Below are 244285 nucleotides of genomic sequence, written 5' to 3' on the forward strand. Positions count from 1 at the left end.
AGCTCCGGGATGCTCGACAGTGCCGTATAAAATAATATCAGTGGATGCAGCAGGAGATCACACCATCGGCTTGGATCAGAAACGGCGTGGCCAGCGGGTCCGGGGAGGGGATTCTGCCCCTGGACTCGGCACTGGGGGGGCCGCGTCTCCTGCTGGATCCAGTCCTGTTGGATATTGTTATCAATGACCCGGATGAAGGCATTGAGTGCACCTTCAGCAAGTTTGCAGACAACACCAAGCTGGGAACAGGTGTGGATCTGCTGGAGGGTAGGGAGGCTCCAAAGGGATCTGAACAGGCTGGATCGATGGGCTGAGACCAATGGCAGGAGGTTTAACGAGGCCAAACACCGGGTCCTGCACTTCGGGCACAACGACCCTGTGCAGCTACAGACCAGGGGGAGAGTGGCTGGAGAGCTGCATGGAGGAGAAGGGCCTGGGGGTGTTGATCGACTGACCAGGAGCCAGCAGTGGCCCAGGTGGCCAAGAAGGCCAATGGCATCTTGGCTTGGATCAGAAACGGCGTAGCCAGCAGGGCCAGGGAGGGGATTCTGCCCCTGGACTCGGCACTGGTGAGGCCAAACCTCAAATTCTTTGTTCAGTTCTGGCCCCTCATGACAAGAAGGATGTTGAGGCTCTGGAGTGTGTCCAGAGAAGAGCAACGAAGCTGGGGAAGGTACTGGAGAACAAGGGTTACGAGGAGCGGCTGAGAGACCTGGGGGTGTTCAGCCTGGAGAAGAGGAGGCTGAGGGGAGACCTTATTGCTCTCTACAGCTGCCTGAAAGGAGGTTGTGGAGAGGAGGGAGCTGGGCTCTTCTCCCAAGTGACAGAGGACAGGACAAGGGGGAATGGCCTCAAGCTCCGCCAGGGGAGGGTCAGACTGGATATCAGGAAAAGATTTTTCACAGAAAGGTTCATGGGGCCCTGGCAGAGGCTGCGCAGGGAGGGAGTGGTGTCACCATCTCTGGAGGGATTTAAAAGATGGGTTGACAAAGTGCTCAGGGACATGGTTTCGTGGCAAGTAGAAATGGTTGGATTCGATGATCCAAGAGGTCTTTTCCAAACCGGCGATTCTGTGATTCTATGACTGTCAAGCCTCACCACTGCCTTTGGAGGTGCAGCAAGGCCGCATGAGCTCTTTGTGCAGGGAACTGAACTGATGCATCAAGAAAAAGATGAACTTGCAGTGCCGAGGCACCTGATCTTCACCCAACATATTCCTTCTGCTACGGCTCACTGCCAATGGCTCTAACGTTCATGAACATAGCAGGTAGATCCCAAGACATGGTCTAGACGACCGTCCCACAGACACGTACAACCATATGCGCATTGCATTATCTACCCCATCCCTGGAGGTGTTCAAGGCCAAATTAGATGGGGTTGGAGCAACTGGATCCAGTGGGAGGTGTCCCTGTCCATGGCAGGGGGGTGGGATTAGATAGGCTTAGAGGTACCTTCCAACCCAAACTGTTCCATGATTCTATATCAAATGGTGGTGGGAGGGATCCATTTGAGTCTCTAGACCAACCTCCTGTCTTGAACCAGGCTGCTGTCAAATCTGGATAAGCTTGACTCTGACTTTGTCCAGCCAAATCCTGTAGACCTCCAAGGAATGTTTGCATAAAAATCATAAAATCATGAATGGTTTGGGTTGGAAGGGACCTCAAACCCATCCAGTCCCACCCCCTGCCATGGGCAGGGACACCTCCCACTGGATCCGGTTGCTCCAAGCCTCATCCAGCCTGGCCTTGAACACCTCCAGGGATGGGGCAGCCACCACTTCTTGGGGCAACCTGGGCCAGGGCCTCCCCACCACCCTCACAGGAAAATATCTCGTCTCAATTTCCCCTCTTGCAGCTGAAAACTGTTCCCCCTCATCCTGTTCCCACAATCCCTGATCAAGAGCCCCTCCCCAGCTTTCCTGGAGCCCCTTTCAGAACAGAAAGATGCTCTAAGGTCTTCCTGGAGCCTTCTCTTCTCCAGGCTGAACAAGCACAGCTCTCTTAGCCTGTCCTTGTCTTTTTATGTTATTTTTCACAAAATTACATTTGAATGACTGCGGCTGGTGGTTGCTTTTGATAACCCTCTCATTTCTTGACTCACTTCTTGCGCCCATGATAGCATCTAGAGGGCATCAAGGAAGCGTGGATGTTAGTATTTGCTGAGAGCACAACAGAAAAGGCAGTTCTGCATCTGGGAACATTATTCAGATGCAGTCTTCAGCAACAGTGCTGAGGTGTCCCCAGTGAGACCACAGGAGCAGCTCAGAAACAAGCAGCCACCTGCCTCAAATGTGAGTAGAAACACATGGAGAACACCATGCCACGCTCACAAGCGTCACAATCAAGTCTTGATGTCTCTGCAAAGCGGGCTACCGCGTAGCCTCTGCAGGCCTCCTGCTGGGGCTTGCTTTCCAAATTCAGGTGTTCTGGTGCACAATCCTGAATCTTTGAGTACGAAAGCAGCTAAGGTCCCTTCTCCCATGATCTCCAAGAAGCTGTGTCACCACTAAGCCCATCCCAGGTGCTCAGCACTGCCTGTAGTCCTCAGGGTGTCAGAGGAGCTGCCTGGGTGTTTGTTCCCTGTCCTGCTTGGGTCCAAATGAGCTGGTTTAGGAAAGTCCACTTCGTGAATACTTGGGGGCAGTGCAGAGCTCACACAGCACCTCTGTCAGTGGGTGGGAGGGGATGACAGGGGTGGTGGCTCCTGGACAAAGGTGTGGCAGATGAGTGCTTCTAGTAGTTCTGGTAGCTCTTGGAAGTCCAATACTGCTCTGCCCAACACACATGGACAGCTTCCCGGGCATGCCATGAAGCCTTAGCAAAGGAAGGAAAGAGTTCTAGACCTACCAGGACTATGCAGCCCCACAGGACCTGCTGAAGAAGGATGACAAGGAGTGGGCAGGGTCCAGGAGATGGAAGTGCCAGCAGAAGACTGTTAAGTGGTGATATATGAATTTTTCAGTCCAAGACAGAGAACACATAAGGAAAGATCAGCTTACTGAGGGTTGCCAAGAGAAGTAGGCAAGCAGTGGTCAAGAAGAGGACAGAAACATCTCTCTTGTACCTTCTGCCAAGTGTCTCTGATGTTATACACTTTGGAGACCACAACTACAGCCAGATTTACACATCTTTGACAGTATCTGTTTATACAGGGAGAGGTACAGTTGGCAGAAGACATTTTGCCTTCTGGCTGTTGTAAAGGAGGGAATTCAAACTGTTTGTAAGCATTTAGGATGAGAGGAAATGGCCTCCAGTTGCACCAGGGTGGGTTCATATTGGACATTAGGAAAAATTTCTTCACTGAAAGGGTTCTCACGCACTGGCAGAGGCTGTCCAGAGAGGTGGTGGGGTCACCATCCCTGGAAGTGTTTAAAAGACGGGTGGATGAAGTGATTAGGGATATGATTTGGTAGTGGACAGGTGCGGCTGGGCTTGATGATCTCAAAGAGCTTTTCTAACCTAGTGATTCTATGATTTGGGGAGGAGGTGGGGACAGCAGGGGAGATGGGGAGAGCAGCCACACTTCATGGTGTTACAGTTAGGGCCATAAAGTCACATTGCAGTCCTGCCCTGGCAATGTCTGCAGAAAGAGCTGTCAGGAGGAAAGGTCGATGTTCTGGGCAAGCTGAGCATGCCCTGGAGGGGTTCTTCCATGTAGGCTGCCCAACCTTCTCAATCCTGCCCCTTCTGCCAGCAAACAGAAACTTGAGAGAGGAAGGACAACCCTCACTGTACTGCTTTTCTCATCCAAAGCCACAATGGCAGGACAGCTGGAGATTAAATCTCCAGGAGGTGTCAAAGGAACAGCACGGGGGACAATATGAGTGGTCATCTCATCCCCAGACCTCTCTTCCTTCTTGGCTTGTTGGGGAGCCACTGTAACAAGGTCTCTTCCCATCATTTCTGTCTAGGGCACAAGATGTGAGAGAGCCTGGCATGGGGATGGAAGGTGCCTCATGAAAGGAGCAAGGAGAAGAGGGAGAAATGCAATGAACCCACAGGAGTTCAGCTGGTCAGTGAAGAGCTGGGTCAAAGGGAGGATAAAGTGAAGAAGAAGTTGGTGTATGAAGCAGAGAAGATGTCAGGAGAGACATTGGGCAGACCTGGAGGAGGACAAGCTGTTGGTGGAGGTGGGTGTGAAGAAAGCCCAAGAGCAGGGCTAAGGGTGGGTTAACATGATGGGTCAAGTGACGCTTTATGCTGACAACAGGAATTGAAAAGGTTTTGCCAGAGGCAGGGCTGAGGTTTTCAGATGAGCTGAGGACTTGGGAGGCAAAGGGTGTAACACATCAGGGGAATACGTACAGCAAGAGTGCTTGAGAGAGTCTACCTGCATGGTGAAGAAGACCATTCTAACTGCTCCACTTGTTCCTCTACACAGTGCAAGAACACGGCTTGGGCTTTGCTGTGGAGTTCCTAGGCCAGTAAGCTCTATGAAAGAACAGTTGTTTTCTGCCCTGGTGTGTTGCTTTATCCCAGGTCCTAGTAGGGATGCTTCAGGATTTGTATGTAGATCTCTCTCCGGTTATTTTATTTCAGAGTTGATCAGACCTGTGCTGTTTTCAAAGCAGTTTTAGGAACTTTTTCAAAGCATGACGGTCATTTTTCTTCTAAACCAGATGGTTTTCTGAGTCAACTGCTTGTTCCTCTGTTCACTGCCCTGTAGCTGCTTGATCGAGTACCTAGAGTAGTAATTTCATACCTACAGTTCATATAGATTTTTTTATCTATGGCATTTCAAGGACCATTTAACTGCATTTCAGTTGCCACTTGACTTTATTTGATCCACAGGAAAAGAGGAATATAGTGTAAGATCTTGGAGAAAATGCATTTTGAGGGATTCATGAGAACCAAAGACAAATTCTCACTCAGTGTTTCTGTGTGCTGGAGTTTGGCTTCATAGAATTTCTGACACTTGGGTATTGATTCTGTGTGTTGGCGAAAACAAAACTCACACTTTCCCACCCTGAGGGTATGAAAAATTCACCCCAATCTTCATCTAACGTGTAAATTAGTCCATAAAACCTTATCCTGGTCAGGGAACCTGGCAGCAGGTCCCGTGATAGGGAGAGGTTATCCAGGAACCCCATGAAATGGCCATGGTTTGTGCATGTGTTTCAGCCCTTGAAACTAAAGTCAGTAGAAGAAAGCTTTGAGATGGGCCAGCACAAATGCTTTCAAGCACCTTGCTCAGGAAGTGCATGACTAGGGGCCAAAGCAGGGCGGCTGGATGGGGAGGTGAGACCACCATCGAGCCGTGTCCTCTAGTTCAGATGCAATTTCCTCTTGGCTTCTGTGGAGCACAGAGTTGAAGAGTCTTGTTCCCAAGATAAAATTTTAGGAGAAATTTCTTCATCAAAATGGTTATTGAGTACTGGCAGAGGCTGCCCAGGGAGGTGGTGGAGTCACCATCCCTGAAGGTATTTAAAAGATGGATAGATGAAGTGCTTAGGGATACGGTTTAAGATGGGTACTGGTTGGGCTTGATGATCTCAAAGGTCTTTTCCAACCTAAGGATTCTATGATTCAAGACCTAAGTGATGTTTCACATTTTGGTCACCTCATAGGAAGGTCATTCATCCCAAAAGATAGGTCACACCTCCTGTAGTACTTCATAATCCTTTTATAACCCTACAGTTAATGCTAATAACGCTTGCCCACAGCATTGCACAGGGACTGGGCAGGATGTTTATTGTAACAAAAGACAAAAATTAGGAACAAGGCACATCAGCTGAGTGATTCCCTTATATTCTGACATCCTCAGAGTTTGGAGTGTCATATGGCACACCTGCCCTCAGAGTCTTCTCCTGATGTGCCTTGGGCCCAGCATGTTGTGTGATTCTCTTGCTTCTGCTTGCACCCTCCTCCCTCACAACGGTGTGAGCAGACATACTTGTCTGCCCCAAACCTCCCAACTCCAGACCATGGCATGTCCTGAGTGTGCCGGGGCTGCCTAAGTTGCAAATGATCCTTTCCACAGTTGTTAGAAGTTACAGCCATGGGCAGCTTGGCAACTGCCCAAATAAGAATTGCATTCATCCTTTTCACAGACTGCAGGTCTAGCAGAAGAGTCCTAGCCCTCCTTTAGTAATGTCATCATTCAGTACCTTCTCTTTGCTGAAAGAGTGGTGAAGCCCTGGTAGAGGCTGCTTAGGGAAGTGGTGGAGTCTCCATCCCTGGAGGGGTTCAAAAACATGTGGCCGTGGCATTTCGGGACATAGTTTAGTCGGCACAGTGGTGTTTGGGCTGATGGTTGGACTGGATGAGCCAAGAGGGCATTTCCAACCTTAATGATTCCATTATTTCACCAGATGTCTTATGTTCTTCATTCTCTCATGCCAGCAGGGATGGGAAGAAAAGGTATCTGTTGTCTATGAGCAGTCTGATTTCATGGCACTCTAAGTTGAGATCCAGGCGTGGGTCAGCCCTCCTCCCAGGTCAAATATGGATGCAATAGGACTAGGAAAGGTTTGGAGAATTACAGTGACGCTGATCAAAGACAGAGATCCTGTGAGGGTGGGGAGGCCCTGGCCCAGGTTGCCCAGAGCAGTGTTGGCTGCCCCATCCCTGGAGGTGTTCAAGGCCAGGTTGGATGGGGCTTGGAGCAACCGGATCCAGTGGAAGGTGTCCCTGCCCATGGAACTGGATGGGCTTTGAGGTCCCTTCCAAAACAAACCATTCCATCATTCTATGATTCTTCAGTTTGGAAAAGAGATGATTGATGGAGATACAGTAGAGGTCTTCCAGAGAAAGTTGGCTGATAGAGGGTGGACAAAACCTTACAGCTATTGGGGCATTAAATTAAGCCAGCCGGTGTCATTAAAGAAAACCTAAACCACCAATAAACACTGGATGCAATTCTTCACACAGCCAAGATATGGTCGCCAGGATCTGCAGAACTGCAGGCTACATCGTGTCACAGAAGCCAAATGTTTGCCTGCAGTTTAAGGAGAAACCAGGTAGATTTATGGAGGAGAAAAAAAACCTGTTACTAAAAGCATCAACACCACCTTGGGCTGGGGAAGTCCCTGAGCTGCAAATTCTTGGTGTCTGGGATTTTTTTCAGGGGAAGCGTCTCTACGTGCACATTCCGTTCTTGTACATTTCCCAGGGAATCTGCTTTTGCATGGTTGTCGCTGCTGGGCGTGAGCCAAGCTTGAAAATCTAAACAGAAAATTGGGGAAATGGAAAAAGAGATGAAAAGAAAAATCAAATTACAAAGACGGTAAAAATTAAAGCAAGGGACAGGTCAAAGGATCGAGAGATTTGAAAACTGGGATAGAAGAAAGCAGAAAATAACATGATGAAATCTGGGAATGCGCACTGCTCCCTGATGGAGTCCAAGTAGCTGGTCGGAGGCTTCCTAGTGCAGTCTTGTCTGGGGAGGCAGTGGAGCCGGCATCCAGTAACTGGATCCACAATCACTTACGGTGGTAGGTAGTAGCTTCTGGGACCTGCTTGTTCCATGGTCAGAAGCTTAGGCAGAGCAGGGAGAAACTGATGAGGAACCCAATGGCCCTGTAATCCCCCAAGTGAGGTGGAGAGAGATAAACAGGAGAAGCATCAGCAGGATTCTCGGGAGGGCCTGAAGGATGACTTGCAGTGTTGAAGTACACACTCATCAAGGTCTGCCTCTCACCACAGAAAGCAGCTGGAGGGGGTTGTGTTGTGAACTGCACTGTGAGCACATCCACCTTCACCATGCTCTGGTGGATTTTCCAACCTAAGTCAAGTCCCTGCCTGGACCTGATATAAACTGAAATCCTGGATTTGTCATAGAATAAAAATATTAAGATTGGAAAAGACCTCTAAGATCATGCAGTCCAACCCCACCATGCCTACTGAACCATGTCCCAAAGCACCACATCTACACACTTTTTGAACCCCTCCAGGGATGGGGACTCCCCCACTGCCCTGGGCAGCCTCTGCCAGGGCTTCACCACTCTGACAGTAAAGAAATTTTTCCTGATACCCAGTCTACACTTCCCCTGGTACAACTTGGGGCCATTTCCTCTCATTCTATTGCTTGTTACTTGGTTGAAAACACCAGCATCCACCTCACCACAACCTCCTTTCAGGTAGTCCTGAATTTCCAAGGTGTCCCTGCTCAGTGCAGGGGGGTCAGACTAAATGACGTCTCAAAGTCCCTTCCAACCAAGATGATTCTATGAGTCTATGAGTGCTCAGGATAGGAGAGAAGAGCAGGGTCAAAGTAGTCCTTGAATCATGGAGGAAACAGGAGAGTAGCTGGGAGGTCACCTGTTCAGGTCATGCTAAAACTCTGTCAGTCTTGATAAGGACCTAGGAAAAGGCCAAAAGCTCAGAGAAGCCCCCAAGGAGGTATCTGGGATGCGTGGCGAAGAGTTATTAATCATAATTAATTTCAAACATTCCATGAAGAGTTGCTAAGCCCCAACAGGCGAATCTGAGGATGTCAATAAATAAGAAAATGAGCCAGTCTAACAGGTCGCTGCTGCCTAAAGAGGAGTCACTCTCCTCCTTTCTCCGTCACCCTTCTTCTCCCAACAGCAGTCCAAATAACTATTTTGCACAGGCTCTTTTTTGCCATGTTCTGTGAAATCAGGGAGCTGAGCTAGTCCCTAGAGAGCTCTGTGTGCATCAAACTGGTTCCAGGTGGGATGTATGGGTACACAGCCTTGGTGGAGAGGCAGAAAAGACGTGGAGACCAGAACCCTCCTTTTGTCAACAGTTATCAGTTAGCTGAGCTCACACCATCTCATGGATCTTCCCCTGAGAACAACCAGTCCTACACTAACACATGCCTTGGTAGCCCAACCCATCAGCCCTAGCGTGGAGTTAGACCTCCTGCTCAGACTGAGCCCTGCACCATCAACATCTGACCCTTGGTGAGCTGGACCTTACCCAAAATATCTTGAATTCAACTCCCATCATCTTCAGTTTGGTCCTTTTTCCCAGTTAACCCATGTGTGTCCGCACCTCCCAGGTGCTGCGTTGGGACAAACTGATAATTTCGCAGGTATGAGGAAATTGTTACCTCTAAAGCACTTCACACACATCTCAATCAGGTGCACCTGGGTAGATGAGTCAGGTTTAGGAAAACAAAATCCAAGTAGTGCAGTCAGGAAGGGACTGTCCTGCCCTTTCCTCATCCTCAACCAAGGGGACCCAGTTTCAAGCGTGGGATCAAGTCCTGGATCATATTTGAACCCATGTAGCTTAACAAATACTTTCAGGAGTTGTGTTTTGAATCCTCTGGGTTTGTTTAAACCACAGTTTCCTGGCCACATTGTGTGGGCTAACAGCAAAGTGCTCAGAGCTTCCTTTTGCAATGAGCTGCACGCTCCAGAAACTCTTCTGTGGAGAGCCCAGGAGAAGCCAAACTGTGATGCACAGGAGCAAGAGAGCAATCAGGAGGAAACAAAGAGTGAACGTGGCTGCTAGACTTGAGCGTTCTGAGATCAGGAACAGACTACCAGCAGCTTCAAATCCTTTCTTCACGCTGAGCTTGTGAGGCACTGGAAGAGGTTCCCCAGGGAAGTTGTGGCTGCCCCATCCCTGGAGGTGTTCAAGGCCAGTTTGGATGGGCCTTGGGCAGCCTGATCCAGTGGGATGTCCCTGCCCATGGCAGGGGGGGTGGAACTGGATGATCTTTAAGGTCCCTTTCAACCCAAACTATTCTATGATTCTATGTCCAGCTCTGCTGCCGTCTCCCTGCCAGCAGGTGGTACTGTGCCCCCAAGGATCAGCAAGGAGAAGGGGCTTTTCCAGGAGAAATTTTTCCAAACAATTTGGAAGGGCCCCCGTTATTTTTTTCTGCCCTCCCTACTCCTCCTACCACTCTCAGAACCCTTTTCCCCCTGAACCTCTCTTGCCTTGTGCTCCCAGGTGCATGGGGTGTAAGGTGTCTGCTTGCAGCGGGAGCTCCCGTCACTCCTCAGTGATGCCAACCGCACAGGGAAGGGTTAACTGGGATTTTGCTTCCCTTCCAGCACCTGCAGGAGGTCCATCCCAGAGAGCTGGGGGACATGGGGTGTGATGGGTCAGTCCTCTAGGTATGGTTCTTCCAGAAGAGTTGCCCTCCTGCATCCTCCCAGCTGGGACAGCCAAGTGATGGGCAACGCCGAGGTCCTTAAGGCCTTGAGGAAGATGTAATATAAACCTGTGCTTTGCTAAACCACCCAGGTTTGTTTGCAGTGGGATGAGGAAAGCATCAGATACAACCCAGAGCCTGTTCTGGTTTGAGCTAAGGTTTGAGCTGAAGAATCATTTTTCTAATTTCAGCTCAGCCTTTTCTAAGTAATATCATTTTCTGAGTGACCCACCTGTGTTTCAGACAGGGTTTCTCTCTTGCAGTGGTCACACAGAGCACTGGAATGAAGAAAGGCCATCACTTCTATTTATTTCTACAGAAACCAATGCCACCCTTGAGCTGGTGGAGCTGCAAGAGAAAGAGGTGAAAAAGGTTGCACATGCAGGGAGAGGTGGGCAGGAGAGGTGACCCCAATCTGACCAAGAGTGTTCCATTCCATATGCATCGTGCTTGGGATAAAAATGAGGAATCACAAGGATCAAGATCGCTTCTTTGGTGGCCAATATCCAGTGAGGACCTCATCAGTCTGTTTGCCCCCGATCCCAGATCCGTGCACTCCCTGAGCTCAGCTCCCTTCTAGCCCAAAGCCCACCCCGTGCCTGCTCTGCAGCATCTGTGGGGATGTAGTCATCAAGGGGTGGGGGATGGAATTGCATATATTTTTGTGTAAGTATTATTATTATACCTTCATTAAATCTGCTTTTAGTTTTAGTTTCCAACTGGCAAGTCTTTTCCTCTCATTTCCCTTTCCCCTTTCCTTGGCAGTGGGGAGGGGGGAATTGGGAGCCCAGGTGCTCAGTTTTAGTTGCCAGATTAGTCTGGGCAGGGGCTGAACCATGACAGGACCTCAACCCACATCACCAATGGACATGCTACGTTGTCATGTTCCGCGGTCAGCTCATGCAGGTCCACTGGATGGCACTATGTCCTACATTCCCAGGCTCTCCTGGCAAATCACTCTCATCCTATCAGCTCATTCCCCAGATCACAGAGAGCACAGGTCAGGTGCTGCTGGTCTGCCTGACAGCAGAGGTTACTGCACAGCCTGTCCTGTGTTTTAGTCTTCCTTTAAAATGAAGATGAGTGGAAAACTGGTTGGATGGCCGGGCCCAGAGGGTTGTGGTGAATGGAGTGAGTTAACTCCAGCTGGAGGCCAGTCACAAGTGGTGCCCTCAGGGCTCAGTGCTGGGTCCTGTTCAGTATCTTTATCAATGACCCGGATGAAGGCATTGAGTGCACCTTCAGCAAGTTCACAGACTACACTAAGCTGGGAGGAGGTGTCCATCTGCTGGAGGGTAGGGAGGCTCCAAAGGGATCCGAACAGGCTGGACCGATGGGCTGAGACCAATGGCAGGAGGTTTAACGAGGCCAAACACCGGGTCCTGCACTTGGGGCACAACGACCCTGTGCAGTGCTACAGACCAGGGGGAGAGTGGCTGGAAAGCTGCCTGGAGGAGAAGGGCCTGGGGGTGTTGATCGACTGACCAGGAGCCAGCAGTGGCCCAGGTGGCCAAGAAGGCCAATGGCATCTTGGCTTGGATCAGAAATGGCGTAGCCAGCAGGGCCAGGGAAGGGATTCTGCCCCTGGACTCAGCACTGGGGAGAGTGAACCCTGAATCCTGTGTTCAGTTCTGGGCTCCTCATGACAAGAAGGATGTTGAGGCTCTGGAGTGTGTCCAGAGAAGAGCAACAAAGCTGGTGAGGGGCTGGAGAACAAGGGTTACGAGGAGTGGCTGAGAGAGCTGGGGGTGTTCAGCCTGGAGAAGAGGAGGCTGAGGGGAGACCTTATTGCTCTCTACAACTGCCTGAAAGGAGGTTGTGGAGAGGAGGGAGCTGGAATCTTCTCCCAAGGGACAGGGGACAGGACAAGGGGGAATGGCCTCAAGCTGCACCAGGGGAGGGTCACATTGGATATCAGAAAGAAATTTTTCACATAAAGGGTCATGGGGCCCTGTCAGAGGCTGCCCAGGGAGGGGGTGGAGTCACGATCCCTGGAGGTGTTTAGAACACGGGTGGATAAGGTGCTCAGGGACGTGGTTTAGTGGCAGATAGGAGTGGTTGGACTCGATGATCCAAGAGGTCTTTTCCAACCTGGTGATTCTATGATTCTATCATTTGAGAGGCATTGGTAATTGAGAATCAGCCAGCAGTTGCAAAATTATGAGCAGGACCCAATATGCTGCACATCCAAGTTCTGATCCACACATATACACTCATGGTCGTAGAGACAGTGGTCCTGCTCTGATACACAGCAAACCTTTTATTCCTACATGTGTTTTCCACCAAAAATGTAATAACAAAGCAAAAAGAGAAATAGTTGAAGGTGGCATTTACATAAGTAGAGATTTCGCCCCCAAAATAAAGGTTATTTTTGCAGCAGCTCAGTCCCCAGTTGTGATTCACCCCTCAGCCCCACAAATTGGATTGCAGGGTAGTAGCAGAGGGGGTAATCCCAGAAGTGGAATGTGGCTGTGATGACACTGTGACAGAGGAACCGAAGTCAGAGAAGTCACCAAGGAGGGCTTGAGCTTCCCTCACTACTCCATCTGGAACTAAAACACTGTGGGGTGGGCACTAACAGGACCAAACTGTCTCGGGGATCCTCCAGTGGGGTTTTTTGACACTTTATGGAGCAGAAGTGGATTTATATGGATTTAAATCAAGGTTCTGGTAGTTTTCTTGCTCCAGGAACCTCCAGATGCTCCTGGCAATAAGACCTCCAAGGATGGCACACTTGTCAGTCTACATGGCAGGAAAGGTGACGTTCAAACAGTTTGGGTGTGTTTTCAAACATGTGTGGTGAGCAGGCAGGGCTCATGTCTGAATTTCTACTGTGGTCCAGGCACCGTGCCCACCTTCAGGACAACTTCCAGGTTACATACTTCTGCTCACACCATGCCCAGTGTGCAGATGGCCACCCACATGCTGTACCTGCTGCGTGGAGCCTGGGAGAAGGAGCAAGCAGCATCCTGGCTTTGTAGTGACTCCTGTGAAGGTGTCCTGGACTATTTAAGTGTTTTTTCTTATTGTCATGCACAGAAAGTAGACTAAATAGTTAACTTATGAAGCAGTAAAACATCCACCATCAACTCATAGAAGTGCTGGTGGGAAGGAATATCTGGAGATCTCCAATCCAACTTCCTGCTGAAAGCAAGATTAATCCCAGAAGATTTCCCATGGTTTTGTCTGCCTGGGTGTCCAAAATCTCCAAGGATGGAGATCCCACAACCTCTCCAGGTAATAAGATCCCTTCGAAGTGTTACAGGTTTAAAAAGAAACCCAGGCAGCTTGTGGAAACAGACTGAGGTCTACACGATCATTTCAACTCAGTCAGTCCAGCGCCAGCGTTGGCACTCTGACCCACCAGTCCCACTCAGTGTTTGGCTCCAGGAGCGGCTCTGCTGGCAGCAGCAAAAGGCTCCTGTAGGGTGTGAGCCAGAAGAAGGTTACCCACCCTGGCCCAGCCTCTCCCCCCGCCTCACTCCTGTCACAGCATCCAACACCACAGCTCAGCACAACAGGGGGATGTTGGCTCTGGAGCAATGTCCTAAAGGTTTGGAGGGAGACCAGAGCCCAGCCTTGGTCACCACCCCACGTTCCCAGCCATACCTGCTCTTCCATAGTTCACCACACCGCTCTCAGTGCCAAAGGTCCAAGGAGACCCAAACACCCCTGCCAATACATGGAACTGGACTCTGCTAACCATCCAAGTCCAGCTGGCCAGGAGGTACGAGCTGCAGGTTGATACATGCCTTGCTCCCAGTGCTTTGCTACGCCTGCAGGAGACTCATTTCTCTTGCTGGCACCTTTGCCTTCCCTTTCACTTTTTATCCCTTGTGTAGAACATCAAAGGGGCCTGAGCAGGATTTTTGCAGGATGGACAGGAACTCCACAATGAGGAAGACCTAGGAGCATAACCTGAGCACTGGAGAAGTTGGAGGAGGCAGCACAGAGCTGAATTTATCCTTTTTGCTTTAATTCCTGGCGTTTGGTCAGCCAGACCCCTCCTGAAAACCCAAGCTGTCTTCAGCCCCCCTTCCTCATGGAGGCTGTTCCATCGCAGGGGCTGCCGTGCTGTCGTGAGCCATTTATCAGCTCTAAACACGTAAAAATTTCATAACTCCAGAGGAAACGGGGGTGGCGCATTGCGGAGGGGGAATAATGGGCTGAAAGAGGTAGCGCTCTGCCCTGCAGGGATGGGTCCCAAGGGCAAAGGGTGCACGACTTGTCCTAGATTCTTTCTTTTCCCTGAGATCCGAATGTATAATTGCAGGAGGGGACAAGAGGGAAAATGAGCCAAAGACTCCTAACTGCAGAGGCCGGTCCCTGTGAGCAAAGGGCCACATGTCCCCTTTTATCGTCAGCCATAATTCCCTCCTTGGCTCAAAGGCGACTGTGAAAAGAGCAGGACTGGTTCAAACTTCCTTGGGGTCTCCGTGGCAACCAGCCCTGCAGGAGCCTTTTCTTCCTTTCCCCCCTTTCCTCTTTTGTTGTTGTTGTTGTTGTGTCATTAAAACTTCCCTGACTGAATCCCCACCAAGCTGCTCGGCAGGCATCGCTCCAGACCTCCTGCTCGCCTCCAGCCAGCTGCCCTCGCCTTTTTTCAGCCCCTGGACCAGCAGATCTCAGACCCAGCCCAGCAAAGCCCAGCCCAGCTTCCCAGTGGGATATTTGTTCCATGGCTCCCATTGCATGCTTCCTCAGGATTTTATCTTCTCACCATTCAGCCCAACATCCTCATAGCAATCAAGTTGTGAATCTCTAATCTTTCACACTGGGGTCTCTCATAAGGGACACAAGACAATCCAGACGTGGCATTCCTTCTCTGCCTGCCCAGATGAACCAGGCCAAGTCTAAGCAGAGCTCCTCTTCCATCAAGTGCTCAGGCACAGCAAGGGCTGCCTGGAACCTGTGGAGCACCATGCCCATGGAGGGTCAAAGTCTTGCCCACGCCAGGCCAAGACTGTCCAGAGGAGGCCATGAAGATGACCTTAGGGCTGGAGAACCTCCTGTGCAAGGACAGGTGGAGAGAGTTGGGGTTGTTCAGCCCGGAGAAGGGAAGGCTCCAGGGAGAACTTAGAGCAGCTTCCAGTACTGAAAGGGGCTCCAGGAAAGCTGGGGAGGGGCTCTTGATAAGGATGTGCAGGGAGGGGATGAGGGGGAATGATTTTCAGCTGAAAGAGGGGAGATTGAAATGAGATCTTTGGGAGAAATGTTTTCCTGTGAGGGTGGGGAGGCCCTGGCCCAGGTTGCCCAGAGCAGTGGTGGCTGCCCCATCCCTGGAGGTGTTGAAGGCCAGGTTGGATGGGGCTTGGAGCAACTGGATCCAGTGGGAGGTGTCCCTGCCCATGGCACAGAGTTGGAACTGGATGGGATTTGATGTTCCCTCGATCCAAACCATGCTATGATTCTATGATTCAATGCTTTTATGCACATCAAGGCCAGGTTCAGCATGCATCTCGTACCCATTCTACAAATGCAGGTGATAACCCAAGATATGAGAAATGCTGAGATCTTTGTCATCAACCCCTGCCTTTGGGACTAGCATGAAGGGTGCATCTCTTTGGAGCTATGTAAAGAAACCAAAATAAATCACTTATATCTTCTCTTGTGCAGTGTTAGCTGTACTGGATCATGACACTTCCCTGCCGGCACGCTGAGGACTTGGATGTGAGTAGATGGGGACATTATAGATGGGCACTGCAGCTTGGGCAGGTGGTAGAGTCTCAGTAAGGAGATGTCCAGACCTAGCAGAGCTCCAGTGGTGGTGCCTGCCGTTACCCTGCGGCACAGCTGCCCAAAGAGCTCAGATCTCCAACATTGATTCAAATGCATGCGGCGCCTTTTGCTGCAACAGCAGAAGTGCTTGCCTGCATCAGAGGGCCCTGTGATTTCCAGCTACAACGACATTGTGGAAAGTCATAGCCTGCAGCAAAAAATATCTGGTCTCATCTTTTACTTTGTATTCTCCAGCCTCTGAGATATCGCTAGGCTGGAGTCGTGGGGAACGAAGGAAGGGAGAGGAATGGCTCTGTTCCCTTTGCTCTCCATGCCTCCTCCCTCATCCCCCCTGCATCCAGGGATGCATTCCTCTGGATGTCAAGGTAGACAGGGCTGTCTTCAAAGAAGCCCAAGACCTGAGGCGTAGTTTCTTCACGTGCTCAGCCAGCCCAATTAGTCAGATTTACTGCAGTTGTGAAAGGCAGCTCAGCCTCTTCCGTAGAAAAAAGGCTGCCTTCAACCACGTATGGTGCGAAACTGCCCTTCACTACACAATGCCAGAGAGACAGCGTGCACTTATCCACAAAGTGCTTTTTATAATGGATCTGTTTCCTCAAAAATCACTGGGACTTGCCTTGAGGCTGCTTCCCCTCCAGCAAAGCTTTGTATGTACTGAATTATGAGTGCATATCCACCTTCATCCTTCTATGCTTGTTCACATTGTCCTATGTGTACACCACATACACATATGTTGGCAATCATACCCCCACTTGACCGCCCCAGTTGTACCTCTCCTGTATCCTAAGCAAAGAAAAAAAATCACAGTCATGTGCAAGAAATCATAGAGTAAGGGAACGGTTTGCATTGGAAGGGACCTCAAATCCCATCCAGTCCCACCCCTTGCCACAGGCAGGGACATCATCCACTGGATCCGGTTGCTCCAAGCCCCATCCAACCTGGCCTGGAACCCCTCCAGGGATGGGGCAGCCACCACTGCTCTGGGCAACCTGGGCCAGGGCCTCCCCACCCTCACAGCAAAACATTTCTGGCTAAGATCTCATCTCAGTCTCCCCTCTTACAGCTGAAAACCGTTTGTCTTGCCCTATCCCTGATCAAGAGCCCCTCCCCAGCTTTCCTTTAGGCACCCTTAAATCCTTCTCAGACCTTTTCCACCAGGCATTAGCTGCCTCAAAGCTGCTCAGGTGAAGACTGAACAATTTGTCTGGAAGTTGTTTTCCCACCAGCAACTGATGGCTGATGAGATGTGTATCCTACTCTACCAGACTTGGATTTCCCTTTGCATCGTAAGGGAGTTAAATAGAACAATAGAAGATTGACAAAGAAGACTTTAAACATTCCTCACAAGTTCTACCTCTTTCCAGGTTCTTTGCTTGAAGAAGTGTCTCCTCATGATGCGAGGTGAGCCAACGCCATTTCGGGCATACCTGTGCCAGTCAAACATAACATTTATGTTTTTGTATTTCCTCAGGTTTGAAATGGGTTTCGTTGCTCGCTGTCTGTGCTCCAAGTTGTTTAGTCAGTAAAAAATACCCCATGTGTCTTAGGGCTTCATTAGGTGATTTTATTTCTGGACATCTCCATGGCAAGAGAGAGGAAAGAGCTGAAAACCTAAGCGGAGTTTGAACTGTGAGGTGCTGAAGGGATTTAAGTAGGCGACAGCAAAAGAAAGAGGTTTTATTCAAAGTCTGTAACGGCTCCAGTTCAGCATCACCCAGGCACAGAGATGAAGTGGCCTTAGAAGATTTCTGTCTTGCTGGAAATGTTGGAGGAACCAGCAGCCAGCATTTCCACTTCACATAATTCCTATGATCCCTGGGCACAGAACAAGGTATGCGTGAATAAAAAGGAGGAGAAAAACTAAACCACGGGGAGCACCATTTCTCATTCATTCTGCCCTTCAAATACAAGGACTGGGATTCCAGTTCTGCTCATATGTTCAGTAACAGCTGTGCTGTTAATAATAATATAAAGGATTTTTATCATTAAGTCTGTGATTCATAGCTCTCCCTTGATGTTCTGGTTCAGGTCTGCACAGAGGGTGAGAGAGTCCCCTCCTGAAGGAAATAACAGGATATGCATAGATGAAATTATTTCCCGAGTTTTACAGACAAGAAATACAGGGACAGGTAAGGAACCTGACCCAGCAGAATTATAGGAGGAATCATTGGCTATCTTGAGAAAACAATGCAAGTTTCTTGAGTTTGGAAATGATAACAGGTATTGCAGTAGGTTATTCCATCTGTGTTTTAAAACTGTAATGGAAAACAAAACCATAAACAAACCTGAAGTCCCAGAGCCACAGACCTTATGAGTTATTGCAGTAAAAGTTTGGTTTAAAAGAGTTCCTACCATCACTGGAAGCCAAAAAATATTTAAAGTGCAGGCTTTCCATACCTTAGAATAGTTTGTGAATCCTGATCCAGTGGGAGGTGTCCCTGCCCATGGCAGGGAGTTGGAACTGGATGGGCTTTGAGGTCCCTTCTAACTCATACTAGTCTATGATTCTGTGATTCTATGAAAAAATAGAGTGAGGTAAGGTTATCTGCAGAAAATAAAAGCCCTAAAGTTCTACCTAAAGCACTAAACACAACAGAAAAGGAGTTTGCTAAACTCAGAACTTTTGGTTACCATCACCTCAACAACCCCCAGTCCTTCAGCTGAAGCTGGACTGCCCTCTGCTTTATCCATGTATCTTCAGCAAAGTGGAATTCCCCGAAAAAAGTATCAAGTGGAAACAACATCCTGGTGCTCATCAGAACAAGAGAAGATCTGTTTTCCTATAAGAGTGGATATTTCTCCCCTGTGGCCTTTTCTGTAGGTACCTAACGGCTTCACCCATGAACCGCAGGCAGTGTTCCACCAGACAGTGAGGGGTCTGGAGAACAGGGGTTCTGGGAGCGGCTGAGGGACCTGGGGCTGTTCAGCCTGGAGAGGAGGAGCCTGAGGGGAGACATCATCACTCTCTTCAGCTCCCTGAAAGGAGGTTGTGGTGAGGTGGGTGCTGGGCTCTTCTCCCGAGTAACAAGCAATGGGACAGAGGAAGTGGCCTCAAGTTGCACTGGAGAGGCGTAGATTGGCTATCAGGAAATATTTCTTTACCGACAGAGTGGTGAAGCCCTGGCAGAGGCTGCCCAGGGCAGGGGTGGAGTCTCCATCCCTGGAAGGGTTTAAAACATGTGTAGACACTTCAGAATATGGTTCAGTAGGCACAGATGTGTAGGGCTGATGATTGGACTGCATGATCTTAGATGTCTTTTCCAACTTTGATGATTCCGTGGTTCTATGATTCTAAGTAAACGTGAAAGGCAGCCTTCCCACAGCCCCATGTAAGCCATGAGCCTACTTGGAGATAGTGTCTCAGTTTTGCTGGAGAAAACGTGGAGCTGAGCCACCTAACAGGAGTGAGAGCTGTGCTGGGTCAGTCTGTGCAATGTCAACATGCTAGAGCACACCCCAGGTCATTGGTGATGAAGCACATTGAGAAGATAGAGGGAAAGACACAAAGGTGTTCATGTCCAAAGAAGATCAGAAGAGAAACAATGTCCATTGGAGCCCTTCTTTAAATCACTCTGCTCATATCCTGCTAACATAAGATTGCTGTTTCCAGGTAATACTGCCTTGGGGTGCCCAGCTAACACGACTGAGATATGAAGAACCAGACAGAGCAGAGAAAACCAGTCTGTCACAGCCAGAGGGAACATAAGGATCATGGAGAGAGGAGATTTGGCCAAGAACACTGAGGAATAGGTAAGCTGAGAGAGAAGTATTGATGTTACCCATTATAAGTTAGCAGCAAGCACAACCTTCAGAAACACAGGATTTGGGCAGTTTAAGATGGAAGGGACTCAGACGGCTCCTTCACACTTTAAGGAAAGATTTCTTCAGCTCCTTACATACTTTTCAATAACAATCTACTTTAGAATCATAGAATAGTTTGGGTTGGAAGAGACCTTAAAGATCATCTAGTTCCAACCCTCCTGCCACGAGCAGGAACATCCTACTAGATCAGGCTGCCCAAGACCCCATCCGACCTGGCCTTGAACACCTCCAACACTTTAGGACTAAAGCCATCCAAGAACTAATTTGCTCTTTTACCTCCACTTTAGATACTAAGACCAAAATTTAGGTCTTCAAAACAACTCAGCTGCTTCTAAGCCTTGAAACCCCCTAAAAGACCACAGTCCCAAGGCACTCAGCTTCTCCGTTTCTGTTTCTGGCCATTCCCAGAAGTGCCAAAATGTGCGATCCAGCGCCTAGAACCCAGCTAAGCCACCCTTCACCACTGAAGCAGAGCTGACCTGTGAATCAAGGACTCTGATACCGTTGCTTAGTGTTGCTCTGTGGATCACAGGTCTTGTACCTTCCCTGTCTTCCCCAGCACACCAAACAGGGTGTCTACCTCCTCTCTGTCAGGTCATCCCAGATCTCCATCTCTTGCCCTTCACTGTGAGGTTTGAGTCATCCTCTTCACATAACACTGACCGTGGGGTAATTCCACCAAGGGCAGCTGAACTGAACCAAGAAGGGTTTGGGTTCCTGGTGTCCCACGCTCATCGGAGGCCCATGTGTTGTAACACATACTGAGAGCAAATCCAGGAGACTCCATGGTTCTGTCACCTTCCCAAGGCACTTGGTTTCTCCATGCAGGTAGGTGCTGATGCAGAAAGGAAGAAAAAGCTAGAAGAAGAAAAAGTGATAAAAGTTAGAGCAGCAAGAGGAAGGAGAGATGTGTTTTCAACGTGATTACAGTGCTCCTTTGCTGGAGCATTGATAGAATCAACCAAAGAATCACTTCAGGTGCCTTGGCACCTTCAGTGGTTGAGTTTGCAGCACCACAATGTTAGCATGATCCAGAAGGACCTTTATTCCAACATTATAAAGGCAAGAGGACTTTTCTCGGGCAGCCAAACCTCTCACTTCCTCCAATTTTTCCATTTCTGGTCATATTGAAACAGGTTGGTAAGAGTCAATATTGCCAAACTGGGCAGACCAATGTGATTGAACAGACCCTCAGTAAATAAAACTGTCAGTCAGCAGCACAAGGAGGTGTCTATGAGTGAAATTTCGACATTGCACTCTTTTGGGTAACTGTCATTTGCTCTAAGATATTACATTTAAAATTAATATTTGCTGTAGAACTTATAAATATTTGTTCAGGCTTGAAATATCCCCAGGATAATTTTAGTATGGATGCATCAGGTTTTCATTTCACAGCAGTGAAGACTGAGAATAAGTCTGTTCATTTCACAGACAACGCAGTCTTCATCCCTGTGAGACAGGTCATACCGCTTGGTGAGACATCCCTGAAACTTCAGAGCTTGGGAGATCTGGGCTTTATCAACCAAAGACACAGTGAAACCTGCCAGTGTTCTTCTCCTCAGTTTTCTACTGCTTTCAGTAGGAGAAGCGTGGAACCAAGAGTCACCATGAGCCACTTGTGAACAAGGTTGCAGACAGCAAGGACCTTCTCCTCACAGGATCTCCAAGCCAAAGCAACTGCGGACACTCTTCGGTCACGGTCTCATCCCAAAAGGTAGGACAACATGAATTCTTCAATATGGTGGTAAAAACACTCTATTTGGGATCAGATCTTTACCAACAACTCTGAGTAGCCTGATCTAAGTAAAGTTGTTGCTGTTTCTGCAGGGGTGTTGGACTAGATGACCTGTAAAAGTCCCTTCCAACCCACAGCACTCTATGCTTCTGTAATTCTATGATTCTATAGTTCTACAATTCATCTTTCAAAACCTGTCTGTGGCCACATCCGTGTGATGCCTAGCAGATACTGGGATGGGGCTTTAGCATCTCTGCCGCTTTTCTCATGCTCTGCCCATTAAGGTGACATCATGACCTCTGCCCAATGCACAGCAGCAAATGAAGTCCCTGCAGTTTGGATCTTAGGTCTCTTCCCCCATCTGGTTGTCTTCAAGAAGAAGCACTTTGTAGCTGGCTATTGTTCCCCAATGTCTAATGGACAGGAACTTCCCAGCCGCCAGGACCTTGATGATGATCTCCAACAGATTCTAATAGCTTTCCACCACCTGGATTTCTGCAGTGTTGGGGCTTTTCCATCCTTTTCCCTGGGATGTCAGTCACCTGTATTATCACCTAAGACACCTCACTTCAGTCTCTCTTTTTGCTGCCCCTTTAATGGTTGACATAGAGTGACACAAATTCTCTGTTTAATCCTTCTGTCTGTAGATCTCCCAAACCTTCGCCAGTCAAGGTACAAACCTGTGTAGCAATTTAGGGTCTGTTTTTGCTACATATGCCCCTCTTTAGGGGCAATTCTCATACTCTGTGGCTTGCTTGAACATGTTAAAACCTCCTCCTGTGGCCATTCCCTGGGACTGAGGCCAGAGAGAGAGGGACGCAGGATCACCTTCATCCATCCTTCTAGATTTAACCTCCAGAAAAGATGAGTCACATCTTAAGAGTCTCTTTGGAATTGTTCCTGTTCCACACTAACCCCAAATCGTGACTAAAATTTCTTCAAGACTGTGCAAGTTGGTCAGGTCAGGCCCATGCCAGGGTCCATGCATCGTAGCTAAAAACATGGACAATGGACTTCAAGATCGAGGGAAGATTCCCAGGTAGTGTTTAATTCAGTGGAACAGATTAAATCCACCTGTCTCCAGACGCTCTTTGAAAATCATTGCTTTCTTAAACCCAAGTGATTGCATTCAATAGAATGTAGCCGGGCGCAGGTAGGAGATTCACCAGGTTGGACTACACCCAATGCACCCTTTGGGATTTGAGATCCCACAAGAAGAACCAAGCCACGTTTAACATCTCTGATGTCAGAGGCAGCTGGAAAACCTATTGAACTAAGCCTGGCCTTGAACCCCTCCAGGGATGGGGCAGCCACCGCTGCGCTGGGCAACCTGGGCCAGGGCCTCCCCACCCTCACAGGAGAAAGTTTCTCCCTGAGGTCTCATCTCAATCTCCCCTCTTTCAGCTTCAAACCATTCCTCTCATCCTGTCCCTGCCCTCCCTGATCCAGAGCCCCTCCCCAGCTTTCCTGGAGCCCCTTCAGCACTGGAAGCTGCTCTAAGGTGTCCCTGGAGCCTTCTCTTCTCCAGGCTGAACAACCTGTCCTCCTATGGGAGATTTGGCTCCATTTACAACATGCAAGAAGCTTTAGAGAAGCTTTATTTTTTCTCAATGTATTTATGATTTTTTTGATAGTATTTCTGTCTTTCTGCATCCAGAGATTCACCCCACAAGAAATTCATTAACGGGACACCTTCCCAGCTGCTTGCTCAGCTTTCACCATGCCATGCCATTTTTTCTGAATAGCAAACCCAGCTGACACTTCTTCCCCCCCTCCATCCATCCCACCCACACGCTTGGAAAAACCTGTCCAGTGCAGCTTTCAGTGAAAGTTTAGAACCGGTTTTGCCCACGTGGCTCACATCAGCACTTTCTGAGGGTTGTGCTGCCTCTTTGGTGCTCCCATCAGCTCTGCCTCCTGCAAGGGTTAACGTTCCCCTCCCTCTCCATATTATTCTATGGAATATATTGTCTATCTCACCCCCACCATGCGATTAAGCGCAATCACGGTCACCCTTCCTCCTTACCTTGCAAAGCCTTGGTGCATGGGGTGTCTGAGCCTCCTGGATTTCTAAGCGAAACAAAACACCAAAATGTGAAAAATTGGGGGAAAAAAAAACCACCACAAATCTCCCTGACCCAGGAAAGTCTCTGGCACAGAAGGGTTTGTCGGTGGAAGCGAGGAACAAAGTTGTAGGGTGGAGGGGGAGGCGAGGCTGATTGACAGCGCTGAGCGAGACTCATCCCTCACCTTGGGCCCTGCGCTCTGATTGGCTGCCGGCTGACATCCCCGAGCCCTGCACTTTTTAATAGACGCTTTGGGATGATCTACAGGGAAAAGCCTGGGAGAGGTGTGTTCCTGACAAGCCAGAAAGTCATCCGCACTACCAGGGACTTTGTGGAACTCTTGGGGTTTCGGTTGGTTTGGTTGTTTTTTTTTTTTCCTGGACGGGAGGGGATTTTTCATTTTTCGCACTTCATGTTTTGCTGAAAACTTCGCGGCGATTCCCCCTCGCACCAGCCTGGACTGATGGATTACCACCTGCTCGGACTAATTCTGTCTTTTCTCTTCAATGGCACAAAGGTCTTAGCCGGTTACCCAATTTGGTGGTAAGATTTCTCCCCTCCTCCCCTCTTTCTATGATTGATTAATGAACGCATTAATTATTAGCCATGGGATTAGTGTGGATGCGTCTTCCTCCCTTTCCACCCTTCACCCTGCGACCGCATGTGTGATTCAAAGCCTAATTTCTTCGGATTTGACCGGTAATTAATGAAAAGTTTAGGGGTTGCCTTGAAAAGGCAACATCTCGCTTTCTGTTTGCGCAAATGGAGCCTTCCCCACCACTCTTAATTTCTCCATTTTCGTCCCTGTAGCGACAGGCGTTTGTTTGAGTTGGAAAAGGATGCGGGTTTATTTTCGTGTGCAATAGGAATTTTGTCTGTCGCATGGCTGGGTAGCAGGTATTTTCCTCCTTTCCATTAAATTGTGATCGATCCTTTAAAAAAAGAAAAATAATTCTATTTTCTTTTTGACTGCTGCAGTTTTTGGACTTCTTTCTCTTCTTTTGTTGCATTCTGTCATGTGAATTTAGTCGGGCAAATAAGCTGAGACCGCAAATGGCACCTGAGAAAATATTCCTTAGGAAAATTCCTCCACTATGGGTTTTGTTCGTTTTAATTACGGAAATATCACTTATTTCCTTGCACCAACAATAAGAACAATGTTTAATTTCTTATATCTTATAATGTGGCTAATGAGAAACCTGCAGTACTTGTTCTAAAAATAAATATATCAGCATGGAAACAAATACCTTAACAAAATGTGATTGGAAGCACTTTAGAACGAAAAATGCGGAATATAACATTTCAGGGCACTAAAGCAGAGCAGACAGCGAGTTGCATAACAGAATATTTTGGTTAATTCCTCTCTTTCTGGCGTAGCATTTCTTGTCAGAATATACGGTGTTAAGTTTCTGTGTGTGCTGAGAGCCTGAGGATCCATGGGGCAAGCAGGGAGGTGTTGGGATTTGGTGTTGCTGAGATTCCTGGGTTATTTTCGCCTTTCCAGAAAAATCCTATTTTTTTTTATAACCAAATTCGATCCTTTCAGTGCCAACATGGAGATGAGAAGGAGTAGGTGGGAGTGAACTTGGAAATGGACTGCCATGTCCGGGAATATTTAGAAATCAAGAGGGAAAAGCCCTTTTTTTTTTTAATAATTCACATATAACTGTGAATTTGAGAATGAAAATGTTTGGTTCCAGTAGAGGAAGACTGAGAATACAATAAGTCCACGTTCAGGAAGCATTTTAAAGCTATGCACGTACATGAAATGACTAAATCACAGCATGTTTTGCTGGGGAATTAAATGATTTCTTCACCCTGAGCGTGGCTGCCCAACTTCAGGACCTGTGCCCAGGGCAGGGGAGCCAATGGAAATACAGACAGCATCACTTTAATTCCTTACAGCCCTTTTCTTCCTTATCTGGGGACCAGCAGGTCTGAAAGGGGGTGCGCAGTGGGCTGTGGAACAGGTCAACATCGCGTGGCTGGATCTAAAGGCAAGAGTCTGCATGGGGCAGCGATGCCTGCCGTGCCATCGGCTCTCCCAGGGTCTCAGCAGCTCCTGACCTGCCTCAGGCTTTGATATAAATCGGGATGTAACGCCCAAATCAAGGAAGGTTCTGACTCACAGAGCAGCAAACCGAAATCTTCTTCCCAAAAAGGTCTGTTTTCTCCCCTTGAAGCAAAAATGTCCCCGTGAGCAAAATGTCTTTCCCTGTTTTCAGGAGAAGGAGCTCCCCCATATCCTTGCCTTCTCCAAAATCCCTACAAGTTCATCCAAAACGAACAATAACAGCGAGGACATGTAAAACACAAACACCAGGGGCATGGCAAGCAGCATCCATGGGAAAGGAGGGAGTCGAACAAGCTGTCTGCAGAATTTCATTCTACGAATCCACATCTTGAACATATTTTGGAGATTCTGGCAATGCCAAGCTGCCCCACAGCCTCCGCTGCACGGAAAGGGTGTCATGAGGTGCCCCACATAGGGCTGAGGGGCTACCAAACCTGGGTGGGTTGCAGGGGTTGCTTGAAGGCTGAGGGAGCAGAAGGGTAGAAATACCTGGGGCCAGGGCTCTCCAACTGCTCGGGCACAGACAAAGCTTCCCACAGCACCTAAAATGAAATGTCTCCTTCTGAAGGCTTTAAGTGTCTCACCAAAGGCTTTGGATATCTGCCCTGTGGATCTGGGTTCCCATGCCCTGTGTGCTCTACCATGGTGGGATATACACTCTGAAAAAAACACGCTTTCTCTGTTATCTGCCTGATCCCCTCATCTTTAAGCAGGCACAGAGCAGATTTTGGGGGTGAGTCTCGCTGGCAGCGCTCAACACACCCCAAGGCAAGGGGAGGGAAGCGAGGATGGGGCATGGAAGCAGCCCAGTCCCTGCGCTGGGCTCTGCACCCTTGCAAGCCAGGCTGGACAGGACATCATTGGTGCTTTCTTACCCTCAACTAAACCCATCTCTGCTAAATATAAAACCTTTGGGAAGACTGTTCATCTTGCAGGACCCCAGGGCTGCTGGCAGACAGCGTCCGGTCCTACCGGTGCCACCTCACTGGGTATTTTTCTACTGCCCAGGGAATACTTCGTCAGCAAAATCAGAACAGATCATTTCTGCTTTGGGGTATAAATGGGGAAAACATTTATTCCTGTGGTTGGAGGAAGCGTCTGAGTGTGCACAAGGAAAAGAAGTGCAGTAAGAACAGGGTCTCGGCACCTTGTAATGGGCTGGAATAATCCGGCTGCTCCCCGGTGCAGTCAGACAATGCCGGCAAACACGACATCGGTGACAGGGCAGTGGAAGGGATAAAAGCAAGAAGATGAAGATGCTGAGAGTTGCACTGAGTTGTATTTTTAGTGAGGGGCCAGGGAAGAGTGCTGGCATCTGGTTATATTATCTAGGGAGAGCATCACTCAACAGCAACCCCCCAGCTACGTGCCATCGTGTTGGAGGGTGGATCCTGCCCTAAGGTGGTGAATCATCCCCAGGTGATCCTCCCGTCAGTGGCGAGATGTTATACTCAAAGTATTGAGGCTCAAGCCGTCAGCTCTTGGCTCGGGGAGCAGTCTGGACAGACAGCACATGAAGGGAAGGACTTTGTGGTGCAAATAGAGATCTGCAGTGTCCAGGCCCGCTGGTGGCAGCGAGTAGGTGGACCCACTGGGCTGCAAAACCAAGAGCAGGGTTTTCAGTCCAGTCTGTGTGATTGCTAGCAGCTCCCTGGCATCATCCTGTGCCCAACTGGCGAGCATTTGCCCAGGCAATGCCTAAGCAAGGTTCAAGGGTAGCACAGACCATAGATGTAACCTTCAGTGAGCAGGGCTGGTGTTTTGCCATAGGTGCAACCCTTCATCGTGTTCTTCCATCCTATTACAACAGTGAAAAGGAACAAATAAGGCACAGATGGGGAAAGGTCATCTAAATGCTGCCTGCAAAAGTGTTGACAAGAGGAGCTGAGGCCAACAAAAGCTTCCTCAGATATGTGGCCAGCAAGTGTGCTGTCCAGATTACTGACGCTAAGAGAGGCAGAGAGGGTGGAGAGATGTGGTGAGGCCACAGAGAGCAGGACTGCTGCTCTTCCTGACCCTTCAGAGATGATGTGATTGGAAGCAAAGTGGGCAGCAGGACTATGGTTGGCACCCAGCTCCACAGCCAGCAGGCATAGGTCATGCCAACAACCTTTTTAGGTGCCAGCAGGAGGGCTGGTGGTGACACCAATCACACTGCAGTCATTATTTAATTCCGAATACCCTAATGGCAGCATGGATAACAGCACATGTCTGAGTCTTTGGGGTCGGGGGAATCAAGGTATGACAGACTGGTCAAGGCAGTGCGTAGACAGACTGATGGATGGGGCCATGCGATGTAGCAGGCTTAGAGCAGCTTCCAGTACTGAAAGGGGCTCCAGGAAATCTAGGGAGGGGCTCTTGATCAGGGAGGGCAGGGACAGGATGCAGGGGTGAATGGTTTTCAGCTGAAAGAGGGGAGATTGAAATACCATCTTGGGCAGAAATTGTTTACTGCAAGGGTGGTGAAGCCCTGGCCCAGGTTGCCCAGAGGAGTCGTGGCTGCCCCATCCCTGGAGGTGTTCAAGGCCAGGTTGAATGGAGCTTTGAGAAACTGGATCCAGTGGAAGGTGTCCCTGCCCATGGCGGGGAGTGGAACTGGATGGGCTTTGAGGTCTCTTCCAACCTAAAAGCTTCTATGATTTTGTGATTCTCATGTCCTGAGAGAATTTAGATCAAGATCTAGCCCATGCCCATAGCTATGTCAGAGCAGGTCAACAGAGATATTGCAGCCCAGGAAACAAGTACAAACTGCTTCCAGGATGCTAATACATGTGCAGGGGCTGAAGAAGACAATCAGGGAAACAACTCCACACATTAACTGAGAAGAAACACCAAATACTGACTTCTTCCATGAGTATCATTCACCAAGAAGTCTTGAAAACCCTGGTGTGTCACTAGCCTGGAGAATGGAGCCAGATTTGGAGCCACTGGTGTAAACAGGGAGTAAGAAATTCAGTCCCATTTCTCTCATCATTCCTCAAAACATCACATTAATAGGTTACTGCCCACAACTATGACTCTCTCCAAGTGGAAAGGGACTGTTCATAAAGGCTTGTGGTGATAGGATGAGGGAAAATAGGTATAAACTGGAAAGGGGCAGATTTAGACTGGACATTAGGAAGAATTTCTTCCCCATGAGAGTGGTGAGACATTGGCCCAGGTTGCCCAGGGAAGTTGTGGCTGCTCCATCCCTGGAGGTGTTCCAGTCCAGGTTGGGTGGGGCTTGGGCAGCCTGAGCCAGTGGGATGTCCCTGCCCATGGCAGGGGGGTTGGAACTAGATGATCTTTAAGGTCCCTTCCAACCCGAACTATTGTATCTATGATCTTCCCATCCAGCACTCAATGGCCTCTAAGCAGGTGACTTCACAACTGGAAGAAAGGCTTTGTCCATCACATGTTACTCGAATGTATTTCTACCTCTCAGAAATGTTTTCAGGGGAAGATGGAAGCTTTGGCGGACAGCTGAGGATTCCCATGACCTTGGACACTAGGAAGAAGCAGATAGAAACGCCAAAATATGAGGTCCCACAGTAGGTTTCTCATTAGTAAAAAACTCTATGTCAGGACTATGCCTGTAGATGCAGTCTGAGGTGACATAACTTGTCACCTTTATCTTTCAGTGTCTCACCTTGCTGGAGTGAACGGGAAACATCACTCTCTTGTCAGTCTTGGCTTTTTCATTCGCTGAAGGTTCAAAACATTTCTATCCTGTAGTCTGCGTTTTGTTATAGGAATAAAATTACTTATAGTGCAGCTTCAGACTATAAGAGTGGATTTCCTGACGCAAACCCAGCTGTTGTAGAACCACAAAGAGAAACACTCCACGTGTTATTTTCTGACAGCTTAAATTGCAACTAGTTCTATGGAAATGATGGAGTCTGTCAATGGCAGAGCTGACGGCACTTATCCTGCAAGCCCAGAGGTGCTGTTCTGGCACACAAAGCACCTCCACCAGCAGCCTGCGCTGGCACGCGAAGCTCTGATGTGGAAGAGGTGATGCATAAAGCACATGCTGCCTTCTGCTGATGCTGCTGGAGGGGCGTTAACAACTGCTGGAGAATGAGGGGCAGCCCACTGCCCCTGGATAGGTCAAAGCTTGTCTGCCAGAGATGAGGGTGAAGCCACCTGGGAATTGCAGTGAGGCCAGAGGTGATGAGGAGAGATGTTGGGGTGTCATGTAAACAGCCATCAATAACTAAATGGCCACAAGCATTCCTCTACTGAAAGAGTGGTGAAGCAGTGGTGGAGTCTCCATCCCTGAAGGAGATCAAAAAGTGTGTAGACGGGACACGGTTAGCAGGCACGAGGGGGTTTGGCTGACAGTTGGGCTGAATGAGCTCAGAGGTCTTTTCCGACCTTAATGATTCCATGATTCTATGATCTTGTGCTTTTAAAGGTCTTCTTCAGCATTTTTCACAGCTAGGCATGGCCCGTAAGAATCCATATCACCACGTTGCCAAATGGGATGGTTGGTCCATGATGGAGCTGAAATTCAGATTCAGATTCATTGTCTGTGCTGTACAGCAAGGACACGGGCGCTCTAATCAGTGCTAAGGGGATTCTGAGGGTGCACAGCCTCTGAGCCTCAACACACTCCAGGTCTCGGCAGAGTGTTAGCATGGACAGGCAGCATCTCTTTGGTCTTCTCTCTCCCCTACATGGCCGAGTGCAGTGCAGTGGAGTCCTGAGTTCAGTAGCAGCTTCCAAATGCTGCTGGAACACAACAGTAAAGAGCAATAAGAACTGTACACATTTCCCTATGTATCAGGAAGCCTCATCCCCTTGATAGCTCACCGCGCATCTCTTCTGGATTGTCCCAGCCCAGGGTTCCACCCTGTCTTGCAGAGACAACACCGGCCTGGAGCCAGACAAACACAGGGAGAAGGGCTCTGACTCACATAAAGGCTTAAAAGTGTTCCTGCCCTCAAGCCAGAAATCTCTGTTACCATTCCCGTAACTGGATTCAGAGTACATTTAAGTGGTCATAAAGAGCTTTCAAGAGGCAGTTGAACTGCAAACTGATTGCTTTTCATTTGAATCCTTTATCAAAACCATTTGACAAAGTGAAACTCCTGCCTAAGGGACCCCACGCAACAGCACTGGAAGTTCAGGTAGGGGGACTTGTGGCCACCCACTATTCAGCTCAGGCTGACTGGGGGGCACTGGGGATACTGGAGGCCACCACCTGGTGGATTCACATGCCAGTTGTTCTGTGTGCAGACTTGTTTCCCAGCTCCGTGTCAACACTGACCTTGGTAGACAGGGAGACACTTCATCCCGCTGACACGGTTGTGTCTGTGCAGGTGGGAAACAGTGGTGGTGGCTGCCAGAGGGAATGAGTTGTGCTCACCTCAAATAAAATGAACTCCATGCTGGTCTGCACTGGGAGGAGGAGTGTGGGCAGCAGCTTGTGGGGAGCCGTCACCCTTTGCTTGGCATCTGGAACACCTGTAGTACTGTGTGGAGAATTGTCTGCCTCCCCTCACAGCTCAAGAGGGATGCGGAGAAGCTGGAGAGTGGCCGGTGGATGTTTCTAATGTGATAAGGATCAGGACACATGGCTTACCAGGAAAGGTGGTGGGATCTGGGCTCATTTTTTCTGGCCAAGAGGAGACTGAGGGATGTCCAACAGCAGCCTATGGCTTCTTTAATAGCTCCTACAAATTTGTGGAGCCAATCTTTTCCCCATAGTGCCAGGCAATATAGCAAAAGGCAATTGCTACAAGCTTCAGGGGCTTGCCCACGCATGAGGAAACTCTCCTTGCTCAGGAGGGTGTTGTGGCCCTCAGTGAGATGCTCAGGTGAGGAGGCTCCCTTCTTGGACACATGCAGGACAATTGCATGAAGCCCTGGCCACCCTGGGCTGCAGCTGGGGAGTGTCCTACTCTGAGCAGATGCTGGAGAGATGTCTGGAGACCTCCAGGGATCCTCTCTGAGCAGATGCTGGAGAGATGTCTGGAGACCTCCAGGGATCCTCTCAAGCGTCATTTCTGTGACAGTGATGCACCCGTTGCGGAGGCCACCAGCACTGCTATGAAAGATGCAAAGTGACAGACAGATCCTGGGTTACTCAGTCCCCAGCTTGTGTCTAACGAGGGTTGGGACCTTTATTAGGACCATGAACACAACTAAACAACTCTCACCCATGCAGCACCCCAAGGCCTATGACGGCACACACACGTTCTGAGGAGAAACCCAATGGTCACTCATGTCACCCCTGCTAAACACTCCACATCTTCTGTGCTGAGATATAAGTCATTGCCACTCCAACTTGGTCATGACAGGTCTTTAATGTTCCTCATTGCACTTATCTTGGCTCTTATCTCCAGCTCCTGCACTGCCATCACTGCTTCCTTGGGTGTGTGAACCAAGCAGAGAGGCAAGGATGCCTTCAGCCCTACCTCCCTCCCTGCAGACACAGGACAGACGTCAGAGTCTGAGCCCTCAGAGGACATGACTCTACAGTCACTAAATTATTTCTCACTTTTAAATTACACTACCAGTTTAGCTGAGGGCACTTGGTTTCTGCTGCTGTCCTGGAGCCCCAGTGAACACTGCCCACATACTCACCAGGGCTGGTAGCCAGGAGGTGGGCTACCTTCCACCTCACATTGGTGGTAGGGTCTCCGTGATGCTCGCTGGGCCCTTCCACGGCCGAGTCAAACAGTTCAACATAAACTACTGGCTGGATTTTGTATCGAAAGGCAGGAAAATAGCCAAGTGACCATTAGTAAAGAACTGAAAAGTAGATTTTAATTATAAAATAATAAAAATTAAGGAATTGTGCTGCATATTGAAAATACACAAATATAATGCACAAAATTTCAATTATCTCTGTCACATATTCAAATGAAAAATGCCTTCATCTGATGCATGCTACAAATCTCAGTTTCTAAGGCTTACCAGCAGATAGGTGAGTTATCTAGAAATACATCTCATCTACTGCTCAAACACAGAATGTGTTGGTCCATCTGCCAACAGAAACCTCAATGTGAACAAGAGTGCAGCTCTCTTCTTAGAATCATAGAATCATTTGGTAAAGCCCTCTCATTTCATCCAGTCCAATCGTCAGCCCAGCCCTGTGCCTGCTAAACCATGTCCCCAAGTGCCATATAACGCTTTTTGAACCCTCCAGGATGGAGACTCCACCCCTGCCCTGGGCAGCCTCTGCAGGGCTTCACCACTCTGTCAGGGAAGAAATTTTTCCTGATATCCAATCTAAACCTCCTCTGGTGCAACTTGAGGCCATTTCCTCTCAACCTATTGCTTGTTCCTTGGGAAAAGAGACCAGCACCCATCTCACCACAACCTCCTTTCTGGGAGCTGCAGAGAGTGAGGTCTCTCCTCAGCCTCCTCTTCTCCAGACTAAACAGCCCCAGGTCCCTCAGCCACTCCCAGAACCCCTGTTCTCCAGACCCTTCCCCAGTTCTGTTCCCTTCTCTGGAAGCGCTCCAGCCCCTCAATGTCCTCCTTGCAATGAGGCGCCCAAAACTGAACTCAGCATTTGAGGTGCAGCCTCACCAGTGCCAAGCACAGGCGGACGATCCCTGCCCTGCTCCTGCTGCCACCCCATGGATGATCCAACTCAGGATGCTGGTGACCTTCTTGGCCACCTGAGCCACTGCTCGCTCATGTTCAGCCACTGTTGACCAGCACCTCAGGTTGTTTCTTGCATCATGAGAACCAACCACCTTAATCAATATATTAACGTATAAAAATCATAGTATCATAGTCAGTTGGGTTAGCAACGGGCGTTGTTTCGATATGTCTCACTGCACTCTCTTAGCCTTGTAGATCGGATTTGCATGACTTGTGTTGAGCCAGAACAGTATCTATGGAAATCTGGCTCAGCTTGAGCTTTTTCTGAACTTGTTGCCAGGCCTGAGTGAAATATCCGCAGCAGCTCTGTTAGGAGTCTTAGCAGCCGGTAGTTGTTGTCTTACCACTGACCGGTGTTTGGTTGCTTTTAATACATGACAGCAGATCAAATGAGGAAGATTCCTGAGCATGAAAGTAGAAAGAATTCTGGATTCGGAGCTCAGACATTCAGCAGAGGGGACACACCCCCACACACACAGAAACATAAAACCATTAAGATTGGAAAAGACCCCTAAACTCATTCAGTCCAACACATCATGTCCGAAAGTTCCATGTCTACTTGTTTTTTGAACCCCTCCAGGGATGGAGACTCCACTACTGCCCTGGGCAACTTGTTCCAGTGCTTGACCAAGTCCTTCCAATGCTTGACCAGTCCTTGATGAAAGTCAAAGCCTTTGTTTTTGCATCCAAGAAACACTTCTGGGTAGCTATTATCATTTTTACAACATTATGAAGCTCATACCAAAGGTTTTTTCTGAAGATGGGTTTGTGGCTTTTTTTTGGGTCTACATATATGGGATTGTGTCTCAGAAGATAGAATCATGGACTCATTAAGGTTGGAAAAGCCCTTTAAGCTCATCCAGTCCAACTGTCAGCCCAACCCCACTCTGCCTACTAAACCATGTCCTAAAGTACCATGTCGGCATGAGTTTTGATCAGGTAAAACTTGGGAGATAAAAACCCAGTAGGCTGACAATCCTTCTCTATTTAATCACTCTCCTACTCTCAGCTTCCTAAACTCCGCTAACCTAAATGGAGCATGTAACGGAAATCGTGCTCAACCTGGCAGAGCTCTACTTCTCAAAATACTAATCTTTAGCAAGGAATTGCAAGGGGGTTTCTCTCCCAGAAAAGTAGGAACATATTACATGCAAATAATCAAGACACTATCTGCTGCTGACGGAGAGATGCTACCACTCTACAAAGTAGACCTCTAGAAAGTCTGTCTTAAGTCTGATCTTGGAAAGGATGAAAGCACCTCATCTCTTCCCTCTGTTGGTAGCTGGAGCCACCAAGTGACTGCAGTCTAGACACCTCTTTTCCAGCGGCTGTTGTTGTGATGAGACAAATTTAAAGAGGGGATGTTGAGATGAGATCTTAGGAAGAAATGTTTTCCTGTGAGGGTGGGGAGACCCTGGCCCAGGCTGCCCAGAGCAGTGGTGGCTGCCAAATCCCTGGAGGGGTTCCAGGCCAGGTTGGATGGGGCTTGGAACAACCGGATCCAGTGGGAGGTGTCCCAGCCCATGGCAGAGGGTTGGAACTGGACAGGCTTTGAGGTCCCTTCCAACCCAAACGATTCCATGATTCTATGAATTTTATGCAAACACCCCTAAGTCGAGGTAGCAAAATCACCAAATCTCTTGTGTTGCCATGAGCCATGCCAAGAACAGAAAAGAACAAAAGTTTGTCAGGGAGGGAAGCAAAATGGAACTTTGCTGGTCCTTGGATATGTGAGCAACAGGGTTAAGATCTGAGGCTGCAGCAGAGCAGGTTCAAAGGGAAGGCCTCAAGTGTGGAGGAAATATTGTAGCTGTCAGGGTGTGAAGAAAAGCTTCTGGAATGGAGGGTATCAGGCTATATTATTAAGGTTGTTTATGGAAGTTTTCAGGATAAAGGCCTTCTCCATGATGAAAACCACATCTCGATACCAACTATGAGGCACAGGCAGAGAAACACTGCATTACTATTAACATTTATTGCCTTTTTTAACACTATCTGTGCATTGACCACATAGAATCATGGAATGGTTTCTGTTGGAAGGGACCTCAAAACCCGCCCAGTTCCAAGTTGGATCTGTTTCCTCCGAGCCCCATCCAGCCTGGCCTTGAACACCTCCAGGGATGGGGCAGCCATGACTCCTTCTGGCAACCTGGGCCAGTGTCTCACCACCATGAAGAATTTCTTCCTAATGTCTAGTCGAAATCTTCCTCCCTTCAATTTAAAGGCATTAACTGGAAATTTACAGCTTTTCTTACAATAACATGTAGAAAGAAAGACTAACTCTATCTTGAGAATTCCCACCTTTTCAAGACCAGGATCCCTTTGTTTCTTACTATTTATTCTGACTAGTAGTAGTACGGTCAGGACTTCGCAAAAAACTCCAAAATAATCCCAAAACAGAAGGGATTTGCAAACCACTGGGTAAGACAGTGATCCTTTGCCAATGTATCTCATCTCCCTTGTCTAAGACATCATCCTTGCTGAAGGATGTCTGTGCCCAGCCCCTACATCCATCTGCTGTATTTAGCAGACAGACAGGTTAGTGCTGATGCAGGCTGGTCAAGCAAACCTCTACTGTCACCTGAGAAAGAAGCTGTGAGCCATCCTTGGCTGAAAGGGCTTCTTCTGCACTGCCTTGAAAAATGGAATATTTACCCTGTAATGACAAGAATTTATAGGTGTTTCTGTAGCTGATTTGCCTTCTCTGGCAACCTGAAAGGACTGCGCTTTGATAAGCAAATTTCGTCTGATAAAAGAGCCAAACTCATCTAATTCCTTTTCCAAAGATAGGTTTCCTGATTTGCTAATTTGTCTTTTTCTCAGTTGAACCTACTTGGTTTTAATTAATCTTACAAATATAATCAGGTCTAGCTGCCAACTTTCCCAATGCTTTCACCTTCCAGTTTTGAATGGGAATCCTTTTCCTGGAGTCACTGAAGCATCACATTGGCTCAGACACTGGAGATCTCCCTCTACCTTGGCAGCAAACCTTCTGGGTTTAAAACAGAAGGAGTTAGCGTTACCTGATAAACTCTTATTTTTTTCCTTTCTGACCCCATTTCTACATCTCATAGTCGCACGGTTTTCCTGAGTTACTTTCTAGCAATTGTGTAGAACTATAATTAAGATATTTACAGGGATCCTTGAAAGCTGTCACAGGAGCTTTTCACAGCTCCAGCGAAGTCCTAGCAAGTGCCACTCAACGCCTTACTCCTCATTCGTCTTCTCCCACTGAAGATATCAGGTAGCTTCATCTTAACTTGTTCTCTTACTGACAAGGGCACGTTGGCAGCATGGGTGTTACTTGCAGAGCTAAAAACTTATATGAGCCTGTTCTGCACCTTGGACTGTTGTGGCCAACCAGGAAAATGGACTCGGTTGAAGTGTTGGCAGTCCAGCAGATGACTCCCATCATCTGTGTGTATGATACAGATGAATCCAGACTTATCTGCAGACCTCACAAAACTATTTATTTCTTGCAGCAGTTTCAGCCTTCAGCCCAATTTCAGCCGACAGCAGAGACGTCCCATGCCTCAGCTGTGTAATTCCCTCATCGCTGTGTTTCCTGTGATCACTGATGCCTTCAGTAATTATGGTTTGACAAGGCCAAGTGCCAGGTCCCACGCATGGGTCACAACAACCCCATGCAGTGCTCCAGGCTTGGGGAAGAGGGGCTGGAAAGCTGCCCCTTGGAAAAGGATGTGGGGTGCTGGGTGACAACAACTGAATCCAAGTGGCCAAGAAGGCAAACAGTGTCTTGGCTTCTATCAGCCATGGTTTGGCCAGCAGGAGTGGGGAAGGAACTTGAACTTAGTGCTGGTGATGCTGCACCTTGAATCCTCGGTTCGGTTTTGGCCCCTTAAGTCAGGAAAGATATTGAGTGGCTGTAGCGCGTCTGGAGAAGGGGAATGGAGCTAGGGAAAGGTCTGGAGACCAGGGGTTCTGTGGGCAGCTGAGGGACCTGGGGCTGTTTAGCCTGGAGAAGAGGAGGCTGAGAAGAGACCTCATCACTCTCTGCAGCTACTGGAAAGGAGGTCGTTGTGAGGCAGGTACTGCGCTCTTCTCCCAAGTAACAAATGATGGGATGAGAGGAAATGGCCTCAAGTTGCACCAGTGGAGGCTTAGATTGGATATCAGGAAAAATTTCTTCACCAAAAGCATTGTCAAACCCTGACAGAGACTGCCCAGGAAAATGGTGGAGTCTCCACCCCTGGACATTTGTAAAATCCATGCAGATGTGGTGCTTAGGGACATGGTTTGGTGGTGGATTTGTTAGTGTTAGGTTTATGGTTGGACTAGGTGATCCTAAAGTACCTTTCCAACTCAAACAATTCTAAGTGTGTAATTAGATTGGGGAACTTGTTCCCAAGATGCACTGTGGAGGCCACATGTAATGAGAAGTGGTTTGGAGAAAACTACTGAGAATCACTGCCCCGGCAGTCCTTAAGTATGACAATCCAGAAATCAACTTCAGCTCAGGACATCCCACAACCCATCACTACTGGAACCTGCAAATACTGAGCAAAGCCAGCTTTTACTTTGCTTTGTTTCTCGTGGTGTGTCCCTACGTAGCTGAGATTTCTTGTGAAGAAGGCAGAACACTGATTACATTGACCGTTGGAGCAGAACCAGTGTGGCAGCTCTTTCAACATTTTATGCACTATTAATAGAATCGTAGAATCAGAATCATAGAATGGTTTGGGTTGGAAGGGACCGCAAAGCCCATCCAGTTCCACCTCCTGCCTTGAGCTGGGACATCTTCCACTGGATCCAGTTGCTCAAAGCCTCATCCGGACTGGCCTTGAACACCTCCAGGGATGGGGCAGCCGCGAATTCTTGGCACTATATTCACAGCAGTTTGTGTCTCACATCTTTCTAGAGCCCAGTACTACTCCTCTCTGAACACAACTTTGCTTTCCATGGAAAGGGGATGGCAGAGGCAATTTTTTTCACCGCAATAAACCACCAGGACTAGTTCTAGATCTGGTTTCCAGAAGATTTGTCTTTTCTGTCTTGTATCTGACATAAAACACTATAAGATCGAGTCCATCTAGATCGGGCAGGACTAGGTTCCCTGGCCTCAGCTACACTGCCCAGGATGGGCAGACCCAGACTCATTGTGAGGCTGTGGGACCCACTGTCTCCTCCTCGGCCAGAGCATCTCCTTCTCGGGGTAACCTCAGCCTGTTTATAAGAGCAGAATCACCTCCGTTATCTTCAGTCTTGAAAGTCACTCCAAAGAGAGGCAGCCCAGACAACCATCTTAGGTCACACCCAAGATTATGAGACAGCTGGATTAATGTAGTAATTCTCAGCCGTGGTGTCCAGCTGGATGTTCCTGTAGCATCTGAGCAACAGGCAGAAGCTTTGAAATGCCAAAACTGATGGCTCACTGTGAGTGATTTCCAGGCAGTCGGCACTAACCACTTATTGAGGTTAGCCAACCCCAAGGTGTTGATGCCTTGGCTGACCAACTGGGCATGACCAGCATCCTCACTGGTCAGAGTAGAGAGGTCTCTCTTCCTCCCCTCTATGGGGTCACCTTGGTCTCACCAGGTGCACATGCAAATCTCCAGCCCTGCCTGGACCGCGATTCTCCAAACAAATTCCAGCATCTCTCTTTGGAGGAAAGGTTTAGCAGCGCTGAAAATCTTCCTGTGTTTATTGCGGTCACAGCCTGGAAGCCTCCGTTTGCATATGCAAATCATATGCATTTATGTAAATTCCTGATGAATAATATTATCACAGCCCCTGCAGAATACATTCCCTCCCATGGTAAATCACTTGATTGTGTTTTCTAAACTGAGAGTGACATTGCTTTGACCAGGCATTACTGAACATAACATTTATATCTGATACCCAGAACAATGAAGGAACCCAGGTCCTGGACACCCACCCTTGTCAGCAACTTAATTCAGGCTGTGTTCGTTAGGAAGGGAAACAGATTCCAGCTCCCAAGGACTGCCCCCCCATCCTTCCTTCCTTCTGGCAAGTAAGTCAGAGCTGAACTGCGTGTGATGCCAAGACAAAGGGGTGGAGGCAGATGCCAAATCACTTTCAAGCCCATGACAGAGCCCTGAGTCACCCAAACTGGAGCAGCTCTCCCAGAATGGGCTGTTCTTACAAAAGTGCTGTTGCTGCAGCAACACTAATCCACACGCCAGTGGGCAGAGGGATAATGGAAGGGATGCGACAGCACATTCGTTTGCTCAACGCCATGCTCAGACAAGGGGGAATTATAGTAATCTAGAGGGATCTGCTTGCTCTGTTCTGAAGCTCTTTGTTGTGAGGACCCCTCGGGCAAAGGGCTTCTGACATGAGAGGGAGACACTCTTGGTGCAGGCAAAGAGCTCAGGTCTGACCCCGCTCTCTGACTGGACAATCCCACAAACCAAGCGAGAGGCATTTGACAAAGCTCCCTTCGCTGCCTGGGCTGGGCTTCTCTACCAGGCTTCCTGAGCCCCTAAGGTCTCAGCTGGATCATGCATCACATCCAGTTTGGTCTGAGGAGCTCGCAGGTCCTGTCTCTGATTCCTCCCTAGCAGTCACTCACGTCACCCACAGCTCCAAGGCCATCGGTGATACAGCAATGACGCCTCTGCGCACCTCTCCTGTCCCACCTCCACACCAGGGACTCTCTTGTTCCTGTAAGGAAGGTGCTTCCAGGGCCAGCCAGGCGGTGTGGTCACCATCACTACAGCTGGATAAATGGGGTAATATGAAAAACAAAGCAAATATGAACATAGCCTGATGGGATCCCTTGAGGAAACACCTCAGGAAGTCACACAAGCTTTGGGGCAGGCTAATTGTGCCTCTTAACCACGCAGTCAAGCAGTGGGTGAAAGCCAATCCTCTCATCAGTGGTGCTGGAGTTGGGCTTTGCCAGGGCTCGGACTTGCCCGGCTCAGAAGGCAGAAATAGATCTGAGGAGGAAGCAACAGTCACCCAACAATGAGGAAAAAAGATCAGAAGAACAGAGTGGCTGTCAATGTGTCAGTGAGGAAGCATTGAGCAGGATGGATGGAGAGGTCAGGATGATACAGAAGGAGAATAATTTCAAGGGAGTAAAGGCAATGTGGAGACTGAGAGACTTAATGTGTGAGACCACACCTTGAGTACTGTGTTCAGTTCTGGGCCCCTCACCACAAGAAGGATGTTGAGGCTCTGGAGTGTGTCCAGAGAAGAGCAACAAAGCTGGTGAGGGGCTGGAGAACAAGGGTTACGAGGAATGGCTGAGAGAGCTGGGGTTGTTTAGCCTTGAGAAGAGGAGGCTGAGGGGAGACCTTATTGCTCTCTACAACTGCCTGAAAGGAGGTTGTGGAGAGGAGGGAGCTGGGCTCTTCTCCCAAGGGACAGGGGACAGGACAAGGGGGAATGGCCTCAAGCTGCGCCAGGGGAGGGTCAGACTGGACATCAGGAAAAAATTTTTCACGGAAAGGGTCATTGGGCACTGGAACAGCTGCCCAGGGAGGGGGTTGAGTCACCTTCCCAGGAGGTGTTTAAGGGACGGGTGGATGAGGTGCTGAGGGGCAATGGTTTAGGGAGTGTTAGGAATGGTTGGACTCGATGACCCAGTGGGTCCCTTCCAACCTGGTGATTCTATGATTCTATGACTGCAAAGGGGGTTGACAATAGCAAAGGACATGGGGCCAGGATGTTCCTTCAAGTATATGGACAGAGCAGCTGAGGATCAAATACATCAGGTAAGTCAGGAGATAAAAACACAGCTGGGAAAATTATGGGAGTTTTAAAGGGAGGAGACATGGCTCAAGACAGTAAGGATGTGTGAGGACCAGGAGGCAGAAAAGAAACCTCTCAGTACATGGAATAGGGCTCAGAGGCAGAGGAGGGAAGGAAGAGATGGCTGGGAAGAGACATGCAGAGGGGTGGGTGATGAGAGAAGAGGAGGGACAGCAAAGACTACAGTAGAAGGTAAGAGGGTGGTAGTGAGTTATAGATTAAAGGGAAGGAGGAAAGTCAAGGGGTGGGAGGCTTATGGAGGAGGAAAGCTGTGACTGAGTGAAGGGAGTGTGAACCAAAGATGTCTGTGGGATGAGACATTCTCCCACCAGAAAGAGAACAGCTTTTAGGCTTGAATTTTCAACATGTGATGTTGGATCACAGCACCCGAATTGGAAACAAGAGGCTGTGTAGACCAGGTGAGCTGGGAAGTCTGGGTTAGTTCAGGTTTGGTTCATGGAACTTTGTAACCTGGAGATTCTACCTCGACAAGTCCCATCCCAGTACTCACCGGGAAGGAAAGAGATGGGGAGGAGGGTAATAATTGCCTAGCAGTTATGCTGGCTCTGGACAGAGAGATGACAAACCAGGTCCCAGCTATCTAAGAAAGCTCCACCAGGCAAAGGGGTAGCAGTGGTTGCAAGAATCATTGCCTTTGTGGTAACGGCATTCAAATCCTCTAGCACATCCTTTTTCTCTTTGCATTCTTCCCCCTTGCCAACCCACCATGCACCTTTCCATTCTCCCTTCATAACATGATGAATTCCAGGAATGTATCAGTCAGATCTGTCCTGAAAGCCCCACAGCAATACTTTTGGTCCTTCAGTACCTTCACACCCCATGGTGTGTTGCCAAGGAACTAAATATTTAGTCACGGAGTCAGAGAATAGCACAGGTCGGAAGTGACCTCTGGAGATCATCTAGCTCAACCTGCATGCTCAAAGCAGGGTCGAATGGAACTGGTTACCCAGGACTATCAAGTTGGGTTGTGGGTATCTCTAAGGATGGAGGCTTCACGAGCTCTCTGGGTAACCTGTCCCAGTACTCAGCCACAGAGTTTTCGTATGTTCAGACACAATTTCATGTGTTCCAGTTTGTTCTCATTGCCTCTTGCCACTGGATACCACTCAGAGAAGTTTGGCTGCATCTTCTCTACACTCTCCCACCACGTATTTATAGACATTGACGAGCTCTCCCCATGGGCCTTCTTTTCTCCAGGCTACATAGTCCCAGTTCTCACAGCCTCTCCTCATATATAGGATGTTCCAGTCCCAAAACATCTTTGCTCCTCTGTCAGCTGGACAGATGTTTCACAGCTCAATGAAGCCCAAAGAGGAGACCATTTAAGTGTTCTTCAGCCCTCTCACCTGCCCATGCAATATCTAGGATTGCAAGGCAGGGCTAAAAGTTCACCTGCTGGGCTCCTTTAACTCCATCCATTCCATGTCTCATCCTCTGAATCTGCTCTCATCTTAACAGAAAAGTCCCAGAAGCTCAAACGCCACTCCACTGACCTACATAATTTACCTGCTCAAGCATTTGTGTGTGCAGAGACAGAGGAACTGTGGTGGTGTGGACAGTGGTGCCACCAACAGTGGGACTCAGCTCATCCCTGAATAAGTGTGTTCACTGAGAATTGTTATTTCTGCTGTAGTCAAACCCACCCTGAGCAATGCAAAATAAATCATAGAATCGGTAGGGTCGGAGAAGACTTCTAAGCTCATCCTGTCCAACCCTCAGCCCAACCCTATCATGCCAACTAAACCATGTCCCCAGGTTCCATGACCACATGTTTTTTGAACCCCTCCAGGGATGGGGACTCCAGCCCTGCCCTGGGCAGCTTCTGCCAGAGCTTCACCGCTCTGTCAGTAAAGAAGTTTTTCCTCATATCCAATCTAAACCTCCCCTAGCACAACTTCAGGCCATTTCCTCTCATCTTATCTCTTGTTGCTTGGAAGAAGAGACCAGCACCCACCTCACTAAAGCCTCCCACAGCACCTTCCAGGACATTCAAGGCTTCCAGAACACCTTTTCTGAGTTGCTGCATAAATAGTGGGCAGGGTTCTGGCTTTCACAGGGCGTTGCTATGGGTAAGGTGCGTGTTCCTGTGCTAGCTTGTGTGAGAAACATCTCAGAAGCTTTTCTAACAGCATGTTGGCTTTCCCTGCTTACCTTTTACAAAGATAATGCACTCCTCATGGTTTGTGCTTGCAGCCTCATCCAGCTCCGGTTGGGATGAAAAGTCAGCAAGAGGCATCTGAGACAGATGTGTAGGCACAATTTAAAACCAAATGTCTAGACCACATGTCTAGACTGCAGGCCAGAGAACCTCATCCAGAGTAAACAGGTAAAGCAGGTCAGTGGAGCAGGTTCCAAAAGAGCATAATTTTCTGCCTTTGTTACAAAGGGAGCCTGAGTGTCAGGCTTAGGTGGAGATGGCCATATGGGACACCCGAAGGTTGGTTCCCTAAGCCAAGGTTGGTTCTCTAAGGTGGGTCAACCTCCAGTCTCAAGTACTTTTCATGGAGAGTAATGAGAATTAATCTCCCATAGGTGCCTGTTCTCTATTGACTGGAGAAGGAAACAGCACAATCTGTCACAATTTTGACAACTAACTTTTAGACATCTGCAGTTTGGAGAGAGGTATCCATCACTGTGAACTTCAGAGCCCCACTCTGAGCATGTGAGCACTCCAGCCTCATTGTGTCATAGAATAATTTAGGTGGAAAGGATCATCTGGTGGTCTCTTATCTGGATACGCTACTCAAAGCAGCCTCCTGACCATCATGGTTGTTGCCACTGGACTCCCACATGTTTATGTCCATCACTTACTTGTCCTGAGGAGCCCCAAACAGGACATGGGATACCACATGTGGTCTCACAAGTGCTGATTAGAGGGGTAGAATCACATCCTTTCATTTCCAAGATACTGTATAGCTAATGCAGCCCCAGGAAGCAGCTGAGCTTTTTCCCTGCCTGGACACAAGGGATTTCTGCCAGTTATTGTCTATCAGGATCCTTAGTCCTTTGTTGCAAAGCCGGTACTAGCGAGTCATCCCCCAGCCTGTCCTGTTGCATGGGGCTGTCCCACTCCAGCAGCAGGATTTCACATTTGCGTTTGTCGAGGTTCACAAGACTCCCATCAACATAATTCTCACACTGTTGACAATATTCCTTCTAAACACCCACTTTGAGCCATTGGCCACCAGCCTTTCAGTCCAGTGTTCCACACACCTTTCAATCCACCTGTCTAGTACTTATTTCACCTGCTTTCCCATAGGGATACTATGGAAGATCATAGAATGGAATCATAGAATGGTTTGAGTTGGAGAGGACCTTAAAGATCATCTAGATCCAACACCCCTGCCAGGGGCAGGGACACCTCTCACCAGATCAGGCTGCTCCAAGCCCCATCCAACGTGGCCTTGAACACCTCCAGGGATGGGGCAGCCACAACTTCCCTGGGCAACCTGGGCCAGGGCCTCCCCACCCTCATCATGAAGAATTTCTTCCTAATGTCCAGTCTAAATCTTCCCTTCTCAGATTTAAAGATAATCTCAAAGGTCTTGCTAAGGCTGAGCTAAACGATGTCCACTGGTCTCCTCTCACCACAGAGCCGGTCATCTCATCACAGAAAGTGATCAGGTTAGCAAGGCACAATTTGCTTTTGGTAAATCCATGCTGGCTCTTCCCAGTCATCCTCTTGTCCTTGATGTGCCTGGACAAGGCTTCTAAGAGGATTTTCTGTATACAGCCCAGCTTCCCGTAGCTGGTGCTATTGGTGTGCCAGTACTGTTCCTTCTTTGCAGGATGGAATATTGATCACCTTTTGAAACACCACACGGGAGAACACAGAGCCACGTGCATCCTAGAGACGGTTGTTCACGACCGGTAGAAATGTGACAAGCATAAAACATTTGACGTGCATTTAGCAATGTGAACACAGATTTCGAGCACAGCACTGAGAAGTTCTGTTTCTCTGCAGTTCCACCAGCTTCCATGGATGAGCAGAGAGGACTTCCCAAAAGAAAAGTCTGTTACCCTAAAAGAAAATCTTAAGAAAACCTTAAGAACAAAGGAACAACCCATGGAAGTACAGCAGTCCTTGAATATGCCATTTCCAGTACTGGGCATAGAAGGAGACAAGGAAAAGCACCCAATTTACATTATTCAGGGATCCAGGTTGGCCATTAAGAACGATTCTTTTCCCCAGGAGGTGACACAGCCCTGGGACAAGTTCCTGCAGAGCTGGATGGTCTTCAATCTTGGAGCTTTCCAAAATTTGGCTTGTCAAAACCATTACCAGCCTAGTCTAGTGTTGGTGGTCATCCTGCTCCAAGCCAGAAGCAGGACTGGAGCTTCCAGCAGTCCGTTCCAGTCATCATTTCTGTGTTTCTTCACACCAGAAATTGTGTTCATTGCACAGCATTTAGTCAGAAGCTCAGATCTCCTGACACGTGCTCACCTGCCTGGAAATAGACACAATAAACAAGGCCAGGCACACTGCATCCACCTTTGAACATGAGTGATACAAGAAGTACTTACTATTGACAAAAGTGAATTTTTTTTAATTTAAGCTAAAGTTGTGTTAAGTTTCATTTAAGTGATAGGGTTTTTTTGGAAAGTTAGACAGAATGTCCCTCTGACAGCATGTTTTCTTTCTCTGTTACCACGTTTTCTTTCAGATAGTAGATTTTTCCAGCCTTTGTTCATTCTTTGGAGATGATAATGCGTTGTGTTCAGGATGATGTGTGCTGAACAGATGTCTCTCCTTCTGCAATCCCCTCTGTTTGGAGTTTCCTATCTCAAAGGCAAGGTCAGGCAGAGCTGCAGCCCGCTCCAAACGAGCAAGAGTTTTGACTGTTGCGAAGTTCATAATAACATTAAAATTAGACCTTGGAAAGTAATAAGATACTCTTAAGATTTCTGGGAAAGTTTATGCATACGCATGTAAGTGGGAAATCTGTTCAGTCCCAACTTCTGTCTGATTGTGCATGATTGATGGAGATCACTGCCTTGTGTTGCCCAGGCCTGATAAAGGCTGCTTGCTTTCGAAAACTCCAAAACGAGTCTTAGAGAGTTGATTTGCTGGCATTTTTGGCATCGTGAGAAGTATTTCTATTTGTTGTTTTAAAGAAACGCATCATACAGCCCAAGCTTGAGGGGCTATGGGTAGTTCTTACATGGCACTATAACAGCCAGACCTCCTGTCCCAGTTGTTTCTTCTCCTGTTAATTCAGGATTTTCAGGATGGTTTCGTATTCTTTTCTAGACATCATTTTAAACCATTTACCAAATGCAGTTATAACCTGGCAATCATACTCTACACATGTACAGCCTTACAATATCTCACAGAGAAATTAATGTCACAGAGAAATTAATATTAATTAATGCTGATAGCAAAATGGTTTCACAACCACCTTCTTCCAGCCATGGTATTGCTTGCTTTTTTGTTTGCTGGTTTGATCCCATTCCTCCTCTCTTCTCATGACCTGATGCAGTGTCCATCAGAGCACTAATCCTGCAGCGGTGAGAGTATTCTCTCCTGTTTATGCTGTGTGATTAAAACTCCTGTACACAAATCATTTAACAACTGGGTTATACCTTGATCTTCCTTCTGTGCTTGACACAGGCATGCAAATTCCATTCTGGTTTTAGCTCTCAGCACCTGGAGGTTCCACATAGATTTCCAACCACATCTGGACCATCTCTGATGCTTCTGGGTGCTCGGCCCGTGCAAGAAGGAATACAATTTTGAGGACATTGGCTATGGAATAATTCTGTGTGACTAGAGAGAGGAGTTGTATTTGTACAACAAGAAACTTTATTCAGGATCAGGAATTAACTTTCTTTCATGTTTGACTCTTCTCACTCCAGAAAAATTCAGCAGGAATTTAGCACATGTTGCAGATCTTCCTGCCCAGGACATAATTTTGCCATGGTCCTTCCTCGGTCACAGTGCTTTGCGCTCTCCATCCTCTTGTGAGAAATTAATGTCTGCTTCTCTGACAGAAGATGCGAAAAATAAGATGAGTCCTCCTCAGATCTACACCACCATCAGTGATGAGCTGTGGTTCTAGCACATAGAGATGCCCGGACCTCTGATGAGAAACAAGGGAACTCACAGTCATGCACTCCTGGCTCCATGCCCCACAAAGGTCCACGTGAGATAAGAGGAGACAGTCAAGCCCTGATCTAGGAGACATTTCAATCTCCTGTACAAAGGGCTTTGTCCACCTTCGAAAAGGTTGAAAGCAGCTGTGCACAAGGGTGGGCAGAGCAAGATCTGTGCTAATAGAATCATGGAATGGTTTGCATCGGAAGAGACCTTAAAGCCCATTGAGTTGCAGCTCCCTGACATGGATCAGATTGCTCAAAGCCCCATCGAGCCAGGGTTTGAACACCTCTAGGGGTGGGGCATCTGCATCTTCTCTGGGCCAGGACCTCATCACCCTCACAGGAAAACATTTCTTCCTAAGATCTCATCACAATCTCCCCTCTTTCAGCTCAAAACCATTCCCCCTTGTCCTATCCCTGCCCTCCCTGGTCAAGAGCCCCTCCCCAGCTTTCCTGGAGCCCCTTTCAATGCTGGAAGTTGCTCTAAGGTCTCCTCGCAGCCTTCTCTTCTCCAGGCTGAACAACCCCAACTCTCTCAGCCTGTCCTTGTACAGGAGGTGCTCCAGGCCTTGGATCATCTCTGTGGTCTCCTCTGGACTCTCTCCAGCAGATCCATGTCCTTCCTGTGCTGAGGGCTCCAGAATTGAACTCAGGGGTCAGATGAGGTCTCAACAGAGCAGAGCAGAGGGGCAGAGTCCCCTCCCTCACCTGCTGTTCCCAGTGCTTTGGATGCCACCCAGATACGTTGGCTTTCTGCATCCAAAGACTTCTGGAAATGCCTAACACAGGTGCTGTCTCAGAACATATCACACCTGGTAAGGTTGGGGAACAGAGAAAGGCAAAGGGTTTGCAGGAATCCTGTGACAGAGCAGCAAACTGATCCAAGTTTAGTCCAAGGACACTGCATTTAGAGCTCTTGAAGGTGCTTCTGGACCAGTTTGACCTACAGGACTACTCTGGGCCCTGTGGCAGAATTTGTGTCTGCTCTTAAGCTGCCAGGGCTCAAACCCGAGCTGAGATTATGAAAAAAGTGCTAAGACAGCAGGTATTGCAGGGCATGGGTGGGAGTGAGCCAATCATCCTGGGCGATGGGACCAGCAGCCAGGTTTCCACCAGTGTTTGCAGGCTGTGGATGCTTCTGCAACATGAGCTGCAGGCAGGGCACTGGAAAAATGGTTAAAGCTGATTCCTTTCCAAAGATTGTTTGGATCAGAAAGAAATAGAGCATATCCAACAGGGCATGGGGATATGATTTAATAGTGGATGGGTGCAGTTGGTCTCGATGATTTCAAAGGTCTTTTTCAAACTAGTGATTCCATGATTCTATGTAGGGCCAAAACGTCTCTGCAAGGGACAGAGGAACTTTCCTCAGTGCTCTCTGAATTTAAGGGCCAATCCTTCAGCATCACACAGACAGTGTTCAGAGCATCCCGTATCCTTCCTCCATCCCCTGTGCTGAGGACTCTGGGATCCATAAGGGGTCTGCAGTTATAGTGATGGTGTTTCAAATGACTGAGGTGGCTTTAACTCTGTTCTATGCAGTGCTCCTACGTCCTCCCACGTGTGTCACCTGATAATTAAGAGGCATCTTACCAAATACTGCTGGAGTTAACATCTGTTTAGAAGGGAAATAAGGAATGTTGATTTCCCAGAAGCCTCCCCTTATGTTACAGCTGGATCCAAGCTCCTTTAATGCCACAAAAGCACATCGTCCTCTTTTGCTGCCCCTGTCAGTGCAGCCACTATAAAGGAGGACCATTGTGGTAGTAATCACAGCCGAATACAGCCCATACGGACTATCCCTCTTCGTGAGTCCAGAGGACAAGCAAAAAAACCCTCCTTGTAAAGCCAGGCAGGGCTGTGTGCTGTGACCACTGAATCCGATCCTTTTACCCCAAGGGTGAGGAATTCATTTGTTTCAGCTCAAACAGCTCTTTTCAGTAAAGCCCGGGCTGGATTTGAAGTCACCCAGTGTCAGAGATTCTGCAACAAGTGTTGGCGTTTGTCTTTTCCTTTGAAACTTGTGCCTTTGCATTTCGCTGGTCTGAATTCCCACTCACCAGCCATTGTCTTGCCCTCTTCTGCTGGAGAGAAAGTCTTAATCTTCCCCTTCTTCTCACTGTAACTACATAATCTCTCAGAAGTCTTTCCAATAGACCAATCAAACTGTCAACATAAGCCACTGCCTCAGCTCACTGCCGTTGCTCTTTTGTCCTCTTCCCATGTTTAACATCCTATTTACAACAAGGAGGAGGCTTAAAACACTCCAGTTTCTGCAGTCGTGGCTGTGGCATCATGTGCTCTTGACTGGATAAGAGAGTGCACACTTGGCCAGAACACTGTGAAGATAACAGAAGTACCAAACCATCCTTAAGCTGTCCAGGAGGGAAGCTGTGGGCAACCCTCAGAGCCTGAGAGCTGAGTAATCCAATTTCATAAACATGACTCTGTCCTCTTGCCTCTTGGATGTCTTATTTAACTTTGCTGAATGTCAAAGGTGATGGTTGCATTCCCATGGAGATACTGTTGTAGATGGCTACGACTCACAGCTACACCAGCTTCTTTAAAGCACGATGTGGCTGCTCCATGCGCCATCAGCTCTTAGAGGAGTCGCATTTGGGATCAGGCTTTGACGTGCCCCAACTGTACATTTTCACTGCAGCCTTGAGTAGACGTTCTGATACCAACACGCATATCCAAAAGGGTGTCCTTTGTGAGAGCCGCAAGCCAGGCACCAGCTGGAACAGCAGTGTCCTTGGGCTGCTGCCCGTGGCTTTGGTCAATGCCTTAGATTGTGTTTCTGGCTCGCAGCTCGGCTTAGAGCTGACCATTTCCTATCTCAGTTCATCCCATCTCCTGCCTTTGAACTGGGGAGAAGAGAGGGGTTGCCATGGCAAGGGAGAAGTGCAGCTGGGCAGTCATGGCCAGGTGATGACCACCTATACGGTCATTCTCAAAGACCTTTATCCTCTGGGATCCTCCACTTTTTCCTTCTTAATAGGCATTCCTGGGCTTTCCATGTACCCAATGTAACTGTAATAACTAGGAGATGAATACTAAAGTTCAGATTAGGTGTCCTAGAATCATCAAATCAAGGAGTGGTTTCGGTTGGAAGGGGCCTTAAAGATCATCTTGTTCCAACCACCCCACCACTCCCCGCCAACACCCCGCCCCCACCTCGCCTCTTCCAATCCTCTTCCACTGAGGATTTTTGGGTTGGGATGAGTGCATGGGACATGAGAGATGCCTGGCTGAATCCCACCTCTGCCACAAAGATGCAAACTTGATGTCTAATGATGATGTCCCAGTGGTGGGACAGTAGTTCTGGGGTGTAATCATCTCCTCCTAAAGTTGTTTCCAAGCATGCAAGCTTTGGGAACCAGGTGTTTTCCTCACTGAAGACTCATCTGGTCTACGTGTAAGGTTAAGACTCTTGCTCACGCTCATGTTCCCTCTCATGGGCTAAGCAGCCGTCTTCTGTAGGAAGAACTGGCCAATGCCACTCCATAATCTCCAGTTCACCTGCAGATATGGGACCTGCCCCTTGGTGAGCACTGGCCTGCGTGACTCCTGGCCATGATAAACCAGTTTCCCTGGGTCTGGCCTGAACACAACCTGTTCTAGGAATCCCTGTGCTCTAAAACTGCTGCAACAGGCACAGAGGGAGCTCACTGACCTCCCTGATGCTCAGCACCTCAGGGAACCCCACTCTGGTGGGCACAGGAGGAGGCAATGCCCTACATTCAATCTGAGCAGCTGCAGAGCATGACTGAGGTCTCGCTCAAAGACTCGCGGAGTTTGGGTGTTTAGAAGGAGAAGAGCAAATGCAGGGAAGAAGATGAAGGTGTCCAGCCACAAAGGGGGTCTTCACTGTGGTCAAAGAGATTTAGATCTTCCAGGGTTAAAAACCTCACATTTACTAAACTCAAAACCATTTCTGAGCCACGGGTCTCCAAAACCATCAGGTGTCCACTCTAACGTGGTGCTGCCCAAGAAGACTGGTCTACCCTGCACCTGGTTGTGATGAGCAGTGTTCAGTGCAGCTTCTCCAGCACGTCACCAGCGAGCTCTTCCCTGCTCCACTGGGCCCAAATGTTGCCGTTTTTTTAAACTCGTGATTAAATGATGTGAAATTTTTGGAGTCCGTTTGTTCCCTAGTACAGCTCCTAAGCTTGAACGTACCTAGTTTGAACCCAAATCAGCAGTTGCTCTCAACATCCCCAAGGCAAACCACTTACTGGGCTATGTCGGTGTGTGGTCAGCACATCAAGGGAAGTCATTGCCCAGTCTTCCTGGTGTTGGTGACACCAGACTGGAAAATTTGCATCCAGTTTTAGGTCCACTAGTGAACATCAATGTATTGAAAGTGGGCAGTGTCCAAGAGATGTTACCAAGATGGTGAGGGATTGAGAGGTTGTGGTGTGCCAAGAGAGGTGGAGGGAGCTGGGCTGGTTTAGCATGCAGGAAAGGAGGCTGAGATGTGTCCAAGAACAACTACAACTGCTTGTGGGGCAGTTGCAAGTGTAATGGAGCAAAACTCTTCCCAGTGGTACCAGATGATACAAGGGATGACAACTAGAAGTGGAGCTTGGAAGTTTAGGTTGAATGTAAGGAAAAATTCCCTTTCCAGGTGTCCAGCACAGTGTGGGGTCTTCATCCATGGCAGTTTGGGGGTTCATCTGCACAAATCCCCCTGCTGCTCTATGGTGCTGCGATGGTGCTGGGATGGCTCTGCTCCAGAGGACATTGGACTGCAGACCCATAAGGGTCCCACCAGTACTACTGGGACTGTCTACAACTATCTGAACAGAGGTTGTAGCGAGGTGGGTGTTGGTCTCTTCTCTCAAGTGATAGGTGAGAGGATGAGAGGAAATGGCCTCGAGGTGTGCCAGGGAGGTTCAGATTGGACATTAGGAAAAATTTCTTCACCAAAAGGGCTATCGGATGCCGGCAGAGGCTGCCCAGTAAGGTGGTTGAGTCTCCATCCCTGGAGGCTTTTAAAAGATCTGTAGATGTGTTTAGAGGTATAACTTAATATTGGACAGGTACAGTTGGGCTTGATGATCTCAAAGGTCTTTTCCAACCAGTGATAAGGTCACCCCTCAGCCTCCTCTTCTCCAGGCTAAACAGCCCCAGGTCCCTCAACTGCTCCCAGAACCCCTGGGCTCTTCCCCAGCTCCGTTTCCTTCCCCAGATGAGCTCCAGGCTCTCAATGTCCTTCTTGCAGTGAGAGGCCCAAAAGTGAGCCCAGGATTCAAGATGCAGCCTCACCAGTGCCAAGTACAGGGGGACAACCCCTGCCCTGCTCCTGCAGGCCACATTGTTTCTGATACAGGCCAAGATGCCACTGGCCTTCTTGGCCACCTGGGCACAAAATATGCACACAAATCTGCAACTAACCTGAGCGTGGCTGAATTTCAGCAATGCCATTTGTGTGTGCTTGGTCTGCCTGGCAGGGACGGTGAGGTCTGTGGGTCCTGGGAGGGACAGGTGCCTCTCGGGGATTGCTACCAGGAGAGTCTAAGTTCTTTGATGTGGAAGACTTTAGAGAATGCAAATATTGCCAGCACAAACAAGTCTAGACTAAGACCAGAAGCAGCTTTGGTGGGTGAAGCTTCATTTGGATGATGAGATGGATGCAAGGCTCAGGACACGTTGGGTGCTCTTACCCAGCATCAGAATTTCGGAAAAGATTGATTTGATTATCTTTCCTTGTAACCTGAGTATGGCCAACACCGAAATGATGGGACCTCCTGTTCTCCGTGTCATGGGAATCAGGTTCACTTCTCCGTTTAAACTCCAGGATAACTGGTGGAGAAAAACAAGCTGGGGCACAGATAATCCAGTTCGTGTAGCGTTACTGCAGAGGACAGGTATCACGCTCCAGAAAAGCTACATTGGCTTCACAGAGCATTAGGGAAGGACTTCTCGGACTTGGTCAGATGAACCTTCCCTTGAGCCCCAGACAGTGCAATGCACGTGAGCTTCACTGCGTGGAGGTCAGCTACACAGAAGAATGACAAAGAGCAGAACTCCAAGGACTGACCAAGGGCAAAAGGTTTGCTGTGAGATTTGTGCCGCATGAACTGAATTCAATCTCATTGTTCTAGTCCAGTTTTTTCTTATCTGCCTCCTTTGGTCCTGTAAGCATGGAATGAGCTGTACTTGCCACCCACCACCCACATCCCTGCATCCGCTCTGCCATTGTTTGGCACAGTTTTCACGTCTCAGGTTGAAGCTGAGTTGCAATAAAATAAAGCAAAACAACTCATCTCCCCTTGCTACCCAAGACCAAAGGTATCGCCCTTCCACCGGTTTGGGTTTGGCTGAATTCTGGAGATTCAGCAAGTCAAATGTTTTTTCACTTTGATCAAAAGAGATGGCAGAATGGCAGAATGGTGTGGGAGTGCTTGGCAGCGAGGATGAGGTGCTGACAAAGGGAAGAAAGATGAAGCAGTAGGTGTGCCACCTTAGGAGAGGGGTAGATTGTTAGACTGAATTTTCTATGTCAGGTACCTTCTCCCCAGGTGGAAACCGGCTGAGTTTGGCTGAACAAATGTAGAACCCCTAGAGGACACTCCAGAAGAGTCGGACTAGTTGATGTCCAGCCAACATGAAAAAATCTTTGTTTACAAAGAACAATTTCCCCTGTGTGCAGAAACAGGGCTTTTCATTTGACTTAGTGTAGATTTAGCCTCGAAGGTGTTTCAATAGTTCTTCTACATCAGTGTTGATTGGAGCATAGAAGAGAACACCACCAGCCTCTCCCTCCAGTTCCTCAGACCCACCAGCTTCTCTTCAGCATCTCTTGGTAGCATTTATTTTGCAGCAATGTGTGAGAAAACATCATTCTGATAGCTCAAAATAAATGTGCAGTAGCGAAAACTTTTCCTTCACCCATGGTTACAGGCAGGGTCCACGCTGTCCAAATCTCATACACCAGGCAGAAGATCAGTCCCTTAAGCACTTTTGCCTTGTTTCCTTCAACATTTCTCTGCCAGCTGAGCAGTTTGCCAAATTTCTTACCATCTGGTGTTCTGTGCACCTGAACCACACCAGCTGACCTCACCATCATAGAATAGTTTGAGTTGAAAGGGATCTTGAAGGTCATGCAGTTCTAACCACTGCCATGGGCAGGGACATCCCACTGGATCAGGCTGCCCAAGCCCCATCCAACCTGGACTGGAACACCTCCAGGGATGGGGCAGCCACAACTTCCCTGGGCAACCTGGGCCAGTGTCTCACCGCTCTCAAGGGGAAGAAGTTCTTCCTAATGTCCAGTCTAAATCTGCTCCTCTCCAGTTTATCCCCATTCCCCCTCATTCTATCCCCACAAGCCTTTAAGAACAGTCCCTCTCCAGCTTTCCTGTAGCCCCTTCAGGTACTGGAAGGATCTTGCTGTGGGCCACTGCCCCACCACTGGGAACATCCCTATGTCCTGCGGTGCTAGGAGAAAGGACTAAGCCCTAATAGAAGAGGTTGCTGGGAGAGGGCTCCGTGGCTGTAGGACACACTCAGAGAGGGAGGGCTGCTTGGGCAACACAGGAGAATCACCCAGATCATAAAGGAGCTGAAATCCCCTGAGGTGCCCCTTTGGGAGAGCTCTCAAAGGGATGCTTAACCAATTTCTACGCAGCCACAGGTCTGGGACTGATTCCTACAGGAACTTCTGCCTTTCTGGAGGCTTTAGAAAGATTTCTAACCCTTAGGTGGGACTAAATTAAGGGAAAATCTTAACTGGACAGAACCTGGCCTTGAGGCCTGCTGAATTTTGTGCAGATCCTGCGATTCACAGATGCTTTTTAATGAGGTCATTTTCAGACAATCCAGCTAGGAAAAAAAGCTCTCTTGTTGAAGAGTTCACATCACCCTGCGGTGTAAATTCTACAGAGGCTTCCTAGGGCAGAAATAGAGAAAAACCCGACATCCATGCTCATGCCCATCGGGATTCACCCTTGCCTGGGAGCCTCTGATTTTTAAGCAGTTGAATCTCTTTCTTTTACAAAAATGAAGATTCTATCTGCTTTGCAGAGTCCACCAGTGCCTGCAAAGTCTGTCAGAGCATCTGTGTTAACAGCAATATCTCATAGAAGGGACACAAGCACCCACTGTACCGAAAAGCTCGAGACTCTGGACACATTCAGTAGGGTTAAAATAGTGGGTGATCCGTGAGCAAAGGCATGGGATTCATTAAAGGCATCCAGTTCCCTAGTAAACCCATCCGAAGGAGGCCACAGAGATGATCCGAGGGCTGGAGCACCTCCCATACGAGGAGAGGCTGAGAGAGTTGGGGTTATTCAGCCTGGAGAAGAGAAGGCTCCGAGGAGACCTTAGAGCAGCTTCCAGCACCAAAAGGGCCTCCAGGGAAGCTGAGGAGGGGTTCTTGATCAGGGAGGGCAGGGATAGGATCAGGGATACGGTTTGTAGGTGAAAGAGGGGAGATTGAGATTGAGATCTTAGGAAGAAATGTTTCCCTCTGAGGGTGGGGAGGCCCTGGCCCAGGTTGCCCAGAGCAGTGGTGGCTGCCCCATCCCTGGGGGGGTTCAGGGACAGGCTGAGCATCCCATCTGCTGTGCCCTCTTTCCATCATTGGATTTGGCACAACCAGCAGCAACCTCTGTGCAATGCTCACATCCGGATGTTGCTGCATGGATCTCCAGGTGCGCCGGGGGTTCCAGGGATGAAAATACAAGCATTTTCTAACAATTTTCTCAAGCAAAATGGCACATTGGGGTCCATGATCCCTATAGCACATCTACATTTATGTGGGAGATCCCTCCCGAGAGGCCAGGAACAGTTGCAATGCAGGGAGCGTCCAGCGTCCTTGGAGATGTGCATCGGTACAGCCTGGAGCTCTCCTGCCCAGCTGACAGCACTGGCAGTGTCCTCGATGCGGTGGGAAAGGAATAAAATTGCTCTTCAGATTCCTCCTCTTTCAGCTGCTTAGTTTAGAGCTGGAAAACACTCCCTCAGCAGCACATCCCAGAAATCTTCACCCTGCAATTCAAGTAAGAAGCTGTAACGCTGACCTCAGGCAGTCACACCGAGCATAGGTGCTGCCCCACTTTGGAGCACGTTGGAGGTTGTACAGCATTTCCCACACAAATGTCAATGTTTTCCCAAGATAGACAGGAAGAAAACAGGTTGCTGTTACCCCAGCTGGGCTTCCAGGACTCAGTAGAGATCACAACATGTTTTATGGGGTTGCAGAAGTAAGAGAAAGGTGTGACCATGCCAGACAGGAAGCAGGTCACCTCCTGGACTTCACTTTCCTTCTTCTTAGTCATGAAATCGGGATGAGTCATGAAACACGTCTGAGCAAACCCTTCGGGTCAGCCTTCACCATGCCCTGCACACACAGCAGAGGATGGACAACCTCTTTCCAAGAAGCTGCTTGCTCGCCACACAGCAGCCAAGCAGGGCATCACCCTGGCAAAGTTTCAATCCCTCTATTCCAGAAGAAACATCCTAGCAGCTTTTGTTCTCACTGGCAGGAAAACTTTGTGAGTGTTCACCCTAAAAACTCCTTTCCACATGTTTTGTCACAGTTCTGATCTGGCCAAGTCCTGCTCCTTTCAAATCCTGCTAGGTCTAACACCTCTTGATACCATGTGTCTTTCCAACCAGTGGCTCAAGCAGAAGATGAGTTTTGTGGCCACTTCTGTAGAAAAGATGAAGTTGAGAGGGTGGGCACAATATTTTCCATGCTGAGTCAATCCAAAGATATGAGGCACCTCCTCAAGGATGCACCCCACCAGTAACTGCAGAAAGAGGATCCCTGTTTTCCGCCCTTGTGAGATCCCACCTGGAGTTTTGTGTCCAGTTCTGGAGTCTCCAACATAAGCAGGATATGGAACTGTTGGAAAGGGTCCAGAGGAGGCCACAAAGATGATCTGAGGGCTGGAGCACCTCTGCTGTGAGAACTGTCTGAGAGACTGCGATTGTTCAGTCTGGAGAAGAGGAGGCTCTGGGGAGACCTTAGAGCAGCTTCCAGTACTGAAAGGGGCTCCAGAAATGCTGGTGATGGTCTTTCTACATGGGCCTGGAGTGATAGGATGAGGGGAATGGCTTTAAATTGGAAGGGGGAAGATTTAAGTTAGATATTAAGAAGGAATTCTTCATTATGAGGGTGGGGAGGCCCTCACCCAGGTTGCCCAGGGAAGTCGTGGCTGTCCCATTCCTGGAGGTGTTCAAGGCCAGGTTGGATGGGTCTTTGAGCAGTCCGATCCAGCAGGAGGTGTCCCTGGCAGGGGGATTGGAACTGGGTGGGCTTTAAGGTCCCTTCCAACCAAATCTATTCTAGAATTTTATGATTCTATGATCTGCACAAGACCATTTACGCCCAGAGCTTCACAAGCTCCTCCCAGACCAACAGGAACCAGGGCAAGCCAACTGGAGACTGCTGGATCCATGGTGCTATGGTTGAGAACTAAAGGAGACACTGCCCTGTTGGGGCTCCTGGGAGAATTAAGGGATTAAGCAGAGAAAGAGAAGGATTTCCCATGTGTTTGCCACAGGCACTCACGCTCCTCGTGTTGTGCACTGCACTCACGCAAAAGCCCACATTTATGTGCACATCTGTCCACTCACACTTGTACCTGCAGCGATGTCTGGCTGTCTGGCTGTTCTGGCTCCTGTCCTTGAGTACGTAGAATGTCTGGGTTGTCGAGAAAATGTGTCTGTGCTGTCCCGTGGGTAAAACCGGGGCAGTGGAGATGGGGTATGAAATGGCCATTTCCCTACAGGGCTGGGCAAGGAACAGCTTTGCCAGCATGTAGAGAGAGGAGAACCTTTCCCTCTACTTAGCACCAGTGAGACCCCATCTCAAGTCCTGTGTCCACCTGTGGACTCCTCAGTAAAAGAGAGACGTGAACTTATCAATTCAACGCTCTTCAATATTTGCCTGTGATGGTATCTGGATCTTGAGGTTTTTGCACTGGAAACAACTGAGTGCATCACATCTGCTCTGTCACGGAACCTCATTCACAGACCTGACCACACATCCTGGAGGGACATCGTAGGATGGGCTGGATCCTAAGCAAGGCAGTGGCTGTAGGACTGTCCTTGTTCATGTGTCACTGCAGGCATGTCAGTGATGGAGAAAATATGTGTCTTAACGCTTCAGTGACAATTTCTGGCCAAATAAGCAGTGTGACCCATTTATTGTATGCTGGGCAGTTGGTCCTTGGACCAGTAGGAAAAGGTCCTCTCAAATCTGCCCTCCAGCGTTGTGCCCCAGCACATCTGCCTGACTCACAAAGAGCCTTATGTCCACCACGGTGGAACTGTGGTGGTTCAGCCTCTGCTGGGACCATGTCCACAGGTGTCGAGACAGCCTGGGACACGCAGCATTGACATGCCTGACCACAGAGCAGCCCCTCCTTAGTAAATGGATGTCCCCCTGCTGCTGAACTTGCCATGGACAGGATAAATCCCATCTTGGCCGCAATTCAGAAGTTCTCAAATCAATGTGTCCTGACAGCTGAGACACCCAAGGATATTTCCCCACCACCTAGTGTTGCTCCCCAGATAGAGCTCCTTGGGGTTCCTTTCTCAGATCCACCAGCCCCGTGGGGATGTCAATGCTCCAGGTTTCAGGAAGAGTGTCTGCAAAGCTGCCCAGTGGGAAAAGACCTGGTGTGCTGGTCAGCGATGGTGGAACATGAGCCAGCAGTGACCCAGGTGGCGAAGAAGGCCAAAAGTATCCTGGCTTGGAACAGCCATGGGGTGGCAGCAGGAGCAGGGCAGGGATCATCCCCCTGTGCTCAGCACTGGAGAGGCCACACTTTGAATCCTGGGTTCAGTTTTGGGCCCCTCACTGCAAAAAGGACATTGAGGGGCTGGAGCTCATCCAGAGAAGGGAACGGAGCTGGAGAAGGGTCTGGAGAACAGGGGTTCTGGGAGCGGATGAGGGACCTGGGGCTGTTTGGTGTGGAGAAGAGGAGGCTGAGGGGAGACCTCATCACTCTGTGCAGCTCCTGGAAAGGAGGTTGTGGTGAGGTGGGTGCTGGGCTCTGCTCCCAGGGAACAAGTGATGGGATGAGAGGAACTGGCCTCCAGTTGCACCAGGGGAAGTTCAGGTTGCATGTCAGGAAAAAATTCTTCCCTGACAGAGAGGTGAGGCCCTGGCAGAGGCTGCCCGGGGCAGGGGTGGAGTCTCCATCCCTGAAGGGGTTCAGAAAACGTGTGGCCATGGCAATTGTGTCCATGGTTTAGGAGGCACAATGGGTTTGGGCTGGCGGTTGGACTGGATGAGCTGAGAAGGCTTTTCCAAAATCAATGATTCCATAATTCTTTGATTCTACACTTGGGAGAACACTGAGTGGCTCCAGGTGTTTCCTTGTAGGGGACCGAGTCTCTCCCTCTGTGCCCACAAAGGATGAAGGTGTCATCAGGTGTGAAAGCCCTCTTCACTTCAGTTCTGTTCAGTAGAAAGTCTCCCGTTTTCTTTTGAAATCCCTGTTTTTCTGTACCTTTTCCTCTGAACGATTGGTTCACTTTGCCTCATCAAATTCCTCCGGGATGGTCGCAGGGGCAGAACCAGTAGTACCAGTTTGCTTCCCAACCCTCACACTGTCCTCTGTCCCTCCCAGGTCCCTTGCTCTAGGTCAGCAGTACAGCTCCCTGGGGTCTCAGCCCATCCTCTGCGGCTCCATCCCCGGCCTTGTCCCCAAGCAGCTCCGCTTCTGCCGCAACTACATCGAGATCATGCCCAGCGTGGCTGAGGGGGTGAAGTTGGGCATCCAGGAGTGCCAACACCAGTTCCGGGGCCGTCGCTGGAACTGCACCACCATCGATGACAGCCTGGCCATCTTTGGGCCGGTCCTGGACAAAGGTAAACATGGAGCTGGAGGGCTGTGAGGAAAGGGGTTTGCTGAGGTGGGAAGAACCGTCACAATGGCATCTTGGCTTGGATCAGAAACGGTGTGGCCAGCAGGGCCAGGGAGGGGATTCTGCCCCTGGACTCGGCACTGGTGAGACCGCACCTCAAATCCTGTGTTCACTTCTGGGCCCCTCACCACAAGAAGGATGTTGAGGCTCTGGAGTGTGTCCAGAGAAGAGCAACGAAGCTGGGGAAGGGCTGGAGAACAAGGGTTACAAGGAGCGGCTGAGAGAGCTGGGGGTGTTCAGCCTGGAGAAGAGGAGGCTGAGGGGAGACCTTATTGCTCTCTACAACTGCCTGAAAGGAGGTTGTGGAGAGGAGGGAGCTGGGCTCTTCTCCCAAGGGACAGGGGACAGGACAAGGGGGAATGGCCTCAAGCTGTGCCAGGGGAGGGTCAGAGTGGATATCAGAAATAAATTTTTCACAGAAAGGTTCATGGGGCCCTGGCAGAGGCTGCGCAGGGAGGGGTGGAGTCACCATTCCTGGAGGTATTTAAAAGACGGGGAGATGAGGTGCTCAGGGACATAGCTTAGTGGTTGTTAGGAATCGTTGGACTCGATGATCCAAGAGGTCTTTTCCAACCTGGTGATTTCGTGATTCTGTGTGATCTCCACTTGGCTTTTGGACAAGCCATGAAGATCTGGAAGCACTGGCAGAGGCTGCCCAGGGAGGTGATCGAGTCTCCATCACTGGAGGGGTTTAAAAGATGGGCAGATGAAGTGCTTAGGGATATGATTTAGTAGTGGTCAGATATAGTTGGACTTGATGATCTCAAAGATCTTTTCCAACCTAAGGATTCTATGATTCCACGATCACACATTGGGAAAGAGTCTGATGTTTTTGCTTTCAACCCTCATTTCTCCAATTTCCTTTTTCCAGTGTTTTGATGGGTTACGTTGAAAGGGGCAATGAGGGAAGGGTCTGCTCTCACCCCAGGAACCCTCAGCAGGGCCAGGCAGGGTAAAGTGAAGGTCTTGTCCCATGCTCAGTTGTTCTGGAATCCTGGGCTCCATCCTCCCTGCCCAGGCTGTGCAGTGCTTCCAAACAACACGGTCCAGCAGACCCAGGGGAAAAGCCAAGGAGAGGGGCTGTGGTCAAGCTCCCTGGGGGTCAAGACAGACCCTTTGAAGCCTGCACTGTCCATCCCAGAAGGCCAATGGGCAGCAGGTTCCCTGCCAGCAAGAAGCTGTGGTTGAGATCCATGGTCCTGACCAGGCTTAGCTGGGATTTCAACATAGCTTTTCACAGATGAGCCGGAAAGAGTCAGGACTGGGAAGAAAAAGAGAATTGGAAGGGACCTCAAAGCCCATCCAGTTCCACCCCTGCCATGGGCAGGGACACCTCCCACTGGATCCGGTTGCTCCAAGCCCCATCCAACCTGGCCTTGAACCCCTCCAGGGATGGGGCAGCCACCACTGCTCTGGGCAACCTGGGCCAGGGCCTCCCCACCCTCACAGCAAAACATTTCTTCCTAAGATCTCATCTCAGTCCCCCTTCTTTCAGCTTCAAACCATTCCCCTCATCCTGTCCCTGCTCTCCCTGATCCAGAGCCCTTCCCAGCTTTCCAGGAGCCCTGGAAGGAAAGTGAATTCTGTTAATCGAGAAGAAATTATTCTTCCCAGTGACACTTCCGAAAGGGGAACCTTATGGTCCAGCCTTTAAGAAAACCGTAGAGATCAGGGTTGAAAGCCGGGACGTTCACTGTTTCCCAGCAGTGAGGGGTGCATGTGTGCTACGAAAGCTTTCTTATAAACTGTAATATTCTGCATACAAACAAGTCATTACATTTCTTCCAACCTCCAGCCTTCCAATACCGGTACGGTTTCCTAAGCACCAGTAGTTTGAAGTGAAATGACTCCTCTGGGTTACAGGGATTCTGTGCAGAAATCAGGAGTGCAAAATCATCATAGGGACCAGGAGATTCAGCTCCGCTCCGTTTGCCAGGCTGTAATTTAGCAGAAAAGTTTTATTTACTGTCCAATAACTCGTCACCAAGCTTTGCTACGCCATGACTGGCTGCCAAATGAAAGCATCTTAAACTTCAGCACTTAAAAGATCAGAGAGGTTTCATTTTCTTAAAACCTATCATAAAAAACTCATTATGAGGTATTTTAAGAGGTTATAGAAGAAGTCTTACAACATTCAGGCGCTGAAAATCTCTCACCACCATTTCTGTCAGCATGGAAGCACTTAAAAATTGGATCTGAATCATCCTCCCCGTAATGAGCAAACTGAGCTTTAAATTTATAATGGGTATTTTAAGGTTCTTTCGGCTGGAGGGACCTCACGTGTGGTCAAGTCTCAACATTTCCCTGCACTCCAAGCTGACAAAGTAAAATATCACCCAGAGCTCCGCAATTCCTGTGGCAGATGGGGAAAAATGATGGAGCATGTTTGTTCCTCGGCTTTCCTGATCAAGGCATGATGCAGCAGCAGCCTCCCTGACAGCGCTGCCAGGCAATTAGCTTGAAAAATGCATTTATTCTCGTGTCTCACTACCCTGTAAGTAGAGCAGTTAAAAATAAACAGCATCATCTGCAAATAACGACCCGGCAAAGCATAACCCATTTGATTCATATAGTCATGGAATGGGTTGGGTTGGAAGGGTCCCTAAAGACGATCCCATTCCACCCCCTGCCACGGGCAGGGACATCTCCCTCTGGATTTGAGTGCTCCAAGCCCCATCCAACCTGGCCTTGAGCCCCTCCAGGGAGGGGGCAGCCACCACTGCTCTGGGCAACCTGGGCCAGGGCCTCCTCACCCTCACAGAAGAATATTGTGCTCATTCTTTACATTGTTTAAATGCGCTGATGGGTTTTCATTGCTGCTTTGAAAATCAAGGAGTGGAGATGGGACTGGATTCATTTCATCTAGGGAGCAAGAAGGAACACCAGGAAATCCTTTGCCAATCCCAAAATTTGAGGATGAATATTAGCAGAGGAAAACAGAAGCTTTTTGGCCACTGCTTTTGCAGAAGAAGGAAGAGAGAACATTGGCAATAACAAAGTTTTGGTCCTGCCCCACTCAATCTCTTTAGCTATGATGAATCTGGGGACCTCAGTGACAGGGCTGCAGGACACTGCTGTTGCCTTCACAGCATCTCCTGGGCTGCTGGACCATTGCCGTTGCCTTCACAGCATCTCCTGGGCTGCTGGACCATTGCCGTTGCCTTCACAGCATCTCCTGGGCTGCTGGACCATTGCCGTTGCCTTCACAGCATCTCCTGGGCTGCCATCCCCTCTTCCTTGGCTGCAACAGCAACAGAAATCAAGAGGTTTGAGCCCATAACCCGGAACCAAGATCCATGATCATCTCTGGCTGCATGTTTTGTGTCTGGCCAAGCCCTGAGCATCCCTGGCAGCTGTTGATGTGTTCCTTTCCGGTCGGCTTCCAGGACTCACAGAGGGGTGTAACCCCACTAACTACGTATCATTATTTAATAGTAAGACTCAAACTAGGATGACAACCACTGCTGCAGTCTGCACTGTGCGTTAGGCCACTGGGCATTAAACACTAAGCCCAAAATAGCCGGTATTTAAGCTTGAGAACTGCCTGGATGAAATCACCTCTAAGTATCAAAGAGCAGCATTTGGGTTAATCTCATCCACTACTCCCTCGGGTGGATTGAAGCTATTTTGGACAAAACTTCAAAGGTGCGCTTCTCCCTACAATAGCACAGAAAATCATTTCTAATACAGTTTGAAAAGAAATTGAGGATAATTTCATTTTAACAGTGCCACAAAGAATGTTCATCTCAGTTGCTTGTGTTCAGCGGAGCTTAGTCTGAAAAGCAATGTGGTGTAGGAATGGTCTCAAGTTGTGCTGGGGGGGTTTAGATTGGTTATTAGGAAACATTTCTTTACTGCCAGAGCGGTGAAGCCCTGGCAGAGGCTGCCCAGGGCAGAGGTGGAGTCTCTGTCCCTGGAAGGGTTCAAAAAACGTGCAGATGTGGCACTTGGGGACGTGGTTTAGTCAGCACGGTGGGCTTGGGCTGGAAGAGCTGAGAGGTCTTTTCCAACCATAGCAATTCCATGTTTTGATGAAAACAACAGAGCCGTTGGCAGGGGTTGGGCCATGCAGCACCTCACATGACACACACCTTCAAGCCTGTCTTGGTTGCTCCTTCTGGGCACATCATCCCGGCCTCGAGGGTTGGAGTTCAGTTTGGGAGCACAGAGCACCCCTGCCCAAAGGAGCCCAAGCTGCCCCCAGCTCTTCCCACAGCCTCCCATCGCATCCGCATCTCACTTCTCTTCACAGCTTCACCCTATGGCTCTCATCTCTCTTTTCGTAGTGTCTTGCATGGCTTCCAATTTGCAGCAAAGCAAGAAACAGCAAATCATGGAATCATTAAGTTTGGAAAAGCCCTCTCACCTCACCCAGTCCAACCGTCAGCCCAACCCCACCTTGTCGATTAAACCATGTCCGCAAGTGCCATGGACACACATTTTCTGAACCGCTCCAGGGATGGAGACTCCACCACCTCTGAATAGAGTTCCTACTGAATAGGACTGAAGTGAAGAGGGCTTTCACACCTGATGACACCTTCATCCTTTGTGGGCACAGAGGGAGAGGCTCAGCCCCCTACATGGAAGCACCTGGAGCCGCTCAGTGTTCTCCCAAGTATAGAATCAGAGAACCACGGAATCATTGATTTTAGAAAAGCCCTCTCAGCTCATCCAGTCCAACCATCAGCCCAACCCCACCGTCCCTGCCAAACCATGTCCCAGAGTGCCGCGGCCACACATTGTTTGAACCCTCCAGGGATGGACACTCCACCACCTCTGGGCTGCAGGGTTCCCACTGGGGGCTGCTGAGCACCCACCCTGGCTGAGATCCTCCTGCCCAACCTCATTTCCTCCCATGTCCCCTATCCAAAATTCAGCCTCATGAGGGTTTTTTTTCCATGAAACCCTGTGGCAGCCACAGCTGGAGAGGCTTTGTTTTCCTCATCATCTTCCTGCAAGTTTTCTTCTTTGCATTTTTTTTTTTCCCTAACCTGGGCTATGAAAAAAAAAAACCGAAGCCCAACCCCAGAGTGAGGGGTAAGATCGTGTTTTCACAAGCAAATTCTCCAAGATGATTTATGCTGCAGGTGTGCAGTCTGGGACAAGGAGGGAGGAAAAACCGGCTCCCACCTTTCTCTTCTTTCTCCCTTTTCTTTTTACAATAAGGTCAGATTTTATTAAAGCACAATGTCTCTTCCAGCCAAGTCCTGCTCCAAAGCCAAGGTGGAGCCAACAGGCAGGTGACCTCCTGCTGCTCCGTGAGGGCGAGCAGTTACCATGCCCTGACTCATGAGAAGGACTGGGATTTTAGTTAAAACACAGTGCCCAGAGGCAGGAATGCCCCACGGGCAGCTGGAGATCGACTCTGGGGATGGAGAAGAGGTCCCCAAGCCACAGGCAGGACTGGATCTGCAGTGGGGAGTTTGACAGGAGCCTTCGTAAGCTCTTACATTTCCTCACAGCTGAGCTATGGGAGAACTGCTCTCCCCTCTGCCACCCTTTGCTCACTCTTGTTCTCCAGGAAGATGCTTCCAGGAAAGGAGAACTGGGATTGTTTGGTCTAGAGAAGAGGAGGCTGAGGGGAGACCTCATTGATTGCTATAACTACCTAAAAGGACGTTGTGGTGAGGTGGGTCCTCATCTCTTCTCCCAAGTAACAAGAAATAGGGTGAGAGGAAATGGCCTCAGGTTGCATCAGGGGAGGATTAGATTGGATATCAGTGAAAATTTCTTCCCTGACAGAGTAGTGAAGCCCCAGCAGAGGGCGGGGGTGGAGTCTCCATCCCTGGAAGGGTTCAAACACCATGTGGCTGTGGCACCTGGAGACATGGTTCAGTTGGTACGGTGGGGTTGGGCTGATGGCTGGACTGGATGAGCTGAGAGGGCTTTTCCAACCTTAATGATTCCATGATTCTATGCTTCCATGATATTATGCTTCTCCAGGAAGATGCTCCTCAACCTCAGCTGGGCTCAAGCCCTTTGCCGACAGCAGCAGCCACGGCAGCGTCTCTCCGTGCGACGGCGGCGGGGCCAGGTGCAGGAGAGGCAGCTGGGCTCGGGTGCCTTCGGGGGTCCTTGTGTGCTTGGCTAAGCCCCTGCCACGAGCTGTGAAAAGGCAGCCCTGCACCAAGATAACCCAGGGCTTTTCTCAGCCATGACACCCGCAGTCATTTGCATCTAAACAGGGGTGTGTGGGATCAGGGGCCTTCTTGATATAAACTCAGCAGCTTAAAGGGAGGGGGAGGGAAAGGAGAGAAGGAGAGAGAAAAATAAGCTTATACCGATGAGAAAGAGCTAAGCTTCCTCCCCTACTGTGAGGCAGGGCGAGCGATACCATCCCAGCGCCGCAGTCGTTTCAAATCGCTGCAGCATTCACACGCCCTTTAGCCATTCTGATCCGGTGGCGGGGGGCTGGGGAGAGCCATCAATAGGGATTTCCCAGCCGGGTTGGCGGGTTTGGAGGGTGACGGCAGGACAGGGGAACATTGCCCCGTTGCTACGAGGTGCTCTTGGGGAATGCCAGTGCTCTGTGCCGTGGGTACGCTGGCCGGCGGAAACATTCTGCATTATGCTGGTAATACAGTGTGACACCGCGGGAACAATGGCAAATTGAGTGTCCCAGCAGGTAACGGGCCTGGATGGGAGACAGTCGCAGTGGTGCACTGTCAAGCCGGCTCTAATCCTCCCTCGCCAGCCCCTCCCTTGGTTCTGGGAACGCTGCTCCCGCATTTCATCTCTGGGAAATTCTCCCAGCTCCTCGCCCAAACCCAGGAGAGAATTCCAAGGCGAAGCGTTTGTGTTTGCAGCTCGCTCCGACGGCCGCGGCATCGCGTGGGGAGCTCGCCAGGCAGATGCAAGCGTGGTGGGATGAAGCCCATCACATCTCTGATCCATCACATCTCTGCTTGCATCGCACCTCTGCCCGGCCTGGCTCCCGTCCCAGCATCCGCGCTCGGTGGATGGGGACACACGGAATGTGCAGCCGTTCTCCGTCCCATACCCATTGCTTTCTCAGACCCTCTGGGATGGAAAGCGAAGGGATGTCAGCAAGGAGAGCGGCTCGTGTCTGCCCCTGCTGCCCACAAGTTGTCCTGGTCTGAGGCCAGAAGGGCTCGCCAGATCCTCTAATCTGATCACAGGCCACCCAAATCGCCTTTGTCCGGCTGGAACACTCCAGTGATCTTCAACCTGTGGCCCGTAGCCCCCAGTGGTCCCAGTATAAGTTGCTGGTGAAAAGGATCTAAGGAAAACCTCCACAGGTAGAGGCTGGATCTCTGCTGGTTTGTCAAGGTGGGAGGGCAAGGAGGGAAGGGTTAAGAAAGTGAAAACCACAGTGTGGTCCCAGCGGCGAGGACAGGGTTGAGCAGCTCTAGTTTAGGATCACATTTGGCATCGAGAACCGAGCTCCCCACGCTGCAGCAGAGCAGGGATGTGCGTTTCCGCAGCTGGCACTCACCCACGAGCCTCTTTCAATTGCCTGCACGGGATGAAATCAGCTCAGTTGGAGATGCCTTGGGTTTGGAAGCCAGACCCCAGCTCTGCAGGCCAAGGAGCAAGAGCTGGAGCAGCAAAGACCTCCCCAGTGCACAAGGCTGTCGAGGGATGCGTGGGGCAGCTCAGAAGATGGTTCACGGCCCCTACTCCAGGAGGAGGGAATGGTCTCCAACGTCATCATGGTCCGAGCCAGCAGAAACTTCTGGCTTCATTCCACATCCACTGATGACCATCTTGACCTTCAGTCCAGCTGCACCCACAAAGCCACTGGAAACCCCTGCACCGCACCCCTGATCCGCTGCCTTCTGCACCTCCCCAGTCCCTGCCGTGAGGTTGGATTGACCACAACATCTACTCTGAATTGAGAGATCTGAAATCTCCACCTTCATGGGATGCCACGTAGGTTTAAAGCACCCCAGGGCCGTTCACGGGGCGCCGTACCTGTGCAGATCATGGTTCCACCAGAGAGGCTCTGAACCAAGAGATACCCCCAGGGAGAACATTGACCGAGATATTATTTTGGCTGTGCTTTGGAAAGCCTGTATTTAGTCCGGCCTTAGTGAAGTCAATGGTCCAACCCCTGTTGATTTCAAAATGAGTAAAAAGAGCAAAACACTTCCTGCTTGGTAAATTAAATCCTTGCAGGTCACCACTGCAAGAACCCAGGGACTAAAGTTCCTGTCACTGTGCTAACTGGGGAAACACACGGGGACTCGCCAGTCTGTGTCCTAATGAAGGTGACACCTCTGAGCTCTGGTGAGTCTTGCTCTCCTCCAGCCCTGGAAGTCCTCAGATGAAAGGGAATGATTATCATCCTTCAATTTTGAACCCAGATTAAAGCCCAGCCAATTTAAATCCTTTGTTCCTGTGCCCACCTCGACTTTCATCTTCAAGTAGCTTTAAATGGCCCCTGTATTTATTTCATGGTTCTTGCACAGAGCAAACCCTGTTTTACTGTGCTTAAAGACCATGGTTTTCTCCAGGAAGACCTTGGAGCAGCTTCCAGTACTGAAAGGGGCTCCAGAAATGCTGTGGAGGGGCTCTGGATCAGGGATTGAAGGGATAGGACAAGGGGAAGGGTTTTGAGCTGAAAGAGGGGAGACTGAGATGAGATCTTAGGGAGAAAAGTTTTGCTGTGAGGGTGGGGAGGCCCTGGCCCAGGTTGCCCAGAGCAGTGGTGGCTGCCCCATCCCTGGAGGGGTTCAAGGCCAGGTTGGATGGGGCTTGGAGCAACCGGATCCAGTGGGAGGTGTCCCTACCCATGGCAGAGGGTGGGACTGGATGGGCTTTGAGGTCCCTTCCAACCCAAACCATTCCATGTTTCTATGATTCTATGAATAAAATAACTTTCTCCTTTCAGCAATGCTGAAGGGGGTTGGGAAGGAAAACCAAAGTGTTACCTTGACTGATAACCCATTGGCTCTGTTTATCCTCAGCCACGCGAGAGTCCGCCTTTGTCCATGCCATCGCGTCCGCAGGGGTGGCCTTCGCTGTAACCCGCTCCTGTGCCGAGGGCACGTCCACGATCTGTGGCTGCGACTCCCACCACAAAGGACCTCCAGGAGACGGCTGGAAATGGGGGGGATGCAGCGAGGATGCCGACTTTGGCGTGCTGGTGTCCCGGGAGTTTGCAGATGCCCGAGAGAACCGGCCGGACGCCCGCTCAGCTATGAACAGACACAACAACGAGGCCGGCAGGACAGTGAGTGTTCAACGGTTCATCTATGACCACATGAATGGTCCAGCCTGGACCACAATGGGACCGCAATGCCCAGCCAGGAGCTTCCTGGGATTATTTTCCAGAGCACAGCATTTTTCCCTAATAATTGGAAGGGGGAAGATTTGGCTTAGACATTAGGAAGAAATTCTATCTATTCCGTTCTGTCCTTGCTGGACACAATGGGCACCACCTACTCTGGGTCCTTTGCAAACGCAGCGCCCACTAACCACGTCCCAGGCAGCCCTTTCCAGCAGTACCCGCGGCAAACACTGGGGATTCGTTTTCATAGAATCATAGAATAGTTTGGGTTGGAAGGGACCTTAAAACCCATCCAGTTCCAACCCCCTTCCATGGGCAGGGACACCTCCCACTGGCTCAGGCTGCCCAAGGCCCATCCAAACTGTTCTTGAACACCTCCAGGGATGGGGCAGCCACAACTTCCCTGGGCAACCTGGGCCAGGGTCTCACCACTCTCATGGGGAAGAAATTCTTCCTAATTTCTAGTTTAAATCTGCCCCTCTCCAGTTTATCCCCGTTCCCCCTCATCGTATCCCCACAAACCTTTATGGACAGTCCTTCTCCAGCTTTCCTGTAGCCCCTTTCAGGTACCGGAAAGACAGTACCATGGCAGGCAGAGGTGGGAGGGCAGAACCTCAAATCTCTGATGTGTGTTAGCGACTGACAGCTTCCTGTAAAAAAACATAAACAAACTCTAACAATTTTAACAAAAAGCAGTGATTAACTTGCTCCAGACAGAGGTTTCTCAAGGAAAGAACACATCATGTCCTTAGATTCAAAATTCTATCTCCTTTCTAGCGTGAACTGTCAGGCTCCGGGCACAGAAGGGTCATTAGCAGAAGTAGGGTAAGGGATCAGTCTACATCCACATGGTCAGAGATATCCTCCAACCCTCAGTTTCTTTGGGCTCTGATCGTCAGAGAACTTGATCATGGGATCATAGAAATTAATCACAGAATCATTAAGGTTGGAAAAGCCCTCTAAGCTCATCCAGTCCAACCATCAGCTCAACCCCACCGTGCCTGCTAAACCATGTCCCCAGGCGCCATGGTCACACATTGTTTGAACCCCTCCAGGGATGGAGACTCCACCCCTGCCCTGGGCAGCCTCTGCAGGGCTTCATCACTTCTCCAGTAAAGACATTTTTCCCAGTATCCAATTTAAACTTGCCCTGGTGCAACTTGAGGCCGTTTCCTCTCATCCCATCATTTGTTAGTAGGTTGAAGAGTCCAGCGCCCACCTTCCCACAACCTCCTTTCCAAGAGCTGTAGAGAGTGTAGCTCCTCAACCTCCTCCAGGCTAAACAGCCCCAGGTCCCTCAGCTGCTCCTCACAACAGGGAGGACACCATGGAAAGGATCACGCTTTGGGATGGGATGGGACAGATGCTTACAGCCGCTGCCCATCAGTCAGGCTTTTCTAGTGTGACATCCCTGTCTGGAGATGTTCCCATCACTCTCCCAAGCTCCCACCACTCCCATCCAGCCTATGCTTCCCAGACCCAGCTCAGCTCAGATATTTAAACCCAAACTCAGGTGGTTGAAAGCAAACGCCGGGCACCATAAGCTGCTGCTGACCACCTTGTTTTCTCTCCCTGGACAGACCATCCTGGACCACATGCACCTGAAGTGTAAGTGCCACGGTCTCTCAGGAAGCTGCGAGGTCAAGACCTGCTGGTGGGCACAGCCGGATTTCCGGGCGATCGGTGACTACCTGAAGGATAAATACGACAGCGCCTCCGAGATGGTGGTTGAAAAGCACCGGGAATCTCGGGGATGGGTAGAAACTCTTCGGGCCAAGTACGCTCTTTTCAAGCCACCAACAGAGCGAGATCTGGTCTACTACGAGAACTCCCCCAACTTTTGCGAGCCCAACCCAGAGACGGGGTCCTTTGGAACGAGGGACAGAACGTGCAACGTCACCTCCCACGGGATCGACGGCTGTGACCTGCTGTGCTGCGGTCGTGGCCACAACACCAGGACTGAGAAAAGGAAGGAGAAGTGTCACTGCATCTTCCACTGGTGCTGCTACGTGAGCTGCCAGGAGTGCATACGCGTCTACGATGTCCACACCTGCAAGTAAGCATGGGTAGATCTCCAACCGATGGGAGGTTGCAAGGCTGAGGGGTCTATCAACCCCGTGATCAGCCCCCACGTGGTGGACTCACACTCTAGAGGATGGCAGCAAGAAACTCTAACACCCTTGGTCAGGGCAGACCCCTCACCCAGACGGCACCAGCGCTGCGGAGGAGGCTCTCAGCACCTCACCCACGGCAGGTGGTCCAAGGTTTGGCTGCAGACACTGATGTGCTACTTGTCTCGAGCTCGGTGGCGTGGGGAGCAGCGGGGACAGGGAGGTCCAAGCCAGGTTCAACCACCGCGTGTGCTGCTGACAACAGCTCAGCCCTCCTCTTCCTCCTTCTCCTCCTCCGGAGTGCTGGCCCACGGAGGTGCCAGTCTGGGGGGTTCAGGTGGAAATGAATTCTACCCAGCGAGAGCTGAGCACACACAGGTCGCCTGCTGGCACGGCGTTCTTGGTCTCAGCAGACGTGGTGAGGAGGAGGAAAGGAGCCCACACCAGCCAGGCTCCTTCCTTCCTGCTCCGAGGAGATGGCACTGGAGAAACAAACCTGTTTGAGCAAGGTGGGATTGGCCACTGCTTAGAGCAGCTGCCCATCAGTCAGGCTTTTCTAGGGCGACGTCCCCATTTGGAGATGTTCCTGACAGACTGTGCTTCCAACCAGTGTCTTCTTTCACCTCCCCCCTCTGCTCCCCACAGCCCCAGATCATCTCCTGTAACCCCTGAGGAGAGAGGCAGGACAGCAGAGCCCAGCGCTGGCCCAGGGAAGAGCAGGGCACATGTAGTGAGGCCACCACCGCTTCCATGGGAACCATCCCTCCTCCGGCAGCGTCCCTGCTGTGCAGCTGCCCAAGGGAGATTTTTAAGGGCTGGGCAGATCCCCCTGTTGATGCACCTCTTTACTAAGTGTTCCCTCATAGGACTTCATATCCCAGAGGACCTCTCTGGGGAAAGGGGTCCCACCAGGCCGGCTGCTACAGCAACTCTGAGCATCAGTAACGGACAAGGAGACAACAGCCACAGCAAGAAGAGGTTTCTGATGAAGCTTCTGATCAGCCTCCCCCCGCCAGACAGATTTGTCCAACCACTTCATCCAGCAAGAGAGAGGCAAAGGCTGATGGGGAAGGGAGACCTTGAGCTGACAGCACAGCCCCAGGGAGAACCTTCCCCTGCCACAGGATTTCATAGAATCATGGAATGGTTTGGGTTGGAAGGGACCTCACAGCCCATCCAGTCCCACCCATGCCATAGGCAGGGACACCTCCCACTGGATCCAGTTGCTCCAAGCCCCATCCAACCTGGCCTTGAACCCCTCCAGGGATGGGGCAGCCACCACTGCTCTGGGCAACCTGGGCCAGGGCCTCCCCACCCTCAGAGGGAAATATTTCTTCTTAAGATTTCATCTCAATCTCCCCTCTTTCACCTACAAACCATTCCCCTCATCCTCTCTCTGCATTCCCTGATCCAGAGCCCCTCCCCAGCTTTCCTGGAGCCCCTTTCAGCACTGGAAGCTGCTCTAAGGTCTCCTCAGAGCCTTCTCTTCTCCAGGCTAAACCACCTCAACTCAGCCTGGCCTCATATGGGAGGTTCTCCAGCCTCCAGATCATCTCCATGGCCTCCTCTGGACTCACTCCAACAGATCCACGTCCTTGGATCCAGGGCCAATTTCCTGAGCTATCACCTATTTGCCCATGAGGCTCTGCCTCAACTGCAGAGGCTCCACCTCGTCAGCCGGGATTTGGGCCCAGGGCAGCCACACCCCGCATGTCCCATCCCAGTGCAGAGGAACCAGCGTTTGGCCCCACTCGCTCCCCAGGCCACATCCCCTCCTGGACCACATACCTTCTCATTCGAGGTTTTGGTTTCCATGGTGCATTGACCCTCAAAACTATAAAACCAACTGTCCCGGTGGGCTCCTCCCAGGAGATGAAGCCCAACGCCATGTTCCAGCATCACTCCTCACGCATCAGTGATTGAACAAAGTCATCTGAACTGTGTCTTCTGCTCCCCTCGCTTCTCTGTCCTCAGAGAAGAGCAGCACACGGTACGGCCAAAAGCAATAAAACGGGGGAGAGCCTCTTCCCATGGAACACGGCTGTCGCTGAGAGCTGTGCCCGGAGAGGATCAGAACCAACCCCGCAGTCTCACCTCTGCGGAGCGTCCTGAGGAGCTCCTGCATCCACACCTCCCGAGAAGCATCTGCTCCCTAAAATCATAGAATCATGGAATGAGTTGGGTTGGAAGGGACCTTCAAGCCCATCCAGTTCCACCCCCTGCCATGGGGACCCCTCCCACTGGATCAGGGGCTCCAAGCCCCATCCAACCTGGCCTTGAACACCTCCAGGGATGGGGCAGCCAAGATTATAGAATCACAGAATGGTTTGGGTTCGAAGGGACCTTAACGATCATCTAATTCCAACGCCCCCAGGATCATAGAAGAGCTCTAAGTCATCTCCCGGTCCAGAACTCAGCCATCTTCTGACCTGCATTTTATTTAAACATATCTATTAAACGGCCCCAGGTACCTGACTTTACACAAAATCCCTTTTTTGTTTGTTTGTTCATTTGGGTTTTTTTAATCAAGAAAAGGTATTTAATATTAAATAGAACATTTATTGCCTTGTAATTATTTTCCTGTAGCCAGGTAACCTAGCACTGAATGGAAGCTCTTTTTCCATCAATCTGCTGTATCCAAAGTTTTGTATAAAGTTGTAGAGGTCGATTTTTTTTTATTTTATATTCAGAAAATGTCTCTTTTTATAAGCATTATTTATTATACAATGTATATACTTGAGTTAACTAAGATTATATATTATATAAATATATATATTTGGAGAAAAATATATTTCAACTTGCATTTTTTTGTGGTAAGTCATTAAAGAAAAGGTAAAAAACCAAAAACATGCACTTGCCAGCTTGTGTGGTTGCCTGGGAAGGTCCTTCATGTCCTGTAGGACGGCGTCTACGGGCATGGTGGGGCAGCATCTGGGTCCTCATGCATGGAGACACCACGCGCACGCAAAGCGCAGCCAAGGGAAGAGATGGTACAGCTGAGATGGAGGTTGATGGATGGTTGGTTGGAGGATGGATGGTTGGATGGTTGATGGAGGCCTCACAGTGCACTCAACTGGGCTAAAACGGGCTTTAGGCTTCGTGTCGTCCCACCACCGCACTCACAGGCTCTCATGGAATCACCTGATGGCCAGGACAGACGGAGATCCAAATGTCCTCCTAGAAAACCTTCTCCCGTCCATAAGTGATTCTGTAGGTGTCTCTGCAACATCCTCGTACGTTAACGATGCTTTTGAGCACAGACTTCCCCAGCCCTGCCCTCAAACACACCTCTCCGAAGGGTTCCAAGAAAAAGAAAACCATTCCATGTTCCCACCCTTATCCCTAATCCATCCCCAAACAATTCCATCCACCTTCTCGCATGGTGCTGTCCGAACCACGCACGGCGCGTGCGCCAACGCTGCCACCTCCGCTTCACCATGTCCTGCGAGTGCCGTCTCCTACCGACAGCAGCGGCGATGCCGCAGGCTCCCCCCCCTGATGTGTTCCTAACAAACCAGACAGCTGAGAAGTCCAGCCTCATGGAGAGCTTCGAGCTCAGCAGCTTCAGGAGTGGAAGCTTCTGTCCCTCAGACCAAGCCCTCCTCCATCGCACTCCGCCCACCAAACTCATCCCAACACTTTGATATATGTGTGTCTTGGGTTAACGATTCAAGTCTAGAGACAGTTACACTTCTGGAAGGTCCAGGAGAAAGCAGCAAGAGGTGTCCCTGCCCATGGCAGGGGGCTGGAAGTGGATGAGCTTTAGGGCCCTTCCAACCCAAACCATTCCAAGATAAGGAAGGAGATGAGGGATTTGGCCCTTGCTTTTAAAGCCGCATCTCACTATAAAGCCATCCTGGCCCAGTGTGTCACATGGAAAATGGGCTGCCGAGTCATTCTCTTCTCCCACCCACAGGAAACATCTTGGATGGAGAGCTGGGAATAGGCCGCAAGCTGGGAATAGGTGGGAAGCCACACCCAACAGTTTGCCCTGGTTTTCCAGCATGGCCTTCAAGTGCGATAGGCTTCACTCACCCCCACCCAGGCACATCCCCGGGGCCTCCTCAGCGCTGCAGGGTCCAGAACACTCTAGGATGGGATGAACCAAAGGTGTTCTCAGCCAGCTTCTTGACCTGTGGTCAAGCTGTCCAGGCTGGGGCTGTCTTCAGCCCCTCTGTGCTCAGGTACAAACTGGGAATCCCTTTGAGAACAGCTTTGTTCTCTTCACGCCATCCATCAGGTCTCCACAGCCACCGCGCTGTGACCAGCCCCAAGGACACAGATGCTTCCCAGCTCCTCGCAAGGAGTTGTGCTTTTTATTGAATCCATCAAATGTGCAATTAAACCAGATATTTATTCATCAATATAGCTCTGGACAAAGACACGATCAGGGTTACATCATTTCCTCTGAAATATAAGTTAGGGTGTGCTGCTGTCACTGGGACGAGCAGAGGGAAGGAAGAACAAATAAATTCACGAGATCGTACACAAAATGAGAGGGAACAACGACCACTGGGCCTGGCGATGTCATCACGATACACCAGCACTGCCAAAGGGAAAGAAACCGGAGCGGAGAGGCTAAAATACTCCACCTGCTCTAAGTCTGCACTAAGCACTCGGAATCTTTGGGCCTCCAAGGATGAGAAGGACCCTGCTTCCTCGGAACCCCACGGTGGGAACAGGCCATTCACCCCTCGCCGTGGGTCTCAACAAGCTTAGGAAGCTGCATTAAGAGCTCATAAATGGCTTTGGTTTCACGCCTCAAGCTGAGGTACGGTCCAGGGATCATGAAATGCGTGGAGCCAAAGGACCAGAGTGGAGCAGCCTCACGCAGCACCGCGAGACGGCTGGAGGGGAAGGACCACATAAAGTGCGATACATTCCTTTATTTCAGTGCAAAATCATAGCTACACACATCTGGGGCATCCGCAGAGCTTGGTTCCTCTCGGTCTCTAAGGAAGAACTGCAACCTTTGGTACCATGGCAGGAAAATAGGAAGCGATGGGGCTGGCTGAGACAGAGCTGCCACGGCCACGGCATCCACGGGAGCTTCCAGGAGGGAATCAGCGGCTCTAAAACTGGTGCTGGATTAACCACAAGCTGTGAGGCTTTCAACACTGCATTTGGAAGTTTCTTCTACCCTGATCAAATTACTTCCCTGTCTTCTTCCAGTCCCTAACGCCAGCCTCTCCTCGGGTCAGAAAGTACCCGGGTCTCAAAGAAAGCAGGACTAACAATTCTGGAGTGGAATTATTATGGGCATGGTCTTTGTTTTCAGCTTGGCTCAGTGTTCAGTGAGGCATAGGATGACACGACAAGAGAGCATTCATCAGTCAGGACCACACAGAGCAGCACTGAACTCTGCCTTCACCACAGGCTGTCAGGTTTATTAGGGATCGGGATTTCACTCCTATCGTAGTGACTGGATGCTGGACACAAGTGAGCGTTAGCTTCAAAACTTACAGGACATTTCCCCATGCTAAAAATCAAATGAGAACGCAGCCTCGCCTGCACAGAGACAGAAGCACGGTGTTCTAGGAGACACTTCCACATGACAGCAGTAAAGACGAAGAATAAAGATACCATATTGCACTACACATGCAGATTCCACATCGGGTTCTTGGAAACAGGGGAGCATTTCACTTTGTCCAGTGTGTTGAACACAGAAGAGTAAAGATCCCAGGGTATGTTCTCCAGGTTGGTCACTTCTCCAGCTGTTAGTCTTGCGCTTGGTCCCCCTTCAGTCCAGGGTAGGAACGCTGGAAAAAGAAGCCAAAGCCATTAGGAAAACACACACGGATCTAAACATCCCAAACACCCAAAGGTATAAAACACCCCAAGCACTCACTGGAAGCCCCTCACACACAGCCAGGAGCACCTCTGGGAGTTCTCCCAGCACAGGGACCACCCTATGGGTCTTAGAAAGTCATTTACTAGGAGATGTCAAGGCTGGGCTCAACTATTCCCCATGGTACCTACAGGGGAAAGAGCAGGACATCCTTCTCATGGACAGGAGAAACATGAAAAATCAAGTTCAGATTTTAGGTAAAACAGCTGGATTTTAACTCTAGCAGAATTTCTTCTGCTTTACTTCACAGAAAGTTCAATTGTGACCCAATTGCTCATTTACATTTTAAAGTCATGGGTAAACTAATAAAAGCAGAGAACCTGGGTGTTCTCAAAAATGCCTTCAGGTTCTCAAAAAATGTTTTCAGGTTCTCCTACCTCCCTCCCAAAACAGCTGGCACACAGCTGCACAGAGAACTGACCCGATGTTCAGGTCTGTCAAGGACGGGCCAGCGAGGAGGTCAGACACCCCACCCTGCAGGTTCCTGGTGGAGATGCTGATTTCTGAGCGGAGGAGAAAGCTTTAAACACTGCTTTAAAAGAAAAGTACTTACGTTCCTTCTTCTCTCAGAAGAGCCAAGAATTTTTTCACCCGATACTCAGGATCCATCTAAACACCAAACAGAACAGAGCTCCGTTATGGGATGCAACCTCCCAAGCTACACAACAGGAAAAGGAAGCCACAAAAACAGCTGGAGATGCGGGTGTTCATTTGTTCCGTCCAGGCACTGGTCTGGCCAGAGCTCAGCCTGCTCCTCCAGCGATTCTGAGCCACAGATAAGGCACCAGAGAAGAAGCTGATCAGCACCAGCTCAGCGTGCTCACAGCCCGGAGGTGAGCCAGCCTGGAGGGACATGCACGCATTTCATAGACTCATAGACTCATAGAATCATAGAATAGTTTGGGTTGGAAGGGACCTTAAAACTCTTCCAGTCCCACCCCCTGCCATGGGCAGGGACACCTCCCACTGGATCCGGTTGCTCCAAGCCCCATCCAACCTGGCCTTGAACCCCTCCAGGGATGGGGCAGCCACCACTGCTCTGGGCAACCTGGGCCAGGGCCTCCCCACCCTCATTATGGAGAATTTCTTCCTAATGTCTAATCTAAATCTTCACCCTTCCAATTTAAAGCCATTCCTTCCAATTTAAAGCCATCACTCCACACCTCTGTAAAAAGTCTCTCCCCAGCTTTCCCGGAGCCCCTTTCAGTACTGGAAGCTGCTCTAAGGTCTCCTCAGAGCCTTCTCCGCTCCAGGTGGAACAGCCCCAACTCTCTCAGCCTGTCTCCCCATCTGGTATGATGGCAGCCTGCATGCTACCTTCATCCCACGCTGGAGCGAGCTGCCTGGAGAGAGTGTGGAATCTTCTTTGGAGACAGTCAAACCCCGCCTGGACATGTCCCTGTGCACCCCGCTTTAGGGAGGGGTGGACTGGATATGCTCCAGAGGGCCCTTCCAACCCCGACTGTTCTGGGATTCTACCCTGGCTCTGTCTGCTTCCATCTCCCCCGTCTCAAAGCTGGGATATCAAATAAAACAGGAGCAGAAGGAAAGATATCCTGGGTTTTCTTGTCTTCCTTCTCCTTGCAGCTCCAGTAGCAAAGCTCCAGAGGAGAGGAGCTGCAGGAGGTGGATTAGAACGGAAGGGAAAGCTGTATCGCAGCAAATGGCTTCCAGAACTTGCAGAACCAACTGGCGTTGTGGCTCCAATACCCAGGAACATCTCTTTGAGATCAACCCTGCCGCCACCCCATCACTGAGACAGAAACAACAGGGAAGTGGCAATAAAAGCTACGAAGGAGACAAAGCCTGGGGCTGTCATCAGAGACACAACTTCTCTCTGCACCAGTCCTTGTGCTGACACACGAGCTTGCTGCACCCCAGAGCAAAAGACCACGCACCAAGATACAGCACGTTAGGGTTGTGGAGATTTGAAACTGGAGACCTTTGGTTGTGATAGCTTTGTGTTGTATTGAAATGGTTTGTTTGGACAAGAAACTCCAATTTCTGGTCATTCCGTAATCTGGGTCAACACCTCGTACCTTTAAAATACCACCAGACACACAGCAGGATCAAAGCATTCAGGCAACGGTGCCGTGAACTCGGCTGTTGGGAGATTCCCAGCTCTGGCACCCACTCGGTCGTAAACAGGCAAGGGCTTTACTAAAACGTGAAACTGGGATGTGTCCTTGGAGGAGAGGAGCAAAGTTCCTGCCCTGGCCTCCCACCAAAGAGGTGGAAGAGAGGCTCTTGAACTCCCCCGCCACATTTCACATTCCCAAAGGAAAATTTCCACTAATTTCAGATGTGAAGAAGCCGTCTATTAAAAACCATAACTGCTGCATTTGAAGGCAACACAAAGGTCTTCAAAACCAGCTTGGAAGAAGTCACCCAACCAAGTCAAGCACAAGGTCCTCCACCTGGGTCGGGGCAATCCCAAGCACAAACACAGACTGGGCAGTGAAAGGATTGGGAGCAGCCCTGCAGAGAAGGACTTGGGGTGTTTGTGGATAGAAGCTCAACATGAGCCGGCAATGTTCACTTGCAGCCCAGAAAGCCAACCATGTCCTGGGCGGCATCCAAAGCAGCGTGGCCAGCAGGGCAAGGGAGGCGATTCTGCCCCTCTCTTCCTCTCTTGGGAGACCTCATCTGGAGGATTGTGTCCGGTTCTGGAATCCTCAACATAAGAAGGAGATGGAGCTGTTGGAATGGGTCCAGAGGAGGCTACAAAGATGATCTGAGGGCTGGAGCACCACTGCTATATAAGCACAGACAGAGAGATGGTGTTCAGCCTGGAGAAGAGAAGGCTGCAGGAAGACCTTAGAGCAGCTTCCAGGGCTGAAAGGGGCTCCGGGAAAGCTGAGGAGGAGCTCTTGATCAGGGAGAGCATTGACAGGAAGAGGGGAATGGTTTTCAGCTGAAATAGGGGAGATTGAGATGAGATCTTAGGAAGAAATGTTTTGCTGTGAGGATGGGGAGGCCCTGGCCCAGGTTGCCCAGAGCAGTGGTGGCTGCCCCCTCCCTGGAGGGGGTTCAAGGCCAGGTTGGATGGGGCTTGGAGCAACCGGATCCAGTGGGAGGTGTCCCTGCCCATGGCAGGGGGTGGAACTGGATGGGCTTTGAGGTCCCTTCCAGCCCAGCCCATTCTATGATTCTATGAATCTCCAGTCCTGGGAAGAGCAGATGCTCCACCAGGACGTGTGTGCCCTTGGGTAGGGCCGTAGTCTGAATCCTGCCACGAGATTCAAACTCTTGGTATGTCCAGAGACAGCATTTAGTTTAGAATACTGTGGGCAAAATTATCTGCTGACCTTGCAAAAGGAGTTCCACGTGTGTTAAAACCCATTAGAGACAAGCAGCTCAGGTTCCCTCCAGTTCTATTTACGCCAAGCAGGAGTTACCAACTCAGGAAACACTTGGAGGTTCAAGCAGGGACTTTCTGGAAAGCTGCCTGGCTCAGGCGGGTCCCTGCTCCAAGGAGGAGACACCTCAGTGTTTGGAGTGTGCCCAGCGAGGTCCAAGAGCAACAAGGTAGGCAAAATACCCGGAAGGAAGGAGTCTCCTGGTCATGGGAAGAGACTCATGGATGCGGCAGTGCCCCAGGGTGATGTCAGGGCAGGGCGAAGCCAGCATGGCACCCGATAGCGCTGCGAGGTGAGCAGGGACTGCAGCCAGGGACACCTCAAAGCAAACTCCTCTGGGTTTTGTGGCAGGTCAGGAGTGTATCTGTTCCTCAAAGACTTCTTTTGAACAGGAACATAACAGTACTCCAGGAGACACAGAGTATACAGGATGAGCAAAGGATCTGACACTAAATCCGAGGAGTTCAGCATTAAAAGGAGACCAGGAATAGCAACAAACACAGTTTGAGGGAAATGAAGCTGCCAAAAGCTGAGGGTTTACAAGGCTTGAAAACAAGGTAACACAGCAACCCTGGATACCAGAGCGATGCAGCAGCTCATGATACCCCAAGACAGGATTGGGCTCCTCGGTACAAGGATGACATTGAGGGGCTGGAGCGCGTCCAGAGAAGAGAACAGAGCTAGGGAAAGGGCTGGAGAACGAGGGTTCTGGGAGCAGCTGAGGAACCTGGGGCTGTTTAGCCTGGAGAAGAGGCGGCCGAGGTCAAGGGGAGACCTCATCCCTCTCAGCAGCTCCTAGAAAGGAGGTTGTGAGGTGGGTGCTGGGCTCTTCTCCCAAGTAACATGTGATAGGAAAAGAGGACATGGTCTCAAGTTGTGCCAAGGGAGGTTTAGATTGGATATAAACTGGAGTTAAAACACAGTTATAAATTGGAGAGAGGCAGATTTAGACTGGACATTAGGAAGAATTTCTTCACCAGGCGAGTGGTGAGACACTGGAACAGGTTGCCCAGGGAAGTTGTGGCTGCTCCATCCCTGGAGGTGTTCCAGGCCAGGTTGGATGGGCCTCGGGCAGCCTGATCCAGTGGGATGTCCCTGCCCATGGCAGGGGAGTTGGAACTGGATGGGCTTTAAGGTCCCTTCCAACCCCAACTATTCTATGATTCTATGATATCAGGAAATATTACTTCACCAAGCTGGCAGAGGCTGCTCACGGCAGTGGTGAAGTCTACTTCCCTGGAGGTCTTCAAAAGCCACGTGAATATGGTGCTTAGGAACAGGGTTTAGTGGTGGGCTTGGCAGTGCTGGGTTTGCAGCCGGACTCAATGATCTTAAAGGTCTTTTCCAACCCGAAGGATTCTGTGATTCTGCGGTTCAGCCCAGCTTTAGGCTGAACCAAACTGCAAGTCCTTTGAACAGCTAGTATTTGAACCCATACGCTGCCTTTACTGGTCTACCGAAACAAACTCCACTGCAGAGAAAGAAACCAGGAGCTCATTTTTCACAAAGAACTGGTTCACTATGGGATCCGACGAGCTGAATTTTGAAAAATTTCAACCATCACTCAGAATTTTTAAGGGATTTCAGATTCTAATCTCTTTCTAAAGCTGTGGTTCAGCCCAGTGAAGAAAGGAACTTGTCTTGAACTAGTGGTGATGTTCTGTTTCCCCGAACAAGCCAGCCAAATTCTGTATCATCGTGGTTTTTCAATGCATCCAGACACGAGCGTTCTCCTGTTTAGGAGCCTGGATGGCTTTCCTGTATTTATAGCAGTTCAGCAGATGGTGTCACACAAGGATCTCCGACCTTTTGGAACAGAACCGTTTCATATTTAGCTTCCCTATGCCATTAGCTACGCTATGACCAACTGCTGGAACTGAACGTAATAACAGAAGTCACCCCGCTACCCACTGTCCACGTAGAGCAGCGAAGGTGGATTATCGGCCACCTGCATCGACAGGGCCAGCTCTGCGTTTTACACACCTTCAGTTTGTCAGGAATGGCACGGAGTCGCAGCTCTGCCTGCCTCCTCGCAGCCCCACTGGTCACAGACTCACCTACAATATGCTCCGGTCACAAAAACCAGTTTTTGCAGGCCCAGAGCAGCGCGAAGGCTCCCTGCCTGCAGCATCGTAGGCGCGTAGCACGGGGAGAGGCTGCAAAAAGCATTTCCCCCCACGCTTCCCATTCAGAAGTGCCCATCATTTACATAACCTGCCCCTTCAGTTCTGAAAAGAACCGACGCTCGAGGTCAAAGCAGCAAAAGCAAACGTCTTGGGTCAGAAGAAGGAACCCATTGTCAAGGCTAAGCGAAACGGACTGCACAAGAGGCAGGCCTGCACCCCGTCACCACGGTTAAGACACGTGAGCAATGACTTACTGACTTGCCTGTAGGTATGGAATTAAGAGCCAGGGAAGAAGAGGAAAAAGTAATCCAGATAAATTACTTTATTCCCCGAGGTGACATCCAGTCAGAGCACATCCTCAGCGCCGTGCAAGTTTTAACAGAACAGTGAACGGCAAACAGAGGGCTACATGACTTATACGCTGCTGAGCTACATGCCTCTTAGCTCAGGCTCAGCCTCTCCTGGAAGATCTAAGGATGGTTCCCTCAGCTGCGCTAAATCCATCTGATGTGAAAAGCGAGGGCGCACGCAGGGTGGGGGACTGAGCAGGGCGCTGAAATGTCAGCGGCGGAGGATTAGGGCTGCGCTACGCCCTTTCAGTTTTCGTGTGCAGAGAGTGTCAAGCAGGAGCCTGACGGCTGGCTCGCGGGCACGGGTGACGGGTGCGGGGGAGGCCCAAGCGCTGCAGAGTTCTGCCCTCCGCAATTATTTTCTTTAAAGTGCTGAAAGTGGAAAATGAAAAGCAGAGCAGCTGAACAGCCTGACACATTTATCTCCGCCAGGGAAAGAGCGCATACACCTGCACAGGCACCTTCTTTAAAACAAAACCCCAAGCAATTGCTCTCTGCAGCCTTAACGTGCTGAGTGCAGAGAGGAAAACTCCTGGAAGGGAATCCATCCCTCCAGTCGCTGGATGCTCCTCTCAAGTGCAGCTCCAAGCAGCCCATGGGCACTGCAGTTTTTAAAGATCATAGAATCATGGAATTGTTTGGAATCACACCTTAAAGCCCATCCAGTCCCACCCCCTGCCATGGGCAGGGACACCTCCCACTGGATCCGGTTGCTCCAAGCCCCATTCAACCTGGCCTTGAACCCCCCCAGGGATGGGGCAGCCACCACTGCTCTGGGCAACCTGGGCCAGGGCCAACCCACCCTCACAGCAAAACGTTTCTGCCTAAGATCTCATCTCGCTCTCCCCTCTTTCAGCTAAAAACTGCTCCTCCGTGTCCTGTCAATGCACTCCCTGATCAAGAGCCCCTCCCCAGCTTTCCTGGAGCCCCTTTCAGCACTGGAAGCTGCTCTAAGGTCTTCCCGCAGCCTTCTCTTCTCCAGGATGAACAACGCCAACTTTCTCAGCCTGTCCTCGTACAGGAGGTGCTCTCCAGCCCTCAGATCACCCCTGTGGCCTCCTCTGGATCTCCCCGTGGACCAAGGCTTGGCAATTTCTTTGTTCACAGGATTTCTTCTCACTGCAACTCTTTTCTCAATTAAACCAACTCAAAGTCTCCCACCGCAAAGCTGAGTAGGAGCCTGCAGAGAAGCAGGAACCTCTCAGACCGTGAGATTTCCCCCCAGCCCTCCTGAGGCCAGAAATATTCTTACCTGTAGTGACATTTCTATCAGCATCAGCAGCTTCTTGATGCCGATCCAGACAGGCTTCCCTTTGACATTCTGGGCGATGGTGCTGCGTTCCTTGTCTTTGAAGTTACCCAGGAGCTGGGGGAGGTGGAAAATAAACAAAATCAACAACAGGCAACTGTTAGTAGGAGTGATGCTACCTACCTCGGGGAAAAGGGAATGAGGCTGGAAAGCGTTTTCTAGCTTAGAAGGAAAATTTGCTGCAAGATATCTGGACAAGGCAAAACAACAGGGTTCTTTTATCCTACAGTGGTTCTTTTCGTAACTCCTCTAAGGGAACAGTTGGTGATTCTCTTCTGATCGGCTCTAGGATTTCTCCAGATTGGAATCTGGAAGGAACGCGGTGGCTCAGGTCACAGTAAGTTCCCAAACCACTGCAGGAGTGGTGGTGGATGGTGGATTCAGGCTGGATGCTGTCATCACTGTGACAGCTCTGCACGTTTGCACAATGACAGATTTGCCCGTTTGGTTTACAGTGAATACTGAAGGCTGTTCATTCCCACTATGGCATAGGAAGAGAAGCCATTAAAGGCATGAATTTATAGGAACGTTTAATCTCTTCAGCACCAACCACCTTCGCTTGATGTTGCTCCAGTTCACGAGAGCTTGGCACCCTCCAGGCACATTCAGTTCAAGGTCCCAATTATATTCATTACCCACTTCCAGGCCCTCGGAATCTTTCAATCCATTCCATATATTTTCCCCTAAACTTTCTGTTCTCTCTTTTTGCCTTAATATAGAGTACGGACAAGTAATTCAGAGAAGTCTCAGAGCTGTTAGGACAGAACGTTAAGTGGGACGGTGTTCCCAGATGCAGAGCGACAACAAAATCCCTCATTTCCAGCAATTTTGGAGCTCGTTTGTCATCATCGCATTTTTCTCACCTCCAAAGCCTCCATCAGCTGCTCCCCTGTCGCGATGTTGGGCACGTGGATCGTTGTGCTGAAAGCATTCAGCATTTCCATTTCCTGCAGGACATCTTTGCGGCTGGTGGTTCCAATGATCAAAAGCTTGCGACCCTGTCCAGACAATGGAATAAGCGTCAGGAAAGGGAAAACAAGAGAGAAACTAGCCTTGGGAACCTTCAGCTAACGACAAATGAGAAGCAGCCACATAAAAATGCCACTGAAAATAAAATTAATAGAATTAAATGCATCCATAACTGAAGCAGCCAATACCAACAACTCCAGAACAGGATCAGAACAGGTAGCGGAATGTCACCGTTGTGGCACACAGAAGACACACCTACACTTACTTTTCTACCTTACTTTTCCTTCCAAATTCCTCATTGCAAGCAGTTGGATCCTCATCCAATTTAGAAGCCCAAGCAACCTCCACCCCCAAAACTTCCTCTTTGCGGGACAAACTGATGAAAAAGGTGTTTTTTATGGGCAGATGGTGTTCCCTGCTCACTGCTCTTGTTCACAACTCCGTTACTGCCCCGGCCAGCTTGGAATCACTGCCTACGTCTCCCTGAAAGGAGATTGTAGTGAGGTGGATGCTGGTCTTGTCTCCCACGAGACAAGCAATAAGACGATAGGGCATGGCCTCAAGTTGCCCCAGGGCAGGTTCAGATTGAACATCAGGAAAAATTTCTTCACTGAAACGGTTCTCAGGCACTGGCAGAGGCTGCTTGGGGAGGTGGTGGAGTCCCCATCCCTGGAGGGGTTTAAAAGACGTGTAGACCACGTGCTCAGGGATGGTTTAGTAGTGGACAGGTACGGTTGGACTCCATGATCTCAAAGGTCTTTTCCAACCAAGCAATTCTGGAATTCTAAAAGGTGCGTTCAACTCAGGAAGATACGCTTGGAATAACAGAAGCACGCCTGAAATCTTCAGAAGGCAGAGACAAGGATCAGCAACAGATTTGACTGAGAAAATGTCATCTCAATTCTGACTGATTCTACTGTCTAAGATTTCCTCAGAGCCTTCAGAGAGGGAGGGCTGCTTGGGCAATACAGGAGAATCACCCGGGTCATAAAGAAGCTGAAATCCCCTGAGGTGCCCCTTTGGGAGAGCTCTCAAAGGGATGTTTAACCAATTTCTACACAGCCACAGGTCTGGGACTGATTCCTACAGGAACTTCTGCCTTTCTGGAGGCTTTAGAAAGATTTCTAACCCTTAGGTGGGACTAAATTAAGGGAAAATCTTAACTGGACAGAACCTGGCCTTGAGGCCTGCTGAATTTTGTGCAGATCCTGCGATTCACAGATGCTTTTTAATGAGGTCATTTTCAGACAATCCAGCTAGGAAAAAAAGCTCTCTTGTTGAAGAGTTCACATCACCCTGCGGTGTAAATTCTACAGAGGCTTCCTAGGGCAGAAATAGAGAAAAACCCGACATCCATGCTCATGCCCATCGGGATTCACCCTTGCCTGGGAGCCTCTGATTTTTAAGCAGTTGAATCTCTTTTTTCCTCCTTATGCCTAGTTGAAATCTGCCCCTCTCCAGTTTATCCCCATTGCCCCTCATCCTATCCCCACAAGCCCTTATGAACAGCCCCTCTCCAGCTTTCCTGTAGCCCCTTCAGGTACTGGAAGGTCGCTATAAGATCTCCTCGGAGCCTTCTCTTCTCCAGGCTGAACAAGACCAACTCTCTCAGCCTGTCCTCATAGGGAAGGTGCTCCAGCCCTCAGATCATTTCAGTGCTCTCCTCTGGACCCATTCCAACAGCTCTATCTCCTTCTTATGTTGAGGATTCCAGAATCGGACACAATGCTCCAGATGAGGTCTCCCAAGAGAGGAACAGAGGGGCAGAATCCCCTCCCTCGCCCTTCTGGTCACGCTGCTTTGGATGCAGCCCAGGACCCGGTTGGTCTTCTGGGCTGTGAATAAATAAAGCTGCTGTATCTGATATCCCATACGACGTAACTCAGTGAGCAGTACAAGCCCTGACAGAAGAATTTCTTCTGCCTCATTCAGAGATCTGCACCAAGTCCTACACGTGCTGGCGGGCACCTCCACACAGTGTTCTCCTCATACAGGAAGGGTACAAGAGGACAAAGGCAGCCCAAGAGACTCCTGAGCAGGATTGAGCCCTCCAAACACACATCAACCAACCCCTCCGGAAGCACAGATCCATGCAGAGCTCTACCACCAACCACCACTGATCGGCTTTCAAGCTCTCACAACTCTTTTAAATCAAATTATTCCTCTATGGAACACTCTAAATCCAGAAGAGATGGGTATGGGATTGTGTTAATAACAGCCTCCCAGGAACTATGAGCATTCCGGGGAGGAAAAGCCACACAGCTGCAAGTAGCAATGCAGCATCTGCTCCCAAACCGCAGCACGGGCGCAGTGCCCGGCTCGGCATCCATCAAATAACCACGTGCAGGCTGACAGCACGGACCTGAGCAGGAAGTCCAGATGAAGTCCACGCTCTACTGGAATAATAATAGAGTCCAGTGTTGGGGTTCATAAGAGAGGTCTCACCAGGAAAGGAACCGAGCAGCACAGAGCAGCGATCAGAGAGGTGAGACTGCAATGTCAGGAATCCATGTGTGATCCCATTCCCTGCTCGCAGAGCTCAGCTGCCACTGCTCTCCTCCCAGAGAAGCCACCCACACTCCGGACTCCACAGCAAACCACGTCCTGAAGAGCCAGACCAAGCGGAGAGAACCAAACCACCGGCAGCCGTGCTGAGTCAAAACCCCAAACCTGCTGAAACCAGGCCAGTGGACAATCACCACCCACAAAAATGACTCTAAATGACTTAGTGCCATCCAAGAAAGCCAACAGAATTGTTCCCTGTAGCCAGTTCTGTGACGGCTCAACGCTGAACTGAACACAAACTGCAAACACGCAGATGTTTTTAGAATGGCAAGAAAGTAAAGCTAAAGCCATTATTCTGCTACATGAACACTGGGGTGCTCTGCACGCAACCCCCACCAGCCCAAATGCAATTTAAACCCATTACGGAGGTGGAGAAATCAACGGAAAACAATGGGATGGTCAGAAACACGGAATAACTGCCCTAAAGAGGCTCTTGGTAAATTGATGGAGGGTGAACCTCAACATGAATCCTCAACATAAGAAGGAGATGGAGCTGTTGGAACGGGTCCAGAGGAGGCTACAAAGATGATCCAAGGGCTGGAGTACCTTCCATACGAGGACAGGCTGAGAGAGTTGGGGTTGTTCAGCCTGGAGAAAAGAAGGCTTCCAGGAGATCTTACAGAGACCTTCCAGTACCTGAAGGGGCTACAGGAAAGCTGGAAAGGGACTGTTCATAAAGGCTTGTGGTGATAGGACGAGGGTATAAACTGGAGAGGGGCAGATTTAGGCGAGACATTAGGAAGAATTTCTTCCCCATGAGAGTGGGAACGCCCTGGCCCAGGTTGCCCAGGGAGGTGGTAGAGGCCCCATCCCTGGAAACATTCACAATCAGGTTGGATGGGGCTCTGAGCAGCCTCATGTTGGAAGACATCCCGGCTCCTACAGGAGGGTTGGACCAAATGTCCTGTGAAGGTCCCTTTCAACTCAAAGCATTCTATGATTCTCTGAATTTGACTTTTCAGGAGCTGAAGATCATTTGGTGTTGGACTTGTTACCAGGACAGTTCCAGCTCCAGTTCCTCCATCAATAGGGATCAGACACAGGCATGGCACTTGAGTCTGGATTCATCCTGCCCCTTTTTAGGCAACAGAAGTGCCCCAGTTCAGAGCCAAGGATTACAGAATAATTTGGGTTGGAAGAGACCTTAAAGGTCATCCAGTCCAACCCCTCACACATCCCTCCATGCTGATGGGGAGAGGCGCATGTCCTGCCTTGCTGCCTTCTGGAAGTGAGATAAGACCACGTTTCACTTCTCCACTACAGGGGTTTGATCTGAACAAAGGATATCATGCTATGGGACTCCAAGAGCAAGAAAGGAATTCAACTACATTTCCAAGCATTATGAGATCAATGATTTAGCACACCACTCACTTCCTGACGGGCACTCCATCACTGCATCAACTATCCAGGACAGACCAGAACGTACAAGAATTACTGACTCTGCTCCAAGCAGACAGAGTCTCAACATGTGCTAGAGTCTCGGATTACGGAATTCCAGCAAATCCAGGCAACCCCAGGGAAAGGGGAGGTGAGGGGAACCTGAACAATGCAATAACCAAGTGCTGGTGACCACTGACACCCTCCTGGTCACCCACTGGCTGCTCCCTCAAAGTTGGATCCTTGTGTATTTTTCTGCCTATGTTTTGGGTATCAACAATTCTTCACATGGAATGAGAAGAAACACAGCTCTGGAGAGATTTAATGGATGTATCCACATCCTCTATTGTCACAACCTCCTGAAACTAAGCCCCACCTCCACCGAAACTGCTCCCCAAGGGACTTGGCCATCCCAGAAGGAACGTGGAAGGCTGCTGATCACCCAGCAGTGTTATCTCCCTTGTGGGTTCCTCACTTGAGCTCAAAACCCCCAAGCGTCTCCATGCCCAAATCCAATCTTTTGCACAGTACCATCCGAAGGCAAGGTCGCTGTTGACTGGATTTGCTTCCAATTCACACCAAGTGACGTGGAATCTGGAACGCATCTGGGATTGTATCAAACAAGGAGATTATTTCCCCCTTTCCCCTGTCAACTTTCATAAATCGGCCGAAGCCTCCTATGTCCCAGCGAGGAAAGGGGCCGGGGGCCTCTGGGAGCAGTGGAAGGGCATCCACGGCAGTGGTGGAGAGCATCTCGCTACGCCAGACGGTCCCTAACACTGCACAAATTGTACATCCAGCTTAGCGCGGGGATGCGCGATGGGCTTTCACCCTGGGAGCCGATTGTTAGCTTTTCACAGGAAGCAGCAGGGAAGCACATGTGAACCCTCGGCGGGGCTGGTGAGTGTCTCCAGGCCTTGTGTGACTCTGCATGTAGATGAAGCAGCTTCGGCTTTCGGAGCTGCTGCTGCTTAGTTCTCAGCGAAGTCCTTTTCTCCCCCTCGGCTCCCTGCTGCGACAGAGCTTTTCAGGCTTTCTATCCCCCCCAGCCTCTTCTCCTGCACAACACAGGGAAATTCGATCGGAATAAAGACCCAAGAGAACATGGTTTATTTTCTTCTCTTCAATCCATTTCAGAAAAGCTTTTTAATTGGTTTAAAAGAAGATGCGAAACAAAATGCAGTGTTTTCAGTCATCTTGAACGAGTAGTAACAGATACCAGGATTTAATCATCGCTGAGTGGAACCAGCAAGCATGAGTGTGACTGGGAATTTAAAGCAAACTCTGAGATGCTTCCAGTTTATTTAACGTGTTTACTCGGGAAACTTCTGCAAAGCACAAACAAGCCAGGAACAACCAGAAGCTTCCAGTATTTGTCCTTCTTACACCATGCTAAAATACAGCCTCGCTGGGAAGAGGGGAGGCTGGGAGGCAGCGTTCATAAACCAATTCAACAGAGACATAGACCTCGATGCATAATTAATAAGATTTCATCCCAGAAAACGCTCCTCCTGCACCCGGAGCTGCAGGAATCGTAGGGAGCTGCTCGCACATTAAGACTCTGCAAGTGATGTGACAACACCGTGTGAATACATAATCCAGGCCACAAAGATGGGCGGCTGCAACGCATCCCTGCGCTTCCCACTCGCTCCCTGCTCACGGTTCCAACTGCTCCGTCACTCCCGTCGCTCAGCTTTTCAAAGCTACTCCACACTTCGTGCCCCTGTGCCTGCTGAACTGGTATGAAGCCTCTCAGACAGCGATAGAGAACGGGCATCATCCCCCTCAGCATCTCACCAACGATTTTCCTCAGCGTGGGGCATGTCTGGTGTGCCCCAGGACAGCCCATTTTCACAAGGAATGAACCCAAACCATGATCCCAGGCCCATGGGAAATCATAGTGCTTCAAGCTCCTGGTGAAGTCAATCCCACTGAGGAGACCGAGGTACATTTAACGCATGTATCCACATCTCCGACTGTCACAAGCCCTTGAAACCAGCCCTTTCCTCCACAGAAATTGCTCCCCGAGGGACTTGGCCATCCCAGAGGGAACACGGAAGGATGCTGATCACCCAGCATTATCTCCCATGTGGGTTCTTCACTTGAGCTCAAAGCCCCCAAGCATCTCCATGCTTAAATCCAATGTTTTGTACAATAATCCTCAGAGCAAAGCAGCTCTTTTCCTTCCCAACTCCACCTCTCACATACTGCTTTGGGGCTTTAATTAAACAAAACCCACACTCCGTGACTGTCACAGGGAACTCAGAAGAAAACACCCATGAGGAAGAACCCTGGCAGCAGAACCACCTGGCTAGGGCAGCCCAAAGAGCCTCTCTAAGCCAATATCTGACTTCTACAGGAGACAAGAGTGGACACAGGTAAAAAGAAAACAGTCCCCCATCATCAATCATGCCGTGACATTTCCTCGGAAAACTCTCTCTCCCCTCCAACAATTTATGGCTTAAGTCACCATAATATCGGCTGTCAGGCGCGCGCCTTCCAGCCTGCAGGGCATTGCAAACATCGCAAATCTCCAGCAACATGCATCAACTTGGTGAATATCTGAGAGCTTCAGCCCTGCTCCCCGCTTCCAGGAGAGCCGAGTGCCAAGGAAAGTGTACCTAAATGGCAAAATGCACTCATAGAATTGCTTGGTTGGAAAAGACCTTTGAGATCATCCAGTCCAACCATTCCTGTCCACTACGGAACCACCCATGAGCACCTCGTCTGTCTGGCTTTTAAAGTCCTCCAGGGATGGAGATTCCACCACTTCCCTGGGCAGCCTATACCAGGGCCCGAGAACCCTTTCAAGTCAATAAATTTTTCCTGATGTCCAATCCCAACCTGCCCTGGTGCAACTGGAGGCCATTCCCTCTCATCCTATTGCCTGTCACCTGGGAGAAGAGCCCAACACCCACTTCACCACAACCTCCTTTCCAGGAGCCGCAGAGAGTGATGAGGTCTCCCCTCAGCCTCCTCTTCTCCAGACCAAACAGCCCCAGGGCCCTCAGCCACTTCCAGAACCCCAGGGGGCTCCAGACCCTTCTCCAGCTCCGATCCCTTTCGCCAGATGTGCTCCAGCCCCTCAATGTCCTTCTTGGAGTGAGGGGTCCAAACTGAACCCCGGGTTCAAGCTGCGGCCTCGCGAATGTTAATGCTATGACATGATTTTAGTTAGCAATCATTCCTCATTAGCATTCAGTCAGGTGAAGTCCTGCTCTCCTGTAAAAGCCCTTGAGGTCTTAACACTCACTTACGACAAACAATTTGATGTTTTCAGTTCCTTTAACAATCAAGTTCAATTTTTGCTATTGATTAACGGGAACAACCATTGCCTGGTACCGCGGAAACACCCAGCAATGGCTCAGCGATTACAGAAGATAACGATGATCATAGAATCCTAGAACGTCCTCAGCTGGAAGGGGCCCACAATGATCATTGAGTCCAACTCCTGTCCCTGCACAGGACACCCCCACCATTCACACCGTGGGACTGAGGGCATTGGCCAAATGCTTCTGGAATATTGTCAGGCTCAACGCTGTGACCTCTTCCCTGGGAGCTGTTCCAGCGCTCCACCACCCTCTGCATGAAGAACCTTTTCTTAATGTCCAACCTAACCCCTGGCATCTTCCTGCCATTCCTTTGGGTCCTGTTATTGGTTGCAAGAGAGACCAGTGTCCTCCTCCCCTTGTGAGGAAGCTTCAGATTGTGATGAGGTCTCCCCTCAGTCTCTTCTTCTCTAAGCTGAAAAGACCAAGTGACTTCAGCCACTTCCCCTCTAAACCCTTCACCAACCCCATGCCCTCCTCTGGACACTCTCCAGCAGCTTTAGATTCTTTTTATTCTGTGGAGCCCAAAACTGCCCCCAGTGCTTAAGGTGGGGCCACCCCAGCACAGAGCAAAGCGGGACAATCCCCACCCTCACCTGGCTGGCGATGCCGTGCTGGATGCACCCCAGGATACGGTTGCCCTCCTGGCTACCGGGGCACTGCTGGCTCACGTTCAACTTGCCAGAACCCCCAGATCCCTTCCGACAGGGCTGCTCTTCAGCCTCTCACTCCTCAGGCTGTGAGGTTTACTTCACAGTTCTAGATTTGAACAGTCTTTTCACCCAAGTCTCTAATGTAAACAATCCTCACGCAGATGTTACTGCTTCCAGGATATGAAAAATGAGAAATTTAGGGTAGGCCTCTCTGCTCCTCTTGACATCAGCCCTCAGGTTTGCTGTAGGTTGTTTATTCATGCAGACAGCAAAATTCCAGAGAGCAACAGAAAAAATGGCCAACAAAAACGCAGAATTCCTGCCTGTTTGTCTCACTCAGCCCAAGTTACGGAACTGTTATCGTTTGTGATGTTCTTACACCTCATCAGGGCAGGAAGCGCAGACAGGATCGGCGTGAGACACAGGACCCCGAGATTTCCTCACCCACTGTCATGAATTTCAATTAAAACCCTGAAATCCACAGTCATACATTCCTCAGAAATTGATTGCTAATCAAGGAGGGAGCACACGGTTCCACCACGGATTGATTTGAACTGAGCCGGTCCTTGGTTAACTGGAAAGCGTGATGAGTTTGACATGGGGAGGGTTAAACTTGTCTCTTTCGCCAGGATTTCCAGGGCTAATTGCAAAAGGTTCAGTTAATGAGCTTAGAGTTGAATCCCTTGCGGTTATCCTGGAAATGTCTAAGAGAACGAGCAGCAGCGGGCCAGGATTAACCGGATTGCGGCAGAGAACGTCACTGCCGGCACTGGCAGCACAGCAGCCGTCAGCGAGGCACAGAGCCCTCCTCCGCCAACGTTATCACACAAACAGGGCTCTCTCACCCCTCAATCAAACCATTCCAGTACCTGAAAGGACTACAAGACAGCTGTTTACAAAGGCATGGAGTGGTGGGATGAAGGGCAATGGCTTTAAATCGGAGAGGGGAAGATTTAGACTAGAAATAACGAGGAATTTCTTCACTATGAGAATGGTGAGGCCCTGGCTCAGGCTGCCCAGGGAAGCTGCGGCTGCCCCATCCCTGGAGGAGTTCAAGGCCAGGTTGGATGGGCCTTGGGCAGCCTGATCCAGTGGGAGGTGTCCCTGCCCATGGCAGTGGGCTGTTTCTGGATGATCTTTAAGGTCCCATCCAACCCAAACCATCCCATGATTCCATGATACTGTTCTATGATCCCCTCCTTACCTGGGGAGGAGCCTTCTTTAGCAGGACAAGAAGGGCTTGCAGCACCAGATTAGAGAACCGTGGGCCGATGGGGACATAATCTGAAATGAAAAATGCATTTTAATGCCCACTAAACCACTTTACTGTATCAAAAGCAGTTCAAGGCTCCCAAAGTAAACAATTCCAGATCAGTTTTGGAATCCAGAGCAAATCTCTCAATGTTTCTGCTCAGCAGACAGCAGAGCGTGCTCTCATCGTCCTAACTCACCAAGCAGCCTCTCGATGTCGTCCACGACAACACAGCTGAGTTGGGACTTGTACGCATCATCAAAGATCTGCAAAACAGCAAAGTGACTCACGGTTAATTCTCAGCAGCAAAATTACAATGGTCATGATGAGACCTGTTGATATGTTTTTAACTAAACAGTGCGGTATTTAGGGGAATAAACAGAGAATGGAACAGGTAAGTATCAAGAGATTAGACTCTGCATGCATTTAATAAAATGTTCCCATCCCAATGAATTCAGAGCTCAGTTTTGTTCATTTTCCCTGTGAACTACGTAAAAATGCCAGTTCTCTGTGTTTAAGGGCAAAAAATGAACAAAACAGAGTCCTATTCATCTGATTTTGGTGCTGGGGCAATACTGAGGATACACCACCACCGCACAACCGCAGTGCAATCACAAAACTTTTCCACTCTGGCTGGAGACAGTCGTCTTTCCCTAACAGCACTGCAGGGAGAGATCGGCTCAGGTACAGATCCAGCCTCCACATCCCCCTCCAGAGAGCAGCAAATCAGTGTCCTGGGCTGCATCCAAAGCAGCGTGGCCAGCAGGGAGACGGAAGTGATTCTACCCCTCTGTTCCTCTCTTGGGAGACCTCATCTGGAGGATTGTGTTCAGTTCTGGAATCCTCAACATAAGGAGATGGAGCTGTTGGAACGGGTGCAGAGGAGGCTACAAAGATGATCTGAGGGCTGGAGCACCTCCCGTACGAGGACAGGCTGAGAGAGTTGGGGCTGTTCAGCCTGGAGAAGAGAAGGCTCAGAGAAGATCTTATAGAGATCTTCCAGTACCTGGAAAGGGCCTACAGGAAAGCTGGAGAGGGACTGTTCGTAAAGACCTGTGGGGATACGATGAGGGGGATAGAGTATAAACTGGAGAGGGGCAGATTTAGACTGGACATTAGGAAGAATTTCTTCACCTTGAGAGCGGTGAGACACTGGCCCAGGTTGCCCAGGGAAGTTGTGGCTGTCCTATCCCTGGAGGTGTTCAAGGCCAGGTTGGATGGGACTTGGGCAGCCTGATCCAGTGGGATGTTGGAACTAGATGATCTTTAAGGTCTCTTCCAACCCAAACTATTCTCTGATTCTATGAAAGCTTTGAAAGTGAAACGAGGACCTCAGTGGTACCACAGGCCCCCCTCCAGCACACACGGCCTCAAGAGAAGCCAAACAGCCTCCGTTTTGAATCTCAATGACAAACTGGGGTTCTAGCTCTGAGCACAGAGAACCATAGAATCGCTTGGTTGGAAAAGAGCTTTGAGATCATCAAGTCCAATCATACCTGTCCACATTGCTATCAGAAACCACAAACTGATCTGAGTAACTTTTCACTCACACGCTTCACTCAGGATCACTCAGCTAGATGCGTTAAGTGCTGGCTTCCATAAATGAAATCTCCTTCCTTTCACCTGGTGACTTGAAATGATTTAAGATGTTCAAACCTACCTGCACCCTCCCTGCTCCCCAAGTTGTTAAAAAATCTTGTTTAGCTAAACATTAGCACCTCAGAACTGCTGTTGGTCCAATCCAGCAGGATCCGTTCTTCTCAAGCGCCACCCTAAGCCCCTCCTGCCTCCCTCTTTGCAGGCAGAGCTCCAGCCTTGCTCACCACACATCGGGTCTCTGGTTTCCCCATTAGTCATGGTTACACGTCAGATCCAACTGGGCCAGAGCCTGGAAACCTTCCCTGACTCACTCAGTGCCACAAAAACATCCATTCCATTTTATAATAAAGCCGGGGAGGGGCTCCTTTTGCTCTGCAAAGGGATCCGAACAGACTGGACCGCTGGGCTGAGACCAATGGCAGGAGGTTCAACAAGGCCAAATGCCAGGTCCTGCACTTGGGGCACAACGACCCTGTGCAGTGCTACAGACTGGGGAAAGAGTGGCTGGAGAGCCGCACAGAGGAGAAGGACCTGGGGGTAATGGTTGACAGGGACTGAACATGAGCCAGCAGTGGCCCAGGTGGCCAAGAAGGCCAACGGCATCTTGGCTTGGATCAGAAACGGTGTGACCAGCAGGGCCAGGGAGGTTATTCTCCCTCTGTACTCAGCACTGGTGAGACCGCACCTCGAGTACAGTGTTCAGTTCTGGACCCCTCACCACAAGAAGGATGTTGAGGCTCTGGAGTGTGTCCAGAGAAGAGCAACGAAGCTGGTGAGGGGGCTGGAGAACAAGGGTTACGAGGAGCGGCTGAGAGAGCTGGGGTTGTTCAGCCTGGAGAGGAGGAGGCTGAGGGGAGACCTTATTGCTCTCTACAACTGCCTGAAAGGAGGTTGTGGAGAGGAGGGAGCTGGGCTCTTCTCCCAAGTGACAGGGGACAGGACAAGAGGGAATGGCCTGGGACTCCGCCAGGGGAGGTTCAGGCTGGGCATCAGAAAAAAACCTTTCACGGAAAGAGTCCTCGGGCACTGGAACAGCTGCCCAGGGAGGGGGTCGAGTCACCTTCCCTGGAAGTGTTTAAGGAACGGGTGGATGAAGTGCTGAGGGACATGGTTTAAGGGAGTGTTAGGAATGGTTGGACTCGATGATCCAATGGGTCCTTTCCAACCTGGTGATTCTATGATTCTACGATCAGGGAGGGCAGGGATAGGATGAGAGGGAAGTGTTTTGAGCTGAAAGAGGGGAGATTGAGATGAGATCTTAGGGAGAAATGTTTTTGTGTGCAGGTGGGGAGGCCCAGGTTGCCCAGCGAAGTCGTGGCTGCCCCATCCTTGAGGTGTTCAAGGCCAGGTTGGATGGGGCTTGGAGCCCCTTATCCAGTGGGAGGTGTCCCTGCCCATGGCAGGGGTGGGACTGGATAGGCTTTGAGGTCCAAATCATTCCACGACTGTGATTCTATAAATATAGGCACAGGAATTTAGGAGCTACAGAGAGCAGAAAACACAGTCATGGGGTAATTTACATTTCCATCCACTAGATCACACAGAATTGGGCTGTAACCAGAGCAGGACGAACACGCACCTTCTTCATAGCTTGGCACTTGGCCGTTTCTGAAAACCCAATCATCTTATCAGGAGAGCAGATCTTGATAAAGGGGAAGTTGGATTCTTCTGCTATTTTTGCTGCCAGTGCAGTCTTCCCACTATGAGGGGGACCTGAAAAAAGGACAAATAGAATGGAAGGATGAGGGGGAAATCAGGCCTGGCAGGGCTCAGCGTGGATGTTGAGCAGGTTATGTTCTCATTCCCAGCGTTCTGCATTCCGGAACGCCCTTGCAGAAGGAACACTAACTCCCAGTGCAACCCCATCCTCTAGAGGAAGGAAACCAATGCCACTATTTGAGTTCACACAGACTATTGTGCCGGGAAACCAACACAAAAAAGAACATCACACGTTTTGTACGACCAAATCAGCCTGTATTTGAGTTTTGGAGAATCTTCTTGCACTATGGTTATGAATTCCGCGGGTATTGAGGCAAACAAAGCAACTGCACCAATGCCAAGGAAATATCAGCATAGGGAATCTGTAAATGGCCTGAATTCTCACCAGAATAATCAAAATAGCGACCAAAGACACATCTCAAGTGAATATACCAATAAAAATCAAGTTAAAGGTATTGCATGCAAGCAATATGTTGGCCACAAGCACAGAACTATTCAGGGGATCCATTCAAGGTTAATTTCAAAGCACCAGGTCACTAAAATTTAGTAGGAATGCACATTTTTCTCCTTCAGGAAAAGAAAGAGGGAAGCTGTAAATAATAAATTCTACCCAAATATCTGCAGTGTAGACACTGGAACTGGTTTTCTCAACTCATCATGTTCAGTAACAGTCTAGATAGAACCAAGCCACCGCTGGCTAACAGCAGGCACCTAAAGTTGGCCAGCGACGCTGTCGTCAGAACTCATAAAATAGAATCATGGGATAATTGAGGTTGGAAAAGCCCTCTCAGCTCATCCAGTCCAACTGCACCGTGCTGACTGAACCACATCCCAAAGTACCACGTGTACACACTTTCTGAACCCCTCGAGGGATTGAGACTCCCCCACTGCCCTGGGCAGCCTCTGCCAGGGCTTCACCACTCTGTCAGGGAAGACATTTTTCCTAATATCCAAACTAAGCCACTCCTGGTGCAACTTGAGGCCATTTCCTCTCATCCTATCACTTCTTACTTTGGAGAGGAGCCCAGCACCCACCTCACCACAACCTCCTTTCCAGGAGCTGCAGAGAGCGACAAGGTCTCAGTTAATTACACTGAACAGCTCTTCAGTGACTTCTAAGAGAATTTAGACATCCAACTCAGCTGGACAAGTCAGTGCTGTACAGCACCCACAGTCTGGTTCTTAGCTGTACGCTCACTTCTCCATCGGGCCAAGAACAGCGTTATCTCAGGCCAAGAAGCCAGCTTCAATATTTAAAGAAATTTCATCCCAATAAACCAAAAGGGACCAATTCCATTTTTCCTCTCATGTTTCTTTAGTTCTGGAATCCTCAACATAGTTCTGGAATCTTCAGTGTAAGAAGGAGATGGAGCTGTTGGAACTGGTCCAGAGGAGGCTACAAAGATGATCCAAGGGCTGGAGCACCTCCCGTACGAGGACAAGCTGAGAGGGTTGGGGTTGTTCATCCTGGAGAAGAGAAAGCTCCGAGGAGATCTTATAGCGACCTTCCAGTACCTGAAGGGGCTACAGGAAAGCTGGAGAGGGACTGTTCATAAAGGCTTGTGGTGATACGATGAGGGGGAACGGGGATAAACTGGAGAGGGGCAGATTTAGACTAAACATTAGGAGGAATTTGTTCCCCATGAGAGTGGTGAGACACTGGCCCAGGTTGCCCAGGGAAGTTGTGGCTGCCCCATCCCTGGAGGTGTTCCAGGCCAGGTTGGATGGGGCTTGGGCAGCCTGATCCAGTGGGATGTCCCTGCCCATGGCAGGGGGGTTCGAACTGGATGACATTTAAGGTTCCTTCCAACCCAAACTATTCTGTGCTTCTGTAATTCTTTACAGGCAGTTGCCCAATGTAACACATCACCACACAGGCACCTGAGAGAAAGGCTTCTCAGAAGCTGCTCTGTTTCTAAATACCTATTTTTCCTAAACGTACCTTCTAGGAGAACGCTGACCAGCGGGGTACGGTCGCTGTTCTTAGTCTGTTGAACAAGCAGCTCCCCGTCATCCAACACCCTCGTTACTGGGTCACCCCACTTAATGATCCCATTCATGATGTAGCTGGCATAGTCCTCTTGGTTAGTTCCAAAGGCCTGTGTTAAGAGAGGGAACATTTATTTTTACCAAGTAGTTTCGCATCACATCAGAAAAACAAAACAATTAAGAATCAGCAAAGTGACACAGCCCAAGACTCTGGAAGCTGCTCAAATGAGGCCGTCAGTGCTGTCAGACCCACTGCGGACACTTCGGTTCAAGGGATTGAACACGGCTGGAGGCCTTGGACATTTAGGAATGTCTTTTCATACAACCTCAAAACAATTTTAAACCCATGCATGTCACCAACAGGGTCTGAATCCACACCAGCTAAGGACAACTGTCAAAAATGAGGCTTAAACCTCCTGTCACGCACTAAGAGAAATAGTCTAAAAGGGAGAGGGCACCTATGACAAGGAGAAGAAATTCCAGGTTGCTTCCTTTATTTGTTCTACTCCTCTTTATGATTCGTGCATGCAACAAAAGGTACAAACCAGAGTCTTGGCACTGCAGGAAGGAGGTCACCTGCTCCCATGTCTCCAACGCAGGATGCAGTATGTCAGCCCCCGGCGCAGCTCTGACCCCAGAGGGGAGCTGCTGCCTTGCGTCATTAACGATAGCGGGCAACTCTACCACGGGAGTTTGCTAGTACCAACTTACTGGTTTGATGTCATTCTCCAAAGATGCAAAGAAGTCTCCTCTTGTCACTCGCAAGCTCTCAGCCTTCTCCATATCCACTTCCACTTTGTTGCTGGCCTAATAAAGGCAATAAAAGACACTGAAGCACAGCAGTCCCACACACAAACCCTTAGCAGCTTCCATCCATGGATCCAACCCTGCAGTTGGTCGGCATCATAAGAGAAACGCTGCTTCCCAAGCCATTTTGTGGGTGTATGCTGGATACTAGTGGAGCAACCATCACCTTCACAGAGCCACGTCCATCCACCAGCCCCAGGAAGCCATCAAGGAGCAGTTGTTCCACTCCACTGAGTGGAAAGCTGAAGGGAAGAGTATAGCCCAAAACCCCACATTTCAAAGAAGCCACTCCAGCTAAGAGCAGGATGGAGGCTCAGCACCGTCCTTATTGCCGTGCTACCTTGACTACACGAACCAAGCGTCAGAGAGGCTCTGACTGGTGCCCAGTGTGGGACTGATCTCAACTAAGTTTAATTTCTACAACTTATTGAGCTGTACAGGTTCCCTTTAGATGAGGGAACTGCTCTCTCCATTTAGAAAAAAATTGGTTGAGCTCTCTGGGCGCTGGAGAGGAAGGGGACAAAGCCTCCTTCCTTGTGAGCCTGTTTCAGAAAAACAAAGTAAAGTTTCCTTTCACCCAACTCTGAATCCTTGACAGCTGAGCCAAACCCAAGAACTATTCCCACTGCTTCAGGAGGTTTTAGTTTTCTACTCAAGTCACACACTCTCCTCTCTGTACAAGAAGTCTTCAAGGTAAGTAAACACTGGATTTCTTTCTGCTTTATTTGCTTCAGTTCAGCGAAACACACGAGCCTTCCAGAGGCAGTGCCATCAGCATCACTTGGAATAAACAAACCACAGGCAGCTCAGCTCATCCTGCACCCCCTTGAAGTGAAAAGCATCCCTTTTGTCCCTCCTGCCATTCACAAACCCTCCAGCAGCGTTTAAAAGCCAATGGCTGGGAGCGAACCCAGAGCAGAGTCAGCACCACCGCACCCTCCTGGGGATCCTCAGCAAGTGCACCCTCAGCAAGTTTGCAGGTGACACCGAGCTGAGTGATGTAGTTGCCACACGGGAAGGACGGGATGTCATCCAGGGGGACCTGAACAGGCTGGAGAAGTGGGGCTGGGAGAGCCTCAGGAGGTTCAACAAGGCCCAGAAGGTCCTGCACCTGGGTCGGGGCGATCCCCGATTTCAGTACATGATGGGGGATGATGTGATTGAGAGCAGCCCTGCAGAGAAGGACTTGGGGTTCTGCATGATGAGAAGCTCAACATGAGCCGCAACGTGTGCTCACAGCCCAGAAACCAACCGTGTCCTGGGCTGCATCCAAAGCAGCGTGGCCAGCAGGGAGAGGGAGGGGATTCTGCCCCTCTGCTCCTCTCTTGGGAGACCTCATCTGGAGGATTGTGTCCAGTTCTGGAATCCTCAATGTAAGAAGGAGATGGAGCTGTTGGAATGGGTCCAGAGGAGGCTACAAGGATGATCTGAGGACTGGAGCACCTCCTGTACGAGGACAGGCTGAGAGTGTTGGGGCTGTTCAGCCTGGAGAAGAGAAGACTCAGAGGAGATCTTATAGAGACCTTCCAGTACCTGAAGGGGCTACAGGAAAGCTGGAGAGGGGCTGTTCATAAAGGCTTGTGGGGATAGGATGAGGGGGAACAGGTACAAACTGGAGAGAGGCAAATTTACACTGGACATGAGGAAGAATTTCTTCCCCATGAGAGTGGTGAGACACTGGCCCAGGTTGCCCAGGGAAGTTGTGGCTGCCCCATCCCTGGAGGTGTTCAAGGCCAGGTTGGATGGGCCTTGGATCAATCAGATGTAGTGGGACATCCCTACCCATGGCAGGGGGTGGAACTGGATGATCTTTAAGGTCCCTTCCAACCCAAACTATTCTATGATCCTACCTCAACCTCACCTCCAGGCCAGAAGGGGCCCAAAACTGCCCCCACCAGGATGGAAGGGATTTTTAATATTTGAATACTACTTTAATACTGGAGACTTTACTCAGATGTCTGGAGATTTAAATCCAGCTCTGGACACATCACCGAATACAGCTGCAGCTCTGCAATAGTGAGCGGCTCTGTTTCCAGGATGATTTGTAGAGCTGCAAGCATATTGATGGCCTTGGGCAGCAATCAGGATTTAAATGGATTTGAAGCAAGTTTTCCACTCAACAGCATCCGAGCTCTGGCTGTTCCATACTAATCCCACGGGCGCAGGCTGCTGAGGATCCCGAGCAGAGTCAGAGATAGCAGCAACAGGATTAGTCACGAGTGGAGTCAGAAAGGGAGCTTTGAAAAGCAATGTCTTCGCTACCTGCTAAGGCAGAAACCTGTTTATAAGGAGCACAGAGATGAGACAAAGGATCTTCATTCTTCTCCACCGAAGGGCAGTCTTGAGAAGCTTTTGAAAAATCGTTGAATTTGCCCAATTACACCACAGCAAATGTCTCTGGAGCCCAAACCAAGGATGATTTTCATTGCAAGTTCCTCGAGTCTGACACCCCCACCAGCTTCCCCCTGAGAGAGCAATGGCCCGATGGGACGGCAAAAACAAGACTGCAAGAGGTTTCTTGGAAGGCACAGAACCTCTGTCACCTCTGCCTGGGCCAAGGCGAGGCACGAGTCAAAGAACTGTGACTCCGAAAGATGTATTTTGTAGACATCCTCTTCTGATGAGGATCATCTCCAGGAACAAGGAGAGCCCCCAGGCACAGTGAGGGAAAAACAGTGATAAAAACAATCACATTGCTCGTCTGGTGAGGTTGAAAAGGTTGAACCGGAACCTCTGGAGCCAGGTTGGCCAGGAATGCTGTGCCAAGCACAGCACTGGAACCAGATTTGCCCCATCCCTGGAGGTGTTCAAGGCCAGGTTGGATGACACCTTGGGCAGCCTGAGCCAGCGAGAGGTGTCCATCGCAAGGGGGTTGGAACTAGATGATCTTCAAGGCCCCTTCCAACCCAAACTATTCTATGATTCTATGACAGCCGGAATCTCACCCACCGAGCAGAAACACAGGGTGTCAGACTGACGGGTCTGTAGCAGAGGTCGATCTCTTTCTTACTGCACAGAGGGGAGGGGAGGTACCTGAAACACTCCCAGCAGATTCCTGAAGCCGTTTGTACGTTAAAGCCAGGGGATTTTCTTTCTTTCCTAGCCTTTAATGAGTTATATATTTTAATCCTTAACTCACACTGAGAGATGATCAGAAGAGTTTAAATGATTTAGAAGAACAATGTCCCCTGATTTTCCATTTGTGCTCTTGCTTCCAGTAAGCGCTGTTGAAAACTAGGTCAGACCTATGATGTATATTTTACATTGTAGGAGAGAATAAAATACCTTGGTGCCTCGTTTGGCTGAAGCCATCTTCCGAATAAACAATAAGAATATCCAAAAATACTGCATCAAAGCATTTGGGATGAAAAGAAAAGCATGGCCACTTCACGTACACAGATATCAGTGAGAGCTTGGTCACATCCCAGACTGAAGGAGAGGCGACTCTCCTACAGTTCCCCACTGCCATCTTCTCCCACTGTGCCATTCTGGCACCACAGGGAACAAACCAAACTACAAATGGTCCCCAAACTCACACAGGATTCAAGTACTGCATAAATGTCAGCTATGAGGACAGGCTGAGAGAGTTGGGGTTGTTCAGCCTGGAGAAGAGAAGGCTCCAGGGAGACCTTAGAGCAGCTTCCAGTACTGAAAGGGGCTCCAGGAACCCTGGGGAGGGACTTTTTCCAAGGGCATGGAGGGACAGGACCAGGGGGAATGACTTTAAAATGGAAAGAGAAGACTTAGACTGGACATTAGGAAGAAATTCTTCACGATGGGGGTGGGAGGTCCTGGCCCAGGTTGCCCAGAGCAGTGGTGGCTGCCCCATCCCTGGAGGTGTTCAAGGCCAGGTTGGATGGGGCTTGGAGCAACTGGATCCAGTGGGAGGTGACCCTGCCCATGGCAGAGGGTGGGACTGGATGGGCTTTGAGGTCCCTTACAACCCAAACCATTCTGTGATTCTACCACAAGAAAAATTAATTATTTAAGGAAAATGTTTTGCTTGCAAAGAAATGAAAACCATAGAATCACATCAGAACACCTACAGAGGTTCTGGTCATTTTATTAGGCAGAACACAAGAAAACCAGAAGCTGTTCATATCCACATTTTTTTTGCTACAGGAAAGAATTAATAGCTTTTCAAGTATAATGGCTACAAAGAGACATTTTCCCTTAGAAAGAGCATTCCCAAGAGATATAAACTCTGAGAAGACAAATGAGTTACAATTAAATGAAAACATGATTTGCTTTCTTCATAGTCGATACTGAAGAGATTTTTTACTTAAGAACACCCCAGCGCTGTGGAACGGCTGCCAAAGGCTTTGCTCTGCAGCAACTCACACCAGCTCTTGCCCACTGGTGCCCACTGGAGCCATGGGGCTGCGTCTTTCACCTCCCTCTTCACAAACTCATCAGCTCGTATTTCAACGCCATCGAATACTGGGGTTTGCATCTGGATTCAGATGCTCTGACATTTCATGGGCATGAACTTCTCTCTGGTTCAAAATAACCTGACCACCCACAGCCAGCAGACACCTCGAGAGTGGAGGGAATCGAGAACCTTACACATCTCTGTGGACACCGAGACAACCATCAAGTGAATTCTTCTATGAAACGGAAGACGTTGTACCAGCTCCCTCTGAATTCTACCAAGATTTTAGCACTAGTAACATCCTGGAGCAAAGGCTCCTTCCACTGCTTAACCACTTCTTCACACAACGCACGTCTCTGCTTTCAGCGCGGCCCCGCTGGTGTCATTTGCTCTTCTCCGAATTCTTGCATTAGAGAAGAGTCAACAGTCACTCCCCATGCCCCGATTCCACCCGCTTAGGATTTCACACACTTGCTATAACCCTTCAACATATTTTTTCAGGCTGAGAAATCCCAGTCTAACCGTCCTTCCAGTGAAAACACTCCTCTCCCTCCAGTCTTCCCTGCTACCTTTCTGTATCCTCGTTCTCCCATCACCTCAAGGTGGGTGCCCCAGGACTGCACAGATTCAAATATGGCAGGGACATAACCATGGCATAAACACAGAATCTCAGAAACCTGGGATGGTTTGGGTTGGAAGGGACCTCAAAGCTTATCCAGTCCCACTCCAAGCCCCATCCAACCTGGCCTTGAACACCTCCAGGGATGGGGCAGCCACCACTGCTCTGGGCAACCTGGGCCAGGGCCTCCCCGCCCTCACTGCAAAACATTTCTGCCTAAGATCTCGTTGCAACCTTTCCCTCTTTCAGCCTAAAGCCATTCCCCCTCGTCCTGTCATTCCAGGCCCTTGTAAAGAGCCCCTCCCCAGCTTTCCTGGAGCCCCTTTCAGTGCTGCCCTAAGGTCTCCACTGAGCCTTCTCTTCTCCAGGCAGGACTCCAACCCTCTCAGCCTCACTTTTGCTCTCTATGCCTTTCCTGGTAAATTCTCATGTTGCAATTGTTTTATTTTTTTCCACTGATAAGGACCGAGCTGATATCTCAAGGTCATTGTAACTCCCCAAACATGACCTAACTCATGGTCAGCTCCATCCCTGTCACTTCCTGTACCTCTTGGAATTTCCTCTCCCCAGCACAGACTCAACTCCCCAACTACATCTTGTGCAGTCCCAGTATTTCAAATCCCTTCTGCAGTTTCCACACCCGGCCTTCATCTTCATGACCAAAAAGCAACTTTGAGCTGGTACCTTCGCTTTTCCCCGCTCTTTACAGCTCGTTCACGAATATATGGAGCTGCAGAGGTACCAGCAGAGATTCCTCCATCATGACTGGCTGCTCTTATTTCCCCTTGTCTCCCAGGTCTAATCCATAAATCAAGCTCTATACTTTTCATTTTTATCAACAAATATTGACAAAATAATCCCATTCTATCCCCACCGAGCTCTGACGGAGCCACCTGAGGGCAGGAGATGGAAGAGGTAATATAGAAACATGTAAAAGCATAGCGAAAAGGTGGCAACCATCTGAGTTTCATCTTCTAAGATAACCTGAGACACCATTACCTATATGGAAGTCAACCTTCAAGAAAAGGTGTTCAAGACCAGGTTGGATGGGGCTTTGAGCAACCTGATCCAGAGGCAGGTGTCCCTGCCCGTGGCAGAGGGTTGGATCGAGATTGGCTTTGAGGTGCCTTCCAACCCAAACCATTCCATGATTCTATTTTCCCTTTTTTGCCCCAGTGAAAGGACAGGACTGACCTTAATGTGTCTGTTCATAGCAGTAGACTGAGCAGCTCGAACTAAACCTTCTAATTCAGCACCACTGAAGTTTTTAGTCTCCACTGCCAGTTCTGCGATGTCCACATCTTCAGCCAGCAGCTGGTGTTCTCGCATTCGGACTGTGTGGATATGAAGAATCTGAAATCGGCCCTTCTCATCCGGCAAGCCTGAAATTTCAAACAGAACTCATGGTATTCAGTACATCGGCACAGCACCTGCAGCAAAGCCCTTCGCTCTCTAATTTCTTACTAAATCCTTCATTATCAGACACTCCATTATTGCACCTGCATTGGACTCAGGCAGATTTGTACCATTTCTAAAGTCTCTTTCAAGCCACCAACACAGAGCGTTCTGTTCCAGCTTTTGAGCCACTGATGCCAGTAAGCCAGAGCTGCTGATTTCAGATGCCAATGACCAACTGGCAGCTCCTGCAGTAGAAGTCACCATTCTCACCTCAAATTAAAGGATCCACGCTTCTTCCAAGTCATGAGCTCCTCACGTTTGAACTAGATGATTTTTAAGGTCTTTTCCAACTCAAGCTATGTTATGATTCTATGTGTAAGGACATGTGAGCATAAGGACTGCAACATGCCAGCTCGCTTACCAATCTCCATCTTCACCTCCAGCCTCCCCGGCCTCAGCAGAGCCTCATCGATCAGGTCAGGTCTGTTTGTCATTCCTAAATTCAAAGGTAAAAACAGAATAAGCATCATCAGAACTCACCAAGTGGCTTTCCAACTCCTGAATGCAGCCCACGGAGCTAGGGAGGTAACTCGGAGTCTCCGGAAAACAGACAAAAGACCCATCTTTAGAAATCCTGAAGAATCACACAGGGAAAAGGGGATCAAACCTGTCCCTGTGGCTGCCCTGCACTGTCCTAGCGCCAGGACAACGTGAGAAGCCCCACTCCTTCATACACCAATACATCAATGTGTACCATTCCTTGCAAGCTTCCTTTAAACCATTAAACACACAAGAAGCTGCAGGAGGGGTTGAGAGCAGCAATATCAGCCGATTACAGCCCCGTCTCCCTTCAAACCAGTTCCTGCTGCTCCTGAAATGGCAGCCATTCAGTCCAGATTAGTCCAAACTGAGCCCATACCCGTGACGATAACTTAGTTGACCTGCAGCGATGAAATCTCGATTTTCAACGAGACCCCATGACAGAGAAGGTAAGCGCCATCGTACCGATCACCAGGATGTTGTTGAGCTGCTCTACTCCATCGATTTTAGACAGCAATTGGTTCACAACCGTGTCATGGACGCCGGTGCTGCCTGCCATGCTTCCTCTCTGCTTGCAGATCGCATCGATCTCATCGAAAATGATGATGTGCACACCACTGTTTGCTCCGAGCTGTTAGAGAAAAAAACACATCAGGAACCGCACACGGGAGTCCCTTAGAGCGATCCAAACAAAACAGCAACTTCCCAACGATACCTCCCAGTGGTTTTTGTGTCAAATTATGGGGGTATCAGGCCTTTCCAGAGCAACACCTTGCCGCAGTGGGGTGGTGGGTGGGCTTTGCCAAAACATAGGGCTTCACAGCTGATGTTGGTAAGAGGAACGGCCTGTCAAGGGCCTGGACTGCCCAAGGAAAGGACAAGCCCAGAGCTGGAACGCGCAGCTCCAACAAAGGGTCATAGTACTGGGAAATCCCTTCACAAGGGGGATGGAGACCAAAGCACAGCTGAGGAAGGATGCGCCCAAGGTGGGAACACCCCAGCTTGGGCTACAATGGGTAAAGAGAGAGCTTGCTATAAGAGCTTTGCTCTTGGCATTTTGAAGGAGTCCATTCGTTCTGTGCCAGACAGGAGCAGAACTGCTCGTTTCCAGGTTCACTCAAAGGTGACGCAGTTGCAGCTGGGGAGAGAACAGGATGCTTTTTGTGACTGTATTATGAAGGTTTTTCCCTTCAAATTCCACCTCTACAACATCTTTTGTGGACAGCAGAGACCATGTTAACACCAGGTAAATATGCTGTCCCTGGCAACCTGCCCCAGACCCAAGTCATTACAATACCAACCTTTTGTAGACCTTTTTAATCTCACAGCTTGTCATCAGCACCATCCCCTCCAGCCAATATAAAGCCTATTTTAACAGGTGTCTTATTGCAGAGGAAAAGCCGCTCACGGCTTTCGGTTATGCTGCCACAACCAGAGAGAAAGAGACTGTTTCCATCTGTACGGGTTAGCATGCAAAGCTGACTTATTGATTAAATTAATCTTTCGAGGATAATCCAACTATTTCAATACATGTTGGAGGACGACGTGACTGAGAGCAGCCCTGCACAGAAGGACTCAAAGTGCTGACTGATGAGAAGCCTGACACGAGCCGGCAACATGCGCTCGCAGCCCAGAAACCAACTGTATCCTGGGCTGCATCCAAAGCAGCGTGGCCAGCAGGGCGAGCGAGGGGATTCTGCCCCTCTGTTCCTCTCTTGGGAGACCTCATCTGGAGGATTGTGTCCAGTTCTGGAATCCTCAATGTAAGAAGGAGATGGAGCTGTTGGAACGGGTCCAGAGGAGGCCACTGAAATGATCTGAGGGCTGGAGCCCCTCTGCTACGAGGACAGGCTGAGAGAGTTGGGGTTGTTCAGCCTGGAGAAAAAAAAGACTCCGAGGAGGCCTTAGAGCAGCTTCCAGTATGGAAAGGGGCTTCAGGAAAGATAGGGAGGGACTTTTTACAAAGGCAGGGAGGAACAGGGCGAGGAGGAATGGCTTTAAATTGGAGGGGGGAAGATTTAGATTGGATGTTAGGAAGAAATTCTTCATAATGAGGGTGGGGAGGCCCTGGCCCTGGCTGGTGGTGGCTGCCCCATCCCTGGAGGGGTTCAAGGCCAGGTTGGATGGGGCTTGGAGCAATCGGATCCAGTGGGAGGTGTCCCTGCCCATGGCAAAGGGTGGGACTGGATGGGCTTTGAGGTCCCCTCCAATCCAAACCATTTCACGATTTTAAGGCAGTATCAAACCTGTAGTCTCATAAATGTATGCATAAATATGTATGCATAAATAAAATTAAGGAACACTGTGTCCTTTGCTAATGTCTGCTAGAAAGCTTCCCTGTCATTAAATGTGACTTGCTTGACATCGTGTTTTGTTTACCAGAAAATTGTATCAAGATGAATTGATCAACAGCAGAGAAAAATCACCACAGCACATTAAAACAGTATTTACACCTTCAGACTAGAGACTGGATTTTTGAAAGCCATCTAAAGGAATGGAAATGAAAAACAGTTTTGAAAAAACAGGATCACAGAATCATAGAATGGTCTGAGCCAGAAGGGACCTCAAAGCCCATCCAGTCCCACCCTTTGCCATGGGCAGGGACACCTCCCACTGGATCCGGTTGCTCCAAGCCCCATCCAACCTGGCCTTGAACCCCTCCAGGGATGGGGCAGCCACCACTGCTCTGGGCAACCTGGGCCAGGGCCTCCCGAACTGTCTTGTGAAGAATTTCTTTTAAACAGCTCTGCAAGGGATGGATCCAACCTACCCATCTCCAGCACGGCCAGCGAGGAGATCGGCTGCCCCTGCAGGCTCTAGGTTTCTTTTCTCAGCTGAAGCTCGGGCAATCTGCAGAGCGCTGCTGCTCAGTGATCGGTGGGGAACCACCATAATCACAAGCAGTGACTCAGTCTTTCAATGTAAGCAGCAATTTTCTGATTATAAACCTCCTTTCTGGCCATTCTGCAGGCACATCCACACCGACCCCGCTGTTTATGTTGGCATTACCCTTCTTTGTTCCTCCTCGGCATCAGCAAACAGCTTGCGGATGTTGGCCTCGGATTCACCCACATATTTATTGAGGATTTCGGGACCGTTGACCACCTTTGGCTCCCTGGCATTCAGCATCTTGCCGATCTGCCTCGCCATGAGTGTTTTCCCACAGCCTGGAGGTCCGTACAGGAGAATGCCCTTCACGTGCTTGCAGCCTGGAACAAGAGGAACGCATTCAGAGCACAGGAAAACGAGGGAATTGCTGCTGACAGCAATTTGTAAGGGCGATTTGCAGAAGCACAGACCCCTTGAGCTTGAAAAAGCCCTCTCAGCTCATCCAGTCCAACCTTCAAACCAATCTCACTGTGCCAACTGAATCTTGTCCCCAGGCGTCATGGCCACATGGTTTTTGAACCCCTCCAGGGATGGAGACTCCACCCCCGCCCTGGGCAGCCTCTGCCAGGGCTTCATCACTCTGTTAGTGAAGAAATTGTTCCCAATATCCAATCTAAACCTCCTCTGGCGCAACCTGAAGACATTTCCTCTCATCCCGTCACTTGTTACTTGAAAGAAGACCAGCATCCACTTCATCACAACCTCCTTTCCAGGAGCAGCAGACTGTGATGAGGTGTCCCCTCAGTTTCTTCTTCTCCAGGCTAAACAGACCCAGGTTCCTCAGACCTTCTTAGAACCCCTGGGCTCCAGTCCCTTCCCAGCTCTGTTCCCTTCTCTGGATGCGCTCCAGCCCCTCAATGTCTTTTCTGACCGAGGGGCCCAAAACTGAACCCAGGATTCGAGGTGCAGCCTCACCAGCGCCGAGCACAGGGAGATAATTCCTGCCCTGCTCCTGCTGCCAACCCATGGCTGATCCAAGCCCGGATGTTGCCGGCCTTCTTGGCCACCTGGGCCACTGCCAGCTCATGTTCTGTGGCTGTCACTCAGCATGCCCAGGTTGTTTCCAACCCCTCTTCCCCAAGCCTGAAGCTGCATGGGGTTGTTGTGACCCAAGTGCAGGACCCAACAGTTGGTCTAGTTGAACCTCATCCAGGTGACCTCAGCCCAGCGATCCAGCCTACTCAGAACCCCCTGCAGAGCCTCCCTGCCCTCCAGCAAATCAACACTCCCAAAATCTTAGAATCATAGAATCACCATGTTGGAAAGGACCCACTGGATCATCGAGTCCAACCATTCCTAACACTCCCTAAACCATGCCCCTAAGCACTTCATCCACCCATTCTTTAAACATCTCCAGGGAAGGTGACTCGACCACCTCCCTGAGCAGCTGTTCCAGTGCCCGATGACTCTTTCTGCATATCAGCCTCAGCTCTGCTCAGTGCCTTTATGAGTGAAATTCAAACTCAGGATTGCCAGCGTGGATCAGAGCCGTTCCAATGACCCAGCAACAGCCAAGAACGGTCCACAGAGCAGCCCAATGGTGCATTAGGCACATGGAGTTAACAAGTAAGGACTGAAAGACTTAGTTATAACCTCTGGGTAGCAGTACAACACAACAGAGATCACTCAGTAACCACAGTAGTGACATTTGTCAACCTCCAGTACCCAGGAACAGGTCCCAGGGATGCTGCTGTCCCCAAGCACTGAGGGCTCCACAGATGTTTCTACATCACTGCACACTCTGAATACCAAGCACAGACGTACCAGCAACAGGACAAGCAGGTACCCCATCTAGTCCTCCTAGTGGGACACCCAGTGCCAGCACAGGCAGCGTGCATTCCCAGAGGAGCTGCAACCGAGTCTAAATTGTAGGTATGTAAGGAAAATGAAGCATCAGACCCTTAAAGTTACTCGACTGACCACGAGCTCCCAGTGCAGACACTGACCAAACACACCAATCTGATTCTGTAAAGAGCAAATGAGGAATATCACATGCGAAGGCCTCACGTTTTACCCCTGTACAGGGCTTTAACAAGTCTCATCTAAGACATCAAGTTCTGATTCCAAATATATAGGACAAATACTGTGAAAACTGAAGGCGGCTCCTAAGAGCCACTAGAACCTCAGCCCAAAGGCTTTGTCTGGAACTGGAAAGACCTGAGAACTTTTCATTTCTTCAACCAACAGGACTTTGCTCACTGCGCGTGAGAGCGGGCGTTTAAATTCCTTCCCCTAGGGAAACAGAGGGTGAAACGCGTGCAAGTTAATCACAGGATCATTAAGGTTCTCAGCTCACTCAGTCCAACCAATGGTCCAAGCCCACCATGCCAACTGACCCATGTACTGAAGCACCACGGCCACATGGTTTTTGAACCCCTCCAGGGATGAGGACTCGGGCCCTGCGCTGGGCAGCCTCTGCCAGGGCTTCACCACTCTGGCAGTGAAGAGTTTTTTTCCCCAATATCCAGTTTAAACCTCCCCTGGCCATTTCCTCTTGTCCCATGAGTTGTAACTTGGGAGAAGAACCCAGCATCCACCTCACCGCAACCTCCTTCCTGGGAGCTGCAGAGAACAATAAGGTCTCCCCTCAGCCTCTTTTTTCCCAGGCTACAAAATTCCAGTTCCCTCAGGCACCACTCCTAACGCTTGTTCTCCAGCTCCTTCCCCAGCTCCATTCCCTTCTCTGGACACCCTCCAGCCCCTTCCCCTGCTCTGTTCCCTTCTCTGGACGTTCTCCAGCCCCTTCTCCAGCTCCATTCTCATCCTCTGTACATGCTCCAGCCCCTTCCCCTGCTCTGTTCCCTTCTCTGGACGTTCTCCAGCCCCTTCTCCAGCTCCGTTCCCATCCTCTGTACGTGCTCCAGCCCCTTCCCCAGCTCTGTTTCCTTCTCTGGACACTCTCCAGCCCCTTCTCCAGCTCCATTCCCATCCTCTGGACATGTTCCAGCTCCTTCCCCAGCTCCATTCCCTTCTCTGGACACCCTCCAGCCCCTCACTGTACTTCCTGACTGTGAGAATTCTGGGCACATCCCAGTTCCCAACAGGCCCAGGGTTCCTCCCGAGAGCAGTTCCCAAGAGTGACCAAGAAAGGTTTCCCTGGGGGATGTGTGGAATTGTGGACTCGCAGCTCGTGAGCCCCAGACATTTTATCAACTGCCTGACTATCCTCATGCCTGAACGCTTCCCGCTCTGCCTTATCCTGTGCGGAGAGGTCGGGGCACCGGCACAGGGCTGCGGTGAGGTCTGGGCTCTTCATTTCCTATCAGCATTCAGACAAGATTTGCCCAGACAGAGCAACCGCAGCAAGACTAAACCTTTCCCTGGAAGCAACCCGGAGGCGCTGGGGTTGGAAAACCCTGAAACGGGAGAGCAGAGATCATGTGTCAGCACCAGGTTTGAAACACTGAGCCTCAGGGAAAGCCTCACAGGAGTCAAAAGTCCCCATTTTATACCAGAGGCGTCTCAGTACAAAACCAGGGAAGGAAAACAAGTTACCTGGAGAGGAAAGGACACAGGAGCTGTACACTGAGATGTACAAGAGTCAGGAGCAGAGGAGCTTGGATATCGACTGGTCACAAAGTGGTGAGGAAATAGAAGACAGAAATATATAGATTATTTTGTCTAGAACCTTGTATGCCCAGCAGATCTCGTTTTGCTATTTCCCAGTTGACACCAAAGACCAAAGAGTAAACCCAAAACTATTAGTAAACACATTTATTTTCAACTCTTAGGACACAGCAGGGATCTCGGCAATTTGTTTCTCCCTGTGTCATTTTAAGCACAATAAGAAGCATTTGTTTTCAGTAGATCCTCACCAGGTCATGAGCTCCTCACTTGATCCTCATCAGGTCATGAGCTCCTCACTAGTTCCTCACCAGGTCATGAGCTCCTCACTAGATCTTCACCAGGTCACAAGCTCCTCACTTGATCCTCATCAGGTCATGAGCTCCTGACTAGAGCTCCTCACTAGTTCCTTACCAGGTCACAAGCTCCTCACTTGATCCTCACCAGGTCATGAGCTCCTCACTAGATCTTCACCAGGTCACAAGCTCCTCACTTGATCCTCATCAGGTCATGAGCTCCTGACTAGAGCTCCTCACTAGTTCCTTACCAGGTCACAAGCTCCTCACTTGATCCTCACCAGGTCACAAGCTAATCACTAGAGCCTCCCCAGGTCATGAGCTCTTCACTAGATCTGATGCCAGCCAAGCCCGAGATCAACACTGCTGCACTCAATAAGATTTTTCTGAGTTTCTCTGCAGATAAAACATATTTACTACAAAAATCAAGAGTTCTGGCCAAGAAGAATTTGTTCGTCAGCTTCCAGGCATCTACGAGTCGAAAACACCAACACCCCACACTGTCAGGAAAGACAGATTTCACACAGGAACGACTGAGGCGTAGATAAATTAAGAGCTATTCCTGTCAAATCCATGTCACGAAAGCGATTGTTAACGTGTTTCGGGGGGGAACCTGATCACCTCTGTAGCCAAAGAGCACAAAGCAGGTTTTCAATGATGAGTGATGCTTTGAAGGGAAACCCCAAGCAGACTGATCCTCAGACGGCTCCGCGGGGCTCCAGCAGGAGGCTATCGAAAGGCTACTGGCGAGTCAGGGCACGCGTGCACAAACAGAAGAGGCAGGAGACTCACACTGCGGTGGCATTTCTCTCTCAAACAGGAACAACAGTCTGGTCGTATTTTATTCCCTAGTTTTCCTGCCCTGCACAATTTCTCTCTTCCAGCAGAAGGAAGCCCCAGCCCTATTCACCAGGAGCTTCTCTTCAGCCTGGAGAAGAGAAGGCTCTGGGGAGACCTTAGAGCAGCTTCCAGCAATGAAAGGGGCTCCAGGAAAGCTGGGGAGGGGCTTTTTACAAGAAGTTATAAGATGAGGAGGAATGGCTTTAAATTAGAAGGGGGAAGATTTAAATTAGACATTAGGAAGAAATTCTTCATGATGAGGGTGGGGAGGCCCTGGCCCAGGTTGCCCAGAGCAGTGGTGGCTGCCCCATCCCTGGAGGGGTTCCAGGCCAGGTTGGACGGGGCTTGGAGCAACCGGATCCAGTGGGAGGTGTCCCTGCCCATGGCAGGGGGTGGGACTGGCTGGGCTTTGAGGTCTCTTCCAACCCAAATCATTCCATGATCCTATGACTCTACAGCCCAAAAACCCTGAGCTTCTGAAGAAGCCAAATACTCCCCTCCTCTGCAGGAGCAAACATCGCCATAAGATCCCTGTAACACATGGCACCTTGAGACTCATCCCTCACAGTGGGAGCATATGGAAAACAAAGGCAAACCGGCACGGTTCCAGCTGGACAATTCCAGGAAACAAGGCAGCCCTGGGACAAATTCCCTTTAAAAGCTTGGGAGGATTTTCACCCTCTTCCAATTCAAAATTGCTCATTGTAAGAAAGCATCATCTCGTGCCTAATAAATTGAACCCACGAGGAACAGACACTTGATGAAAGGAAGGGAGAAGGTCAAAGGTTTAAGAAAGGAATGTCCAAGGTAAGCCACTACTGTCTTCAACACGCTACGTCATCAGCAACTGGGACAAACCTCACCAGCTTTGGGCCATGGCACTTCCAGGGACAACGGTCAGCCACCAATCCCCACCAGCTCTGGGACATGGCACTTCCAGGGTGACCAAACCTCACCATCTCTGGGACACGGCACTTCCAAGGCTACCAAGCAGCCACCAAACCTCACCAGCTTGGAACACGGCACTTCCAGGGACACCAGGCAGCCACCAAACCTCACCAGCTTGGAACACGGCACTTCCAGGGACATCAGGCAGCCACCAAACCTCACCAGCTTGGAACACGGCACTTCCAGGGACATCAGGCAGTCACCAAACCTCACCAGCTCTGGAACATGGCACTTCCACGGACACCAAGCAGCCACCAAACCTCACCGGCTTGGGACACGGCACTTCCAGGGACACCAGGCAGCCACCAAACCTCACCAGCTTTGGGACACAGCACTTCCACAGACACCAGCAGCCACAAAACCTCACCAGCTCTGGGACACGGCACTTCCGGGGACACCAGGCAACCACTAAACCTCACCCAGAGCATCTCAGCCTTCAGTAACGTCAAACGTGTGCATTCCCCACATCTGAACATGAAGGACAGCGCTGCCCATCTGCTGCAAGACTTGGTGCCACTGAATGGGCAACACTGAGAGCGGGGTTTCAGTCTGGTGGTAGAACCATAGAAGGGTTTGGGTTGGAAGGGACCTTAAAGACCATCCAGTTCCAACCCCCCTGCCATGGGCAGGGACACCTCCCGCTGGATCAGGCTGCCCAAGGAAGTGCCATGGCCCTGAGCTGCCCAAGAACGTTCCTGAAGCCCTGGCAATCAGCTCCTCTTCAAATGAAACCGCCACAAGCTGCTCCAGCAGAGACCCCGGCACACGTTCACCTGGCCAGAACTGCAGCTTTAAACACAAGCAGGGTTTTATTAAACAGGCAGGTGATGACAACTCCAAATGTTATGTCTCAAATACTCCGGGATGCTCTGCACCGCGCAGGAATTTTGATTAAGTTTATCTCCCCTTTGCTGATTTTACCTAAATGTCAGTGTCGTCGTGAGAACCTTATAAAGACGAGTTATCAGCAGCACGGACATCTCCAGCCTCGGAAATATTCCCAACAGGGCTGCAAATCAAAGGTCACTTCTGTAAGGTGACACTTAATGAAGAGATTCAGTGACACACAGCTCTGTGGGCTTCATTAAAAGGAATTAAATATCTCAGTAAGGGAAACATTCTACACCAAATACCACGTAAAATCATCAAAACTGGTGAGAATGGGAGTTACCAAGAGAAGCCAAGCAATATTCTGAACCAGAATGTCACTCACCCGAAGACAAGATGCATTTTATTTGTTCAGCTCTCACTGTTCACCTTTCTTGAAAGATCAGAAGAGAGATTTGAGTACAAGAGGGATTTTCTACCTCGGATGTAATTCCCCTTTTAATTAAAATCAAAGCATTCTGCTGTGATTCCATCACGCGGACGCACCTATTGGGGATCGGCATTGATAGCAAAGTACCGATCCTGAACACTTCAAGAAGAGATCCTTATCTCTGCGGGCTGAGCTTTGAGCAGAGGAGAGTGGGAACAGGGCTCCCGGACTCCCCCACCTCACTGACTTCGTTCCCCAAACACAGCTGGGTGGGATTCCCCCTCCCCTCATCCCGTGAGCCCAGTGTTACTCCAGCCAACACAGAATTGGAGAACAGCATCATAGAGGTTGGAAAAGCCCTCTCAGCTCATCCAGTCCAACCGCCAGACAAGCCCACCGTGCTGACTGAACCACGGCCTGAAGCACCACAGAGAGACAGTTTTCAGAATCATAGAACTATAGAATGCTTTGGGTTGGAAAGGACCGTAAAGATCATCTAGTTCCAACCCCCCTGCCATGGGCAGGGACATCCCACTGGATCAGGCTGCCCAAGGCCCATCCAACCTGGCCTGGAACACCTCCAGGGATGGAGCAGCCACAACTTCCCTGGGCAACCTGGGCCAGTGTCTCACCACTCTCATAGTGAAGAAATTCATCTAACATCTAGTCTGAACCTGCCCCTCTCTAGTTTGTACCTGCTCCCCCTCATCCTATCCCCACAGCCTTTATGAACAGCCAACACTGCTCTGGGCAAGTCCAGAGAAAGCCATGGAGATGATCCAAGAGCTGGAGCACCTCCTGTACGAGGACAGGCTGAAAGAGATGGGGTTGTTTGTCCTGGAGAGGAGAAGGCTCTGCAGAGACCTTAGAGCAGCTCCCAGTGCTGAAAGGGGCTCCAGAAAAGCTGGGGAGGGGCCCTTGATCAGGGAGTGCAGGGATAGGATAAGGGGGAACAGTTTTGAGCAGAAAGAGGGGATTGAGATGAGATCTTAGGGAGAAATGTTTTCCTGTGACAGTGGGGAGGCCCTGGCCCAGGTTGCCCAGAGCAGTGGTGGCTGCCCCATCCCTGGAGGGGTTCCAGGCCAGGTTGGACGGGGCTTGGAGCCCCTGATCCAATGGGAGGTGTCCCTGCCCATGGCAGGGGGTGGGACTGGATGGGCTTTGAGTTCGCTTCCAACCCAAAGCATTCCACAATTCTCTCTTTTCACCATTCTGTTGTATTAACTCTTCACAGAGTAAACACCGTGGAGGTGGTGGATGCGTGCATGGAAAAGCATGGGCAGGGAAGAGCAAAGTGCCCCTTTCCAGGGCAGCAGGCAGCTCTGGCAAGGTTTAAAGACCAGCTGAGCTTGATGTGAGATTTCTTTTCATGGATAAATCCAAGACTGTAGCATCAGAGCAGCATTTACACCCGCGGATGATACAGTAACTAACACTGATTTATATGCTCCAAACCCAGAACATTCCTTGGAAGTTAGATAAACCACACACAAATTGCAAGCAATTTCTGGAGGGTCTGTACAGCCTCTGTGTAGCTCCAGGACAGGAATATTTATTGCGTTTGGCATGGAAGCTGCAGTCTGTGAGCACCGGGCAAAAACCAGGAGTGGGTGAGCACGAGAGCACCGGATTGCAATCAAATTCCTTGTTTTCCTTCCCCAATAAATTACCCACAGAGGTGAAGAGCTGTCACACTGACATCTCCGATCTGAAATATAGTTAAGAGCAAGTTACAACTGAGTCAAAGAAAATGAATGGCAGAGGGTTTTGTTTGTTCACATTTCAGATAAGCTCTCTAGCCCTGGGGTTAACCGGAGAGCTGAGGAGCTCTGCTCGGAGTCAAGCTTCTTTCCAGAGAAGCGTTTCTTTGTGCAGTGTGGGTGTAAACACGCACCAGTAAGGGTATGTATGTACATAAATAACGTGGCACACCTTAATTCATTGCCCAGGGTAATCAAAATACCAGTGGTCCTGCACAGAATCCTCTTCTTCCTGTATTAAGCAACTCCAATTAACAAGAGGAACCATCTAAACAGCACTCCCTGCGCAGCAGCTCCACCACCTCCCTGTGCAGGCAGCAAGGTTTCTGACCTTCTCCAGAGGTACCTGATGGGGATGTGGCTCCTCTGCGGCCAAGCCAGCTCCTGGAAATCAGTTCCAAAGACTCCCCAGCCACGAGGTGAATTCAACCAGTGATAACCCTAAGGGGACGGGATCCCAGCCCAACACCCGACTGCCCAACGCGCTGCCAGAGATGCTGAATGGGTGAAGCCATGGCAATATGAGAACGAGCTCTAATTATCGCTAGTCCACAAACAGATTCCTCGTTACAGCCCAGTGATGCTGATGAGGATTCCCAGAGTGTAAATCCTTCATATACGCTCACAGCTCTCCACTGCGTACAGGAATATCCATGGTAGCTTCTTGAAAAGGTATAAACAACTGCAAGAAGGGACAACAATTCACTTCCCTGAGCAGTGTCTTCTAGTGCTTGACAACCCTTTCTGAGAAGTAATATTTCCTGATATCCAATCAACCTCCCCTCTCATGCTATTCCTTGTTCCTTGGGAGAGGAGCCCAGCACCCATCTCACCACAACCTCCTTTCCGAGAGCTGCACAGAGCGATGAGGTCTGCCCTTGCCTCCTCTTCTCCAGTCTAAACAGTGCCAGGTCCCTCAGCTGCTCCTAGAACTCGTGTTCTTCAGCCTCTTCCCCAGCTCCATTCCCTTCTCCAGATGCGCTCCAGCCCCTCGATGTCCTCCTTGCAGTGAGGGGGCCCAAAACTGAACCCAGAATTCAAGGTGCAGCTTCCCCAGCGCCCAGCACAGGCGGACGATCCCTGCCCTGCTCCTGCTGACCACGCTGTTTCTGATCCAAGCCAAGATGCCATTGGCCTTCTTGGCCACCTGGGCCAGTGCCAGCTCATGTTAAGCCACTGTCAACCAGGTCTTTTCCACCAGGCCAGTTTCCAGCCAGTCCTCCCCAAGCCTGGAGCTGCACAGGGTTGATGTGACCCAAGTGCAGGACCCAACACTTGGCCTAGTTGAACCCCGTACAATTTTCCTGGGCCCTTTTCCAAATTGGACACACGACTGGCTGGGGAAAAGCCTTCTCTCCACAACCAACACTATTTCTCTCATTTCCTTTCTTTGCAGAGCAGCTAAATATTTAACAAACAGAACCATTTGATGTTCTGAAGCAGAGAAGTTTTGAGTTGCTAACAGCTGCAAACACCAGGAGAAGGATGAGCATTGCCCAGATGGCCTTGGCCACCAGACTGAGAGGCAGTAAAATGGCAGGAGAGACTGAGAATTGAGGGCTAGTTGGGTTTATTCAGTGTTTCCACCTCAGCACTTGAATCTCTAAAAGAAGAACATACCTCACTGAGAAGTTTGCTTTAACATCAACTCCGTAAGCCCTGGAAGCAGAGCCACTTTCCACAGTCACACACAAACAGGACGTATCTCCTGCTGAAAATCTGTTTTGTAATCAAAGTCTCGATTGCTTCACTTTGGAGAGAGGGAAAGCAGATGAAGAAATATAAACACACACAGAAATTACACAGCTACGGGTTCCAAGTTTCAATATGAACTCACAGAGATCATATTCCGAGTACGATGACCAGTGAGAACATCCCCAGCCACTTTACGTGATGAGACACCTGCAGCTGCATATCACTTACTAAAAATGAAAGCCAGTCCCCTTTATCTGCCTGCCAGCACATGTTTACAAAGTAAAGGCACTGCCCTTCCTTCCCCTGACCCCCAAAACCAGTTATATTTAGAATCTGTGCTTTTATTTCACAGACTCCAAGATGTGCCATGGCCTGTGCATCCTCTCCAAACCTGAGCAAGCACAGATCACACAAGATGCCATGTTTAGCCCAACAACACGTTTGTAGAGCAGCCGCTAGGACAACAGATCCATAATACACCAGGCAAGATCACTAGGACAGAGCCTCCTTTGACCTCTACAGACAGCTCGTTGTCAGTCAGTTTGGCACAGGAGCAATCTGTCCCTCTGCTATGAACAAATGAAGGATTCACAAGGATGGGGAGTGCCTGAGCCTCAAAAGAAACACGTTCAGTTTAACCACGTATCTCATTTGTTCAGGCGCTGCACGTGCAGCATTGAGTTCTCATGCTGTTTCACTGTCCATCCTCTCCGGCCAAGTAACAAGAGTGTGAGAGTCATCGGGAGCAGCAGGAGAAGAAAAGCTTTTGTCAGTCTGGTCCCTAAGCCACTGCCAGGTCGCAGCACTGTAAGGTATCGTAGGACTGGATATCATCTCCAGTCGCTACAAACCAGGAACGGGCCTGCATCTGCACCCCAGCCACACTTCTCAGATCACACTCACCCATTTGCTCCACAATTTCAGGTGGAAAAACTCGAGAAGCAAAAGCTCGTCGGAAAATATCTGAGAATTCCTTGTCAAGGCCGCCGATGCCCATTTTCTCAAAGTTCCAGTCAGGGTTGATGATCGACTGCCGGTTCTCCTTGGTCTTGGATTTACCTGCAAAACAAAAGAAACCGTTTCAAACGCAGAGCCCAGCAGAAGAGCCGCAAACAGCAGCCCCAGTCCAGCTCACTCGGCGCTGGGTTTCAGACATCAGCCAGGAGGACACATGATATGGATGCAGGGGCAGCACAGCAGCAATTCAGCTTAGTGAGTAAACTCTTCTCTCAGCATTCCAACCACTCAGCTCAGGGATTTCTCAAGACAGGTCTGTATTTAAGGCTCTGCAGGAGGTTTTTCTCTGCCACCAACATACCTGGTTGCCTTTGACCCACATAGACTCAGCATCCAAAGTGCTCTACAGCACCCAGCTCACCAGGCAGCGCAACCAAACCTCTCCTTCCGTGGGCCTGAGCCACCTCCTACCAGGTGTGTTTCACGTCCCCTAAGTCTTCTATCTGTAAACAGAACCAGTATCCGCTCTTTCCAGCTAGCTGGGATGACGACACGCTTGTCCTGTGCCCTGCTCAGCCGTGGCCTCTCCAGGCAAAGCAGCCCTCGCTTCTCTTCCCTAACCCTTATCTGTTCCACAATGGAGCACTCCTGCTCTCCTCCATCCTCTGACAGACAGGCCAACCACAGCCACATCATGGTGATTTTATAGAATGACTTGGTTGGAAAAGACTTGGTTGAGATCATCAAATCCAACTGCCCCTGTCCACTACTGAACCACCCCTGAGCACCTCATCCACCGGTCTTTTAAAGCCCTACAGGGATGAGGACTCCACCACCTCCCTGGGCAGCCTTTGCCAGGGCCTGAGAACCCTTTCAGTGAAGAAATTTTTCCCGATATCCAATCTAAACCTTCCCTGGTGCATCTTGAGGCTATTTCCTCTCATTCTACTGCCTGTCACTTGAGAGAAGAGACCAACACCTACCTCACCACAACCTCCTCTCAGGGAGCTGCAGAGAGCAATGAGGTCTCCCCTGAAGCTCCTTTTTTCCAGGCTAAACAGTCCCAGGTTCTTGAGCCACTCCCCATAACCCTTGTTCTCCAGATCCTTCTCAAGCTACATTCCCTTCTCCAGATGCACTTCAGCCCCTCAACGTCCTTCTTGCAGTGAGGGGCCCAAAACTGAACCCAGGATTCAAGGTGCAGCCTCACCAGCACCCACCACAGGGGGACGCCCTGCCCTGCTCCTGCTGGGCACACCATTTCTGATACAGGCCAAGATGCTGTTGGCCTTCTTGGCCACCTGGGCCACTGCTGGTTCATGGTCAGCCACTCTCACCCAGCATCCCCAGGTCCTTTTCCACCAGGCAGCTTTCCAGCCGCTCTTCCCCAAGCCTGGAGCTGCACAGGGTTGTTGTGCCCCAACTGCAGGACTCAGAACTTCACCTGGTCAAACCTCATCCCGTTGGTCTCAGCCCATCGGTCCAGCCTGTCCAGATCCCTTTGCAGACCCTCCCTGCCCTCAAGCAGATCGACGCTTCCTCCCAGCTTAGCGTCATCTGCAAACTCACTAAGGGCGTATCCAATCCCCTCATCCAGATCATGGATAAAGATACTGAACAGGACTTGACCCAGCACTGAGCCCTGAGGACACCACTTTTTGCATCTTTTTTTCTTTTGTTCACTGCTCTTTTTTCCAGTTTATTCAATAATCGTAAGGAAAAGCCAAAGCCTGGCTGTTCACTTCTGCCCTTTCATCACTCCCCTACCCAGGCCAGGACCTTTTCTCTCTCAAAGCTCTATCAAGATTCTCCTTAAAGAAGCTTTGTCAAAGAATTTTTGCTGGAATACCTTGGAGAAACGAGCAGATAATGTCAGCCCCTATGCTCGTGCTTTTTGATTCCCATCAAGAACGCCGGTGGGATCGTGAGGTAGAACAGACCCTAGAGGTTGACCCTTCCTGGGGTATCATCATCATACAGATATCCACTCATTTAATTCTTTATTACAGTTGCTGTGGATTTCTTCCTATGTTTTGGGCTCAAGGATTTGGAGCTCTCCCAATCTTTGTTAGAATTCACTTGAAAAGAGAGAGCACATTTGCCATCTCGCAGCCCTCAGGCACCAGAACAACATGAAGCAAGGTTACACAGAACAATTACGAGGTCAGCCGGCTCCTTCACAGCTCAGAAGAACAAAAGTTGGTCTTGGCAAACCACTACGGTTCATTCTATCTGTTTGTTCTGTAAGCTCCCCTAGGGATGCTTTGAGTTGAGCCAGATCCCCTTAGCAAAGGTTCTGTGGTCTTCATGGAACGGTGTAACCACCCCCCTTTCCCTTTTGATGTGACCCATGCACGGGGCAGCCTTATCAAGCTCCTCACTCCCCTCTCGGAGAAGCTTTAAAGCACTCCAGGTATTTAGGAAGGGGCCAATAAGCACAAATGTCCCTATAGGAACACTGCTGAGATGCTGTCAAACCCCTCCAGTCTCACCTGAGATTTACTCAAGGCCATTTCTAAACAAGCACTGAAGCTCTTAGAAGGTAGATGACTCTTCCCAACAGCTTTCAGCATCACTGCTTTTGCTCAGCTACCAGAGAAACCAACAGCAATACAAAACCCAAAGAGAAAGCACAGACTCTGAAGGTTACCCCAAACTCATGCAGGAATCGTGTGGACAGGCTGAGAGAGTTGGGGTTGTTCAGCCTGGAGAAGGCTCTAAGGAGACAGTGGAGCAGCTTCCTGTACCTGAAGTGGCTACAAGAAAGCTGGGGAGAGACTGCTTAGAAAGGCTTGGAGTGACAGGATGAAGGGCAATGGCTTTAAACTGGAGACGGGCAGATTTATACCAGACATAAGGAGGAATTTCTTCAGAAGGAGAGTGGGGAGACCCTGGCCCAGGTTGCCCAGAGAAGTTGTGGCCGCTCCATCCTTGGATGTGTTCGAGGCCAGGTTGGATGGGGCCTTGAGCAGCCTGATCCACCAGCGGGGTTGGAATTAGATGATCTTTAAGGTCCCTTCCAATTGAAAATATTCTATGATCCTATGATTCCCTTCGGCTTGCGCAGTGCCCTAGAGCCTGGCCCAGGGACATCACCTTGCTCTGACATCACGGCGAACAACCACAGTGCATTTCACTGATCTGCCCCACAGGCTCTTCCAGAGACTCCTCAGCTGGACCCAGATGACGAGTTAGCATCCAGAAACCCAGTCAGGACTGAATTAGCCAAATCCAACTGCTATCAACCTTTGTTCAATCACACTTGGAATCAATGCTTCGATGTTTTGCAACACAAACCAACCAGAATGGGCCTTGAACTACAGTGTCGGGGACGGCACAGAGGTGTGTACAGCACAGCACCAACACAGGGCACCACGCAGGGCAGCAGCAAGCGCTGCAGTCACCAATCACTGTGCATTCACCATCCCACTGCTCCCGGACAGTGTTTAGACTGGAGTGTTTGTCCACGGATCCAGGGATGCTCCTCATCCCGCAGAGCTTGGCCGACACCCCCCCCTTCTGGCTGCACCTGAGCACCGTAACCTTCCTCCACACTGAACTAAATCATCATTAACCAGCTACAACACACAATTTTGTGCTAATTAGCAGAAATAGAATTGGTGGGGTTTTTTTAATGATGACAAATCTTTTCTATGGACATCAATACAGGACCTTTATGGAGGGCAGCACTCGGTGGCACTCAATTTACTTTTATCTCCTCTCTCACCATTTAATGATTCACAACCTCACAATCCTCCAGGGACTCACAAAGCACATTAAGTGGCTCTGCCTCAGATCAACGAGGAGATTAAATAAAGCACCAGCCTGACAGAAGTAAATTGAGGCACAAGCAGCAATTTTGTCTGGCCTGCAGGCGATGGAATTGAACCACAGTGAAGGATTCCCATTTCCAATCAATCCACTCTACCCCAGGATCCACTCCTCACACCTGTGTGTGCCAGAAGGAAAGCACGGGTCGTTATAGGGCTTTTAACGAAGCAAAGCATGCTTGCTCTGACACGATACATGGCGTGATGCTAACACTCCCTTCACACTGTCCTATCAAAGCACAGGAACAACTGAACGGGCTGTAATTATGTGATCACAGGTAGGAATCAATTGTCCATGCAAATTGCATGTAGTGCTCTTAAAACCTGTATCCTTGTTAATGAGCTTAATTACAGTCATTTACAGCTCAGCCCTGGACCACTGGCAGGGGATTTAGTACGGGTGTCTGGCTGCACTTTCAGACAAAACCATCCACGTAGGATTCAAGGTACCGGTTACACCGCAGCCTCATGTCTCCTGTTCTGCGGAGAGACTGTTGACCACAAGGCAGAACATGAGGTCACATGCTGGTGTTGGAGGGATGACGTTAATTGAGGGCAGCATCAAAACCCAGTCTCTGCCATGAGCTCCAGCAATGCTGAAAGAGTTAAATTCTGCTTTGCCAAGTGACTACTCCACTCACGTTTTACTTCAGTACCAAATTGAGTACTTAGAGCCAAGCAGGGGAGTGCTTCAGCAGAAACAATGAGGATTAAAACTCAGCAGAGTCCGCAAGGAGCGCTCATAAGAACCGGCCAAGATCACTGAACGCCCTTTTCACCTGTGGAAAAGCCACAACAAAAAAGTCTCCCACTTCATGGACTCCAGGAAGGGGAACAAAACAGGAAAGAAAAACAGGAAAAAAAAATCCGGTTCAAGTACAGGACTCTATTCACTCCCAGAAAAGAACATCTGGAGCCGTGTTACCAACAAAGTGGGTGTCTGCAACTGTAGGCTCGCTAAGTATTGTCCCCTTCATAGAATCACAGAATCATTCGGTTGGAAAAGACCTTTGAGATTGGGTCCAACTGTACCTGTCCACCACCAAATCATCCCTAAGCACCTCATCTGCCCACCTGTTAAACCCCTCCAGGGATGGAGACTCCACCACCTCCCTCTGCAGTCTCTACCAGGGCCTGAGAACCCTTTCAGTCAAGAAATTTTTCCTAATATCCAATCTAAACCTGCCCTATCGCAATTTCAGGCCATTTCCTCCCATCCTATCATTTATTACTTGTGAGAAGACACCAACACCCACCTCACCACAACCTCGTTTCAGGCAGCAGTAGAGAGCAATGAGGTCTCCACTCAGCCTCCTTTTCTCAAGGCTAACCAGCCCCAGGTCCCTCAGCTTCCTCTTTTAAGGCTTGTTGTCCAGCCACTCTCTGGTCACACTGACACAGAAGGGTCCCTCACTGCCCATTCCTGGCCCAGGTCCCCACCAGTCAAGTCAGGGCCTCTGAGAACTCCCTGGATCCCTCCCTTGCCCTACACCAACTTCTAACTACTGAACACGTGGAAGACATCAACTACTGCCTGGGTCACAGTTCAGCATCTTCCTGTGTGAACAGATAACACCAGCTCACACAACAAACCCTGTGCCACAATTTGCTGGTGCAATTGGTTTCTGAAAAGCAAGACTTCCAGAAGTCAAGAGAACTGACGTGCTCCTCCGAAGCTGCCCTCTCTCCCTGAGATGGAGCCCTCAAAGCCAGGATTTTCACAAGCTTTGCTCTCACTTTGAAATTTTGGCTACACATTCAAAAAGGTTCTCCATTTCCTATTTCCCTGCTGCTTTAATTAAATCTAATTCAAGAGGCATCGCCTCGTCAGCGTCCCTGAACGTAGATCTTCTCACGTTCACAGTTAAAACATTTTGACTCATTGCTGACTTAGAATCATAGAATCAGAGAATAATTAAGGTTGGAAGGGACCTTAAAGATCATCTAGTTCCAACCACCCTGCCATGGGCAGGGACATCCCACTGGATCAGGCTGCCCAAGGCCCATCCAACCTGGACTGGAACACCTCCAGGGATAGGGCAGCCACAGCTTCCCTGGGCAACCTGGGCCAGTGTCTCACCACTCTCATGGGGAACAAATTCTTCCTCATGTCCAGTCTAAATCTGCCCCTCTCCAGTTTATACCCGCTCCCCCTCGACCTATCCCCACAAGCCTTTTTGAACAGTCCCTCTCCAGCTTTCCTGTAGCCCCTTTCAGGTACTGGAAGGTCACTATAAGATCTCCTCGAAGGCTTCTCTTCTTCAGGCTGAACAACTCCAACTCTCTCAGCCTGTCCTCGCAGGGAAGGTGCTCCAGCCCTCCGATCATCCTTGTAGCCTCCTCTGGACCTGTTCCAACAGATCCATCTCCTTCTTACGTTGAGGATTGCAGAACTGGACACAATCCTCCAGATGAGTCTCCCAAGAGAGGAGCAGAGGGACAGAATCCCCTCCCTCGCCCTGCTGGCCACGCTGCTTTGGATGCAGTCCAGAACACGGTTGGTTGCTGGGCTGGGAGCTGCTGTTCCGTGGTGCCGTTCTAACCCGCCTGGGAGCACCGAATGCTGAGGTTAACCTCTCCACTCACCTCACTCGACGTGTGGTTATTGGAATCTCTCACAGTCCCACCCACCTTTCCAGACTCTGAGCCCCTGCTCAGACACAGCAAATCCTGCTGCAGGGACATACACTTCTCAGCACAGCGGTTTTCAAGGGTCCTGAGCACCTACAAACTGCTTCCTAACAGGCACAAGTTCCTAAAGGATCAAATCCCGTTACTTCTTAGGTTAAACACACCTGGAAGATGTTTTGAGGTGTAGTTTTCAACAGATCATTGGTCAGCCGATGTTACCAGGAAAAAAAAACAACTGTGAAGCATAAAGGCCTTTGAGGCAAAAAGAGCAGCTGCCTTTGAGCACGATTACTCTCTTCAAACACAGTGGCACTTACCGATCAGGTTGAGAGAGGAGTTTTCAGCTTTTTCAAAGGCAACTTGGCTGTTTCCAAGAACCAAACCAATCTCAATCTGCAAAAGGGAAGGAAAGAAATAATTACATCAAGCCATTAGGCTCAATTTCAGATCAGTCCTTAGAATCTCCAAGCGCACCTCAGAGGGTGAGAAACAGCAGCAAAGGTTCCACTACAAAAGCCATCGGGAAGAGTGTCAAATACCAACACGTCCTCTAGAACAAACATCACTGAATGGGGAAGCTCATCAGGTACAAAAAATTGGCTTTTTTGAAGTTATTTGTTTGTTCAAAACCAATTATTTAATTTCAGGAAGTCCTAGCAAGTGAAGGAAATAAAATCATGTAATTTCTACAGAAGGAGAAATCAACGGGACTGGGAAAAAAGTTCAAAAGGGGAAGTTTACATTAATTAGTACACGAAGACCAGAAGACATTCCTTGCGTCTTCCCCAGCTCTGCACTCTGGTGGGTGCAGCTCGAAGCTCCCAAATACAAAGGCACTGGAGACGGCCTGAAACCAAACCCAACACTCCTCATCTTCTCCAACGCACAAGGTGCAGCCACATGAAACAACACACAACTGCTCCAAATACAAGTGACCTAACTCCTGCTTGTAGTGAGACCTGAGCAGTACGGGTACCTCTACAGCCCCTGAATTAACTCCTGGGAGCATACCTTCTGCTTCTTGTTTGCTCCAGATTCTCCTTTCAGAATGCTGGGGTCCATGGCTTCCATGTCCTTCACTAACAGCCCAAAAAGCTTGTCATTAAAACTGAACACGAGCTGTGGAAAGAATAAACAGAAAAGGACTTTAACTCATTAAAAAGCTAAAAAGGATTTTAAGCAGGCTACTAAGATCTGGAGAGAAAGATGCCTGAGGACCAAGTCTTCCACTCAACAAATCCCATGCAGTCTGGTATGCCGAATGTGTCCTTTTTGTGTCCCACATGTAAGGGTAACAGCAAAAGTAGTAGAACATGAGAAAAACTCATGAGAACATGAGAAAAACTCTCCTTGCAGAACAGCTTCTCTTTCCCACCCTTCTGTTCCAGCTAAATGCTCTGGATCATCTCTTGATATTTTCCTCTCACTTTAAATATTAAGTTTAGACAAGGAGAAGAGTTTAGCTCAAATGTATTTGATCTTTCCTACTTCAGTTCGACGAGGATACCTCAAAGCTAGTGCTAGAGGACTGAGAGTGAATATTATGGGAAGGAGGGTCCATCCCCCAGAAAAACAGGCTGCTGCACATCTCCTCTCCTCCACATCACATTTGCAATTGACTTCAGATCCAGACCCTGCAAGTTGTGGATGACAGAGACTGCCCTCACCCTGCCCTGAGAACAGGGCAAACCAGTGGCTGTCGCAGGTGTTGGCAGGGCAGGAGCCCGTCTGCTGCAGAGCAAGGACAGCTCAGTTACAGCGACATCAGCTTCAGGAAATCCCCAAATCAAACGCTTCAAACCTGTTTCACTCCTGGAGTCCACAGAGCAGGGATAAACATTGCAAAACACGCCACGTGTGAAAGGTGCTACTGAGAGTTAAATTAAATGGGTGCGCATTTTGACCCTATCCAGAATGAAGACAAAAGTTCCTTCTCAAAAGACTTCAGGAGCTGCGACACTTAAGCAGGAGATGGAACTGTTGGAATGGGTCCAGAGGAGGCCAGGAGGATAATCCAAAGGCTGGAGCACCTCTGCTATATGAGGACAGGCTGAGAGAGTTGGGGTTGTTCAGCCTGGAGAAGAGAAGGCTCTCGGGAGACCTTTAAGAAGCTTAAAGTATGTGAAGGGAGCTCCAGGAAAGCTGGGGAGGGATGCGACGAGTCGAGTCACCTTTAGATTAGAAGGGGGAAGATTTAAATTAGACAATAGGAAGAAATTCTTCATGATGAGGGTGGGGAGACCCTGGCCCAGGTTGCCCAGAGCAGTGGTGGCTGCCCCATCCCTGGAGGGGTTCAAGGCCAGGTTGGATGGGGCTTGGAGCAACCGGATCCAGTGGGAGGTGTCCCTGCCCATGGCAGAGGGTGGGACTGGATGGGCTTTGAGGTCCCTTCCAGTCCAAACCATTCTGTGATTCAGGCCACAATGTAGAGAGAAGATATCTCTCTCAAGCCTTGGGATTTTCCTCACAGATAGGTTTCTCTAAAGAAAAATCAAATTTTAAACTTCTCTGTTCACGCTCTCAGCGAAAGCCACGCTGGTTCAACCTTCCATAAGAAGCCACTGTCACAACCCACAACTGCTGCCTGTTTGCTGCCCTGCGCAGCACAGAGTCAGCACTCAGCACCCTTCAGCATTTCATACCACTGCAGGATGAGCATGCATATTACTAAGGAACATTTTGGCCTTAAAATCTAAGGGAACCCCAGACCTGCTGGCCCACGGAGAAGGCCTGGCTGTTAAACTGCTGGATGAACTCAGCTGCCATCTTGTCCGTGTCGTAGGGGTTGGAGTCGATGTTCTTCTTCTGCAGGAAATCAATCTCGATGGTCATCGTGCCAATGCACTGCTTCGCCTTGTCGAAAGTGTACAAAGAAACTGTTCAAAAAACAAAAGAAACAGCACATTTCAGAACTCGAGGTCCCCCACAACATATAAACCCTATGATAAGTCTGGCAATAGCTGTTCTTCCCTTCAGAATGAGCACTTAATAAAATCTAATGTATAATTTCTAATAGGCCCTTATTTCTCTTACATCCATGTTCTACTATAAGATCAAAACCACAGCAAACGTCTCCCCACTGATCATCCTTCAAGAATCCCAAGAGTCTCCTCTAAAGCAGCTCAAACACCACATGAGCTTTGGGGGAGGAGGACAACGGAAGCCAGTTCACACCCCGCAGTACCACGATAGCTGTATCTACACCTCAGAGGTTGGCGACGCCTTCAGAGAGCCCTAGAGCGAGCATTAGAGTCATAGAATGGTTTGGGTTGGGGGGGACCTTAAAGATCATCCAGTTCCAAACCTCCCTGCCATGAGCAGGAACATCTTCCACTAGATCCCGCCAGCAGCAGTCCTACCCAAACAAGCAACAAAAAGAGATCATGATTGGTTTTCTGTACAGACTGACTCTTCTCCTGATTAGGCAGCAGAAAATTAGGTGACCTGCAAATTCCAGTGCAATAACATAATTCATCAGGCTTCTACAGCCCAGGACGAAGCATCAACCACCCCTCGTCTCTGACACAGAGGAAGTGTCCCCAACCCAGAGGTGCACCTGTCCCTACCCCAACATGCCCCAGGTTACTTTTGGTAACTGAGAGCCAGCCAATGGCCCTTGGAAGGGGCCAGGAAGCGCAGTGGCCTGGAAGGGTTTGCAGTCCTTGCCAACTGCACCGAACTCCCATGGGACCGAGTTACGTCATGTCCAAAACAAGAGACCACTTAGGGGCTGTCACTGCTGGAGAAAAGAGGATAGAAAGGAGCAAAGAGGATAGTCCACAGCTTCAGGGACAGCCTCAGCAGAGCTGGTCAGAAGGACGGGACCTCACAAAGCAGAAGGCCCTAATAATTCACTGTCTTCACTGCAGCAAAGGACCAAACCGGGTGTTTCTCCATAAGACTGCAGAACAGTTTTGCTTAGAATCCAGGGAAGAAAGTCTCCTCTAATACAGCAGTCACAGCTCAGGATAAAGCAGGAGGAGGTGAATAAGGGAAATGCATTTCACACATAACCTATTGCCTGTCAAGCAGCAGAATGGATCCAGAATAAACCCACAGAAATAAACCTGTGAAGATGCGACATCAAAACAAGCATCCAGCATGCTACGATACATGACTCAATCAAGCTAAGAGAAGACATAAAGCCTGTCTCGTACTGAAGTTGTTACCAGGAGACACAAAGGTCACCACAGCACATGCATTTAATGTCTTTCCCGGCACAGGAACAAAAAGGCACCTAGAAATAAGCTGTCAAAGATCTTCCAGGAAAGAGGAATAGAGGAGAAACACTAAATCACTTCTTGAATTAAGGTACGTCTACTGCATCAACCAGGCCTTGGGCTATGGCAGCAGGGTTGTCACCTAGGTCACAGCTAATGGCCCTGCAAAAACAAAAGCTTCCAGAAGGAAGTCAGCCTGGAGAAGAGAAGGCTCTGAGGAGACCTTAGAGTGACCGTTCAGTACCTGAAGGGGCTACAAGAAAGCTGGGGAGGGGCTGTTTACAAAGGCATGGAGTAATAGGGCTAGGGGCAATGGGGATAAACTGGAGAGGGGCAGATGTAGACTAGACATAAAGAGAATGAGAGTGGTGAGGCAGCCGGCCCCGGCTCCAGGCCTGCAGCTCCAGCTATCAGGAGCTGATGGAGCTGACCCACACTGAAGGCAAGACAACCACATCTGCTCATGGCACTCAGCCTTCCCAGTGGGACAGACTTACAAGATGCCCTCACCTGGGAAGCCTTTACCAAAGCTTTAGGGGCACAGTGGGGCTCAGCTTCATCCTACCATGAAGCAGATACTGCAGTTCAAACTGGCATTTAATGACATTCTGAAGGGAACAAGACAAAGAGCGCCCTGGTAAATCAGCAGTTTTAGGAATACTTCTCGCTACCTGTGGAACAGCTTTACAAACCCTTTACACTCAGCAGGGAGTCACACGGCATTTAGTCATCTTGCACAAAATCACTGCATTTTTGTTCTCAATACATGTTCTCACACGACTGTTTAAGTTTATAGCAAGCTCTGTACACGTACAATCGCAACTCTGCCCGAACAGCCGGTCACGGCGAACATAAGGGCTTCTTTCCTCAAATAACTTTAGTACTAAAAGCCATTTATGCAGTGACAGGATGAGGCAGAATGGTTTTGAGCTGAAAAAGTGGAGATCTGAATGAGATATTAGGAGAAATGTTTTCCTGTGAGGGTGGGGAGGCCCTGGCCCAGGCCTCCCAAAGAAGTGGTGGCTGCCCCATCCCTGGAGGGGTTCCAGGCCTGGTTGAATGGGGCTTGGAGCAACCGGATCCAGTGGGAGGTGTCCCTGCCCATGGCAGCAGGTGGGACTGGGTGGGCTTTAAAGTCCCTTCCAACTCAAACCATTCCAAGATTTTATGATCTACCTGTAAGCCCACTGGCACATTTACTGATCAGCAACCAAACAAATTAAGGGATGGGTCTCTCCTCCATCATCTCCTCCTCAGTTTAAAAAGCAAAACAAACAAAACCAACTAGCAAAAAGAAATGGCTTCCAAAGAAAATCTGCAAGGCATCTCGTTGTGCAGAGAGCAAACGGACCCACTCCAGCTTGTCCCCATAGAGACCCACAAATCCATCAGAATTCCCACTGAGCACTGATCCATGCTCGTGGCAGAGACCAAAGGAACTGGGAAAACGAGCAGCCAAAGGGTGAGCTATCCAAACAGTCCCTCAGACCCACTGCGGCACCACTGCTCAGCCTGGGTCCTCCTCACTTTGCAGAGGATGCAGTTGTCAGCTCTGCCCACAACCCTCAAATGAGAGAATCACCTGGAATGGCTGTAAACACCTCGAGCGGCAAAGCAGTGGCTGAACGAACAGTCTGCTGCACTTCAATAACCACCAGCCAGCAATTAAGGCAGGCTTGGTCACAGCAACCTCGGCAAAGAACAGGAAGAGATGGCTGCCCAGGGGCACGCGGGCAATTCTCGATGGTCAAAAGAGCAGGTGCCATCCATCTCCTTGATCCACTGTTGCTAAGAACGTGGAGCTCCTCCTACGAGGTGCTGTCAGGAGTTGTGGCAATACTCCAGGAGCTGCAGACAGACCAAAGAGCAGCGCCTGTAACCGACAGCGATGCCGATTGCTGATGAACCAGAGGTAACAGAGTCAGAGAACAGGAATAAATGGAAGATCGAGCATGGAAGCTGAGAGACACAACCTAGTCTCCTCTTTGAACACTGGCAAAGGCTCACCAGGCTCAATGAAGAGCTGAAATGGGAACACAGATCTTCAATTTGCACAAACCTGGGATGGCTCCCTTTCCTCTTACCTCACTGTGGAACATTCTAGTCAGGTATTGGTGAAAACAGTGCTACTCACACAGTTCATCACTTCCCACTGTCAATACTCAAAATTCAGATGCCAAGATCACCCCAACAACAGCAGTTGTTTTCTGTTAGCAGATACATGTTCTCCAAAGGCACATGAACAGACTTCCTGGGACACTCTAAGCATTCTCATCTGCATGTGGACACTGATGATCCACAAGGAGTAATGCTGATGAACTAGTAGATGTCCAAAGGTGACAGCCAAAACAGTCCAGCAGGGTTGGAACATGTTAGGAGACAGAAAGCCTGCAGACAGGGGAGCAGCTCCCTTCACTGAGGAGGGCATCGCATTACCTGAAGAGCCAAAGATCTGAGCTCCAGTCCCATTGCGCTGCAGTGTGGAAACAGGGAATTCAGCTTTTATAAACGTACATCGTGATAGTACTGGTGTCTGACTTACCGTCTATCTCCTGTCCGATAGAGAGGCCAGCCCATTTTCTCTGTAAAAACAAGACAAAATCTTTAGAAAGCCTGTCCTTCAGCAGAACAAACGCCCACACACACCCAGCATCCTCACTCAGAAAAGCCGCTCCCCCTTTAGAAACTTAAGCAGCAGCAAAAAGGGCAGAATGGAATCTTGAAGACTCCCAAACTAACAGGAACAAGTCAAAAATACAGAATAATTTCTATAGTAACTATTTTCTGACCTCAGGAGGTTGTCGTGTCCAACCCCTTCATGGCCCTGGTCACCCCACCACCTCGGAGGCAGACGGTACCACACGGATGGGAATTCGGTCATCATGCTTGTGCTCTACCAAAGCTCAGGCGCTGATCACACAAGAAGTAGTGCAGCTGGCGAGAAAGGCTGCCAGACACTCCCCGAGAATGGTGAAAGCTCACCTGTACGTACAAGCTGCAGGAACTTGGGCAGCCTGATTTAGGGGGATGTCCCTGCCCCGGCAGGAGGATTGGAACTAGATGATCTTTAAGGTCCATTCCAATCCTAACTATTCTATGATTCTATGAACTTCATGTCCTGCCAGTTACAAAATTACCTAAACCAAAACTTGTTCAGAGAACCAGTAAGAACGGAACCATTCAAATCCTTTCAGTCCTTTCAAATGCCTCTAAAAAGATCCATGTAGCACAGAACTGTGTGAGACATAGGAAATGGTTCGATGATGGTGTGACACAGACATCTCTACCTTTACTGTGCAAAAAGCTCTGCCTTGATAATGGCCAAAACGGTATTTTTCGGTGACTCCTGTGTTCCGGATGGGTTGGTGCGTATTTACAGTCCACATCCCGGCTATGCAGCACTCACAGACTCTCACATATCCAAGCCATAGAGTAGCACAGAACACAAATACCTCAGTACCATTACACAAGGCCCTGGCAGGATTGCATTAGAAATGTTGTACATCACAATCATTTCCATCTGGCTTTTTATGGGGAAGGAGCCAGCCTGGGAGAAGGCAAACAATGACCTTTTTCACAAAACGACCATCTCTCCTACGCTCCCTCTCCAATGTTTCTGATTCCAGATGGAACTCAGGCCGAAGAAAAGAATTCCTTTGGCATAACAGGGATCAACCTGTTAGAAACCAAAGCCAAGTCTCACATGTACTTATTGGTATGACCAAGAAGGTGCAAACAAATCATATTTCCTTATTTGATTCCACGCTTCACAGCTTTCACCTTTTGCCTGCAAGGCTGGGAAGAACTCCTCGACTCCCCTTGACTTCTTTCCCAAGAGATATCCTTCACCCACCTTCACCTGACTCACCAGGCCCTGGTGACCAGCAGTACAGGGCAGGCACTGCTACTCCCGCCAACACCAGGCTTTGCCTAAACTCTCCAGGCCAAGCCAAATGTCAGGACAGGTGGAAAAGCTGTCCCAGTGCAGCTGGAAAGCCTAGTCAGTTTCTGCACAAGGTCCTACACCTGGGTCGGGGGAATCCCCAAATTTCTGTGCACGATGGAGGACAATGTGACTGAGAGCAGCCCTGCAGAGAAGGACGTGGGGTGCTGCATGATGAGAAGCTCAACATGAGCCGCAACATGTGCTCACAGCCCAGAAACCAACCGTGTCCTGGGCTGCATCCAAAGCAGCGTGGCCAGCAGGGAGAGGGAGGGGATTCTGCCCCTCTGTTCCCCTCTTATGAGGCCTCATCTGGAGTACTGTGTCCAGTTCTGGAATCCTCAGTGTAAGAAGATGGATCTGTTGGAACGGGTCCAGAGGACGCTACAAGGATGATCCAAGGGCTGAAGTACATTCCCTACGAGGACAGGCTGAGAGAGTTGGAGTTGTTCAGCCTGGAGAAGAGAAGGCTCAGAGATCTTATAGTGACCACCCAGTACCTGAAGGGGCTTATAAGAAAGCTGGAGAGGGACTGTTCATAAAGGCTTGTGGGGATAGGATGAGGGGAAACGGGTACAAACTGGAGAGAGGCAAATTTACACTGGACATGAGGAAGAATTTCTTCCCCATGAGAGTGGTGAGACCCTGGCCCAGCTTGCCCAGGGAAGTTGTGGCTGCCCTATCCATGGAGGTGTTCAAGGCCAGGTTGGATGGGCCTTGGGCAGCCTGATCCAGTGGGAGGTGTCCCTGCCCATGGCAAGGGGGCTGGAACTGGATGATCTTTAAGATCTCTTCCAACTCAAACTATTCTGATTGTATGATCTTCTCTGCAGGAAGAGACAGAGCTCTATCCCTGTGTTCACTCAGGTACTCTCTGCTAAGAGTCTCCATCACTGCACGGCTCCTCATCTTTCGTTCACGACTTTCCATGGCTTCCCAAATTTAGGCTGAAGAGTCAAGATTATCACAGCATAAAGGTGGTCAAGGACTGTATGTGAGTAACGGACATACAGCAGTCTTCCTTGGAGGCCTTCCAGCCTATGTCCCTATTCCATAGTCTTCCACAAATACACGGGGTAACCACATGTTCTATGTGATGCTGGTTGTCCAAAGCTTCAGGACACAGTGGAAATTAAATACTAGCACCAGGAATACTCAAATAAAATTCTGCTGTACCAGCAGCTAAAACACTTGCTACCAGAGTCACTTCTTGGCAGAAGAGCTCTCCCAGCTCTCCAGTAACTACTAGGGTTGGTCTTTGTAGATTACAGACTGTGAGCACATCACCTTTAACCCTGTGGAAGAAATATCTACTGCTAACTGTGTTCAGTTTGGGCATCACAACCCAGAACTAGATATATGGTTAACATAGCATCTTCGTCACCCACTCATCCAGATAAATTTGGGTTTGAACAAGGCATCAGAAAGCAAAAAGCAGCTCTAGGGTCTCTGCCAAGTCAGCTGCTAAGGGAACAAATCTTGTGTTTGCAGCACAGAGACTTAGCTTCTAGGCCAGTGACCAGCAGGAAAATGCAACAGCATTAAATCAGTGACCACAGTTGTTGTGATTCCATGTTACGTAGTGCCCTGTGTAAGCCAGTTAAAGGCCACGAGATCCATTTGTCTATTTAGACGATAAGTATTTATTCTAGACATCATTTAACATGTGATAACTTGAATTAAGAAAGATGAGGTAAATCTGGTTTATGCATTACATTGCACTTTTCATCTAGAAACACCGACAATGACTGAGTGCAGTCAATAAAGCTGAACAGGCCCTGAACAGAGCAGCACCGCAAAGCAAACCCTTTAAAGAGAAACCAGGGAACGATAAATACTCAGAGAACAATACACATCACTCAGACTTTGCTTCTTTAAATAGTTTGTTTCCTGTGCTTTTTAAAAGGCTAAACTACACTTTTTCTAATATTTTTATCCCACTAAAAACAGATCAAAGGGATATAATTCTAATTCAACACTTATGATCCTAAAATACAAGCAAGTTCACCTCAGCTATAGTAAAAGTCTCCTTGAACTTCTGCTGTCAGAAATCAAATGTGCAGCATACGCTTATGCAGGAATCTCCCTCCAGTTTGAACATTTCCCTGCAGTCCTGGCCTCACCGAGCTCTTGCTTAGCGGAACAGCCAGTCAACCCATACCGTACCTGGGGCAAGCTGAAGGCGATGCTGCCAGGAACAACCGAGGGGTGGGTTCTCAGCGTGAAAATGTACTTGTGGTTGGGAGAAGTCTTCACAACGACATGTCTAGAAGAGAGAAAAAACAGTATTTGACTCCCATACGCACCCAGAAAGATTTTGCATTGCTCCCAGAGCTGGGAGAACCCCAAAGAAATGAGCCAGCTTGTATCTGGTCCTACAAAGAGAAAGCAAAGGCTTCAGCACTACCACGCAGCAGTCTTTGACCAGAGTCTATCACCTTCAGCGCTACAACGTGACCTCAAACGCCAGACGCTGTGCTAATAATCACTATTTACATCCCCTCGGTAGCCCTTTACTTCAGGAAATGCCCTACACAAATGTGAGAGAACCAAACTGTCACCACAAAGAGCAATTGACAATTCAATACTGGTTTCATGTCTCAAGCTTCTGACACCAGAGCCCCAGCATTTTACCCCTGCACAAGCATTACTCCTGCTGTGACTTCCACAAGGAGCAGATGCTGAGCTTGTACGGGGATCTGCGTGTGCTGCTTCAGAGTTTGAGTGCAGGGAAAAAAGGAAGGAATTTCTGTACACAAGTAAAACCACACAGATGCTGAGGCTGTTCCTCCTGTTTGCAGGACCAGGAACGCTATAAAGCCAGAATGATGCAGACAGGCAGGAACAGAGGCAGCAGCAGCGTATGCCTGTCTGCCACTCGCAGAGCTACGCTGTCAGGAATAAAGACACTCAAAAGCTGCTTACAGTTCTCCTCAGACTGATAGCTGCATGCAATAGGCAGATGGTTTTTTGGCTTATTACAGCAAATCAAAAAGAGATCACAGCAACACGTCCCAGCAGCATTTCTGGCCATGCCAGGAAGGGCACTGCTGGCAGGCCAAGGGAGCAGATCCATCCCACACTGAACGTTGCTCCAAGGACTGCTTGGCTTTAAATTGAGCAGCAGACACAACAGAGAAGCTGCTCAGGAAGCAGGGACTGAAAGCAGGTTTCCAGCACAGAGGGTATCAGCCCCGGTAACTCAGATGGATACAGTTGCTACAGCCAACTGGAATTGAGGTGTTCTGCTGCAGGGTCAGACACACCTGCAGGCAAAACACAAGTTCCAGCTCCGCTACCAGAACCTCACTAGGAGCACACTTGATGAGAAAGAACACCTTCAGAGAAGCAGCTCATCAGACAGCAAAAACCTCAAGGCTGGGCTCGATACCAATCAGTGCAGCTCAAAACACAACAGTGGCCACCAACGCGTAGAGATTCAGCGTCTCTGCAGGAAGAAACAAACTCACCACTGCTGGGTTTCACCTCAAAGGAGCAAAATGCAGGCAAATAAGGAGACCTGGTCAAAATACTGGGAATCGGGCATGAATTGAAATTACTGTATCAGAGCAGAAAGAGAGCAGAGCCTTGCAGCCTGGAGGAGACGGAGACCAGGCAGCGAGGAGATAAAAAGAAGAGGGAAGACCAGAAAATAAAATCAGTTTTCTGAAAGAATTCTCCAGCCAAGTGCAAAGATCTTAATTTTTTGAGGAAAACCTGCCAAAGGCACAGGGACATCCAGGTTTCTCCCCAAAGGCAGCTGGAGTGGGCAGTCCCCAAATGGCTCTAAGCAACCAGAGTGTTAACAATGATCGAAATCAGGCAATAGCAGGAAAAAACAAATGCATTTTCCTACATTGATGTTTCCAGGAAGGAGCCTGGAGAGCCCATGGAGACACGGGGAAAATCAAAACCTCATTAACAGCTTCTGCTTATGAACGAACAAAAGGAACAATGAGTCCCCAGGGCTGGGCATCTCCCAGATGGCTCCAAGAGATGAAATCGCTGCTCTAATTCCTGTAGAGAGCCTGAACCACTGAAAACCAAGACACGGCTGAGGACAGTGCTGCAGGCTCTGGAGAAGGCCCCTCAGACCATCGGTCAGTCAGTAATTCTGCTCATCCGGCTGTGGGAACCAAGAGATATCAAACGAGACACCATTAACCTGTGTGCCCATCAGTTATGTCCACGCAGAAAGAGCAGAGCTTTTGTAAGGAAGAGGATAACTTCCAATTCCTGCAAAGGTGCCAGTAGGGGCCGAACGCTACAGCCAAGTGCTCCTCTGGTGCAGGCTGGGAAACTCCCGTAAATCATTCAGCAGGGCTCTCCAGATAAACTGGTCAGAGATAGCAGAGGTGGCCTTCCCGTGTGAAAAGGAGGGATAAAAGGGGAGAATAACCAGTCAGTTCTTGATATGAAAAACATGGCATTCAGATAATCTACCCGGGCTTCCTCCCAAATAGTTGTTCCTTCACTGCCAGGGGTTTCCAGCACTTGTTTGTTCTGGAATCCTCAACGTAAGGAGATGGAGCTGTTGGAATGGGTCCAGAAGAGGCTACAAAGATGATCCAAGGGGTGGAGCACCTTCCCTATGAGGACAGGCTGAGAGAGTTGGGGTTGTTCAGCCTAGAGAAGAGAAGGCTCTGAGGAGAACTTACAGAGACGTTCCAGTACCTGAAGGGACGACAAGAAAGCTGGAGAGGGACTGTTCATAAAGGCTGGTGGGGATAGGACGAGGGGGAAGGGGTATAAACTGGAGAGAGGCAGATTTAGACTGGACATGAGGATAATTTCTTCCCCATAAGAATGGTGAGACCCTGGCCCAGGTTTCCCAGGGAAGTTGTGGCTGCCCCATTCCTGGAGGTGTTCAAGGCCAGGCTGGATGGGCCTTGGGCAGCCTGAGCCAGTGGGGTGTCCCTACCCATGGCAGGGGGTTGGAACTGGATGATCTTTAAGGTCCCTTCCAACCCAAAGCATTCTATGATTCTACTGTTTCTCCCTCTGGATGTGTGTGTCCCAGGAACATCAGCTGGAGGCACTTACCAAACCTACAATCGTGCATCGCATCCCGTGAACTCATGCGCCACTGAATGGTGACTCACACTCGTCCAGCTCAAAGGATGCACAAAACAAAGCATGAAAATCCCTACAGCAGCATCTTGGGGATGAACCATCTTGCTTATCCGAGGGGAAACTCCCAGCTCTTGGCCATGGACACCAACTGAAAGAATAACCGCAAAGCCCTTTGTGTAACCATTACTAAAAAATACCATTAGGAGGATACAAGTCAGAGCCGTTGCCTGCATGCAGCGATCGGATGACAAGCATGCTCCTGCTCGGTCTATCTGCAATGCAGCAGAGTGACTGCGTCCTTCAGTGCAGCTGAGCGCTGCGATGTCTCTCTGTACTCTAGTACCCTTCTCACAGCGATTTAGAGCATCTGCTCACAACCACACACTTCCAGAAATAAGCGGCTCTCAGGGAGAAGCAGTACAGCCGGAATCATGGCCAGACTGCATATCAGGCGAGTCCTGGGATACAGCTCCCTGCATGCTTCAAGAAACACGATGGAAGAGGGCTCTCAGAGCGGCAGGAGAGCAGCCGGCTGCTGCGGGTCTGGAAGCGGGGTCCCTCAGGACATCAATACTTGAGAAAATGAATGCTTTTATAATGCACGAGGCACAATGCTCAGTGCAGGTGTTTTTGTAACTGCAGTACTTTGGAAAAAACCTACCCAGGGAAACTCATAGAATTGCTTGGTTGGAAAAGCTCTTTTGAGATCAAGCCCAACTGTACCTGTCCACTATTGAACCATTTCCAAGCACCTCGTCTATCTGGCTTTTAAACCCCTCCAGGGATGGAGACTCCACCACCGCCCTGGGCAGCCTCTGCCAGTGCCCAAGAACTCTCGATGAAGAAATGTTTCCTGCAGCGCTACAGACTGGGGGAAGAATGGCTGGAGAGCTGCACGGAAGAGAAGGACCTGGGGGTGCTGGTTGACAGCCGACCGAACATGAGCCAGCACTGTGCCCAGGTGGCCAAGAAGGCCAATGGCATCTTGGCTTGGATCAGAAACAGTGTGACCAGCAGGGCCAGGGAGGTTATTCTCCCTTTGTACTCGGCACTGGTGAGACCGCACCTCGAGTACTGTGTTCAGTTCTGGCCCCTCACCACAAGAAGGATGTTGAGGCTCTGGAGTGTGTCCAGAGAAGAGCAACGAAGCTGGTGAGGGGGCTGGAGAACAAGTCGTACGAGGAGAGGCTGAGAGAGCTGGGGTTGTTTAGCCTTGAGAAGAGAAGGCTGAGGGGAGACCTTATTGCTCTCTACAACTTCCTGAAAGGAGGTTGTGGAGAGGAGGGAGCTGGGCTCTTCTCCCAAGGGACAGGGGACAGGACAAGGGGGAATGGCCTCAAGCTGTGCCAGGGAAGGGTCAGGTTTGACATCAGGAAAAAAATTTTCACAGAAAGGGTCATTGGGCACTGGAACAGCTGCCCAGGGAGGGGGTTGAGTCACCTTCCCTGAAGGTGTTTAAGGAACGGGTGGATGAAGTGCTGAGGGACATGGTTTAGGGAGTGTTAGGAATGGTTGGACTTGATGATCCAATGGGTCCTTTCCAACCTTGTGATTCTGATGTCCAATCTAAACCTGCCCTGGCACAACTTGAGGCTATTTCCTCTCATCCTATCACCTGTCACCTGGCAGAAAAGACCAGCACCCACCTCACCACAACCTCCTTTCTGGGAGCTGCAGACAGTGATAAATTATCCTGTCCAGAGTCCAGGGTCCAAGCAGACACTTTCACCCGCTCCTGACTCCAAAAGCTGTGCTCATTCAGGGGTTTTGTTATGGGCTGTTTCTGGTTTGATTTGGTGTTTATACTGCAGCTGGGCTGGTGAAACGCCAGTTCTGTTAATCACTGCAGAGGAAGGGCAGCACTCCCGGGCAACAGAGTGACAGCACCAAGCCTTAAACTGCATCACTGCCCTGCTCCCACAGCTCAGAGCCACTTCCTTCTCCATCCTTCACAGAATTCATGTAGGCTGGGTATTAGACGCTCAGGCCCCAAGTGCATCATTCAGAATCCTTTCCATTTTTTAATTAAATGTATTTTTTTCCCCACTTTTCAAACCCAAGCTCTCCTGCTGGCTGCATTTCTCTCTATACTGAAGGTAATGCCTTCTGTCTATGATCTACGCATTGAAAGCTTGGAGAGAGCCACCACACAGTCGCAGCAAAGCCAGGGTCCTCATTATTTGAATTGGCTTCTGTGTGGGCTGAGCTGAAAAATTAATGTTTTCTTCCTTTTCACAAACGTAAAACCCAGAGTCAGCTTCTATGAGTCACCCCAGAACTGCAATTAAAGAATCCAAGTTGCTGTGCCCACACTCTGGTTGCCTTCTCCTTGTGCATGAAAATCCCCAGAGTGCGTTTCCACTGCCTCTGCTCAGCGCTCCAGTATGATGTGAACAGGAGAAGATGCCCCTGGTAACACAATTAAATGATAAAAATCTACTTGAAATAGCTCCAAAATTCTAACTATGTAACAGGAACAACAGGGAAAAAAGGCTCAAAAAAGGCCTGAAGTCCTTCATTAAAAAAGCAATTATGATTTGTTAAGCAGATCCAGTTTCCAAGCAAGAAACGTTTCAGAGAAAAAAATTACCACTTCTTAGTACCTCCAGTTCTGAGTAGAAGGTACATTTAAACTTCTGGTCTCTGAAGACACAGAAGTTTGTTAATGAACCTGCTGTATTCGCCTTCCCAGAGCTGAAAGACCATTCCACCTCCATCCACAGCTTGAAAACAACTCCTATTTGGTTAAAAGGTGAAAGAGCAACAGCGCACACTTACTGCCCAGATGGGAAGTCCTTCTCATTCACCACCGCGCAGTTGGTTAAGGACAGCTCGTCTGTGGGACACCTCGCTGCTTGCATCGGCTACAAGAGAGAGGGAAAACACAATCAGATCAAAGTTTACTTTTCTTTTACTAAGCCAAGTCCCAAAACTCCTGCAAATCCACAAAACACAAACAGATCTCATGAGTATTAACATGCTGTGAGAGCACAGTGCACTGCCATTGACAAACTCCTCTGCATCTTCTCTGTTTCTCCAAACACTTCTGTTCGATGCAGATGTTTGGACCCAAAAGCTCGGTGTTTTCCAGTCTGGTATCCATTGTATTTTCTACAATACCTAGGGAAGTACCTGAAAATGACCCAGGAAAGAGCCTGCGAGGCAGATACTGTGCCCTGATGTTCACGCAGCCTCCCTGAGCCCTGACGCAAGGCAGCAGGCAGCAAAGCTTTCCTTGGAATGCATTTCTTGCCAAGGAACAAGGCATCGGGATGTTGTGAAAGCTGGGAAGGGGCAGCAGAGTCAGAGCAGTTCGCCACAGTCCTGGGTAACCCCACCTCGTAACGCTGGGTTAGAGAGTACATGGGGAGACAAGTGCAGAATGGGAGGTCAACTTTCCTCTTCCCTCACTTTACTCACAACACTGGGATTTGAGCACATCCAACCTGGATATACATACTGCAAACTGGACACTGACAGCCTGCAGGAAGGTCTAATTCTCAGCCAGCTGCTATCCAGCTCCACATAATCGCTCCCTAAAATGTTTCAGAAGAAATATCACAATGCAAATAGTATTTCCTACTCCATGGGAAACATCAGAGATCAGCAACAAACAGAGGAAAATTAAAACAGCCTGTTCCAGCCTATCACTAATGAAAAATTGACCGCAATTAATTCATGGCATGGGGGTCTTCCTCCCTCCTTTTATTTTCTCCAAAGTCAGAGGAGCAATCCTAGTCCAAAAGTATCTGTTCCATATCTCAACTACTGGATGGGGGAAAGGCTGTGGATGTAGTCTTCTTGGAGTTCAGTAAAGCCTTTGACACAGTTTCTCACAGCATTCTGCTTCAGAAACTGTCAGCCTCTGGCCTGGACAGGCGCACACTCTCCTGGGTTGAAAACTGGTTGGATGGCCCAGAGAGTGGTGGTCAATGGAGTTAACTCCAGCTGGAGGACAGTCACAAGTGGGGTTCCCCGGGGCTCAGTACTGGGTCCAGCTCTGTTCTGTGTCTTTATCAATGACCTGGATGAAGGCCTTGAGTGCACCCTCAGCAAGTTTGCAGACGACACTAAGCTGGGTGGAAGTGTGGATCTGCTGGAGGGTAGGGAGGCTCTGCAAAGGGATCTGAACAGGCTGGACTGCTGGGCCGAGACCAATGGGATGAGGTTCAACAAGGCCAAATGCCGGGTCCTGCACTTGGGGCACAACGACCCTGTGCAGTGCTACAGACCAGGAGCAGTCTGGCTAGAAAGCTGCAAGGAGAAGGACCCAGAGGTGCTGGTTGACAGCCGACCGAACATGAGCCAGCACTGTGCCCAGGTGGCCAAGAAGGCCAATGGCATCTTGGCTTGGATCAGAAACAGTGTGACCAGCAGGGCCAGGGAGGTTATTCTCCCTCTGTACTCGGCACTGGTGAGACCGCACCTCGAGTACTGTGTTCAGTTCTGGCCCCTCACCACAAGAAGGATGTTGAGGCTCTGGAGTGTGTCCAGAGAAGAGCAACGAAGCTGGTGAGGGGGCTGGAGAACAAGTCGTACGAGGAGAGGCTGAGAGAGCTGGGGTTGTTTAGCCTTGAGAAGAGAAGGCTGAGGGGAGACCTTATTGCTCTCTACAACTTCCTGAAAGGAGGTTGTGGAGAGGAGGGAGCTGGGCTCTTCTCCCAAGGGACAGGGGACAGGACAAGGGGGAATGGCCTCAAGCTGTGCCAGGGAAGGGTCAGGTTTGACATCAGGAAAAAAATTTTCACAGAAAGGGTCATTGGGCACTGGAACAGCTGCCCAGGGAGGGGGTTGAGTCACCTTCCCTGGAGGTGTTTAAGGGACGGGTGGACAACGGGCTGAGGGGTATGGTTTAGGAAGTGTTAGGAATGGTTGGACTTGATGACCCAGTGGGCTCCTTCCAACTAAGTCGTTCTATGATTCTATGACTTTTCCCTTCCAGTTTTACTTCTGGCTCAGCATCTGAAATGACCAAACAGCATCGTGGGCCCAGGCTGCCCTGTTCCTACCATGAGCACAAGGCACACAGGGGAGGGCAGAGCAGAGCCCACGAGGAACCCTAGCCCCTTCCCAGCCCACCCACCACTGCGGGACTGCTGCACCAAACAGTGGCTGAGAGATGAAGACTGGACACAAAATGAGAAGCTCAACATGAGCCGGCAATGTGTGCTCGCAGCCCAGAAGGCCAACCATATCCTGGGCTGCATCCAAAGCAGCCTGGCCAGCAGGGCGAGGGAAGTGATTCTGCCCCTCTATTCCTCTCTTATGAGGCCTCAACAGGAAGATTGCATCCAGTTCTGCAATCCTTAACTTAAGAAGGAGATGGAGCTGTTGGAATGGGTCCAGAGGAGGCTACAAAGATGATCTGAGGGCTGGAGCACATTCCCTATGACGACAGGCTGAGAAAGTTGGGGTTGTTCAGCCTGGAGAAGAGAAGGCTCTGAGGAGATCTTACAGCGATCCTCTAGTACCTGTGGGGGCTACAGGAAAGCTGGAGAGGGACTGTTCATAAAGGCTTGTGGGAATAGGACAAGGGGGAAGGGAGAGGGGCAGATTTAGACTACACATTAGGAAGAATTTCTTCCCCATGAGTGAGACACTGGCCCAGGTTGCCCAGGGCAGTGGTGGCTGCCCCATCCCTGGAGGTGTTCAAGGCCAGGTTGGATGGGCCTTGGGCAGCCTGATCCAGTGGGATGTCCCTGCCCATGGCAGGGGGGTTGGAACTAGACGACCTTTAAGGTTCCTTTCAACCCAAACTATTCTATGATTCTATCACTCTATGAAAATGCCTCTAGTAGAGAAGGAAAGGTTAGAAATTAAGAGAAAGCTGAACTGGCCCTGCAGGATGATATTTTTAGACTCAAAGCATAACTGTTTTCTTTGTCAGATATGAATTTGCAGGCAGAGCAACAGAAACCATTTGTCAGTATCAACCCATGGCTAAAAGCAATCAAAGCGGATTTTCTCCTCAGACACCCTTAAACACCAGCAATGAGAACAGGAAAGGCACTGAGCCCAACACACAAAGCCAGTTCATTTCCCAGGAGTTGAGATCCTGCTCAGCATTCCCCTCCTGACCCTCTCGGCTGTTTAATAGCAGAATCAGAGCACATTTACCTCCATGGGGATGGAAGCCAGCCGGCCCAATAGCTCAGGCCAGCATTCCTTGTCACAGTGTAATTACAGAACCATGGAATGTTTTGGGTTGGAAGGGACTTCAAAGTCCACCTAGTCCCACCCCTACCATGGGCAGGGACACCTCCCACTGGATCCAGTTGTTCCAAGCCCCATCCAACCTGGCCTTTAACACCTCAACGATGGGGCAGCCACCTCTGCTCTGGGCAACCTGGGCCAAGGCCTCCCCACCATCACAGCAAAACATTTCTTCCTAAGATGTCATCTCAGTCTCCCCTCTTCCAGCTTCAAATTGTTCCCCTCATCCTCTCCCTGCCCTCCCTGATCCAGAGCCCCTCCCCAGCTTTCCTGGAGCCCCTTTCAGTGCTGGAAGCTGCTCTAAGGTCTCCCCAGAGCCTTCTCTTTCCAAAAGAACTCCTCAGTTTAACTGAGCAGTGCCCAATTGGTCTTGGGTTCTGTGACAACAGGAATGCATTCCATGTTTGCCTTTGGAACAGATCAATCCACCTGAATCTCAGGGGCAATAAGAAAACTAATTAAATACTCTTGTAATAGAAAAATATATGTACATCCATGGACTTCGGAGTTCCACAATCTGCCTGCTGAGGCTCATCATCTTTGGGCACTTCACAAACCAAAGCATTTGGCATCCCATCATCTCCTACGCGAGGGGACCCTGAGGAAGGGCATGTCCCTTATAAACGCATTAGGTAGGATATTTTGAGAAAACTGACCCCAGAGCTCCGGATTAAGCCCTTTTCCGGCATCAGTCCTCAACTGCATTTTTAATCCTGACAAAGTGCTTCCTACATGATAACAGTGAGTGCCTGGTGCAGTCACCACACTGCTGTTATTCCTGTCTGCACCTGGGAACAGGCGAGCTTTCCTTTAAGGAAATGGATAAATGTAAAGGAGTGTATTTCAAATCCAGCACTGAGTGCTCCTTTTTCAAGTTCCACAATGCTAGGTGCATGGCAAAACATCCTTGGGTATCCAACGTGAAATACTACCATCACGGAAGCAACTGTGTCAGTACTGACTGTGCTGGCCATCCCACAGCCCTGCACATTGTCTGTCTGCGGTATCTGGCAGCAGGTCGTTTCTCCGCTGGGAACACCTAACACTCCAGACGGTACCTCATGCCCACGCTGATCTTCCAGCTCTCTGGTGGGTGCCCTCCTCCAGCTCTAACCCCATTCTGCATAACTCCGACGTGTTATCAATACACACAAGTGGTATCAATACACACGACACAGCTCAAGCACAACAGCATCACTCAGCAGACGCAGGTTTTCATGAGTGCACAAGGGACAATGAGGAAACCTGGTCATTCCAAAGATGATTAAACTGGAAGGCACCCAGACAAGGCAGAGGAACACACATTCTACTGAATCGCAGAGTCTTTCCCTCTCACGAGTGCCCACAGCCCCAAATAATTGAGTCGGAAATGTGTGCTCACAGCCCAGAAGGCCAACCATATCTTGGGCCGCATCCAAAGCAGCGTAGCCAGCAGGACGAGGGAGGGGATTCTGCCCCTCTGTTCCTCTCTTGGGAGATCTCATCTGGAGGGTTGGGTCCAGTTCTGGAATCCTCAACATAAGGAGGAGATGGAACTGTTGGAACGGGTCCAGAGGAGGCTACAAAGATGATCCGAGGGCTGGAGCACCTCCCATATGAGGACAGGCTGAGAGAGTTGGGGTTGTTCAGCCCAGAAAAGAGAAGGCTACGAGGAGATCTTATAGCAACCTCCAGTACCTGAAGGGGCTACAGGAAAGCTGGAGAGGGACTGTTCATAAAGGCTTGTGGGGATAGGACCAGGGAGAATGGGGATAAACTGGAGAGGGGCAGATTTAGACTGGACATTAGGAAGAATTTGTTCCCTGTGAGAGTGGTGAGACATTGGCCCAGGTTGCCCAGGGAAGTTGTGGCTGCTCCATCGCTGGAGATGTTCAAGGCCAGGTTGGATGGGCCTTGGGCAGCCTGATCCAGTGGGATGTCCCCGCCCATGGCAGAGGGGTTGGAACTGGATGATCTTTAAGGTCCCTTCCAACCCTAACTATTCTATGAGTCTATGATTCTATGAACTACTGCTCACAGGGATCCTCGCATTGCCAAGTGCCTGAGCTGCCACAGCGAGGACGCAGGCACTGGCTGCTGAGGAATTTTTCCTCCCACAAACGCAGCAGGCCAGTACTGTGACACCACCAGAGCCCAGAGGCTGTCACACACCAGTGCTGGAACCATCAAGCTTCCAAGGACACTGGCACCACGGACTCCTGGAATCCCACAGCTTCTTGACCCTCTGCCACCCCACACTCCTGCTGCTGGCACTCGCACACTACGTGCCAGGGAATGGAGAAGCAAAAGCCTTAGCATTATTTCTAACAAATCTTCAAATAAATCTACCGGAGCTAATTTTACGCTACCCAGCAGGTTACTCCTAGCAACTGGGCAAGGCGGCATGAAGCTCAGCTCCGGCAAAGCGCTAGAGCAGATCCCGCAGCTGACAGTAAATGCCATCTGCTGCCTCACACCACGGTCAGGCTGAAGGTAACCACACACACCTTTGCAGGCTGCAGCTATGCCTGTGTCCACAACACAGATATGGGAGCAAAAGCTGTCTTCCCCACCTCCACTTATTGCATAAGGGGACTCCAAGGACAGGGAGTCCTCAGGAGTGACTCCACATCTGAGACAACGCCTTCACTCGAAAGCATCCTCAGCGAGAGGCAACCATTATCCACCTGAAGTCACACAGCGACTGCCATTACATCCATGTATACACAGAGCTCTCTTTCAACATTCCTTGTCTCTTCAAGAGGAAAATAAGACCACGTGAAAATAAGACCGTGTCCTGGGCTGCATCCAAAGCAGCGTGGCCAGCAGGGCGAGGGAAGTGATTCTGTCCCTCTAATCCTCTCTTGGGAGACCTCATCTGGAAGATTGTGTCCAGTTCTGCAATCTTCAACTTAAGAAGGAGATGGAGCTGTTGGAACGAGTCCAGAGGAGACTACAAGGATGATTTGAGGGCTGAAGCACTCTCCATACAAGGACAGGCTGAGAGAGTTGGGGTTCTTCAGCCTGGAGAAGAGAAGGCTCAGAGGAGATCTTAGAGCGACCTTCCACTACCTGAAAGAGGCTACAAGAAAGCTGAGGAGGGACTGTTCATAAAGACTTGTGGTGATAGGACCAGGTGGAATGGGGATAAACTGGAGCAGGGCAGATTTAGACTAGACAATAAGAAGAATTTCTTCACCGTGAGAGTGGTGAGACACTGGCCCAGATTGCCCAGGGAAGTTGTGGCTGCCCCATCCCTGGAGATGTTCAAGGCCAGGTTGAATGGGCGTTGGGCAGCCTGATCCAGTGGGAGGTGTCCCTACCTGTGGCATGGGGCTGGGAACTAGATGATCTTTAAGGTCTGTTCCAACTCAAACTATTCTATCATTCTGTGAGGAATAACAAACTCTGGATAATTACACACAGCACATCATGTCACATTGTGGCGTGGGCGAGCACAGCACAGAAAGATGGTTCATACTTGTTAAGGCTGCTGACAGAGGAAGCTGAAGCAAACCACATTTCCCATCGCTCGGAGCCCACACGAGAGAAGCTTGTGGTGTACAACAGGCAGGCACTGCTACCTGTCAGCAGTTACTAAGTTAAATATTCACTGCTGAAGCAGAGATTCTGTCCATTGGAACAGCTTAACTCATTTAATTTCCTAATCCTACCCAGCAGATTATGGAGCAGCTTCCAAAGCTGAGGCAGGTTGTGTTCTGTGCAGTTTCACAGGGTTTGTATAAGCCAAGTAGTGTCTGTGACAGGTTTAAATTTGTTACTGTAAAGCATACAGAGATACCCATGCACAAACAGACAATGTCTGTCATGCCAATGCCAGCAGACAAGCGCTAGGAAACATGGCAACTCCAGGTACTAGGAATTTGTGTTTCCTCTGTAGAGCCCAATGCCAGCTGCCAAGAAACACAGATTCCCACTCCAAAAAGTATCTAGACTCTGTTCTAATGGTGACTAGGCAGCAGAGTAGAAGCACAGAATCATTAAGGTTGGAAAAGAGCTCTCAGCTCATCCAGTCCAACCATCAGCCCAACCCCATCATGCCGATTAAACCATGGCTCAGAGTGCCATGGCCACACGGTTTTTTAACCCCTCCAGGGACAGAAACTCCACCACTGCCCTGGGCAGCTTCTGCCAGGGCTTCACCACTTTTTCAGCAAAGAATTTTTTCTTAATATCCAATCTAAACCTCCTCTAGTAAAACTTGAGGATATTTCCTCTCATCCCATCACTTGTTACTTGGGAGAAGAGCTCAGCACCCACCTTACCACAACCTCCTTTCTGGGAGCTGCAGAGAGTGGTCAATAAGGAGCTTTAAGCCTAGAGCTTCAGCACCCAGAAGTCAGGACAACAAAGAACCTGGGCAGGAGTCATCCTCAGTAAGAACATTTAGTCCATATTTATTAAGGAACAAGTAGTTCTGTGCCCATCTGGCCGTGGTGTGGAAGCAGAGCTGATGCAAAGTTGTTCACTCAAACCCTCTGTCACCACTAAAAGCCTGCAAATAAAATGAGTTTGAAGACAGAAAGGAAGAACTGACATTAAAGGAGCTCTTAAGAGAAACTGCGAACTGAGATAATGTTCTGCAGACCCTACATCATCCAAAGTTCCGCTCCTGACGGAAAGCAGACACACAGGAACCATTGCCCCACATAAAGATCCAACAGACCAGGACTGGAGAAGAACACTAAAACTGGAAACCCCAGGAAGCAGCTGCACACGGATGACAAACACCAGCACTGGCACGCAGAAAGAGGAGCTGCAGCAGAGCCAGGTCAACAACAGCCTGGGAGATGGAGACAAACCAACCTCTCCCAGCACAGGCAATCCCAGAGAGGACTGGCGCTGCTTCCTCTCTACACACACCATGGAGCTGGACAACAGAGAGCTAAATCAACTCCATATATTTCTCATACTGAAGAAATCAGTATAAATGACAGCTCTGCTACCACAGCTCAGGAGCAGCAGACAAGAAAGGGTCCTAACAGAAGAGGAAGCCGGTGCTGTAGCAGCCTACAAGGGGGAACTGCCAAAGGCAAAACCAAAACTCCTTTAAGGAAGGCATTCACTAGTATTTATGGAAGGAAGGACGACATAATGCCTACAGCAGGGACCAGACCCAGCAGCAGGAGATGCCCCAAACACTACAACTCTAAAATCTAGTAAAAAAAAACAAGAAGTTACTCATTGGCAGAAGGATTTTTTGGATATCTCAAAAAAACAGAGAGCTGCAGCTACCAGAAGAGATCAAACCTCCCCAAACAGCTTTTGGAAACAGCAGGCTTGGCAAGACAGGCTTCCGCTCCAGACCTCCAACCTTGTGGAGCACCTCATGAGCCCGGCCAGTCTGACACACCATCCCCCAGGACAGACAGTCCTGTCTGGCTGCTCAGCACCGGCCTTCCCATCAGCTCCATCGACCTCCAGTTCACTTTGCTGGAAGCTTTGTCACTTGTTGGGAAGCAACTGCAGTCTCTCGATAACCAGCTAAAAAATACCATTTTCTTCTCCCATCAAAAGAAGAACACTTTACGAAAGATAAAATCTCAGCATTAATATTCACATGTTTGGCAAAGCCAGGGAACTTCAGGCAAGCCAATGCCGAGACCGCTTCCAGACCGAGTCCAGGTGAGAACGACCAATGCGATGCAGCCCTCCTCCCCACATCCCAAACGTGCCACCCCACTGCTATGAATCACCTTGCTCAGGCAGCCAAGGAGGTCCCAAGGTCAACTTGGCAATGCCACATGCACACCAGCCCCACCAACACCAGAACAACGCGAGAGTGGGAGGAGCCCACACCTCCACCTCCCAAAGCATCCAGGGCTGGGAATGACACAGGAACATTCTTCCCTGCATCGTCTCATGCCTGCACCACTGGCACCTTTCCATTTATTACCTAATAACAACCAGAGGTGTCTATGTAGCCTGGAAAAGAGAAGGCTCAGAGGAGATCTTAGAGCGACCTTCCAGTACCTGAAACGGGCTACAGGAAAGCTGGAGAGGGACTGTTCATAAAGGCTTGTGGGGATAGGACAAGGGGGAACAGGGATAAACTGGAGAGGGGCAGAGTTAGACTGGACATTAGGAAGAATTTCTTCCCCATGAGAGTGGTGAGACACTGGCCCAGGTTGCCCAGGGCAGTTGTGGCTGCCCCATCCCTGGAGGTGTTCAAGGCCAGGTTGGATGGGCCTTGGGCAGCCTGAGCCAGTGGAATGTCACTGCCCAAGGCAGGGGGGTGGAACTCGATGATCTTTAAGACCTCTTCCAACCCAAACTATTCTATGATTCTATGGTTCTATGTAAGTGGAGGAGGTCAGGCCCCACTGTTAGCATTATGGATACCAGCGGGTCCTCGCTGGCAGCTCTTTACACACAGCATAAACTGAACACCTCCCCCTGCTTTCATCTCAGACAACGCGTGTTCCCCTGTCCAGCCAGGGCAGTGGCCCAGTCATTGCTTCCATCTTAGCTCATTAAAGCCACTGCATCAGGACGGGAGCATCCCTCTCAGCAATCAGACAACACTGGAATTTAGAGTGGCGACTGCAGCTTTCCCTCTGCTGGCACAGTTCAGAGTTCTGTTTGCAGCAGGACATTTGTAACCCCAACGCTGTTTCACCCAGCACAGCCGAGATGCAGACAGCTCTGGGAACCTCGCTATACTCTCCACTGGTTTGCAGTGTTAGCAGAAACACAACTGACAGTGCCAAGAATCATAGAATAGTTTGGGTTGAAAGGGACCTTAAAGATGATCCAGTTCCAAGTCCCCTGGATCAGGCTGCATCCACATCCCACTGGATCAGGCTGCCCAAGGCCCATCCAACCTGGCCTTGAACATCTCCAGGGATGGGGCAGCCACAACTTCCCTGGGCAACCTGGGCCAGTGTCTCACCACTCTCATGGGGAAGAAATTCTTTCTAAGGTCCAGTCTAACTCTGCCCCTCGTCCTGTCACCACACGCCTTTGTAAACAGTCCCTCTCCAGCTTTCCTGTAGCCCCTTCAGGTACTGGAAGGTCGCTGTAAGATCTCCTCAGAGCCTTCTCTTCTCCAGGCTGAACAACCCCAAATCTCTCAGCCTGTCCTCATAGGGAAGGTGCTCCAGCCCTTGGATCATCCTTGTAGCCTCCTCTGGACCAGTTCCAATAGCTCCATCTCCTCCTTATGTTGAAGATTGCAGAACTGGATGCAATACTCCAGATGAGGCCTCATAAGAGAGGAACAGAGGGGCAGAATCCCCTCCCTCGCCCTGCTGGCCACGCTGCTTTGGATGCAGCCCAGGACACGGTTGGTTTCTGGGCTGTGAGCGCACATTGCGGCTTACGTTGAGCTTCTCATTGACCAGCACCCCAAGTCCTTCTCTGCAGGGCTGCTCTTAATCACATCACCCCCTATCGTGTACTGAAAACAAGGATTGCCCTGACCCAGGTGCAGGACCTTACACTGGGCCTTGCTGAACCTCACAAGGTTCTCCCAGCCCCACTTCCCCAGCCTGTCCAGGTCCCTCTGGATGACATCCTATCCTTTGGTGTGGCACCTACACCACTCAGCTTGCTGTCATCAAGACTGAAGGTTCACCTGATCTACAATAGCAGGAGAAACAGGAGCACTAAACAAGAACTTCCACAAGGTACTGGTATCACACAGCACCCCCCAGCCCAACCGAATGTGCTGCTCTGCCCACAGACATCATCCCCCGCGCCAGCTCTTCACAACATGATCAGGAAAGAGATTTCAGAAAATCACTTCCTCATATAACCAGGATGCTGTTCCCTGACATGTCCACATGATCACCAACTCCACCTTCCAGTCAAGCAATAATGACCCAAAATATATGCATCTGTAATTAACGCCTCCATTTCTGGAGTGGAATCTGCCTCACATTTCTTCTGCGAGCCAAGATGATCAACAGTTTAATTAAAGGGAACTGCTGCTTGTTGAGTTTCATCTAAAGCTCTTTCAAAAATGCCAAAAGGAATGAAACATCCCACAGCCATGTCCAGAATGTTGGCCTAGGACGCAAGCCATGGGGTTCTGACATGCTAGAAGTCTGGATGCGGATTCCTACCCATTTATTCAGAGAAGTTGCCCAGTCACAATAGGGCCAAGATTAAAATATCCCCTTAAACTTGGAACCTGCCTTGCAGGAGCCCAAGATGCGGCTGTCCCAGCGTAGCTGCAGCCCACTCTAACACTGACGGCTGCGTTGGCCCTGAGCTGCCCCCGGACACAGACTCATGTTCCAAACACTACCGGTTATACTCCGCATGTGTTTAAGATGCAATGCCTGGCGAGTCTTTCTCTATTCTCTACAGCAAAAGAACACAACTCAACACAACTCCAGGGCATAAACTGCTCCAAATCTTTCTATGGAGGTCACTGCTCTGCTGCATCACAGGAGACCAGAGAACTAGGTTACAGCTTTTTATTCTGCAAACATTTGACCTTCCCGAACTGAGTACCGGACAGACACCCAGGAGAGCGCATTCCAGCACAGCAGCAGGGTAGGGGAGTGTCAGCAAGGAGGAATATTCAGCCTTGATATAACAAGCAGGAGCAGTATCAGCTGGCTCGAATGCAGAGTGAAGGACACTGCTAAAAGCTTTCCTGTTTACTGTAGAAACTGTTCCTTGCCACAATTTTTCTGTTCAAGGATCTTCTCCAATGCAACTCCACAGTTCCTGAAGGTCAAAAAAGCTCCTAGAGATCATCAATTCAGTCACAGGACTCCAGTCTCAGCCAGAGAACCTCCCTGATCTCGGACAGCATCCAGACAGTAATGCAAATGACTGCATCACTCAGAGACCACACTCGGAACCTCATCCCTCCAAAACCTATTGCAGTCACCAAGCTCCTCGCTCTCCGTCCGACTGCTCCGGGTGCAGCCAGCAGCCACTGCACCAGAGCTTCCCAAAGCTGTCCCTTCTTGGACAGCATCCAACAACTCAAAACCAGATCAAATCACACATAAAAGATCTATTTTCCACTTTTCAGATTTTTGCTTACATTTTCATGTAAAGATAGGCATCAATGATCATTTTATTCCACAGAAAAGCACATTCTGTCTCCAAATCCACAGCCAGGGCATTTCCTAAATGCCAGGCTCTTCTCCTGAACAGCCTCTGTGCTTCAGGGTACAGGACACAGGACAGAGACAGAAAGAGAAAAGACCTGGCTGTGCTATGGGAAAAAAGAAAGTAGTGTTTTAGAAATTCACACTTGAACTGATCCTCAAAAGGATTCTTCAGTTTTTATAGGGCTTTCCTAGTAAGAACAAGTCTTAAAATTCAGTCCTTCTGGCCTCTCTGCAGTAAGAGAAGAGCTGAGAGGCACCAGCACCCCAAACCGGAGCCAGAGAGGTGGCACAGACACCTTCCCTGTCGCACTGTCTGTAGGTGTGAGCTCTGGACGCACCACGGCTGCAAAACCAAGCCCAGCATCAAACCAACCAAAGATGACAAGGTCCAACATCCCACACCCACAAACATTAACGTGGCCACATGGCTGTCAAAAAGTTCTATTCTAAATAACTCAGCATGGGCTATTGCAATGCAGAGGCCCCGTGGGGAGGACACCGGCCTATTTGCCATCGTTTCACAGGACCGATACGCGGCTGCAGAAGGGATCTCAGAAACAGATTGAGATTCAGATTCAGTTTTCTCCCACTTCCCTGAAACATTGCTGAAAACCTGTTTCTCCACACAACACATTAGGAAACACTAAAAAAAGGTGAGTGCTGCTAGAAGGATCAGTACCGCACTGTGAGAAAGAACTGAGTTGGTCTACCAGCGTTTCTTTAGTTGCCTGACAAAGCCTGCAGCTAGGAAGGATGATTCCATACATCAGCAGAAATCAGACCTCGTAGCTGTAACCCATAGCACAAAATCCAGCCCTTATTATCAAACTTTCTACCAAACCATCCAACCTAAAACTGCCTGGGATTGACTGCAAGGAACGCAAGAGAGCACGTGTTAGTCCAGTGATGTCTTTGGCACTGCAGGACACCAGAGACACAGCCTGTCCCTCACCACCCTCCCACTACCACTGCACTCTCAGTGGGGCAGTCGATCTCCAGAGATGTGGGCAGCACAGTTCCTGATCACCAGACTCCTCCAAAGCTACAAGTGAAACCCACATTTGCCAGTACCTGAACGAAACCAAAATGATCCCAATCTGGACATGAAATTCTTCCAAGACACAGACAGGCAAGTGTCTCCGATCACTGGGCTAATGACAATAGTATCTCGGATGAGTCCCAAAGAGCAAATAAAAAAAATTCAAGCTGTTGTACCACATAAACCAGCTGCTCTCTCTAACCATCGTGAACTGTATACAAGTGGCAGCTACTACAAAACTTCAATATTCCCTAAATAATTAAAAAAACAGGCTCTGTAACAGGGGATCATTCATCACCCCCTTCCACACCACCAAGTCAACAAGCAGCACACGCGATTCCCTCCCTGCAGAAAGCCAGACCTCCTACCAGCTTGCACAAGTGATGCTGCAGCCACAGAGACCCGCTCCCTTTCCTACACCATTTCTCCACCGAGCTCTCCGATCTGGTACAAATACAGGCTGAAGCACAGCTCCTTCTGGATCAAAAGTTTGGCACTGTCTGGAACAAGGCAGAGAAATCATCCAGCCTTTCTACACTCCTTTGTTTGCTAATTCCTAATGAGGTTCAAACCAATCAGCTGCAGAGCACTCCAGCTAACTTCCAGAGGTGCAATCCTAGTACAAGGGGTCTGGAACGAACCACGGACACCGCGAGGCAGCTCTGCACCATTCCCCCTTTGGTAGCAGATGCTGGCTTGTGTCTCAGCAAGACTCAGTGCTCCCTTTGTGCACCCAGCGATCACCTCACAGAGATATAGTGTAAACCATAACCAAAACGGCCATTCTCTCCAATCATCATGAACTACTTTTCCTATAAACTTCAACCGCTATTAATCACTGTCTCTTCCTTGCAAGGAAAATCTTTCCTTGAAGAAATCCAGTGCAATTACGGGATGGAGTAATGTACCTGGAACAGCACTAGACAATTAATGAGATCTGGTTTATCATTTGTGTAAACAATACCAGAAGAATAAGGATTTTGCCTCTTTCCTACGTCAGGAAAGCCATTCATTTCTCTCTGTGAAAGCATACGCACACAAATCCAATCACATGAGCCTAATGAAAGAGGCAGAGCTTGCAATCGCATTACAAGACACTTTTCAGGCCCGAGGTCATCACCGAAGCTTTCTCCACCCATTCTCCAGGTTTAACCACCTTTTAAAAGCGCTGTCAACACAACAGTATCAGTGTTCCAGTACCAGCCTCACCTGCTGAGCCTGGAGATATCACACACCTCCAGCCTCCTACCTTCTTATTTACACAAGAAGGATCATGATCGCTCCAGTGTCACGTCCGAAACATATGCTGTTGCTTGCTCACCCTGACCTTCACAGCCTCTTCAGAGCTGCTGCTATCCCACGTGCAAGCTGGAGGGAGCCGGCAGCTTGTTTGCTAATTTACATTAACAATGTTCTGCAAGATCCGATCAAGCTCAGAAATTTACATTAAAAACTTTGCTTAAGAGCTCTCTTCACAGTATTAACTAATCTGATAATTCTGTAGCAATTATATTTGTAGATAAATCATGAAACCAGCTTCCTGGTAACCTAAGGAAAGCATCATCCACTCGAATTGCCAGATTACGCAACAATTCAGCTCCAATCTGTTTCTTAAATGCACATAAATCCTCCCTTTCCTCCACCAGGCATCCAAGCTGGCCAAAGAAAGGCCCACTTTTTTCAGGTGTCGGGTAGCACAAAAGCTCCCAGCAGGAGGAAAAAGCTGGGGTTGATCCTCCTCCTTCCTCCCCAGTCACTACCTCCAGCACGCAAAGCGTTCACTAATCCTTCCCGGCACATGTGGGGAACTGAACACTCACTCATCAAACTACACAGGGTCTGCTCTGTCGCCTCAGCATGCTGAAACGGCTCAGCGGAGCCAGGGAGAGGGGCAGGATAAGACCCTGCAGCCAGAGTGGGTTTGGCTACAAAGAGTCTCAGGAGAACGTTCCTTATGGCTGAAACGCTCCAGCCACTGATAAAAGCACTGGGCTCCCCCTTTGGCAACAGAAAGCTGGTAAAAGGAGAAAAAAAACACAGCTTTTGAGGGCAAGCGAGAAGGGGGCAAGCGAAAAGGGGGCAAAGCCAGAAGGTGAGGCCACGTCTCCGGAGCAGTGACAGAGAAGTTCTTAGCAAGAGACTGCAAAGCAGGCGGGTTTGTGCCCTGTGAGCCAGCAGCCATTCAGGTGGCACTCGAGCAGAGCTTGTGCCCGTGACGCACAGCCCATCCCCAGGCCAAGCTGCTCGCAGCTCCTGGAACCCTCATTGCTCTGCACCACACACCACACCACTGCACCCTCTGCGCTGCACCCATCCTCAGGCCATCACACAAAACCTGCCAGAAAACCCATCTCCACAGCCTCAATCACCAAACAGTTCGGCTAAAACAGAAGGTTTCAGCCTGAAGCGGGCATTAAGGGAAATGCCGGATGGAGCTGACAGCAAGGAGCAATCTTAGCAGCATCCTGCAGTGCTTGGAGACGGCAGCCTGAAATAGAGGGAACAGACAAGGTGCTACAAAAGGTGATTTGACACACAGGATAGTTCCTCCACATTTTAAGGTGGTTTTGGCCACTTGCTGATGTCATCCAAGCAATCACTGACAGGGGATTTTGTATTTATTTTAAATAAATACAGAATAAAAGCCCTTCACAGCCCTCAAAGTCTGTTTAATACAACCCAATTTGGACCCACATCACAACGTGGCGCTTGGCTGATGCCTACAGGGCAGAGGAGTCTCCAGGGCCTCCGAGAACCCTGTTCCACATCCCATCACACCGAGGGGTCACCAGGGCCTCATAGCCTGACTCCAAATTCCTGCCACCTTCCATGGGGAGTCACAGGAGGCCTCAGGCAATCCCACAATCCTGCCCCACAATCCAGAGCACTGAGGGCTCACCCCGTCCTGAGAACATCCTTGGAGGACCCTGCCCCACAGTCCACAGGGAGAGGGGCACCGCAGCCTCACAGCACCCCCAGGGCTCCCCAAAGTCCTGCCCTGCTCCCCTGAGGGCTGCTGCAGGCTCCCAGCACTCTCAGGGCACCCCAAATCCTGCCAGCAGCACCAAGGGATCACCAGGGTATCACAGCACCCTAAGGGGACCCCACAATCCTGCCCCACAGGGTGAGGGGACACCCAGCCAGGGGGGCTCCTGAGGAAGCCCTCAACACCGAGAGGTCACCACAGCCTCACAGCACCCTCAGGGCATCCTAAAATCCTGCCCTGCATCCCACAGGGCCACTGAAACCTCACAGCACCCCCAGGACACCCTAAAATCCTGCCTCACACCCATAGCGAGAGAGGTCAACCCTGCCCTCACAGCGCTCCTGAAGGAACCCCATATTTCTGTCCCACACCCCACGTAACCAAGGGGTCACCCTGGCCTCAAAACACCCTCAAGAGACTCCAAACCACTGCAGGAGTCACCACAGCCTCACAGCATCTTCAGGGACCCCCAAACCACTGGGGGCATCACTGTGGCTTCACAGCACCGCCAAGAGACTGCAAACCACTGGGGGGGTCACCACAGCTCCCTCAAGGACCCCCACAGCTTCACAGCATCCGCAGGAGACCCCACACAGCTGCAGGGGTCACTACAGCCTCACAGGATCCCAGGGACCCCCTAAAGAACCGAGGGGTCACCAAAGCTTCACAGCACCCCTGGGGAACCCCAAACCACTGGGGGAATCAGCATTGCCCCACAACACCCCCAGGGACCCCCACAGCCTCACAAGGATCCTCAAGGACCCCATATCACTGACGGGGTGGTCACCACAGCCTCAGAGCACCCCTATGGACCCCCACTGCCCCACAGTTCCCCTGGGGGATCTCAAATCACTATGGGGGGGAGGGCACCATGGCTTCACAGCACCCTCAGCAGACCCCAAACCACTGGGGGAGTCACCACAGCCACACAGCACCATCACAGACCCACAAACCACCAAGGGGGGGGCCCTGGGAGACCCTCACCAAACTACTGGGGGGGGTCACCGCCATCCCAGGAGACCCCAAATCACTGGGGGGGGGGGGGCACCACAAAACTAGAGCACCCCCAGAGACACCCACAGCTCCCTTGGAGGACCCCAACTCACTGGGGGTGGGGTCACCACAGCCCCACAGGAGACCCCAAACCACTGGGGGTTCATCGCAGCCCCAGAGCACCCCCAGGGATCCCCACAGCCTCACAGAACCCCTGGGGAACCTAAACTACTGGGAGGGACCCCAAAACACTGGAAGGGACCACAGCCCCACAGGACCCCTAGGGGACCCCACATCACTGGGCAGGGGTGTCACCACAGCCCCACAAGAGACCTCAAATAACTTGGGGGCACACAGCCCGAGAGCAACCCCCGGGACCCACACAGCCTCACAGCACCCCCGGGGGACCCCAAACCTCTGGGGGTTCACCACAGCCTCAGACCAACCACAGGTACCCCCAATACACCCTTGGAGGAACCTAAACCACTGGGGGGGGACCAAAGCCCCACAGGACCCCTAACGAATCCCACATCACTGCAGGGGTGGGGGAGAAGTGTCACCACAGCCCTCCCAGGAGATCCCAAACTGCTAGGGGTTCACCATAGCCCCAGAGCAACCCCAGGGACCCCCAAAGCATCCTTGGGGGAACCCAAACCACTGGGGGGAGACCCCAAATCACTGGGGGAGGGGATCACAGCCCCACAGGACCCCTAGGGGACCCGAAACCACTGGGGGTCACCACAGCCCCGCAGGAGACCTCAAACCACTTGGGGGGGGCGGGAGGAGGGCACTACAGCCCCACAGGAGACCCCAAATCACGGAGAGGGCACCAGAGCCCCAGAGCAACCCCCAGGGACCCCTAGTTCACGCCTGGGGGACCCCAAACCACTGTGGAGCAGACCCCAAAACACTGGGGGTCCCCCATAGGGGACCCCAAACCACTTGGGACGGGGCACCACGGCCCCACAGGAGACTCCAAACCCCTGAGCCACGACAGGCTCAGAGCAACGTCAGGAGACCCCAATGCACCCCTGGGGGACCCCAAACCCGAGGAGGGGGAGCACAAACCACTGCGGGGGGGGGGGGAATCACAGCCGCACAGGACCTCGAGAGGACCCCATATCACTGGGAGGGGTGTCAGCACAACCCCACAGGAGACCCCATATCACTGAGGGAGGGGTACTGCAGCCCCACAGGAGACCTCAATCCACTGGGGGGGGGGGGGCACCACTGCCCCAGCGCACCCCCAGGGACCCCTAATTCAACCCCTGGACCCCAAACCACTGAGGGAGGGGCAACGCAGCCCCACAACAGACCCTAAATGGGGGGGGGGGGGCACCGCAGCCCCACAGCAGACCCTAAATGGGGGGGGGGGGGGCACCGCAGCCCCACAGGAGACCCCAAACCACTGGAGGGGCGGGACACCACAGCCCCAGTACACCCCCAGGGACCCCTGCTTCAACCCCGGGACCCTAAACCACTGGAGAGGGGGCCCCAAACCATTGAGGGTCACCACAGCCCCAGAGCAACCTCAAAGACCCCCAATGCACCCCTGAGGGAACCCAAACCCCTGAGAGGGGAACCCCAAGCCCCGGGGTTTAGGGGGCACCACGGCTTCACAGCACCCTCAGGATCCCCAGATCCCCCCAGGGCTGGGCTGGGCTGCGCTGCGCTGCGCTGCGCTGCCCTCCCGTCCCCGACAGCGAAGTCGCCACCGCCACCACAGCCCCCCAGGCTGGGAGGCCCCTGGTCAATCCCCCCGCACCCCTCACTTACCCGCCCCGCCATGTTGCCGCGCGCCTGCAGCGCCCGCAGCGCCCGCCCCGCCCCGCGGCCGCCAGGGGGCGGGATCCGAGCGGGGTGGCGGGCGCGGATTGGCTGAGCCGCCCATAGGCTCTGGCAGCCGGAGGCAATGCCTCCCACCCATTGGCTGAACGGCGGAGGGCGTGTCCTGATGCTGTCAGTCAGCTGAGAGCGCCGCTGTGATTGGCGGAGGAGGGGCGGGCCCTACTGCGGTCCGTCAGCTGAGAGCGCCGCTGTGATTGGCCGAGGAGGGGCAAGGGGCGGGCCCTGCTGCTGCCCATCAGCTGAGAGCGCCGCTGTGATTGGCGGACGAGGCGGGACCGGCAGTGAAGGCGCCGTGGGGCGGCTGAGAGCAGCGCTCGGAGCCGAGCGAGGACGGGGCTGAGGGCGCTCGGCGTGCAAGCATGGGCTGTCGGGCTCTGTCAGGCTCTGTCAGGCTCTGTCGGGGTCTCTTGGGCTCTGTTGGGGGTCTGTCCACCTCTGTCAGACTCTTGTTGGGCTCTGTCAGGCTCTCTTAGGATCTGTCGGGCTCTGTCAAGGTCTGTCAGGCTCTGTCGGGCTCTTTCAGGATCTTTTGGGCTCAATCCAGCTCTGTCAGGCTCTGCTGGGCTCTGCCAGGCTCTCTTAGGGTCTGTTGGTCTCTTTCGGGGTCTGGGCTCCCAGCGTGTCCCAGACCCCTTGGAGGGCCACCAGCACCTTGTTTGGGGGAGCTGGCAGCACCCCAAGCAATAACACAGTTTAACCCTGCTGAGGAGCCAGGGGCCCAGCACAGCAGCTGCTGAGTGGGCACAGAGGCCGCCTCCACCCCATAGGCTCCCTGTTTCTCAGTGCGAGAGTCCCTTCTGCCTTGCACCAACAGTACGAGTTTGTGCTTTGTGCTAGAAATTACAAGTGTGCACAATCCCCAGAGCCGGATGATGGATCTCAAGAGTCTCCACTCCAGCCTCAGCACTTGTCAGAGCCTGGAGTTACCCTACTCAGGCTCTAACACCCATGGCTGCACCTTCGCTCACAGTGTGAGAGCTGTAGCTCTTGCATCTCCATGGAGCTGGTCTCATTTGAGCACCTAACGAGTCTTTACAGCCAGAGTTCTGGATATGAATCTGCACAGGGGCTGTGCATGAAATAGGGCTTCACTCGTAAGGGCAAGAGATCCTGTTGGATAAACTGTCCCATGCTAAGGCACAGATAGCTGGATCACAGGGCTGAGTCCCTGTGAAACATGAGGTGCTCCTACAAAATGATGGGATGGTTTGGGCTGAAAGGAACCTGGAGAGGTCACACAGTTCCAACCCCCTGCCATGGGCAGGGACACCTACTGGATCTGGTTGTTCCAAGCCCCATCCAACCTGGCCTTGAACACCTCCAGGGATGAGGCAGCCACCACTGCTCTGGTCAAGTCTAGAGGAAGCTATGGAGATGATCCGAGAGGTGGAGCACCTCCTGTACGAGGACATGTCTAATCTGAAAAAAACCTAAACCCTAAACTATCAGGGTGAGCTTTCGGGTTGGCCTGATGTACTGTAGCTGCAGGGAAGCCCAGTGCAGCAGGAGGCAGGCACCGGGTTACAGGTACTTTTGGGCCCAAAAAAGTTTTTACATTGATTGCTTTTAAGCCTGTAGTTTCACCGCCATTTCCTGGTGATTCTGTAGGATGACAAACATTGTTGACGCTGTTAGCTTCCACCTAATCATAGAATCATGGAATGGTTTGGGTTGGAAGAGACCTTAAAGATCATCTAGTTCCAACCCCCCTGCCATGAGCAGGGACATCCCACTGGATCAGGGTCCCCAAATCCATCATGTGACTTTTGAGAGATTGCAGTAGAACCCAAGTTCCCTGTTCTCTCCTGTTGCCATAGGTAGGTTGGTTAAGCCTGACTTTGTTAAGGTGATTTTTCTTTCCTGTGAACCACCTCAGCTTGTGCTCTGCCCTCTCGTGATGGGTTGCTTTCAGTGCTCTGGGTCATAGAATCACAGAATGGTTTGGGTTGGAAGGGACCTCAAAGCCCATCCAGTCCCACCCTCTGCCATGGGCAGGGACACCTCCCACTGGATCAAGGGCTCTGAGCCCCATCCAACCTGGCCTGGAATCCCTCCAGGGATGGGGCAGCCACCACTGCTCTGGGCAACCTGGGCCAGGGCCTCCCCACCCTCACAGGAAAGCATTTCTCCCTAAGATCTCATCTCAGTCTCCCCTCTTTCATGAGAAAACCGTTCCCCCTCGTCCTATCCCTGCACTCCCTTATCCAGAGCCCCTCCTCAGCTTTCCTGGAGCCCCTTTCAGTGCTGGAAGCTGCCCTAAGGTCCCCCACAGAGCCTCCTCTTCCCCAGCCTGAACAGCCCCATATCCCAGCCTCCCCTCCCTCTAGGACCCCGTGGAAGCCCCAGCCCTGTCTCCAGGTGAACAACAGCCCCGCGCTCCCTCATTGGCGGGAGGGGCGAAGAGGCGATTTTTTATTGGCCGTTGCTGGAGGACAGCAGCCAATGGAAAAAAGCCTCGTTGCCAGGCGAGCTCTCGAAGTCCTGCAACCTCGTGGCGAACTGCGTGGTCACGTGCCTCGCGGATGAGACGAGGCTTCTCATTGGCTGCTCATTGTCGACGCGGATGAGACGCGGCTTCTCATTGGTCTCTCGTGTGAGACGCGGTTCCTCATTGGCCGCGCGGGCGGACGTTGGGCCGTGGTAACAGCACCACCATGGCCGCGCGGTGCGCGAGCCGCCCGTAGGCAGCGAGCGGGATCTCGTATGGAGGTGAGACCGGGAACCTGGGACCGGGACAAGGAGTGGGGGCCGGGGGGAGGCCGGGCAGCTCTGTCAGACACCCCGCGGGCAGCTCCGTGCTGGCAAGCGGGCGGGGCTCTCTCACGCTGTGCCTCCCTGTGGATAAAAGAGCTGCGAAGCTGAGGTAAAAGTGTAGCGAAAAGTTGTTTTATTGTCTTGGGGAGGTTAAATTTGAGGGAAAAGTGAGTGTGTGTGGCGTGGGGGCGCCCAGGCGTCATCCCTAGCTGTGGCACCGGCCTCGTCCCTGAGGTGTTGGAGGGACCGGATTGATCAGGGGGGTGTCCCTGCCCTTGAGGGGCACTGGATGGGCTCTGGGGTCCCTTCCAACCCAAACCATTCCGTGGTTCTGTGATTTCCTTGCCTCAGGGGGCACCCAGCCCTTCCATGGGTCAGGACTTCAAAGGGTGAGGGAATCATAGAATTACCAGGTTGGAAAAAACCTCTTGGATCATCGATTCCAAACATTCTATCTGCCACTAAACCGTGTCCCTGAACACCTCATTTACCCATCTTTTAAATTCTTCCAGGGATGGTGTCCCAACTACATTCCTGGAAAGCCTCTGCCAGGGCCTAATGACCCTTTCCATGAAAAATATTTTCATAATATGCAGTCTGACCCTCCCCTGGAGCAGCTTGAGGCCATTCCCTCTTGCCCTGTTCTCTGTCACTTGGGAGAAGATCCCAGCTCCCTCCTCTCTACAACCTCCTTTCAGGTAGTTGTAGAGAGCAATAAGGTCTCCTCTCAGCCTCCTCTTCTCCAGGCTAAACATCCCCAGGTCCCTCAGCCGCTCCACGTAACCCTTGTTCTCCAGTACCTTCACCAGATTTGTTGCTCTTCTCTGGACACGTTCCATTTCTTCCTCATGTCCAATCCAAATTTTCCCCCTTCCCATTTAAAGACATTCCACTTGTCCCATCACTCCATACCCTTGTAAAAAGCCCCCCTCCAGCTTTTCTGGAGCCCCTTTCATTACTGGAAGCTGCTTTAAGGTCTCCCTAGAGCCTTCATTCTCCAGGTTGAGCAACCCCAACTCCTCATAGCAGAGGTGCTCCAACCCTCAGATCATCTCTGTGGTCTCCTCTGGACCCGGTCCCAAAGTGTCCCAGAGGAGACAGCCTAGGAATGCCACTCTGGGCTGCTCACCCGTTTGTACCATGCCTGAGAAAAAGCAGAGAAAAGCAGGGCATCACTAAACAGAGTGTTACCACATCAGTGTAACCACAGCGCACATGGGAGGGAACATAGTGCTGTGGAACCCGTGTGCAAGATGGAGACACTGGTTTCATCCTCAGATGGCTGTAGGAGAACATCTTCTTAAGAGGAGTTCATGTTCAGCATGCTTTCAGAGCATTTATCCTGTGAAACTCGGACTTTTTCCAAGTTAAATCAGCATTTCTCATGATCTGCTATGCTACTATTTAAATATTTTAAATAGTGTGCAAAGAATTTTTATTTGCAAGCTAATGGATTTTTTAGCTTTTTCTTTTTTGTCTTATTTTAACTTTAAATTTTCCTTGTGTACGTGACCTGAAGAAGAAGGAAAGAGAAGAAAAGATGCCTCCCTCTGTTTTGTTTTCATTCCTTGCTCCTACTGGCCGTCTGTTTCTGAGCACTTCTAGGGCAGTGGTTGGGACAGGGGTGTTTCTGAGCTAAGAGTTGTTTCTCCCATTGGTACAGAACATGGCAATTTTCCACCATAGCTCCCAGTGTGTGCCCTATAGCCAAGTTCCAGGTCTTGGAATTTGAATATGCATAAGCGTGCATCTGTTTTGACATAATCGATGTAATAGAAACAGTGGCAAAAGAAGAAGAGGTGCCTGGCAAGGCACAGAAGGCCAAATGACTCTCCTGCTGATGAAGGGGATGATAATTCCACTTTGATAGCTCATGTTCTTCCCTGGCGGCTCAGTCCTTTGGAAGCTCAGCCAGCAGAGAGAATGCAGATTTGCTCTTGTTCTGCACATCCTCAGTCCCTAAATAACTTGTGAATGTCTTGTGCCTTGTTGGGTTGAGCCCTTCCCTAAGGAGAAATAGGAAAGAGTTCTACTGTTGATAGGTAGAGCCAAGTACCTGACAGCTCAGATGAGCAGAAGGCACCAGTGAAGTGTTAAAGAAGTTAATTTGATGTAAAATGTGCAACTCTTGGGTTTATGCATAGTTACGTGCTTCTACAACTTTTCTTCCTTGTCTTGTGTAGCCTCAAGTTGCGTTTAGAGGCGGCAGTCGCTGCTGGAGCGGCGTGGAAGCCGGCGGGAGGCTGACGGATGCCTTCAATAATGCGATGACAGGCCCTGGCTCACTGTACAGCTGCTACAAATCACAGGTTTGGTTGGTTCTCATGCTTTTTTTATACGTATGTAAGAGGTTGGATTTGTCCTAAATAAAGTGGTCTAAATATATGTTTAATATAGTTGCTTACACTGGCAAACATAAATCACTGTGCTTGATTTATCGACAATAAATCTCTATCATCATAATGGTCATCAGAGGGGACAATGACTTTAACGCAGGTGGTGCAACACGTGGTGTTCAGTATTTCAGTGTGTGCTTTGTTCTCCTGTTAGTGTAAGGAATTGTAGAGAAAGTCAGGAGCAATTGACTGTTTTCAGGAACACTGAGAAGCCAGCAAGAAGCAGCGTAGCTATTGCAACTGAGATTTAGTGGCCTGCCACAGCAGTGGAGTCTGGACGCTGTTGTGAACGAGCCTTTTGAGCAGGAGGTTCTGGCTGGGAGAAACACTAGGACAGATCTGTACCTTCATGCATCAGATGTTTCTCTCCACTGTTGTCTGTCATAGCCAGAAATTCTCCCTGAGGTAAAAGACTCAAATAAATGAATGAAGAGACTCGCCGCAGTACCTTCAATAATAGACCTATTACTTATTACTTTCTCTGGGTCTCATCTGGCTTTGTTCTTCTATGTCCTTCAGACCAGCAACTGGGGGCTGGTTTTGCTCATCAAGGTAATTCACAGACATGGGGAACTGAGAAGTGGAGACCTGCCCGTAGTTGGGCAGAAGCCTATGGGGAGCAAAGCCTGGTTTGTGTGTTGCTTTGTGTCGCTGCTGGGCTACCTGTCTCTATAAAGGGGCATCCCTGGATCTTTAACATTGAACACTGTGAAACCATTAACTTTGTCAGTGACTGAGGGACAGAAAGCACATCATGTTTGAACCAACAAGCAATTGCTCCTTTTCTCATCAGCTGGGTAGACCTCTCCTCAAGAAAAGAGTTGGCTGTAAATTCTTCAGTAGCTTAAATAACCGGTAATAGTTGAGGAGAAAGGTGTCCTGAGTCAGGTCAGCGATCATCTGTTAGGAACTGCTGCAGGAGTTTAGGCTGACCTGGGCTGACAGCCTGGCTCCTGTGCATGCGTGTGTCACCAGCACGAGCTACTTGGAGTGTTATGCCAGAAAGGGTGCAGTTGACTTGCTTCTTGTGCTTGAATTACTCCGAGGAAAAACTCGATTACAACCAGATAGTATAATGGAATGACAATTTGATGTGTTTAATACTAAAATTGATGCTTTTATTGTACATAAAATGCAGAATGAAGAAAATGTAGAGCTCCCTCAGACCTCCAGCTCTGTCCTTTCGACATCCGAGTACTTGTCACCTGTGGACTTTTCCCTTTTATACACACCATGGTCAACCTATGGAGATGACACGAAGCAGCCTGCTGCTTCTCAGATCAATGTGAATTCCAGGTAGTCATGTCTGACAGAGTGTGTGCTGAAAGAGTGGAAGGGTTTGGTTGTTTGTTTGATGTAGCTTAGGAATTATTTTCAATAAAGCAATTTTTTTTAATTAATATGCAATTCGTTTTCAGAAATCAGCCTGAAAGGAATGATTATGGCAGTGAAACAGATTTGTATGGACTCGTGTCTAACATTCTGGAGGAACAAGATAAACCGCAGCCGTACTCTGCCGAGGGGTGAGTGTTGATCTTGGCATCTGAGTTCCGTTAGTCATCTCTGCACCTGCTGCCATAAAGTTCTACCGTGCTTCACTGTTTCCCTTCCTTCCTCCTCATCTTCAAATGTTTCACTTGTGACACTTAAAAGCTTTTCTCTGGGTACTTGGATTTCACAGAAGCTTGTGGATTTCTGGTATTTAGAGAACTTTTTAATTAACTGGCATTTGTTATATCCGTCCATAACAAGTGTTGTGGAAATGCTGTATTCAAACAAATCGCCTTGAATAGAAGCCTTAGCCCTTTTTTTTTTTTTTTTTTTTTTTTTTTTGTTGCATAAAGATTGAATTCAGACTTCAGGTTTCTCTTAACTAATTTGAGTGCACAGAAGAACACATGAAATACAAACCCATACTCCTTCACTCTTTGCTGAACTGTCCAAAGAGAAGAATTCCTTATAAAATGACTATTTCTTGATAATAGTGCTGCCTAAGCAACATTTCCATATCTAGGTGTCATATTTATTGTGCCTTTATGCTGGCACCAGAAGAAGCTGTTGGATAGTCAGAATAACCTGGTGAAGTAGGATGCGGATCCCACATCCCCAGGATACTTGGAGAGCTGACAGTCTTTCACCTGAACCTGACTGTTCTAGGCCTAAGTGATAAGGGAGGGAAACCGGTTCTCAAGGTTCCCACACCAAACATTACTCTTCCTTTCTGCCGTCTCCCCAGATGCCAATGATTTGGGTGCAGAGTTGTGTAGCTGAAGTGAGGGAAAACTTCAGAGACAGCCACTCTTGACCTAGAGAGAGCTCGACAACTGCTGTGCCTCGGACAGCTCAGGCTGGATGTCTCTGTTCAGCACTGCCAGTAGTGACTGTAGTGACCTCCAGGCAATTCCATTTCTCACTTAGTCTGTTTACAGTTTTCCTTGGCAGGCAGGGATTGATTGTCCTGTGTTAATTCAGGGTAATTAATGGAAGGAAACGAAGTGTGCTGAGGTGCTTGTTCTTCTCTTACCTGCAGGAAGCAGTGTGAGCCAGTGTAAAACACAGGCGATGCAGAAGCACTAAGCATGATGATGCAGAGAAGTTTTATCTGGCATGCTAGGACAGGGCTTTGAAAGGTTATGGTGGTTTGGAAAGTGTGATTATCCTAAGTTGGCACTTAACCAGGAGCGTTTAGTGGTGATGGATAGTAAATATCTTGATGGGATTGACAGAATGTAATTTGCCGTGTACACATCATCTGCAGTATGAAGGCGCTGCCCATAGATCCAGAGGGATGTGGTGGGTTTAGAACAGCTGGAATCGTTTTTCTCACCTGGGTAAGGGAAACTAGGAGGTGACAGCAGCAGATAGAAGCTGGAGTGAGACCTGGCTGAATGAATCGAGAGAAATGGCTGGGGGAAGAATCGGGAGTTTGACTGTTTCTGCATTTGGGGATGGAAGAGGAGCACAGAGAAGAATCTAACCACCTATATCTTGTCTTTCAAGGAGCTGCCCTTCCAGTCTGAAGTCAGTGTGGCCCATGAATGCAACCAGCATTGCAGACCACCATGAGCTGTTGCCAGAGACGAAAAGACCAGTTGTTGGAGCTGTCTCACCACAGGGTTTTTACAGTAGCGAACCCGTACCTGCTGCTGAAAAGCAGTACCTGCAGAGCAGTAATCTTGCGTCACAGCAAAAAGTAGATGAATGCTATCGTGGGTTTACTGGCATAGACATTGAGGAGCAGTGCTTGTACCCTGCCAGGAATGATCACTCCACCTTCTGCATCACGCAGGATAATGAGAATGTCAAGACAACACCCGTGTATCAGAACTACCCATACGTAAAAACCACCTCTACACCCCAGGTTGGGTACTTGGAAGTGATCAAAGACTCGGGAGCCAGTGCTTATCCTTATGGAAGACAGAAGGTGTGTCCCAAAGGAGCAGATGCCCTGCTGCACCAAAAATGGGCAGAAACGTTTCTTCCACAGTTCCACAGGTATAATGAGAACACAGATTACAGTAGGTATGCTGGCTGTTCTCAGGCTACTAAAGCAAAGCCCAACAAGGGCACCCCTTATAGCCTCCAAGACAATAAAAAGTTAGTAAATGGAGCCTCTGGGGCACTGTCTCTGGACACAGAACCCTATCCTAAATTATTTCAGGTTAAATCAGGAACTCAGAAAAAAATAGAAGATAGTATTGCGGATCAGCAAAACTTCTCCTTTCCCAAGGCTGCCAGACATCTGTCAGAAAAACAACTTACAAATGAAGCCTCATTCTGCACTGATTTGGAGCAGAAGTTTGAATATGGCCTGAAATCGTTCGCAGCTTGTGCTGGGAATAGCAACTGTGCAGATGGTGTAGAAAAGCAGCAGTTTTCCAAGTTCAGTCTGCAGAATCCTGAATATTGTAAATCCCTTCCATTTTTACCAAGCTTGGTGAACCTTCCAGCAGGTGCCAGCGGGAGGCCAGCAGGGGTGAGTGTTCCAACCAAAACTGTCCCATTTCAGAATCCAAGTCCTTTGTTGAAACCAAGCAATCATTTATCTGTTTTTCAAAAAAATTCCAGTCATCCAAATGATTTTCTTCAGTTACCATCCTCCAATCTCTCTTTAAACAGTAATTTACTTCAGAAGCACTGTCAAGATAATCCTTCTGTTCTTACAAGTCTTGATTTTGGTCCTAACGCTGCAGAGCAAGCCTGGTCTGCTGCGTGCAAGGAAGTGCTTTTGAGGGGTGAAGAGGATTTCATTGAGTATCTAAGTGAAAAGAAATTAAAGCAGCCAAATGGATTCTGTGACAACTACTCTGCTCAGCACTTTGGGATAATTGAAAACATGAGTAAACGCCGTTTCCCATTGAAGCCCCGGAGCGAGCATTATGATCTGGAAGGACAGAAATGTGCAGACGAGCTGCTGCAGAACATGTATGAGGATTTCCTGCAGTCTCAGGGCCAACTTAATCTCAGGCAGGGCAGCAGAGACAGTAACGCTGTCCATCCTGTGACTTGCCTGCGTGCTCCAGGCTTTCCCAGCAGTTCTGTGATGGGTGACCTCAGACGGAATCATCAGCTTGGCTCGAGTGCGTTCCCCTTGAGAGCTGCTCACCTGCTCGGCCGTTCTGTTGTCCCTCTAATGGACTCTCGTGACTTGTTCCGTGATGATTTACGGTGCCTATACCCTTACTTTAATGATAAGATGAGTGGTGACGGTGTCTTTTCTGGTTTTGTACCAACTTTTGGATTTCCAAAGCAAGTTAAAGTCCGTAGTGGGCCTGCCAGTGAGCTGCATGTTAGACTGGAAGAGTGTTACGAACAGTGGAGAGCTCTGGAGAAAGAAAGAAAGAAGGTAAAGCAGTAACATAAATTAATCTACTGTGTCACAGGTTTGATTGGCTCTGATCCTGCCCAGCCCAGTTATAGGACATGGGTCATGCTTACTGCTAGGAAATGAAACTCCAGGTGTGGCTTCACAGTTAAACATTTGCTTCCATGTGTGTTTGGGAGCAAAAGCAGAAGTCTGGAAGGTTTGTAGCCTTGTTGGGAGCATAATGAGTGCTGTATTGAAAACTGGGCTTCAGGTGGGAGTTCGTGGTTGTGTCGGTCTCTGCTGGGGCTGGCGAAGGCTGTGTGTGACTGCCAAAGTCGCCTTATGCTGTAATACAGTGACCACTATGTGTCTGGAAACTTTGAAAGCAAAGCCATTAATCATATTTTTAATTGGGACTAAACTTTAATCCTTTGAAGAATTAAATTTCTTGGGCCCTACACTTTTAGTTCTTTCAGTGAGCTTTTCTCACATTCTGTTGCCCTGCCGTGTTAAATCCAGGATGCATTTGAAGGGGCTCTCTTTTTTTAGACAGAGGCTAAAGAAAGGGTAGTACTGAAACACCTGCAGGAGGAGATCTGGGCAGCTTAGTGGGAAGCCTTGAATGGCACAGTTGCCCTTTGCTTGGAGCCATTGCCCTTTCTGGCCATGAGTGGAGCGCTTCAGGCTGCCTGATTGCATGTAAAAGCTGTCTGAATTGCACCAGTTGAGCTGGTGTTGAGATTGTGTGACTTTCCAGAGGAAAGAATGAACTGGAAGCTGTGGGGCCGGGCCCTTTAGCTGTTGCTTCTCCCAGGAAGCTTTGCCGGGCCAGGCCCCCAGAAGGAACCACATTGTGAGGGTGTTTCCAAAGTGTTTCTTGACAGAAGGTGGTGGTTGTTTTGATAGAGGGGTTGGAAAATGATCATGGCTTGAGGAGGGGGTGAGTGGCTCTGCTTGCATGGAGAAGTGTGGAAGGGAAAGAGTTGGCAGCTGCGTGATGAGAATGGAGGGGGAGATCAGGCTGCAGCTTTATGTGGGCCACCACAAAACCATCTCAGAAATGTCACTTTAACAGATTGTGTTCACTGGGTATTGTTAGAGGCATTCCAGAGCGACACAGGGGGTTGAGAGATGGAAATTTGACGTTGTGCAGTCAGGCTGCACAGTAATTTTCTGATAGTTAAATGAACTATGATCTGATTTTAACAAAGAAAAAATGCTTTCTGTAGCTCAAATGATCTGTACAGAAATTAGGTTAATTGCTGACTTAAACAACTTCAGGTTAATTTTGTGGATGAAATCTCCCCATATGCTCATTTTTTCCTGCCTTGCAATCCTAACTTGCCTCCATTTCATTTCCATGCAGAGTTTGAACTGGCTGTAGTCAAAGCACATGAAGCCACAGCACCTCTGAAACACATTGTCGTGGTACAATTACTTTCATTGAACTGCTTTGCATATAGTGGTTGTGCTCTTCAAACAGGAGATTGTCCCCAAATGGTTAAATCCCAAATGCCAGAATCCTCATACGTGCTTTACAAGAGTCCAGAATCCTAAGGGAAAAAAATGGTATTGCTGATATTCCTGTTTCTGTAACAAAGCTTACCTTGTGTTCTTAGGGAGTTGTTCTTTTTGTTTTCCTGCAGACTGAATCAACTCTTGCTAAGAATTTCCAAGGGAAGAAGGTTTCCAGTGCTAACAACACTCCCATTCCAAGACTGTCATCAAACTCATCAAGACTCGATCGCTTAATTGTGGATCAGCTGCGTGAACAAGCCCGAGTGAGTTGTAGAACTAAGAAATTATCTATTAAATGTACCCGACAGAGCTTAGAGTGTGATATAGGTATGTGAGATGAGCAGAGCAGCTGCTCCCAAAATAGCCTTGTTCTTAATGCTCTGCAGGGAATAATCTTTGAGCAGGCCCTGCTAGAATCCCTCCAGCTCACTGCTGTTACCAGGGAACCTACAGTGTGGTTGAGGCTCATGTTCACATCCATACATGCCAGTGGCATCTGTTTTCTACTCCAGGACCACGCGTGAGATGCCAGAATCCAGGCGCCTAACCTAACTGTGCAGCTCTGAGATGGGCCTGGTGTTTGGGCTTTTCCGTTTGGAGCAGCTCAGCAGAGAAATATCTGTTATAGATCCATAGGTGCTGTGTTTAGGGGAGGGAAAAACAAGTTTAATGTTCGTAAGACTCTGAGATCTGTTTGCTTAAGAGTCTTGTATGGTTTTAATGCAGAATGGTTATTTGATGCAGCTTCTGCCTCTACATCACTAGTTTACTTCTTAAGCCAAACAGCCATGACCTGCAGAGTAAGTGTGACTGGTGTTTTCTGAACTGCCTGTGGCTCTGTGGCCAAACGATGGTGCCATTGTGCAGGGTCCTGCTGCTTTGTGAGGCAGCAGCCGGGCAGGATCCTGCAGGGGAGACCAGAGGGAGGAGGGGAGCACAAGCAGAATTCATCTGAGCAGCTGACAGCATGGAGAGGGTCCCATTAGAGCCCCGATGGCATGGCGAGGGTCTGGTCTGGCTCTTCTGAGGCTGTGAGGCTGGAGCCAGGATGCTCATGCTGCAGAACGGAGGAGGAACGTGGGCTGAAAGCAGAGATGTGAAAGCTGCCCCTGCGAGGGGATGAGGGGTTAAAGGCAGAAGTTGTTCTGGGAAATGCTGGTTGTTGTGGAGGCAGCGCTGCTGAGCTCAGCTTCTCAGCAGTGGTAGAAGGCAACTGTCTTTCCAGCTGCCCTGGCACAGGTGGAATAAACCCTGGAGCCATGTCTACTGCTTTCCGCCTGCTGGAATCTGTCTGGTTTTGCTCCTGCTGCTGAGTAGGGAGTGGAAGATGTGCCGATAGGTTTAGTATACATTTTTTAAATCCAAAAGAACAGTGTTGGGAAGTTTCTGCTCTGAGATGCCTTGCCTGTCTTTGGCCTGGTGCTTCAAAACCACATCTAGAGGAGAAATGAATCTTCTCTCACTGTTGGAGGAACCATACTTCAGGATATTGAACCTCAAATACTTGTTGAGGAGCAACCAAGAAGTAGCTTTAAGGATGCTCAGGACCACAGTGGGGCTGTTAGACCAGAAACACCAGAAATCTCAGTGGGCCAAAGAGGAATACTGAGACAAAGGCCAGTAGCTGGCCGAGTCTGGGGTTAACTCTTCATAGTGTGGAGCATCTGATTAAATCCTCTTGGTGGTCAAACACTTCACTTTGATTTTCTCATTTGACACTTCCACAGCTGTTTCAGTTCCAGAACAAAGCATGGCTGATGGAGAGGTGGCAGTGGCTTCCTTACTGTGTCTGCAGTCACTATTAAAACCACTTAACAGTCAGAACAAACTTCAAACCAGGATCTTCTCTCTAAAGACAACTCACCTCCCTTGGGTCTGCGGAGACATTTATCCACAGCTCCCTTGTCACTGGGAATGCTGTATCACCGTACTGTGAGATACTCTGAGGGTGGACAGTTGGATTGTCCTGCTGGAACTCTTCTGTTCTGGACTCATAATGGGTTTGACAGAGAGAGGGAGTAGAAGCTTACCTCTAGCAGCAAGGTTGCTTGTATGGGCTGGAGAAAGCATCGAGTTCCTGCTCCAAGCAGTGTTTTATGAGGAACAGTCATCAAAGCTGGGCTTGGGGTGTTGATCCTTATTCCCTGACATCTGCTCCTGACTGCCAGGTCAGTGGCTCAGCTGTCTGTCTCTCTGGGACCACGCTGCTCCGGTAGCCAGACTCGGCACCACTGGGGGCTCCCTGCTGCCCCCAGTGAAGGATCTGAGTTACTTGGCAAGCCCTGTGACAAGCAGAAGGGATCCAGCATGCTTTACAGGAGAAGGACAGGTTTAGTTAACGCCTGAGTCATGAGTAGCAGGAAGCATCTCCTGGGAGGAAGTTCCGAAGCCCTGAGGGGATGGAAGAGCAAGTGCCCTCGGGGCAGCCCAGCTTCTCTGGCTTCTGTGGGTTTTGCTGTTGGACGCCTAGAACTTCTCTCAGGCTTGGTATAAAAAGCTACCAACCAGGTGAGGCTGTGGTACCTGGAAGCCACATCTCCAGAACTTTAGTCCTTTTGTGGATGCTGATGTACTGTTAGGTAAGACTGGGAGATGACCATCGGGTTCATCATGCTTTGTTTCACTTGCTTACCTGATCTTACTGTGCCGCTCCTTAAACCTGGCTTTGTCTTCAGACAAAAGTCCAGTCAGTGATCTTCAAACCATCTCACCTGCTGCAGTCTCCTGTCCTAGTGACTGATTCCTCAGTGGTTCCTCTGAAGTTTTCCCTTCTCCCTTCGCTTTTTTAAACTCACAGCTTCCATACAAATGTGAAGGGTCACTTTTTGAGTTGACTGTTTGGTGCTGCTCTCACAGTAATTTGTGTAGTATATTCCTGCCTACGTTTTCACCCCAAGCTTTTGCCAGATCTCAGGGAGAACAGGACAAACCTGGCAGTGGGAGCTGGCTCCTACCTGGGTGCTCTCTCCTGAGCCTTGGCACAGAGCGGCTGCTCTGTTCTGCTCTTGTGGATGCTGTTACCAAAATAACTTCTCGTGGGACGCAACCTGGGGTTCTGTGTCCAGTTTTGGAATCCTCAGAACTGGAAGGACATGGAACTGTGGGAGTGAGTCCAGAGGAGGCCCCGGGTATGATCAGAGGGCTGGAGCACCTCCCATCCAAGGACCCATTGAGAGTTGGGCTTGTTCAGCAGGGAGAAGAGAAGGCTGTAGGGGGACCTTAGACCAGCTTCCGGTATTGAAAGGGGCTACAGGAAAGCTGGGAAGGGACTCTTTACAAGAGCCTGGAGTGATGGGACGAGGGGAATGGCTTTAAAGTGAAAGGGGAAAGATTTAGATGAGACATTAGGAAGAAATTCTTCATGCTAAGGGTGGGGAGGCCCTGGCCGATGTTGCCCAGAGCAGTGGTGGCTGCCCCATCCATGGAGGAATTCAAGGCCAGGTTGGGTAGGCTTGGAGCAACTGGATCCAGTGGGAGGTGTCCCTGCCCATGGCAGGGGGTGGGGCTGGATGGGCTTTGAGGTCTCCCTCCCAACCCAAACCATTCCATGATTCTGTGATTCTAATGTCTTGCCCAGCAGCCTGCTCTAAGGCTACAGGGAGCAGGTTAGGCTGATTGTCCCAGTTCAGGTACCTTTGTCAGGTCCTCTTTCATACTTTTTAAAACCTCCGTGACAGCCGTTTTTTTGAGGAAGACTACAATCATTTTGTTGCAAGGAAACGTCAAGAATGTCACTTTGCACTGTGCTCCCAGCCTCTCTGTTCCTTATTTCTTTATTTTTAACCTGTGATGACTGTGAATCATCAGGCTGCTTTATGGCTTATCAAATGTAGCCATTGCCCAGGAAACATTGCAGGTTTGGAATTCTCATTTCCCTCTCTCTGCACACGAGTATCCAGTTTCTCCAGTGAGCTGTGAGCCACGGCTGGAGAATCGCTCACCACAGGGAAATCCAGAATAGTGTGACTGTTCTAAGATAAACAAGACAACAAAGACACAGATTTTTAATTAACTAATACAAACTGAATTATTTCTGAATTCTTGGGCTTGGTATTCTCCGAAAGAGCTTCTCTAGTGCTGAGTATCTTGTATCAGGCTCTGCCTGTGAATCCACAGAGCTCCAGCCAGGTTAAACCAGGACTGCTGCTCCCGTGCTGCCAGTCGCTTCATGCTGGCACGAGGGGATCAGCCAGGTGAACACTGGCTGGTTGTTGTGGGGCTGGTTTTCCCCTGGATATCTGCAGCCGTGCTAATGCAAGGGAGGCCTATAACTGTGGATTCAGAGGAATGCACGTTGTCACAGACCAGCCTCCTGCTTCCCCGTGTCTAAAGTTGTGTGTGTCTGTCACTAATTTGTGAGCTGGGTGTCCTGACATCAGGGTGTTTCAGCTTTGCTGTGCTGTGAACGTCCTACAGCCTCATCTTTAGAAAAGAAGACAAGCTCGGTAAGGATTTACCTACTTCAACCATAACTTGATGAAATGTTCTTAAAAGAAAATAATGCTCATCATTAATCTGTTCTTAACTAGGTTAATATTGTTGTAAGCTTAGATGAGTACAATGTGAGCACCTGTAACATGTGAAATGTCCATTAGGTTGTGACTTTACTGGGAAAAATGGAGCGCCTCCGCAGTTCTCCCCTTCACGCTAACATTTCTACCGCCCTTGATAAACACCTGGAGGTAATTCATGTAGTGCAGTCGCGTAGAAGAGATGAAATTGTTAGTGCTTCCAACCACCAGAGGCAAGGAGCTCCCAGGTGCCGGGATGACAGAGGTATAACCATGTGTACGTACTGCTGCAAGATAGCTGACAATTTCTAGATGCATTGCAAGTCTATAAAAAAGAGGGGGGGGGTCTTATATTTAAGTGTGAATGCATCAGTGTCTGGAGCTTCAGAAAGGCAAGCTGGGTGGGTTCTGAGAGGATATGAAGTCTGGGGCTTAGGGATAAATGGGGTAAATTGATTTGGAGTGTGTTTATTCCATTAATAAACTGGCAAGTAAGTAAAAGACATCAGAGATGTTTGGGGATTGGAGGTGGTAGGAAGCTATTGCCTCTCTTCTCCCTGTCCAGCGAATTCCTGCTCCTGTCACGCTTCCAGCCTTGTATGTATTTCTACATAGAACTTCCGTGGTGTCTCTGTGGCATCTGCACAGAGAGACTGAGTTGGCCTTGCGTTATGAATGGATTTCCTCTTTAGGCCAGCTCTGTCATAGATTCCCACAAGAAACAAACCATGGTTTGGATTGATACACAAAAATTTATTGGTCAGAATGGTTTTATTCTTAATGGTACCCAAAATATGCAGAATATTCAGGTTAACCCCTCACTGGTGCATGGGCAGAGTGGCAGATTCCTGTCTCTCTTGTACATGGGAGGCTATGTTTCTTCACAGTTACCAAAACTGGTTTTTGGTATCACTTCTGCTTAACTGTGGTAACGAGAGAGGAATGAACCAGTTGTCACTCTGCGGGATGAAGGAGGGAGGGATGGCCCGTGGAGTGAGGGCCAGGGGAGGTGGCGAGGGGATAGATGGGGCCTTTGAGCTCTGCCCTTTCCGAGGCACCCCAGTGCTCCCAGAGGGGAACGCTGTCACCTGGAACACTGGAGCCAGGAATACTGGTTGAAGGTGGGTGCCAGCTTGTTCCAGTGAAGTGAAACTGCAGTTCTGCTTGCTGAGCACAAGCACGTGAAATTAGAGTCCTCCACTGCCCCAAAGTACATGAAAGTGTTTGACGTACGTTCCATGTGGGCCAGCCTAGAGGGCTGAGGGTGCACCTTCCCCAGAGTAATGAGGGAGTTCTGGCTGCAAACTCCAGCACCAGGAGAGGGGCTTGACTTTGCTTCCTCACACGTGGGCTGGAGTTGGAACCAAAGCGTTCTCTCTGCACTAAGTAATTCCTGATGTGTAAAGGGGCTGCTGAACCACCTTCCCTTTATTTTTCCAGGAGTGGGGATGACACATTTCTGCAGAACACGATCTGTGTTGTTTAATAAGGGCTGTGAATGAGCTGCTCCTTCACCTGTCTTAGATGAGATGGGCAAAGGATCCACTTTGTGGACCTGGAGGGCTTGCTATGGGCTTACAAGGAGTAATGCTTTTAAGCCCTAAGAAGGGAGATTGAGATGAGATACTGGGAAGAAAAGTTTTCTTGTGAGGGTGGGGAGGCCCTGGCCCAGGTTGCCCAGAGAAGTTGTGGCTGCCCCATCCCTGGAGGTGTTGAAGGCCAGGTTGGATGGGGCTTGGAGCAACCGAATCCAGTGGGAGGTGTCCCTGCCCATGGCAGGGGGTGGAACTGGGTGGGCTTTGAGATCCCTTCCAGCCCAAACCATCCCATGGTTCTGTGATCCAGCAATGCGCACACAGGAAGGGGTGGGATGCCTTTAATCCATGTGTCCATGAAACTCTCAAACAGAGGGGACCACAGGCTTTGGGTGCTCCTGATAACAGACAACAGCTCCATAGGAGCTTCAGCAAAGTAAGTTCCTAAACTCCCTGTTCCTGCCTCTTTGTTTGGGGGCCTAAACCTACTGCTGGCTTAGACTCCTTGTGAAGAGACTGGCATGGGATCAGACCCCAATAGGGCCTGGGAAGCGTTGTGGGGTGAGTGGGTCCCCAGCGCTGCTTGAGGGTGGACTGTGCAGTAAAGACTAACGGCCCTCTCTTCCCGGCAGATTTATTTGCCCTGGCGCTGGCCATTCAGGAGATGAGCACAACCACCTGTAAAGCTCGCACGACGCTGTGGTGTGCGCTCCAGATGACCCTGCCGAAATCTGCAGCTGGAAAACCGGATCCAGAGAAAGCGGCTCAGGAGACGGCACAGCCTGAACAGAAAGGGCGCGAGAACACTAGCAGCGGTGGTGTTCTGCAGCGGAAGGCTGACGGAGGCAGGCACTGAGGCAACACTGAGGGCGCTCGTGGTCTGTGAGAGGCTACCTATTGTTTTTAATTATTTGTGATGTTTGACCTACTGATATTTGTATTTAACGCTGTCTTGATGAGGAGTTGGGGTTGCTTTGAGGGCTGTTGGGTTCTACATCAACTGTTAACATGGCAGGCAGCTTTGGAATATGGGAACGCTGCACCAGGGAACATTAACTTAAAAATAATCAGACTAATTAATTAACAGCCAATTCTATTTAACTCCTGCTGGTGAACCCTGGCACACAACTCTTCAATATGTTCTTTTTAGTTCGGTTTTTAGGAAATAGGTTTTAAAATAATGATTCTTAAGGATGGGAGGCTGACAGGGTGTCCGGCCGGGATCGGGTAAGATTGTGATGTAAAACAGTTTCCTTATCAAACAAATACCTGGAAACAGGAGGGAAAAATACTATGAATACCCAATATTCATGTAAAATTAAATATTTAAAATATATAAATATTTATGAATTCGCGATTTTTAAATCCAAGTCAGTAGAATCTGATGCATCTCCTCTGACAAAATTACTGGTGTGACCAAATTGCTGTTGTGCAACCATGCAGGTAGTGATGCTCAAATTGCTTGGGTGTCCCACGGGCAAGGAAGGAGCCTCTGTTTTAAAGTATTGAAAGAGAATCAAAACACGACATGCACACAGGATTGTCCTTTAAGAAGCTGCGCAGCGGCTGGAATGACGAGTAGCATTTTTAATGGCTTCGGAGAGGTATCACAAAGTTCTGACATTTAGGTTTTAAAGTTGCTCTTTCATGAGTTTGGTTTGAGATGTGGTTGTCGTATTTTAGACTCATTGGTTTTCCTTGGCAGTTCTGACAACCACCAATGCCTGGTGTTTCTCTGCATATCCTGATCCGTATGGCACACGCGGAGCTTGTTGGTATTATGGAAGATGGAGGGTTTAACCCTTCCGGCTCCACATGTATAATGTGTGGATTAAATTCATGTGGCTGTCTCTGCCTGGATGCTCTTGTATTTTAAATGTCTGTGTTCTCCCTTCCTCTGGGAATTCTAGGCTGCATAAGGGACAGTCGCACCCCGTAAACTCTCATTAAATGATGAGAGAGAAATGGAATGAGCGCAGCAGAGGTGAGCAAGTGTTTGATCGCTGACAGGACCGAGGTGCTGCCAGCACCGGGTTATCAGGGTGGGAGAACATGGTCACTGTGTTGCGGGGGGTTGTTCGGCCTAGGATGTGTTGCTGTTGACAGCACCGCTGTACTGACTGCTAGGAAATAAACCGGCTTTTCTTGGAGCGCCTTTGTCTGTGTTTGTCTTCAAGGCCTTGGCTCCCAGAACTCAATCCATACCCAGGAATGCAGTTTTCATTAGTTACCGAAGTGTGTCAAGAGAAGAGTCTGAGAGTACTCAGACCGGATCCAGAGTCCGTTTGTCGAGTCCTCAGCAGCACACTGAGGTGTGTGAAGTGTGTAATGTGGATCAGCAGTTGGTCCTCTGCTATTCACTACACTGATAGTCTTGGGCACCAAGGTGATCATGTAGCATCGGAAGTGCTATGCGCATGCGAAAATGTCCCTTCCCCAGGCACTGCTGCCAGTGTCAGGCATGGGGCCTCGGCCCTGCGGGCTCCCTTGGAGAGGGGGCCGCATCACACTGATGGAGGGGGAGCTCGGGGGGCCCTGTCAGCTGCAGGGATTCCCAGCATCGCGGGGCTGACTTGCAGTCAGGTCTCCTGTCAGAGAAAACTCATGCGGTCATTTCAGTTACTGCACAGAAATCCCAGGGGTCTGGCTGAGGGTTTGTGCTTTCTCCATCACTTCCTTGGTGCCAGTGGCAGCTGCACGATCCTGAGTATCCCAAATCATAGAATCATGCGGTTGGAAAAGACCTCTTGGATCATCGAGTCCAACCATTCCTATCTGCCTCCCTTGGCGCAGCTTCAGGCCATTCCCCCTTGTCCTGTCCCCTGTCACTTGGGAGAAGATTCCAGCACCCTCCTCTCTACAACCTCCTTTCAGGCAGTTGTAGAGAGCAATAAGGTCTCCCCTCAGCCTCCTCGTCTCCAGGCTAAACAACCCCAGGTCCCTCAGCCGCTCCTCGTAACCCTTGTTCTCCAGCCCCTTTCCCAGCTTCCTTGCTCTTCTCTGGACACACTCCAGAGCCTCAACATCCTTCTTGTCACGAGGGGCCCAGAAGTAAACACAGGATTTGAGGTGCGGTCTCCCCAGGGCCGAGTCCAGGGGCAGAATCCCTTCCCTGGCCCTGCTGGCTACGCCATTTCTGATCCAAGCCAAGATGCCATTGGCCTTCTTGGCCACCTGGGCCACTGCTGGCTCCTGGTCAGTCGAACAACACCCCGAGGCCCTTCTCCTCCATGCAGCTCTCCAGCCACTCTTCCCCCTGGTCTGTAGCACTGCACAGGGTCGTTGTGCCCGAAGTGCAGGACCCGGTGTTTGGCCTCATTAAACCTCCTGCCATTGGTCTCAGCCCATCGGTCCAGTCTGTTCGGATCTCTTTGGAGCCTCCCTACCCTCCAGCAGATGGACACCTCCCAGCGTGGTGTCATCTGAACTTGCTGAGGGTGCACTCAATGCCTTCATCTGGGTCATTGATAAAGATACTGAACAGGTCTGGACCCAGCACTGAGCCCTGGGGGCACCACTTGTGACCGATCTCCAGCTGGAGTTAACTCCATTTACCACAACTCTTTGGGCCTGGCCATCCAAGCAGTTTTCCACCCACTAGAGGGTGAATATTGGCCTGGTGTCAGCGCCCGGCTCTCCTGAGGGGACAGCCAGTCTGGCGCAAAAGCAATGGCAGAACTTTTTGCCACAGGGTTATTGCAGTTCCAGCAGTGATCCCGGCCGGGCACAGGCGAGTCACAGACAGCCCTGTTCCTGGGCTGGCGAGGCTGCGGTTCTCCCGCTCTGCCCCAAACCACAGGGTTAGAGTTTCCCTTTGCTCCTGCTTCTCTTACCCAGAAGGGCCTCTCCCAGTGTTGGGATGGAGTCTCCCCAGCCGATCACAACCACCCGTCGAGCGCCCTGCGGGTCTGTGTGAGCAGCTCCCGTTGCGCCGGCACCCTCAGACAGACCCCTGCGACCCCCTCTGGAATGGCCCCAGCCTCGTCCTCTCCAGGCAGCTCTGGGGCTCGGCAGCGCGCAGGGGCTTTCTGTTCCCATCTGGAGGAGGAGAACGTGGCCATATTCTCTGACCTCTGCAACCAAAGAGCTCCAGGAGCTATGACCAGCTTGGAGATGGGCAGCTCCAGCCTCTGCTTGCCCTCCGCATGGAAGCAGAGGTTTGGGGAAGGTCAGCCAGGTCACGGAGCTCTTGGTGCCAGCTTAGGAACAGGGGAACACCCAGGATTGTGGGTGTTGCTGCCGGGGCTCCCAGTGCCAGGGGAAGCATTAAATCACCGTGGGGAACCGGCAGCTTCCCAAAAGTGCCTGCAGCCCCGGCTCAGTGCCCTCAGCCACATCCAGGGGCGCAGGGCATGAGCAGACCCTGAGCGAGTGTCACTGCGGTGCCCCTTGTCCCCATCGCGCTGCCATCCCCACCCTGGAGCCACGCAGAGACCCAGCGTGGGAGCCCTGAGGACAAGCGTAGCTTCAGTGCCCTGTGAGGGTCTGGGAAGAGGTGAAGGGAGGCTGTGCAGCCTGGGAACAGAGATGACAGGATAACGGGGTGGGAAACTCCGCTGCCAGGTGAGGGGACCCCCCCGCAACACCACAACCCCAACTTGGACAGAAGAGAATCCACTCCTTGGCCAACCAGCTTTATTGTTTCTTAGGCAGTTCGACACTCACACTTGCAGCAGCTGAACAAGAACCATCACCCGTTAATCAGAACAGTGCAGAACGCAGGCGCTGGGACACCCCGTCAGGAGCTGCCAGGAGCGCGTGGCACCAGCAAACACATCAGCCAGAGCGCGAAGCAGCTCCTCCCACATGCTCAGCTTACAGAAGTCAATGCTTTCCTTTCTGGATGCAGGTGACAGCGTCATGGAAAGCACTGGAAACGGCAAGTAAGGAGGCCGTGGGGGCAGGAGAAGCATTCAGCTGTACCCAGTGAGGGCAACCAACTCGCTCACATCCAACCTGACCTTGAAATCAGAGTCGGTCTTGAAATCAGAGTCGACCTTCACCCACGCCACATTGAGGAGCACCATTCTCCAGCTACCGGCACAGTGCCTTAAAACAGCACAGGGACAGGAGTGATTCGCTGCAGCTCTGCTCTAATCGGCACATTTCCCTACCACGCACTCGTGGATGATATAGGTATCTCGCAGCGCTTCCCTTCTGTGGCAGAGCAGTGCTTGCTCTCACCGAGATCAGCTCCAATCCCATCTCTCCCAGAATGCAGACAAAGCGCAGCTCTCGGCAGCACAAATACAGGCATTTGCAAATGGCCAGCGTAAATAAATCCATGCTCGCCCTGCATGTCCTCAGTTCCGTGTTGGAAAGGGGTTCTGCTCCGTTCCCAAATCACAGCACGCTGCCGCTGCAGGTCTCTGCTGGCAGGAGGACACAGCCGGCTTGGAAGCCCTGTCCTGCATCTTGACTTGAAGGAGTTAAAGTAAAAACCGATTGATTTACAACATGGACACAATCTCATCGCGATGGGTGGGGATGTTTGACGCCACCGGCACAGGGCACGCTCCGCAGTGCCCAGCTGCCACGAGTCTTTTCAAAAGCAAAAAGAAAAATAAACACTTCTAAAGGAGTGCCTGGAACCGCTGCTGCTTTTCAAACACACACTGTAGTTTTAATTAATTTCATCTCTTGAGAGTCCGACTGGAAAACCCCAGCTACCGCTTCCGCTCGCCCTTCTGTGTCCTTTTCTTCTCCTTTTCCTTCCGCTCCTGCTTGGCCAGCTTGTCCTTCTCTCGCTGGAGTTTATCCTGCTCTTTCTTCTTCTGAAACTCATCACGCAGCAGCTCCCGCTCCAGTTTCCTAGCGTTCAGGACATCCTCCACGTTGGTGTTGCGGAACAGCGCTGGAGGCGGGTTAAGGGCAGACACCACATGGCTCCACTCGGCAGCCCAGGCAGGAGCACAGGCTCCAGCACACGGACCTTTATTCTCCCTCCACCTTCCGACTCCCACTGCAGCTTCCTCACCAAACGGGTGAGGGATTTAGGATTGAGAAATGAGGGAAGCAAAAGGAACCCCTCTGGTTTGGGGAGAGCACTGGGAAGAGCAAGCAGGCATCTCCTACTCCCTCCCATCACAAGGACAAGGATAATTTAGGTGTCACCTTAATTATGTGATCAAACTTGCTTGTGTCTGAAACCTGCCAGCTCAAATTCCTCTATTGAGAAAAACACGGGATACGGGGTCCTTGCTCACTGTTAAAGTGCAGCTGCAGCACAGCCTCATGATTTTCCCTCATGACTTTTAGTCATTCCTGACTGGATTTGCCTCTCCGGACCTAGCTAATGTTAAGCTGGGAGTTCTCCTTGCTAATAACTATGTTCTGGGAGGCTTTGGAGAGGGTGAAGGAGGGAAAAAAGGAAGAGAGAAGAGAAAAGGGAATGATGGGATCAGTCTCAGCTGCGCATGCAGGGCAAGGAGCAGATGGAGCTTGAAATTTCATTACAAGCAAGTCTGGGCTCCATGAGAAGAAAAATGAATCACCACACTTCAAAGGGGGATCTAAAGAAACCAGGAGTACCAACAGGGATGAGGAACAACAGGAAGCTGGCTACGGAAGCTGGCTTCCTTCCAAAAAGCCTGGGTCATTGGGAATTCAAAGGATACACTTTTCTGATCCAATATTTACAGCTGTTCCAGTCGATCCATCCTGTTCATCCCCGTCAGTGAGAGAATTAAGGAAATATGGACATTGGGAATGAACTTGTGTCTCTGTCTGGTGGCTCAAACCCTGTCAAATGATGATTGTACCACACAAGGAGCGAGGGGCTGGCACGCATCCCCCCCCCCCCCCCCCCAGGCTCTGATCGGTGCGATTCCCTCCCCACAGCCTTGCTCTTCAAGGACGATCGTGCTCAGGCAGCTGCAGACCCTCCCGCTCCACACGCTCACGCTAAAGGTGATCCTTTCAGCAGGGTTCTCGGCAGAAAACAAGAGGGGTTCCCAGGAGGCGATTTCCCCCTGCTGCAACACACCCGGACACCACAAACCCTGCCCAGCCGTGCATGTGTTGGTGGAGAGAAACCTCCCCAAAGGAGACCCTGCTTGCAGCACTCCAGACTGGGAGCTTCCATTTTCCATGGAAGCCATTCCATCCTGGAGAAGGACGATGGAAAAGTTTCCCCAGTTCCCCCCACTGGATACTGCAAAGCTGGGCAGATGTCCAATAAATGCTGCCCTTCAAAGCACTGAGTCTCAGCCGTGTCAGGAAAAGGATATTCCTCCTCGTCTGTCACGTTGGCGTACTGGGCCAGGAGGGCAGCTTTCCGCTGCTTCTCCTCCTGGGAGACCTCCTTTGGCTTCACCACAATCCTGGCTTGCTTCTCCATCACGCTGGTGAGGGCCTGGATCTCGTCTGACAAGGAGAAGAGTCAGAGTGTCAGCCAGGTCCCAGCTGAGAAACGCCGCACGCTGCCGCTTCCCACCCCTGCGGTCCCAAAAGGCTCCATCCCTATCCCAGGCTGTGTCCTCCCCATCCCTGGGGACAAGAGCAATGAGCTACAGGGAGAACCTCACCAAGAATATCCTCGTTCCCCCAAGGTCAGCAGTGGTGTTGCTCGCAGAGAGCCAACTGCGAATTCAGTCCGAGGAGCCAGAGCTGCTGGAGGCCACCAAGGTGGTGGCTCAGGCCAGCGCGGTGACGGCACACCAGCTCCTCCTCACCAGGAGGAATCCCCCGTGCCGTGTGTAGCCCCCACCAGGCGCTATTTTCCCTGGTGCAAGGGAAGGCTCACAGTGGAGCACTGGAATCAGTCAGACTCTGGCTAATGAGAAGCTGTTTTACTCCAAATGGGTTTCTCCTCTGCTTAAAAGCAGCCGAGTTCATTTCACCACGTACTTAAAACCACATTAAACAGGGATTCTGAAAGCCAGCAGGGATGAGTGGATTTAATATTCCCTCTTTGCTCCGCACGCAGGGAAGCGAGCAGCTGGTTCACTAAAGTTCCGCTTCTCAAAATGACATTTGGGCTTTGATACTTATTATTTCCACTGATCCCATGATTCTGTTACTCTAAGCAGATCCCGATCGCATTGGGAATTTATCCTTTTAAGGAATGACAGTGGAACAATTAAATCTGTGCATTTCTAATGCCCCAGCCTTAAGGACACACGCTGCTGCTGCCTTCCTGGGCTGAGCGAGTGAAGTCCTTGTGGGTAACTAACGGCAGGAGCGGGAGGAGGCCGGCGGCAGCTCCAGCGCCTCCAATCCCAATCCCCGACTCATTTGATTTAGTGCACGGAGCAGCCGCAGCGTTGCCCTGTCCCCAGCCAGAGGCGAAGTCAGGGACAGCTTCAGAGCCATGGAACTGCTGCCTGGATAAGCGCCTCGTGCATAACGAGGAGGTGAGTGATGTTTGTGGAACATGGATTGAGGAAGGAAAGCGCTCCATAAATGCAGGTCTCATGAGGAGAACTGCTCTCGGAATGACACCAGCCGGTGACAATGTTCCACAAACATAAAGCAGGGTTTGGCCCAAAGGGACAACATCATCAGGGCTACAGCCGGGTTCCTGCAGGTGGAAGATCACGCGGCTGCTTGAACTAGCAGGGGCTCTCCAGCGTGACTCCACTGCGCTCCAGGCTCTGCTCTGTCACCAGAACAAGCCACCCCTGAGGAATGAGACAAAGACAGAGCCTTCACTCCCGAGCCAACAGCTGAAGAGAACATGCGAGAACCTCATGAGGTTCAACAAGGCCAAGGGCAAGGTCCTGCACCTGGGTTGGGGCAATCCCCGATTTCAGTACACGATGGGGGATGATGTGACTGAGAGCAGCCCTGCAGAGAAGGACTCGATGAGAAGCTCAACATGAGCCATAACGTGTGCTCACAGCCCAGAAACCAACCGTGTCCTGGGCTGCATCCAAAGCAGCGTGGCCAGCAGGGCGAGGGAGGGGATTCTGCCCCTCTGTTCCTCTCTTGGGAGACCTCATCTGCAGGATTGTGTCCACTTCTGGAATCCTTAATGTGAGAAGGAGATGGAGCTGTTGGAACGGGTCCAGAGGAGGCTACAAAGATGATCCAAGGGCTGGAGCACCTTCCCTATGAGGACAGGCTGAGACAGTTGGTGTTGTTCAGCCTGGAGAAGACACGGCTCCGAGGAGACCTTAGAGCGACCTTCCAGTACCTGAAGGGGCTACAGGAAAGCTGGAGATGGGCTGTTCATAAAGGCTTGTGGGGATAGGACGAGGGGGAACGGGGATAAACTGGAGAGGGGCAGAGTTAGACTAAACATTAGGAGGAATTTCTTCCCCATGAGAGTGGTGAGACACTGGCCCAGGTTGCCCAGGGAAGTTGTGGCTGCCCCATCCCTGGAGGTATTCAAGGCCAGGTTGGATGGGCCTTGGGATGTCCCTGCCCATGGCAGGGGGGTTGGAACTGGATGATCTTTAAGGTCCCTTCCAACCCAAACCATTCTATGATTCTATGCTTCTATGTTTCTAAGCTGAGGTAGCCCAGCATTTTGTGCCATCTGACGGGCAGAAGTGCAGGGCAGCTGCCAGCCCTCAGGGGAGAGACAGCCCTGGGGCTTGGGAAAGGGAACTGAGAAAATCCTACTGGGGAAAAACAAAGCGCCTTTCCTTGGCAGGGTTGTGAGCCCTCAGAGCAGCCACAGGGAAACTGCTCATCCCCAGCACAGGCTTCAACATGAAACAGTAAATAAGTGAGGGCCGCAAGAAGCAAATCAGATCTGCGTGCATCTCAGCAGCATTGGTTTTAGCTCCTGCCGGGCCGAACACACAGCCCTGCCTCGGAGAGGCCCTGCAAAGGATTCGCACCGCAGGGAGAGGCACAGTGAGCAGCCACGCTACCTTCTTTCTCCTCTTTGGCATCAACAATCTGAGATTCAGACCACTTCTCGACCACCTCCCTGCAAACATCATTCAAGAGATCTTCTTCCTAGGGAGGGAAAAGAGACTTCTCAGTGTTAGAACACATTGGTCTGCTTCAAACAGGCATGGATCACATGAAAAGAACAGCTGCAAAGAATCTGAACACCCAGATATAAGCACGAGCAGGACAGCTCTTCACACAGGATCCACTCATTAAATGCTCCCGCGGGACTTGGTGAACCCAGCACAGTACAAGTCCCAGTATCATGGAATGGTTTGGGCTCGAAGGGGCCTCAAAGCCCATCCAGTTCCACCCCCTTCCATGGGCAGACACCTCCCGCTGGAATTGGTTGGTGAAAGCCCCATCCAACCTGGCCTTCAAAAAGCCACCCTTAAACCCCGCTTGGGCACCAGCAGAAAACACCCAGCTGCTGCTAAACCGTGTCCAAAACCAGGAGCGACCTTTCCTCTTCCCCTTCCCTGCAGGAGCCGGGCCCACAGCACCCACCCCAGCTCCCAGCCTGGAACAAGCCCCACTGCCAGCAAAGGAACCCCCCCGCCCAGACCCAGGGCACCCAGAGGCCCCAGGCTGCCCCAGAGAGGCTGCGGGTGCCCTGGGGAAGGGGAGAGACCCAGAGCTGGGGGGCCTGGGCTGGAGGGAGAAGAGAAGGACTTGGCCTGGGGATTCTGACTGGGCTACAGGGGGCCTAGGCTGAGGGGAAGGGGATCCTGGGCTGGAAGCAGCCAGGATGGGGGGAGGAGGCTGGAGGGGAGCCCTGAGCTGGGAGAAAGTGTGGATCTGCTGGAGGGTAGGGAGGCTCTGCAAAGGGATCCGAACAGGCTGGACTGATGGGCTGAGACCAATGGCAGGAGGTTTAACGAGGCCAAACACCGGGTCCTGCACTTGGGGCACAACAACCCCGTACAACTACAGACCAGGGGGAGAGTGGCTGGAAAGCTGCCTGGAGGAGAAGGGCCTCGGGGTGTTGATCGACTGACCAGGAGTCAGCAGTGGCCCAGGTGGCCAAGAAGGCCAATGGCATCTTGGCTTGGATCAGAAACGGTGCGGCCAGCAGGGCCAGGGAGGGGATTCCACCTCCAGACTGGGCACTGGTGAGGCTGCACCTCAAATCCTGTGTTCAGTTCTGGGCCTCTCGTGACAAAAAGGATGAGGCTCTGGAGCGTGTCCAGAGAAGAACAACGAAGCTGGGGAAGGGGCTGGAGAACAAGGGTTACGAGGAGCGGCTGAGAGAGCTGAGGTTGTTTAGCCTGGAGAAGAGGAGGCTGAGGGGAGACCTTATTGCTCGCTACAACTGCCTGAAAGGAGGTTGTGGAGAGGAGGGAGCTGGGCTCTTCTCCCAAGTGACAGGGGACAGGACAAGGGGGAATGGCCTCAAGCTGCGCCAGGGGAGGGTCAGACTGGACACCAGGTAAAGATTTTTCACCGAGTGGGTCATCGGGATAGGGCGCTGGGGGGGGGGCGAGACCTTGGGTTCACGGGGGCTGAGAGGGTGGTGGGGGAGTTGGCTGCGGAGGGTCCGACTGGGCTGGGGGAGGTACAGGGGGGAAGACCCTGGGCGGACCTGGGCGGAGGGGTGGGGGGGAAGGGTCCGACCGGGCTGAGGGGAGGGAGCGGGGCCAGGGGAGCCCGGGCTGGTCAGGAGGGGAAGGGAGATGTTGACCGCGGGGTGCCTGGGCTGCAGGCGGAACGGGGTGGCGTTGGCCCGGGGGAACCTGAACGGTCTCGTTGGGGGGGTATCGCGCCCATTCGGCCCCGTCCCTCACCAGGCAGGCGGCCAGGACAGCTCGCAGGGCCTCCAGGCGCTCCTCGGCGCTCTCGGCCTCGCGGAGCAGCCCCTCGATGTACGCCCCGTACACGCCCTGGTCCAGACCCAGCGGCTCCAGCCGCGCCGCCAGCCACGCCGCGAACCCGCCGGGCGCCGCCATCTTGGGCCGCGCGGGGGGCGGAGGGAGGGGGAGGGATGGAGGGGGCGACGGCGGCCGCGCAGGGACAAAGTTATAGAAACAGCGAATAACATAGTGCCTTAGGGGGGACAGGGCTTGGAGATCCCCCAGTCCAACCATCCCTGCCCACTAAACCCCTCCAGAGATGGAGACTCTGCCACCTCCCTGGGCAGCCTCTGCAAGGGCCCCAGAATCCTTTTCCAAACCCTTTTCCCAATATCCAATCTAAACCTGCCCTGGTGCAACTGGAGGCCATTTCCTCTCATCCCATCACTTGTCACTTGGGAGAAGAGCCCAACACCCACCTCACCACAACCTCCTTTCCAGGAGCTGCACAGAGGACTCCCCTTGTCTCCTCCAGACTAAACAGCCCCAGGTCCCTCAGCTGCTCCCAGAACCTCTGTTCTCCAGACCCTTCCCCAGCTCAGTTTTCTTCTCCAGATGCACTCCAGCCCCTCAGTGTCGTTCTTACAGTGAGGGGCCCAAAACTGAACCCAGGATTCGAGGTGCAGCCTCCCCAGTGCCAAGTCCAGGGGCCCAATCCCTGCCCTGCTCCTGCTGCCACCCCATGGCTGATCCAACTTGGGATGCTGTTGGCCTTCTTGGCCACCTGGGTCACTGCTGGCTCACATTCAGCCACTGTCACACAGCATCCCCAGGTCCCTTTCCACCAGGCAGCTTTCCAGCCACTCTTCCCCAATCCTGGAGCTGCACAGGGTTGTTGTGACCCAACTGCAGGACTCAGCACTTGGCCTGGTTGAACCTCTTCCTGTTGGTCTCAGCCCATCGGTCCAGCCTGTCCAGATCCCTTTGCAGACTCTCCCTGCCCTCAAGCAGATCGACACTTTGTCCCACCTTAGCGTCATCTGCAAATGCACTAAGGGCTCATCCAATCCCCTCATCCAGGTCATGGATAAAGATATTGAACAGGACTGGACCCAGCACTGAGCCCTGGGAGAACCACTTGTGACCAGAAACAGCACCAGACGCATGGAGGAACGATTCTACTAATCGTGTAACGAGATGAGAGCTGTAGTCAGCACGTATTTCCCATCTCCATGCAGGTATGTATCACTTCCCAGAGATCTCATGCATATTTTATTACTTCCAAGGACTAATTGTAATGTTATTATGAACTTCACAACAGCCAAATCTCCACTAATTGGTACCAGTTTTCTGTCTGACCTTGAATACTTCAGAGAGGAGAAACTATAAACAAACAGAGATGATTAGAGAAGAAGACACATCTGTTCAGCACACGTTATACCTGACAAAAGGCATTATTGCTTCTCAAGAGAATAGTGTCTGGAAAAAAAACGACACTACCTGAAAACAAGTTGTCTGAAAAACCATCTGCAACTTTCAAAGACACAGTTACTGTAATGAGACTGAGCTGAAGTTAGAAAACTGCTTCTACTTTAGCTCTAATACTCCAGTGTTGCAATAATGACTACTTCTTGCATGGAAACCACATCCCTGAGCACCCTGTCTTTTAAACCCCTCCAGGGATGGAGACTCCAGTCCCACCCTGGGCAGCCTTCGCCTGAAACCCTATCAGTGAAGAAACTCACTGAGGGAGCACTCGATCCTCTCATTCAGATCATTGATAATGATATTGAACAGAACCAACCCCACCACTGAGCCCTGGGGACACCACGAGTGAGCAGCTGCCAGCTGGACTGAGCTCCGGTCCCTGGGCTCAACTGCCAGGCAGTTTTTCACCCTGCAGAGGTTTCACCTATCCACAGAATCATAGAATGGTTTGGGCTGGAAGGGACCTCAAAGCCCATCCAGTCCCACCCCTGCCATGGGCAGGGACACCTCCCACTGGATCCGGTTGCTCCAAGCCCCATCCAACCTGGCCTGGAACCCCTCCAGGGATGGGGCAGCCACCACTGCTCTGGGCAACCTGGGCCAGGGCCTCCCCACCCTCAGAGGGAAACATTTCTCCCTAAGATTTCATCTCAATCTCCCCTCTTTCAGCTGAAAACCCATTCCCCTCATCCTTTCCCTGCATTCCCTGATTAAGAGCCCCTCCCCAGCTTTCCTGGAGCCCCTTCAGGTACTGGAAGCCCCTCTAAGGTCCCCCTGGAGCCTTCTCTTCTCCAGGCTGAACAACACCAACTCTCTCAGCCTGTCCTCATATGGAAGGTGCTCCAGCCCTTGGATCATCCTTGTGGTCTCCTCTGACCCGTTCCAACAGCTCCATCTCCTTCTCAAATTAAGGATTCCAGAACTGGACACAATCCTCCAGATGAGGTCTCCCAAGAGAGGAACAGAAGGGCAGAATCCCCTCCCTCGCCCTGCTGGCCACGCTGCTTTGGATGCAGCCCAGGACACGGTTGGTTTCTGGGCTGTAAGCGCATGTTGCGGCTCACATCGAGCTTCTCATTGAACAGCACCCCAAGTCCTTCTCTGCAGGGCTGCTCTCAGTCACATCATCCCCCATCGTGTGCTGAAATCAGGGATTGCGCCGACCCAGATGTAGGACCATGCACTTGGCCTTGTTGAACCCCATGAGGCTCTCCCAGCCCCACTTCTCCAGCCTGTCCAGGTCCCTCTGGATGACATCCCGTCCCTCTGGTGTGACAACTGCCCCACTCAGGTTGGTGTCACCTGCAGACTTGCTGAGGGTGCCCTCAATCTCACTGTCTATACAATGGCAGCCGGTTTCTCTTGCAGAACACTACGAGAAACAGTGTCCAAGACCTCTTTGAACCGCAGATCCACCACATTCAACCCTTTCACTCTCTTACTGGTGGACAAGCACACCACTCGGGGGGGGTCGCGGGGAGCTTTCTGTCCCTGCACGGCCGCCGTACGGGGTGGTGGGACGCGCAGCGTGGGTTTCGCGGGGGGCTTTCTGTCCCGGAGCGGCCGCCGTACGGGGGTGGGCGGTGTGGGGTGGGTTTCGCGGGGGCCGTTGTGTCCCTGCGCGGCCGCCGTACCGGGAGGGGCGGGGCGCGTTCTTTCGAACCCGGCCGCGGGCGCCATGGCGCGGCCGCTCCGCGGGAAGAACTTCTACCTGGACCTGCCGGCGGGACGCGGTGCTCGAGGCCTGGCCGAGGCCATCCGGCTCCTGGGCGGGGTAAGCGGTCCCCCATCTTCTTCCAAGCCCTCGCCCTCCCCCCCTTCTTCCAGGCCCTTAGACACCCCCCCCCCCCCTTCTTCCAGGCCTTCAGGCACCCCCCAGCTTCTTCCAGGCCTTCAGACACCCTCTCTCCCTCTTCTTCCAGGCCTTCAGACACCCCCTAGCTTCTTCCATGCCCTCACACTCCCCCCCAGGCCCTTCCTCCCTCTCACTCAGTCCAGGGCTCCCCCTCCAGCCTTCCCCCTTTCCTCAGCTCAGGGCTCCCTCCCCTCAGCCTAATCTGCCCCCCCTCGCTAACGACCCCCTACTTCCCCCTCAGCTAAGGGCATCCCCGGAGCTGCCCCCAGTCCCTCTTGCCCCCCCAGCCCAGGGTTCTCCCTCTGCTCAACTCCCTCCTCTCAATCTGGTCGGACACCCTACTAGGTCACTCCCCTCTCCTTCTCCCTCAGCTCAGGCCACCCTCCAAGCCACCCCAGGGCTCCCCACTTTCCTTCTTCCCCCCCTCAGCCCAGGGCTCCCCACTTTCCTTCTTCCCCCCCTCAGCCCAGGGCTCCCCACTTTCCTTCTCGCCCCTCTAAGACCCGCAGGACCCCTCTAGAGGCCCCTCACCTTCAGCCCAGCATTCCCCCCAGCCCAACTCCTCTTCAGTCTGCTCAGGCTACCCCAGGACAACACCTCCCCCAGCCTGGCTGCCACTCTAAGGCCCCTGCAATCCTTCCCTTCCCTCTCAGCTCAGGGACCCCCTAAGCCAACACCTTCTTCCCACTCCAGCACAGCCGCTCCCCCCAGCCCTCCTGTCCCCCTTCCCCTTCCTTTCTTCTCACTCCGTTTCTCACTCTCTGCTCTTTTTTACCAGTTTTTGTGTTTTCTTGATCCGTCCCGGGGTTGTTCCAGTGTGGAGATACAGCCACCCCGTTCCCCTCCTGGTCCCGCTGGGTTTTGCCACTCGGGGAAAGAGGCTGCATCCAGCACCTTCCTCCGCTCGCTGCTCCCGCTGCCCACGCTGGAGCCCTCTCAGGGTTCTTGGCCAGCGCGGTCCTGCTCATGCTTTGTGCATGGCGGCAACTGGTTGCCAGCTGTGGGATTGCCAATCTTGCCTGGCCCTGGAAGCACCTTCCAGTAGATGACAACTTGTTGCTCAGCCACGGGGGCACCTCCCTGGCGCTGGTAACCGGTCATAAGGTGGTGGAAGCACCTTCCTCACTCGTTACTCAGTGAGGGGAGCATTTTTCCCAGTTGTCTGGTTCCTCCTCATCCTTCGTGTCCACCTGTGGTGGTTTAATTTTTTAGGGAAGCTGTGGGACTTCCAAACAATTCCTGGAATTCACCATAGGGTAAAGAAGAACAGCTCCAGTTGAGTCTCTTTGGTCACGTAGCTGCGTGCTTTTCTCCTGGCTTCTCCAGAAAAGCCACCAAGCTGTTGTTTGGGTGGATTTGTGTGATGTTCTTCATGGTCTCTACCATTTTACCTTTGTGCTGATATTGCTCACAATTCCTTAGATCCTTTTCTGAGATGCAGTGTCACTCCAGCCACCCCGAGCTCAGGACAGGGCTGGTACCCGGCAGCGCCTATTCCTCTTCCATCTTCTGGTCTCCTCATGGCACTTAAGTACAGTTTAGCCCTTGTTGTTGTTACCATTTGTTTTCAGGCTGTTTAATTGCTCTGTTTGAGGCGGATCGTCTCGCGTGTACCCCAGAACTTCCCTAAATCTTTTAACATCACACAGAGGAGTGAAATCCTCATTTAGTTCTCGCTGCTGTGTCTGCCGCCAAGACCCTGTGTTGGATGTAAGGACGCGGGGGAGCTGGTTGGCACTCTTTTCCCTTTTTTAGGTTGCACTTCATGCTGAAGTGGCCAATTCCTTCCTGTCCTCCCCTGGATGTGCCACCAGCACTCAGGGACGCTCATTTGTGGCATCTCTGGGTCTCACTGTACATCTCTGGATCTGGGAACCGCTTCATCCCAGCGTTCGGTTATGTATCTGTGTAGACAGCCTCTTGGTCGTCCCTCTTATTTCTCATCAAATACTGTCTTGGGTCTCTTCCCTCTCTGGAATGTGCCTGCCACGGAGTGGAGTTCTTGTTCTCAAGGAGATCCTGAATTTGACTGCGCCATGGTCTCCACTAAAGCAGCTCTTCAATACTGGTATCCAAACCCAGATTTGTTGTTCCAGGCCGAGTTGAGAGTATCTCGTGGGCTTGGATGTGGTGTCTGGGACTTGGCCTTGACGCAGGGCTGGCAGCACCCTGCTGCGTTCTTTGGACGGGGAGGTTCTGATTTGCTGTACTCCGTGCTTGCAGCTCCCTTGATCTCCCCTAACACACGTCCCCATTGCAGGACAGGGCCCGCAGTGCTGCGCACAGGTTGGTCTGGGATCTCGATTCATCGGGATTCTGTAACACAGAAGAACCAGCTTGTTCAGCGACTTCAGACTGCTCTGATTTTATCCTCTGTGCGTTAGTGCCCTGTGCCCGTCTGCCTTCTGCCGAGTTTCTGATACGCTACTGTTGCATCGCAGACTTTGACTTTCTACCCTTCCTTGGACTTCTACCTTCTGTGCAAAGGGGTTTTGGCTTTCTGGTTCCATGTTGCTCTGTTCTGTACAGAGCCGCTTGTCCCAGCTCTTTCCTTCTGCTTTACCTTGCTATGATGTGTTCCATTCTCTTTCTGAAACCAGTGCTTGGGGAGTAGCTCAGGGACGCCTCAACCTGAGGTTTCTGGTGGTTGGTTGTGGAGCCCCTCTAGGCTCTGTGTATCACAGGGTCTCCTCTCCTTCTAGGAGACAGCAGTGAGGGATGGACGGAGGAATTCCATGCAGATATGAGTGCTCTCAGCAGCCGCTTCGCTGTGGGGATTAAGCTAAAGGCAGCAGTTCCTGGTCAGGGGGATGCTTTCAACTCAGAGCTGCTCTGTTCTCTCTTGCTGCAGGTGACCGAAAGCTTCCTAAGCAAAGAAGTCACCTACGTGATTTCCAGCAACAAAGAAGCTAAACGAGACAAAGCCGGGACTCGTACTGAGCCACAGAGCAGCACAACTTCAGAAGATGCAAAAGCCATGAGCCCAGCACCTTCCACCTCCAAAGGGAGCCATGCCAGACCTCACCAGAAGCCACCAGACACTGTAAGACCTACAAAGCCTTCAGCCACCTCAAAATTTGACCCAAGGGATCTATAGAGTAGAACCTGGGACCAGGGTTGGAAGGGGAAGTTGTTCCTGCTCTGGGCAAATGCTTTGGGTGGGTTTTTTCCCCTGGTCTGGCTGCTCATGCTCCGTGTATCTGTGCATCATTGTCCGCTCAAACGTGTGTGTTGCAGCTTTCAGCCAGCAAACAAGGCTGCCTGCTCAGATGGCAGAGGAGGGAGAGGGCTGGGCTGGATTCCTCGCAGAGCAGGCAGAGAGGGAAGTGATTCTGCCCCTCTGTTCCTCTCTTGGGAGACCTCATCTGGAAGGTTGTGTCCAGTTCTGGAATCCTCAACATAAGGAGATGGAGCTGTTGGAACAGGTCCAAAGGAGGCTACAAAGATGATTCAAGGGCTGGAGCACGTCCCATATGAGGACAGGCTGAGAGCGTTGAGGTTGTTCAGCCTGGAGAAGGCTTTGAGGAGATCTTATAGCGACCTTCCAGTACCTCAAGGGGCTACAGCAAAGCTGGAGAGGGACTGTTTACAGAGGCTTGTGGGGATAGGATGAGAGGGAACGGGGATAAACCGGAGAGGGGCAGATTTAGACTGGACATTAGGAGGAATGTCTTCCCCATGAGAGTGGTGAGACACTGGCCCATGTTGCCCAGGGAAGTTGTGGCTGCCCCATCCCTGGAGGTGTTCAAGGCCAGGTTGGATGGGGCCTTGGGCAGTCTGATCCAGTGGGATGTCCCTGCCCATGGCAGGGGGGTTGGAACTAGGTGATCTTTAAGGTCCCTTCCAACCCAAACTGTTCTATGATTATCCTGACCCATAGGTGTGTCTAGAAAAGCCAGGGAAGTGCAGACAAGATGGAACCATTGTGGGCTCTGGCTGTGTGCTCGCAGGCACGAGTAGGGCGAGGCCTGTGCAGCTTGGGAGGAAATGTACAAGGGAGCTTGCAAAGAAAGGGTTTCTCTTGGGCCCGTTTACCCTGCTGGGTTTTGTAGTCAGAGGGACTTGTGGCCAGAGCTCCAACACCCTGCCTGGAACGCTGGTATTCACTGGAAGGTGTGACTATGTGGAGAGCTGCTACCCCAGTCCAGGTCAGCGGCATGGCAGCCGGTGGGATCTGACCGCCTGCAGGTGGGAAACCTTGGCTGAGGTCAGGGCTCTTGTTCACTTAGGGTGTTTATTCCTGGTCCTTGCCCACAGCTTAACCTGTTTGCTGAAACCATCGTCTTCCAAATGAGCCTCAGTTCCCAGAAAGGAGTACTGAGGATGTTCCCAACCCCTGCCAGCCTGCTGGGAGGCAGCGGGCAGTTTCCGAGCTAAGTTGCTGCTTTGTCTTGGCTCGCTCTGGAGCACTTGCTGCTGTTCGATACAAGCCAAGCCTTGGCTGGACAGCTGCTTAGTGTAGATCTAATGGATGTCTCTGCGGTTTGCATTCCCTGGAAGTGCTCAGCCCTGCTGCCTTTGAGCTGAGGCTTGGCCAGACTCCCCTCCGAGCGGAGAGTGGTGTCACTAGAAATCATTCTTGCTGGACAGCCGTGCTGTCCTCGGCTTGCTGCTGATGACAGCTCTTTGCTTTAACGTAGTATTTGGCTGCTTTCTCTGCAGGCCTTGATCAGCAGGGGGAAGGAACTGCTGCAGAAGGCCATCAAGAATCAGGTGAGCAGTATGTGGATGGGATTTCTCTAGCTAGGTGTGCTCCAAGTACTGCTGAGCAGTGCAGAACCAGTGCCAGACACTTCTCCAGAGCCCCTGCCTGCTAAAAGGAGCAGATTCTGTGGCTCTTAAAGGTATGGAGCAGTTGCCTGGGGCTCTGCAGAGTACGTGCAGTGCTCCTGGGCACTGTTTTTCATGGAGCCCTGTCATCTGTCCTTGTTAGTACTTCTAAAGCCTGTCCTAGTGATCTGGGTGCTCAACACCAGAGAATTATTAACACGAGAGTCATTGTTAGATCAATTTTTAGCCTACAAATAACTAAAGCCTTATAGCTGAGGCAAAAAGCTCCCTTGAAGCCCTTTCACAGATATCACGAGGGGCCAAAAGGATCTCAGTGCCCACTCAGGAGCTCGTGCTATAGCAGGGATTAAAACTCTGCCTGAGAGCTGCTGTTAATGCGGGGTGGATAAAGCACGAGTTGGAACCTGTTCTGCTGTGCCCTGCTTTTAATAACAGCTACGCAGCAGTCTGTCAGCTGGGCAAGAGGACAATCTCTCTGAACTAGATTTAGAGCCGCATGTGCTCATGCAGCCGTGTCTGCTTCAAGTTGCACCTTGCCAAATCTCTCTCTTTGTCCAGAACGCCTGCGGTGGCAGCAGTATCCTCGCCAACGCTCGCCTGTGGGGAGTCCAGATCCTGCACGTGGACGGTATCCTTCTCTGTTGGGAATCGGTGATTGTTGAGGCAGGTGGAGCAGAAGCGATGCAGCGAGGGTGGTAGAGGAGGAGGAAGACATTGCAGGCGATACCTGGTGCCTGTTTGATGCTGCCCTGGCCACAGCCAGCTAGGTCTGCCCTCCAAAAAACGGGTTAATTAGTACATATAGAACACAAAACTGTCACATTTACAACAGCAAATGCCGCGTGTGTTGCGATATACTGAAGCTGTAATAGTAGAAAATGTTAATAGCTTGGTCACTGCATTAATTTCTTCCAAAAAGACCATTTTTCCTAATTGACCTGGAAGTATAGATCGTGATAACGGCAGGATTTGGTGGGTTTTAATTAGGAGGTGCTGATGTTTGAGAATCTGTGCTGGAAGGCGCTTCCTGTCTCGGTGATGAATGGGGAGGGGGTGATGGGAAAGACAGACGGTGAAACTCGGATTCTAATAATAGGTCTGGAGTAAAAGGTTCCTGAGTGTATGGTGACAGTGACATACAGCTGTGGCTGAGCTCGTCTGGGTGCAGGATGGAGGCAGCCAGCTCTGCAGTCCCGCAGCCGTGTGCCAGGCTGGTTTGGGTTTCCAAAAGCCAGGGTCTGGCCTTTGTGCCCCAAGATCCCTGGCAGTGTCTTGTTTCTGCAGGGACTGAAAGCCTCCAGGTCCGCTGAGGAGCTAAACAGGGCGCTGTCCCTCAAAGTGCTCCTTCTTGGTGCTTCATAAATCCTGTCTGACCAACTTAGTGGCTTTCTATGATGGGGTAACTGCAGCAGTGGGTAAACCAATGGATGTGATCTATCTGGACTTCTGTAAAGCATTTGACACGGTCCCCCACAACATCCTTCTCTCTAAACTGGAGAGATATGGATTCGCTGGGTGGACAGTTCAGTGGATAAGAAACTGGTTGGATGGTCGTATTCAAAGAGCAGTGGTCAATGGCTCAAAGTCCATATCGAGGTCTGTGATGAGTGGTGTCCCTCAGGGGTCCGTACTGTGACCAGTGCTGTATAATATCTTTATCAATGATATTGACAATGAGATTGAGTGCACCCTCAGCAAGTTTGCAGGTGACACCAAGCTGAGTGGTGTGGTTGCCACACCGGAAGGATGGGATGTCATCCAGAGGGACCTGGACAGGCTGGAGAAGTGGGGCTGGGAGAACCTCATGAGGTTCAACAAGCCAAGTGCAAGGTTGTTCGGGGCAATCCCTGATTTCAGTACACGATGGGGGATGATGTGACTGAGAGCAGCCCTGTGAGAAGGACGTGGGGTGCTGGTCAATGAGAAGCTCAACATGAGCCGCAATGTGCGCTCCCAGCCCAGAAACCAACCGTGTCTTGGGCTGCATCCAAAGCAGCGTGGCCAGCAGGGCGAGGGAGGGGATTCTGCCCCTCTGCTCCTCTTGTGAGACCTCATCTGGAGCATTGTCTCCAGTTCTGGAATCCGCAACATAAGAAGGAGATGGAGCAGTTGGAATGGAATGGGTCCAGAGGAGGCTACAAAGATGATCCGAGGGCTGGAGCACCTTCCCTACAAGTACAGGCTGAGAGAGTTGGGGTTGTTCAGCCTGGAGAAGAGAAGGCTCTGAGGAGATCTTATAGCGACCTTCCAGTACCTGAAGGGGGTACAGGAAAGCTGAAAAGGGGCTGTTCATAAAGGCTTGTGGAGATAGGATGAGGGGGAACTGGGATAAACTGGAGAGGGGCAGATTTAGAGTGGACATTAGGAAGGATTTCTTCACCATGAGTGAGACCCTGGCCCAGATTTCCCAGAGAAGTTGTGGCTGCCCCATCCCTGGAGGTGTTCCAGTCCAGATTGGATGGGCCTTGGGCAGCCTGATCCAGAGAGGCTGGAACTGGATGATCTTTAAGGTCCCTTCCATCCCTAACGATTCTATGATTCTTGGGCAGGTTACCTGTGTAGTGGTGATGTTCTGCCGGGTGACAGCAGGCTCAGGCGCTCCGTGCTTTTCCCCAGTGCGGGTGCGGAGTTGTACCCATGCCACAGTTGTTGGAGGGGAACAGCTCACCTTGTCTTGTTGAGCTATGGCTCTTTGACATCCTGCCTGTGCAGAAATGTTGTCGTACATCGAAGAGCTGCTGCGCGCCGTCTCAGGAGCAAGGACGCGGTGCCAGAAGACAGAGGTAACTGACTTAACCGCAGCCCCTTTGAGGTGCTCGGGGTCCTTTGGTAGCTGTAATCAACCCTTGCTAATGGGCTGGTGAGCTGGGTGGTCACCTGGGTTTTCATCCAATCCAATGCTTCTGTGTATTGATGGAGATGATAAAATTCGACTAATTTTCCCTTTTATAAAGCAGGGGTAAGACCAGAGGAGAGTGAGGCAGCTGTTGGTGATCAAAAGTGTGCATTGCACAGCTAATACTGGGTTTGACTTGGACTAAGGGGGGAAACTAAGATCATACACAGCCGAATGCTGCCTTTCTCAAGTGTCCTAATGCACTGGAGAGGTCAGTGAGAAGGCAGGGCCAGAGAGCAGCAGCCTGGGTATTGTATTTAAACAAACTCTAGGCAGCTTGGGAGGCAAAGCATCCGAGGGAGGTGGTAGCCTGTGGTGCAGGAGCTCCGAGGTGGTGGGTCAGACTGCTGCAATCTCGCTTTGCTGGGCTGGCTCCCTTACTAAAGATGTTGTTTTTTCTTTAGGCAAAATGCCTTGTGCCTGGATCAAAAATTCACAAAGGTAGGCCTGGAAGTATTTCTCCTCTTTTGCGCTCGCATGTGGAGCTGCTAGAAGAAGCCTTGTTTAGACTTTGAAAACCCATCTGAAACATATGCCAACAGTTAGGGCAGTTTCTCCTTGTCCAACTCCAGCCGCAGCCTCTTAGTGCAGCTGAGGATGTTACGCCTTTGTTTTCAGGCAGTGCTTTTAAAAATTCCATAAACTATTTGCAGCACAGCTCCCAGCATCCTGATGCACCTGAGAGCTGTGCTGCTGGCGCTGCACATTCAATCCACTCTCTCCAACCAAGTTTTGAAGAATAATGCATCCTCCAGAGGAGAGCGTGTTCCTGACAGCCCACGCGCTTCTGTTAGGCTGAGACACCGATCCAGGGATAACACTTCCAAAGAAGGAGGGAGGGGGAAACCAGGTTCTCATCTGCAATTAGACAAGAGCCAATTGTGGTACTGAGATTGGCACCAGTGACGTAAAGCAATTTGTGACTGGTTTGACTTTGCTCGTCAGAGAGCGAGCGCTCAGTAAAATCACAGAGCAGAATCCAACCTGGATTCTATGTGTGAGTCTTGGAGATTGTTTCCTGGTTGGTGGGGAAAGGTGGTGAAAAAAGGCTCTGAAAGCTGTCAGCTGAGGCAGATCGTCTGCTGCAAGCCCAGAGCTCTTCCCAGGCAGGGATCAGAGTGTGCCACGAGGAACTTGTGCTGCCAGCTGAGCTGTTTGTCACCGCTCAGCACTCTGCCATGAGCTCAGGACCCGTGCGACGCTCTGAGCGCTATCTAAAGCCCTGAACACAGCCCGGCTTTCAGAAGTGCTGAGCTCTTGGCACCAGTTACGTGGAAAAAAATCGATCTCATACTTAAATAGCTGCGTTAGTGACGTAACAGCACATTTGATGCAAGCTCAGAGTGAGGATCGAGGAACTGAGTGGGGAGGAGGGTGCGTGGACTCAGCCTTTCTGGAGGGGGAGGTTAAAACTTCTTTGGAGAAAATAGCACCGAGTGCCAAGATCACAAGAAAACCAAACACCTCGCCCTTCAGAGTCAGCAAGGGAGGCTGAAGGGGTTTGGTTTCAGGGTCAGGCAGATGCCCTGTGCCAATACCTTGGTGTTTATTTGTTTCTTAACCAGATCTGTACTCAGATTTCCAGGCTGAGCGTAATGTTATCGCTTGCAGGTTGAACGTACCTGTGAGTCAGGAGAGACCCTGTAGCCTCTTCTCCCAGCCTGGCTCTGAAAACCTTTTCTCTGAATGCATTGCTGAGGCTTTCTTCTGCTCTTTAATATATGTATTGATGCCTCCATAGGAAGCACGGCTGCTGCTTGCCCTCCTCTGGGACCAAGCGCAGGGCAGATATTGCTCTTCAGCAGTGTTCTCCTGCCAGGCCTGGCTTCGCGGTGTGCTGGTTTGTTTCCAACAGCTTTTACTGCTTTGACTTAACCATCCTGGCCTGAGCCCTTCTGAAATGGAGAAGATGATGCTGAAGGGTTGAAGCTCTGTGCTTTTGCAACAGCTGCTGCAGTTTGTTTCTTAGAAACTCATCTCTCATGCTGGGCAGCGTGTTACATTGAGGACAGTTTTTAGGGTCTGAGGCCGAAGCGGAGGAAAGGGGCCAGTGGCTGCTGGGACGGAGCAGACCTTAAAGACGCAAGGGGCTCAGCTTGGTATTCTTTCAGAGGTGGAAAGAATGCAGAGCTGGGCTGCCTCCAGGGTCTGGTCACCCTCCTGAGCACTCTGGAGGCTGTTGAAGATTACCCAGAATGCTGTTTTGGCTGTGCTTGGCCATCACTTGGCATTCGCCGGCATTGGAAGTACCCGTGAGCTTGGCTCTGGAGCCCAGTTCTGTCGGGGAATTAATGAATAAGTAGGGAATTTAACCAGGGCAACTTCTGTCTTTCTTTCTAGCAGGAAAACTGAAGCCCCCTTTTGTGAAGATTGAAGATGAGAGCAGGTAAATGAGGTCTTTCTAAATATCACACCTTAAAACCTCAGAGGTTCCCAGGGAGGGAATCCTTCACTGGTTTTATTTGCAGTGAATTTTCTGTCTGCATGGCTTCTTTGAAGACCTTGTTACCCACTGGGAAGCTGACCCTCTTGTAGGGGGAGCCAGATGGAGTTTAGAGAAACAATCCAGGTGGCTCATATCTCAGGGCGGGGAGGGAAGGTGTTAAATGAGATGACAACGAGTTTAGTTTACTTCCTTGCTCGGATTCTCTTTGTGATCCTCAGCAGGTCACTTAATCTGCTCTAGCCCTCTGAAATGAGGGATGAGATTGAAACACAGGAGGTCAGGGCCTGTAACTTGATTACAGCATCCAGCACAAGGGGATCTGATCCGTGTGGTGCTTCTGACAGCTCGGTAACTCTAACAGTGTCCAGAGGGCCGATTAATTATTCTGAAGGCAATGTTTAAGGAGCTGCAGTGTCAAATACTGGGGTTTGTGTGCTACCTGTAATAAAGTGTGAAGAAAATGCTGCACTGATGGCTGCTGCGGTGCCTCGGGAGCAAAAGCAGGGTGGTTTAGCTGAGCGGGCAGGCCTGGGAAACATCCCCACACCAGTGCCAGTGCTGGGAGTTGTGTTTAGTCTTCCCAGTAAGGAATGGGAAGTCTCTGGAACAGCCAAATGAAGGCACAGCCGTGGGCAGGATCTCATCCTAAATGAGATGGCTTCTTGAGCCCCTCTGAGGGAGGGACAGCTCTCTAACCATGCTGCCAGGAGTCTGATGTCCTGATCTGCTTCTTTCAGGCAATTCCGGCCCTTCCATCTCCAGTTTAAAACCTTTCCTGACCTGAACTTCCTTGCACCCAAAAGCTCCAGCCCGTTTGAGCCTCTGAAAAGCCCATCAAATTCTTGCAAAACCAGGTAGGTCGTAGCTCCTGTGTGAGTTTCTAACCCAGATCTCCTGTCCTGCTGGTTCCTGGGGTCTAGAGAACCGCTTGCCTTCTGTTCTCGATTGAAGAGCTGAGACTCCAAGCCAGCACGGCCTCCCTGGCCCTTTTGCAGCCAGCTGGGAACCTGCTAGTCCTGCCAAGCGAGGGCAGGGAAAAGCTTTGCCGTTGCCTTGCAGGGGTGCGGAAGGCTGCCGGGGGCGCAGCGAGGGGAAGAAGAGCCCCCAATCCACAGCGGTCACTGCGCCGAAGAAAAGGAAGGGATTTTGTGAGTGCTGCCAAGAGACCTTTGAAGAGCTGCAGAAGGTAAAGGTTTTCCTGGGAGCTGGTTCCTTGCAAAAGTTATGGAGGGCCACTCGGTGGCTTTGTAAATCGCATCAAGCCTGTTATCACCATGAACTCTTGGAAGTGGGGTGTGGTGTCCAGCAGGGCCAGCCGTGGTGGTGCAGTCATGGTATGGCTGTGCTCTCACCTCCTGGTCTGGGCAAACAGTGTCCTGAAAACTGGAGCATGACATGCTCATTTCTGGGGCCAGGAGAGCCGCGAGGATCATCCCGTTGTCCGCTTTATACGGAGGGAAGCCTTCTCCACAGCAGCGAGGTGGCACAGGCTGATTAAAAAGGTGCAGAGAGGGGTGTTTTATCTCCTGGAAGAGGCCAAACGACATGGCCTGTAGTGATAGGGATTCGGAGTCTGCATTTGCAGTAGCTGCTGGGGAAGGCTGTGGGCTGCTGTTCGCTACAGACACAACCTCCTCATCCGCAGGTTCTGTGGGAACAGAGTACTCGCAGTAAGCAACCAAAGGTAACAGCATTGCCCACGTTTCCCAAATCCACTTCCAAACAGTAGCTCTATCTGGCAAAAAGGCTGTTTACCCTCTAGTTGTTAGGCTGTGGGAGGTGGCTGTTAGTGCACGTTTCCCTCCTGCGAAAGGATAAATGTTGCTAAAAGGGCCTCTGCCGCCTTCCAGCATCTCCAGAGCCCCCAGCATAAGCGGTTTGCACTGGACGACTCCCAGTACGCCCCTGTGGATCGTGTCATCTCGCAGCTCACCAACAACTTTGTGGAGAAGTCAGCCAAGTAAGTCTTTGCAAATCTGGTAACTCCTGGAGTTAGAAAGGGGAACGGGTATAAACTGGAGAGGGGCAGATTTAGACTGGACGTTAGGAGGAATTTCTTCACGATGAGAGCGGTGAGACACTGGCCCAGGTTGCCCAGGGAAGCTGTGGCTGCCCCATCCCTGGAGGTGTTTAAGGCCAGGTTGGATGGGCCTTGGGCAGCCTGATCTAGTGGGATGACCCTGCCTACGGCAAGGGGTTTGGAACTAGGTGATCTTTAAGGTCCCTTCCAACCCAAACTATTCTATGATTCTATGGTGCTGTGCGGTACACCTGCGGGGCCAGGGCCTGGCTCTCCATGCTGGTCCCTGTGCTGGGGAATCAAGCCAGCAGGGAGCAGAGGGCTGCAGGCTGTGGCCTGCAGGACCAACCTGGCACCTGCCAGGCAAGGTTTAGACAACCTATGGGAGATGTTCTCCTTGAGTTTCTGTGGCTTCTCTGCTTCATGGAACTCCTTGTAGACTTTTAGTGCCTCTTAGACTAGAAAGGGCAGCTGGAGCCATCTGTTCCACCCCATGTGTGACACAAACCCCTCTGCTCTGTCACACTCCTGTGCCCAGGCCGAGAGATCCCTTGTGCTACTCATCTCTCCTGCCAACAGAAGTGTTGTTTGAGCCTCACCAGTCTAAAATGTCCTACCTTCTCCCGAGCAAGGGCATCAAACATCCTGTGCTGTAGGAAAAGCTTCATCTCACTGCGGGGAGGCTCTTGTAGGCCTAGAGAGAATGAGCACTAACTGATGGTTCTTCTCAGGATGCCACAACTGACAGATGAACGCTTAGTGCCTCGAGCACAAGTTACTGGAGGAACTGAGATGCTGACAGCAAACAAAAGGCAGCGGCCTGAGCACAGTGCTGGGGAAGTCTTAATTGATATGGAGCGTGATCGTGGCCTGAAGACCAAGGGATGTTCCCCTTGCCTACCCAGGGTCAGTAAGGGCAGAGGAGGAGGAAGGCTGTTGGAGAACAGCTCTGCAGGGCTGCCTGTTGGAGCAGGACTCGGCCGAGGGGGCTGTGCCGCAAGTGGCCCCACGGAGGAATCTGCGGTGGGGGATGCAGATCTGGGTTTGGCTCCTGAGCTGGGCTGGGGGACTCGCGTAGCAGCCGCTCATGTGGGAGAGGCAATTGTTTCTTCATCTGAACCTGGTAACTATCAAACGCTTGGGTCTATTGGCCGTTCTCCACTGCTGGTCTCCAGGAAACGCGGGCTCTCCTCCGGACAGAGCACCCAGGTGGAAAAGAAGCCCAGGCTGGAGCTGGGTGGTGACCTCTCTTCGTGTAAGCAGAGAAGCTCAGCGGATGGTGGGATAAGAGCGTGGGGTGCAGGACAGATGTCTGAGCCACGCCTGCCCGGTGTGGTGGAAGCTGGCAGCTTGTCTCTAAGCATGGAATTCTCCAAGGGACCTTGCAGCTCCCTTGGTTTGGAGCTGTGCCAGTGTGGGAGCCCTGGGGACCCTGTGTCACAGCCGGGATCCCCTGAAGCTGCGTCTGTGGGGTTTGGTCGCTCAGAGGCTGCTGCAGTCAGCGAGCGTGGCTGGAGTAGAGTGAACCTGAGTTCCCAAGGGAAGCAGCTCAGAGGAGAGAATGAAAACACACCCAGTAATGCGAATAGTCCGGATCTGGAGAGCACAATGAGCAAGACCAGCTGTCATACTGGCCGGTTGCCCTCTCCAAAACCGCCCGTGGCTGAAGGCAGATGCTGTTCGCTCTGTGTCAGAGCAGCACAAAAAATAGCACCCGAACTACCTGACCTCCCAGGCCAGAGCCAAGAGCAGGCTCCCTGCCCCGGCGTCCTCCAGCCTCTTCCACCCAGCACCCAGGCTGATCCCAACTGCGGCAAAAGCTCTTCGGAGTCTGACTGGGATGTTCAGCTGCTCTCCACGATATCGGGTATCCAGGACAGCAGGATTCAGTCCGTGGACAGGGACTTGCTCCTCAGGACACATGTCAACGTGAGGGACAGTGGCTACGAGTCTCAGCTCTGTTCAGTTCTGAAGCAGAAATCGGAGCTCACCTGGACAGGCAAAGAGAATAACAACTGCCGTAACTGCATCCCAGAGGCCAAAGGAGCCTCTTTTCCCATATTTGAGACCTCTTTTGGCAGCTGGACTAGTTAGAGCCCCCTCCTGGCTCTTCTCTGGGCCCTCACTGGGAGCCGTGAAGCAACTAGAAGAGGATTTAATGAGCCACCCTCCCCGTCAGGACCATAACAGCCAAGATCCAGAACGAGGACTGTCGGCTGCATGGTGGTCTCCGTGGTGCCATGGTCAACTCGTTGGGAGCTGATGGGTGAGGCGATGGTTTCGCTATCCTTGGCTCTGACGGGCTGGGATCTTCCCTCCTCTGCTGGTGTCATTTGGAGCCGAGGCCTTCCTCCTGTAGCCCCTCATGGGCCTCCTGGCAAGATGGTCTTTCTCTGGAAGCATCTGTTCAGCAGGAACGTGCTCTTTGCCTTTCCAGACTGAGAGCACGGCCTGTTTCTCCTCTTGCCCAGTCCTTGGAGGTGCAGAGGTGGGGAGAAGAGGGCTCGGGATGAGACTTCTGCGTGCTTCAGGGTTGCTGGCTCTCAGTGTTCGCAGCTGTTTGGTATCGACTTGTTGAAGGGGTTGTTTGGGTTTGGTTTTTTTTTTTAACGAACTTTTAAGCTTTGAAATAAAATGGAAGATGAGATCCTGCTCTGCTGGATCAAACTTCTCTGGGGGCCTCGAGCACCGCTGACACGAATCTGCATCGAGCATCCACTGGTGGTGGCTGGGAAGGATCCGGATGATGGTGGGCACCAGGCTGGATGTGGGACAGTGGTGGCTCTGGCCATGTCACATCCCCCGACGCTTGCCTTGCCCCAGGAATGTGGACGGTGGGAGGTGGGAAGCACTTGTTCCCAGCGCAGGGGTGGCCCCAAGTGAAAAGGGAGGTGGAGAAACTGGAGAGCAGCTGGTAGAGGCTTGAGGCCTCACCTGGACACGGCCAAGGAGAGAAGGTGGGAGCTGGGCTGGGTTTGTCTTGCCAAGAGGTGGCTGAGGGGTGTCCAAAGCAGCCTGTGACTTCTCCAGGGCAGCTCACAGTAAGATGGAGATGAACTTTCGGTGGTGCCATGTCCCAAGCTAGGACTTCCGAGGAGTAGTTTGGGAGGAGGGAGGGCTCCCTGCCCAGCAAGAGCCCGGAGTAGCAGGAGTAGCAGGGTCTGTGTCCGTGGAGATTTGGAAGACTTGAGTGAAGGACACCACCCCTCACCACTCAAGGCCTGAAGCGAAGCCCTGAGTCATCAGGTCACCCTGCTGTGAACAGGAGGCTCGACTATAGGCTCTAGAGGTTCCTCCCGAGCCACATTCTGGCTCTTCTTAACCCGTTCAGCATCTTTATTAGGTAATGAAGGGCTGCACTAAGCCACTGCAGGAGCTGAGCCGTGTCCTGTGTGGAGCTCTGCTGAGGACATGGCCCTGTGCTCGTACAGGAGGTCTTCCAGCCCTTGGATCATCTCTGTGGCCTCCTCTGGAGCTCTTCCAACAGTTCCATACCCTTCTTATGCTGGAGATTCCAGAACTGGACACAGGGCTCCAGGAGGGGTCTCACGAGGAGGAGGTGGGGTGTGGTGATGGCCCCAGGAGATGTGCAGTTGAGGAAGGCTTGAGCTCCATGCAAGACAGCACCAGAGGGGTGACACGAAGCGGGTCAGCAACGTTTAGAGATGGGATGGGCTGTTCTGCAGGAGAGATGCGAACTGGGAGTTCAGGACCCCCTACTTGGACTTCTTGGGGTGCTCTGGAGCCTTCCCAGGGCAGCCAGGTGCTGGCAAGCGCTGGAGGATGCTGGAGCACCATGGTGCCCAAACCGTGCCCCTCATCTCCTGGCCATTAGTGGGGCCACCTGAGTAGGGCCCTGGGGAACAGACATTGGGGCTGATGATGACCAGGAGGTCCATGTCCTACCTCCACCCAATCATTGTGGGGCTCGGAGCCCCCTGTGCCCCTCAGAACGGTCCCTCCTGTGGATGTCCCTGCAGGGTTGGGGTTCTCCTCCCACCATGTGGCCACTCCTGCCTCACGGCTGCTCTTGCAGGATCTGTGGGAGCTCGTTGGGGTCTTGTTCCTCAAACCCAGTTCTGTTCTCCCCACGGACAGCTGGCTCCAGCCGGAGCTGTGGGCCTGCAGGGGCCCGGGACCAGCTGGGGGGGACTGGGATGGATTGGGGAGCTCTGAGGATGGCTGGGGATCTTCATACCGGCTGGAGACTTGGTACCAGTCAGAAGCTCCAGTGCTGTCTGGAGAAGCTTCGTGCTCACCAGGGACCAGTTAGGGACTGGGGACCAGCTGAGGGGGTCCCAGTACAAGCTGGGAGACTCCAGTTCCAGCAGGGAAAGGTACTGGTGTGGTGGGGTCCCATACTGGCTGGAGCACCCCAATCCCAGCTGGGGGCCCCAGTACTGATGGAGGGGCTGGGACTGGTTGGGGTATCCAGTACTGGTGGAGGGTGGTCCATACTGACTGGGAAGACTGAGACTGTCTGGGGGGGGGTCCAGTATGGACTGGGGGGTTCCCTTACAGCTTGAGGGGCTGGTCCTGGTCGGGGTGGGTCCAGTACTGGTAGGGGTTGTTCCATACTGGTTGGAGGAATCTGGTACTGGTAGGGGATATGCCATACTGGTTACAGATATCCCATACTGGTTGGAGGGATCCCATACTTGTGGGAGGCGTTCCATACTGATTGTGGGGATCCCATGCTGGTAAGGGAAGGCTCCATACTGGTTGTGGGGATCACATACTGGTTGGGGGTGTTCTATACTGGTTGCGGGGATCCCATACTAGTTGGGGAGGATGCTCCATACTGATGGGGGGATCCCATACTGGTTATGGGGGATGCTCCATACTGATGGGGGGGTCCCATACTGGTTATGGGGGATGCTCCATACTGGTGGGGGGTGATCCCATATTGGTTATGGGGGATGCTCCATACTGGTGGGGGGTGATTCCATATTGGTTATGGGGGATGCTCCATACTGGTCGGGGGATCCCATACTGGGGGGGATGCTCGGTGCCGGCTCGCGGTGCTGCAGTGCCGGGGGGGGGGGGGGGGGGCGGCTCTCCGGGTACCGGGGGGGGGCGAGGGCGGCGCTGCCGGTGCCGGGGCCGGGAGGGAGGGAGGGAGGGAAGGAGGGAGGGAGCGGCCCCGGCTCCGCGGGCCCCGGCGGTGATGAGCGAGCCATGGGCGCTCTGCGGGGCTGCCTGCTCGCCGCGCTGCTCGCCATCGCCCCGCGGCCAGGTAGGGACCGCCGCAGCCCCCCGCCCTGCATCCCCGCATCCCCATCCCCGCATCCCCTTCCCTGCATCCCCGCATCCCCCCTCCCCATTCCCGGCCCGATTCCCCGGTCCCCATTTTCCATTCCTCACATCCCGGTCCCAGTCCTAATCCCTGGCCTCATTCTTTATTCCCTCTTCCTGGTGCTGCTCACGTTTCCCATTTCATTCCCCGTTTCCTATTTCCCCCTCCCCATTCTCTGCTCATTTCCCACTCCCCGTTCCCCGTTCCCCGTTCCCCATTCCCTGCTCCCCTCTTCCCATTCCCCTCTCCCGTTACCTGTTCTTCCCTGTTCCCCTCTCCCTGTCCCTCATTCCCAGTCCTCATTCCCTATTCCCGGTCCCCTCTCCCCATTCCCCCTCCACATCCCCCATTCCCTCTCCCCGTTCCTTACTCCACGTTTCCCTCTCCCTATTCCCTATTCCCATTCCCATTCCCATTCCCGGCCTCGCCGCCGCCGCTGCAGGTTTTTCGCTGCGTCGACACATTTTCCCGCAGCGCCGGGAGGGGCCGGTGTCCCCGGTGTCCCCGGTGTCCCCAGTCCCCGCCACCCCCGGCTCCCCTAACCCCGTCCCCACCCGAGGTGTCCCTGCAGCAGCGCCCGTGTCCCCATCCCGGCTCCCCTGTCCCCTCCGTGTCCCCACAGCCGCCTCCGTGTCCCCTGGGTGGCCCCTCTGGAGGTGTCCCCAAACCAGCCCTCCATGTCCCCTTGGGATGTGTCCCCAAACCACTCACCCGGATCCCCCAGATGTGTCCTCGGGACGTGTCCCCTTTCCTGCCCTCTCCATCCCCCGTGTGTCCCCCAGGATCCGCCGCTGTGTCCCATCCTCCCCTCGCCTTCCTGGGTGTCCCCCTCTGGGATGTGTCACTTTGCCAACCACCCGTGTCCCCTGGTGTCCCCTCCAGGATGTGACACTGTCCGGGGGCTCCCAAAAATGTCCCTGTACCCCTGGCACCCCCAGCCTGTGCTTCCCGGCTGTCCCCTCCTGGACACAGCGTCCTATTCAGGTGTCGCTCCATGTCCCCTCTGGGACAGTGCCGCCATCCAGGACTCCCTGAGCTTCTCCTCCCAGATTTGTCCCCATGTGTCCCCTGGGCACCGCCACCCCACACTCCCGGTCTGTCCCCTCCTGGACACAGTGTCCTACCTGCCTGTCCCTTCTGCGTCCCCTCATGTCCCCCTGCCAGCCCCACTGTCCCCATCCTCCCTCTCCGCATCCCTGGGCACCCGCTTTGGGACACAGGTGTCCCCTTTGGGCTGTTGTGCCAACCTGGATCCCCCCTAGGCTGTGTCCCCTTCTCCCACCCGCAGTGTCCCCAACCCCCCTGGGCTGTCACCGTGTCCCCTCGCCCGCAGGTCCATCGGCACAGTCCAGCTCGCTGTCCCGGCGGCTGCCCCGGGCATGGCCGGACGGGCGGGTGGTCTCCCAGATCACCCATCCGAGCCGGCTGGTGGGACAGAGCTCGGGAGGGGAGGTCCAGAAGCACCAGTTGGACACCAGGGTCCGCAATGAGCCCGGAGGAGGACGCCCGGTAAGTGAAACACAGCCCTGCGTCCGCTCCCTTTCCGATGTCCACGGGTAGTGGCCATCACCACACCTTGGCTCCCGTGTGGCCATCAGCATCCTTCATCTCATGGAACCGTCCCCTCTGCGGGGGTACCACTGCGTGCCATGAAATCCCACTAAATCCGTGTGCCGGGAGGGTTCGGCACAATGAATGGGCCCATGGCTCTGGGAAGGATGGATCCAGGCCACGTGGGAGCATTCCACACATCCCACCCAGCGCCAACCCCCAAATCCCAGCCATTTCCATCCCCCCAACCCCAGCTGTTTCCATTCCATCCTCCTAATCCCAGCCATTTCCATTCCTGATCCCCGAATCCCAGCCGTTTCCATTCCTGACCCCCAAATCCCAGCCGTTTCCATCCCCTCAATCCCAGTCATTTCCATTCCTGACCTCCAATCCCAGCCGTTTCCATTCCTGACCCCCAAATCCCAGCTGTTCCCATCCCCTCAATCCCAGTCGTTTGCATTCCTGACCTCCAATCCCAGCCGTTTCCATTCCTGACCCCCAAATCCCAGCCGTTTCCATCCCCTCAATCCCAGTCGTTTCCATTCCTGACCTCCAATCCCAGCCGTTTCCATTCCATCCCCCTAATCCCAGCCGTTTCCATCCCCTCAATCCCAGTCGTTTCCATTCCTGACCTCCAATCCCAGCCGTTTCCATTCCTGACCCCCAAATCCCAGCCGTTTCCATCCCCTCAATCTCAGCCATTTCTATTCCTGACCCCCAATCCTAGCTGTTTCCATTTCTGACCCCCCCCCAATCCCAGCTGTTTCCATTCCTGACCCCCAATCCCAGCTGTTTCCATTCCTGACCCCCAAATCCCAGCTGTTTCCATCCCCCTAATTCCAGCCGTTTCCATCCCTGACCCCCCAATCCCAGCCATTTCCATCCCCCCAATCCCAGCCGTTTCCATCCCCCTCGGCTCCGTGCATCCGCCCTGGCCGGTGACCTTCACCCTGCCGGTTTTGGGGCGCCAGCCCCCGCGTCCCATCCGGCATCGCAGGGTGGTCGATGCTTTCAAAGCTGCCATGGCGGCTGCGGATCCCGGTGTGCATCGATCTCCCCCGGCCTCGCCGGATGAAAGGCAAAATAATGAGCTGCAATTCCCGCAAAGGTGATTTCAAGCCAGCCTGGAGTAAAATCGCCGGATGCCGGCAAACACCGGGGGCCATCAGGCTGCTGGGGGGCCCAGGGGGGCTCAGCCAGGGGGGATGGAGCTGGGGATCCGCTCTTGGGTCCCTTGGGAGCATCTCCACCGATGCCATCATGGCCTAGATGTCCCCTCCCCATGGTGACATCCTCCCTCATCCCTGTGCCCCCATCCTGCGCTGCGCCCGGGTGCTGGCGAGGGCACGGGACACGCCGGGAATGGTTTGGCTGCTCCGAGGGGCTCCGGTGGCGGTGACGCTGCCGTGGGGACCCTCACCCGTGCGGCGAGTTTGCCAGGTCTCAGGCACCGCAGCGCGCGGGTCCTGCTGCCGCCGGCAGGAATTAGGTCAGGAGCTCCGGGCGCCGCGGGGCGGGCGAAGTGATGCTCAGCACCTCTCAGCACCGCTGCAATCGCACTGGGCCCCCGTGGGGACGCTCCGGCAGCCTCAGCCCCAAGGAGGGGGACAATGGGGTGCAGGGTCCCCGCCAGCGCCGCAGAGAGATGAGCTGGGGCAAAAACTCAGCAGTTTCTTTTACGTTGGATGTTTGGGGTTAAAGATAAAAGTGACCTCTGGTGGCTGCAGGTTTGGGTTGGGTTTTTTTATTCTTAGTTCAGTTTTTCCCGTTCCCTGTGGGCCGCGGCGAGGTGGGGTGACGGCTCCGCTCTCTTGCAGGGGCTGCACCTGGCGCAGGTGAGCTTCGTGGTGCGCGCCTTCGGCTCAGCCTTCACCCTCGACCTCCGCCTGAACCAGTGAGTGGGGCAGGGGGTGCTGGTGGGACTGGGGTCCTGCTGTGGGGCAGGGGGACCTGCTGTGGGGTCTGAGGTCACCTATTGTGGGGCTGGGGAACCTGCTGTGGGGCAGGGGATCACCTACTGTGGGGCTGGGAGCACATGCTGTGTGGTTGGGGGCACCTGCTGTGGGGCTGGAGGACCTGCTGTGGGGCCTGAAGTCACCTACTGTGGGGCTGGGGGTGCCCACTGTGGGGCTGGAGGACCTGCTGTGGGCACCTATTGTGGGGCTAGGGGCACCTGCTGTGGGGCTGGAGGACCTGCTGTGGGGCTGGGGGCACCTATGTGGGTCTGGGGGACCTGTTGTGGGGCAGGGGCACTCACTGTAGGGCTGGGAGCATCCACTGTGGGATCTGAGGTCACCTATTGTGGGGCTGGGGTACCCACTGTGGGGCAGGGGAGCACCTGCCATGGGGCAGGGGCACACACTTTGGGGCTGGCTCACCCACTGAGGGGTCTGAGGTCACCTGCTGTGGGTCTGAGGTCACCTATTGCGGGGCTGGGGGACATATTGTAGTGCTTTGGGCACCCACTGTGGGGTTGGGAGCACCAGCTGGGGGGCCGGGGCACTTGCTGTAAGGCTTGAGGCACTTATTGTGGGGTTTGAGGGTACCTCTTGTGGCACTGGGGGGCATTTATTGTGGGGCTGGGGGACCCGCTATAGGGCTGGGAGCACCTGCTGTGGGGCAGGGGACATCTACTGTGGTGTCTGAGGTCACCTATTGTGGGGCTGGGGGCACCTGCTGTGGGGCTGAGGGACCCGCTATAGGGCTGGGTGACCTACTGTGGGGTTAGGGACACCCGCTATGGGTCTGGGAGCACCCGCTGTGGGGTCTAAGGTCACCTGCTGCGGGGCTGGGGACACTTATTGTGGGGTTGGGGGACCCGCTGTGGGGCTGCGGTGACGCTGGGGGGGCTGTGGGGCCGCCTCTGCGTCCCAGCATGAGTGTGGACGGAGGTGCTGAGGTCCCTGGTGTGGGGGGCTGAGCTGGGGGGCAGCGCAGCCCGTGCTGGGCAATGCCATGGGTGGTGCCCGAGGGAGCTGCCAGCTCAATCCTCTCCTTTCCTCTCCTCTCCTCTCCTCTCCTCTCCTCTCCTCTCCTCTCCTCTCCTCTCCTCTCCTCTCCTCTCCTCTCCTCTCCTCTCCTCTCCTCTCCTCTCCTCTCCTCTCCTCTCCTCTCCTCTCCTCTCCTCTCCTCTCCTCTCCTCTCCTCTCCTCTCCTCTCCTCTCCTCTCCTCTCCTCTCCTCCTCAGCCATCTCCTCGCTTCCCACTACGTGGAGCGGCACCTCGGGGCCGGTGGCAACAGCAGCCACAGTGTGGTAAGATGTGTGCCGAGCTGTGCCGAGTCAATGTCATCCTGTGCTGTATGGTGTCATTGCATGCCGTGCTGTGCCGTGCTGTGCCGTGCTACATTGTTTGTGGGTGATATTAAGGTGGGAGGAAGCGTGGATCTGCTGGAGGGTATGGAGGCTCCAAAGAGATCCGAACAGGCCGGACCGATGGGCTGAGACCAATGGCAGGAGGTTTAACAAGGCCAAACACCGGGTCCTGCACTTGGGGCACAACGACCCTGTGCAGCTACAGACCAGGGGAAGAGTGGCTGGAGAGCTGCCTGGAGGAGAAGGGCCTGGGGGTGTTGATCGACTGACCAGGAGCCAGCAGTGGCCCAGGTGGCCAAGAAGGCCAATGGCATCTTGGCTTGGATCAGAAACGGTGTGACCAGCAGGTCCAGGGAGGGGATTCTGCCCCTGGACTCGGCCCTGGGGAGACCGCACCTCAAATCCTGTGTTCAGTTCTGGGCCCCTCACCACAAGAAGAGTGTTGAGGCTCTGGAGTGTGTCCAGAGAAGAGCAACAAAGCTGGTGAGGGGGCTGGAGAACAAGGGTTATGAGGAGCGGCTGAGGGACCTGGGGTTGTTCAGCCTGGAGAAGAGGAGGCTGAGGGGAGACCTTATTGCTCTCTACAACTGCCTGAAAGGAGGTTGTGGAGAGGAGGGAGCTGGGCTCTTCTCCCAAGTGACAGAGGACAGGACAAGGAGGAATGGTCTCAAGCTGCACCGGGGGAGGGTCAGACTGGATATCAGGAAAAGATTTTTCACATAAAGGTTCATGGGGCCCTGGCAGAGGCTGCGCAGGGAAGGGGGACAGTTTCGAAGATGGGCAGACGAGGTGCTCAGGTTTAGTGGCAGATGGAATGGTTGGACTCGATGAGCCAATGAAGAGGTCTTTTCCAACCTGGTGACTCTATGCTTGTGCCGTGCCAGATAAGTGTTACACCATCCCATGCTGTGCCGTGCCGCACTGTGCCATGCTATATTTTGCCATGCTATACTCTGCCACGCTGTACTGTGCCATGCCGTGCCGTATTTTGCCACTCGGTGCCGTGCCGTGCCATTCTGTGTCGTGCCATGCTTGCCGTGCCATGCTCCACTCTCCACGCTCTCCATGCCGTGCCAGCACCGGGGTCGCAGTGCCGGTGTCCCAATCCGGCAGAAACCCAGGATCACCACCAGCCGCTCAGCACCCCCACACTGGGGTTCTGGGGTGCCCCGTGCCCCCAGCTGCTGATGGGGATGCCCCTCAAGTGGGGGACGCCCGGGGTGTGCTGTGCCAGCAGGGTCCCCCCCAGGCGCCGTGGGCACTGTGCACCCCAAACCCGGAGCCACCAGCCTGGGGACGGCGGCGCGGGGGGCTCTGCCTGCGCAGCGCCGGGCAGGATGGGACCCAGGGTGCCTCTCGCACAGGGCGCCGGGGAGCACTGCTACTACCAGGGCCGGATCCGGGGGCAGCCGCGCTCCTTCGCCGCTCTCTCCAGCTGTCAGGGCTTGCGGTGAGTACAACCCAAAACGGGGGTTCGGGGGTCTGCACCCCTCCGCACTGTCACCTCCGTGTCCCTTTGCAGCGGGGTCTTCTCTGACGGCCGGGCCACCTACCTGATCGAGCCCCAGGCGGGCACCGAGCACAGGCAGGTAAGTAGGGGACACTCACGGCCCTGCCTCAGTTTCCCCACTGCAGCGCTGTGCTTGGGGACAGCCTTGGGGGCATGGGGACATGGTGGTTCCCCCTCTGCATTGCTCATCTCCCCACGGCAGGGCCTTCGACCACACGTGGTCCAGCGTGTCCCCAGTTGTCCCCGGCCGGGTGAGATTTCGTGCGGATCTGGCACTCCTACCTGAGGGCTGGTGACAACAGCCCCGGTGGCCCCGTGTCCTGAGTGTCACCAACTCTGTCCCTTCCCTCCAGACTGCCTCTTCCCTGCGCTGTCCCAGCGTCTCGCGGGCGAGTTACCAAAGCTGCGGCGGCGGCGGCAGGTTGGTGGGGACAGCGGGGACGCCAGGCAGGGGACAAGGACACTTGGCCCCAGTATCTCTGCCGGCTCTAAAGGGGTCACAAAGCCGCTCGGCTGGGGCTCGGCACATGGATCTTGCCGGGTCGGCTCAGAGGTTGCCTTTCGCCGGCAGGTCCGCCGAGCCCAGCACACGGTGCACAGCGAGACCAAGTACATCGAGCTGGCGGTGGTGAACGACCACCAGTTGGTAAGCGTGGGGGTCCCAGGACCAAGGGGTTGGAGGTTGGGGTGGTCACCCCACCCTAACCAGGCCCTTGGTGCCCCCAGTTCCTGCAGCTCCGCAAGTCCGTGGTTCTCACCAGCAACTTTGCCAAGTCCGTGGTCAACCTGGCTGACATGGTGAGAGGGTTTGGTCCTTGGCACCTGGTGGGTTTATTCCCAGGGGGTTCATTCCAGGTGTTTGTCCGTGGTGGGATTGTCCCTGGATGAGGGGAAATGGAAGGATGTCTCTAGTGCCCCCTGGATTCGTCCGTGGTGGGTTTGTCCCCAGCGCCTGGTGGGTTCATCCATGATGGGTTCATCCATGATGGGTTTGTCCTCAGTGCCCAGAGGGTTCATCCATGGTGGGTTCATCCATGGTGGGTTTGTACACTGGAGGGAATTTGGTCCCCAGTATTGGGTGGGTTCATCTGTGATGGGTTTGTCCTCACTGCCCAGAGGGTTCATCCATGGTGGGTTTGTCCACTGGAAGGAATTTGGTCCCCAGTATTGGGTGGGTTCATCCCTGAGGGCATTGTCCTGTGGGGGCTTGTCATCGATGGCTGGTGGGTTCATCCTGGAGGGAGGTTGTTCCCATCACCTGGTGGGCTTCTCCCACGGGGATTTTGTCCCCAGCCCCTGATGGGTTTGTTTCTGGTGGGTTTGTCCTCGGTGGGTTCATTCCTGGCACCTGCTGAGTTTGTCCCTTAGGAGTTTGTTCCTGGTGGGCTCATCCTTGAAGGGATTTGTTCCTGATGGGCTTGTCCCTGGAGTGGTTTGTTCCCAGTGCCTGGTGGCTTGTCCATGGTGAATAGATCTCAATGGTGGTTTGACCCTGGGCATCTTGTCCTCAGTGCATGGAGGGTTTGTCTCTGGGGAGGTTGCCCTCAGCTCCCGATGGGTTTGTCCCCAGGGAATTTGCCCCTAGTACCTCAAGCATTTGTCTCCATGGGGTTAGTCCCTGGTGGGTTTGTCCCCAGAGTTGTCCCCTCATCCTTGCAGATCTACAAGGAGCAGCTCAACACCCGCATCGTGCTGGTGGCCATGGAGACGTGGGCTTCAGAGGATCGGATCCGCATGGGCGAAGACTCCCTGGAGACCCTGAACGAGTTTGTCAAATACCGGCACGAGGGGCTGGTGGAGCAGAGTGACACCGTCCACCTCTTCTCGTGAGCTTCACGGCCGTGCCACCTCCCTGGGGCTGGGACTCACCTTCTCTGTCCCCACCATCCTCTTCCTTGCAGGGGTCGGACGTTCCAGAGCAGCCGCAGCGGCACGGCCTTCGTGGGTGGCATCTGCTCACCCACCCATGCTGGGGGTGTCAACGAGGTGGGTGCTGCGTGACCCTCTAGGGTGCAGGATGGGGACACGGGGCTCCTGGTGGTGACCCCGTTCCTCCCGCTTTGCAGTACGGCAACGTGGCAGCCATGGCGGTGACACTGGCGCAGACGCTGGGGCAGAACGTGGGGATGATGTGGAACAAGCACCGCACGGCAGCAGGTACCCGCCACCCCCCGGCAGCGAGATGGGGACAAAGAGGGGGGACACCAAGGTGCCACCATGCTGGCGGCAGGACAGCCGCCCCCCCAGCCCTTCTCCTCTCCTCCCAGGGGATTGCCGGTGTCCGGACTCGTGGCTGGGATGCATCATGGAAGACACAGGGTGGGTGCGCGCTCGCGGTGGCACTGCTACCGTCCCCAAGGTCACCGCTCCTGGGTGGCAGCTGTGCCTGGTGATGCCCCCGGGGTGGCACAGGGGGTGATGGTGGCTCCTGCCCGGCAGGTACTACCTCCCGCGGAAGTTCTCCCGCTGCAGCATCGATGAGTACAACCAGTTCCTCCAGGATGGCGGTGGCAGCTGCCTCTTCAACAAACCCCTCAAGGTAACAGCCCCTCCTGGTGCGCCCTGGGGTCCAAGGTGGCTCCAAGAGTCCCTTGGGACTCGTGGTGCCCTCAGACCTTGCCATGTCCAAGGGAACAGCACTGGCCTCAAACCCAGTGTCCCCAGTGCAGGACAGAGCTAGACCCTTGCTCTTCACGGCAAAACGCCAGCGATCGGGGGGTCCTGGTGTTCCCCTGGGGATGGGAAACCCTTTTCGGGGGCTCACAGCAGCATCTGCCTTGGGACACCCCAACATCTCCTCCTTCCCTCCACCCTGGCAGCTCCTGGACCCTCCGGAGTGTGGCAATGGCTTCGTGGAGGCAGGAGAGGAGTGCGACTGCGGCTCGCTGGCGGTGAGCAGGGACCGGGATCTGCTCGCTGGGGCTGTGCTGGGGCTGTTGGCATTGCCAGGTGGCTGATGTGCCGTGCCGGGAGTGTTGGCATTGCTGAGTGGCTGACGAGCCATGCTGGGGCTGTTGGCATTGTTGGCATTGTTGGGTGGCTGATGTGCCATGCCAGGGCTGTTGGCATTGCCAGGTGGCTGATGTGCCATGCTGGGGCTGTTGGCATTTTTGGCATTGTTGGCTGGCTGACATGCCATGCTGTGCCATGCTGGGGCTGTTGGCATTGCCAGGTGGCTGACATGCCATGTCGTGCCATGCTAGGATTGTTGGCATTGCCGAGTGGTTGCTGTGCCATGCTGGTGCCATTGGCATTGTTGGGTGGCTGATGTGTCGTGCTATACTGTGGCTCTTGGCATTGTTGGGTGGCTGCCATGCCATGCTGTGCTGGGGCTGTTGGCATTGCCCAGTGACTGATGTGCTGTGTTGTGGCTGTTGGCATTGCTGGGTGGTTGCCGTGCCATGCTGGTGCTGTTGGCATTGCCAGGTGGCTGCTGTGCCATGCTGTGCCATACCGTACCGGCCACTGTCCCGGCAGGAGTGCGCGAGGAGCGGGGGCAACTGCTGCAAGAAGTGCACGCTGACCCACGACGCCATGTGCAGCGACGGGCTCTGCTGCAAAGGCTGCAAGGTGATGGGCTGGGGGGAGCCGGTGGCACCACATCCTGCGAGCCACCAGGGTTCCTGTGCCGTGGGCTCCTGACGTGGCGGCTTCATCCCTGAGTGCAGTACGAGCCGCGTGGTGTGTCCTGCCGGGAGGCGGTGAACGAGTGTGACATCCCCGAGAGCTGCACCGGTGACTCCAGCCAGGTGAGCCGGGCTGGCAGGGACACGGGGGGACGCATCGCGGGGCCACGTGGCATCACCCGTCCTCCTCGCTGTGTCCCCGCAGTGTCCCCCCAACCTCCACAAGCTGGATGGCTACTTCTGTGAAAATGAGCAGGTGAGTCCAATCCGGTGTGGTGGGACATGGCCATGGGGTTCTGGCACATCCTTGTTGACCCAGACACATCCTGTGGGGCTCGGACAAATTCCATGGGGCTCAGGCATGTCCCTGTGGGCTCCAGGACATGCTGTGGGGCTCCAGGACATGCTGTGGGGCTCCGGCACATCCCCATCAGGCTCTGGTGTGTCCTATGGAGTTGGCACATCCTTTGGGCTGCAGCATGTCCTTGTGGGCCCAGGCGCGTCCTGTGGGGCTTGGGCAAATCCCGTGGGGCTCAGGCACATCCATGTAGGCTCTGACGTGTCCCCATCGGCTCAGGCATGTCTTGTGGGCCTTTGGCATGTCCTGTGGGGTGGCTATATTCCATGGGCCCCAGCATGTCCCCGTGGGCTCCAGCACATCCCTCAAGCGTGTTCCCATGGGCTGAGGCACATCCTCTGGGTCTCCAGCATATCCCCTTGGGCTCAAGAACATCCCATTGTGTTGGACACATCTCTTGGTCTCCAGTATGTCCCAACGAGCTCAAGCATGTCCCCATGGGCTGAGGCACATCCTCCAGGGCTCTGGCATGTCCTGTGGAGCTGGACACATCCCTTGGGCTCCAGCGTGTCCCTGAGGGCTCCGATACCTTGGTCTAGGACAACTCTCTGTGGCCAACTTGCCACAGGACACTCTACATGGCCAACTCTCTGAAAGGATAACTCTACGTGGGGGAACCCCTAACCCTAACCTTCTCCCTGCAGAGTTGGCTGCAGAGGGTTGTCCCTTTCCACCAGCATCTTGGTGCTTGGGCACCCCTGAGCCACGTGCACGGGGGTGGGCTTGGGGATGAGCAGTCTCTGGGGTCCTCGGGACATGTGAACCCTCCCCATGCACCTGTTCATCACTGTGCCAGCCGGGATACGGTCCCTGCCCTCCACGCGTGGCCGTGGTCTCCATATCCCACCCGTGGCTGTGGTCCATGTGCCGCTTCCTCCCACGCGATGCCTGCAGCGCCGTGAGATGTGCAAACCATCCTGTCCAAACCCCATCCTGTGGCTGGGAATGCACGCAGCTCCCAGACTGTGTCCCTTCCCCTGCCCGTGGCCCCCAGGGGACGAGCACACGCTTGAGTGTCCCCGCAGCAGCCCTGTGGCCACGCACACGTGTGTGCGACCCCCTCCCTAGCTCCGTTTCCCCTCTCTTTGCTCCCCAGGGCCGATGCTACGGTGGGCGCTGCAAAACCAGAGACCGGCAGTGCAACGCGCTGTGGGGCCGCAGTAAGTGCCAGCCCTGGGGAGGCTTCACCGGGGTGGAGGGGACAAAGCTGGCTTCTTCTCCCAAGTGACAGGGGACAGGACAAGGGGGAATGGCCTGAAGCTCCGCCAGGGGAGGTTCAGGTTGGATATCAGAAAAAATTCTTCACGGAAAGAGTCATGGGGCACTGGAACAGCTGCCCAGGGAGGGGGTCGAGTCGCCTTCCCTGGAGGTGTTTAAGGAACGGGTGGATGAAGTGCTGAGGGACATGGTTTAGGGAGTGTTAGGAATGGTTGGACTCAATGATCCAGTGGGTCCTTTCCAACCTGGTGATTCTGTGATTCTATGATCCTAAGGGGGACAGGCAGGTGACGCAGGTGTGACACCCGTTTTCTCCCAGGCTCGGCCGAGCGCTTCTGCTACGAGAAACTCAATGTGGAGGGGACCGAAAGGGGCAACTGTGGGCGCGAGGGGCTCAACTGGCTGCAGTGCAACAAGCAGTGAGTGAGCCCTGTCTCCTGTGTCCCCTCCCGGGTGCCACCCGCCCGCTCATGATGCCACCGGGGCCTTGCAGGGATGTCCTGTGCGGCTTCCTCCTCTGCGCCAACATCTCGGGCGCCCCGCGGCTCGGCGAGCTCAGTGGCGAGATCGCCGCCACCACCTTCTTCCACCAGAACCGCTACGTGGATTGCAGGTGGGAGCCACCACCACGGGGATGGGGATGTCCCCAGGGTAGGGGTGGCCCAATGTCACCCGCTCTCGCCCTCCTGGTGCAGAGGAGGCCACGTGCAGCTGGTGGATGGCTCGGACCTGAGCTACGTGGAGGACGGGACGCCCTGCGGCCCTGGCATGCTGTGTCTCGACCACAAATGCCTTCCAGCCAGCGCCTTTAACTTCAGCTCCTGCCCCGGCAGCTGGGATGGGAAGATCTGCTTTGACCACGGGGTGAGGGACGCGGCAGGGGACACCGGGGACCTGAGGGGTGTCAGGGCAGTCAGGGGGTGACGCCGTCCCCTCACAGGTTTGCAGCAACGAGGGCAAATGCATCTGCCGAACAGAGTGGACGGGGAAGGACTGCAGCGTCTACGACCCCATCCCTGAGCCGAAGCCCACTGGGGAGACGGAGCGCTACAAGGGTCCGTGCACCCCGCGGGGGGCTCCCTGTGTCCCTTCTGTCCCTGGTCCCCACGGGGACCTGCTTTGTCCCCAGTGTCACCATCCCACCCCCTCAGTGCCGCGGCTCAGCTGGGCCTCGTCCCTCCTCCAGGTGCCCACGGTGCTGGGGCTGCCTGGGGGCTGTGTCCCTGTGTCCCCCCGACTGATGCGTGTCCCTGTCCCCTCCTCCCTGTCCCCTCTGTCACAGGTCCCAGTGGCACCAATATCATTATCGGCTCCATCGCGGGGGCCGTGCTGGTGGCTGCCATCGTCCTAGGGGGGACAGGCTGGGGATTTAAGTAAGCAGCCCGCATGGCTTGTCCCCTCCGCTGCCGGCACTGTCACCGGCCGTGTCGCCTTGTTCAGTGTCACCACGCCGGGGCACGGCCTCTGCCCTCTTGGGGACACCCAGGCACCCTTGGCTGGGGGCTCTGCCAGTGCCCCCCAGCTGGGCATCACCTGGGGATGCCTGTTCCCCTTGTCCCTGCCTTGTCCCTGCCTTGTCCCCTTGTCCCTGCCTTGTCCCGTGGTCCCTGCCTGCTCCCTTCTCCTTTCCTGGGCCCTTGTCCCCTTATCCCTTCTTGGTCCTCTTATCCCTGCTTGGTCCCCTTGTCCCTGCTTGGTCCCTTTGTCCCTGTTGGTCCCCATGTCCCTGCCTGCAAGTGTCACGAGGAAGGGGTCACTGTCCCCATACCCCCTCGCTGGGTCCCCCTCGCATCTGCCCCCCAGCATGGGGTCAGGGGGTGGCTGTCTCGGTGACCCGTGGTGTGTGCCCCTGCGTGGCGCTGGGACACGGCTGCCACCCGTGGGCGCAGGGACACTGAGGGGGGGACACACACATACACAGCAGGGACAGAGGGGTGGCACTAACGCTCGTCTCCTCTCCCCCCGCCACCCCCCAAGGAACATTCGCCGAGGAAGGTACGACCCGGCGCAGCAGGGAGTGTAACCAACCCCCCCCATCGTCTCCTCGTCACCCTCACTGTCACCGTCACCGTCCGGCAGCGCGGCGGCGTGGGAGCCCGTCTGTCCGTGTCGCTGTGTGTCCGGCCGTGCTGTCTCCATCTCTGTGACCCCCCCAAAAAAAACAGCTGAAAAGAGACAGCGAGGCGGGGGGGACCTGGCGGCAGCCCCCCTGTGCTGGCTCTTTTCGGCTCAGTGTCCCCCCGTGTGTCCCCCCTGTGTCACAGCCCCACACTTAACGCACCCCACTTCTGTGTTGCAGGTCCGGGGGGGCTTGAGCGGGGACGCTGCGCCCCGCTTCCCCCCTTCCTCTTCCCAGCGCCTCATTAACAGCAATTAAACGGGGCGTCCGAGAGAGTCCGGACGAGGAGGAGAGCCGGGGGGGGCGACGGGGACTCGGACCCCCCCGAACCCCACGAATGTACCCCCGGCCCTCACCCCGGGCTGCGGCACCGGCATGAATGTACCCGCGGGGGGACCCCAGCCCCACAGCCCCCCCGGCATCGTCCAGCTGTGGGGCACGGGCACGCCAGTCTGCCCCAGCGTGAGGCCAGTGCGCCCCAGTTCGAGGCCAATACGCCCCGGTGTAAGGCCAGTCTGCCCCAGTACCACTGTGCCTCAGTTTGAGGCCAGTCTGCCCCTGTACCAGGCCAGAGTACTCCAGTTTGAGGCCAGTCTGCCCCAGTACCAGGCCAGTGCACCCCAGTACCATTGTGCCCCAGTACCAGGCTGGTGTGCCCCAGTACCAGGCCAGTGTGCTCCAGTTTGAGGCCAGTCTGACCCAGTATGAGGCCAGTGTGCTCCAGTTTGAGGCCACTTTGCCCCAGTACCAGCCTAGTGCACCCAAGTACCAAACACTGTACCCCAGTACCAGGCCAGTATGCTCCAGTCTGAGGCCAGTGCATCCCAGTACCAGGCCAGTGTGCTCCAGTTTGAGGCCACTTTGCCCCAGTACAAGGCCAGTGCGCCCCAGTACCAGGCCAGTATGCTGAAGTTTGAGGCCAGTCTGTACCAGTACCAGGCCAGTGCGCCCCATTACGAGGTCATTCTGCCCCAGTACAAGACCAGTGTCTCTCCGCGCTCCCCATTTCAGGGCCTGGGAGCCGTTTCCCACCCCTCAGATGCCGGTTCTGGGGTGAGGTGGGTTCCTGGGGGGCAGGTCTGCACCCCGAGATGTCCCCACCCCCAGCAAAGAAGCTCAGCAGCCCCCAGCGGTGGGAACCAGCACCCATGGGTGCCAGGCTCTCCCTAGCGCAGTGGTTGCCCATCCTTCCCCAGCTCAGGCAGATGAACCCCAAACTGGTGGCACTGGGGCTGGTGAGAGCAGGGACCACCCTAGTGTGTCTGGGGCTGGGTGAGTCCTGGGCTGGTGGCATGTGTGTCACCGTCCCCCTAGCAGGAGGGTGGGATGTGTCCCCCTGTCCCTATGGCAGATAGGTGGGACTTGTCCTCCCATTGCCACAGCAGGTGGGATGTGTCACTTTGTCCCTATGGCTGGTAGGTGGTATATGTCCCCCTGTCCCTATGGCAGGTAGGTGGGATGTGTCCCCCTTTCCCTATGGCAGGTAGGTGGGATGTGTCACTTTGTCCCTATGGCAGGTAGGTGGGATATGTCCACTTGCCCCCATTGGAGGTAGGTGGGATGTGTCCCCTTGTCCCCTTTGGAGGCAGGTGGGATGTGTCCCCTTGTCCCTATGGCAGGCAGGTGGGACATTTCCCCCCAGACCCACACAGTAGGTGGGTAGCATGTGTCCCCCAGCCCCAAAGCACATGTCACTCTGCATGGGGTGGCTCTGCAGGACCACCCAACCCACAGCACCACGGAGCACCGTGAGCCCACGGGGGCTCTGTCCACCCGTGGTGACACCAAGCGTTGGAGTGGGGACCACCCCGGTGATGATTAGCAGGGGACACCGAGGGGTGACACTCATCTCATGCCCACAGCAGGGTGGGGGGATGTCCCTTCCATCGTCTTCCTCACGCAGCACCACTTTTGCCACGGAGTTGGGGTGACCAAAGGGTGTCCCCAAGTCCAGGTGGCATTGTGTGAGCTGGGCACCCACAGCACCCATGGGTGGCATCAGAGAAGGCAGTGCCGTGCCAGGGTGTTGCGAGGGGACGGCAGGGTGGGGGTGGCTGGGTGTCCCCAGGCTTGGGTTGGGGGACTCGGAACCCTGGGGCCACCATGGGCTCTGGAGGGGGGTCTGGAGCAACAGCCCCCTCCCCACTCTCTCTCACCATCTCATCCCCACAGTGCCGGGTGGTCCCTGCGGTGAGGGGACACCCATTTCAGAGCAAGAAAGCACCGTTGTCACTGGGTTTGGGGACATTAATATATATAAATATATAAATATTGGGATTTTCTTAATGATTTTAATGCTGTAAGGTCGAGCGGTGCTGCTGCTGAGGCCAGGAGGGCCCACAGCCGCGCTGGGGGTGCTCCCAGTGCTTCCAGAGCCAAACCAGTGCCCCCCGCAGCCCCCCAGCAGGCTGAGCCCCGCGCCCCATCCTGGCACGTGGCGGGGGACAAGCACACTGGGGCGGTGGCACCCCGAGTCCCACAAACTCCCCGCCAGCCGCACCGCCGTCCCGCACCGCCTCGCTCCACGCTACCGCCTGCAGCCGGGACGGGGACGGGGGCTTCGACCACCCCCGAACGCCCACGCCTCGTCTCGTGCTCCCGCTTTGCACGCACTGGGGAGCCACCGTGGCCGGAGACGCCGTGGCCTGAGAGCCGTGTGCTGCTCGCTCGGCTCCGGCTCCCGGGAAGCCTCCTGCAATGTCGCAGAATTTATTTACAATAAAGATTTGGAAAACGATGGGGTTTCTTGGGTGAGAAGCGTAACGTGAGTCGGCGATGGGTGCTCAGAGTCCAGAAACCACCCGTGTCCCGGGCTGCATCCACAGCGGTGGGACCTGCAGGTGAGGGAGGGGATTCTGACCCTCTGCTCCACCCTGGTGAGACCCACCTCGAGCCCTGTGTCCAGTTCTGGATCCTTCAAGACAGGAAAGACATGGACCTGTTGGAGAAGGTCCAGAGGATGCCACAAAACCAATCTGAGGGATGGAACACCTCTCGTATGAAGAAAAGCTGAGAGAGTTGGGGTTCTCCAGCCTGGAGAAGGCTCCAGGGAGAACTTAGAGCAGCTTCCAGTACTGAAAGGGGCTCCAGGAAAGCTCGGAAGGGGCTCTTGATCAGGGAGTGCAGAGAGAGGGTGAGGAGGAATGGTTTTGAGCTGAGAGAGGGGAGACTGAGATGAGATCTTAGGGAGAAATGGTTTCCTGTGAGGGTGGGGAGGCCCTGGCCCAGGGTGCCCAGAGCAGTGGTGGCTGCCCCATCCCTGGAGGGGTTCCAGGCCAGGTTGGATGGGGCTTGGAGCAACCGGATCCAGTGGGAGGTGTCCCTGCCCATGGCAGGGGTGGGACTGGATGGGCTTTGAGGTCCCTTCCAGCCCAAACCATCCCATGATTCTCTGATCCTGACTTCCTCCAGGGTGTCAGTACAGTTCTGGGGAGGCTTCATCCACCCCAAATTTCATCCCTATTTAAGCTCTGGTCCCTGTCCCCTCCACTTCATCCCACTGACTTCCTCCCATGTCTCACACTCCACCCTGGCCTATCTCCAAGGCCTGGGACCATCCTGACCCTCATTTGTGCGTCAGAGTCTTCTTGTATGGAGATGATGGCACATGACGAGTGTGACCGAGCTCCCTCACTCCCAACTTCTGCCTTGTGGGGACCTTGCCCCACTGCAGGGACATGTGGCTCCTCCTATACACTGCAGAGATGCCCAGTGCTGCGTCTGTCCCAGTGCAAGGACATAGCTCCATCCCTGTCCTAATTCCAGTCCAGACTGAGGAGATGGCTCCATCCCTGTCCCACCATAGGGACCAGTCCCTCACCCATCCCTGGGATACCAGAGCTGTTCATCATCCCATTGCAGGAACGCAAGACAGGTCCCTGTCCCCTCCCAGGGCCACCCTCAGGCTGGGTCACCTCCAGGCAAGGTCCTGTCGGCTTTGCAGAAGGCAACCAGGCAGAAGGAGACTGAGGGATGGGTCTCCAACTCCCACGGGGACTTAGAGGGATGGAGCATCCTCCTATGGGACCAGTTTGGGTGCTGCTCCACTGGGGCTGGTCCAGCAGAACTCAGCACAGCCAGATGGACTGGCACAGCTGGACTGACCCGCACAGCTGGACTGACCCGCACAGCTGGACTGTTTGGCACAGTCAGACTCAGCTTGGCACAGGCGGATGCTCGGCCCATCAGCCACGAGAGGGCTCTCCCAGTCCAGCCCTTGCACGCCTGGACTGGACGATGCAGGAGATGCTGCTCAGGGCCACGAGGACCTCACAGCCGGACAAAGGCGCAGGCTGGGCAGCGGGATGCAGCACAGCCCCCGCTGGGGTCTTTTGGTGGTAGGGACACCCCACGAGTGCTGTCGCTGGCTCCCTTGGCCCTGGTGGCAGCGGGAGAGACCCAGCATCCTCCCACCCGCGCAGGATCATTTCCCTGGAGTACCCCCCGCTCTTGCACCCAGGGATTGTGGGTGGGATGCAGGACAGTGTGGGGTGCTGGGTGGGATGCAGGACAACGTGGGATTCAGGACAATGTGGGGTGCTGGGTGGGATGCACAACAATGGGGGGTGCCGGGTGGGATGCAGGACAACGTGGGATGCAGGACAACGTGGGGTGCTGGGTGGGATGCAGGACAATGTGGGGTGCAGGACAATGTGGGATTCAGGACAACGTAGGGTGCTGGATGGGATGCAGAACAATGTGGGATGCAGGACAATGTGGGGTGCCAGCTGGGATGCAGGACAACATGGGATGCAGGACAATGTGGGGGGCTGGGTGGGATGCAGGACAACGTGAGGTGCAGGACAATGTGGGATTCAGGACAATGTAGGGTGCTGGGTGGGATGCAGGACACTGCAGGTTGCCACAAACCACCCAGAGGGGCTGAGCCCCCAACCCGTGGGGCTGGAAGTGCCCCTCACCTGCAGCACTCTAGAAGGACCCACCTGGGTGTCCCCCTACACTCCATGGGATGGAACCCCCCCCTGGTTTTTGCACCCTGCGGCAAGCACTGCAGCCCACAGACACAACCCAGGGTGGGTGAGGAGTGCTGGAGCTCCCGGGAGCACCGCGGGGTGCTGAGAGCATTGTGCCTCCCTGGAGGGAGATCCAGCCCCAGGTGGGGGCCTCTCTCCTGCTTTCAGAAGGGCCGAGTTCATCTTATTAAAGCAATCACCGTCACCCACTCGCCCTGTCCCCCACAGCTACAGCCTTGCAAGAGGTGGGGAAGATGCTGGAGGAGCCTCCAGCCATGGCAGGGAGCTGAAACCTCACCCTCGCTGCCTCCTCAGCTGCAATGTCCTCCCTGCCAGGGCACAGCTCAGAGCAAGCAGCTCGTCATCCCCTTACCACAACGAGCCCACCACGATGGACACATCTTTATACCCCTTAAGGAGCTTTGCCACCAGCCGCGACCGCGCTGCATCTTGGCAAGGAGCTATTTTGGGCTGGTGTCTGGATACCAGTGCGATGAGTGAGCCAGAAATATTCCAGATGCACAGACTGTTTCTGAATCTTGAGTTATTCAGAGCCTTCAGGGTCGGGAGGGCAAAAAAATTTACAACTTTAGTCAGCCCAGCTGGGGGTTGAAGCCTCGCAGGGGTCTCACTGCCCCCACGCCGCTCACTTCAGACAGGGGCGTGTGGGGAGACTGGAGCTCACGAGGATGTGGCAGTGGGGCAGGATGTGCCCAGCACAAGGGAAACCGCCTTAGGCAGCTCCCCAGACCACAAAAATGATGGGAGACAGCAGGATCCATCACCCAGAGGTGCTCAGCACCCCAGGCTGCCACCTCTTAGTGTTCAGTTTTGGGCCTCTCACTCCAAGAAGGACATTGAGGGGCTGGAGCGCCTCTGGAGAAAGGAACGGAGCTGGGGAAGGGGCTGGAGAACAGGGGCTCTGGGAGCAGCTGAGGGACCTGGGGGTGTTTAGCCTGGAGAAGAGGAGGCTGAGGGGAGACCTCATCACTGTCTACAACTCCCTGAAAGGAGGTTGTAGAGAGGTGGGTGCTGGGCTCTTCTCCCAAGGGACAGGTGATAGGACGAGAGGAAACAGCCTCAAGTTGCCCCAGGGCACGTTCAGATTGGACATTAGGAAAAAATTCAGGCACTGGCAGAGGCTGCCCAGGGAGGTGGTGGAGTGTCCATCACTGGAGGGGTTTAAAAGATGGGCAGATGAAGTGCTTAGGGATATGATTTAATATTGGACAGGTATAGTTGGACTTGATGATCTCAAAGGTCTTTTCTAACCTAGGGATTCCATCCACAAAATTTGTCAGCTCCTTTTCAGCCTCCTCAATCGCATCACCTGGCTCCTCTGCCTCAAAGAGCAGCCTAAAAGCGTGGAGTACAGGCTGGCCAAATGCTGCAGCATTCCTCCCTGATCTTAATCTCCTTCTCCTGCTTCTAACCTACCAGTTACACATTGGAGACTGTCCTCACACTCAGCTTTGACCAACACTGCTCATCTTGCACTGTCAGATCTTAATGGTGCTTGCAAATGTTGACCACACCACCCAAGGGGGAAGTCAGTCTCCTGTTTCCACAGTGCTGAGATCATAGAATCATGGAATGGTTTGGGTTGGAAGGATCTCAAAGCCCATCCAGCTCCAACCCCCCCGCCATGGGCAGGGACACCTCCCACTGCATCCGGTTGCTCCAAGCCCCATCCGAGCTGGCCTTGAACACCTCCAGGGATGGGGCAGCCACCACTTCTCCCAAGTAACATGGACAGGATGAGAGGAAATGGCCTCAAGTTGCACCAGAGGAGGTTTAGATTGGATATCAGGAAAAAAAAATCTCTTCACTGACAGAGCGGTGAAGCCCTGGCAGAGGCTGCCCAGGGCAGGGGTGGAATCTCCATTCCTGGAGGGGCTCAAAAACCATGCCGACATGACATGTGGGGCCATGGTTTAGTAGGCACGGTGGGGTTGGGCTGACGGTTGGGCTGGATGAGCTGAGAGGGCTTTTCCAACCTTAGTAATTCCATGATTCTGCAAAAATAAAATTGCCTTTATTATTACTAAAACCAAAGAAAGAAGAAACCAACTCTTGCACGGCCGCCTCTGTGTCTGTGCCATTGCATAAAGCGAAACCCTTGAACCTAAAATTCCTCTGCTCCCTCACTGCCGGAGCTGCCGACCGACCATCTGGCTGCAGGTTTTCAGCTATAATCGAAGGAGGCAGATTCTGCTCTTAGGGTGCACAGGGAAGGAAATCCTCTAGGATCCCTCCAGAACGCGGGCTGGCAGCGCCAGGGCTGCCACGTGAGCGGCATCTTGAGCAGCAGAGAGAGGCGATGGGTCTTCAGTTCTGGTGCTCTTGAGGATGGTGAGGTTTGGTCGGGGTTTGGGAGAAGAGGGAGACGTCAGATGGGCAGGAGGCACCACGCGAGGTGAGATGGGGAAATGTCATCACGAGGGGGGATAAATGACAGAGAAGAGAGAGGAACCCCCCAAATACCAGTTTTGCAATGTAGCTGAAAACAACACATCCCCATTGCCATGTGAAGAACCCAAAGTGATCTCCAACCACAAAGCAGGACACGCGTTTTCCAGCTGGGGAACACGCTGAAGGTCGCGCACCCGGTGATGATGGTGGAAGACAGAGAGGAGGAGAGGAGAGGAGAGGAGAGGAGAGGAGAGGAGAGGAGAGGAGAGGAGAGGAGAGGAGAGGAGAGGAGAGGAGAGGAGAGGAGAGGAGAGGAGAGGAGAGGAGAGGAGAGGAGAGGAGAGGAGAGGAGAGGAGAGGAGAGGAGAGGAGAGGAGAGGAGAGGAGAGGAGAGGAGAGGAGAGGAGACTTGCCAAACCTGCGCACATACCAGGCACACGGCACATCCAAAACCAGAGAATCACAGAATGGTTTGGATTTGAAGGGACCTCAAAGCCCATCCAGTCCCACCCCTGCCATGGACAGGGACACCTCCCACTGGATCCGGTTGCTCCAAGCCCCATCCAACCTGGCCTGGAACCGCTCCAGGGATGGGGCAGCCACCACTGCTCTGGGAAACCTGGGCCAGGGTTTCACTGCCAACACAAGGAAATATTTCTCCCTAAGATGTCATCTCAATCTCCTCTCTTTCATGAGAAAACTGTTCCCCCTCATCCTCTCCCTGCAATCCCTGATCAAGAGCCCCTCCGCAGCTTTCCTGGAGCCCCTTTCCCTACTGGAAGCTGCTCTAAGGTCTCCCCAGAGCCTTCTCTTCTCCAGGATGAACATCTCCAACTCTCTCAGCCTGGCCCTATACTGGAGGTGCTCCAGCCCTCAGATCATCTTCATAGCCTCCTCTGGACTCACTCCAACAGTTCCATGTCCTTCCTGTGCTGAGGACTCCAGAACTGGACACAGAACTCCAAGTGGAGTCTCACCAGAGCGGAGCAGAGCGGGAGAACCCCCTCCCTCCGTGCTGGTCTCACCGCTGTGGATGCAGCCCAGGGCACGGGTGGTTTCTGGGCTGTGAGCGCACATCCCTTTTATAAATTCGGTGAGGGTGGAGGGAGCTCAGCCCTGGCCCCAACGTGGCGCACATCCTGCAGCATCTCCTGCCGGCACACAGGGCCTCCGAACCCTCACAGTCACGCAGAAAGGAAAAAGGAAAGAGGAGTTGAAGCCCAGGACGCTCAGCAGTGGCAGCAAGAGGTGAGAGCAGCCCCAGAGCACCCCAGCAGCAGCCAAAAGCCCAAGTGGGAATAAGACTGAGCCACCCAGAGCCGGGGCTGAGGCCGATGGCGCAGCTTTGTGTGCGAGCGTGGCCACAGCAGGGATTGCTCCCTCGTGTGCGTGTGGCAGCCCCAGCCGACAGCGGGAGGGAAAGGTTTTGCTAGCCCAGAAGACAGCCAGTGGCCCGAAAACGTGACTGAAGGCTTTGGTGCGCTTGCACTCCGGCTGTGCTGCCGTCAGCTCCGGGAGGAGGGTGCGAATGTCCTAAGGGAAATAAGGGAAATCCAATTCTTTGAGTCTGTGATGACTAGAGTGTGCAAAAACATTTCCCATCGCCCTTTAAGGAGCCGACGCTGCCTGCTCTGCCTTGTAGGGCTTTTCCAGCCCCGAGCCTGTGCGGTGCCAGGCGTGGGCCAGCCGTGCCGCTGTGTTTTATGAGCACGAGCGAACGCTCCAGTTCCCATTTCTGCCCGGTGAGCTTTAACCCGCGAGCAGCCGAGGCGGAGCCCGATGTGAAACCCACGGCCGATTGCTTCTGGGGTCACGCGTGCAAGATGGGTGCAGGCGGTCGTACGGCTCAGCAGTTCAAACCCCGGTCAGCGGGACTTAATGTAGAATCCCCAGTGGGGCCGTTTCACCTTGGCAGCGCAGCCGGAGCGCAGAGCGACGGCAGCCGCTGAGCTCGCGCCTCTGCCAGCGCCGGCTGCTCCTGGCCCTGCTCAGGGCACAGCTCACCAGCACCCGCGGCTCCTCGCCCTGCCAGCGATGCCAACACGCTGGAAAGCCTTCAAGCTTACAGCAAACGGCTGCACCGAGGGATGCGAGATCACAGAATCAAAGAATAGTTGGAGGGGACCTTAAAGTTCCCCCAGTTCCAACCCCCCTGCAATGGGCAGGGACATCTCCTGCTGGATCCAGTTGCTCCAATCCCAAACCAACTTTCAAGTTGGCCAACTTTCAATCCAACCTGGCCTTGAACTGGGGCAACCACCACCTCCCCGGGCAACCTGAGCCAGGGCCTCACCACCCTCACTGTAAAGAAATTCCTCCTTGTGTCTAGTCTAAATCTGCTCCTCTCCAGTTTGTACCCATTGCCCCTCATCCTATCACTCCATACCTTTCTCAAACATCCCTCCCCAGCTTTCTTGTAGCCCCTTCAGGTACTGGAAGGTCTTCACGGAGCCTTCTCTTCTCTAGGAGATCATTGATATAAATCATAGAATCGTTTAGGTTGGAAGGGACCTTAAAGACCATCCAGTTCCAACCCCTCTGCCATGGGCAGGGACATCCCACTGGATCAGGCTGCCCAAGGCCCATCCAACCTGGCCCTGAACACCTCCAGGGAGAGGGTATCCACAACTTCCCTGGACAGCCTGTGCCAGTGCCTCACCACTCTCATCGTAAAGAAGCTTGGTCCTACTCCAAGACCAGCAGTCGAAAGCCTCACACCTGCAGGCAAGCGCGCTACCAGGGACCAAGAGGAGGTGTGAGACAGGTGTCAAAATTCAGAATGCCAGTGCTTATCAAATCCAGTATCAACTTCTATCAAGTGTACTTGTTCTTTGTTAATACTAAAGAAATCAGCTGTAGCCACCCTAAACTTCCGCCCAAGACAGCAGCGGTCAGGCTGACAAGGCCAACAGTTGTTCTGGTCCTCACATTTATCCTTCAAGCATTAACATATTCACTCTTCCACCTTTACAGCAACAAAGAAGTTCCAGAATTAAGACCACCAAGAACTCTGGATCACTTAAATACGGAAACAGGCTCTTCTAGACGTGGCATCACATCTCTACGAAACCTTTAACCGCTGTGAAAACATTACCCAAAATGTCACATGCTTTTCCCTTAATCCGAACTTCATAAAGGTATAAGGGGAAAAAAAAGAAGGAAAAGGGAGAGAACAAGGAAGAACTTGATGTGCCACATATTGCTCTGACAGCACCTCACATGCATGCTTTGAAGAAGGACCTGGTTTAAGATGAAACTGTGGTTTTGCTTAAATCTAGACGTGGTTTTGTTCATTACATAAATAATTCCTTGTGCTGTACAAAGAGTGGGCAAAAGCCGTGCATCCACATACAGGATAACCTCAAGCTTCATCTGACAAGGAAAGGACTCTGTTTTGTATTTTCCTGAGCTCTCCTTCCTTCTTAAGAATTTAGATCCCTAACAACAAACAAGACATTGGTGAATGGCTTTAAATGGGAAGGGGGAAGATTCAGATTAGATGCTAGGAAGAAATTCTTCACAATGAGGGTAGGAGGCCCTGGCCCAGGGTGCCCAGAGAAGTTGTGGCTGCTCCAAGAAAATCCAGGCTGTCCTGAAGTTCCCTTTGTCACCGTGTCTGGGAGATCATGCTGTCCCCGTGTGTCCCCCCCTGTGTTCTGCAGGAGGGAGGGGGCTCCTTACTGGATCCTTGTAGGTGGGGATGAGCTCAGAGCACGGCACGGGGCTTTGAAGCGAAATTCTGGTGTCACAGGTAGCCCCGAAATGGGGTTTCTTGTGATTTATTCCCTTTTGTGGCTCCGAAATATGGTTTCGCGTGATGTGTTGTGTTTTCCTGCTGGCTGGAGCAGCAGGGTTACATAAGGACTCAGCTGCGGTTTGAACAGAAACGTACACTATGATCCTCTGCGATGGTGGGATTTTTTCCATTTCTTATTTGTCCAGTAAGGAATGGGAAGATCTTTGGTAACAAAGGAGATCCCAGAAAAGTGACAGTAATGAGGGTAAGACCTGGTTACATAAAGGCCAGGATCCCGGAAGGACAGCCGGGATCCAGAAAGGCTCCAGAGCTGATACCATAGAATCACATAATGGTTTGGATTGGAAGAGACCTTGAAGATCATCCAGTTCCACCCCCTGCCATGGGCAGGGACACCTCCCACTGGATCCGGTTGCTCCAAGCCCCATCCAACCTGGCCTTGAACACCTCCAGGGATGGGGCAGCCACCACTGCTCTGGGCAACCTGGGCCAGGGCCTCCCCACCCTCACAGGAAAGCATTTCTCCCTAAGATCTCATCTCAGTCTCCCCTCTTTCATGAGAAAACCATTTCCCCTCATCCTATCCCTGCACTCGCTGATCCAGAGCCCCTCCCCAGCTTTCCTGGAGCCCCTTTCCCTACTGGAAGTCTCCCCAGAGCCTTTTCTTCTCCAGGATGAACAACCCCAACTCTCTCAGCCTGGTCCCACACAGGAGACATTCCAGCCCTCAGACCATCTCCATGGCCTCCTCTGGACTCCCTCCAACAGCCCCATGTCCTTCCTGTGCTGAGGACTCCAGAACTGGATGCAGGGCTCCAGGTGGGTCTCACCAGAGCAGAGGGGCAGAATCCCCTCCCTCTGTGCTGGTCCCACTGCTTTGGATGCAGCCCAGGACTCACTTGGCTTTCTGAACTCAGAGCACCCATTGCTGGATCATGTTGAGCTTCTCATCCACGAGCACACCAAGTCCTTCTCCTCAGGGCTGTTCCCAATCCATTCTCCACTCAGCCTGTAATTGTGCTTCCCGTTAACTTTACTTGAAGTCAGGGAACATTTGCAGGAAGGCTGAAGAGTTGTTCAGGAGGCTGCAAATCCCACACCAGGAAGAGGTTCTGCTTTAGGAGGGGAACCCTGTGGCCTCAGGTCACACCAGGTTGGTAGCAGCAGCTCCCGAATCCAAAGCTTCACCAGCTTTACAGAACACCCCTCAGTTTTACCTGCAAATTCCATCTGTATATTTGATATTTGTGGGTGAAAAATCAAAGAAAATAACAAAATATCAAAAATTTCCACCAAGATATGAAAACATCTGGGTCTGAAGACCAAGAACATAGTTCCTCCTGCCCTCCAGACTGGGGATTCCAGCTCTCCCTCCTCCGCTCCCATCCCTACGGCACAGCTCTCCTGCACTTCACCCAGCTGGTGAGAACAACCCAGCCAAAGAACGCCCTGCACAGACCCGTAACGAGGCAGGGATGGGTGCTCAGACCACTCACATCCAGCACTTTTCCTCTCCGGATCATATATCTCATGACAAAATTTACCAGACCAACTTAGCCCTGAGATTCTCGCTGCACATTTCCAGGTCTCACTTTCCACCCCATTTCACAAAGGTGCATGTTGGCATGAGGACAGATCTTGACTGGCCAGCAGGGCGAGGGAGGGGATTCTGCCCCTCTGTTCCTCTCTGGGGAGACCTCATCTGGAGGATTGTGTCCAGTTCTGGAATCCTCAACATAAGAAGGAGATGGAGCTGCTGGAACGGGTCCAGAGGAGGCTACAAGGATGATCCAAGGGCTGGAGCACCTCCTGTACGACGACAGGCTGAGAGAGTTGGGGTTGTTCAGCCTGGAGAAGAGAAGGCTCTGAGGAGACCTTAGGCCAGTACTAGGTCTACAAGGGCCTACAAGAAAGCTGGAGAGGGACTGTTTACAAAGGCTTGTGGTGATAGGACAAGAGGGAATGGGTATAAACTGGAGAGGGGCAGATTTAAACCGGACATAAGGTGGAATTTCTTCACAATGAGAGTGGTGAGGCCCTGGCCCAGGTTGCCCAGGGAAGTTGTGGCTGCCCCATCCCTGGAGGGGTTCAAGGCCAGGTTGGATGTGGTTTGGAGCAACCGGATCCAGTGGGATGTCCCTGCCCATGGCAGGGAGTGGAACTGGATGATCTTTAAGGTCTCTTCCAGCCCAAACTATTTTATAATTCTATGATTCTCTGATTTCTTATGAAAAGGATGGAAAAGAGCCTCCCAGAGAACCTCGGCACTGATCTCGCACGCTGACCGTGTTCCAGCTACAAGCTTGCAGGAATTCAGCACACAGCAGATGGAATCGGAGTTTTCTACAGCTCCCTCAGAGACCTTTTGAAACGTTAATGAGTTTATTACTGAATCCGGACGACTGATCAGCCACTTTTTCTGAATTGCTTCCAATGGCTGAGAAAGGCTCTGCCGGGGCTGCAGAGGAATTCCCACCTCAGCAGAAACCAGCTCCTTCCGAAGGGCTGGACACCCATGGAGCCTCTGGAGTTCATAAAGCATCAGACATACCCATCAACACACCACCAGCCTTCAATTAGCACTGGACCAGGTTAATGAAAAGCAGGGCATTGCTGCGCGAGCTACAGGAACATTGACTGCTGACCTGGAGCTCCTTGTTGTCCTCTGGGCAGACTCTGGATGAAGCCGAGCAGCCAGCACAGTGCTTAGGGGGCTGAAATCCACCGACAACCTCCAAACTTCTCTTTCTGACATCCTACTTGCAGGATGTTTTTCCTCAGTGCAACTGCTGGGATGTACACTGGTCTCCAGTGAAATTCCGATTAATCATAGAATCATGGGATGGTTTGGGTTGGAAGGGACCTCAAAGCCCTGTGCCATGGGCAGGGACACCTCCCACTGGATCCGGTTGCTCCAAGCCCCATCCAACCTGGCCTGGAACCCCTCCAGGGATGGGGCAGCCACCACTGCTCTGGGCACCCTGGGCCAGGGCCTCCCCACCCTCACAGGAAAATATTTCTCCCTAAGATCTCATCTCAGTCTCCCCTCTTTCAGCTCAAAACCTTTCCTCTTCATCCTGTCCCTGCCCTCCCTGATCCAGAGCCCCTCCCCAGCTTTCCTGGAGCTCCTTTCAGTGCTGGAAGCTGCTCTAAGATCTCCTCAGTGCCTTCTCTTCTCCAGGCTGAACAACCCCAACTCTCTCAGCCTGTCCTCCTACAGAAGGTGCTCCAGCTCTTGGATCATCTCCATAGCCTCCTCTGGACCCGTTCCAACAGCTCCATGTCCTTCTCATGTTGAGGACTCCAGAACTGGACACTGGACTCCAGGCAGGTCTCACCAGAGCGGAGCAGAGGGGCAGAATCCCCTCCCTTCTCTGCTCTCGTGCCACCGGGCTGAGGAGCTCTGTGATGCATGAAGTCTTATTTCTTTGTACATGGCCCAGGAACACACACAGACATCATAATTCCAGCTCCAGAAGAACAGATGAAATATTGCTACCAGCAATATAAAGCAAGAGGAAAATTTCATTTCGGAGCCTGGAGCCATCACATTTCAAGCCAGGTACCATGGGTGCAACCTCCTCCTCTTCCTCCCTGCAAAACGTCAAGGGGGACAACAGCCTAAGGCAAATCAGCGTCCCAACCCCTCTTCAACGTGGAAATGGCTTTAAAAATGTTTTCCAAAAGTGGTTTTTCAGGTGATTTCAAGTTTATGGAGAAAGCAAACATTCCCGAAGGGGAATATCCATCTGCTAGAGATAAGGGATACTCAGAGGGGAAAAAGTAGCTCGCTTACATCATAGAATGTCTTTAAACCAGGGCAGGATGAGAGCTGAGAAGCTTGCACGGTGAATTCCAATGTTTCCTCACACCAAAGCTAAAATCCGTCACCACTCATGCCTACTTGGGAAGATTTGTTCACTGCCAGAGCTTGAATCCCAGTGTCCACCTGAGCACGGAGACCAACCTGGCAAAGCCTCTTCCAGGTGTGACGCAGGGTGCAACTTCAGCCCCGCGGGATCAGCACTAGGCACACGCCAGGGCCATCTCTGGTGCACAGCTCCCGCTCCTGCTCAGCTGGATTTTGTTTCCACAATGAGGAAATGATAGAATCATAGATTAGTTTGGGTTGGAAGGGACCTCAAAGACCATCGAGTTCCACCCCCTGCCATGGGCAGGGACATCCCACTGGCTCAGGCTGCCCAAGGCCCATCCAACCTGGACTGGAACACCTCCAGGGATGGGGCAGCCACAGCTTCCCTGGGCAACATGGGCCAGGGCCTCACCACTCTCATAGTGAGAAAATTCTTCCTAATGTTCAGTCTATATCTGCCCCTCTCCAGTCTATCCACGTTCCCCCTCGTCCTGTCCCCACAAGCCTTTATGAACAGCTTTCCTGGAGCCCCTTCAGGTACTGGAAGGTCACTATAAGATCTCCTCGGAGCCTTCTCTTCTCCAGGTTGAAGAACCCCAACTGTCTCAGCCTGTCCTCATATGGAAGGTACTCCAGCCCTTGGATCATCTTTGTAGCCTCCTCTGGACCCGTTCCAACAGCTCCATCTCCTTCTTACATTGAGGATTCCAGAACTGGACACAATCCTCCAGATGAGGTCTCCCAAGAGAGGAACAGTGGGGCAGAATCCCCTCCCTCTCCCTGCTGGCCACGCTGCTTTGGATGCAGCCCAGGACACGGTTGGTTTCTGGGCTGTGAGCGCACGTTGCGGCTCATGTTGAGCTTCTCATTGACCAGCACCCCAAGTCCTTCTCTGCAGGGCTGCTCTCTGTCACATCATCCCCCACTGTGTACTGAAATCGGGGATTGCCCTGACCCAGGTGCAGGACTTTGGCCTTGTTGAACCTCATGAGGTTCTCCCAGTCCCACTTCTCCAGCCTGTCCAGGTCCCTCTGGATGACATCCCGTCCTTCTGGTGTGGCAGCTTAGGCACAGTGTCATCAATCCACACCACGAGGCAGTAGAAGCCCCAACTCAGTCCCAGAACTGAACAAGGTGTGAAAATCCTGGGGTACAACACCGCCGGGACGCAGCCGCAGGGACTGATCTGCTTGGGGCCACTCATGAGGACATGTCCTCTGCCAGAGGAACCAGAATGCTCAATCAAAAATACAAGGGAGGAAGACAGCAACATCTGCACTGTGCAGAACGCACCCCAGAGTATGGATCAGATGCCGCTAAATCCCCTTCCTAAGGCGTTTTTCCCCGGCTATCAACATGGAATTTACACAACAAGGATAATATCACGCTGCAGAAAACAAAATGTCATTTCCCAAGCGATGATGAACTGATATTTGAGTCTCCTCTGATACAGCAAGGAACTGGAGAGCCCAGAGAGAGCCCTGGAGCCCCTTTTTTTCTGTGAAAAAGTGGGTTATGGCTACTCAGAGCACGAACAGCAAACACCCCCTCAACTCCGGCATCGCTGGGACAGTTTCACGGTAACTTCAAGATACAAAGCCCAGCCTGGCCAACTCAAAGCCACCAATGCTCTGAGAGCAACCGTGCACGCCTCGATGAACGACTCCTTTCAGAAATAACCTCACAAGTATCAAGCATTCCTGAATTATTAACAAATCAAGCTACAAAAAGAAAAGTGCAGGTGTAGTTTCTACAAGATCGTAGCTAAGCTACAGGCTGGAGCACTTAAATCCAACAATACTAAACCCTGCTCTGACTTCCAAGAGGAAACCCGTGCGGCAGAGAGGATTTAATTCATGCTTGCAACAGCCAGTACAAGGAAAGCTGCGTTATCCTCACTTTATACAGAGGAGAACAAGGTGGAGCTGTCAGCTGCGCTGCCCAGGGACACAACGGATCAGTTGGGATCACATCCAGCCACACGGTGCTGTCAGAGAGGTCCTCAAAGCCCCCGCGGTGCCAACACGGGGTTGGCAGATGGGATACAGGACTCCTGGGAGACACAGCCTGGCGGAGCGGCAGCTGGAGGCCACGCCAGACACCCAGGGGCATCTCCAACTGTCTGCATGGAGCCACTGAACCCAGCCCAGAGGGATGGACCTCAGACCTGGC

General features: G+C 51.7%; 6 protein-coding genes across 7 annotated transcripts; 4 read left to right on the forward strand and 2 right to left on the reverse strand.

Annotated features, from left to right (window-relative positions):
• The first annotated feature begins 23869 nt into the window (after positions 1 to 23869).
• WNT3 (Wnt family member 3) lies at positions 23870 to 71341 on the forward strand. The gene is made up of 4 exons (XM_054088501.1): positions 23870 to 23976; positions 59557 to 59798; positions 68785 to 69050; positions 70688 to 71341. Exons 1-4 carry the CDS (start codon positions 23897 to 23899, stop codon positions 71165 to 71167), a joined length of 1068 nt encoding a protein of 355 aa, XP_053944476.1. The 5' UTR covers positions 23870 to 23896; the 3' UTR covers positions 71168 to 71341.
• A 5244-nt stretch (positions 71342 to 76585) lies between these two features.
• NSF (N-ethylmaleimide sensitive factor, vesicle fusing ATPase) lies at positions 76586 to 163495 on the reverse strand. Its single transcript, XM_054088226.1, has 21 exons — positions 163384 to 163495; positions 144081 to 144166; positions 138396 to 138495; positions 134829 to 134868; positions 130776 to 130942; positions 129078 to 129185; positions 128384 to 128459; positions 121552 to 121707; positions 110408 to 110607; positions 107864 to 108029; positions 107280 to 107354; positions 106655 to 106842; positions 100374 to 100469; positions 99616 to 99772; positions 97534 to 97667; positions 94555 to 94621; positions 94308 to 94387; positions 85074 to 85208; positions 84154 to 84267; positions 77620 to 77675; positions 76586 to 76977 (listed from the first exon to the last, which is right to left on the reverse strand). The coding sequence occupies exons 1-21, from the start codon at positions 163393 to 163395 to the stop codon at positions 76959 to 76961; spliced, it is 2232 nt and encodes a 743-aa protein (XP_053944201.1). The 5' UTR covers positions 163396 to 163495; the 3' UTR covers positions 76586 to 76958.
• A 2623-nt stretch (positions 163496 to 166118) lies between these two features.
• On the forward strand, positions 166119 to 182639 carry MEIOC (meiosis specific with coiled-coil domain). The gene is made up of 8 exons (XM_054088547.1): positions 166119 to 166164; positions 168393 to 168518; positions 169744 to 169901; positions 170024 to 170128; positions 171606 to 173451; positions 175059 to 175193; positions 179526 to 179706; positions 181609 to 182639. The coding sequence occupies exons 1-8, from the start codon at positions 166159 to 166161 to the stop codon at positions 181830 to 181832; spliced, it is 2781 nt and encodes a 926-aa protein (XP_053944522.1). The 5' UTR covers positions 166119 to 166158; the 3' UTR covers positions 181833 to 182639.
• Positions 182640 to 185600: 2961 nt separating this feature from the next.
• CCDC43 (coiled-coil domain containing 43) lies at positions 185601 to 192793 on the reverse strand. The gene is made up of 5 exons (XM_054088721.1): positions 192604 to 192793; positions 190798 to 190885; positions 188206 to 188341; positions 187594 to 187652; positions 185601 to 186830 (listed from the first exon to the last, which is right to left on the reverse strand). The coding sequence occupies exons 1-5, from the start codon at positions 192763 to 192765 to the stop codon at positions 186643 to 186645; spliced, it is 633 nt and encodes a 210-aa protein (XP_053944696.1). The 5' UTR covers positions 192766 to 192793; the 3' UTR covers positions 185601 to 186642.
• A 2944-nt stretch (positions 192794 to 195737) lies between these two features.
• Positions 195738 to 210765, forward strand: DBF4B (DBF4 zinc finger B). 2 transcript variants are annotated; one of them, XM_054088679.1, is made up of 11 exons: positions 195738 to 195871; positions 198804 to 198995; positions 200615 to 200665; positions 201302 to 201371; positions 203456 to 203526; positions 204044 to 204080; positions 205983 to 206025; positions 206823 to 206939; positions 207145 to 207271; positions 207936 to 208045; positions 208837 to 210765. In XM_054088679.1, exons 1-11 carry the CDS (start codon positions 195776 to 195778, stop codon positions 210197 to 210199), a joined length of 2277 nt encoding a protein of 758 aa, XP_053944654.1. In that variant the 5' UTR covers positions 195738 to 195775; the 3' UTR covers positions 210200 to 210765. The 2 variants fall into 2 exon arrangements, with proteins under 2 accessions (XP_053944654.1, XP_053944653.1); XM_054088678.1 differs by having other exon boundaries at positions 205980 to 206025; positions 208837 to 210764.
• A 2478-nt stretch (positions 210766 to 213243) lies between these two features.
• Positions 213244 to 227271, forward strand: ADAM11 (ADAM metallopeptidase domain 11). The gene is made up of 26 exons (XM_054088677.1): positions 213244 to 213341; positions 214735 to 214910; positions 216770 to 216846; positions 218140 to 218206; positions 219631 to 219716; positions 219789 to 219855; positions 219979 to 220027; positions 220130 to 220197; positions 220348 to 220422; positions 220503 to 220574; positions 221436 to 221602; positions 221678 to 221762; positions 221843 to 221933; positions 222044 to 222095; positions 222216 to 222315; positions 222596 to 222667; positions 223254 to 223346; positions 223445 to 223525; positions 223608 to 223658; positions 224857 to 224920; positions 225298 to 225397; positions 225472 to 225591; positions 225674 to 225842; positions 225919 to 226033; positions 226261 to 226351; positions 226956 to 227271. Exons 1-26 carry the CDS (start codon positions 213284 to 213286, stop codon positions 226999 to 227001), a joined length of 2292 nt encoding a protein of 763 aa, XP_053944652.1. The 5' UTR covers positions 213244 to 213283; the 3' UTR covers positions 227002 to 227271.
• Positions 227272 to 244285: the final 17014 nt, after the last annotated feature.

The sequence above is a fragment of the Cuculus canorus genome, chromosome 25, assembly GCF_017976375.1.
Source record: "Cuculus canorus isolate bCucCan1 chromosome 25, bCucCan1.pri, whole genome shotgun sequence".
Lineage (NCBI taxonomy): Eukaryota > Metazoa > Chordata > Aves > Cuculiformes > Cuculidae > Cuculus > Cuculus canorus.

Excerpts from the sequence above, each read along its gene's own strand:
- WNT3 (XM_054088501.1), top strand. The coding sequence starts at position 23,897 with ATGGATTACCACCTGCTCGGACTAATTCTGTCTTTTCTCTTCAATGGC. Across the intron at positions 59,799-68,784 it reads TGGGCCGGTCCTGGACAAAG|CCACGCGAGAGTCCGCCTTT; the intron begins GTAAACATGGAG and ends GTTTATCCTCAG. Across the intron at positions 69,051-70,687 it reads ACAACGAGGCCGGCAGGACA|ACCATCCTGGACCACATGCA; the intron begins GTGAGTGTTCAA and ends CTCCCTGGACAG.
- NSF (XM_054088226.1), bottom strand. Across the intron at positions 129,186-130,775 it reads CCTTCTCCGTGGGCCAGCAG|CTCGTGTTCAGTTTTAATGA; the intron begins GTCTGGGGTTCC and ends TTCTTTCCACAG. Across the intron at positions 128,460-129,077 it reads GAGCAAACAAGAAGCAGAAG|ATTGAGATTGGTTTGGTTCT; the intron begins GTATGCTCCCAG and ends TCCCTTTTGCAG.
- MEIOC (XM_054088547.1), top strand. Across the intron at positions 170,129-171,605 it reads CAGCCGTACTCTGCCGAGGG|GAGCTGCCCTTCCAGTCTGA; the intron begins GTGAGTGTTGAT and ends TTGTCTTTCAAG. Across the intron at positions 173,452-175,058 it reads TGGAGAAAGAAAGAAAGAAG|ACTGAATCAACTCTTGCTAA; the intron begins GTAAAGCAGTAA and ends GTTTTCCTGCAG.
- CCDC43 (XM_054088721.1), bottom strand. The coding sequence starts at position 192,765 with ATGGCGGCGCCCGGCGGGTTCGCGGCGTGGCTGGCGGCGCGGCTGGAG. Across the intron at positions 190,886-192,603 it reads CTGTCCTGGCCGCCTGCCTG|GAAGAAGATCTCTTGAATGA; the intron begins GTGAGGGACGGG and ends TTCCCTCCCTAG. Across the intron at positions 186,831-187,593 it reads AAATATTGGATCAGAAAAGT|CGCTGTTCCGCAACACCAAC; the intron begins GTATCCTTTGAA and ends ACCCGCCTCCAG.
- ADAM11 (XM_054088677.1), top strand. The coding sequence starts at position 213,284 with ATGGGCGCTCTGCGGGGCTGCCTGCTCGCCGCGCTGCTCGCCATCGCC. Across the intron at positions 220,575-221,435 it reads TGGTCAACCTGGCTGACATG|ATCTACAAGGAGCAGCTCAA; the intron begins GTGAGAGGGTTT and ends TCATCCTTGCAG. Across the intron at positions 223,659-224,856 it reads ACTTCTGTGAAAATGAGCAG|GGCCGATGCTACGGTGGGCG; the intron begins GTGAGTCCAATC and ends TTTGCTCCCCAG.
- DBF4B (XM_054088678.1), top strand. The coding sequence starts at position 195,776 with ATGGCGCGGCCGCTCCGCGGGAAGAACTTCTACCTGGACCTGCCGGCG. Across the intron at positions 198,996-200,614 it reads ACCAGAAGCCACCAGACACT|GCCTTGATCAGCAGGGGGAA; the intron begins GTAAGACCTACA and ends CTTTCTCTGCAG. Across the intron at positions 206,940-207,144 it reads TCAAATTCTTGCAAAACCAG|GGGTGCGGAAGGCTGCCGGG; the intron begins GTAGGTCGTAGC and ends GTTGCCTTGCAG.